The following is a 288,358-nucleotide window of genomic DNA, read 5'->3' on the forward strand; positions in this document are numbered from 1 at the left end:
TTGTGGAACAGACTCCTTCTGCCAGCATGTTTTCAAAATTACTAGAATGGTTTTAGAAACCTGACCAGAGACAACATAACCATTCAAAATCCTGCCAGAGACCTACAAAAGGTTTGAACATCAGTCTATATTTGGTACAGATGAAAGAGTAATTAGAAGACTGTGGAAAATATTAGTATCTAAACTGTAACTTTTTCTCCAAATTTCAGGTGCAGTACTCTCTGTCTCAAAAGAGAAGGAAATGCATTACATACTATTATTGAAGTGTTAAATAGCTTCTGTCTCAGATGTCAATGTTTAAAACATTGGAGTATCATGAAATATGGAAGAGAATAGTGCATGGATTAGGATGAAGTTGGAGTGGCAAGAACAAGGTCATAGAACAAGGTTCTTCACAGACAAATGTGGGAGAAAATATGTAAAAAAAAAAAAAAAAAAAAAAAAAAAAGAAAAAAAAAGAAAAGAAAAGAAAGGGGAAAAAAAGAGAAGATCTCATGATCAGTATCTTCTCTCATCACCCAATGTTCCAGATCATGACTTGGACTGCTTAGCAGGAAGGAGGATAAACACCAAACCACATTTCCAAGCAAAATATGATTCAAGAACTAAATAAAAGTCTCCAGTCAAAGCTCTGGCTTCAGGCTGCCATAGCACTCATCAGGTTTGTCTTTCTCCTATTCCTATTGAATTCCTATTGAAAAAAAGTGCACATATTAAGCAAAAAGGCTAGAAAGCTTTAAAGCTCTACTACAGTTAAGATCTGCACAGTTGCCCGTAACTTTAATTGAAACCAATGGGCAACCCAATGTCTGGAATTTTTAACAGATAGTTTCTGTTCAGGTTTTGATGGAAATGTAGTCTTTGACTTCAAGGAATTTCAATTCAGATTATCTATAAGAAAGAAAATCATAGAAAAAATTGTTCAGAAACAATTGTTTTCAATTTTCACTTAACCAACACCTGTTGCCTGTGTTAAGCAAGAACAGCCAAAAGTAACAAGGGCACCTTTACTCCTAAGAGGTACTAACATTGGCTCTGTCACCTTGCTGGGGTTGTTTAGCCTGGAGAAAAGGAGACTCAGGGGTGGCCTTATCACTCTCTATGACTTCCTGAAAGGTGATTATAGCCAGGTAGGAGTTCTTCTTTTCCAGGCAGCAACTGAGAGAACCAGAGGACACAGTCTCAAGCTGCACAAAGGGAAATAGAGGTTGGATATTAGGAAGAAGTTTTTACAGAAAGAGTAAAAATGTACTAGAATTGTCTGCCTTGGGAGGTGGTGGAGTCACCATCCCTGCATGTGTTTAAGAAAAGGCTGGATGTGGCACTCGGTGCCATGGTCTAGTTGAGGTGTTAGGGCATGGGTTGGACTAGTGATCTTGAAGGTGTTTTCCAGCCTACTGATTCTGTGATTCTCAGCACAAGCATTGCATGATTTGGTTCTTCTTAGGGAAATGCCCAAAGAAAATCAGCAGAATCTTCAGATCTGGGTCACACATCTACTGGAGCAACAGAAAGAGGAACCAGGTGGCATAAGAGCAAGTATTTGAGAAATTCTGGACAAAAAGCTTACAGAATGGTGGATTTCAGAAGCAATAAGGAAATATGATATAATATTCATAAGAACTGACATTTCTGCCCTGCAACTGTTGTATAAAAGGGATATTGTAACCTTCTTAATTTTATTTTGCTGAGCTTTCCTTGTCTTCCAGATAACAAAGTATATAGTTTAGGGTTTTTTTTAATTTTTGTTCCAGCTTTCCTTTAAAAACTTTCTGTCTTAAAACAAAAGGGCTCCAGGAAGGCTCTTACCAGGTATAAATCTATGTACGGTTTAAATTGAATTTCAAACTCTCATTTTATAAGAATGTATCAGGAGCAGTCTGAGAGGATTTACCTGCTGTGCAGTGGAAATATTACTGGGCTGACCCTCTGTGACCCCAGATTAGTGACAAATACCAAATGGCATGTAAGTAGACCTCTGATATCTATGACACAGATGCTCTACTGAATTTTAAGTGAGTCACATATAAATAAAGACTGCACAGATAGATTTAGGAGCTGGAACATGAATTTAATGCAAAGTTAATAATCCCTTCTGGAATTATAACATTTCTTGAGGTAAAGGGGAATGTAATGGTTTTGTTTCTATTCAGTTGCTTGTCTTGGTACTGAGAACTGCACTTGTTTACTCTGGAGAGGTGTTTTGCTGGTTTTGGCTGGGATAGAGTTAATTTTCTTCACAGTAGCTTGTATGAGACTGTGATTTGGATTTATGCTGAAAACAGTGTTGGCAATTCAGGGATGTTTTAGTTACTGCTAAGCACTGCTTGGACAGAGTAAAGGCCTTTTCTGTGCCTCACTCCACTCCACTCCACCAGAGAGCAGCTGGGGGTGCCAAGGAGTGGGGAGGGGACACCCCATTGTCAGGACAGCTGACCCCAGCTGACCAAAGGGACACTTCACACCATCTGCCATCATGCTCAGCATATAGAGATGGGGAATGAAGAAGGAAGAGGGGGGATATTTTGAGTGATGGTGTTTTCTCAAGTCACCGTTATGTGTGATGGAGCTCTGCTTTCCTGGGGTTGGCTGAATATCTGTCTGTTCATGAAATTGTGAATTAAGTTCTTGTTCTGTTTCACTTGTGTGCACAGTTTTGGCTTCACCTATCAAACTATCTTCATCTCAACCAATGAGCTTCCTGACTTTCACATTTCCAATTTTCTCCCCCATCCAAATATGAGGGAAGTGAGTGAGTGGCTACATATGGCTTAGTGACCTGCTGGACTGAAACCACAAAAGGAAGGAAAACAGGTATTCAGTCCACCCAGTGGATTTTTCTGAGGAGAGCTAAGGCCATTACTGGATTTGATGGTTGAGCACATGCCTCAGAGATAGAAGCCCTGATTTATGTGCCAGTTCACAGGACTTTCTGTACTTTGCATTAAGCAGCTACAGAGAGGCAAAGTGGTTTTGCTCTGCAAACATCATCCTTGTGTGCTTCACTGAGAGCCTGCACATTTGCACTTCTCTTTTCTTCCGCTCCCACGGAACTCCTCCAGATCTCCAAGGGCATTAACAGCAGGCAGCCTCCCACATTGCTCTGGACAGGGCTGAAAACAGACTTGGCTTAAAGTCACCTGTATCCTGTGCACTGTGTCCTGTGGTCACTAATCACAAGCTTCTGCAGAGAGGGTGAGCAGCAGATGCTGCACGGCCACAGACAGCCCCTGCCATGTTCCTCAGCATGGGCAGCCTCCTGTCCTGCACAGGAAAGGATTGCAGCCTTCAGTTAGGGGGCAAGATGCAGTGTCCAAGCTCCTGGTGAGGGCAGGATTTTGTGCATAGTTCTGGTGCCAGTAGTTATCTTCAGCTGCTCACTGAGGCTCCCAGTTCTCTCCATGGAGAGCATGCATGACCAGCTGAAGCCCTGGATGTCCTGCTGGTGGCCAGCCACAGTGACAGCAGCTTTGCTGAGCCTGAGTCCTAACAACTCCTGCGTTATTCTGTGGCAGAGTCAAGAAATTAATTTGCCTTCCTAATGATAATTTTTGTCTGTTCTGAACAACTCAGTATTCTCCTTCATTCCTTGCTTTGCCCTGTTTTCTCCTGGATTTATTATCCTGTATTTTTCAAATCCGTTTATGTTTTATATTTTTATTTCTAACTATTTTTCACCTTGCCTGCACTATACTGTCTATCACTGCTGTCTTAGCTATTAAACTTAATGTGATACTTAGGTCTCACTCAACTTCCATGTAAAATTTGACGTGACTTGGCAATAAATACAATTAAGTAGACTGGGGCTTTCTTTGCAAATGATTCAACTCCCTCTTTAGAAAACAATGCACCTGTGCATAAGAATGGAAATAGCAATGTCAAAGGCCAGCCCTTCAGGAAGCAGTAGAGAGCAGTGCATGCAAAACATTTCTAAGTGAGGGTGAGAAACAAAACCCAAGCCATAAACACCTCTTCCCAAAAACTCTGGCCAGTGCTGGTGAAGAGATGGGAAGGCATATCCCTGGAAGCACACTTGTAACTACACCTGACTTCCACATTAGCTGCAACATCATGTGGCTTCCATGAGAGCTGGCATACCTGCATTTAGCTTCAGATAAATCCAAATATTTTGTTTTTCTTCTGCTGTTATTCTATTGCCATTAGCAGGAACAAACAACCACTAAAAAACCAGAAATGGCAATATAGAATAGTAAAAAACAACAAAATAAATTTCCTGGTATCAGAACATTAAAGTTTATTTATACTCACACAAATTTAAATGCTGACAGTTACAAAGAAGGATGGTTTGAGTAGCCAAATGTAAGAACTTTATTTATCTTTCATAGCTGTGCTGGAGAACGAGAGTAAGGGGCATTTTCAATTGGAAATCATTTGCATGAAGTCACTTAGGCAACAGGTTCAATGATACACCATTTTAATTTTGCTGTCATAACAAAGCCTGGCAACAAAAATGTCTATCTGTATTTGTTTATCTACCTGTATATCTATATATATGTAGATATATGTATGTGTATGTGTGTATATATGCACATATATATTACAGAGAAGTTCACACATTTAATAGGTTGTGGAGGGAATTCAGGACGTACTCCAGAGATTTCCATCTTTGTTGTGCCCTTTCTGGCACATGGAGGTGCAGACCAGCTGTACAGAGGTAATGGGGACAGGGCAAGAATTTCAGGAGGAGCCAGAAGAGGGACAGCAACCAGCCCCCCTTGGTTTACACCATTCTTCCCTGAAGCCTATATTGAGTTGTGTGCTCTTGTCCACCATGCTGTGGCCAACCTGCTATCCACACTGTGAAGTTGGTGGGATCAGGCAGCCAAGAGACTGTGGGACTTCTCACTGGTCCCTTGTCCCATTGAATTCCTGGGCATAATCCTGAGCAGCTGCTGGGGCCCATCTAGAGTACTGGGTGCTCCCCTCAGCAACCCTTCCTGACTGTCTACAAATCCTCTGTGCTGTTGCTGCCTTGGAACCCTCACACCTCTTCTCTAGTTTTTTTTCCAACCTGGGAGATGACTGTTTTCCCCTGGATTTTTCCATTTTCTTCTAGCCCTTTGCCTGCACAAGAGAGCTGGACAGCTTTGGTACTGCCAGTCCCTGGCTAACAGAGAATGGCAAAAGTGGCAGCTGTGCAGGCTTACCATTGATACAGAACAGGAAGATTGGGACAGAGCTGTGCCTCTCCCTTGGCATATGACACTAAGAAATGTGTCTCTTGATATCCATCCTCTACTCATGTTGCAGGGCAGAATTCAACACTGAGAGAAGCAGAAAACTGAAGGAAAAGGCAGAAAATAATTTCTAACAATATTTTATTGGCTTGCATTGCAAGCATTTTTGAGACAAAGTACCACTCACTGAGCATGCATTCCAGTCTTGAAAGACATAAATAATAATAATTACTATTTTTAATTTCACTCTCTTGGCATTATCTCAAAGTTACACGTGTGTTACTCTTAGAATGAAAACCATTATAACTGATCATTTTTATCAGTGAGCATCTAAGAAATTGCAACTTCAAGCAGTATTGACATGTTTCAAAAAGTGGAGCCCAGGTTCATAAGTTGCCTACATGATCTCTTTCTCTCTATAGGACTCCTTGCCTTCTTACAACATTTTGATTTAAGAAGGGTTCATATGATGCTCGCTAAAAAAATATTTATTTTTTCTGAGTATTTAATTGCTCAGAAATAAAGACAATAACTTCAGGGGGAATTTATGATGAAGTGCTTACTTCATCAGATTAATTTCCAGCATCATTGGTGCTGTGCTGAAAATGCAATTCAACTCTGAGCATGCAACTTCCATGGTGGTGCCAAGTATGTAGAAGCAGGTCCTTGTCTGGTCTTGGTTTTGTTTCCATTTGTTAGGGCTCACTAGACCAGAAAGTGAGCATAAGGAACGACCAGCTGGCAGTCAAGGCTCTCACTGATGAGCAGAGAAGCAAAGAGGGATCTTCACCAGACCAGGTGTGTACAAAGAGAATCTGCTATAAAAGGGTCGTCACTGCCACTCTTCCCGATTTAAAGAACAGCCCTGCTCTGTGCTTGGAAAAGTTAAATGCCAGTCCTGAATTCCCAGATGTTCAGGCCTCTAAAACCTCAGAAGACGGGACTTGTAGCCCTGAGTGAGATGTCTAAATGGCAGACTCATCCATTCAGCAGATGGATTGCTTTGGATGACAGAGGAACCATGGAGTTCAGGCATTTGCTGTGAATCACACATTTCCAGGGTACTAAGGTCTTATTCTACCCTGACTGCTCATCTCTAGCTGCTCATCTAACTGAGCTTCTGCAAACTAGATGCAAGAATTCTTTAACCTATTCAACATCTCAGCTGGGCACTAGAAGGTGAACAACTTCAGTGTCTTGGGACAGCAAAGACATGAGAGATGTCTCCTCATTCCCAACCCAGAGGGCAGAAATACCACAGAATTGCATGCAAGACAATTGTTTAATACGTTCACAAATCAATTTTATTAATTTAAAACAAAATTAATGAAGAAAAATTCTGTACACAATTGTGGACACAACACACTTTTTGTACAATAAGGCCCAGATAAACTTCGTAATTTTTTTCACCTCGTGAGTGACTAAAAATTGAAAAGAGCCAAAGGAAAAAAAAGACAACCAAACCCCCCCATCACTGTCTACTTTGCTTGAGGAAAAAAAAGGCTAATTATAGTCTCAATTCTAAAAAGTATCCACAGTGTGCTTTATGTATGTGAGTACTGCACGAGTTGCAGCACTCATACTGGGTAAAGCAAAGCACATGTGCAAGTCTTGGTAGGATAAAAATCTGTCTGATGCTACTAAAGCAATCCACAAATATTTTATTCTAGCAGCAATGTGATTTCTCCAATAGTGAAGAGAGTTGATTTGTTGCTACATTGGTGCCCTGTAGCTTTGCAGGTAGCTGTTTTGAGGCTGGTGGTTTTTTAAACAAAAGAAAGAGGAAAAACCAGAAAATTAACCAACAAAGGTGAGGCTTCTTTTTAATAAGATATTTAACTGGGTAATGGGAATTGGTACAATTCAAGCCAAAAAGTCAGACTAACAGTTTATTTAACCAAATAGCTCACAGCCTTCAAGATCAGAATAGTCACAAGTCACAGACAGACACAGTCTAGGTTTGTCCTTTAAGTTAATACAGACAAAGAAAATTTTAACTCCTTGGTGATAACCATTTCAGCATTTCCATTGCCGGCAATGGATATTATATCTTAGGAAAATCTGACTCCTGGTGGAAGAGGATTAAAAAAACTTAAATGTATATGAGCATTCTTGTTTAATTTCTCCAAAATATTATCATTTCTAATTTCTAAAAATATTAGTGATGATAGTTCCCTTCATTTTTGAATGAGACAAAAGCTATTCAGTACCAGGGTTCCAGTTTAAGTTACATTTTAAAATATATTTGTGTTCTTTCTCTATTTCTTTATGGAATGACTCTCCTAATTAATTTTTTAAATTTTCTAAAAAAGGGCTAATATGTTAACTTTAAAAGAGGAAACAAAAAGATAATAAAGCCATCCTCTTCACTTGGGTTTTATCTGTATTTGCTTTGACTGGGGTGGGGGGGGAAAACACAAAATCAATCTTTTCATAATCAGAGTGGGTGAGAAAAGAAAATGGCAGAGAAACAGCTGAGAACAAAACCCAATTCCTATTGACACTTGACATCCATGCTTTTGGTCTTGACAAATTTATCTAAAAAAAATCCATTATCTACATATTTATATCCAACACATTGATAAGGCACTGCACCAGTTTGTGCACATGTGGCCTCATTCTTCACCAACAAGGCATTACTATCTTTCAATAGCATTTACCTTAACAATATGTAAAAGAATCATTCATTATTACAAATTTACACAAAAAATTCTTCCTGTACATGATTGTCTCAGTGATGTACCTATTAGTTTAAATTAGACATATTTTAAACTACTCTGTAATGTGCTAAAATCAAAAGTAGTTGCTGTACCATAAGGCAAAGGCTTATAATAGCCTTTAATCCTATTATACATATCCTCAGTTATATGATGTCAAAATATAGTCTGTTCATAAATAAGTAAAGATGTACAGAGTACCCTGGGTATGAGAAACCAAAACGTAAACCTTCTTTATAAGAAAATTACTCCACTGGTATTTTGTAAAATCTCAGTCTTCATTGTGCAATCAAGTTTGCTGTTGAAGAAATGGTGTGTGTCACATTGAAGAGGCTAAAAACTACAAAGCATTTGCAGGTCCTTTTTCTTTTCTTCACAGGTATGAACCTCTTATTTCCTTTTCTTTTTTTTTGTTTTTTTTTTTTTCATTTTATTTTTCCTTCTCCATTCCTTTTTGGTAGCGAATATGGTAAAGGTGAGTTGTTCAAACACTCGCATGGCTTATTTTCGTTGGACTCCCAGTACTGGAGCCAACAGCTGTTCTGAAGAAAAGGACATGCTCCTCCATTTACTGAAAGGGCAAGGGTTAAGACCAATTGCAGCTGTACGTCAACATGTTGAAATCACAGAGTTCTGTAGTCCAATGCTGACACAAGACACAGGCATCTCATCCACGGGCAGAAGGAGGCTCTGAGGTTTGAAAGTGCTGCTAAGCTGCTACAAGTACTCCAGTTCCAAGGCATGGTGAAGGGCCATAAGGTCAGAGTGGCTCGAGATCCTCCAAAATGGCATAGCATGCTGTGAACAGCACAGACAACATGTAAAAATAACCCCAAGCATTCTGGTATTCAGACCCACCCTTTGTCTTCCACAGGGATAAGAGAACACTTTGGGGAGAGAAAAAGAGCTCTTAAAACCTTGAGTCCTTCATGTTTATGTCTGGTTTCTCTGACCCACCCCCTAAACATAAATCTCAATAACAGCAAATCTATTTACAACAGGAACTACAGCAAACACATCAGGAGATCATAAGGAAGGGAGGGACTTCTGATCTCTTTATATGAAAAACAGATTTCAGAACATTGCAGAAGAAAATATGACTTCTGGAAAAAAAATAAACCAAATAACATACTCATGAAGCATGTGGGTAGTTTGAGGAAGGGAACAGAAAGAAAATAAAGAAAGTGAAAGTGTTGTTTACTATCAAAATGTGTTTGATCCTTGTAAAAAAGTACTCCTGGCAGATGAGTTAAGAACAGAGAAAGGGTGATTCAGAATAACTCATGTGTTGCTCAGATCACTTTGAAAAGATTTCTATCCCAGTGGCTTGTATAACATTGGTCATAGCTAACTCTGATTTTAAAATATCTTTTCCATATGAGACATTAAAATAAATACATATTTTTTTCCTATTAGTTGTAATAAAATCTGTCTGGAACATAAATACTTTTGCAAAGAACCTGAATAAACTAAAACACACATATCCCAGGAAAGAAAAGAGATTACCTCGTTCATGAAGAGTAAAAATCTAATTAAGAACTACCTTTATACTTGAAACTAGGGATGATAATGTCAACAAGAACTTTTGAGTTAATAAACAAAAAAATATAACTATCAGCTTTTGTCAGGAAATTATTCTATAAATTCAATGGGAAAATAATTTCAATTCAACAATATTCTGGAGGCTAACATGATTGTGTTCACCTTTTCATTGGGTCAGTTTGTGTCCTGGCATCTTTAGGAGGCAAATCACAAGCAATTTATTATCATATTACCTTCTAAGTTCCTCAAGCATTTTATCTACAGCTTCTCAAAGAGACTTTCATCATCCTACTTTAGCAGCTCCTGAGTAAATTCCTAATTCCACTGAAATCAGTGGCAGAACTCCATCTCCTCTGTTACTTTTATTCTGCTCTCCTTTTTTCATTCTGGTCATCTCAAATTTTAAGTTAGAGAAAGATTTTGAAAACAATGTTAAACTCACTTTTTCCAGCTGCACATTTATTACACTTTTTATATCTGCCTCAGAAGGGAAACACCTTAACACTCAGCCTATCACATCCTCTTTGATATAACAATCTTCATCTGAATGAAGATGCAATATGGATGCATCAACAAGTGCTCATATTCAGAATATGCCTAGCCTCTAGAACAAAGGAATTTCTTCAGGAAGAAAACAAAATGACCTCCAAGAAAACACCATTGGACAGTGTCTGTTTATGCTTTGCTTTGCTCCAGTATTAGAAAGCCTTGAGAAACAGCTATTGAATCTCAGCTTGAAGATAAATTCATGAGCAGTGGCTGACAATGGAGAGAATAAAACAAACAAAATTCAGAGACAAATTTTGAAAAAAAAAAGAGCTTATGATTTTTTAAGCATTTTTAAGCAAAACACTTTTATAGATAGGTCTTTTCCTTAAGATGGAAATGTTAAACACTGCAACATTTTTTTTTCCCCTACATCTTCAATCTGGACTTCCACTGTCCTGTCTCTATGCTCCACCAGCTGTAGTTAGCTCACTCAGTTACAGCTCCATGTCCCAGTGTCTCCCCTGTTACATTACACAGGCAGCCTACCCTGTTGGCTCTGTCAGACCAGACACTGCTGCTTTCCAACTCACAGATTTCCTAAAGATGAACTTCTTGCATCATGTTCAGGAAATGAACCAGCAAGTGCGATACGAAATAAAAATTACTAGTCATGCCATTCTCTGGACTTTGAAAAAGCTTCTGTGCACCTATCTCTAACTTAGGCTGCAAGATCTTTCTGGCAGAATTTGAAATATCTGATAGGGGTACTACATCAAGGACAAGGAGTCACAGGTTCATGCCTGCAGCAGGTCCATGCTGTGTTTGCCAGATGACTGCACAGGCTGGCGATGCTCAGCAGTGCTGCCTCCTTTTTGTGTGAGGTTGTAGCTTCTCTTCTCTCCCAAACCCTGCCAGGTGGGACAGCTGCTCTCCCTGACAGCCAGCCATATCTCCCTGCTCCTCCTCTCAGTCAGCTTGGCAGCAGGTCTGCTTTAGCCACTGGGTCAGGGAGGTGTAAAGAGCACACCTATGATGTGTGTGGCAAGGCTTTTGGTGGACACTTGCTTTTGCAGTGTCTCTGTCAATGACATGGATGCCCTCCAAGGTCATGCAGCAAACCAAAACAGGGAGAACTATAGGAATAAATTCTTGGCTTCCAGCTCCCACTTCATGCAGTTCCAGCTTTATACTGCTTCCCTAGTAACAACCTCAGCATCACAGAGCATACACACACCAGGCAGATAGAGCAGTTAAAGACTCTGATTGATTTAACAGAAGGTTTAGCTTCTACTAAATCAAATTACAGCACCTCTTGCTAGATGCCCATGTGCAATATTGAGTTTTGGATTACCCTGTTTATGGGTCAGCTGTTGATGGTCAGGTTTTAAACTAAAACTGTAAGCAGTCGTTATTTTGACCATACAGTTCTATCTCAAATTCAGCTAAGTGTTCTCTGCTTTATGTATGTCTGTGAAACGAGCATACCTATATTTACTACACACAGTTACAGCAGTGAAGTCTGGAATGACAATAGAGAGTCTCATGAAAAAAAGAGGTTGTGTTAATCTCAGGATTATAATTATTTTCAGTTCTCCTTCACGTAGGTCTAAAGGCCAGCTGCACACTCCCAAGAAATAAAGCATGCCAGGAATGTGGTGGCTGCATGGGGCTGGAATCTGCACTGATGCCCTAGACGTGGGCTGAAGGTTGCCAATTCAGATTTCTATCAGTCTGACCCTACAGTCTTCAGAGCTGTGAGGAGGGGAAGCAAACCTGATACAGATCTATATATATCTGTATGTTTATGTATATATGTATATATATAGATCCTCACACATATGTATTCATATATATGCAAGTGTTTTCAAGAGGCAATTTTTGCCCATATAAGATAATAAATAATTGTCTGAAATTAAAATATGTAACGTAACAAAATTATGATACAAAACCTTTAATATAACCTATATATTATATATATAATTCCTGTATTAACATGCACTGTTGATTCACAACTATTCAGCCATGTCAAAAGTGGCAACACACCCATGAGATGGAAGAACATTTTCTGTTACCAAATGACTCTCTCATTTGAGAGAGCACAAGATCCTTTGTGCATACATATGTACGAAATATTGCCTTTAAAAAGCCATCCCTGCCAACATTTAGCACATGCATGTCATGCAGAACACTTCTATTCTGAGCCAAGCAAGAAATGCTAATCTTGCATTTGCTGCTGTGGGAGAAGGGATGACAAATGCTAACCACTAATAAATAGGTGGTGAAACTGGATGCATTAGTATCTAATGGAACTCCAAGTCTATGTTTTCAATATCTTCCCAGTAAAAATGAAGCTTTTGTCTTTTAAAAATCATTAATCGTTTGGCAGATGATACTTATTAATAAAAAAACCTATGAACTTTTAAATGGTTTGATTTTGATGACATTTTGAAATTAAATATGGTGGCAGAATTTTGGTTTTGATGTAAAAAAGCATAATAAAATGAAACAACAAATTTAGTAAGCCTAATAATTAGAGTATTATTGAATAACCTGAAATACTAAGCTATTTTATTTCTGAAATGAATGTAATTTTATTTTCAGCATATACCCACTAAACGTACAAAAATTCAGCAGTTTTACTCCACAAAATAATTAATTGCTATTAATACACATGTAAAACAAATTCATTTCTTGATAGCAACACCAAAAACTGCAGACTATCCTCTACCCTTCTTCCCTTAAATGAATATATATTTATACAAAAAAAACCCCAAAAAACTCCTGAGATCTGTGATGGATTTGAATAGAAAACTCATCAGTTTTTGTCATCTTTCATGGTGTTTTTGTTGTATTCCTGCCAGATTTGCTAAGCGGCTGTCTTTACTTCCTACCCCAAACCTGACCAGCACAGTGTGACTGTGAGCTTAAAAGCAGTGGCATATTGGATACCCATTTATATTCTATTTATTGCTCCACAAAGATTTATGATTTTTCCTCCAAGGCAGCATGACCATTTTGGAGACAAAGGAGAAGGCCATTTGCCTAGGCTCTCCCGAATCACCTGATGTAAAATCCAGCTCCTCAGTGCAGGGAACCCTTTGTCTCTTCTCACAAATTAGAAATCCTTTGGAGAATTCTCCTAAGCAGAAAAACTCAGGAGTTGGGGTTTTTCAGTCTTATTAGTATATTCCAAATGTCTTATTAGTATTTCCCAAAAGCAAAGGCAAAAAATGAGCAAGAAGCAAAACAAAACAAAATGAAACGCAACAAAACAAAACAAAACAAAAACAAAAACACTCAAAACAAAAACAACCTCCAAAGCCAAAACACAAAACAAAGCAAAGCAAATGAAAATGCTGAGACAAGGGAGTCTCTGGCAGAAGCTCCCAGAACCTTATCCTGAGAACAGCAGTGTCACCACAGTGGCACTCAGAGGAGGTGGCTCTGACCCACATGGCACCACCACTGGTGCCAGAAGCTCTGGATCTCCCTTTGGACTTTCACACTGGTTTCTCTCTGCCCTCCTCTCTCTCTTTTCCTGGGGAAGCTGATATGAAGGTAGTAACCTCTGTGTGAGCCCTGGTGTTACAGCCAAGCTCACTGGCTGCTGCACTGATCCAGAAAGGTATGGGGATTTCTCGGTCCACAGTGCAAACATCCTGAGAGTTTTAATTGTCTCATCAAATATTTTGCTGGAAGTGACAGCTAAACAAAGATGTCAATATCACAGCTCAACTAATGCTACCAGAAATGCAACAGCATGCAGTTTCCTCAGTGTATTACTTTTACTTACAGCAACCGAAAGAGGCACTTTATGAACCAACTCTTTATCCTAAAAATGTTTCTCAATAAAGCAATGATTTTTAAGTGGCATTAAAAAGTTTCTATTACTGAATTTTTACATTAATGACAATAAAACAAATATTTTAAATGTGTCTTTTATTTTCCTACTGCAGTATTGACTCAAGATTTTCCATGAATGAAGGACATACATGAAAATCTTGTTTTATGATGAAGGAATTTATAAATGATTGGTAAATTATTTTTAATAATAAGCCTTAATTTTCTTACCTCCTAAGCTGGAAGTTCAACTTTTTTTTTATCTACTAAATGAACATAGAATAAAAAGCTCTCTAATTAAAGAGGCTTGAATTTATATGCTGACTTGAAAAGACTCATTACAGTTTATATGTAAACAATGAAGTTCTATCTAAAGAAGGGTGTACTGTTTATGCTCAGTAGTGTAAAGAAATACACATATGCTAATGGCTTCATCACAGGCTAAAGCCCTACAGAAAAGTGCTGTGCAAAGGAGTAATAGAAGACCTGTCCCTTCTCTGGAGAATAAAACCTTACATGTTCTCAGGAAGCAAGGCGAAAAGGAGCCAGCTACCAGGATTTAGGGGACAACCATGACAATGGGGTACATCACAGGACAGTTATGCCACTCTGGATTGATCTGCTTTGGGTAGGTCTGTGGAGGCAAAACTACCTGTTTTGTTTGTGTGCTCTCCAGAGAAGGTTTTTGCTCTTGCAGGATGTGAAGGAAAAAAACTAAAAAGGCAAATCCTGTATTCACAGTGTGAAATGGTGATTTCTTACTTGGTGGAGTAAGAAGCAGGACAAGAATCACAGAAGCATTTTCCTAAATCAAATTGATAGTTTATGCAGAAAGGCAGGGCTGCCGGTCTACTTATTGACTTCCCTGGCATCGACACAGCAGATAATTTAATCCAGAGCATCTAACATGCTTTCAACCTGAAAATTCCTTCCACCAGGAAAGAATACACACAAGTAATTGCACAAAGGAACTTTCTATACTGCTACTCCTCTTAGCAACTGGAAAGGCTTTCTCTTATACTTTTCTGAATCACGTTTCCTGTTGAAAAAAGCATTGGAATAGATAATGTTACCAAAAGGACTACTCCTGCCATTATCATACACAACACTATTTCACCGAGCTACAGAAAAGGAACAAAGAGAAGGAATTTTTTTTTTTTCCCCCTGATCTTAAATACAGCTTTTAAAATGTAATCATTTGCAGCGGGAAAACATTTCTCTGCAAAGATGAAAGGCATTTCTTCAGGAGAAAGGAGCAAAGTGTTCCCGTCAGCCCGCCAAAGGGATACATGAAACTGAGACTCTGCAAAGTGCTGGGCGAGCCGGGAACCCGCAAGGCTTCGGGGGCACAAACCCCACATCTCAGGAAGCAAAACCACTCAAGGGCTGCTAAAATGCCATGTGGACTAATTAGTTTCACTTCTCCAGTTTAGAAAGTTACAGTGGAAAGAGATATAAGTATCACAGTGTTTTGTGGTGAAAAAGCAGCTGTGTAAAAGCAATTTATCTATGAAAGGAAGCAAGAACAAAAATGCCCATTTTCCTGCTCTTATTCCTATTATTCAAATAGCCAAGGGTTATGCCTCATTCCTCCAAGTAAAGAGTGTGTATCTGCAGAGTACCTTGGTAGTTTCTCTAGCAAGGCTAGAAATAATACCTATTATTTGTGGATGGGAAGAGTTGCTTTTTATATAGCTTAATTTCCAAGAGTAAAAAAATAAATTTTTCCCTTTTTCTCAGTGTAAAGCAAAAAATAATAGATAGTCAAATAGTATTCTCTGCTCAGTTATCTGAGATTATGAGTGCATGCCAAGCCACAAGTTGTTGCCTCAAAGAAGAATTGAAATTATGGACACACAAGAAAACGGAAATTCCTGGATACCTACTCCAGTCCTACATCTCTTTTTAAGGTGTGACATATACGTATTTCATACAGTCAAACAGCAAACTGTCTTTGATCACTAAGAATCACCATATTTTGCTTACATTCATAACATCCTATGTGGTATTTTGGGTTGCCAAGGAAAACACAACTATTAGTTCTTGGCACAAAGGCCAGAGCCCATTTCTGGCCCCTTTTTGAAATACATCAAACATACATAGTTTAATGTGTCTTTTGGAGAACTGCAGGGCAAATCATTATCTATAGTCTTACCCAGCTTTCTACTAGATATGTCCACCACAGATTTTGTAAGGCAAAGATCCAACCTAAATGTCAATGCATGCTTCCCATGTTGAAGAAAAGACAATTTTTCAGACTCTTGAAACCATCCCTCACTGAAAGAAAGTCATTACCTTTTTTGCACCTTGTTCTTCTTCGACACCATCCCCTATAACAACGTACACTACTTTTCTTCCAAATCTCTGAATTATTCGCTCAAAACAACTTTCCTTTCCTGAAAGAAAAAGATCAGACTATTCAGGGTAGGTGGTGATGTCATCAAATAAATAACTTTTCAGCCTGGATCTCCCCAGTCCTTGGAATTCTTAAATAGAGCTACAAGATGAGAAGAGTCTGTCCCTTAGGATGGTGTATCAAGGCTGATTGCAGCAGAGACAGCATACTAGAGGTCCACAATGTGACCTTGCTTGCCTCATTCTCTAATACAACACAGGTTTTGTGGGGAATTTCACCACCAGGAGAATTATCTAACATTTGCTTATGACCAGTAGCCTGATTTGAGTAAATTGATTGAAGCTGAGTTGAAATTCTAGCTTTTTCTCAAAAACCTGCAACATGATTAATCACAGCTCCTAAAACAGTAGTACCCTGACTTAGAAGGTCACCTGAAAGATTTAGATTTAAATGCCTGTAATCCAATACATGGGCCATGTCCTTGATCCTGCACTGGGATCCATTCATATGGGTAATTCCTTCCCTGCACACATCTAGAGAAATCATTCCAGTTCTCTGGCCCTGTGCACAAGTACCACAGAATCACAGAAGTGTCAAGGGTTGGAAGGAACCTTAAAAATCATCTACTCCCAATTCACCCTGTCATGTGCAGGGACACTCCCACTATAACAGGTTATCCAAGGCCTTACCCAACCTGGCCTTGAACACTGCCAGGGCTGGGGCATCCACAACCTCCCTGGGCAACTTCTCTCACCACCCTTAAAGCAAAGAATTTCTTCCATACAGATAACCTAAATTTCCTCTCTTTGTACCCATACTGGAAAGTTTCAGGTACTGTACTGAGAAGACAGAAAGAAAGCAAATGATTAAAGCTGCATTTTCTCAGATGTCCCCATTCTGAAAGGCCACTTTAGTCTGGCCATGGGACATGCTAACCTGTGTGTCACAGCAATGGGTGGAAAAATTGTGTTTTTAAAAACAGTTATTTCAGCTAAAGAACAAGAAAAGTACAAGAAAAAGTAGGCTGAAAATTAAATAAGTTTTCTAGCCATTACAAAAGCCAAACTACTTAATGATACAATTTTACAGTAGTGTCAGGTATAAGAAACCTCTAACACTAAGTTGAAACAGGGTTTGAATATTATAAATCATGTCATGCAACAAAAATCTCATGGTTTCCTGTGACAGTTGGTGACAGAACACATTTTTCTAAAAGCACCCTTCTATCCCATGTATGTGAAGTCACAAGTGAAGATTTATTAAAATATGTTTTAATTAAAATGTGTATTTAAAGTATTATATTTCAAAGTTATAATTTACTATTAAGTTTTGACAGAGGGAACTGTAACTTTAATATTCAGGAAACAGTTTTAAATATTTTATAGGAACGCTTTCAAATTTCTCTGTAAACCTCCAAAGCAATTTTTGTTTTGTCTTGTTTAAAAAAAAAATAAAATTCCACAATCATTTCTCGACCATTTGAGTTTGCTGTATTATAGGTACTTAAAAACATTTGAAAAATGTGTTAGTGTAGCCCACAATTATGAGGGAATCTGAGACAGAACAGATATGTCATAATCGAATTAAAAACTACAAACACCATTGCCATCTGGTCTGGGGTACTTCTACATACTCAAATAACATCTTTTATACTGAACCAGAAAACAGAAATAAACATTTGCTTGACTGAAGCTTATTACAGTCAGTATGCAGAAACTTAAATAATTACATTCTGCAGCAAAACACTCTTGCTTCTGGTAAATTATTTACCAAGATTTTCTCCAGAGCCCGTGAAAACAAATGAAGCCAGGGCTTACCTTTACAGAGTTTCTCCTACTGCTACTCCAGGGAGACTCTAGTGTTCTGTACTCAGTGCCTATTGAAAACCCTTCTCAACTGCTACACAGCCCCACAGTTTGGAGAAACAATGAAAAAAAAGCAACTACATTTCTTCCTAACAGAGACTGTACCACTGTTAATAGAGCTATACAAAGCTTTCTGTGCTGGATCACCACACATTCAAAAAGCACTTTTAGGATACTTCAGCAATGTTTCATGAAGATCAGGTGTTACTCATCTCTGTATTTGCTACAGTGAAAGCCATTTAGAATTAAATATAGACTATAATACATTTCCTTTTAGAAATACAGCTTTAAATGTATCACAACACGATGAAAATAGCTCACCTATTTTAGTTGCACTGTAAATATTCTCTATGGGAAATACAACCCCTAGTCCATACAACAAGACTTTTGCCAGAGCTGGAATTAGCTGAGTAGTTGTTACGAGAATGTTCACACAGTTTGTCCTATGGAAGAGAAAATGCAAATATCCTTTTTTAACAAAACAAAACAGAAAAACACAAAACTAAACAAGGAAAGGAAAGAAAGGAATAGAAGGAAAATCTTACCACTCCCATCAGAACCCCTCAATATTACTACTGCACTTAAAAAGCCATCTTTTTTACCACCATACTGAGGAGCAAGGTATGGCATAGTCAGATCAGAATAAGGAATGAGGATAAGATCCTCCAGCTTCAGCATTCTGCTCACACACCAGACAGCCTCTTCCAGATACCCTAGATACCCATTAGATACCCTAGAGCTTCCTTGGTACCCTTAATACTCACCTCGAATGAATGAGGGTGAGTGCCTTCAGTGCAAGTGTTAACCAAGAATCTGTCAAAGCTTCAATTTCTGCTCTTAGTTGCAACCAAGCCTCTCTTTTTGCTGGACCAAGTAGACCTGTGGAGTAGACAAGGACTGGTATGAAGTAGCGCTCTCCCATTTTCCTTTGCTTTTACTAGCTCAGATAATTTTCTGCACACTGCAAACTAAACAGGCTCACTAAACACAACTGTTACAAATAAGAGTAGAAACCTTCTCTTCCCATTTACGACCTCTAATCCGTGTTTGCTGGGTACTCCAGAGTCACTTGCCTCCAACGTTGTTTTTGTAGGTGTTGTATATTTCTTTTACTCGTCTGTAGCGGAAGGCCAGTTTCCGCATCCAGTCCACCCCTCCGCGCACGCCGGTCGCCAGGCACAGATTGGCACTGGTGGCAGCTGCAGGAAAACCGTCTGTGCCAAAGTTGTATGTGCTAGGCAGAGACAAAAAAACCCCACAGATTAATAAAGGGTTACACTGAACTGCCAGCTAATCACTTGGCTTGCAAAGAAGAAAGTCAAAAGAGAGCAGGCTGCTGTGAGCATTCCAGCTGCCCATCACTTGCCCAGGAGGAAATTTGCAAAGCAACTTTTTTATCTCACTGAGTTCTCTTGTACCTTAAATCTTGACCGTTGTCGTCCGAAGACACGTCGTCAATGTGAACCTGGTCGCATTCCTAAGGTGACAGAAAGATTTCATAGTTTTCTTGATTTTGCAAATCTTGAAAACAAAGCTGTAAAAACTCTACGAACAATCTAGTCATCAGGGATATTTTTAATTGTGGAAATCAGTAGATGGCAGTCTTGTTAAAACAACTATTTTACCTATTCCTTGTGCTCATTTCTTAGAATAAATGCACATCGTCATTAGCTACTACTACTGTTAAATGGCTTTCCAAAAACACGTTTTTGTGTTTAGAAAGAAAAGTGGTTAAAAACAATTAGCATATGTGTTCCATAAACGTTCTTGTAGCCTTTCAGGTACCTTAAAACATCATGCTGCTCAAAGCTGATTCAGTCAGTGCATAAGTGTAACTGAAACCAGACATTTTGGTAAATGTAACATATTAGAAAAATTAAACCTGATGCTAACCGCCAATGAAATTATGACCTCTGATTGCTGTTGAGCCACACACCAACACAGCCTGAGGCCAGTGTTTCAGAGGAGTGCAGATGAAAAATCTGTTCCTAGTTTGCCATTCATTTGAGAGTTGTGAGTTTCCTTCTCTCTCTTTGGTCTTAGTGCATGAAAGCAGCATGCAAAGATGAAGAAAATCTGAACAGAAATAAGCAAATCAAACCATTTTTCTTCAGCAGCTTGTCTGCAAACTAATGCAATACATTAAAATTAGCTTTGTCCATCACTAAATTCAAAATTGCAATGCATATTGTTAATCCACAAAAAAACCCCATTAAAACACTACTATTAACATTTTAACTGTTGGCTGGAAAACAAACAAACCTCTGACACTCTAGATCAATATCAATTCAATGCTTGTAACAATAATGGATTTCAATTATTTTAATAATTTCCTCTTCTCTCTCCTAATGTGAAATCCTATAACAAATACAATCTATTTTAAAGGTGAAAATGCTGCAATCCTTTATTTTTGTGTTGCTTTCCTCTGAACAAATTTTTCTCTCTCCATAGATTTGTGAGGAAGGGAGGGAAGATAGAAGTGGAAAGAAACTCAAACCAGCTGTTCCCTAACAGAATTAAAATCATGACCCTCAACCCTTTTTCTAAAACATCTATTTTCCAGCCAACCCTCTCCCAGCAAGCAGCAAGCTCCAAGGAGGAAAAGACTTTGACCCTGTAACCTTCTCCTCCTCTCCTGAGGTCAACAACCTCAGATAAGAAAAAAGCTGAAGAAGCCTATGTGGCCTCACATGGTGGCTGTGGATTCTAGGTTTTTAAAAACATACATTTACGAAAAATTCCTCAGAAACTTGAAATGTTTTGAAGAACAAGGTATGGTCCTTTGCACTTGTACAACATATTCTTACTGTAATCCTTACTCTTCTGTATCTTATGCATAGGCAGCTGTGCTAAAGAGAGAGATAGGAGTGACAACCAGCACAGGAGAGACAATATTACATTTGCTCATATTTAACCAGCACACAGTGAATTTCCTTCTCAGGCAGACAAAATGCATTAGATGTACAGACACAGCTGAAACTGCAAGCGTGAGCATATGTTGCCAGGCTTTAAAAATCAACTTGGCTGAAAAAAGAGCCAGAAGCTTCTTCAGCAAGTTATCAAATTCACATAACTTTTTACTATTTTTCTGTTTAAAACCTAAAGCAAATGCTCATCTAAATGTATACCACATTAACAATTCAAATATGAGCTGAGTGTAAGCTAAAGAAGCAACACCCTCCTGAATTCATTAGTTTCCCACTGTAGTTACTCTTCTACTGCTCAATGGTTTCTCCTTCCCTAGCTTAGAAACTATAAATGACAACTACAACAAGCTGCTGGAGAAGAGGACTCAAAATAGAACTCTGTGAAAAAGAAACTATTTTTTTAGTAACCACAAAACTAAAAGAAGGAGTAGAAGCTCACCTTCTCAAAAGATCAGATGGAAGAAGGAATAACTCAAAAAATTTCCAAATCTAACTCTCTCAGGGAAAAGACAGAGGCAGAAAGAATGAGACCATGACATCTTAGAGATCACAGTTAGAGAACCTGGGGACATGTAACTTATTCACAGTGCAAGATTTTGGGATCATCACAAGTCTTGGATCATGACAGACATTCTCCCCTTCCTTCTAACCACCTGCTTAGTAGGTAGAAAGTGAGAACCACGGTGATGTATCAGAAATAGAAATTGTGGCATGAAAAAAATTAATTATTTTGGAGAGAAAAGCCCAGAAAATAAATCTGAGACAAAAAACTCGTAAGGCAAAGGTACAGAAACAGTGTCGAGAAAGCAAGAAAAATGAAGAAAATGTCCCAAGCACTGCAAATTTCGGACAAAATACTAAATATGAGAGAGACAGTGTCCTCTTTTGTCAAGAATAAAAGAAGAAAAAAGTCAGGAGGGGAACAAAGCACAAGAGATACATGTTATAATTTGGACAGGATTAAAGCCCAATGTGATTGACACAGTGTTACAGCTAAAGGGAGGTCACAAACAGTGCACGACTGTTTTGTTCCTTTTGAGTGGCAGGGCACGGCTTTGAGGCTAAATGTGAGCTTTGAGTGCCAGGTATTTTTTCACGCTGTCTAGCTGACTTGGACTCTGGGCTAATGAGTGATGGCTGCATTTTTTGACCCCTGAGCATGGTAAGGAAAAACACTCATTTAGCAATTGCTCTTTTAGCAGGGAAGTTATTTAGGAGTAATTCTTCAAAGAAGCCAATTACCCGCCCATCATTAATTGATGTGGTCCATCCTTCCATCAGAACCCCTTGTATTTGTTTTCACCTGCTTGGTCTGTGTGGAACATTCTGTTTGTGAGCTACCTGAGACACTGCTCAGCCCTCTGATTAGATATAAGCAAGCACACACACAGTCAACAATTTAAAATAGCAGTTAGCTCAATATGAACCATAATCAGGGATATAGCAAAACACTGCCCAAAACATAAAGTATGCCTTTCCAACCAGAACATTTCCACAAAGGTATACATACACATAGACTCTAAAATCTGCAAGTATTTCTCATAAAAGCTTCTGTGAGAGGAATGGACTTACAGTAAATGGCCATCCAGACAAAAAACAAAAACAAACCAAAAACCAAAAAAGTTTGTTTGCAGGCTCACCAATTCAAACATTCACAAATGTATTTGACATTTTTGTGAAATTTTCATAGGAAATACAGGACTAGAATTCTTCCTCCACTTTCTCTGGCAAAGTAATAATATCTGAAACAAATAGTGAAAGTCCCTGTAGAAACACTGTTATTTATGCAGATGTATTTTATTATGACAGAATCAGTTTAGCAGCCAAGTCCAAAGGAGAAAATTAAAATTGTGGGTTTCTCTTTTAAAACAGGCTGAATTGGCAAGTAAGAAGCAAAATATCCAGTGGCTTACATATAAAGCTTATGCAGCTAGCTGTGCTTTGCTCCTAAACGTGTTGACCTTGCAACTTCAGTGTATCCAGTTTGAAATCTTCAGGAGTGATAACATAACATAACCAGTGATAACATATTTGTACTGAAGATTTGTATTTGAGTCAGACAGGCTGAGATGCAGCTCTGCACTTTCAGATCAATCACTGGAAAGCAAAATGCACTTGGCATTGTTTAGAAATAATGCTTTCAGGAAAAATGGGAGTGTTAGCATGTGTAACCTGGCAAATCTAGCAGTAGCAGCTTAAGAAGTTACTGCCCATGCTGTCCTTTTTTGCTGTTTCACACAGCTGGCTTGCACAGATCCATGTGTTTGAATCCCTCAGACCCTTCTGTGCCACAGCTGGTAGCTTAGCTTGAATCTCCTGCAGCAGCTCAATTAAACCAACAGATGCTGCATGGAGTGACTGAGACTTGTTCCTCCATTCCCTTCCATCAGCTCTGCTTTGGGCCACAAAGCAGCAGCAGATATGTGCTTGCTGGAGCAACTTAAAGCTGCTGCAATCATTTGCTAAGTGAATGTCTCCAGTGAAATGCAGCAAGCCAAAGATAAACAGCAATCAAAAATGAATGACTAGGTGAGTCAAGCCTAAGATTTGTACATGGAAAGCTTATGTCTTCTCCCTCCTCCAGTCCCAAAGCATTTGCTAACTTCTTCCTGCTAAGTTTTCCTCCTTCTCTTTTCTGTTTTTGTATGACAAGCCAAAAACTCCCAGAGATGCTCCAGAGTCATCATTCACAGCTCTTAAAATGCCTGGACCTATGTAGTCATCTCAAATCATTCCTTTAAACTAACTTAGGATCTTTATAAAGATTCATATGCAAAGCATTAACTTATGGCAGAAATGTTCTGCAAATATTTATATTACTGTGCTCCTTCACTACCACCCGTCAAGTTGTGTACTTCTGCCACAATTATGTAAAATATGCTTCAATACTCAATTTACTGTAGGAAAATTAATAACAATAATAATAAAAAAGAGATTAAATCTGTTATAATAGTTCTCTTATCCTTGCCAATACTAATGCCAAGTGGAGTGACGCAACAGCTAGCATGCTGATCCTCTACATTTCTGTGTTACAAAACTAACAAAAATAAATCTAATAATTCTGCTGTCTTTGAATAAACACTGACATAAGGTAACCCTGGAAAAGTCTGCTCATTATAGAGAGGAATAATGTGAATAATATTAACATAACCTCAGAGGGTGCTGAAGTATTACAGTTTCAAATCTGCTGATTATAGCTAAAATACATTTCCACATTTGGCTAATCTTCTTAATTTACCGTGAGAAAACTAACACCGCACTGCCAACTAATTGTTCCAATACCTTAGTCTGCAAAGTCAAATGAGAGACGGAAAAAAAAAAACCCAACCAACAACTACCCTTCAGAAAGAGCTATTTTCATTTTGCCTTTACATCAGCGGGCCCATTGAGACATCCTGGAAGCTGGCCAACTCACAGGAAATGATTGCTGGGATTCTCTGTTCCTCTCATATCTGTCATTACGCAATTATATCCACTGCTCCATTTTCCCTACTGAACAGTAGAGAAATTTGGTCATGTACATGTGAGAACAGATCTAGCAAAACAAGTTAAAGATGCAATCCTTTATAAATGTGATGTATCTGTAAAAAAAAAAAAAAAACAAAAAAAAAAAAATCCCCAAGTGCACACTGCTGTGTTTTTAATGCAGCTTTTTATGACAGCAGTACCTCTGTTTATGTCTTTTCCAGGAATGAGATATATAACCTTTCAGTTGTATGTACCCCTTAAGACTATTATCTACTCCACAAATACTCATCACTCCTATTTCACTCCTTTAGCCATCACAACGCACTTTGGGAATCACAGAGTTGCAGATTGTCAGAACTTTCTTCTTCCAGGCAACAATGACATATTTCAAAGCTGGTTTATGAAACTTTTTACTCATAGCTGTGACCACATGCAAGGACCCCAACACTATTTGCCAGCATTCATGAAGCTTTAGAAGTAAATCTCTGTTTTTCACTCGACTAGAAGTATACAATCCCTAGTATGTAGTTGGAAAATTGAACAGCATATCTATATCCTCGGTGCATGTGTATATCTACATATTAACATATATATTTATAAATATATATATGGTATGAACAGAGCCTAATGCTTCTCTACTGTACTTCTGTGCTTGCTAAATATACAAAACCCTCTGCACTTCCTTTCAAGCCGAGGCAACAAAGGCTGAAGGGCTGAGATTCCTAACCCGTCATCGCGGAGCGCTGTCAAGGTGCAGCACAAATCCATGTGAAAGAGCAGGGACTGCAGTTCGCAGCTTCTCAGCACTGGCACTCCACTGGCAGGACCTGTCATCTCTGTCTAGCCTGCACTTTGTGACCCTAACATTTTCTCTTCTTTCCCACCACAATTATTCGGCGCTGAAGAAAAAAGGTGCAGATTACCTGTGGGTCAGGCACAGGATATTAAGAACAAAGAGAGTTCTTGAAATCCACTTCATTCTGTCTGACAATTTGTGGATGAACAGTCAAGGAATTAAATTGGGCTGTGAAGGCTTTCAAAATGCTCCCATTTTAAACTTAAGATCATAAAGAGAAGCTTATAGTGTAAAAAAAGCCCACAAAAACCCTATCAAACTGCCCCAAATCCTATCTTTTATTGTTAAATAACATCAGAACATCAGAAAAAAAAATTATTATTTATATAAACTACTAGCTGTTATAAATGCTGAAGACTAAGAACTGAAATTATTTACAGACTCTTTTTCACAGCCAATGACTTTAAAGTACTCCTCTGCACTGAACATGTAACCCTTTTGTAGCACAATGGATGCCATTCTTTTCTAATAGGAAAAGTGATCAAAATCCTATTTTGCTTGCTCACATCAACAAATACACTTGGATCAAATATGATACTCCTAAAGTAAATAGTGTATATTCCAAAAGAAATACAGATCTTATTCTGCAACTTGTGTTTATTGAAGTAGCTATGATAAAACCAAATTTTACATTTTCATTTCAACTATTCCTTGTAACTGGAAAAATCCAATTTAAAATAAAACATGGCCTAAAGAAATATCTATATGGCAACTGCAGTGGACAGAGTGCCGTTCTAACAATCAGTTCTTGCTCCAACTCCAAGAAAGTAATTTGTTATTCTATTCTATTATGTTTTTCTATTTCTGTATATTTTGCAGGAAAAGTGAAGGGAAAATGGGGGGACGTCAAAGAAAGAATTTTAACAATAGATAGAAACAGCTAAACAAAACTCAAGTGTACTTGCTTGAAGAGTCTGTGTCATTCCTGGAGAGAATGGTGTTATGTTCAAAATGTCAAATTAACTTCATTTTAAAAGGCTAGCACTTCACATGTAAATAGCTTCTTTATTATATGATTCCTATTATCTGCTAATATATACTTTGGCAAAGACAAAAACAAACTATGATTAATGGGAGACAATGAAAATAAACCATGGAGACATTTTAAGAAGTAAAAAAAGCCATGAATCTCATCAGGATGTAAGGAATTATTCCCAAGCTCATTAATTTGCAAGTATACTGTTAGGAACATACACATTTTGTTGAAACTATACACTAAAGGCTGTTAAAATATATTTAGATTTTAAAGAATCTAAAAATTAAACTTATGAAAAAATGATTTTTCCACAAAAGCCTTAAAATGTCTCATTTATCTGGATATGAAGGGTTCATGTGGAAATTTTCACAAGATGATCTAAACTGTGTGTTTCAGTTCCACATGACCAACTCATTTAAACTTGCAGGGCCTTGGTGCTGTTGATAATATTCTAAATGCATATCATTAAAATGAAAGCTGCAATGCTTTGAGTGAGTCAATATCCCATCTTAGTAATTACCTGCTAATGATACAAAGCCAAATTTAAATTTTCTCTGCTGACCTTGCCAGTATGGACAGCAAAAGCATTTTCTTCTGTGGGCAGCCTGAAGACCTTTCCACAGCACTTTGAATTTTCTCTTTCCTTTTCTTCCCCACTCTCAGTTGCTGGCCCCTGTGCTGCTGCTCAGTGGCAGAAGTAGGGAGTGAGCTGACCCATCACTGCCTTGCCCAGCCAGAGCAGAGGACAGCTATCCTTTGTCAGAGCTGTAAGAGTGCCAGCTAGAGAGATGAGAGTTTTTTTGTGCACCTTACAGCCTGTGGTGGTTTAACCCCAGCTGGCAACTCAGGGAGAAGCAACAGAAAGGTGAATAAAGTGATAAAGTGATGCTCTGAGCTTGTAGGCTCCTGGGTATTTCAGTTCAGCTGTACATCTGCAAAGAACAACTCACAACCAACAATGTGATCCTCTTGAGAAAGGAAATCATATAGGCTCTATTTTTAGTGGCACCTAGCATGAAGGCATTTGTCATTTGCCATGTGAAAGAAATTAAGTGGTTAATAAGTTGCATAAGCCTATAGGAATGGTCTTCTCAAGTGAGCAAAGGAGGTATTTGTTATTCTTTGTAGCTCTAACACTCAGGAACTACAGCAGCACATTCCTCAACAGCCAGGCATCTTGCATTTCAGATGGGTTGAGGCTTTTAGCTGTGTTTTGCACACACCAGCAAAGCCACAGTTTTGCCTGAATGAAGACTTTGTTTTGCATTTTTGTTCGTTTACCTACAGCTATATGTGTGATGCAATTTAGGCCCACATTCATGAAGTGGAACTTCATGAACTTTCTGCAAGTCACCCATGGTAGTAGTTTCACATAGACAAGAAACTATTTCCAGTCATTCCCTCACATACTTATTAGGAAAAACTCTGTGCTGTGATTTGTATTTCCTTTCCTCTCTCTACCCTTCCTTCCTGCAATGCAACTGAGCTGTTCTTGAATTGCTACTGTGGAAAATTAAATGCAAATAGATGGGCTTTGTGTCTCAGCCTGAATGTGCAAGGGAGCTGCTGTGATGCCTGCTGGAAGGGAGTTCACATTGCTGATGGGTTCCTTAGAAAGTGAACTTGTCTTTGCCAACTCTTCATAGAACTCACAGTACTTTAAAAATAAGGTTTATATCTCTAAAACTAAATTCAATGCTGTTAAAAAGCTTTGGAATAAATACATTTGTCTTTTCCAGAACTCTCTGTTGATAAGAACTATCAGAAGTTGAATCACATGCTTCTCATAAAGCATCCCTAGCCACTGTCTGGTCAGGAGGTTCCCATTACAGACATCACAAACACTGGGAGGAGGTGAACTCTTATTTCAACCAAATGAGAAAAGTAATTTTAGATATTCCTCTGCAGAGACCTGATGACTCCACTCTGGGTGACCAAAGATTTGTTCAGCTGCCATCCTTATAGTATTTGGGGGTGGGAGGAAAATAATTAAGTCAGCTCTGTTTGAAGCTTTCTTCTCCCTGAGATCATTCCTTGTATCTCACCAGAAACAAGACTTATTGAACAGTCTTTTCCTGTTTCCAGAAATATTGCTTATTTTTGTGAGTCTGATTTTAATTGAGTCTATTTTGAGTATGTTCTACAGTCCTTTCTATGTTTGTTTTTTGGTTTTTTTTTAAGAAGTGACATCAGGTGTTTCTTCAACATCTAGCTAACCAGCTAGGAAATGAAGAGCCAAAGGTTCACTAAGACTTTCCAGGATCCATCTTCCAATCACAGCCAAATCAGACCAACTCTGCCACAATAACATTTGTGCCTCAGTAGAACTAGACCTAGAGGTCTGAATATGAGCTTCTGTCCATTGTTTATTGCTAAATGAAAGTCATCTGGCAAAAACAATCATAAATGCTTATATTCAACAGTCACTAAGGGCTGATTCCACTTTCAGCTCATCTTTATTATACTCTTTTGAAAACTCTTCTCAAGCAAAAAGTTTTACTTTCATAGATTGTTTAAAAAATATGTCTATTGAAGAAGCATTTCTTAGAATATTAAAGAATGCATATGCTATCCTTCTATTTTGAGAAAACGTGAAGTGTAATTTTCTAAGAAATTTATTTTCTTTGGCATCATCATGGTCAATATTTACTTTTAGGTCGGTAAACCTATCCCTTTATCTCAACAGTGGCTGACCTCCACCCACCAACAACACACTTGCTTTATACTGGATATTTTTTCTTTTTTACAGACATTGACACATCTAGGTTGGTTTTCTTCATTGCTGGCACATCATTGGTGATCCCAGCACAACAAATAAAATTCATGCCATAGTGAAAAAACCTGAGGTTTTGCAATGCTACTAGACAAGTTTGCAAATGAAATGCTTTAAATAGAACTGGGGTAATTGTCCATGAGGAAAACAAAGAACAGAAACACTCAAAGCTGTCATGTTTACTTCTTAAAAGAGCTGCTACCTATTTCATTTAAAAAAACTCCAGCCAAACAATACAAATATTTCATATTCCAACAACTTAACTTAGAAATGGTGGAACAACTAAAACCCACAAAGCTGCAGTATGGTTGTATGAGAATCATTATATTCTGTGTAACTTTAATCCTCATTCTGAATGGAAGATAATACCAGCTCTAGGGGGAGTGCTGCAGACTTAATCAGTGGGTTAATCTTTTTAGCATTCTGAAAAATTATCACAAACCAAATGTAAATGGGATAATTGTTAATACTAAGTTCATCAATATTTTAATTCATTCTCTATCAAAAAATTCTTATAATAGTATCATTTCAAAAACCACAAAGATGTAATAAATATACAAGTGATACAAGAAATAATAACTTTATAAAAATTATAAATATAACAAATAGTTATGAAATTATATTAATACTAATACAGTGATTTTTTTTTCTTTCTCCTGAATTATTTTGATTCATATCTACCAATATTTTATGTTCTGTCATGAACTTTGAGGCAATTTTACTGATTTCTGAAGCATTTTTTCACACCCCTGCAACTGAAAGCCTAGAAGTTCTCCCTTACTTTATACTCAAGAAAAATGAGCTATATAAACAATACCCACAATCACAGGTAACATGTTTTGGAGCAGCAGTACTTAGAGGAGCAATATTCTGATTTACTGTTGTTCTGATTTCTTCTTTTTCAATGGGTTACCACATCATTTTGTAAACATAATTTGTCACCAACACCAGCCAGAGTTCTCTGTAGCTACTTTTTGCCTTTCTTTCAGATCTGTTATTCCTGCTGAGAGAATCTACTAAAGAAGAATTTTTCATACTGACACCAACTGTAGTCTTGCTGTGAATAACCACATTCCCATAAAAATCATTCCATTTATTGCAAAGTTGTTGGCAGACCATAGGAATAATAGTCAACTCAGGAAACCTTTTATCCTGAAATCACACAGCTTAACCCTTTGCATGACCACATGTAGCTCATACATAAAAGCTATATTATCACACTGCTATTTAATTTCTTAGTGAAAGCTTTTCTGGTTTTAGCAAGTTTTTTAAATTATTGTTTCACAGTACTACATTTAAGTGAAATTTAAATAATAATTTTAAAAAGAATGAATTTGAATTAGGCAGTATTCAGGGTTTTTTATCAGTATACATTGTTATATTAAAAAATTAGAGACTTTTTCCCAATGCATGAAATATTACATACCATTTGAGTGTGGTTTTGATCATAAAGTAAACATTTGCATTCGTACAAAACTTTTTTTTTTTTTCCTACCCTCCTATGGTAAGTAAAGATTTATGAATTTACAATATAATTATTAAAAAAAATAGAAATTAAACCTGTATGCTTTATGGTTTTTTGGTGAAAGATACTTCTGCTAGTCTTTATATTTGCTGTGTTAAATACCAAACTAGTGGAGATTAGATTCAGGAAAGAGATGTTAGTTCTGTTAGTTAATCCTCTTGACAGTTTGGGAGTCAGAGGTTGTATTGCTTGCATTCAAATTTCTGTCTCAATTTATTAAACTGATGAAACAGAAAAAAGGGTGGTGAATATTTTCGCTGTCTATTTTGTTCTGCTTATAAATCCTTGTTTGTAGGTAATCACAGCTTGATTTATGATTTTATTCATTTGACCAAGGTAATAATGGGAGTTTTGGACTTGTGGACACACCTTTAATGTAAGTTTTATTGCAAAAAATGAATTTAAATGTTTGTATTTTTAAACTTTTCAAAGTAAAATAAAACTCCTAGAAACCATCTTTCTCATGCTCTGACTGCTGCTACAACTGTCCCTCCCCTGCTGGGGAAGGAGTTATTCCCCTGTGTATCCATTACAATCGCAATGTGAGTTATACAAATAGCAGAAAAAGAGGAGATCTTTTAACTGACTGAAGGGATTTTCTGCAGTTCAGAAAGTATCATTTGCTTAGATAAAGCTGATCTTTCTCCTGACAGCGTTTCAGCTGAGCCAGTCTGGCCCTGCTGCCAGTGAACACACGTGAGCTCTCTCCCATCTCTGACTGCACAGTGCTACAGGTAACCTTCACACAATGCCTGGACTGCCTTGTTCCAACTGGATGAGGATCTTGGAAAACCCCAAAAAATAAAATCAGTGCTCCATTCCTTCAGTACCTCATTGTTTCTTTTGTAAAACCATTTGTTTACATTTTAAAGTCCTCGTTAAAGCCTCATGCTCTAACACACTTTAAGGTAGTTTTTAGTCTTCTATAGGATTACCCAGCCTCTTGAACATATCTAAAGAAAAATTTTATAAATGCATTTAACAAGAGCCAAATTTTACTTTAAAACACAGAAAAATTGTAGTGATACTGCAAAGAGTAAAGGAAATAATGCTCTCCCTCTTTCTTTACAGTTTCATTAGACCATTGAACTGGATGAAATTCAGATAGAGGCCTTATTGTAACCACACTGAAACAGTAGAAATCTCCTGAGACTGTGAAACTCAAACATTTTGGGAACCAACTTCAAGCACTCCTTTCGTGCTTTTAAAAGAAAATGAATGAAAGAAACTTCTTAATTTTTTTCCCTGTGGAAACATTTTAATATAATTGCTACCAATAAACTAAAACAAACAAACAAACAAAACAAGCTAAAAACCCAGCACAGATATGTTTAGAATACATATATATGCATATTTTCTATACATTTAATCTTCAATCATAGCACTCACACATAACCACACCAGCACAAAGGGCTTTCATAATATCAAACAACTTGTAAACAACTTTGTAAATCCATGCCAGAATTAAACCTAGGCTGACAAGATTGATAGAAACCACCTACCATGCATATTGCTAAGATGCTTCAGCTGTGGTTTCAAATATTTGTGCTTATGTGAGGATTGGCTAATGTACTCTGATCCTGCAAAATAGCAGGTAAGGATGACAGTTTCAACTTGCTTTCCTAAAATAATTACATTACATAATTTTCAGAGACTAATCCACTGAAAAATCAACCTGAATAATTCAAATCTGAGATTTAAAAATGAATTAAAAAAAAACAAACCAACAATCAGAAGATATTTTTTCTAAAGGTGACTATTATGTTCTCTTCAGTTTGCTCTCTGGGTTTTTGTATTGGAAAAGACCCATGAAAAAAAAGTAGTTTGCCACAAAGTAGTGGAATCAGCATAAAATAACTGCATTACGTGAACAGAAAGGGCAGGCTGGGAAAGATATTTGAGTGTAAATTAATGTTGATCTTAGCTGGAATAACTTGCACTCTTTAGCACTTGCAGCTGCACCAGGGACTTGACTGGCTATATGAGATTTTACACATCTGTCAGCTTAATCAGAGACCAAAACACCAAATCTACTGTTCAGGAATGTTATTTGAATTTATCAAACTTTTTAGATTACAAACTAATAGTGGAATATTTAGTGTTATGAACAAGTCTTTACATCTATAGTAGTAGATAGGATTTTGTTGAGTGTTATCAAATTCAAAATATTTAAATAAAATGTTTAAAAAAGTTCACATCACTTGCATGAAATCTTAAAAGCCAAAGTGAAGCCTCTCTACACAAGAATAAAAGGAAAACAATACAATAATTAGTATATTAACTGCTTTTACTGTTAGTATCAACTATTTATTAATTTATTTGACATTACTGCTCTTTGTTTCAGAAATTTAACTAATGAAATGAACCTGATCAAATCTGAAATGACAATTCTGGCACTAAGAGTTCTTCAGAATGAACCACATCACTATCTGATTTTGGATCTAACATGATGAACCATCAAGCAGTGTATCTGTGCTAAGGGAATGACTTGCATATCAGCAATTTTGCAACCTCTCAAAAATAAAAAATCATTAAGGGCATATTTATCTGTCAGCAATATAACATAAGACAGTGTTTAGAAATCTGCTAATGGTTGAAAAGTTCTCAATCTGTTACAGTCCTTGCAGTCAGTTTTGCATCTCCTCATTTCCATCCAGTCTAAGGCTTTTTCTATGGTTCCATTACTGGCTGTAAGAGAATTTTCAAAGCCCTGTCTCATGTCCTTCATTACGCAGCAATCTGCCTTTCAGAGGCTGCCCCTGCAGCCCAGCACAGAGGTCTCTGCTGCAATTCAAGCTGAACTGTGGGGTAGATCTGGGATTCCAGTAACAGACCCTGCCTATGCACAGATTTGATACAGGCATTGCAATGGCTTCCAGGTACCTTACCACTGTCCTCCAAAACACTATCTCCTGAACCAGCTTATCCTAAATCTGGTATTTCAGACTCTGTAATGGGCAGGTACAATTGCTACCTGAAAAGCATGCCAGCATTTGGTATTTCATTTCCTGGGAAAGGGACAAGAATGTTAGTTCTGTCATTGGAAGGAACATATTTGAATATCTAATTTGGGAAAGTACATAGACAAAACATGTTTTGTTATTTTGATATAAATTACTTTCAGTGTAACATCTTGGAGATGGCTCTCATACCACTAAAATTAGCTTGCTGCCTACCACAAACCTTTTTGCACTAGCACTGACAAGTGGGATGCCATCCAGAGGGACATTGACAGGCTTGAGGAGTGGGGTAATATGAATTTAATGAAATGCAATTAAATGCAAGGTATTGCAGCTGGACAGGGACAATCACCCATATCAGTACAGGCTGGTGGTGAGCTGAGAGAAACTAGCCCTGTTCAGAAAGACTTGGGGATTCCAGTGGATAAAAACCCCCTGGATGTAACCTGCACCCCAGAAAGCCAACAGTACACAGGGTTACAAGAAAAGAGGCCTGAAGAGCAGGTTGAGGGATGTGATTTCCCCCTTTCCCCTTCTCTGCCCTGGTGAGATCCCACATGGACAGCTGCTTCCAGCTCAGGGGGCCTTGGAACAGGAAAGAGGGGCAGGCTGTGAAGTCAGGCTGAGAGAGCTGGGGTTGTTTAGTGTGGAGAAGAGAGGGCTCTGGGGTGACCTAACTGTGGCTTTTCAAAATAATAAGTGGATTTAGAAGAAAGCTGGGGACAGAGTTTTTACTAAGGTCTGTATCAATAGGACAAGGAATAAGGGGTAACAGTTTTACACTGAAAGAGGAGAGATTTAGATTAGGTACATGGAAGAAATTCTTTACTGGGAGAGTGGTGAGGTACTTGAACAAGTTGCCCAGAGAAGTTGTGGATGTGGATCCCTGGATGATGCTCTGAGCAACCTGGTCTAGTGGAAGATGTCCCTGACCATGGCAGTGGGGTTGGACTGGATTATTGTTAAAGGGTCCTTCTGAACCAAACCATTCTGTAAATCCATGAAATGCTCTATACTAGACTGGGCAATTTGAATGTCCATGTATTTCTTCACAAAGCATGCCTGTCTAGTCTTTAGCTGATTTGCAGTACAGCAAAATTCAGGCATACCAAACAGAAGCCCTAGTACAGGTTGACTACATGGAGCTCTTGATAGCTACTAGCTCACAAGTACAGACACCTGAAACCCTGCCATGATTAAGGATGACTGATGGCCTTCTGCTCTAAATGCTGGGGTATTTTTTAACCTGTGGTTTTAAAAACCAGACCTTACCTGAAATGCATGTATAACTCAAATTGGAACAAGTTCAACTTACAAAAATAATAATAAAAAAACAAGAAAAAACCAAACCAAAAAACCAAACCAAAAGTGCTCCCCCAAAACTCCCCAACAATAGTAAAGAAAATAAATGCAACAGAAAACTGGAAAGCTTTCTTGGATGATTATTGGCATTTTTTGTACTTTTTTTTCCTTTAAGTTGTTTGAATACACATATTTCCTAATTGTGTCAGTAGAGAGAGAAGTTGTGCCAGTATGTTCTTGAGGACTGATGTGTTAAAGAGACCAAACTGGAGCTTTGTTAGAAAGCCAGCTATAACTGTACACAGTAACAACTGCTGTAACCACCAGAATCAACAGCTGCTTTTCTCTCTTGAGTACTTTATGACAGAATCATGATCCCTGTATCTGTAGATGTCATTCTTATCATTACCATGATGAGAAGACTAAGGAACAGTGATCAGGAATTACCTAAAGTACTGGCAACCACAAACCCAGACCTCGTGTTGTATCATCCACATAAATATGTATGTAAAATATGCAACAAGTGATTAGCTCCCAATGCCAGCAAAGGCTCACCCTGATTATGTCCAGGGTTTGGACTACAGCTTTAGACACAAGACTGCCTTGATCTGATTATTATTTTGTGGGGAAGTTGAGAAAGCTTTTCTCTCTGGTAATGGTGTTTCACAATACTGCTTCTGCACTTTCTTGGTCTGACTGCAGCTCCCCCAGCTCCTATCACTGACTGTACATCTCCACACAACACAAGTTTAAATCTAGGCAACGTCATATCTGTCATGGCTGTCCAAAGCTGGATCCATGACATTTCTACAAGGTGCGGAAGAACAGATGATGAATTTCTACACTGCTAATAGTGGCCAACCTGCTCTCCCAGCTTGCTTTGGAGCTTGCTCAAAATCTGCACTTAAGAACTGGCTTGCATCCAAGCACTTCATTTGTTAGATTATTTGAATCTAGGACCAGATGTGCTAAAATGCTTTCAGAAAGAAGAGCATTTTACCCTACAAGTCATGGTTCTTTGAGATGTGCAATAACCTGCATACAGTAAGCCTGTCGAACGCAGTAATGAATTCAATGATGTGTATTATCATAATGCCCAGGATCCCAAATCATGGAGTGCTACTGTGCTAAAAGTTGCCAGTCCGAGTCTGTGGTGCATTAAAGTACCCAGCTCCGAGGGGAAATAGTTTCCCTTTCTCCTTCAGATTAAAGAAACAGAACATATGGCTGTGTTGCTTCAAAGGCATTCCTACAGGGCACTGCGTGGTACACTGGGGACAGAGCTGTGTGCACGGTCACTGAAGGACCTGTGAGGAAAGTCACTTAGTCTCCTGTGGTGTTACTGATACCGACAAAGGAGAAATTTTCAGGCTGATGAAAAGAGGATATATGTCCCTGTCATGAAAAAAGGTCTCCTTGAGGGCCAGAAGTGATTTATAGGGTACATTTGTTTCCAGCAGCAGGGAAGCAGCCAGGTTTCACCTGTAAGAATTGAAGGCAAAGGCCAAAAAGCAACTAATCTACAAGGAGTCTGCTCCATTACCAGGCTTTATGGATGCTGTCCTGGGTATTAGTTGTTGCCTTTCTTATCCATGAGCTCTGACAATGATCTCCCATTTTGGAAATCCCTGTAGTGCCTGGTGTTAGCACAGAGTGTATCACATCTGCTTTAGAGACATGGGAGTCTGCCCTGCAATGTGGACTTTAGTGGTCCTTTAGGGAACAGAAGGGCTCAGCACACTGCTGGGTGTCAGACATCTCCATCACATTTTAAGTAAAAAAGCTGTCCTCCACACAGTCATGAGCTTGAAAAGGAATAGGAGGGAAAGATAGACTTGATAAACACCATAGTCTAATGACTGGGGGCCACAAACAAGAGCAGGAACTTCCACTTAAACAACCCCCAAAAAGCAGTTTTCATTTCGAAAAATTGATAGTTAATTTCTCTCTATCAACTTCTAGATCACAGTAAATTGAAGCTAGCAGTTACAGACCTTTATGAGTCCTGGAAGGATTTATTGCCCTGTGGGTAGAAGGATGAGGTTTAAAAAGCAAACACAGAGCAGGAGAGTGCAAGGACATAAATGCTGTTTATTCTCTACTTTAAAATATGAGAATATGCATCTGTGGAAGACAGTACCTCAAGGCTTCATTAAAGCTGGAATTGTTCCCATATGTGTAAAACACAGGGTTTGTAACATGTTTTTGTATTAATCTAACATTATTTAATGAAGTGAAGAGACAGAGAGATGGGCAGTTCTTGTGCTGCTCCTCAGTGCACTATCCATGCACACTCTTTCAGGGATGGGGCATCCACAACTTGGGCAACCTGTTCCAGTTTCTCACCATCCTTACACTAAAGTCTTTCTACCCAATACCTAATCCAAACCTGCCCTCTTTTAGTTTAAAGCCATCAATCCTGTCACTAGATGACACCTCTCCTGTTCTCCCCTCTATGTACTCAAAGGCCACAATAAGGTTTTCCTGGAACATTCTCTTCTCCAGGTTGAAGAACTCCAACTCTCTCAGCCTTTCCTCATAGAAGAGGTGCTCCAATCCTCTCATCACCTTTGTGGCCTCCTATGGGCTCACTCTATGCCCTTCCTTTGCTGGGGTCCCAGAGCTGGACACAGTACTCCAGGTGAGATCTCAGGAGGGCAGAGTAAAGGGGGACAATCCCCTCCTCAACTTGCTGGTCATGCTTTTTATGCAGCCCAGGACACAACTGGCTTTCTGGGCTGCAAACAAACATTGCCAGGTCATGTTTAGCTTCTTGCTTAGCTTCTTTTCTTCAAGCCTTTCAAGGTCCTTCTGGATGACATCTCTTCCCTCCAAAGTGTTGAACACATCTTCTTTGTTGGGATGTACCATTCCTGAGCTTGGAGGATTGTTCAGTCATTGAATATTAAACACTTTTCTTGGGCCCCTCATCCCTCAAGGGATTTATCCCATGGTCCTGTCAGGTAGATTGTTGAAGAGGCCAAAGTCTTCTGAAGTGCAGGGTTGTAAGCTTCCTGTGCACTCTCCTTGCTGCCCCAAGCATCTTAAAATCCACCATTTCATGGTCACTGCAGCCAATCCTTGAGCTTCAATTTCCCCACCAGTCCTTCCTTCTTGGCGAGAACAAGGTCCAGCACAACACCTCTCCATCACTTGCAGAAGGAAGTCATCATTAATGCATTACAGAATTTCCTGGACTGCTTATAACCTACTGTGTTGTACCTCCAAGAGATATTTGGGTGGCTAAAGCTCAGTATGAGGATCAGCAATTGCTAATGTGAGGCTGTTCCTAACTGTTTACAGACAGCCTCATCCACTCAATCTTCCTGGTTAGGTGGTCAGCAGCAGACTTAATGTCACCTGTTCCCTGCTCTCCCTTTACTCCTGACTCATGAGCTCCAGTCAGCTCCTTATCTATCTCCAGGTAGTGCTCCATGCACTCCATTATTGACATCCACAGAGGGTTACAGGCCCTCCTCACGTCCCCTGCCTGTCCTTCCTAAACATCTTGCACATCTTCATTCCAACATTCCAATCACAAGAGCCATGCCACCAGTCTCTGTGATGGCAATAAGATCATATATCTGCAGGCATGCACATGCCTCTAACTCCTCTTCTCTACTCCCCATGTTGTTTTTTGCATAGCAGGATTCAAGATAGCCCCTGATTAAGCCAGCTTACGGGCTAGAATGGCTGTAATTCCTTTGTGCTGTTCTTCAGGTGCTCTTCTGCTGACCTATGATCCCTCTCCAGGTAGGACTGGTAGGAATGGGATAGATTAAGGTTCCTCTCCTGCAGCAACTTTAGTTTAAAGCCTCAAGCCTTTGACTGAAGATGTTCTTCTCCTTCTCTGACAGATGGAGCCAATCAGCTCCACCTGTCACACCTTTGGCAGGCAGGTCTGCTGTGCTGCCCCTGCCCCAGGAGAAATCTCTGCTTTCTGCAGTGTGAGTTCTGCACTGCAGTCTGCCCTTCAGCAGCCCTGTCTGCGTGGAGGCATTGGCCACAGCCAGGACAGAGGGAGCAGATCCCCCATCAGAGCTGCAGCCTTTGCTCCCAGAGGAGTGCCCAGCACTCTGCCTTGGCAGTCAGGTGGGATGAGTGCCCCTGACCTGTGCAGATGGCTGCAGAACAGTGCTTGGCTGCTGGTAGACTTCACATGTCCACACTTGGCCAGTGGAATGTCCCTCCTCTGAGACCTCCCTGCCAAGCAAAAGCCACACCATAACCTGTCTGCCTGCCACCATGACTCCTGGCCTGGCATGTGCCAGGACAGTAAGCCCAAGAGCTGCCTGCTCCTGGTGTCTGTGCTCCCCTGGGGCTTCCCTGGCTGAGGACCCCCCTGTAATCCATGCTCCCTGCTCTGCTGTACAGCACACCTGCACTTTATGAAATTACAGCTAATGCAAGAAAACACTCTTTATTATGGCACTTAGATCAAATTATACATAAGTAAACATTAATATTTTTCTTTTCAGTGTGTTAAAAATCTTGTCATACCCCTTTAACATGCTGTTTAAGAAGTGTTCCTAAAATCAGAAATTACTGGCTATTACATCACTTTGTAATTAATTATTTCAAATAAATCTGTGCAAAGTGAAGGAAATAAGCAATTTATTTTATTTTTTTCAAAGCAATAAAATAAGAACCAGTATAAGGGTGAAAATCTAACAGTAGCTAACCCAGAAACAGAATACTGACTACAGAGCTAGATACTGAGATCTCCCTCAATTTTTTCAATGAGTTTAAAATATTATTATTATTTACCATTATTATTACTATTACATAAGGAACATACATAAAAATAGATGATTAATTTACCTGGCTGTACCCCCTACTAAATTCAGCTGATATGCATTGGCATTGATTCACTTTATACTAAAAATTGACTGCTGAAGTTTAGAATTTAACCTGACAGCATTTCTAAATCTCTAGGCTGAGCTTTGAAAAGCCAGTTAGGTCACACATAAATCAAACTGTGCTTCAGAAATCACTGCTGCAACTCTGCTCTTTGCATTCAAAATGTTCAATCATTCTCCAGCATTTTATGAGAAGAAAAAGTATTTTCACTTGGATAACAAGAGAGCTATTCTGAGTGTTCTGGAATGTGTTGGATGAAAGAAGATTTTTATTTAAAAACATTAACTTGTGGTATCTGTAAAAATGTGCTTCATAGGCCAAAGTTATGACAGATGATTGCCTGCCTTTAAAAGTGGCCTCTCTATGTGCCAAGAAGGGTTCCCTCTGAGCCTGGGTGAGAGAGAGGGCATCAGCTTTCAGGTTTCCACTTTGAATTAAGCCTAGACGCATCTACTCTGTAGGTTAGAGATGTTCCAAATCTAGCTTTGCTGATCTTCATACTACTCCTGGCCAAGGATACCCAAGCTCTGAAGCTCAGTGGCAATGGTGCCTACAAACCTTTTCAATCCCAATAGCCCAGATACTTGTGCCCATGAGCTGTAAAGCTTAGACTTGAGCTAGATCTTTCAGACTTAGTCCTTCATCAGAGAAAATAGATGCTTTAAGCCTGAGGCATGTCCAAACTGAATTGTCCACAGTTTTTATGAAAGTCTGTCAAGCTGTGAGCAGCCTGAACTTCCAAACCACCAAGCAAGGACTTTTGAGTTTCTGAGTTGGATATGAGGAATCTGCCCTGAGGTCACAGCTTTGGGAAACTGGCAGGCCCTGCTAGCCAAATGGTGATGCTCACAAGAATGACAGAGAGTGGCTCCAAGGACAACATGCTGCTCAAGAACACCACGTCTCTGTGACACGTTCTAAAAACTGTGTCATTGCTGGTGAACTGAAAGCCTCAGTCTGTGATGAGGTCTAGTCCTCACATGCTGCTTCCCACAAAGTAGAGGCTCTCTTACACCCTTTCACTGTGTACTCTGAAGGCTGCACACCTCTTGACTCCTTGGGCAAGGCATGATCCTTCAGGCTGGAGCTCATGCTCCCCAGACATAAGGATTAGAGCTCGTGTACAAGGACATGCACACAGCTGCTTACTCTGGGTCCTCTAGGTACAGAGACAGACCAGGGTAAAGACACAAACTATTACACTTCAGTTTGGACATGCAACATAAACTGGCCTGTTATGGTGGAAATGCAGAGTCAGGCTTTCCAGTGAGCTCCTCTGCCTTCAAGAACCCCCTGGAGCAGCTGCTCCCCATACACAGCTTCAAAGCTCTTGAGTGAATGAACTGTGCTGTATTGTTAAGGCTGCAACATGTCTATTAGCAGAAGATAATCTACCACTCCTGGCATGTCACTGATTAACTTCCATTAAAGTCAGGGAGGCTGACAATCGTGTATGAAGTAGCCACATATCTGGCTCTGAACAGCAAATGAAAACACACTGAACTTTATTAAATATACTGCTAAAATACAGAAAGAGTAGTACTTTTTCATTCTGCTCTGGTTAAAATTAAATGTAACCAGAAATCAGAAACAGAATTGGAAAATAACTAGCATTGTTATATTTTTAGACAGATCTGAAAAAAAAGTCCTACACATGCAACACATTGATGGTGCTCCTTATATCCAGAACAATCATATCTTTAAACACAGCTACCTTAATGAAAGAAAATGCAACTTCAAAATTTAAAGAAACCAGCTATTTTACTGTAAGTATAAAAAAATAAATACTTTAAGGAATGGATGAAAAAAAAAGCATGTTCAATAATTTCATTACATTCTAAGATGCCAAATCATCTGTGAGTGGTTTCTTTTTAGATGAAAAGAAATCAAAATATAGGACAGATGTTGGACAAACCACATTTGAATTCTATCACACACTGGCATTTTTCAAATTATTTTGGCTCATCTATTGAATAAGGTGTATTTTGCTTGATTTTGAAAAGGGAAACATCAGGAAATATTTAAAGGCCAATTGCTGCCAATTAACTTTGATCAGCATAAGTTGCATTTGAATCTTTTAGATTCTTTTGCTGTCTGGAATAACACACTATTCTAAAATCTAGCAAAACAACAACTTGATGATTAATGTGTGTTGGCAGCCCCACCACAAGCTTGCTTAACAGCTGGATTTTAAATAAACAGCTGTCTTCACTATGATGGGAAAGAAATCTGACTGTTTTCATGTTTTTGCGTTATTAAAATGTGATCAGAAATTGCTTTTTTCCCTTTTAAGATGAAACAGCCAGGCATTACAGTGACAGTCTCTTTCAGCAGTCTGGAGAGCTTTGGAACAATCTCCCAAGCGTCGCCAAACCATAGTCTGTGCAGGCTGAAAAAGCCCTTGGCAGGCTAAAAAAGCCCTTGCTGCAGGCAGAGGCAGCCTGGCACAGAACAGCCCGTGCCTGCTGCAGGCAGAGCAGCCCCAGGAGCAGCCCAGGGACAGCCCATACAACATTAATGATGTCCCTCAGGGCTAAGGTAACACTTGCCCACCGTGGGATGTAAGCAAGAAATCTGTACCCAGTCATCAACTGTTTATAGAAGCTGGAGTTTAATATTTAATGGCCTGTGCAGACTATTGAATTCTGTATGTTTATAGGTTCTTTCAGTGTATCCAAACTGTGAGGAGAAAACTCTACCATTTAAACTGTAGCAACCTCTGAAGCCAGTGCAGACATTTAGTGTAGATACCATTATATATCCTGATGACTAAATGATATAGCTGTTTCCTAAGCATTTCTGTATTGAAACTCTGCAAATGATTGTCAAACCATCTAACAACACATAAAACCAGACAAATAATAAAGATTAGATCATCTCTGTGTGTTTTAAAAGAATGAACACTTACTTCTAAATCATTAAAGAATAGATGTGTGTCCGCCAAATTGAAAATCATCTCTTCCATTCGGAGTCCAAGGGACACAGAAGTGGGAGGATCCTTAAAGAAGAAATTAAGCAAGTACACCGTCAATACTGTGCCTAACATCATACCCAAAAACAGACTGGAGGAACAGATTATCATAACATTCTACTTGTATTAAATGCAACATCTGCTTTGTCAGCTTCAGTTCAGTAACTGTCTCACCCTGTACTATAACACTCCCCAGTAACACCTACAAATATGAGTTTAACTCAACTGACTCCCTGATTTTGCTGTGGGACTTCTGTGGTCACCCCCATGCACCCCCAGCACTGGCTCTTTGCTTCTGTGCAGGAAGGGCAAATCCATTTCATCTAAAACTTCTCCAGATTCTACAACTGCTCCCAAGTTTTATGATCAACCAGGGGTATGATAATACTATTGTTACTCAAAATAAACTCTCACTGGTCATAAACGTCAGGATTCAGTCCTGGGGATACCTAGTGACATTAAAGCAAATAACTATTGATGTTTTATTTGTAAATGGTAATTATATTTAAAACCACTCCTTGATTGTCCACAAAACCAAACTTTAATTATGTTTCCAGTCTGGCCCACCCATGCAGAGTGAACAAAACTATTGTTTGTTATTAATACGTAACACACTTTAACTTCTCTACAGAAATTACCAAAACAACTTATTCCTTACTGAGCTAATAAACTCAAAAAGCATGTTCAGCATTGTGGTTACCAAATGCATTACAGATGTTTGTCTTGTTTTGATTTTTTTTGGTGTTTTATATACATATTTTATCTGAAAAATGGAAAAGAGAGCCTAATATATACATTTGATATAGAGTTTCTCATTTATAATGCCAAGTCTATCCAAGTGCACAGAAGCATGAGTTTGAAAGAACATGTTATAATGTTATATTATCCCATAACAGCCTCTATTAATAATGTTAGTTTGTTAGGAATTATATTTTAAATGGAACTGAAGAAGTGACAACCCATATTTTACTTAAAATAAGTTAATATTCTAAACTTGATGACAAGTCACAGTCAAAAAGCAAGAGATGAAGTCCTCAGTTTCTTTCTCCATCTCTCAATCAAATTAATAGGTGATTCAACATGATCTCTGAACTTGCAAACATTTTTCTGTAACTACTGGTTAAAAATGCAAAATGTGTCAGCAGTAAAGATCTGGAAAAGAACGGTGATTTGGCAGCCTGTTTGTCTTCTGGAAATGCCAAAACCCAAGAACTGCTATCCAGAGAAAGAATTTTTGAAATTTCGAAGCAAAGCTACATTGGGCAGACAAAACATCTATTCTTGAACTCACATTCATTAAGAGTAAGTTTCTTAAAATAAAAAAAAATTGCCCTTATAAAGGGAGAAAAAATTGCATCATACTGTTTTGATGAACTTTGCCCTTAAAAACAAGTCTTCTTTTTAAACTGGCAGAGCCAAAAAAAAAAAAATTATTTGGCTTCTTAATTCAAATGGAAAGACTTTAAAATATGAACAAAAGTATTCTGTCTCTCTGCTTGAATACTGCTCTATTTGTATTGCCACTGCTGCTTATCTTTGTGCCCAGTTAGCAGCTCATCATCCTACACAGTTCATCAGGCTTCCTCTTTTTAAACAGAGAGGGATTTCTGCTGTGCCTGAGCAATAACAGAAGACACCTCACAGGAGCCTCTGCTCTAGTTATTAAAGGAATTAGATGTGCTAAAGGTCTAAGGTACAAATGAAGACCACCAGCTACATCTTGATTATCAAATACTAATGCAACAAGGTGGAAATAATTCCCTTCTGACTTCCATCCCTAAATAGCAACATCATTTTCAAAATCAGAATAAATGGGCAACAGAGCATGATATTGATTATGAACACATTTGCCTAACTTTAAATGAATGGGCTGCAAATGCATATTTTCCATTTCAGTGTACACAACCTCTCTTTTCCATTACTGAACATTTTATCATGTTTGTGAGTCTGTAAAAAGAGGTTTTTTGTAAAGTTTTCTCAGCATTTTGCTCCAAAGTATTTTTACATGGCAGAAATAAAACAGAATGGTTTTCTCCAAAGTAATACTAAAATTATGTCATTTATTAGGTTAATTTAATTAGGCAGAAAAAATATAAGAAAGTCATTGGCACCTACTGAAAGTGTCAGATTAAATAACATAAAAGCTAAAAGAAGAAACAAAATGGATTGCTTTCCAAAGAAAGCTTAACTCCTAAAATAAATACAATATTTTTGTATAGGAAGTTCCACTTAGCACCACAACTGTGTTAAACTGTGGCTCTCAGTATCTATATATATAACTGAAGCAAAAATCTTATCTGTATTAGCATTTTAAATATCTGTGTAGTCACAAACGTGCAACTGCTCTAATGAAAAGCACAAGAACCTTGGTTTAAAGCATCATATCAAACTGCCATCAGACATTACTGCAGTGGGGGCTGCAAACTTTAAAAAAAGACAAGGCTAGAACAAGGTTTTACAAAAATAATCCCATACCCAACCTTCTTTTGCAATTTTAAGCCACTAATTGCTAACTAATTACTGTGAGGTGTCACACAATGAGTAGGAAAGCCAACAATCTCTTCTTGTTGCCTGGGATTTGCAGGTTCAGTCAGTGTCTTTTCAGGTATGGTCAAAATCAGGTACAAATCTCTGAGGGAGGTACAGTTTAACTAAAGAAAAGAAATACCAATGTCAACCTGCTTAAGTAGGCCTTTTGTTTCCAATGCTGGCATTGGAGCCAAAACATTGCCTGTATGTAATTTCTAAATTCTACCTACTTGATTTCTTTGTTTTGTGGAGAAACAAGAAGCTGAAAAACAGGAAAGTTCACTTTGGGTACAAGGCTTATTTTCCACTTAAGCCTACAGGTCATAAATGAAGGGTTAAGTGAAACTAGGCTTTGTTTTTCTCTATCTGTGTGTCTACTAAACCACAATAAAATAGCTTAAAATTTAAAGGAAAATTCCTTTAAAAACTCTACATATAACTGCTTTCACAGAGGATGGAAATTATGTATAGACCACAGTATTCTTTGCCATTTCTGAGATATATTTTCACCTGAGATATATTTCCAAGATCCTAAAGGGCTCCAACTTTTTTCCAAATTCCAAAACCTAATCAGTCCTAATGTCAATTAAACTAACTGGCAACTTTATATTTGATCAATACATCTCTCTCTGTTCACAGTTAAAAAATCCAAAACCATATGGAAATGTTTTGTTTATTTGTCTAATTTTCTGGAAGGGCACATTCTTAGAGTTTCATACATTTCCATTAAATTCACTAAATTCAAATAATCCTTAAATAAAAATGTAGTGCTTTGTGGAGGCATTTTTGCCATGACTGCACAAACTGAAAAATAAAGGTGTTTATTTTGTTATAACAAAACTGAAGGAAAAAAGCAGGAGGAAAATAGAGCACAATAGCAGCTGAAGGAAAAAAACAGGTGGTAAAAACAGATGAAATAGTAAGAAAATACAGAAAAGGGTGGCACAAGGAAGAAGTCAGGAGGAATGAGGTAGAGAATTAGGCAAAGAAAATCAATCCCTTCAGCAGCAAGACTACAAATCATTCATAGTCATTCACCATGAAACTTGGTCAGGCATTATGAAAAGAGCTGAATTGCCAAGTTGCCAAATCCTCTATTATTTAATTGGGACATTTTCGTTTGTTTGAAGATCCAGCTTTTGTATTTTAATGATTATATGATCATCCTAGATTAAATTTTTTAAAAGGGCATTTCTAGGCCTCACCATAGTACAGATTTATAAGATTTTAGATTGCTCATAAACAATAATACAGGTGAACAATATTTCCCTTCAACTGCCTTTTTTTCATAATAGTATATGGTCCAGATTTCTGATTTTAAAGGCCAGTAATCACAGGCAAACACTCTTTTAAAAACATGCACCTTCTGCCGCCACAAATAAACCCTAAAATTCTCATGTTTTAGCATGTTTGCTTTGAATGTTTGACAGTGTCTTTCTCTAACATCACTGGAAACTGTCAACTGTTGTCTGAAGCTGTCAATAACCCAACAGAAAGTCTGATTTGAGTGAAATCTCAAGAAAACAAAACCAGAATGGCACAGTTTCATGACATCATCTGAGAGCCAAGGACAGGCATGTTGCTACCCCTCACCAAAAATATTTCATATTTCTCCAAAGACTAAACAGTAATTCCATCATTCCTCTCAACATCAACAGCTGGCTGCCATTCAGCAGTGCAGGAATATTGTGCCAGAGGCCATTCATCCAGAGCCAGCTGGGCAAAAGCTGCATCTTATGTAAACAGTGCCAACAGTGATGGAGCTGCAACCAGGAGTCAGCCCCTCCTTGCAGCACAAGTATTTGTATCTCTTTGCAACTGAATGCCAGCCACTTTCCCCAGCTTCAACCATCCAGCAATAAAGTGTTTATGTGCAGGCCCAAATTAATGAATCCACTTTAGGGAACTAGTAACAAATGGAAAAAAATATGCTCACATTAGTACTTCTATGGCAATGACTAATTAATGATGCTTTTCCAGTGCTACTCTGCTGCCCAAAAGCCAGAGGTGAGATTCTGCTGTTACTGAGCTTATTTCTGAGCACTGGGACTTTTTCTCCTCATTCTGAACTGAATTGTCAGATTTTGGGATACCACACAAAAGCTGGTTTTAGTCTGAAAAATGGAAAATAATTTTTGGTAAATATTTAATACTCTTCTATAATGCTTTTGACCATACATATCCATACAATAATTATTGAAACATTTAAGTTCTAGTTTCTTTTTACTACCTAAATATGAACTAACAACACCTAGGAAACCAAGGCTTCTGAATTAACTTGCTTTTCTGACATGTAATGAAAAAAAAACCTAATTATATTCCTCAAATAAGTTTACAGTTATTACAGTAAACATTTCTGCAAACAAACCTTACCTGAACAAGCAAGAAAGGTTGCAAAGTAGTACTGCTTTAGATTTCTATAGTGCAAAAAGTTATTGAGAGAAATTCAGAACCTGACCCAGGCACAGACAACTGGAGGTAGCTTTGCCCTTCACTCAGCTGAGTTTAGGGTAAAACCTTTTGGTGCTAAATAGAAGCTTTACAAGAAGACAGAGACATTACATGAAGCCAGACAAAACTATGTAGCTGTTCTTCACATGTAGAAATTTTTGAGGTTAACAAAAATCACATTCCAGTTATAACTCATATGAGGTAACATAAAAGGCTATAACAGATTTTAGCACAGGCTGTTAGCTTTCAAATACAATCCTGAAAAAAAGAAGTCTGATCTCATAAGGACATTCCATTTGTAAACTCTCCTTTTTCAACTAAAATCATGTTTCTCTTCTGAGAATTACCAAGGAAATTCACTGTCTGTAGACATATTTACCAGTTCAGTTATGATTTATAGACTATGCATAATAGAAGATTTGACTCATAAGCAGACTTTCAAAAACATCATTGAATATTTATATTAAAAAAAACCAAAAACCTAAGGTAAAAAATTTTAGACTAATCTGGCCATGTCCAAAAGCATTCTTCCTCTTTCTTTCTCAATACAGAGCAATCTGTCATAGCAATCATTCCTGAAAGTTCTTCACTCTCTGAGGGGATGCAGACCTTTGCAGATTTTATCAACAGGTTCAGACAATCTACAAACCAAACCTCAAGTGGTCAAAGTACTACTCCCAACACTATTTAAATATGTACTGAATGCAAGAGTGAATAACTGCAAAGAATGGACATATGAAACAGCTTGATATTTTTTTGCCTCTAATCAACTCATCAACAAAATCAACTAATGTTCTGATATTTCCTGTGTATCAACCATAAATCAGCAAATATTACTGAACATTTCCATCAGTTTCTTGACACTTACCCTTCCATATCTGTTAGCATAGGACCCTGTAAGCAAGGAATGGAAAATGATGATTGTCTCATCCAAATCCCAAATGAATACTCTCTGTAAAAAGAGAATCAAATCAATGTGTTCCTTTGTGAAGCTAATATTTTAAATGGAAAGTTAAAATTTGAATCAGCAAGCACAAAAATGGGAAAATTGTACTGAAATGGTTGCTTATGAAAACCATAGCTTCCCTGCCATTTATTTTCAAAACTAACAAGATTTTTTTTTTGTTGGTTTGTTTTTTTGTTTTTTTTTTTTGGTTCCAGGATAGGGTAATACAATCTGTTAGCTTTTTACTACAATTGCTCCTATATCAATCATTCTATTAGAACAAAATTATATAATTGTCAAATATACACAGAAAATGAAACTGTACAATTTTTGAAGCTTGATGTGAGATAGAAACTGAAATTCAAAAAGAGGAGCATCTGAAAATTAATTTGAGGTTAGAATTCTGTATTTCTGCAAGTCTTACAAAAGAAAAGTCTTCAAAAAATTCATGTAAATGACCTTGAAAATTATCTCTAACATCAAAACAAAGCCAGTTACTGCTGAGCACTTAATTTCCCTTAACTTATGTTAATTTTAATGCATTTTAGGCATCTGAAGAACAAAAGTTATGAACTTGGATGATGTATGTATAAAACTTAGGGCATCAGTAAATAATTCTTTTGCCTAGAGACAAGAGAAATACATGTTTTAAATTTGTCCTCTGACCATACACAAAATGATAACTTAATGAAAAATAAAGTATTTTAATAAAGTATTTTAAATCCTGGTGAGATTGTATTTGCCATGATGACAAATGGGGTAAGCTTCTGGAAAGGAAAAGTAATGCAGTGTGGACACTCAATGCTGTGGTGTGTCACTGGAAAAGTGTTCTCAACACAAAGTATGGGGCACTGGGAGGAATGTGAACATAGCATGAGAAAACAAACCCCACTATTGTGCTACAAATGTCTCCTGTCCAAATGAAAACCTTTCTTTGCTTTGGGAAAAGCTTGCTCCTTTTTTTCTTTCTTTTTTATTCCTTCTTTTGGTTTGTTTTGGTTTGTTTGTTTGTTTGCTTTGTTTAATGAAAAGGAGAAAGAAACACCCAGTATTTTTCCAAGGAATGAGGATCTCTTCCTGAAGAAGGTTCTTCAGAAGAAAAATCCTATTCTTTATGAAAATACTGTTAGGAAAAAGGGAGCTTCGATGCCACTTTATTTTTGATGGGTAAATAACAGCTTTTTGTGCAAAAATAATGATAAAATAAAGTTCTGTAACAGGCCAAAGACATTTAATATGAAGTACCTCCAGATCAGAGTCAGGTGGTGGTGAAGGATTATTGTTTCTTCTGCCACGTCCACGCGATTTCCCATCTGAACTACGGCGCAATCTATCTGAATCTGAATCCTTAATGGGGGTGGATGGACTGTGGATTGTACTGTATTCTGTTGTAGGAAAGAAAGAACACTTTTACCCTTCAGTTCAATGCTCAGAATGTTCAACTTCCTTACACCAAACCCAGTCCTAACTAAAATAATTAAATATGAAACAGTAAGAGGTAATATTGATTCATAAATTAATTAAACCTAGCTCAAGTTATATGTAAAAATGAGTGATAAACTATTTCAGTAAATACCTATAAAAGACTTAGTAGAAAAAAAGGTTATTGCTTCATTCCTTCAATTATCACAAGGTTAAACTCTAAACAAAAAAAATTAAGGTGGCACCAGTTTTTCATAAAACAACATTAATATAACTCTAGTTTTTCAAACTTAAATACCTTAAATGCTTTAAAATACCTGTCATGTTGATGGGCAAGAAAAATCCAACCAGGTGTGAAAATACTCCAGACACACAGAAATTGAAAAATTTTCCAAATTGCCTGGTTGGAGACACTTTTAGATTGCTAAATTTGAGCCAGAAGAATAGAATTATTTCTAAATATAGCATAAACCAGAGTATTTATTTTCCTACAACAATTAAAATTAATAAGCATTAAATATGCATCAACTATGAAGATATTTTTAATATTTTTCAAAGGCCTACTCAACACTGAACATTTCCAATGAGTACCCTCAATATAGGATACAAATCTTTACAAACAGAATTGTATGCTAATTATTATGCTTCAGCAACATTTATTTAAAAGAATATTCACTGTTATTGAACAGGTGAAAAAAGAATGATGATTCATGTAGTTAAGAATAACAGTTTTTCTGAAAATATGCTAGTTTGAAGATATTTTGCTACTCTTATCATCCATAGACTCCACCATAGTGAATGTTTGTTCATTAACAAAGCAGACACCAAGTATCAATTATCCTTCCTATTAATTTAATTAGCAGGACCACATCCTTTAGAAATGCAACAACACATTTTTAAATCTCTTTTGAAAACTTCCTTTCACAGACTGAATTTCACAAATATTTTTATTTTGATTTGATTTTGATTCTTTTGTTTTTCCTAAAAACCACTTTTTTAGTGAAGGCAGCTGAAATTTTTATGTTTCTCAATTTTACTGCTCAGTTAATATTAACTACTCTTTAGAGTTCAGTAAATACAAAATCTTTCATTTTAATCTGCCTAGAGCATGGCATTCCAGCTTGAACAGTCAGGTACACTTCTCACACAAGGGATTCTCTCTCTAGGAAAACATCCTGTTGAGGTCAAAGGTTAGATTAAGGAGGAGACTCTGGACATCTGGGTAACACCACATATGCACAATTACTCAAAATAATAACAGTTGCTTGTGCTGAATGAAAGGAAAAGGTCTTGAAGTTCTCATGCTCAGCCTTCAAATCCACACTTATTGAGAATTAGCATATCTTACATATTTCACAATATATATTTACCTAAACATTTCAGGCTACATCAAACAAAGCTGAACAAGTCAAGACATAACTGAAGGTGAAGCACAGAATCTTCTGAAAACATCTGACCTATACTAAAAGAGTGATTTCACATGTGTCAAATAACAAAAATTATCCAGCCATATCTATCTATACATCCAATAATATATATATATTCCTATGAAAATTCACACTTTAAAGTATTACTTTGAAGCATTTAAACTGTGAATGCTGACTGCTCTTTCATCTACTGTGCTTAAACACAAATAAGGAATCATAACAAGTAGCACAAATTTTCCCAGTTAATTTTTCTGCTATACAATATTTTGATTATTAAAATCATCAATAAAAAGAAAACAGAAATAAAATTATGCGCAGAAGCCTTGAAATAAATTATAACCCCATAAAATAAACAGACCGGAATTTCTTCAACAGGTATACTGACCAATGATGTTCTACATATGTACTCTGAAATTTAGATGTAATGAAGAATTGCATTTCCTATTGACTAATTTAGTCAAGCTGCTTTTGGTTGCTGGCACTGTTTTTAGGAATGCGACTTTAGTCCCCAGTTTGAGAAATTTTTCTCACAGACATGCTATGGCTAAAAGTTTCAAGTATTAAACTTGCAGGAGCAATACTAACAAAAATCTTACCTAAGATGGAAAGAGTATAAACAAACATTCATGACAAATAAATAAACAAGCAAACCTAAACAAGTGAGGACACAGAGCAGAGCATGGTGGGGGCAGGGAAGAAAGTTTGTCTGTAAGAGGCATCCAGCTCTCCATCTTTGCAAACACCTTTCACATATGAATACTTCATTCAAAATTTCAAACACAGGGCTGCAAGTTTGGGTGGAGGCTCATCTCCATTTCCCCTTCACAGGTAATCTGTCTGGATGCACCAGACTCTCATCTGACAGAAAGACTCCCAACCTTGCCTGGACACCACTTGGCCAGAATAAATTTGCATTTTCTACAGTATTTAAATAAATATTAGATTCAGCATTCCTAGATCATCTTCTGAGGAAGGAGTGACATTGAACTGTCCACTTCTCTAAGACCTGGCCAATGTACATGACTGAATAAGCAACATTTCTAATACCTTCAGCTTCTGAGTCTACTCATGAGATCAGTGTGTTACAAACAGTGTGACAGACAGCAGTAACCAGTGGGGATAAAACATGGCATTGTGTGCAAGAAACTGATTCCATGTACCTGAAGGGAAGCCTCTGTGTGGTCAATGGTCACTCTCAGGGCCTCATAAGGAAACCCAGTTAAAGCATACAGTGTCCAGTGAGCCCAGAGCCTCGACAAGCACAAGCCCTAACAAATTCTGGAGAAAGAAAACCACCAGGGGCTGAGAGTACTCTGTGTGCCACTACAGCAGTCTGCAGGGAAAGGTAGAGCCTGGAAGAAGCTGCCAACATTCCCCATCCCACATTTGTGCAGTTCATCATTCCTGCCTAAATGTATACCTCACACCTGCTCCCATTCAGATCACATCTCCATTTTTTGAGTTCTCATCCTGTCTCTCAGCCCCTCTCAGCATGGTGTCATCTACATATTTAATAGGCAAACACATTCTGTTCCGTCACCTAAATGATTAATGAAAATGTGGGCTGGTGCTCGGCCCAAGGCAGACACTGAGGAATGCTGCTGTAGCCATCCTTCTATTTTAACAGAGAGCTCTCACTGTCTTCTCTCTGGACATGATTCCCCAAAGAGCCTTTTATCCTTATGCTGTAATTCCTGCCAAACTGCTTTAGCCTAGCTTGCTTTTAAAATTGTTAAGTGAAGACATTTAACTGCCAGGGCATCAAAAGACTTGCTGAAGTAAATTCACACAGCCACAAACCATGTTATCACTATACCCATTACTCTGTAATCATTGGTAAGAGAAGGTTAATTTGTTCAACTTCAGCTGTCTTCATGGTAACAGACATACTTTAACACCAGCCAAGTGAAATGATGATTTTTCTAAAGCACTGAATTCAATTTTATTCTGTCCTTGAGCATCACAAACACAAGTAAGTGCAGGAGAAAACCCTGCCCTCCACATAATCAGGAGCAGAGAAGGGAGTGAGGATCAGATCCATTGCCTGTCCAACAAAAAAGCAAGATCACCAAAGGGAGCTGGCAGCAGCCTGGTTAAATACAAGGAGTTCAGATAAAAGCTATGAGATTTGTACACATTTTGCAAAAAAAAAAAACCCCAAAACATGCCAGGCTCCCAAAATATGTGTTCAAGAGGGGCCTGAAAACATCCCTGGAAGGGAAGCATTCAGGGGTGCTACAGCTAAACCACATTAGCAAGTTGGATCTGTGGGATCAGGAAGGTGGTGGCAACTACATCAGGCTCTGCTGGTTGTTTCTGAGAGGTTATTTCAGTGCAAATGCATTCTCATACAGTATCCTGGGCATCCCCAGAAGGGCCTGGAGGAATCAGGAGCTGTTCTGGAGGACACATTCCAGGTTAGCTTTGACTCGAAGGACTCCATTGGGGTGCCGTAAGACTGCTCTGCTGAGCCAAAGCTTCACATCAAAAAAGACCCTACTCAAAATTAAAATGCTAATGCAGGCACACCCTAAACACACAAACAATAGCGGGTCTGGAAATCCTCTGAGACAAAAATATCTGGAAAAGTGCTTAGGGCAAATCTTACACAAGCCTAGCCTGTCCCTGATGCTCCCAGGGTGCCTGCTGATGGCCCCTGGGGCAGGCAGGGTACAGCACGGTGGATCCATCAGTCTGGACCCCCACAGCCATTTCTGTGTGCCAATGCCTTCACACAATTGTATTAACAATGCAGCAACAGTTATTCTTTTGCATCCATGCACATACACCACATCATTTTAGATGTCCCTGCTATAGCAACTCTGTACTTTGCTCCAGGCAGACACTAAATGTTATAGCTTATTTCTGCTTCACCCTCTTCTGAACCTTGCATAAGTGTAAAAGACCCACCCTTGACTTCTACAGTCAGTCAGAAAAAAACATTTTAAGCCCAGAGTCTATAAATATCTTGTTTTCCAGGTGTGACTGGTACTCCCCTGCTTCTGACCTGGTAGCAACCCCTGTAGTATATGGTGACATCAAGCCTGACAAAAACATAACTGTGAGGAATGAAACATGTGTACATTCTAGCTTAACTGAAATACATGAACCACACTGTATCACACTTTCCTCTATGCTTCAAGGCACCATAAAACTGCAAATTGACATAAGAGTTCATAAGCTTATACTTCTCTTTATACATCATTCAGGGCACTGTTGATGGTTTTGTAACACAGGACAATTTTCCATCATCTCAAAAATAAAACCATTTTGGTTATTTATGAACAGAGAGTACAGCTGTGGAGACAGCATTTGCAACACCATGTTCTGTAATTAATTTCTGTTTGTTATGAAAATCAGCCCCATAGTAATGGCTGAATTTTCTTGCTGTTGATTTTGATGTACAGTGGTGGTGTTCAGTGACAAATCTGGGGAAAACTGGCTATGCCAGAAAACCCAAAATCAAGTGTGCCTCTAGGTAAATCCAGCTGGTTTGTGTGTGGGTAGAGCTTTTGCTGTGGACAAAGGCATTGCAAATTTTGTAAAACTTTTTCCCTACTACACTGAAAGGTTATGCAAAAAAGAGTAAACATACATTATCAAAGTAATCATATCTCATATCACAATGTAAATTACATGAATGAGGTGAGTAGTTAGGGTAGTTAGTACAGTCAAATTTCTCTGCAAGTAGCTATGTACTAAAATTTTCCATTTAGATTAATGGATTCCCCTTAAATCTTCATTTCATTTCCTGTGTACCAAAATAAAAATAGAAGATCCAAGTAATTTGAATATGTCAGTCTCACACTATTATTTTCTTACTTTTGCATAATTAAATTTTCTTTTGCATAAATAAAACTAAACACAAATTCCAGGAGCACTTATACAAACTTCTTGCATACAACTGGACCAGGATTAAGCAATGCAGCAGAATCGTGTATTTGTGGGTGGTTTTTTTACTTGTCAATTAAAAAAATAGTACTGTATGAGTAGTAAAAGAACTAAGTATTGCAAGAAATGCAATAATGCCTGCTGGCAGGATCACAGAAGTATATCTCTAGTGCTGTTTTGACAAAATGTTAACATCTTCACTTGAAAAATAAATTTAATGTTTGTATGTTGAGAATTAAGAGCATGCTATTATAAACTTGACAGAAGCACTCAACAGTCTGTTAAAAATAGTGGCAAAAATGACTATTTATTTCAAAGCCTGGTTGAGATTTTGATTTAGGATTGCATATTTAAATAATGACAAAATATTATATATAACAGTATTTATAAACAATATATGACCACAACCTAAAATGGTTCAGATTTTTTTTCTCCAGCATTCTTTGTTGCAGACAAAAGGTGAAACAATCCATAATGAGCCAGTAGTACCTGTATTGTTTTTTAGCTATTTCTTCCTTACTCATTAGCTCAGTTTTCAAACTATTTGAAATCATTGTTACTTTAAATCCCACTGAAACCAAAGATAAACATCCCAGGAGAACAACCATTATGAGAAAAGCAAAACCAGTACTGCACTTTGCCATTCATTATTGCAACCAATTTAATTTCTGTTTTTACAGAAATTTCCATTATTTTCCTTCCTTGTATAAATATATCCTCTAGATTTACTCTTCACTTATATTTACAAAAAAGAACAAGCATTAGAATACCAGAAATGTAGTGTGAATATAACTACATTTCTTTCCATATAGGTATTAGTGAAAAGTTGTCTTTATAAATTATTTGCCCTCTTTTCACTTTTCTGTCTCTAATTTATTGTTATGAAACATGGAAAGAAAAAACTGTAAAAGTTGCTTTCCCTTTTGTTAATACTAAATGTGATATATAAACTTAAGGAAAAAGAAGTTTAGTCTTTAAAAGCAAAATAGTGACCCGTGTCTGAGGCTGAGTTTTGTTGGCTAGCACAGCCCTTGTGAGGTTTTAATCTGCACTGTGAAGTATGTGAGTAACATGAAAAAACTCCCAAACCTTCCAGTAATTTATTAAACACACTTATTACAGAAACCAAGGAAAATGAGAGATTGAGTCTCAAGAACAATGCAAGTCTCGCTTGTGAGAAACACTGTGTAATAAATTATAAATACATCATCATATGAAATATAGAAGGATAAATTCAGCCTGCCTGACTGAATGAAAAAAAAAAAAAGGGCACAAATCACGAATTTTTTACTACCAGCTGTGATGATGGAGTTGAAATACTGCAAGAGAAAATTATTACAGCTTTAGAAAAGGTAGTTTTTTTCTATATTAACTCCAAAAATACATGTGATGAATATTACTCTAAGAATTTTTGAGCATCAGGATAGGCATATTGGATGGGGGCATAACTCCATCCCTCCAGGGTAAGTTTCAACTCTGGCAAACAGCTGGAAAATAAGTACAAAAGCATAAAAAGGGCAACATCCACACAGCACTAATTCACCCCCAGTCTCCAGTGATCTTGTGCATCAAGGATTTCTTGTTGTCTGTGTAAATCTAATATTTGAGCTTGTCAAACTTATGCTTGAACTGGCATAAACTTTTGGCATTCACAACACCCTGCAGCAAAGAGCTACACAGCTTACCTACACAAAACACAAATGCTTATGTTCACTCTGAATATATTTCAGTGAATTTGAATATTGGAAGGGAGAATGAACACTTACTCATTTATCTACCTCTATTCACTTTTATAATTTTAAGTATTATTCTCTTAAATACTACAGCTTAGACAAAAAAAAAAAAATCAGTAACTTTCTGATTACATCGCTAAGAAAAATCTAAGAAAAATACAGGCTTTTGTTCACAAGAAAATAACATTAATTTGTAGATTTGATTTAGGGACACAAATACTATAAACCTCTGGGCAATGAATAGTTTTGTCCTGAGTGTTTCAAATACTGAAAGCAAAGCGAAAGAAAAAACACATAGCATGGAAAATATCAGGTTTTTCTGATGGCAAAAACTTTCAAATTTAACTAGTAACCAAGGGGAACCATAAAAGGATTATTTTATATTTGGACAAGGAATTAAACATATTTCAAGTGAAATTATCTGAGATTTCTGAGTCTGCAAAACTCTACTAAAAATGTCACAAGAGCACATAATTACTTTCTCCCTTTCACATTTTTCTTACCAGACTCTTCTGTTTCACTTATTGGCCCAAATTCATAGAAACCACCTATGTCTGTCAAATTATTCTGGTGCCTCTGTGAAGTCTGAAGGCTGCTCTGTGCTTGTCCTGGCATAGTTCATAACCACATGGATTACATGGGTTTTTTTTAAATATAGAAGATGTTTAAGGATAGACAGCTGCAATTCAGCAGCTGGAGCCCATCCTACTAAAGGCAATGGCTCTGCACTGCTCCCCAACATCCCTCATATGAAGCATTCCAGTCGTGGTAAAGAATCAGCAGCCTCACTTGAGCAGATGTAGCCAAAAAGCCTACAGAAATTTGACTAATTGTAATAAAAATTTGTTTAATTTTCTCTTTTGTTGTGTTTTTTACACAACTATTCATTTCCTTCTGCTGAATACGCCTTCCACTTGTCCCCACTCCACCAGCATTCCCTTCCTACATGTTGATCCCTCTTTTCTTTGAGCCCAGCCTTTCTGTGTCTTCCAGGCAGACTGTGTATGAGCTCAACTGAGGGTTAGCAATAAACCTCAACAAGAAAAATGTACAAGCATTTACACTGTCCAAGGAGAAATGGCAAGCAGAGAACTGGATTCATTGATGGGTCCTTCCTTCCCTTCTACCAGTGTTGAAGGCTTGTAAGACAGCAAAATACTCTTGCCTGATTTCTCCTTAGGAAGCCAGCACTGGTATGTCAGCCACTTTAGACTGCTTTCATAACACTGGAGAGGCTTTGACATCAGGGTTAACAATATTGTTAAACTGAACTCTAATTAGAAGTGCTCATCTCTCTCCAGTCAATTCAGAAGGAGCTTAAATGGGCTTGATCCTAACTTAACTGCATAAAGAAAAATACTGCATAAAGAAAAATACTGCATAAAGAAATATAGTGCATAAAGAAAAATAGAGAAATTTGGTCCTATAGTTTCTGCTGATTGCAACCACATTGATGGAGATGACTTCCATCAGCTCCTTCTAATAGAGTGTCCACAGCAGGTACTTCCCTAAATGTGCCTCTATTAGAGGCAGCCAGCTCTTGATAACCCCATAGCTACATTAAGAATTGTTATTTGCAAACTCCTAGAAGGAACATTTTCAGGACTGTTACATCAGTAATGTTAAAGTCTTGGGAAAAGAAAAGGCAGTCCCAGCAAGGCCAGAGGAGGTGTGCACATGTCCAAGCAAGGGCTAAGCAAGCAGTGGTAGGGCATGCTTGGATGTACAGCTTTCAATACATGAAATAAGGATTAGGTGCAGAACTCATCCATGAGAAAGACCACCAAATTCTTTCAAAATTACAAAACTGCCAAAGCAAGAATATGGAAGATGTGAGGGAGAAAGGAATGACTTAAAAAGGAACTGAGAAAAGCTCTGTTCAGGCTTATAGAGCAGAGAAAACTATTTGAATAGGAGGACAGACAGCCTCTAAGCCACACATTTTGAGCTTGAGAAAAATATACCTCCTCTCCTCATATGCACATTCACTATAGCTTTAAGTAAAAGCTTTTTTAGCTTTTTTGTTATAGTAAAGATCAGTGACTTTTGAAAAATACATGCAAAGATTTTCCAAAATATCAAGACACAGATGATCCAATGATTCAAGTTCAGTATCTTGATAACAGCCAAAACCTGATCACCATAGGGCTTTTGGGTAGGAGGAACTTAACTGTTTCCTAATGAAGAGCAAACAAAATCACAAGAAAACAAAACCAAAAAAGTTTTTAAAAGTGAAAAGCAGGATAATTGTGCAGACATCAATATGCATCCATATCTAAATGCCACAGACCCCAACAAGCACTCATGTATTTAGAAGGATTCCTTTCTCAAATGCAGTGCACACACCTGACCTCGTGTATGTAAATGCATGCACCAGCTGTATTTTCTTCCCTACTTGCAGCAAATGTCTCAAAAGAGACAACACTGCATAACATTTTCTCAGGTGCATACTCATGCAGAAAAGCAACAGAGGCCAAGAAAATTATAGTGAAATTTAGCATTGCACATGGAAGATCAGTCCCATCAAGTGCTTCAACAGAACTAAAACCAACCTCATCCCAAAGAAGTCCGAAACAAAACCACCTGATACCACTGCCAAATCATAACTGCTTCTTCCTGCATTACTGAGAAACACATCTGCAACCTTGGACTTTCTCTCTGACAGACTTCATACTTCTGCCATCTACTAATGACTGACATGCTTGATCTGTTAAAAAAATGGATTTTAACTTTTCCTTAATAACGAGAAAAGTGTTTTTCACCCCTCATTTTCAAAACCAGCTAGAGCAGTTTGGCATAAGTGTTCAAAAAATATCTCAACTAGTAAAGAACTGCCAAATTCCACCAAGAAAGGTAAAATGATTGGGAAAAAGAATAAGCCACTGAAAATCTTTTCTTAAAATGGAAACATTTGTGCAATTTCAACTCTCCCTTGCAAGCATTATTATGTCCTCTGAAATAAAGAGCTCAAAAGCTCTCTTTCAAGTAGACAGTTGGGTTATGGTTTGAAGATCTCTTGATTTCAGTTTTATTTAAGAAAAATCTTTATCTTAATGAATACAGAGCTTAAGAGCACCAGGTTCTTGTTCACCGTAAAGACTTATCCATACCCTGGAATTTTTAACACAAACACTTTACAAATAAATACAAACAATTTGTACTCCAGATAAGCTTTAAAACTTTTACTGATCCTCTTTTTACTTTAGTCTATTTTCTGTTAAAATCTGTCCAAGACATGCCACAGACTCAGGATTAAGAAATAATTAAAAAAAAATCAACAACTGCACAAAAAAAAAATCCAATTCAATCCCCTTTCAACTTACAAAAATGTGCCTCATAGGGACCATAAAATCCATGTAATTACCTGCTGCAGGATCTGTAACTGCTTGACTGGTGATGCCAGATGGTGGTTCTTGAAGCTGGTATGTTGCATTTGTGGAGGGTGTCGTAGGGCTGGTGTTGCTGTTTGTCATGTAATGTGAAGGATATGGTGAGCTATTATAATACTGTGCATATTGGCCCTGGCCAAAACTGGGATAAGAGGGATATTCCTGCATGACAAAAAACCAACTGATTAGTCCATCAAAGTTTTGCTACTTTTTAGTATAAATTCCAAAATATAACTACAAACACATGTCAGACTTTGAGCACGTATGCTTCCTGGACTGGATATTGTAGGACCTAAAACTGTGAGGCAGTAAAATAAAATCTAAATTACACATAATTTACTATGTCTTCTCATGCAAGTAGTTTATCATACACATTGCTGAAGATGTGTGAATAAGAACATCAGCTTCAGACAATTAGTTTTAGTACTGGAAGATGACAGATTGAAGAGAAACAGTTATAAACTTTAGTTTAACTTGAAAGGATGACAATTTCTTTCAACAAGCTATTTAAGGGCTACATTTTTTCAGTGGATGAGAATTCTAAGTTTGCCAAAGTTTGCTGAACTCCTATTTACAAATTTACCTGCTGTGAACTATTAAATCCAGTAGAATTTGTGAGTGAATTATTTCCTGCATATATTCCTGACGATGTTGTAAAACTGCTACCTGAAATGAAATGAAAAATTGTGTGAATTACTGAAACAAAGTATTGGAAAATAACTTCTATCACACTATTATATCACAACATTATGGCAGATTTGTAATATCTCCCACGTGTTGACGGATTCAGCTCTATAACATGCTAATACATAGAAAGCGATAATTCATAGTTCTTGCACTCGGTGTTTCATTATTGCAATTTAAAAAAAAAAGAAAAAATTGAAATTTTGACTGGAATTTTGGACCTACCTCATCCCTGATTGAAAATTAAGCTATTGCACCCTTCTGAATAAAACCCATAACACCCAGTACTCCAGCACTGTGGAAATAATGAGGGTTTCTTTACTTTTGTTGTTGTTGTTTTTGCTGTTGAAAAATAAGGGCAAGTTTTGTCCAGAGAGACACCACCTCCCCCCATGAAAGCCTGGTGGCTGTGTTTCTACTCCCACCCTTGAGAACTGTGTCCTCTCCCCTCCCTGAGCCTCAGCCCCCCACAGGAGCAGCAAAAGCTCCAAACAGCTCAGTCCCACTGCAAAGCCATTAGGACTCACTAATCGATCAGAGACAGCCTTGGGCTGCAAACCTTTCCTCTTTTGACAGAGTGTACTGGGCATGACACAAGAGAAAAAAAGTACCTCTCTGAGAAGGGAGACCAGGAATTTAGCCCAGAGACTGAATTACTGCCTTCATCTCCCTCCTCCAGCTTTCACAAGCCACCAAAAATAGACAGATGGGGCTCTGGTTGAATACCCACCCTGAGAAGCTGTTCCACTAAAAGGGCAGTAACCCCCTTCCAGCTGCCTTGCCCTCGCTGGTTGTAACCCAGCAGTGACACAGCCACCAGCTGAGACATATGGATGCACAGGGTGAAGCTACATAAGCCACCACAAAGTCTGTAATGAGGAAACCTATTGAACTCCTCTGGCAGCAGAGCACCAGTCAGGGCAGGTTATTAAAGTGTGCAGGCTGTTTACAGCCTCCCTCACCACCAAAATCTGCCTCAGTGAAAAGATATACAGAGACCTTGGGAGCAAAGCTTGCAGGTGAGCAAAGGAGACAAGGAGGGGTGAAAATCAACAGGGAACCAGGCACACAGATGCACCAATCCTCTGATGTACCTGATACAACTAAATTAACAACCAAATCCAAAAAGAGGTTACTCATTTAGAGAAACAACATTTCTTGCAATTCCAAAGAGGACAGAAAGTAGGCAGGGGTCCATACTTACTACAATCCCTGAAGGACATTTGTGAGCTATTTACTTTTCTTAAACAAAAATACCCCACCAAACCAATAGGTATCATAGCTATAGAAGTCAGAAGGAAAAATATTTAAATGTTTTGACTGCAAAAGTTACTAAAAGCACATACAAGTTAAGCCTCAGAGTAGTAGATTAGTAGTAAAGGATGAAGCTTAAACTTAACATACGAAATGACTGTAAACTGTAAAATTTCTCTTCTATCTTCTACTAGTACAAAATCTCTGATTGTTGATAGATGCTACTAATCCTGTGAACTAAAATCAGATTACTTCAGCAGAAGAGTTGACATCCAAGTTTAGCAGATAGTACAGATAAACAGTACTAATGAGAAAAACATGCTTTAAATTTAATTTAAAATTGGAAAACAGATGTTATTTTTTTTATTGTAACAAATACAAAAGCCAAAATACAGCTGAAAAATATTTTAAATTGCAAAACTTTGAAATTATATTTTATTTCTAATAGTGCTCTGGCTAGAAGAATATAAGTCACTGTGCCTCTTCGTATTTCTGTAGGGTTTTCTGAATGATGCAGTAATACATTCAAACCCAGTTTTAAAGGTGCACAGTTTGAGCCACTCTAAAAATATATAAAAGGCCTCATAAGTAGAAAAAACTCCAGACTTTGTTTGAGGAATGCATTATCCTTCCTCAGAAAGTTTGGAAAATAATTTGCAAGAGCAAATGAGAAAAGTAATTACATGCCAGCCAGCATCTCTCCCTCTCAGACAAAGACACACAGACACACACACACACACACTAACATGCAGATCTCTCTTTCATCTCATGGTCAGCACTGACTTCTAGGGAGGAGGGGTAAGGGTCTCCCAGACCGTAACAAACACGAAGCAGGTTTCTCAGAAACAGCTCTGTGGGCCACCCAGAACTACAGGCCTGAAGTTGTTTTTAAAATACTCATGATTTTGCAAATTGTTTTTTAAATATTCAGCCATAACATGGCATAGAGCCGCTATCCTGCCTTAGCTGAACAAACACAAAAATAAGAAGGGCTACAAAACACGTGAGATTTACCGCCCTGAGTTGGCCGGCTACACAGCTTTAAAATGTGATAAAAGCTGTAAATTGCAGGTCAAAGGTCTATTTTGCAAAGAGCTCTGACCCACATTAAAGCTGGGAACCCCAGCCAGCATGGGGAGGCGGCCGGACCCTGCTGGGACCGGGGCGCGCTCCAGGAGCGGGGTGCCCTGTGCTGAGCAGGCACGGGCAGGATCCTCCCTGTGTGCTGGCCACAGAAGCACATTTGCTCCCCTAGCTCTGTCTCCTTGCCACAGGCTATGTCTATCATCAGGGTACAATGTATGTGGCAGGAGTTTAGTGCAGCTCTCTTGGGAAAGCCTTAGACGGCCAGATGGGCTATTTAAACTCAAGGTTTCTTCCGTTTGCTTACAGTGTTTAAAAATCCTTGGCAAACTCCCCCTTGTTGTCCTAGTAACTGCTTAGCCATCCAGCACAATATTTTTATACTGTATAATAATAACCAAATACCTTAACGTTTACTTTTTTACGGTTGAATTCCCAAACCAATTGGATAGCTATTCTCTATCATCACAGCCCTGGTTACTAAAACAATGCTAAAAGTGCTCATCACAGGCCTAGCACCCTTCCAGTGGTAGGGCACTCAGATTGAGGGTAAAAGCCATGCTTTTTATCACAGTCAAAGAAGACTCAAATAAGACATTTGCAAAAGGAGTTCTTTCCTTGATGTTTCCCCCAACCCTTCTCCACTCCATTTATCCTCACTGTGCAATCCTTATAACTTTGCCAATATAGGAACAACGGCCCATTCCCACAGCTATTAGTCATGTAAGTGGTCTTTCAACATCTATGAAGCAACTTATATGAAAAACAGCTTAAGGAACACACTTGTTAAATAAAGTTAGAGAGGGGGGAGGGGAGCAGGGAGATGGGTGGCAGAACCGCCTGAGTCCTCTTCTTACCCTCTCCCCTATGCCCCCTCTGTCACTGAGATTATAAATTTGTGAAGAACAAAAATCCAATTGCCAGAACAAATTTAGCAAGGAGTCACAGGCAGCAATTCTCCTTATAATTTTCGTAAGTTGGCAGCCTCTCCCCCCGCTATTGTTCGGTGACTAATGACGCTGTAATTTTAGCAGGGTCAGGAAAAGCACTGGGTTTAATTGGCTGCACACGCACCGCGAGGCAGCGTCCCTACATTGCAGGGAGACATTCATCCCAGGGAGAGGAACCAGAATTAACTCCAAAGCTTTCTAGCACGAGGTAAACCCAGCCAGGGAACACGAGCAGGACAACTGCAAGGCCGCTAGGAAATCCCCTTAGCTGCGGGCAAGAATGCCAGCAGGGCCCCGAGCGCCGTCATGTAACGCTGCGGTGTGAAGGAGGCTGTGGGATCCATTATCTCCATTTAGCAGCTCAGCAGCTGCACCAAGAAGATGAAGAGCAGCTATTGCAGGCTATGACAAGGCTGAGGCTGCAGCCTGCCCATACACTGCTAGAGGGAAAAGGGAGAATAAACTCATTCTCCTCTCTGGAGGCTTCTGCACAAACAAGTGAACAGCAGCAGCACTAACCCCGTCTTCTGTCATGAGAATCAATTTTGTCCTTAAATAATAGTTGAAATTATGGATAAATTCTCCTTCCAAAATTAAATCAGGAAAGCGAAACAAATGTTCCTGTTTACTTCCAACAGCTGTTCAATCAAAAGGAAGAATTAAGTCAATTTAGAGTTGTTTCAAATACAAAAGTTTACTTAATGAAAATATTACAAAGACATATATTCTCATGTATAGCATAGACATATATTGCCAAACATTTAACTGCAAGAAAGACCTGCTCAGCAATGTGGTTCTTTTCTACTTAGCAACTAACAACTTCACCAGTCCTTTAATTTGATTATCCTTATTTCCATTTTTATGGTCTCTAGGATTTTTGTTGAAGACTAGTCCTTCCCTCATCCACACACTGTGCTGTTTATGAGCACAACAGAAAGGACATGCACACCACAGGGACCTTCCAGCTCTGACCTGTGGCTTTTCTGCCCAAGCCAGACTGTCAGTGATCCATTCAATTCCAGAGGTGGGCAGCTCTCAGCCCAAACACAGCACAGCTAGAGCAGAACCCAGGCTAAGACCCTCTCCTCCCTAAGCCATGCAGACAATTACATCTTTAGATAAATCCTTTTCTTATTAGAGTTTAACAACTGGGTCATCTTTAACATATTTATTTTTGCAGAATATTTTAAGATCATTGCCTTTCAAAGTATACAGCTGATACGCTTTCCAAGATCTCACTGTTCCATCTCTTGACAACTGTCACCCTTCACTGAGCTTGACAGTTCTGATCTTACACAGATTTTGCATAAAGCAAAAAAAAAAAAAAAGCAGTACCCTTTATGGCAGACTCTATGCAGTCTGTTGACAGAGTCCTAGCTTTGCACTACTAACGCCAGCATTCACATTACTTACAGCATTCACTTAGAATTTTCCAAGAACTCTCTATGTTATCCTATGCTGCTCCCTCTTCCCTCCCTCTATTGAATGAGTTTCCCATGGACATCTGCAAAACTATTTCCCTGTCCTGCCTAAAATCCCTTTTTTATTGACATCCCTCTGCTCAATATCCTACAAAAAGCACCTTTAGAGCTGTTAGATAACCAGTATGGGGTGCCAACTGTTTATTATACATAAACAATGTCAGCTTTATTGTTTCATTAGGCTCTTCTAGCCTGAGTATTTATTTTTAGCCTCCAACTTCTATGAGAACTGTATTTTTATTTGCCTGTGGAAGTTAACACACAGGATCCCAGTATATGACTGTAGCATGAAGGCACTACTGCAATAGAAATTATAGGCAGCACAGACATGATTTTCAATAACACCATTTCCTAGCAACTGTGAATTATCAGTTCCTTAAAAGCTGAAATGTTGATTTAGAAGTTCATTTGAGCCACTGATGGCAAGTACTTTGAGCCCTCTCCCACAGAGAGGCAGGGGTTTTTTTGGGGGGGAGGTGCATGTGGAGGTGTGTTTGTTGTCTGAGGTTTTTTTGTGCAGCTGTCTGCAGAAAGCAAAACCAATAACCTTGTTTGGTTATATTTACTGTGATGAGGAGAAGATCATCACCATTCAGCATGAAGATGAAAATCCACATGCTACTCTGGTCCTGTCCCTCTTGCTTGTCAGAGCACACTGTAAGTCAGCAATATTTCAGATGTCAGATGGTCACTTCTGCCCTATGGAGCTACTCAACACACAGTTCAAAATAAGATTAAAAAAATGCAACAAAAAATTCTCTCATGTGTCTGAGCAAAGGACTGGATCACTATAGTCTTAACACTGGAACAAAAGCAAAATCTTATTCACTTTGTGGAAGCACTTCTGCCTCAAGGCATTTCACAGAGTGTTTACTTGATGCCACAGTTTAAACTCAGCTTGATAATATACAAAGGTGCTAAACTTATTAAAAAATGTGGTCCTTGTCTGTGATTGATTACTTATTTCAACAACTCCAAAATCTGCAACACACCTGATACCTACTGCCAAATTCAGGGGTGAAAAAGCCTGCTGCAAACATCCCAAATTAGCTATTTCTGATAAACAAAGATTTTTTGAAATATCCATTAAGTAGTGAAAACCCAGAACCAGGCACACCCAGTGACTTCTCAATACAGAAGAGGAAAAGGAATTGGAAGAACAAGGTGGAAAGACATTAAGTAAACTAAACAGGCAAGTACAGCTACAAAATATAATTGATAATAATAGCCTGCACATACAAAGACTTACAGCTTTTAAATAGACTTCAAAGAAACAGACTTCAATCATTACTTAGCTACCTCCACAGCTGCAGTAGGTATTTTTATCTTCTCCCTCCTCAAACACGCTCAGGTGTCAAATGATATTTGGCACTTCCTAAATTCATAATCCTGTCACGTTTTACAGGACTAGCTTTGTCTCATTCACTATTTGGTTAACTATTGCTATTCAGAGATACATTTTTTACTGTAATAACACTAGAACACTTCACTATTTAAAATTTAATGAAGCAAGGGATCTTCCAAACTGCTGAGAGCTGGCCTGTTGCTCTCTCAGCAAAGGCAATAATCATTTCATCTCCAACTGCAATAAAATCAGAGTTAAGTGCTCAAGCAAACATTCATTTTTATTCTAGCAATATAACAAAATAAGGAGGAAAAAACCCCACCATAGCATTAGCTATATCTAATTAGTGGCAATATCTTTTTATACAGACCTTGCATCTGGTAGCTATAGGGAGCCTGTCCAGGTTGAGGTGTGCTAAAGCTGGCACCGTAGCTTAGAAATCCTGTCTGTCCAGGTGACTGTGACTGTGCCAATCCACCTTCTGTCTTGATGCCTGCCCACAATGCACCTAAATCAGTTAGTGACAGCAAATCTATTTGTTCATATTCAAACAGGGATGGAAAATACAATCACTTAATTAACAGCCATTTTAACATATACATACTATTGCCTGAGAGAACAAATATTGAGAGCATGCACAATTAATAGGGTAAAGGCAGTCTAAAAGCACACTGAAAACTGAAGTTCACCAGGGAGAGGTTAAATTCAAAACTGTGTTTCCAATAACTGCAAAAGAAATTTATACATGAACAGGAAGTTGCATTATTCCTTTTTTCCTTTCCTGCCAGAGGCGAACTTTTCCATATATTCATGACATTACACAGAGGTAGATTAGCAACTTTATATGAATTTAATGAAGCATAGCATAGCCAAGCTCTCCTGCCATCTACCCATTAACGACATAACTGAGAATTGCATTGTATAGTATTCCTACATGAAAATTACACAGCTCCAAGGATGGCTTTTTAAAGAATTAGAAGTGGATAAAGGGAACTAGCAGTATTAAGTGCAATGATTTTTCAAAGGTAATTAAACACTAATTCAGTTCTTAACAAATAAGCACCTAAGAGACAGGAACTATTCCTGAAGCAATCTCCTGAACTGGGAGAAACATAGCAGAGTCATTAATCTGCACTGACAGAGAAATCCATTACACACCACATTACTCTCTCATTTCTAAATTTAGTTATAAAAGAATCCAAAGTCTGATCAATGAATGACTTGCTGCCCAGTTTCAGTGATTCTTCTCTCAATTTGTAAGGCAATGAGCAAGCAAATATCAGCAAGCAAAATACTGAGGAAATGTACACAATTCAGCCTCTGTCTCTTAGTTTTAATTAGAAGGTTGTCCCAACATGAACTACCATTTAAAAATAATTATAGCCAAAGTAATGGAAAAGTGATACAATATTCTTAGGTTTCACTGTGGCATTCAGTGAGACCTCATTGTTCAGAAACCAACAATATTTGAACTGAATTAACTAAGTGTGAATTAGTAACATTCCTTTGAAAATCACTGTTAATCTAAGTCCATTTCCTGGTTGGATTTTTCTTTAGACAATATTCAACAATGTTCCAAGGTAGGAGAAGGCTCAGAAATTACTGTGTTGGCAAATCTTCAATACCTCCCTATACACAAATGGCAGCATATTTCCTACCATCTACTTAATTATTTTTCAACTGTTGTCATTAATTAACCTTAATTCCTTCTGCCAAACCTTCTAACTGCTGAGCTAAACCTGTTTGCTTGTTTTTCCCTGATGCTTACTTGATTCTTCTATTTCATGTTACAATTAAACAGTTTGAATGATGAATCCTGACACCTCACTTCCAAGGGGAAACTCCTGCTATGGATGGTTTGGTATCAACAATCCCTATTTGTTGTCTGTGCTGTTTAAGGACTTCTGAAATGCTGATTAAATATGGTTTAGAGAAAGCTTACTTAAATCAAGCATTAAATTTGTAGTCTAAATTTGCTTTAACAGACTGATCCAGCTCTCCATCTCAGGCAGAGCAGGAGGAGATGATCAAAAGCATCAGTAGGAGGATGCCACTTGAGTGAAGACAACTTGGCACTGACATGCCCTTTTGCAAACCTCCATGCTATGAAGAGCCTTTCATCTCCTGGGACTTACTCTCACACTTGCTCTCATCCAGAAATCCTTCACTCATCAAACCCTGATGCTCCCTTCTCCCAAGTCTAATGTACTCAAGGAAGTGGGGAGGGACAGTGACACAAGAGGACTGCCAAGCTGGTAAGCAAAGCCTTTGCTAGATGCTGGTGCTGGAGCAGGCAGGAGGAAAGAGCTTCAGGAAATTCTCCAGCCTCCTCAGGGGCTTTGCAGATGAAGCAGAGCCAGGAGCCCCAGGGCAGCAGCTGTCAATGGCATTCCCCTCCACCCCCCTTCCTGCCTGCATGGCTGCATGGCTGTGGAGGTGGGGAGCTGGAAAAATGAAGAGGCTAGAGGTACAGTTGAGACAGCACCTTCCCAAACTCCTCTCTAGAGAGAAAACTTGAGGCAGGCTTATACAGCACCCTGTGAATACTCTTTCTTCCTGCAGACACCGAGTAAAGAAACAAAAAGAAAGAGGCCTCAACTCAGTTTTTCCTTTCACATACACCTAAGTCTTCTCCCTTTATACTGCTGCAAGAATGTTGCCTGGATGAAAGAAAGGCAAGACAGAGGATCTAAACATGGGTCTAAACTGCAGATCAAAGAGTAGAATTTAGGCTCTAAGCAAGGCTTCAGTTCTTGCCTATTGCAAATGAGTGTTCTAATGCTCCCCAGTTTCATTTGGGAGCACAGATTGTATGGCTTACCTTATATATGCAAAAATACATGGTAAGTCCCAAAACTTTTTAATAGTTATTTGCTTTTAAATATTACTCCAATAAAGTACATCAGCAAGGAGCACCTTAGCAACAAGGCACAAGTCTGAAAAGAACAAAACACGTACAAATTCTCTTGGCTCAGGAGCTGAGGATTTCAGTGGCCAAAAGTAGCTCTGCAGTGTAAAACATTGCAAATTTATCTGAAGTCCTAGGCATTGGGGGATGGACTAGGCAAAAACCCAAACCAAAACAAAAGAGCAGGCAAGCATGTTAACCCCCACAGGCAGTTGCCAAGTAAAGCAACTCTCAATTACAGCTCCGACGACAGTGAGACAGCTAAACTCAAGTAGTGAAATCAAGGCCTGGCTGAAGTCAGTGGGAATTTTAGAGTTGACTTCAGTGAGGTCAGGATTTAATCCAGAGGAATCAAACGAAAAACAAAAAAGTCACTGTTTGGGCTGCCCAAGCCTAGCAGTCAGTCAAGTATGAACACAAGGTGTCCACAGGAGAAACAGGTCAACAAAAGCAGGGTGGGGAAAAGGGTTGTCTGTTATCATCCCATCTGGTCCAGATGGAATTAGCAGACAAGCTCTCATCAGCAAAAGGGGCTCTTGTGTGTGTGTGTGTGTCCAAAACTCCCCATCTCATAGTGTAAGTTTAAAATGTGTGCATTCAAACTGAAACTGGAACATCCAGTTTATACTTAGAAATCTATTTTAAAGTAAGGGGGAAAATAATGTATTTCTTTTACCTAGTGTTCACCATAATCTGCCTTAGGATATACTTGAAATCCAGTGGATTTTCAACTTGCACACTTCAAGATGAGAGATTCACCAGTTTTACACTTAAAACTTTTAACAATTTTAAAGTGAACAGCTTGTATGGGGAGTTCTGTCCTTTTGGTATAAAACTTACATTATCTGAACGTATTTTTACAAAATATACTGCTCAAAGCATGTGGATTGTATATTTTTAATATATTCCCCCAGAGGAATATAAGGCCTATTTTCTAATAATGCATCCTCGCTGCTGCACTGCTATGTGGTCTGCCAGCAGACAGTCTGGCAGGAAAATGGTCTCACCCATTGCAGCTTGTTTTTAAATTAAATTTTTTGGGGAATATTTGCTACTTAGTACTATCGCCTTCATCAGGCAGACAGAGCTTTAGTGGCAATTTACCTCAATTTTCACCTCCAGGGAGTTTTTAAAACATTGGAAAGTGAGATTTTTTTTGATGGAGGCATTTTTGAATTAGGTTTTTTTGTTGCCTGCTGCAAAACAGCACGACCTTGCAGATTCATCTGAGTTCTAGTAATTTATTAGCTGAAATTCAGACTTTTACATTCTGATGAAACCTCACCACAGCTGGGGAGCAGAGCCCTCAGCAAGTGCCAGGAGCTGGGCCAGTGCCATGCAATCCCCAAGATCTCTTTTCCCACGTCACTGCTGTATTTTTGATGTCACCAACAAAAAGCTAATGAATCTCTCCTGATCCTAAAATGGGTTCATCTTCTTGAGTACCTTTTCAGCTCTTTAATACATAAAGCCTCACTCACTCCAAGGTGGGAAATTTAACAGCATTCCACAAGAAATGCTCTAGAGCACAGCTGTCCCACTAAGTACTGACCCAAGGGTCACACAGTCTTGACCTAAAAACCCCTTTACCTGAGGAATAGAAGGACCTGGCAGTGATTTCTTACCATAGGAAGGGATTCCATAGGGTTGTCCAGGCTGGGGGTAGGTGGCATAGGCTGTAGCTTGTTGCATTCCCGCTGTAAACTGTGTCTGCCCATACGCAGCCATCGTTTGTGAGGAAGGGGTTGGAAGAATATGTGGGTAGGGTCTGCTATTGATTACAAATGACAGAAAATAGGACAGACACTGCATTAGACAGACATGCCTGGGCTTATTTTTAGTCTTATTATAATCCTGCTGCTTCATTAACATATAAATAGGCTGTGCTAGACAACAGCAACTTTAAGAGGCAAAACAATAAGAAATCAATAATAAAAGAATAAGTGAAATAAGAACTTTACAAATATTTTTCAAATATATTCTTAGCATTAAAAAAAAAAAACCAAACCATTTTTTCCCTAGAAGCTGCTGTGGTTTAAATTATGGCTTAACAGATGGACTCAATTATTATTTTAAATGAGGTTAAAATCTGCCTATTCCAGTTATTATTATTACTACTACTATTATTATTTTAAAAAGATATCATACTTGGAAGGGTAAATCTGTGGTGGGGAGAACTGGTGTGTTTGTCTTGGGCTGAAACCACTGCTTCCAATTGCTGCACCAAGGAGAAAAGAAAGCATACAGAAGTGTAAATACACACACCAAAGATAAATATTATTTTTCCTAATAGAATTTCAGAGTATTAACAAGATTTTAATTAAATTCAAATATCATTGATACCTTAGATAGAAAATAATATTTTATGAGGAACTATAGAGGAATGCTTAACATTAAAATCTTGATTGCAAATCTCAAATACTAAATTGCCCCTTTGTACAATTCCCGAGCCATAGTTTATTCTTTGGTTGCACACAGGCAACATTTTCAATGCAAACAACCTATTTCCTAATGGAAACATTTCCCCTCATAGTTTCAAAGGATTGTTGATATCTCAAGTGCAACATTTTATTAACTTTTTAGAATTTTTAAGACCTACATTTTATGAAGGAGCTTTATGCATGCCTCGATTGAAAACACATGGCCCGCTTCAGAGCACGTGCCTCTTTAAAAAAAAAAAAAAAATTCCTAATACAGACTATGCATTACCTTATTACACTTCTATTTTCTTCCACCTTATCTGCTGTCTCAAATGCTCTGAGCCCTTCAAGTGAGCATGGCATAAGGATGCCCAAGGTGCAGATGCAGTTAGTGGAACACAAGTGGAGGAGGCTGTGCTGTGAGCCACTCCCCGAGCGGCTCCAGCAGCGCTGCTGACATGGAGCCTCCCAAAAACACAGCCCATTTCTGTCAGCATTTCTGGGTGCTGCTCAGAGCCTGGCTGCTCTGCTGTCTACTCTGCTCCAGGCAGCATTTTTGGGAGCCCTTCTGGTTACTGTCAGGGTGTCACTTCTCCTCTAGGTCCCAAGGTGGGCTTGGAAGCCTTTGTAAAGGAAGGGTCAGCGGCGGGTTATGAGACTACTGTAAAATCAGACAGCCCGAGAAACAACAGGCCTTATTGCAAACTCTTGGAAATAAACAAGGCATGCATAATTACCCCTCACCAGCTACCCCCTTCCTGGCCAGCTACAGCAAAAATCCATCATCTTTACACTCTGGGGGTGGGGGGAGCAGGGAGACCATTTCTGTGCCTTCTACACCTGATCATTTTTCTTTTCTGTGGCCTGTGAGGTTGCAGACATGCCAAATGTTACAGTCCAAGCTTTATTCATTTCACCACAGATGTACATAGCTACTATTAGGTACACATCATATTTTCTTCTTTCAGAGAATTAAATACCTTAGAAACCTTTCTTTGATGCTTTCATACCCAACAGCCTGTGCAGAAAATGGAGGCTGTGACAAGATCAGGAAAGGGCTGGCTACCAGGAATCTGACTGGTTGTGAGGTGTCAAAATTTGCTACTATGGAAATGTAATCCCATAGATAATATTAGATCCTTTTCTGATTTGATTTGCACCATAAAACAAATATACTAGAAATACCACAGCTATTCCACAGGTGTGCAAAAGGAGCAAACACCTTAGGTTGTTCTCACAGTGTTTGTATCCTGTATGTCAGAAGCCAAGATGCATTTGGCTCTCTCTGAAAAAAAAAGAAGCCTGACAAAAGAATGTTTTGGTAATAAAACATTACAGTAAGTGAGAACGACCTACCCCTCAATTAGAATAATAATCACAGAGGCATGTATGTCTAGTCACAGGGAAAAAAGTAATTACTCTGTACAAAAGTAATTACTCTTACAAAAAGTAAGAATACTCCCTAGTGAGACTCCCACTGAAGACACCAATGGACATTAATAAGCCTGATACTGTAATGCTCATTACTTGGGGAAAACTTCTGTTGACTTAGATTAAAATGAAGAGAAATAGGCATAAGCTGGAAAGTACAAAAGGCTTTTTAAGAGAGGTGCACAGGTTTAGACCACGTGGGACAACAAAATAATAAATGAAAAAAATGCTGAGATTAAAACTTTTGTTTATTCCTTACCTGATCCTGAGAAATTGTCTAAAGACCCGTCTGTGGTAGTAGTAGTAGCGATCTCACTGCTGTTCATTGGTTCTGTTTTAACTATATAGAAATATAAACAGATAATATTCTATATGCTCCTAATATTCTTGCAGGTGCATGCACACACACTCACTACAAACACAAACTCAATAAAGCAAAAATCTGCCAAAAAATGGTCTAAATCATGGCTATCAATATTTTGCATTTTATGTATTTGTGCATACAAACAGTGCAAAATACTGGCAGCTATGATTTACACATAAATATAAGATGATCAAGAGGGTTATTCCTGTCCCCAAGGAATAAGAGCCACTGTAACAAACCAGAAGTCCCCATGCAACTCTCTGCACCTGTCCTGATTCCTCTTAATCCTGCAGACCCAACAATAAGGATCCACATTTAGATCAGGTCACACAGTATTTACAGGCTTGAAAGACAGCAAATTGAGTAAGACAAAAGAGCAAATAATTTTTAAATTGTTTTTGCTGAGGGCTATTCAAATTTTGTTTCCAATTAAATGATTTTTCAGAGGAAAATTAAGAATTTGTGATGAAGTAAAACACTTTTCTTGTGGTGGATTTCTCCTCTCAAAATTAAAACCAACTTTATACTCAACAACCCTGAGAATAAAAAGAGAACACAGTCCTCACCAAATACTTCAAAGAATGCATTTACATTTTATCCCTCTGCACCCACAATGTAACACAGCTGTCTCAGAGTAAAAAAAAATGAGACCAAGAGATTATTGCCTGGCTCATGGTGATTCATAATTAATAATCAATTAACGACTTTTAATAAAATCTCAAGTAAATAAACAATTCCCCTTTCTGTCAGCCCAGTGCAAAGTCTGTAATGTGGAGATCAGGACAGTATCCTGATCCAAAGAGCAAGGATGGGGCTGAGTTGGCATGGATGCAAAATAGGCACCAACAGCTACTCCCTATATAGTCTGTCTATACATGTGTGTTCAGGAATTACAACCATCACTAGCAGAAACCTTTGGTACCAAGTTTGGAAAGGGTGAGGTAGAGGGATTTTCCTCTTTTCACAAAAGATCTTTCCTTTCATTGCCAATCCATATTCTTATTTCTGTATGTCTATTTCCTTCACCAAGCCCCCTCCATAGGATTTGAAAGAAATCTCTCAAGATTTTACAAATCGTCCATTATTTTCTTTTGACTCTCATGCAGGATTTCTGTCTGCTAAACTTGGTAAGTCAATGCTTAGTTGCACACAGAACTCTGCTGTGTCTGCATTAACAAGCAAAGCAGTCCATCAAGGAAAGTTTCATTTAGTGAAATGGTTGGGGCAGAGGGCCCAGTGCCCAGAGCTTGGGCAGTTTTGGGAGCAGTTATTCAGCTTGAGAACATCAGCTGCACTTCTGCAAAGCAGCTTTGTAGAAACAAGTGAAGCCCAAGAGACTCCCTAAGGAGAATTAACGTGGTAAGAAAAGGTGGCAACAAGGTTCACTCCAAAAGTGCACTCGTGATCTCAACTGTAACTCCAATACAAAGGTATTTCCTAAAAATACAGCATCTAAGTTATTCACCATCCATTAAATGACTAAATACTGAAAGTCTAACACACAGATACGGTGAGATATTTATTGCAAAGTGTCTATCATAAGTAATTTTTCAGCAATTACCAGACTTTTACCGCATGTTCAGCAGTTTGTCAATCTAGATATGAAAAACTGTAGCATCTACATTATCTTCTTCTTTTTCTTAGGTTATCAAAGCTACATTTTACAGTCAGACTCATATTTCTCACATACACTACTTCAGGTTTTCCAAGAAATTGCAAGTCTTCTGAACCTAATTTCCTGGATTTTCCTTGCAATTGCACTTTGGGAATAACAATGAAAGATGCTTTCCTCTATAGATTGTATCTGTGGTGGGAGAAAAGAGAGGAGGATAAGACACATCAACCTAACCGGGAGCAAAGGGTGGCAGTTTTCAATATGTGCTTTCTCCAAACTCTTCCTCTTCTCTACTGGAAATACAATATTCCATATTTTTCATTTTTGGATCACTGCAAATTAGCAGCCTGAGAACTACACTGAAGTACCTCATACGATATAGAGAAGTATAGTGTCAGTTGTTCCAGATAAAAAGCAGCCCTTCTAAAAAGAATTTGGGATTTCTGGTGGATGACAAGTTGGGTGAGAGATGGAAATGTCCATTTGCAGCCCAGAATGCCCAACTGCATCCTGAGCTGCATCAAAAGCAGTGTGGCCAGCAGTGCAAGGGAGGGGATTCTGCCCCCTGCTCTGCTCTTTGAGACACCCCTGGGAGTACTGCTGCATCCAGCACAGGAAGGACATGCACCTGATGGAACAAGTCCAGAGGAGGGACACCAAGATGATTAGAGGGGTGGAGCACCTTCCCTGCAAGGAAAGGCAAAGAGATTTGGGATTGCTGAGCCTAGAAAAGTTTTTGGGGTGACCTAATTGTGACCTTCCAGTACCTGAAGGGTTCCCACAGTTAAGATGGAGAAGGACCTTTCACAAGAAGATGTAGTGACAGGAAAAGGGAGAATGAATCCAAAGGGAAAGATAGTAAGTTTAGATTAGATAAGAGGAAGAAATTCTTTACTCTGAGGGTGGTGAGGCACAGGAACAGGTTGCTCAGAGGAGCTGTGGCTGCCCCATCACTCAGAATGTTCAAGGACAGGTTGGATGAGCATTTGAGCATCTATTTGGATCCTTGTTCAAGACACCATTTCCAGAAAAACATCATTAAAATGTAATTTCTCTCTCTATGACTAATGAGCAATATTTCTGTGCAACATAGTTTTAAATTGAATGCTGTTTACTACACATACTACTTTTGAAGATACAGGAAAACATATGAAATGCAACGCAGTGCTGTCTTCATGGGAAGGAATTCTAGTTGCTGACTGAGGTGCTCACTAATTTTTCATAAAAACTTTATCCCTTCTCTCTCAGCTGTTTTATCTCCTGAATATATTAAAAAATCACAGGATATAAGAAAGGATGTTCCCATTATTCCTGGATCCCTGGTTCTGGATACTCATTACTTAGGTGATAATAAATATGCCCTAGAATGCTGTCTTTAGAAACAGCCACAACCTTAATGAACCTTATGTCACAGAGAGTTGGGAATTTAATAAAGATGAATAGGTACTGAAAAACTCTCCATTCCCCAAGCACTTTAATCAAAATGCCTGAAAATTACTGCATATTTCCTTCTATCAGCCTAAGCACATTGAAATGTTGCTATACAAAGAAATAAATGGAGAAGAATAGCCATGGGTTTAGCTGTTGGAAATATTTTCATGTGATCTTACTGCAAAGGAAGGGCTCTTGTTTGCCCAAGGCAGAACTGACCTGCAATGGAGCATATTTCACCCTGGAGTCACAGGGAAAAGGGAACTGCAAGGGGACTGCCTAAGAATACAAGCCTCACAGTCTCTCAGCAGCACACGAGTCATCCATATCTGTGACAGAGAGACATATGGAGCTGTCCAAGGAAGCCAGGCTTTGGATGGGCACAGCTCTGGCCCTGCCACATGCTGCTTATGGGTGTTCTGGATTTCAGCTCTTCACATTTTCCACGACAATTAACATTTCTGTGACACGTCCTAAGCTTTCACAAGATGACACTGGGAAAAGAGTGGGAATGTTGCCACATCTAGACAGCACACATTGCAAGCTTGCCAGTAACAGCCAAAACCATGCTCAGTTGTAGCAGAAACTGTGGAAAGTGACACAGGAAAGTTCCTATTTCTGCTGCTCCTTTATCAAAACTGACCTTTACAGAGGTGCAGAATCATCAGACTTGAATTCTAGAGACTCTGATTTAGCAATGCACTACTAAGGTTTAGTGCCACCCAAACCACTCATGTAATAGTTTATCAATAAAGAAGTTCAAGAAGCAGACTAATGTCTTCTCAACCTGCTGCAAGAAGTCAGTGTTTATTTAGAACTAGTGATATAGATTTGGTTTATATATCAAGCAGGTTAAGAAACTATGTTAACAAAAAGATTTCTTTTCCCTTATTTTTTGTTTCTAGACATTTGTGAGATTCTAAAAAGACTTAAAAAGAAATTGTGTAAGAAAACACACAGAACAGCAGAAAAAATAGGAATAGCAGATAATAGAACAAATGCTAACCTGGAGAAAAAAGCAAAAAAATTCAGAGATATCATAACTGCTGATCTAATGTTATATAGATTGTTAAGATTTTTCTTCTAAAGGAACTCAGAGACTGAAAGTGCAATGTGCCCTGTTTTGTCAGCTGTATAGCAAAAGGTGGTTAAAAAATTACTTACATGGCAGTTTCTGAGCTCTATTGAGAGAGAGAACTTCAAACCAGAACCCACAAGTTCATGTGGTTCATTGGCCAAGTAACAACTTTCTGAGTTCACAGCTTGTCATGCAGTTCCTGGTTTACATATCAGTAAAGTGTGTTACAAGGAATGAGATGCTATCTATTTTAAATAAGGATTTTGAGATCTAATATTTAGCTACTTCTAACACAGAAATTGTAAGAACGCCTCATAAAGATTTGCACTTTCAAGCAAAAATTGCTTTCATTACATTAAATACATGTAAGGCTTGCTCTACTGAACTCATCATTGTTAACAGCTATGCCATATACATTAAATCAGAACAGAAATATTGCAAATGTGCCTGACATTAAATTGGTTTTAATTTTGCAGCTTTAAGACTGAATTAACACTATGATGTTGCAGTCCTTATATTTTACAAAAAAGTGGGCAAAATGAAATTATATTCCTGGCTGACAGGTCTCAGTGTTCATGGGCTACAAAAGACTCAACAAAGTAAATATGGTGGTCAGTTTGTTTATAGACATATATAAAACCATCTTGCCCTATTTTGGCTGGTTTTATCTTCAAATAATAGCAGTTACTAAACACCATGTAAATCTTGATTAAATACTTTATGTATCAATTGCTATTCACACACTGTTTTGCTTGACACCATCTTCTTTCTGTACTCACTATAGAAGCCCAAAGTTCACCTGGAAGCATAAAGATAATTTTCAGTAACAGGAAGACAAAAATTCTACCATGAGCCTCTAAGCTGATGTTATTTTCCATTATTTTATTCAAACAATCCTCTGTTTGTAGTGAAGAATCTTGCAATTATAAAAAGGTTACAGGTTACTCAATTATACTATTTCCTATCTAGGATGTTACTGTCTCTGTCACAGATTATCAAATCATCAGCTCCTGACCATGAAGCCTGATAAACTTACTTGTTACTGCTTCTCTTCCTGAATCTCATTGTCTGGAAACTACCAGAAGGTAATTTCCAGCCTAAATTTTTGTGTGGTTTTCAAAGAAAGTCCCTGCTCAAAGCAGCACATTCTAGTTCAAGCCCAGACTGTTCCCTGCTCTCCCCTCCTCTGATGTGAGAGGCTTCAAAACTTCTCCAGTATTTGGGCTGTGGCTAACACTTAGATTTACACTCCCATGATGACCCTCATCTTCCTCTTATATTATTCATTTCAGGTGAAAGAGCTTTAACATCCTCATACCTCCATATCTAGCTGTGAAAACCATAAATTTACAAAGAAATGGTGCCACCGGTACAGTGCAAAATCAGAAAGAAAATTCTAAAACATCTGGATAGAGACAAGGGTGAACAGTATTTGTAGCTGCTAAGCAAGATTAAATTTGGATATTTATCTGACAAGTGCAGTCAAAGGTTAAAATTCATTGCAGCTGGGAGCTGAGAGCATCTGAGTCAAACTAAGGTTCTTACCCCTTCACACTCACATGCCTAATTACACCAAATGTTTGTATCTCTCCTCTGAAAATGGAGGAAGCATATATCCAAAACCAATCCTTTCAGGAGTGTCACGGACTATTCTATTTCCTTTTTTTTTTAATCTTCTTTTCAACTGGGAATCTGACCATGCACATGTTTAACAATTTGCAGTGTTCATGAACAGTATTCATATTCTTTAACCAAAGCCTATCAGAATGACCACAAAACATCACAGGCCCAGCCATTAAGGGCAAAGAAAGTTGTTTCCACTACCTCCTGGGAACATGGAAGTCTTCAAGTGAACAACTTGAAGAAGTCACGGAGAAGTCAAGCCTGCTCTGTCATTTAGGTGTACAAGACACAAGACTATCTCATGAAGACAAAAGCACAACGACAAAGCAGGTGGGACTTTTCATAAATGGGAAATAATATGCTCTACATTTGGCCAGTGTCTGAACTCCTGGACTGACAGACTTATAGCCAAATTCACGTGGACAAAGAGGGATAGTGCTAGCCAGCACCACCAGCAGCAAATTCCCTAGCTTGTTTCAGCAAACCTGGAGACACAGGTACTTCACTCACTGACCAGGGGTCAAATGACATGGCTAACCCCAAAGTGTAACCAAGTTTCATGCTTTTTTATCTACTTGGGACAAGCAAAATCCATCAGAAAATTATAAGATGCAAATGCAAATGCTAAATCATCAAGCCACAAATCTGAAGTTGCTAAGGCTCTTCAAATACTATCCTTCTGCATGTGCACAGTGACAGCTGGGACTGGATTTCCTTCTCATCATTATTACTGGCCAGACATATAACATATGACATTCCACTTGACATTTCTGTATGGAATCACACAATTGTACACACATGAGCACAATGGGCTGGTCCCATGGGAAAGACACCACCCCAGAATGATGTGTTGTGGATAGCTTTCAGTAAAGTACTGGACATCCTCACAGGTTCTTGAAACCCCACAGCCTGTGCACAACCTCTGTGCATGTGGAGCTCTGGGACCCTCAGACACACTCAGAGGGTGCTCTCACACTACCACACTTCATCCACAGGCTGAAACAACATGTGCTATGAACATCTACATGAGAAGGTTACAAAAATAAATTATATTAAAATTGTGGTGCTTCTAAGATTTTCCTTTTTTTTTTTTTTTTTTTTTTTTTTTTTTAAGTAATCTGTCATTTAGAGTATTTTGTTTACCTCAAATGCCTGTGGGAACTAGTATTACTATTAACTTATCACTTAAATGAGGTCCTTTCTTTCAGGAAAAACTTACAGAGGAAACTGAAATACAGACTCTGTCAAAAATGGATGCACATACATATAGAAAAGACAGCAAATACATAAATATTTATTAGCCAGTCTCCTCCCCAAGACCTTGCAACAGGAATTGCTCAACTGAGTCAGCAGAGAAGTGGACAAGTCATTTCACTGGCCCAGTGCCTATGAAAGAGGAATAATAGACCATTATGCTACATGTGCTCAGAACAGACTGAAAGACTCTTGGGGAAGCAGGAGAATAAAAGCACAGGTAAGACAAAGAGTCTGGAAGGAAGCCAATGTAATACAGCAAGGAAAAGAAGGTGAAGAGCAGGAAAGAAAGGATAGTCCAAGTCAGCCTTCACAAAAATGGCTGTTTCTGATTTTTATCCTCCAGAAACTACATCAGGTGGAAGATTCTTACTAGCCTCTACAGACCCAAGCTTGCTTTTGGGGCCACAGGACCTCTGCTGCTTTTGCCTCTGGCCAAACAATGGTCCTCATGCACTCTTCTGGGATGAGTAAAGAAGTTAGCATCCACAGTTCTTGATGCTAATACCCTACTGAAAGGCAAATATTGTATCTACCTTTAGTATGCTATTATTTCAGGATGTCTAAATACGGAGGTTTCAATGACAAGTTTCATACCACCAAATTCCTTATTGCAAACACGAGTATAGAAATTTCAGCATCCATAATTAGCAGGAACTCCAGAAATGAGTGACTAAAAGGTAGCAGAATCCAACCAGAATCAGCAAAAGAAGCGTCGTTCTGTGTGATTACCATCACCTATCATAATTTTGAATCCCAAAGCACACAAAAATACAAAAAAAAGTAAAAAATTAGGAATAAATGAAAAATCATTCACTGCCACTGTGAATTGCTTAATTGCAATACTGAAAGACTATTTTGAGTGCTACAAAGTATTGCTAGAATTTCAAGAAATACAATTTATAGGAACATAATTTTCTTAGAGAAATCTACATCACATGCCATAACAACCACAACCAATCTATCCTCTCTATAGATTTTAACATCTTACTCCCCCATTACTTTAGGAAATACTGAAAACAATTTTTTCTCCATTCTGTAACACTGCAACTTGACAGCAAACATACCACACAGTGCTGCCTTTTGAAACCCCGAAGATGGATTTATGTTCACCAGACTTAAAACAACCTTTTTAATGGCCACAAATCAGATAGTCTCGTAGTGGAGAGCTTTGGCTGCCTTTGTGTCAGATCTCATTCTCATGTTGCAGCAGGTACTTAAAGAGTGAGAATCATTTTTTTCCAAAGGATTTTTGATGTCCAACTCCCTTTGAAGCCTCTCTTCCTATGTATCTTTGAAAATCTGATCTTCAATTTGTTATCCATTTTCCCTTCCCACTTGATATGTCAGTGCCTTTCTTCCCTCCTTCCTTCTTGAACACTCAAATAAAAGGGCAGTAGCAGGTCTGTACTGCTTAAATGAATGAAGAGTAGTTGCTCAGAAAATAACAGCCCCTTCTCCCAGTCCTCATCTATTCTTTTCCATTCCAGTTGCATAAAACATCATCATGATGGACCACAGGCTTCTGTTTCTCACTCTATGCCATTCATCAGATTTGATTTACATTCTTAAGATAAAAGTAAAGATCACCGTAGGCAGAAACTGGATGCAGTCGTCTGCCGTGGAAAACAGATTTCCTACTCCTTTCAAGTTTACTGATTACTCACGGCCTTTCCCCTCTAAAGGGTATCTACCAAAGTGGGCACTGTGTTGGAATAGCCACCAGCTGTCTGATAAAACTTAATGAATGGCAATTTTATGAGCTTCTGTTGTTATTGTTCCTTTAACTCCTCCAGTAGCAACCCACCATGGCAATTCACTGACAAAGGAAGATTAGAGATAAGGCAAAACTGTGAGCATTTTGATCCCTACTCCAATAATTTTTTTTAAGATATTTTCTCAGGCAAGTTATACAGGGCCATAATTTTTATGGTGTCCAGCACTTGCTCTTTTCTACAATAGAGGGCATGTTGTGGAAATACATTTAAAGAGAACATGAAAACCTCAAATACTGTAGTATCAATACAATCAGCACCACCTTGGCATACTAGGACTGATTTTTCTGAGTGCCTTTAGCCAGACATTTTAGTCTTCTGCATTTGATCCTGGGAAATTTCTGTCTGGTCAAGGTCTATAATTTCCTTGTTACTTCCCCATCAGTGAAGACCATGCTGCCTGGCCAAGAGAAGAATTCTGCTCTATCAAAGTGAAATTAAGCACACAAAGAGTTATTATATATAAGCTGCATGTAGAGATTAAACTCAGACTCAATCGCACAACTAAATCCCCATTCAGTGCTTTGTAAACTTACAGCTGAGTGTGAAGCTAAAAATATTAGCTAACAAAGTGAGCTATCTTCCAACCACATCCTCTTGCAGAAAAACATCAATAGAAGATAAGTCTGAAAAAGTGCCTTAGAGGAATTAATGAACATTTGTTTGAAATGCAGCCATTTCACTCTGGGACATGTATTTTTTTCTCCTTTTTTCCTCCCCTCCCCTTCTTTAGCAAACATATCCTGTGCTTCAGGGTATGGAAACCTGTCAAAATCACACCCATAGTCAAATCAAATTTAACATATCTTTACAAGATATTTATAACATGCAAATACCTAGAGGCCCTGATTCTCAGTCACGTGAAGGTCTCTTATGCTAGAGGAGAATGCTAGTTAGGGAGAATGTGTGCATGGTAGACTAGAAGCTGGTTTCACATATTATATTTGAAAAGTGAAGATTCAGCAACCCAGATCTCCACTCCATGTGCAACAAACAAGCAAACTACATTGCAGCATCTAGAAAGAGGTGTTCAGCAAGCCCTGACAAACACATCCTTACAATCAGCCACTTGTGTCTCAGCAGGATTCTGATTTAAGAATCCTGGAAAAAATACTTTTACTTCACCCTTCATTTAAAAAATAGGAAATTTCACTTAATTCACTCCACTCTTTCTTAAGTCTCCTTAGCAGCTCAAGGAGCCTAACAAAACATTTTTCTCAAGATAAAACAGATTAGCAGTAAAAATTCCACCTTCAGATTCTTAGGCAACTGCTTCACTCACAAATTTTGTCTCTTGGCACACATCTCATTCAGAAACAAACAATTCTATAAGTTTCTTTGAAAAACTTTTCCTTCTTTGTCACTTAAGAGCAATCAGAGACAGGAGTTTTCAAATTAGAGAGCTCAGAGCAGAACCACCAAGCACAAGGTGTCTCTCGGGACACTTTTGGAACAACATGGAACTCGCATGCTGAGTGCCCACTGCAGCACCCAAACCTGCAGGGCTCGGTGTGCTAGGGCTGAGCAGCCAGTCTGCAGTGCTGAGGAGGGTCATGTCACCTGGGGGAAAAGGGCAAACAAAAGAAAACCATTTGGCTTCATCTCAGGAGGCAAACATGTATTGCAAGTTAGAGCTTTCTGGGTAGAATTCTCTCCAAATTCTGTAAAACTGGAAAGTTCTGGTGGCAGATAAATAAGTTACCATGGTTTAATCAACTTTCTTCAAGATACCTACCTAGAAGTTGAGATATCATTTCCAAAATTGTTTTCTACCTGAGGTCAGTAATAGATAGACACAATATATAATTCGTTTCCTGACAAAGTAATATTAAGCATTTCTCAGAGTGTATGCACACAGCACTCACTACATGTTGAACAAAAAGTCAAGTGAGATGATGAACATCTTTCAGTGTTTCAAGGAACACCTCCTATTTTTGTTCTAGAAAAGAACCTCCAAGTTATACAGAAGGTAGAAAAGCTCATGAAGTTTACCACAAAGGCTTCTGTGAGCTAGTGAAATTTTAATTTGAAAGGGCAGTTTTATCCTGCATTAAAAATGGTATATACCTGGTAATATGATATAAAAATATAATAACATACTTGTGTATTTTTAAGGAAGAAGACTCATTTATGGATATAAAATATTTTCCTGCTTAAGCTACATGAGCATAGTAAGTACTTTACCTATCTTTTAAAAAGTTTTTAGTTTTTTTTTCTTTGTTTCAAATGGCTTAATATTTGATTGAAGCAATACTTTCACATCAATAGCAAAAATTAATTTACACACATGTCTGGCACAAGTCCCTGTTAATCTGATAACCCATAAACTGCCCCCACTACCAAGGACTACAATTACAATGAATAACAGAGCTATTTGGGGAATTGGGTGGGGGGACAAAACAACATTTTTTTTTATTGACATGTGCCTTTCCTGGAAAAATGCAATGCATGTCCATAACCCTAAAGACTCTGACAACACTATTGAAACCCAGTTCTTAGGAAAAAAAGAAGACATGTCTTTGCTACAACACTTGTAGCAGTTTACCTATGCATTTATCCTGAAGAGAAATACTGAATCTGCATGACTCTTTTCTAGAAATGCATTAAGTCTCTGTTAACACAGCCAGTCAAATGTCATGTATGATCTTTCCCACTATTACCACAGAAATGCTAAAGGAAGGAGCATTTTTTGCTGCTTGTTGTATAGACCCTTCTGTGTTTCATTATATATATTATTATATGTATTAGAGATGTATTATATTACTGGCAAAGCTGTTAGGTTGTTCTGTTGTTAGTATTCTACTGAGAACAAACATAACTTATCAACTGCCTGACTGCTTCTTGAGAAATAGGTATCAGTTTACCCCATTGAATTGCTACACCTGTTTAAATTTTGGCCACTCCATCAGAGAAGCAAGCTAGCCTGAGGAACTTTCAACACTCAGTTTTATTAGCCTACCTGACAAAATTCTCATAGCCTTAGGAACTGGCAAAAAGTGAGAACATAAAGAAATACCAAAATAATAAACAGACTGAAAAGTTACATTTGTACTATGGTAGTTGCAAACACCTACTCTTTTTCTCTCATCACTAAACTTCCTTTTCAGTTTTTTAACTTTTTTTAAAATTTAAGCTCTGCACATACTATCTGCTAGGCATTCAAATTCCATGAAAGAAACATAGACCTGTAATGAAAGCTATTGCTGAAACTTGATAATAGTAACTACTGATAAACACTGAACATTGCCTTTATGTACCATATGAATAAACACAGAACACCTAAAATAGTAAAACATTATATTGCTAGCTGACTGTAAGAACATCAAAGCAAAAAAGAAGAAACAAATTATGAAACACTGAAAAAAAAAAAAAAAAAAAGGCTGGCTCACCTTCTGTGCCATTGGGTGTCATGGAATTATTATTTATATGGGAGTTATCAAGTTTTGGACCACTGGGGGATTCACTACTACCACTTAGTCGTCTATGTGGGCTGGCTAGATCCTGCATTTCCATAGACCTGAAAACAAGATGCAACTAGTTTTAGTGACATAAGTCAACAAGAATTACAGAGGAACTGCCTTTATGAGATGCAGCCTGCTACTTATCAACATCCCACAAGCACTTAGTAAAAAATTAATTTCTTCTCCCAACTTGAGCTTTTCCAGTGCTTAACTCATGTTGTAGCCCCACATAACTGGCCAGCTACTGTAATTAGTTTTGCAGCTTGTTACTAAATAAAACTTAGATTCCAAGCACCAAAAATTGATGTAATCTTGTATTTTTAAAATATGCACAAAGATGGAATCACCAATAAAGGAAGACATATATTCTCTTAAAAACAAATTAACACTCTGCTTTTTCAAGATTTACCACTCAGTGGCAATATAATGGGCCTCCAAAACAAATAAAACACTTGAAGCAATTGTGGAAACCTATCATCTACTGACAGGGAATGAGATATTCCTGATGTATGTGTTTACTCTGGCAAACTACTTAATTGTTCCTCTGTTTCTTTAGAAACAAATGCAGCATTAAAACATTATTATGTCTGCTCACTTGTTTGCTTTGTGGATTACATAAAGCGTGCCCAATTGGAAAGGGATATGAGCGACATACAGCGAATCCATACAGGCGTTAGTGTGCCTCAGCACCCTGCTGCATCTCAGCAGCTGTCGCTTAGTCAAAATGAGAAAAGAGCAAATCCCACCTAGAGCAAAAATTAAACCTTTAAGCACCACAAAAGCAGCTGAATATTTAAGATTTGTGCTTTCAATAGCCTTATATTAACAGTCATCGCCACCAGGACATATCCCTTGGTTGGTGTTGGGGCTTATGACTGAAGTACCCTATCCTTCTGTTCCTTTATACCTGAAACTTTTGATATTGTTATTTGACATACTGATTCTAAGTAATTGCTCCCAGTAGAAACTTCATAGGTTACTGCGCCTCCAAGGCATTTGAACCAGCAATTTCTCAATTTAAAAGAAATGCTTAGGCTCTTTTAAAGACTATTAAAATTACATATAAAATTACTCCTGCAGTAATGGTATAAATATCCTAAATGTCATTTCAGGTACGAAGCTTTTGTATTTTAACCGAAATTTTATCACAGGTTCTAAACATAGATCCTTCATTGGGTATTTCTCTACCTAAAACAATCTGCACAAAAAGAAGATGATACTGCAATGAGTTCAAAACATCAGTATCAAATATAAACTCAAACAATTCAGTGAAAAAGTTACGTGCTCAAGGTTTACAGACTTGGTTGCACACACGTAAAAGCTATGCTCCAGCACTTACTCATCTGCTTAAAGTGGGAAACAAGAATAAATATGTTACTTATCACCCGAAGTAAGAAATAATCCCCAACAGCAGAAGGCTTGCAAAAAATTAGCAATTTTCGGTCAAATCCTTACCTGCAGCTTGAGGAAACAGCAACATCTGAACTGGTTTGGGACTTCTGCACCTGTAAACCAGGGAAACAAACAGAAGCTTCTATTACTCCACTTTACTACGAGGCCTTAATTTAAAGAAAGGATATCAGTAGGGATGACAATTCTGTCCTTTAAACCCAAAGGCAGAGGAGGAGGGCGCGGTGCCCCTGAAAGGCATATTGTCTTTAAATTGAAGGCTCAACTGTTGTTTCCCCGGCAGGTCTGCCTCCCTCCTCCCCGCGCCAGGGGACGGCAGCCAAGTGACGGGATAGTGATTCATCAGGGGCCCGTGACAGCTGCACAGGGGCTCGCTCCCTCCTCCCCCGGCCCGGCTCGGCTCGGCTCTGCCCGGCTCCCGCCAGGGTAACCCCGCCGGGCAGCGCCAGCTGCTCTGCCCCGGCCCCGCAGCATCCTCCGCTGCGCCTCCCGCCTTCTCTGCCCTCCTTCGCCGCTGCGACAGCTCCACGGCTTTCTTCTTCCCTTGCTCTCCGCCATCCTGCCTGTGCCACTGCGAACCCACAAGTCAAGATCACCCCAAAGGCAAGCTGGAGAGGCTGATGTTGTTATTTTTTTGGTGGGGAGGAGTGGAGAATAGCAAGGGGCGAGTCTACCTATTGTAAAGACCTTCACTATATAGCCAACAGCCTTACAAAACCGCCTCTAAAAGAAACGAATCTCTGGCCAGGTCAAATTAAAATTAAAACTCCATGCGCTATTGCATAGTGTTGCTCCTAAAATCTCCACTTGCTAATGAGATTTATGATAAAATTACTTAAAAGGACACTTCTGGCTAAATACATGGGAGGAAGCTGTAGCATTTACCTCTGATGTCACTCATGAAGAGAAGGAATCTGGTTCCACTGGGAAGCCCAGCAATAATTTTCTAGTTTAATCAAGTTATTCCTTTTGCAATGCAGGTGAGTAACAGTTTTCATATTCCATCAGAAAAAGCATTACTGCTTTACTAACAAACTCTAGCCAGTAACAATTGTCAGCAGGTGATAAAATTCAGGTGGAAATACACTGCTAGACACTGTTAGCTTAAAAGCACATGAAAGCTTCTCTGAGCAAGGTATATATCCTCTTAATGTTTGCAGTGAGGATCTTGTGCATTTCCACTCAACCTGAACTGACATCTCTTAAATGATCACAGAGCAAAGACAAGGGAGATGAGGATTTTAAGTGCCATAAAAATCATCTGAGCAAATCGTACTTATGTGTCTGTAGGGTGGGTTTTTTGTTATTTTTAATCACGGACAGAATTACTACTAGCAAGAGTAAACAACTGCTAGGGGCAGTCAGGCAAGGAAGAACATTACAAATGATGTCAAGAAGCATGCAATAATGCATGCTGAAAAACATCAATCTTTTTATAACTGGGTACTTAAAGTACTGCATAACACGCTTTTCAATACATTGTTGCATGCCAAATCAAACTAGATCAGTAGATACAGTCAAAAACTGTGCATTTTGGTTTAAGGATTTTTTTCCCCCTTAGTTCTTTACCCCAGAAACTACTGCAGAGTGCCTTAGGATATGCTTCTGCTGTTACGTCAAAACACCTGGAAAAAATTATAGGTGAGAACTAAGTTTGCCTACAGAGCTATCTTCACTCCCTCTTGCACAGGATCTTTTAAAACCCATCTTTTATAATAGAAAAAAATTCCTTTTTCAAATGGATGCTCTAACTAACCGGTATTTTCTAACATGCACCATCTTTACTTTATTTTAATAAAGTAAAAATTATGATTAAAATTAAAAAAAATGTAATCCTCACTATTTTAAATAAGAATTTTTACAAAAATCATAACTTCTGTACATTTGAAAATGTATACATTATATACATATATACATGTTCATGTATGTGCACAGCAAGAAAGACATCATTTACGTTTTTGTGAGACAGGGCAAACAAAAAACCATCAGCTCATTCAAAGTGAATTAAATATATATCTTAAATGTCCTCCAACACCCTATGATTTGTGAAAGTTCATATCCACAATTTTCATTTTCATTAGACATACTTTAGATATATTCCTTTGTGTCTCAAGGATTATTTAAACCATGTGTTGCACGTTACCAAATTTAAAAATGACTCTTTAATCAAAATAACTTTAAAACAACTAATCCTCACTTAGGCTGGTCAGCTGAATCCACAGAGTGGTCCAGGAAAAATAAATCTACTCTCAAGAATGCGAATGCAGACAACAATTAGACACAGATGTGAGTGAAATTAGTTACAGTTTACAAAATGCTACACTTCACATGCTTTCAGTTTTTTATGTGCAGTACAAAATTACAACATAGTAAGGAACCACACTTATGATGACCAGTTAGTTCATAGAATAAAAACATTTCTGGGTGGTGTGTGCTTGAGCTTTCTCTCATATATTTCCATTTTGTCAACAGGTTTCTGGATAATTGAAGTTTGGCAACATAACTCACATATCAAATAAAAAGTGGGGGGAAAAACCCAAATGCTTGGCCTTACCCAGACAGAAACTGGTCACATTAAAAAAATTAAAAAATAAATGGACCTGTCACACCCCCCTTCATACTCAGTGCTCTGCTTAAACTAAAAATGCCTTATGCTAAAAGGCATACACGTTCTTCTTAATACTTCAAAAACATTACTTGACATAATTTCATTTTTGTCAGTAACATTCACATCTTTCTCCTTACTACAGATTGCAGATTGGGCACTATGTAGTACATGGCGAGAAAAAAAGGACAGTGATAGCAAAGCTACTTAAAATTCATCCATTTAAGAATCTTAAATCAGTAACATCAAATTCTGATTAGTTAATGAGGTCTTTTAAGTTTGCCCTTTTTTCTAATTAAATTTATAATTCTTCACAGATGTAGGTTTTGTTGATGTTCAATTTGTCTCTCTCATTTTGTTAAACCTCACATAGTACTCCACCAATCCATTGAATAGCCACATTAAATCTGTTAATACCATGCTCTTCAACCCCAGAAATTATTTCCAGAAGGCAAACTTGCTTTGAGAGATCATCAAACAAGACTTAAGGTACACATTTTATCACATTTTCCCTACCACAGAGCTCAGGATGCAGAGGAAAATTCATGACTTTTGCACTGTTTATTATACTTTGCTAAATTACAAATCAAAAGCATCTGACAGAAGATCATGTATGAAGCCAAAAAGTTAATAATGTTCTGCGAAAAGTAAACTGTAAATGGGAAGAGATTCTAAATTTCAGCAGCACAGAGCAAATAAAATGTAGGTACTTCTCTAAATTACAGGTTTTCCACAGTATTTTTGCTTGCTAGGAGCAATTTTTTTAATGGCTATAATTTAAAACATTTTTCCAGCTGAAAAGAAATTTTTGAAGTGAAAATAAGAATTTAACCCAGAAAACTATATCCAGCACACACGTTTTCTCTTAAAATATAGTTCTACTTTAAAGAAGCAAATTTCAAAGACAATGGCAGTTTTCAAACGAGGGTGTTCCTTCTTAGGGGAAAAAAAAATCTGTCATTTTTAGGAAGGGGTGGAGGGATGGAGAGAAAGAGACCTTTTTCCCAACAGCACTCTTTACCTCCCTGAAAGAACCATGCAGTCAGTATCTACCGACACAATGGCTTCAACAGCCAAAATGTTACAAAACTAAAATGCAAATTGGCTGCAGAAAGGCACCTTGCTGGCAGCCTAGGAAACTTGGTAATACTTTCACTCTTCCAATGATCATATATCGCTGGGCTCCAAGGGAAGAGTTTGGGCTTTTTCACTAGATATTCACATCAAAGACAAATTGTACTTACTAAAGAAAAAGCAGCTAATTGCAGTTATTTAATTTTTAATTACCAGTTTAAATTCTTCTAAAGTGCTATCCTGTGTGCTCATTTCATATACTCATGAATGAAACATTTTGAGATCCCAACACTTTCTTCCCTTTAAGAAAGAAGTACTACAATGTGACAATGCTTCTATTATGACTAGTCATTTAAGAATGTCTTCCTGCTTTTCCAAGATTTTTTTTGGCTTCTGAGAAATATTTCATACTTATTGCAATTCAAACAAAATGATTACTCATTCTTTTTTTCTCCTAAGGTGAAGCATGACTCGAGCTGTCTGTCACTGCACAGAACTGCTGAGGGGATGGCTGCTCATTTCCAGACCCTTGCAGGCCTTGGAAAACTCTGACAGCAGTGAGGTGCTTGGCTAAAAACTGCATGTCATGGGTTTGTGAGCAACGTGAATACACCATGTGCATATGTGTTTACATACATGAAATTCTGTAATGTGTACATATACACATATGTGTGCTTTTACAGATGTGTATCCATATATATACCATTAATTTATCTGACACCTCAAACCAATAGTCTGTGTTCTGGCAGATGCTTCGCCAAACATCTCAGTATGGGTTGGAAAATAAAATAATTTTTATATATGGTATCTAATGTTAAAAATTTCCAATGATACGCTACACCACATTTCCACTTCTTTTTCCAAATTTCCCCCATCCTCATTTTTAAATTTAAACAAACTACATGAAACACATTATTTTTTTTTCTTCCCCCCTAGAAAGCTTTTATCTCTTCCGCTTACCTCAGTTTTCAATGTTTGATTACAGAAGAAAGAAAACACCACACCAAAACCCAACCACCTTCAAAGAAACATTTTTAAGTGCACTAAAACCTTTATTTTTCCAGAATCAATCTTGCACTGTAAAGGGCAGTCCTTCAGTCCTTCCTCTTGGTGTTTGAAACACCGAGAAAATGTTTGGTGGGTCTTGGTTGCTCAAAAGCAAGATGTAAATTTAATGAGACTTCAAAAGGTCCTTAACTTCCTTGTTCTAAGATCACCGTTCTAAATAAACCACCTAAAATGTCAATAAACCTCAAATATTTCAGTTGTGTAGATGTTTATTCTGTCATCTTGAAAAGTTCTCCTGTGGGGATCCGCATGTTTTCCTTGGTGTTTGGAAAATTTAAACACATTAAGCAAAAGGATTTCCTGCTTCAGAAAGCACTGTCAAAATCTCTGTCAGGCATTCTTCCTCCCAATTTTTTCACTATTTTTCTCACGCTCTCATGTCTCTTTCAACAAGGTCTGCCGGTTTCGTACCGTACGCGCCTGTTTCCACCCCCCATTTAACATCTCCCCATCACGTTGCTCCTATCTACCGAACCATTAGCACTCGAGGAAATCAAGCAGGAGAATCCCCAAACCTGGCTGATCACAACAAACAGAACCTCCTCACATCTGTTTTGCGGAAAGCCCGCAAACCCCAGTCTGAACTACGGCCAAAATTAACCGCGGCACCCAGTGATTTATAATTGAGCGCCGCTCTCCTCCGGAGCGGCAGGACGCGCGGGAAGCGCCGCTGCCCCTCCGCGCTGCCCGGCAGCCGGGCTGGGCAGCGGCCCCGCTCCCGGTGCTGTGCTGCCGTCCCGCTCCCGGTGCTGTGCTCCCGTCCCGCTCCCGGTGCTGTGCTCCCGTCCCGCCGCCCCGCGGGGCTGTCAGTGCCCGCTCCCGGTACTCACGGTGCCGGCGCAGCTCCCGGTCAGAGCGCTGTGGTCGCGCCTGCCATGGCGCGGCGGGGCAGGAGCGCCCCGGGGCCGGGCCGCGCCGGGCCGGGCCGGGCAGACAAAGCGCGGCCGAGGGAGCTGCCTGCAGCCCCGCCGTCTGTTTGCTCAGCCTTGTGCGTCTGCCCAGGCAGTGCCTGGGGGCACGCCGCCGCTCCCGCGCCCGCTTTCCTCCTCACTCCCCTTCGCCTTCTTTTTTTTTTGTTTTCTTTTTTTTTTTTTTTCCCCTCTGCTTTTTTTTTTTTTTTTTTTTTTTTTCCTCCCCTTTGGGTTTTGTTTTTGTTTTTGTAATGCAAACCGCAGCTATTCTCTTGTCCCAACCTTATTGGTTTAAAAGCAACAACTGCAATGGGGCTTGCGCGGTTCCGAAGCCAAGCTTCCCGCACAGGAGGGCGAAACGCAGCCGGGGCTGCCGCGCTCGGCCGCGGAAACTGCGCGCCCCTGGCCCCGGCCGCCCCCTCCGCCCCCTCCCTCGCACCTTCCTCAGCCGCACCCCAGAAAAACTCCTGAAAATCCCCCCGGTCCCTCCTCATCTACAAACTTGGATTGCGCGGAGATGCGTCCGCGCTTGTAAAGCTGGGTTTAAACTAAAGCCGTCCTAATAGAATAACTGGAATTACACCAACATTATATCAATGAGAGAAGCTAAACAGGGATACTCATAGAGGCTCTTAAGCATACAACCAGCATGCACGTCCGGACATGCCGTTTTGATTGGATATGTAACAGATTTGTTCTCAAATATCTGAGATTCTTGCAACCTTGTAAAGAAAGGGTCTGCTAAAACTATTTAAGCTAGCCTTCTCCAATTTAAGGGTATTTATTAAACAAAATATCTGGAACTTTTAAAATGGTTTAAACCACTTAAACCATTAAATATCTGTACGCCTAAAACGATTGTAAATATAGTCAAATTCGTATTTTGATCATTACTAATCACTTACTAACGTCTCAAAACGTAAAATTGTATAAAGACTGTTTCCACAGACCATATAAATGTTTCCAAAGAAGGGAGAGATGGTTGCACAGAGTTAAATTTGTGCATTAAGTAACCTTAGCTTTTACCAATCAATAGGTAATTAAGTAATTTAATTAGTAAGCCATTAAACTGAAATGGGTTTATGATGCTTTTCTTTTAAACAGAACTTTTAGTTGCTCGTAACTTAAAAGACAAAAAACCCCTAACTCTTTTAAAACTACATACATTAGGTTCAAAAACATTATAACATACATAGTAACTAAATTTGACCAGCATTCTCCAGAGCATTTTCACTACGCAGACAGTATTTTCACTTTATGTAACACCAATTTTTCTGGTTTTTTTCAGTGTGCATAATCCAAATATGATGAGGAAAACAGCGTAACGATTTGTAGTACCAAAAAAAAGTCCTATTACCATGCCAGGTCTAAAGTACTAAATTTTAAAAAACCAAAACAAAATCAAAAATCAATAAACCCCACAACTTTATACTGTATAAACAGATTGAAACAGAAAACTTTTTTTCTCTTCACAAAAACATGTGGTTATTCACTGCTAATATATCCTTACCTTCAATTAACTAATCTGTGAATGAAAGCAATACTTCTAGAGGAGAAATATCTTCTGGCTACTACATCCCAGTAAGTGAGACATTATTTTGTAGCAAGTACATTGGGAATACTTCAGGAAAGCAGATCGGTTTGCAAAGCTACAAGTCAACCTCGAGCTGAAAACGCACCTAGGATTTCATTTTGTTTAGCGGAGAAAAGGGATCTCGGGACAGTCGCACTCCATATATGGGAACCCAGGTCAAAATAAGCAGCTTTCGATTGGGCCCGTCTGTGTAGCCAGCACAAACACAACCCCATCACTTCTTCAGTCACTAACCACGTCTCACGCCAAGAAAACTATTTCTCGTGTCCTATACTAAACTGTGAAACAAATACAAATTACTTTTATTATGGTTTTGTCAGGTAAAAGTCACTGAAACCCTGAAACACAAGGCTATGCAATCATTCTGAACTATATGCTTTTTTGGAACAGCTGTGATTTTCTGGAAAATGCTTACCACTGAGCATTCTTTACCAGTGCTAATAAGATCATTTTTAAAAAGTCCCTACCCAATCTGATATAAAGATATGTCTTTCTTCACTGACTGTAGGAGCTACAGCTATTAAATTAATAATGTTGGGCACACACTTTAACGAAGCAGAATCTCTTTTTTTTTTTTTTTCTAGAAGAACTAAAAAAAAATATCATATTGTTGTTGCGAGGTACAATCTAACCCTGAAAAATGTAACTCAAAACCCTTTCTCAATAACAGTGATACTTAAATAATGCTATGGAAGCAAAAATATTATTTAAAAAGAAGACTGTGACTCCAATGATGCATGCAAATTTTTGCATAAATCTATTTAATCCCATTGTTGAAAAAAGACCCAAATAGCAAAAATAGATTAATAAATTTTAGCATTTTAAATTCAAAGGTTATTGAAACGAGTTTATTGTTGTTTAGTTTGTAATCCCTACTGGGAGTTATATCTAAGTAATAACTTCAGGAGTGTGCCCAATCTCTGTATTTAATTAAAGTAAGACAGATCCCCACACACATGTACAGAGCTTGGTGATGTGAGGATAAACGTGGGATAAATTACACAGAGGCAAAGATGATCAGAAAAAGGGTGTTGACGATGCATTGCAGGAAAAGAACCAGCTTTGAATTTTTAATCTCTTCTGTAGTATGGCATGTAGGCAGTATGGGAACTGAAGCCATATAAACGATCTAGATGGGGGATATGAGATAAAGTAGGGTCCTCTGTGTTTATACAGCCATTAAATAGTGCCTTAAAGTTCTTTATCTGATGTCTGAAGATTGGACTTCAGATCACTGTGTATCATTACCCCGTGATAGGGTCTAACCTATGAACTTATCCTACAGCTGATACTGTGGACCAGATCCTCATTTGGTTTAAGTGAGTGCAGCTCTTTTTATTTCAATAGGTAATCTAATTATGACAGCTGAGTACTGCACCGATTTGAAACCTGCTTGAAAGAGATTTGTTTACTTATCTTCTGGGGCTTGTTCTTCCCAGTAACTGCATACCAAAATCAGTGCAGGATGAGTTGTTGGCCACTGGCACCCAACATCATTTTCAAACCACAATTGCACTAACACCGGGTTTGGAACAGAGATTTCAGTGGGATTTGCATATGTTTACATCATGCCTAAATTTGCCCTGATTCTGCATTCCCATTAATGCAGCTGGCATCTCAAGAGTCCTAAGAAGTAAAAGACCAGGCCTATTCCATAACATCAAATGCACAACAAGCTACAGGGTATATTATTACAGCCATTACTCATGCAATATGGCTTTAACTTCATATGCAGTGTCACACACTTGTTTTAGCACAAGTAGAATGGGTCCATCTGGAGCACAACATTTACTGGGCGCTTAGGTGCCACGATTACAGATGTTCTGGTAATTAAGAAAAATTAGATGTAAGATGACTATGGAACAGTGGGATGTTCATATGTTTGTCTCCAAGTAGGAAATACTACTGAAATATTTAATATCAGAAATAGGCCTAGGAAGAGCACACTTCACTAAAGCAAAAGATGTATCCCATTGCTCCTGAAAGCCACCGCCTGGCGCTTCCCATAACAACTGCAGTGCAACGTCAGAACCCTCTGAAGCAGCAATATCCCTCCTATGCCTCCATACAAGTTTTATCTTACACATAGCAGCTGTTGCCTAGAGACATCCCTGGCTGGAACAGAAGTTTGCAGCATTTGACAGGAGCCCATATTGTCTCATGCTACTCATGTGAGCAAAAGTAGAAAGACAACAGTAAAAGCGACAGAAATCAACCATTTTAAGTGTTCTGTCCAAAAAACTATCAGTGTGACTAAAAAGAGCAATTTAATTATATTCTTTCAAGATTGGATAAATTCTTTCAATATTGGATAAAATTAATATTGAACTAAGGTCTGTGTGTAATGTGCTATAAGAAAAGGTATGTGCTATTAACCATTGTCCTCAGCCAAAACACGTATCAGCTGCTTCTTTCAATATTGGATAAAATTAATATTGAACTAAGGTCTGTGTGTAATGTGCTATAAGAAAAGGTATGTGCTATTAACCATTGTCCTCAGCCAAAACACGTATCAGCTGCTGGCCCCAGCTTGCTAGTTTTGCTAGTTTACATGCAATTGTAGCTGTTTTCAATCCATCACTTTAGTACAAACTACAGAACCAGTTAGTATAATTTAAAATAGGAAATAGTAATCTTTATTAATCTTAAGTAGATACAGCTTTAGGTTTTTAAAATGAAATCATGACTTATATATGATTCTGAAACAGCTGACAGCTAAGATATAAACAAATGCAGAGACTGTCCACAGAAGAAGCATTCAAAGTATAGTTTGAAAGCCAATACCTTAGTGTATCTCAATTTTTTACTCTCCATAGTGAAAGCATGCTTGTTTCTTCAGTAGATTTCTTGCATCTTAAAAGCATTATGTTAAAAAGAGGAAAAAATTGTGTGTGTGTGTGTGTGTGTGTGTGTGTGTATGTATATATATATATATATATATACATATATATATACAAGCACCAGTAGTGTAAATTATATATACTCAGTACTCTAAATGCAAAATAATAAAGTATTTTGGCAGGGTGAAGAAAAAGTATCTAATACCATCATATCCCTTTGGGTATTTTTTAACATTCTACATTACTTGTCTCTGCTAGAAATCTCATGAAGGGAATGATTGGCACACAAAAATACTGAAAATCTTTGGTCTCCAGATCATCTGAAGTAGATGTTCTACCCAAAAGTGATGGTTTTTCCCTAAAGACTGAGACAGCAGGTCTGTGATATCTTGAGGGCAGAGCCCTGAGATCCACTCCTGGTTTAAAAGTAATGTAGCTTTTCCAACTACAACAGTTTTCATTTTAGCAGTGTTTTAGCTATTAAATTGAACTACAGAAAACTACCTTCCATTTCCCAATAAAGTTCAAGAGTTTTACAGTCGGACTTTTAATACTGTCTACAGTACCTAAGAATCAGTGAAGTGTTACTTTTATTTGTTGTACAAAAACCTCTGCTCAAAAGATACATAAACATGAAACTATTTATAAAAGAAGTCCTGTTGAAGACAACATAGATGGGTCTGAAGAAAGTTATTTGAAGAATTAGCTGTTTACAAGATAGGGGGTGAAATGAAAGGAGTAAATTGCAATCTGTGAACTTCCTTAAGAAAGAGCTAATTTTTCTAATTGACATTCAGGCTTTTACTCCAGCACAGCATGGAGCAAAATTTGCCTAAAATTTGAAAATAATCATCCTTCACTGTGATATGTGAATAATAATTTGCTTATAAAATTGAACAAGCCAAATCAAATGCACCACTGATGATGAGAAGCAGCTTGCTAGCATTCTAGTGGGTGATAAAAGCTATAATCAGTAATTCCTCAGAAGACTGGGCTGCAGGAAGAACACACTACAAATGAGAGATTACCAGTGAGCTGACAAAATAATCAAGTCCTGTTGTTCTGTAAAGACTATAAAACACATCATTTCACACACATGCCATTTTTCCATAGTTCATCCTCCCACGACTGTTTAGGCCTTCCTTGTCTTTCACTCAGTTCTACCAGAATAAAGGTACAACTTAAAAACCATTGCAAACATTTTTTCATAGCAATAACTTACATTTTTGCCAGTGATATAAATACAGTGCACTGTATGACATGAGTCAGCTCAGTAATACTAGACTGTCTTTTCTCCAACTTTTTTCTGCTAACGTGAACAAAAACAGTTTTATCAGCACCTCCTATAAGGTGAAAAGGAAGATGGAAAGTTCCTTCTTGCTTTTCAACTCTGAATTAAAGTTATACTTGGAGTACTTTACTCTGCAAGAAAAAGATGTTTGCTTACTAACCACAGAAACAATAGGTTTATTTGTTGTAAATTCCATTTTGTTATTATTTCCTAAATGCATTCCTTTTTGTCTTTTCCCAGAGCGTTATTCATGTCACTGTTCAACAGTAGATGGAGCAGTGGATCATTACTGTATTTTAGTTATTTGTGTCAATTCTTACATAATTTTTCAGCTACTGACATATAAGGCTTCACCAAAACCCATAAAAATATTACACAGAGGAAATAATTATTGATTAAAACATTTAGAATTAGAAAGAAAATTGAAAGAACAGCAACCCAGGCTCACTTTGACAAATTATTAAGACAAACGTGCATTTATGATTAATGTGACTCATAAACATACACTTAAATTACAAACCTTGTGTTAGCTGAATACAGTAAATATGTACATCCTTAACTTTGAAACATTCAGTCACACAAATTTTTCTTATGACTATTTGGAAGAGTGAAGTATCTTCTAAAAGTGATATGCATAAATATTCCCCATTGTGGGCCTTGTAATGAAAAGGACAAAGTGGAAGTCTAAGTTAAAGTAGTCGTATGGTTTATTTTATACTTGCAACCATGTTTTTCCCAGAAACTGGTTTTAAGTAATTTAACACAATAAATTCTTCTAAATCTATAGTATTTATACCATGAGCATCATTTGTTCAGCAGAAGCTACATTCCCACCTATGTGTAACCATGTAAAAATAAGCATTTAGTTGAGGGTGATCATCCAAACCCTCATCCTCAGGGGAGAGAGAGATATTTCCAGTCCATGCAGGGACCCAATTTTGAGGTGTCCCCTCTCTGCAGACACAGATGATGGACTTAGGCTACCCTCAGGTTTTGATGGCTGGAGCTGCACCAAGAATCCTGACTTTGCTGAACCCAACAGTATAATTTCCCTTAGAATCAATCGGGTCTCAATAGCAATTGTATTCACAAAAGTTTCAAAATAGAGCATTCGGCTCTATTTTGAAACTTTGTATAATTACTGACTCAGACTGCCAATATTTGTTGTTACAAATCAAGGCCAGAGGAAAACTACTCAGATGGCTTCAAAGATCCAGTTCTCATCCCCAAGCCCAGCTCCCTCCCCCGCTTCCTTCCAGCAGCATTAACTTTTTCTCTGCAATCTCACAAAAAGGAAAAAGAGTAACCTCTAAAGCTGTTTTAGACTGAAGGTCAGAATTCAAAGGATTGGTAACTTTATCCACGGAGCCTTGCAATCACATTGCTATTGGAAACACACCCAGAAGCACCAGCACTCGAGATGTTTTTATTAAGCAATGTCAATAGGTACAAAATTTGAAGGTTGGTTTGTTGGGTTTTTTTCCATAGTGTAAGGTTTATCAAGACTCATTTTTGCAAGAGATCAAATTGCTTTCTGCTACTGAATTTTAGTTTAACGTTCTCTCAGGTAAGGAAACTGGGCTCTGTGTTACATGCTAATGAAAACAGCAGCTTTGGTTTGTTTATCTAAATACTTAAAGAGAGGCACCTCTTGCAGCCAAAATGTAAACAAAGCTTAAACTCTTTTTACTGCTTGAATACTTCCAGGCTACTAATATGGATTTTTTTTTTTTTTTAATTAAGGGCATTATTCAGATTGTCTACATATACATTCTGCTTGAGGATCTAGCTTTCTAAAGAAATATTTAATTCTTAAACCAATTATTCATAATTACACCTCCACTTTGAGCCCACAAACACAAGATGACAGATCTCTTTCAAACCTGGGCTAAGGAGGAGAAAAAAAAAATCACAGCAGTCAGAAATTTTGTCCCTGCAAACCTGTCACTAATTTAGAGGGAAATAGGTTACAACAAGGATTTCAAGTGAGTTTCACAAGAATTAAGAACAAGCAAAACTGTGATTCCGGTATCTGAAAAACCAAATCCTATACCTTGCCCCTCTGCTTTGTACCACATTTGCATTCCCAAAAAAGTGAAGCATTCATATCCACCCAAGGGATTCACCTGATGAAGTTCTGAAAATGCATCTTTAGGGAATGCATCTTACCTTCCACAATGCAGGAATCCCCATGCACAACCACCTCCATTAAACAGTGCTGCTAAACTATTCACAGACAAATGAAAATGTATCTTGCACTGGATGTCTGTTTATGAGCTGAGAGACACAGCAAAGGTGCTGCACACTGGGCAGAGGCAGAGTGGTACAGAAGAATGCAATATCATAAGGAGAACAGGACACAACAGCAGACAAATGCATGAAGAACTTGAAACAAAGTTGAATAAGCTGATTTTAACTCTTGTAATTTGATTTTTTAAAAATTGCAACCTTTCTGATATCAGTATCAGGAATGCGTTGATTTCAACTCAGAAATGCTTATTTGTCTTTGGTGAATCTAGGGCCACTGTAATCACAAGCAAGCTATTATTTTGTCACTAGACTGATTTTAATAGCTCTTTTGGAAAGCAAGAAAGCCTAATTTAGACATACCTGGGAAAATTTAGTAGCCTTAGTAGCTTGAAAATGCATTAGTTTGAAATATATTCCACCAATGCACTCTACTGCAGATGACTGGTTATTAAAAAAAAAAATACAATTACACTGCAGGAGACTGAATGCTGCATGTGATGCCATATGGAGCCTGGGACACAAGGGCTTCATTGCCCTGGCTGAGGACACCTCCTGCTCCACCAAGCCCCAGTGGGCTTTGGCCATACACTGAAGCATCCCCAGCCCCTGCAGCCACTGATGAAGTGCTTACCCACCAGGCATCCAGAATAAAGGCTCCCCCTCCTGAATCTTTATCTGTATCTAGAATGGTTTTGAATTCAGAAATAGTCTCAGGAACTGTGTGGTGGTCTCAGGAACAGCTGAAAACAGGAAACCCAAAGGATGGGGAATGGCTGTCTCTCATCTGGCTCTTGTTCCTCTGTGAAATCCAAAAGAGCTGCCACAAAGCAGCAATGATAGCCCTAGAGTACATTTCTCTTCTCCAATCTCATCTCTCATAAAATATTCAGTATTTTCAGATGAGGGTTTTTGGTTTGTTTGTTTTGTTTTGTTTTGGGTTTTTTTGAGGAAACATTTATAATATCTTCACCTCCAAAATACTATAAAATATTGTGCATGCATCTCTAAAGCTTGAATTAAAACAGAATCAGCATCACAGTAACTGGCTTCAGACATATGTGGTATACCAAGCACAGCAGGAGGCTTATACAAATCTTTCTCTACTAGCTGATGAATTACAGGACTTGCCTCTTGTTTTTCTGGTCAGTAACTAAATAACAGTACATTAGTATTATATTAGCATATTAATATTATATCAGTATGCAGCATGCATACTAAAGCAGCAATTGTTAGGTCAAATATTTTTTACATCAATGTAATATGGGGTTGCCTAAATTTTTTTAAATCTTCTGATGAATGTGTAGGATGAAACACATTTGAGCAGGTCCTACATTACAAGGTTACTGTCAACTGTATTGGAGTCTGCTTCAGCCCAGGCCACTGCCCTGCAGTCCAGTCCAAAAGTGGACTGTGGTACCCATCAGTTGTCCTTCTGACCTCAAGAGGGCTTTGTACTGCTGCCTGGAGTCTATCCTCACAGTCCAGGTTGCTGGAAACAGATCTAGATATCTCATCATGTTTGGATGCACTGAAGTTCACCAAGACACCAGTTCCTCACAATTTGAATGGTTAGAATAATTTGAAATGAATGGCAATGAGAAAATAACTGTAAGTTAATATGCAGTAAAAATGTTTCCTATTAATTCAGTAAGAGAAGTGGACTTCAGAGACCCTTCATAAAAGGTTTGAAGACTTCTGTTTACATTTGGTTTAGAAATTCATGACTATGAACAAAAACCCAACGAATCACAGAGATTTAAGAGATTGGAGACACTGATTTGCTAAATCTTTACATTCACCTGAGCTTGCTTTTAACTTTTCAAGACATAAGTTTCTCTAGTTTAATAAAACTGCTTTATACAGCTTAGGGATTTCTAACCTGCCAATTTCCAACTTTAGCACTGTTTAAGCATGTGTAGCTTTTCTCTTGCTAAAAAGATCCATGGATAATACCAATAAATCTTCCCTCAAATGGCTGAGAACTAGTAGTAATGTGAAATATTTGTAATCAGAAAGCAGTGATGTCATCTAACAGCAATAAACATGAAAGTAAATGGGCAGGCATCAGTGGAAATGTGATAACCTAATATGTAATAAAAATAGTGATACCCAGACTTTGCAAGATTTCCACATAGGTGTCATGTGCTCAGGGAGTGATATTTAATATCTCCTTTAGCATATAACAATGTGTTTCTGTCCTTCCATCCCAGAAGAACTAATAAGCCACAGCATCCTTCCCTGCCTAATATCAAACGCCATGCTATCCAAATTAACACCTCTGTAGGGTTACTTCTACTGAAAGAAGTAAATACAGTAAATTTTTGTCACTTTAATTTATCTTTGATTAGTTCCATTTGAAAATCCCAGAGAATGTTCTTCTGAAATGTGCAAATGGATTCACAAAATAGAAATCAGAAAAAGAAAAAAAAAAAAAGAAGTCCTGACTTCCTCCCAGTCTAAAAACCATAAACACTGATTTATCATTAAAAATTTGTTTGGTTTCCTCACCTGCCTGCAATTACAACTCTAACTTCATTACTTGAAAGCTGCTAAATACATTCCAATCATCTTTTCAAAACTGAACCCTGAAAGACTTTAATTCCTTTACCCTCGATTACTTTATCTGATTATTTCTCCATTTACATAATTCCTTTCTAGCTCTGGAAATTACTTTTCAGAAAACATTTGTCAGAGAACATCCAACATGCCAGTGTCTCACCCCTAACCTTGTTACAAACACCTTCCTAGTAGTCTGTTCTCCCTCAGGGGAGACTTCCCTATGGCATGTTAGACACTTCCGTCCCCTTGTCTCTGAGATAAGAGACAGGAATGGATGTATTTATTAGATCATTTCTGTGCTCCCTCTCCCATCTCTCTTGATCTGAACCCCTGAAGTAGGAATCACTGATATTCTGAATTATACTGGCAGTGAGAACCCTCTGGCACCATGAGCTGGGTGATTTTGCACTCCAGCTGTTCATGAGCTGCCAGCAACAGCTGAGGGTGCCCATGGTTCACCTTGCACAATTTTCCAGCTCTCACAATTTACAGTTTCTTTACTCAATTTACAGTTTGTCTTTCTTTACACAAGCCAGTTAAACTCTCCTTCTCTAGGAGAATACCTATACGTATTTGCCAGGGGAATTTATTCTCTTAGATATTCTATAGGATCAAGAAGGTTTTTGTATTTTGTTTGTGATATGTAGGGGATCATTCTCTCTGATACTGATAAATTTGTTATATATTTCTCCTCACCCCTCTAACCATTCCTACACTGCATCTTGCCAGGAATAGTGTGAGACTGTTGGTCCTGCTGGAGATGTGATTGCTTCTTTTTTGAGTTTGGGGTCTTAGGAAGGAATTCTGTTGCTTCACAACATCAGCAGTTCATGATCTGAGTTAAAGCTGTGTTATACAGAGAGAAAGAAAAACATTTATTTTCCCTGATCTTTTGCATCCAGCATTCAGTCTAGGGGGCAGAGAAGCCAAGATGAACTGACAAAGCTCATGACAGACTCATTGGTGATGGAATTATTCAGTGGAAGATTGCTGCTTGGTTTGACAAGACCTCAAAATGTGAAAACCCCTTGGAAGACACACTTTTCATGCCAGGTTTTTTAAGGGTTATATTGATTCAGAATTATTCTCATTTTACAGGCATTGTCATTTTTTTGACCTGCTGCATCTGTCCTGAAAAAGCCAAGGTGTACAGTAATGTACTAACAGCTGAAATTAGTTCTGCAGCTCTGGAGTTTTGAAGGAAATGCAGACACCATATGATATTTGTTTTCAGACACAACCACTTCATCTTTCATTCTTTCTCTGAGCTGAACTGACAATCAGAAACCACGAGCCTTGCTTTGGATTTATGATGTTAAATGAAAGCCCAGTGGATAATAAAATTAACACCATTCATGACTTAACTAATGATAAGCACCATGTGTCTCTTACTAAGCCAGCAGTAACTGGACACAGTGGATAGATGGGTTCTGAAGCAAATGCAGAGGCCTTTCCTTTTACCTCCTACACCTTTCTCATGTCATCCTTCAGTGCAGCTACAGTCGTCAGAACACAAAAAATTAGTTTAACCCAATATTGACATCAAATTAAGACTCTGGATACATTACCAGAAGGATTTTTATACATACATGGGACTAAAGCTTTTAAATATATTTGCTAAATATGCAAGCAAGTTTAGAGAATTCATTAGAAAGTTAATTAAAAAATATTTCCTTTCTAAATAATTGCTGAAACAATTTTCTTTGGTGTTTAGCTACTTCATTCATATATATTTTTTATTTCTGGACAAAAGTGGAATATATGACAATAATTAAAAAAATGCAAAATTATGTGACCATTTTGTATTTACACTAGCTTTTGCTTCATTGCCTGCATAATATTCTGATTGCATAAAAACACCCAGGGAAATTTTCAAAGTGGTGCATAGAGACTACACTATGCAGTTCCTATAAATTTGAATAAGTCACATGGTTATGTTCTCACATTCTAATTTGAAAATTTCCCTCCTGCTTTCGACCATCTAAAATAACTGTCTGATTCTGGGTATGCACTGTCTGCATCTCCCACTCTGCAATCTATAAATACAGAAGGGACAGAGTGTCTTTTCATACAGATACCTCAGGATGCTCCATTAGCATTTTATACTCAGAAGAAAAAGTCTCCAGCCTAATCAGAGTTACTCTATTCCTCGAGCTGCTCCTAATCCTCATCTCTAAGGATACTTCCATTAATATTTTTGCTGAAATGCCTTTAGATGCATAAGAGTATTAGTATCCTGGGAATATCTAAAATAATTAAAAGAACAATTACAAAAAAAAAAAATAGGATCAAAATAACCACTAAAACTAGAGGTAATCAACCTGTAACCTTTCAAGCAGTTTGAGAAACTGTGCTTTGACATTCCTGCCCCAGAAGCTAATGACAACAAGTATAAATGAATGATTTTTGCTTTTGACTATATTTGAACTTTCCCCACAATGTGCCAGGAAGGTCAGCCAGGGTATTTTAGAGCAAGGCTGTGAGCAGAGAGAATTACAGGCTTAGAGTTACTTACAGGGCCTTGCCAGAGATTCCCTCTGTTTTATAGCTCACAGGCTTCAATTTTCACAGTTGCTGCTTCTAACCAGTGTTTTTACATCTCCAGAAAACCAGGAGTGGGGGAAGGGAGGACTTCTCCCCCCACACAGATAACTTCAGGAGATCCAGTGTCCATGGAGGCAGAGGCAATGAACAGGGAGCAGGAGCTCAAAGCAGCCCTTGGAACCAGGCTGAAATCCAGGCAATGGGCTTGGAGCTTCTGTGCTGGGAAACTTGCAGAGAAGATCATGGGGTGGCTTAAGTGAAGAGAATCAAGTGGCAGGCAAGAAGCAGACGTTTGCTGGTGAGATTGGTGTAGGTCTGGAGAGGAAAGGGTCTGGCTTTTGGGATGCAAGCTGCTTTAAAAGTGAGTTCTCTGGGCTTGGAAGCCCTGAGGGTGCAATGTCTTGGAGCTGACACAGACCAAGCAGGTACCCCTTACCAGCACCCCACTCTGGGGAGAGGGACACACACAGGGTTGTGTCATCAGCAGCACCTGTAGGACCAAAAGGCAGTGCCTGCACTGGAGACCAGCATGCCTCCAGCCATCCCATCATCAGTACACAGCAGCCCTATCCTAGAGTTTCACACATGTCCACCAAAGATACATTTGTCTTTAACCTCTCAGCAGCCAAGGACATTTCCACACATTTTCCACAACTCATCTTAGTCCTAAAACTTAAAGGAGTGTGACATATGAGGCTGACTAGCTTTCCATCAGGCTGGATTGAGATTTCCCAAGAAATTGAAAAGTTATTATTAGGAGACATGCAGCTAGACAGACACATACAAAGAATGTGGTTGGAAAAGCCTTTTTGCTTCAGGAAACCAGGTTATAACAAGAAACTGCCTGGTCTCCATTTACAGGTCTGTTTAGCTGTTTTAATGAAGTTTTTGATTTTGCTGACAGGGCAACTTCATTTTACATAGAAAGCCAGTTCCCCAGAGGGTAAGATCTGTCAGTTGTCACACGAATGCTTTTCAGTCCTTACCTACAAAAGCAAAACTTTACCCCAAGAAATTAGGTTCTTCCTATTGAGTTGCTGAAGGAAGGAAAACAACATGACAGAGAAAAAAATCCTTCCCTGGTTTCATTGTGCATTGCTTCATTTTGGGGACCAGCTATGGCTGCAATCAAGAAGTCACTTCTTACTTATACTATTGATTGAAATATTTCTTTTCAATCTCAGACCTGATGCTGTTAACAGCTGGACTGTTCTGTCTCATATGTGGGTCAGATTGACCCACAGGTTTCTCTTCTTCTCCACGTAGCAGCAGATGACTAAGTAAGAATGATGTCAATGAAGAGCATCTTTCTTCACCCATTTTTTCAGTCTGCTTTGATGGATACCAAAAAATAAAATCAAGGGCACCATTGCAATGCAGGGAAGGATGAGACCACCAGAAAAGAACTACATGCCAACAACGATGGACACCATGTATGAGCTCATAACCTGATTTTTCCACCAAGGTCTTGAAAAGGCTTTGTTACACAGCCTGCTGGAATGCCTGAGGCTGTCAGCTTGTTTCAAAGCAAAAGGGAAGACTGTTGGCAATCTCAGAGCCTAAAATGGTGGGACAAAACCTTTACATCAGGGAGAGGTGAAGCAAGAGTCTTTCGTCTTCACTAAATGACCTAATGCCTTGATGATTTCCAGCAAGAGTTATCTGATTTGGGAAAATTATCAATGCTCTGTTGAAAAGGATTTTTTCCAGAAATAAGCAAGTCTCAAATCAGGAATATTTTCACCTAAATTAAACAAAGTCTCTCCTATCAAAAAACATTTTAAAAACTTTAACAAGTTTTTAAAACTTGTCTTTAACAAGTTGTAAATGAAAAGCCTGCCTACAAGGTTTTCATACCAATGATAAATTCATCACTAAAATTCTAATTTTCCTTGTAGATCATGTCTTTGCTCAAGTAAAACTGAAAAACTTGTATTCAAAGTATTGAGATGTATCAAAAACAACCCTGCACCACAATATAAGCTGGCTTTAGGATTCTTGTAATCCTCCAGCATTTGAAGCTCTTAGAAAGCTAACTTATTTTGGTATCACTTGAAAAAAAAGGGTATCATCACATGTAAAAGGAGAGGAGTGAGTATATGGAGAGTTGCAACCATAGTCAATTTGCAAACACTGAAACTTTCATGCAATATAGGTGCATAAATTGTGTACACCTACCAGTACATCTGGCCAGACTGGATAGCTATAATTTAAGCAGGTGGCTGACAGATGTCATATCTCAAGCATGCCTTTTCATGTTCATTTTTATTTTAATCTCATTTTCATGTCTCAAGTATGCATTTAAAATTATTTGCTAACATATTGCAGTGTGTAGTGTACATGATCCTTGAAGGAGATTTCAAAGCAGAGTTCAAAGCTGCCAATTGATTATACAGTGGGAAAAATGAGAATAACCACTGCCAATTTACCAGCCCCCAACACAGACAAAGATGGGCTGTTCCACAGCCAACTGCAGCAACCAGGTTTCAGAACACAAAACACAACAATCTTTGCCAAAATTAAAATGAAGTTTTTGCTGTAACTTGTTGAAAAATATATTTAAAAACTGCTTTTAAGCAGAGAAGATGTACATGTAACTCACCCTTTCACTATTCAAGGATTTGCAGATGGTAATCTCATTGTACTGTTGCAAAGGTTTTCCTCTAGACACTATTTTTAAGTTTCATTCAGAGGTTTGGTTCTGCAGAGGAAGTGTCAGAAACCAAAAATTACTAGCTATGGTACCACCACTTGCTTCACATAAAATCTTAGTACTCCAAGAGAAGAAACAACTTCAGTGTAAGTACATACCAATCTTACACATGACCATATCTATCCAAGTGGGAGATAAGTGGTTATTCTGGAAAATAAGAGCTGAATTCTCAGCTGGCAAAAGCAGCATACCAAAAAGCAAACTCAAGTTCTGAATATCATCTGGAAAGTTGTTCTAATGAATGTAATCTCCCTCATAGGAATAAAGCCATCCTATCAAACCCACTAGGGTACACTGAGATTTAATTAACTGTCCTGACTTTCAGGAAGAAAGTACCAAATAATAACAACAGGTGACATTGATAAAGTCTTAAGTACAAAATATTACTGTTTTGCCAAATACAAGCAGTACTCTTTTGTTTTTATTAACAGATGCATCATGTCTCATTCCTTCAAGATGAGGATTGAAATGTTCTATAGTAATTTGTGTGAACTTTAGGGCACATTTACTTAAATCCTCAAAAATATGCAGTCTATTTGGCCAGTGAATTTCAAAGTTAATGAAGCAAACATCCTCTTACATGCATAAGTGAGGAAAAAAAGGAAATAAATCTTTCTGCTTGACCCCCGTTCAAATCTGAACATGAAACACGAGCACTTTTAAAGCAAGGCAGAACTTTGCAATGTATTAAAAGCATATGCTAAAGCCTACTGCTCCTAAAAAGCCTCTTGCTCCTCACTTTATCACTGCACAGCATATCCCACCTCACAGGTGCCCATGAGCTTTTCACACACACACAATTTCTAAATGTGAAAAAAGAAGAATCAACTAAAAGCAATCTTATGATGACTTTGCAATTTATATAAAAAAAAGCTCTTTGAAATGCTGCCCTGAGCCACACAGAACTCCAGCTGAATAATTAATTACATATTGACAAGGTCTTATAAAAGAAAAGCTCAGAGCTGTATTGACATTTATATCTTCTTCTCTTTCATTAGAAAAATGTCAACAATTATTGGTAGCTTGCAGTGTTTGCCTTCACATCCAAATGCTTATCAAAAAGATATATGACTGATGATGTTTAATGGTTATATGACTTAACAAGTTGCCTAAAATCTAATCTTTATGATTGTCTAATTTATATTACAAGAACATTAGTGTCTTCTATAAACAATTAAATTATTGTGTGTACTTAACAACAAGTCACAGTGTGCTCCAAACATTTATTTAAACTATTCTAATTACGTTTTATGCCTGAATTTTTGCGCAATTAGAAATCATTAACACAAAAATTACAACCGAAATAATGATTTAAAATGACTGTCCGTGAACTTTATTAGGTTGGATGTAAAAATGAGATGCACCAAATAATTGCAAAATATGCAATACTGTCAATGTTCTTTATTTCAAAAGGAGGGAGGATAAATTTTCATATTTCTGTTTTCCTATTGCATTTGCAATTAATTGAACTAATATGGCATGCACATTTCTGCTAGAGCTCTTCTGTTACAGTACTTCAGTTGCACTTAATAAATTGCACCTTCCATGAAAAGAAAAGGTGATGGATTGAAAAATGTTTAGCACAACCATGCATAATTGATAGGTTCCCTAGTGCAAATAAGTGTCTAATAAATAATTAAATTTAATCTCATTATAAGAGTTTTCATAATGGGATAATTTAATTAAATGAAAGCCAAAGGGTTCTTAGGGGTTGAAAGATGCTGCTGATGCTATATTTGGCTAATGGTCTGGGGATAGTGTAGTGAAGAAGGCTAATTCACATGGGTACATGCATTATTTAATGAATCCCTCTGAGATGGAGGAAAGGACAGATCAATGATAACTTGTCATTTTATCATTGCTTACAATGCACATTTAAACAACCTGGGAAATGTTAAAAACAGAGAGAGAATCTTGCAAGCCTTTGCAGTGCATCAGGCCCTCCCTCTGCCAGACACACAGCCAACATTGCCTTTTGCAACATGCAATTTCACTCTCGTCTAGAGCTGTTAATTTTTTGCCTTCTTTCAGACCAAAAATAAAAGCAAAGCCTTACAAGCTTCTGTACAGTTAGGGCAAGCCTGTCCCTAAGTGAAAGTTATAATGGATACAGCATGTATATCTGATACTAAAAAATTGATAGCTGTGTCACGTGGGACCCATTAACAAGCTTTTTGAGTGGGCTGAGTTTTGAGCTTTAAGTCTCCAGAAGCACTTAGCTAGGCTAGGATACTAAAACCATACAAGTCTAAGTAGTTAGCTCATTTGCAGGTGATCAGTTATGAATTAATATGAATACTGAAGGTTATATCTTTACAGATAAGACAAAAGTGTCACCTTGCACACAATAAATGTGAAAGATCCAAAAGCTAAATGGATGAGTTTGCAATCTGAACTTTCACTTTTCAATGACCTGTTCACTCACAAGCATTCTCATTTAGAAACTTTTATCTCTACTGGTAGACCCTGAACACAATGACCACTGTAGCACCGCAGGCTCGCAGTTTGTCTGATGGTACCAGACATTTTTATGAGAGATAACAATCACTCTTTCAGAAAAACAGAGGGATACAGTTGCCCATGATTTTACCTTCTGAAGCATAAGGATAACGTAGCATACATAAAAAAAAAAATTTTATTATTGCTTTACCTTTGTTAGTATTACTGCTTTACCTTTGTTAGTACCCTTCTAAATCTTTCGCAACCTTAGAAGTGATTTTTCTTATATCAGTAACACAGGGCTATTACTTTCAAAAGAAAACATTTTCTAGTATCAATTAAACAATTTTAATTTATGTTAGGTGCTCTGCTATGAGCAGAAGTGGCAATGAGCTACAGAAAATGATGTTCAAATGTCTATAGGAGCTAGGACTAGAGCAGCTCACAAAACGGTTTGCATCATATTTACCAATTATATGAGGTCCCATAGGAGTTCTTCAGCCTTTCCTAATCTTCATCTAAGTTATCTTGTCCTAAATTTGCCATCTCTCCAATCCATCCTATTTTTAGCTGATTAATAAGTACATTAATCAAAGTATTTTTATTATAGATGCTGAAGGTTTTGTGTGATGAATATCAATCTCCTATTTCTATTCGTTTTTTATTCTCCCAGACACTTTTCAATCCACATGGAAGTTTAGCAGCAACATGTTTCTTGATTATTTCTTGTTACAATCTAAACCTTTCTTGAAATATCCAAATACACTGTATTTGTCTGGTTTTTGTTCACCTTCTAAGTGACTCACATGAAGAATGCAGAAACCTCAGTGTGTCTCACATATGTTCTCTGAGGGATTTACACTTCCACACTCACTGGTTACCTCATACCAAAATATGTCCCAGTGCTTTCAGTATTGTTATTCATGTTTTTAGACCACCCCTTTCTGAAGCTGAACAAATACAATGCCATTTGGCTTTCTTACTCCTGCTCTATTTGCTTTAGCACCTCCTTCAGCATTGAAAACACAAACAATTCCTCACTTTGTATAAAAAGTAGGTGTTTAATTTTACACGAAAACAAATGAATCATTCACGAGTCATTACAGAGATATAGTGCCTCTTCCCTTCTTGACTCTTACATTTAGGTTCTTACAGTTTAATAGCCTGACTGATTAATGTTTCGGCTTTTACAAAAGGTATGGTTTTTATTCTAGTGGGGATTTGCAAATGAAAAGTAAAAGAAAAATTATCACAGAATATTTTTTGTTATTTATAAGATACCCTCTTCCATCTACTTTTTTACAAACAAACAAATTAAAATATACATGTCTTGAGAAAACAAAAGTGACTATGTTTTCTGTCTGGGCTGCCCAGAATCCAGTAGCCTGATTTCCATGAGAGTTAGATATTTTTAGTGTCTCTGAAATGAGTTTCAGAGACAATGTACTGAAATTAAGATGTTCTTTTCTATAAATAAACTTCCTCAGGCACAATTATCTACTTAAATATTTGTGTACATTTTATTACAGATTATTCAATTCAAATGGTTGGGAAGTAAGATCTCTGATGATTATAGTCCTTCAAGAACTGATTAAGTTCTCCACTCACTTCCCATCTTCCCTAAGGAGATCTCCAGTAAAAGAGATCTCCAGTAAACCAAGCTAAAACACACAAAGCATTGTAAAATTGAGAATTCCCTTGTTTTATATAAAATCCAGGACAAATACAGTAGTGACTTTTTTTCGTTTTTCAGATTGCATTTTCACAATGTTTTATTGGAGCATAACTTCAATGCTGAAATATTCTGACTGGTATCCAAAGTTTAAGGCATTCAGGGCAGAGGAATTTTGTTTTCCTAGAAGTGGGACCTTCTATTTTTTCTTATTAAGTTACAAAATTCATCCCCCCTGCCTCCAGGAACTAGTTTTTTATCCCCTAACCTCAGCCAACTTCTACACATGATGTTGCAATAGTGATCATGGCATAGATTTGAATACAATCTGTGATTTCTACTCATAGAAATCTGCTCCTGCTTTCCCAGACTGTATGATAAAATTCCAATAAGTTACAAAAGGGAAAAAAGACTCAAATAAGAAACATGAAGATATTTTGATGGGAATCCATCTAAGAAGAAAAATTTCTGTTTTCATGTCTTCTTTTCTTTAAGAAAATTCCTGTCAGCCACCTAAAAGTCCAAACCTTGGCAGTCAGAGTTTTCATGCTATACTTCAGTACTTTCAAAATTTAACATTCACATGTGGCAGAGCAGTGGCTCCATGTACTCTAAAACAGTCAAATCACCACAGTACAGTATGGAAATATTGTAACTGAGCTGCATCAGCAGCTTGTTTTCCAACCTGATTATACACATCAGCATCTCCTGGTGAGGAGTTGGTGCTTGGCACCAGTTAATGCCCTTGTGAAGCTCTGCTTACTGCAGAACCTCAAAGCATAGAAGAAATACCTGTGATATGGCCCTTTTAAAGGCAAACCAAAACTCATTTCTAAAACTGCATCTGTACCTAAGTTATTGTGCATCTGGGACTTTTTTGATCTATCTAATATTTCTTTTGAAATCTACTTCTGTGAACATAATTTTGCTGTAGTATTATCACTTAAAGAAGTGAATCTCTTTTATGATGACATTGGGAAAAACTTTGCAGGACCTATTTAAAATATATAAATTAAACCTGAGAATTACTTTCCAAATAATTATATACTTCATTATTGCCAGAAGTCCCATGAATCAGTATTTCAGCCTAGCTTTTATATAAAAAACCTGAGCAATAGCACATGAATTCACACTTTCACTTATTACAGCTCGAAATACAGGAATGACCCCAGAGGTTTTTTCCTCAGTGTATCAATCCATATCTCATAAGTTTGTTCAGTTTAACATAAATTTAATAGGCCTCAATAACCAAATGGAAAACCACAGTTTTACTGCCATTTCTGGACTCCTTCCTTCTGCTGTGAAGTTCTTCCCCAGCCGATTTCCATGACCTCAGTTCTCCATGAGACATACTAGTTGGCATAATGAACAACAAAACTTCAGTTATGCTGGAGAAAAAAAAATCTACTTAAAATAGAAAGAGACCAAAACACTAATATTTTTCCTGCTTGCAGCATGGGAGGGATTCTCTGGTAGAACTGGTCAAAATCTGTAGAACTTGGACTGCTTACATGTTGCTAAATGAAATCTTCCAAAGGCACTGCAGGGATGCAATCAAACAAAATTCAACAAATCTGGTCAAAGAGCAAACTCTCTATCTACCCATACATTGATCCTGTGCATCAGCAGCTATGGCCAAACCCAAATGATCACAACTTTTGATATTCAGAAGCATCTGGAGATCTGCTCGCTACCCTCCTCATGCTTTTCTGTCCCTCCATCTAGTAAATCTCTCCACAGCCTCAGGTGGCACCAAAGTTCCTACAAGTCTTCCAAGGATGAGAACAAAATGCTAAACTGCTGCTCATTTCCACAAAGACAGAAATCAAAAAGAAAAGCTTTCTATCTCTACAACTAACCAATGTAAACTGAGCCTTTACAGTAGAAATAAATCATATTGTAGGGGAAAAAAATCTAGATTCCAAGCATAAAAATATCAGAGAATCTCAAGGAATTCTTTATGTTTCTGGACAACAGTTTGTGCTGGAAATTATCTGCTGGGTATATTTCATTAAGAATTGATGAAAGCCTCAGCTTCACACAATCCAGCTACAAGTTCACAGCAGCCCTATAAGGATAGAAATATTGGAGCCAAGCATAAATTTGTGAGAGATGAGCAAAGTTCCAAAAATATCTATGAATCTGGTCTTTCCAACACCTTACACAAAGTAATTTCTGGTGTGCTGTAACTGCTGGATGCAAACTCGTTAATACAGCTGGACAGGTCAGTTCTGTATTCTTAAATTACTGGCTGGAAAGTAACAGATTTTCACTTCTTCCTCTAGGCATACAGAGGATCTCTATTTTCAAATAGGAAATACATATATATATATATAAAAGAACTTATACATAAAATGCCTGTGTTTTTTCAATTTTAGCATTTTTCTTTGAAACAAATATAAGACCCACCCTTTAATTCCCTTTGAGCATGTAAGGGAATGTCCCCACCTACTCCCTCAAGTTCAGTCTTAATCCAGACACAGCAGCAAAACATTCTTGAATGCAAAGTAATGAGGACAGCTAATGACAACTTTGAAATACATCCTCAAAAGGCTGAGATTCATTCATTTGCAAAAATAAATGTTCAAAAAAAACCCAGATGAACCACTTTTTATAGTATGAATATTTTTGAGACACCTTGTGTTGAAAATTAACTGTGCTAAAGAAATGCACAGCAAACTTGACAGCAATCAATGAGCAGATGTCCTAAGAGTTTTATGAAATATTAAGTAGTAGTTAAAAGGTATAATCTGGTGAAGATCAGCAAAACAGAAGTTCTCTGAAAATAAACTCGTGTTCCCAGCAGCTTTGCACATATGACTTTCATTTTAAAGTTTAAAATCCCATCAAAAGGGCAGTAAGCAAAAAGGATGCCAAGACAGTATGTCCTCCTGAATAGATTAAGTGGGAACAGTAGAAGAGAGGAGAGATCCACTGACCTTTGGAGGAACCTTGTGTAATATAAACACCAGATTACTCCTATCACGTGAAGACACACTCAAACACATGCATACAACACAGAGCTCTGAGTATCCACAACATAAATATCCCTCCCAACATTTTAGTTCTCCCCAGGCTGAACCTCTGAGCACAACACTCACAACCACGAACTGATGTCAGACCAACACTGGTATAGCATGGAAGGGCACGGTCCTAACAAACAAAGAAGAGGACAGAAAAATCTGGAGGACCCAAACAGTGAGCTGTTTAAAGGCTAAAACATGGTCTTTATTTCGCAAAATAATATTTGGCTTAGCTAGTGGATTAAATCACACAAAATCTACCAAGTTCAGCTGGTAAAGCCTCCCAGTACCTGCAAAAAGGTCACCAAGAAGACAAGAGCCAGGCTCTTAACACTGATGGATGCCTGGTGGGGGGATTCAGGACAGCAGGCACAAGCTAAATTCAAGAGTTTTAGAGTGTATAATATGAAAATCTTTGTCACCCTGAGGTTAAAAACTTAGAGGTTTTTCAAGATTGGACTAGATAATGTCCTGAGCCACTCGATCTGGCTTTATGGATGATCTTGCTACGAGCAGGAAGATGAATGAAGGACCTCCTGGATTGCCTTTCAAACTGATTTTTTCTATAATCCTAACATCCTAAGCTATTAATTGTTAAAACAGAAAAATGGTTAAATAATAAAATATTAATTCCAGAAGAATTAATGCACAAAGCAAGAACATGTAGCTCTAGTATATTGCTCAGCATTAGCCACTGCATGTTAGCCTTTCAGATTTCTACACCACTTATTATAGAACAAGTCTTGATAAAGCCTTGCTTAGCATATATTAAAAGCTCAAAAGAAAATGGTAACAAATCTTAGTCAATAAGCCATAAATTAAATTGTCTCCCAGCAGATCTTGGCATGTTACACTACATTTCCATTCAGTAGGCCTTGATTGGCAGATTGTAATGATTCATATTACATTATTAATTCATGAAATAGTACAATATACATAATCCTAAAACTATGTCCAGACACAGTGGAGAGGGGCAGCTCCAAGAAGCTGACTATTCTTCTCCATTCCTCACCTCCAGCTAAAACAAACAGCAGCCCACCCTGTACTTTACTAACACAGTCCAACAACTAATGAAACATAGAGCAGAAAGTTTCACCATGGCTTCTCTGTGCTTCTAGTTTCACTTTTCCTGATGTGAATATAAAAATATATACAGGAAAAATACCTTTATCATTTCTGGGCTGGGACAGAACCCTCACTACCTACTACTGATTTAGGTGGCCACACACCATGTGAACAACCTGATGACCTGGAAAAATAAGAGGTGAATTTATAAAATGCTATGGGTTTCCAGGATCAGTTCTGGACATCTCTGATTAAATCCTTTCCTTAAAGGCTGAAGATGTAACATTGCCAGGCTCCAGCAGTGTCCTTGAATTTGTGTTTGAGTAGAACTGCAGGCTCACATGGGTAACTGAAGTATCTAATTCCTGACTTAGCAGCTGTAGGTGCTCTACAAGCCAATATGCTTCTAAAGTCCAGGGATTATATTCAATGCTATATATTTCTGAATGTCTAGGTATGTATTAATATAGACACACACATGTACATAAATATTTGTGATTAATTCTCCCAGGAATTTTTAGTTTCCTGTCAGCAGTTGATTTGCCAGACCTAGGCAGTCCCACTAGAACTTGGAGAATAAATAGCTAAAAAAAGGTATTTATGATCTATTAAATCATAATTATGCTGAAAATCTATTTACAGCATCATTTTATTTGCAGTATTCCTACTGGTGCAGTGAAATGGTAAGGAAATAGTCCTTTTTTTGTAGTTATTCAATTGTGATTTTGCAAAAATATTTTCCATTTGCTAAGCAAATTATGTTACAGGGCTTTATTTTAAAAAGCACTGCACTGTTCAAATTATAAAATTCCAGAGCCATGGGTTGTTATTTATATCAGCAATGTTAAATTTGCCATAAAGGTTCAGAAAGGTACAGAGACGTACCTCTGCCATATTATCTATTAAACACACAAAAAATATGAAGGTACAATTTTCTCAATCGGAACAGAAGACTTACTGCTGAAGTTAACAAAGAACATCTGGTTTTCATTTGAGGTGCATTGAAGTGTTCATTAAAGTGTCCTTGTTGGTCATTTTTGGCCTTTTTCTTTTTTTTTTTCCCTTTTTTTCTTGCTTCATGATAGTTTGTGTCCTAATTCTGTGGCAATTACAGTGTGCTACTAAAAATGGTCATTGTCATTGCACCATTTCCCCTCAAAAAATGCAGGAGAAACATGAAAGAACCAAATGCAGATCTCATTTGATTTCAGTGTAAGAGCTGCTTCCAGAGCTCACCTTGTTCATACTTCCTAGGGGTGTTTATTTTCTGCAATTATTCATCTAGGCTTCACTGAACTTGAATACTAATAAATTTTAAGAAGTGAAACAAGAAGCCTTCATGCTGTCTGTAGGGAGGCTCCAGAAAATCCTGCATTGAGAGTTATTAGTATCAGCACCAAAGGTGCTAATTCTTTGTTACTTGTCAGATCAGGTGAAAAACATAGGAAAAAGAAAACAAAACCTTTGTACATTTTCTCTGAACACATGAACATCCTTATACCACTAATCTAAAGTAAAGGGGTTTAATATAAACTGTAAATACTTCCTTTAGATTTGTGTTGTGATCCTCTATATAAAGTTCTTAGACACATTTTAGGGAGATCTTGGCTTTAAAAATTTAACTTTAGTAGTTTATAACTAAATTTTGGGGGAAATATCAGTTATTCAATTACACAAAAGAATGTGCATTATTTATAGTCACGGTTTAAATTCAAGAAAACAGCTTCTGTGCTTTAAGCTAAATTTCTGTCTCAGTGCTTGAGGTCAAGAAAATTCAGCAATATATTGGTACTGCATCCTAAGTAAATTAACATTGGAATGGTTAACAAAACTACAAGGATTCATAACACTGACAGAAAAATAAAAATACAAGACTGTCTCCAAGCACCCATACATCTGGAGATAGACCAAAACATCCCTGCAACAAGCAACAAAAATTCACAGGATGTTAATGTGGCCTTTAAACAAACATAGGATGCATATGCTTACAGTGTTCTCTGAAACGAAAAGTATTTTAATAGTTAACACAGGTTGCACAGAGGTGGTTCTGCCAATAGGCACAATAAAAACATTCTCTGAGTGACAGGGACTATAAAAACACTTAGAAGCCTTGCAGCCTGACAGGGAAAGGGTAGCAAGGCAGTTGCAGAAAAAAAATGGCTTTTCAACTTCCTAGCCTGGCTGGCAGAAGCCTAGAAAGCTTAAGTGTACATGAATAGTAACTACTGGGTGAACAAGTTCCACAAATTTATGGTTTCCTAATATCAAGCTGACTGATATAAAATGTCAAGCAAAAATGTTCAGCCATTTCTAAAATCATAAGGAATAAGGCAATTCCACCCATATACAAAATAATTATCATTTTTTAAGATAGGCAATACATTAGGAACATGAAATTCATTTCAGGGCAGCAATTACTAACTTTACTATGAATCTAACAAAAAATAGTTAATCCTGGAAAACTGCAGCTTGTGGGACAACATATCACATTTTAGCAAGTCAGTCCTATGGACCAATCTGTTCACACTTGGCATGCTTTGAGGAATTTTGAGGGCTGTCTCATAAAATTAGGTCAGGAATGAGATTTATCTTCTTTTTAATGATCTTTTCCTTCCCCTAATTCTCTGTCTTGTGTTTACAAAGGACAGAGAAAGAAGTTGATTCAAATGCAGGGAAAGAAGAGTAGCTGAGAGAGAAAATGAGGTCTGTGGCTGAGAAAAGCATGAAGAACAGGCAGACAGTGAGCAGAGGAGGAAAGAAAGCTAAGGATTAGTGAGGGCAGGTAATGGGGATGCAGGGCTGTAAGGGGCAATGCAGGACCAGGGGCTGGAGAATGAAAGAACAAGAGGTGGGAGCACCCTGGGAATGATCACTAGAACAGAGCACGAAAATGAAGAGTGGTCAGGAGGATCCACACAGGAAAAGACATCACTACTGGCAGAGGACACTGCTGAGAATTGCTTGCTTGCTGGAGTAAGACAACAGGGATGCCCAGGGATCAACCAGTGCCCTCCCAAACAGAAGCTGCCTGCAGGTGGCCTGTGGCCATCTGGATCAAGCATCTCCCTGGCCAGCCTGAAGATACAGCCCAAATCACTGAGGACAGGCAGGAGGCTGCTCTTTGAAAAGCTTTCTTAAAAGCAGATTAACACATCCCAACAGTCAAGGAAGAAAAGCAAACAAATGCATAAGGAAGGAACAGGAAGTAATATGGGCATGCAGCTAAAGTAACAAAGAGCTACTTATACAGATTCTGCATATGATCACTAAAGTCAGGGTAAGAGGTGGAATCACCACCTAGAAAAAATGTCAGCTGCATGAGAATAAGCCAATTTTATCAATAATTTTGCTAAGTGCAGAAGATAATTCATTCTAAGAAAAAAATTTCCTTACATTCATACCACCTCCAGTCTTCTTTTTTGACTTCTGTTTACTTGACTTGACATTACCCTTAATATCCAAAAAATATTATCTAACTCCATTATGGAGAAAACTCCATTCTTCACAACTCTTTGAAAGCCCTTAACTACAACAATATCCCCACATTTCCTGAGAGTACCACTTTGGGTCTCTTTATGCAGCAAAGATTATTGTATAACAATTTAGAATTGTTCACTGCAAATACTTTAACTAAGTCAAGTATCTGAGAAAATGTCATTGTTAAAGGAGCCCCTGAACAAACTGAGTTTCCTATTTCCCTAATAATGAAAGCCTTGGTAGTTGTGGACACTAAGTACATCAGAGAACCAAGACCGGAATTAAAAACCTGTCTCTAAATAAATACCAGCAATCACATTTCCATGCGACTTTTAAAAACAATTAAGATAACTTAAATGTATTTAAATTAGCACTTAGTTCCTACAAATTCTACATGATCCAAAGATTTCATTCCTATCTTATATGTGACCCATGGCACAGTACTGTCTGCCTAAACACTCCCATTTACTACAAACAGAATAATTTGTTTAGCTATATAATCAGCAGAGAGGCAGCACACAATAAAAGAAAGCATTCCAGCTTTAAAATGAATAAAAATTGATTGTGTCCCTATAAAAACTAAATTGGCAGAGTGTTAATTGCATTTCACATAAACATCTGTAGCAGTCGGTGACTTGTTACTGTGCTGTAATGCAATACAGGACACTTAGGAATAAATGCATCCTCTAGATGAGTTCACAGAGATTTTCTAAAAGCGCCTGATGAGATTGTAAAAATCTGATTAGTCAGAACTGCTAATGACACTTAAAACAAAGGGAAATCTTTAAATAAAATTATTTTGCTTTTCTTTTCTCTTGATAAATTATATGCAAATTACCGTTGATTGAAAAATGCCTGCCTTGAAGGGAAATTCATACTAATGATGGAAAGGTCATCAGACAACAAAAGTATTTGCCAAAGAAATCTGCAGGCACTTGAATAATGTGCTGGAATAAGAAAATATAAGCATTCCTCATATTATTTGCTGTTGTTGTAATGCATGAGACACTCTCCAGGGAGGAAAGCAGACTGGCTTACTTCCCTGGAGACCTCAAAGTAAAGAGTCAGTTCTCCAAAGATGCAAACACGTTTAACAGTGGGCCACCTCAACCTCAACCACATTAGTTGATGCAAATGCATATCTGCAAGAACATGGCCTAAGAAAGCCATGATGTGGAACATAATCAAAACCAAAAGTTTATGCCTCAGCTGATGACTAAATAAATAAATAATTAAATAAACAATGCATAGAAATTACCAGAAAAAATAATTGCCCTTCCAATGCTTCTACTAAAAAATTCAGTAAAAACGGAGTGGCAATCTAGTTACAAGATCCTGAAAAAAATACCTAAGTTTTAACCATTTCAAATGCAGACTGAGTGACTTTACTCTATGTGGAATAAAGCTCTACTGTTTTGAACATTTATTTTAGCAACAGTGATAAAATACAAAAATCAAGTGAATTTCTTCTAATGATCTTCAACTAAAATTATATTTAATATGTAAAACAACTACAACATCTGAAGAAGAAGCTGCACAGATATGAGAAAGACAGCACTAGATTAGTTGCAGCTATGAAGAAATTATTTTGGAGCAGATCACAAATGAAATCTAAGCAATATGTGTTACAGAAGTGTTTATCCTGTTGTGACTATTCCCCCCCAGCAGGTGAACCTTGCAAAGAGCAACACAGACAATCAAGTTGAGGAAACATGAGCTATCAGGAGTCCCTCAAAGAACTGAGCTTGGTGGATGTAGGGTTGGTGGATCTAGAAAGAAAATTGAAATTGAGAAGAAGAATGTGATTTATATCATTACTGATTCCTAAAAGACTCCCACCACAGCAGTGAATTACCCTCTGAGAAATGGGAAAGCAGCAAACTCCACCATCATGTCCCAGTGGTACAATGGTAATTAAACTGTTTGATTCTGCTTCAGAGACAGTAAGAGATGAAACAATCTGTTGAATTTCTCATCCATATCAACATTGCTCATTTTACAGTCAGCATATTTAAAATTCTATTGTCGTACGTAATATAGTAAAGAAAAAGTCCATAAAAGGTTTTAAAAGGGTTATTTTATTCCTATTCATATATCAATGATAATTAGTCTCACATGGGCCTCAAATGTGTACATATACATATACATAATGTTCTTTGTAGATAAATGGTAAAGCAAGTATTGATAACAAGATTAGGTATAGTCTTGTATAATTTTTAGCATTACCACTTAAACTACCATATCAGCCAAGAATGGACTTTATCCTCCTTGGATTCCTATAAACAGAGTAGTCCCATTTCTGATGAGTGTCTCTAAAGAAAAATCTTCTATAACTCTAAAAACAGTAAGTTCCAGTTTCAAGCACTGATTTTAGTAGAACAAACCCAGAAAATTTAGCAAAATAAATAATCTTCAATCTCTGAATGGAACACAGAGGAGTTCTAAATTCAATAAACATGTTTTCACTTCACTTCCACATGAACTGTATTTTTTTCAAATGAACAAGGCTTGTGTCTAACCTCACAACATACTGTGTGTTCCTCACTCAGATAGATTATAATAATGTGTTGTAAAGCCACTTGGTTTGAACTGTGGCTGGTGCAGTACCCTTCAATAAATAAAAAATGAATGGACATATGGAACCACTAGAATCCACTCAATTCATCCCTTAATGGAGGGTCCTAAATCACAAACCATAAGTTTAGCCTGTTGGTAGCTGCACTGATTATAATGAGACCATTTACTCCTGAGGTTAATGCTTAAGCTGACTCAGATTCTTAAAGCAATCAGATAAGGCTGGCCAAGATGTGGTGCTAGACAGAAGTGGATGTTCAAAGGATTTCCCTGCAGTGAAGCTAAATAGAAAGGCAAGCAGAAAGGTTTTAGTTGGGCTTCCAAGTAATCCATATTGCCAGAAGAATCCAGTTTGCTAAAGGGGACATCCCTCAGCTGTTCTGGGACTCAGAAGAAAGGCAGGTCAACCCTATGGAGCACAGGGATGCTTCTTTCACTTCTTACTGGGAAATCACACTCCTTCCCTCTTTGATTCTCCTGAGCATGCAATGGACCCCAGGCAGCTTTTTATCCCCAGGGATCTCAGGATGGGGCTCCTACAGTGAAGAAGTCTGTTCCCCTCTGGTTTAAAATTTGGAGCCCTGTTGAATGAAATGAACTTAAGGATTCACAGTTCAGCCAATTCCATATTCTCACAAGCCTAACTGGAAGGGATTCAATTTGATTGCTTCCTCAAAGACATTGGGATATACAGGGCACACTGAATTTGTGCTCTCCTCCTTCACTGACATTGCCCCAGCTGCAGCATACAGTCAGAAAGAGATGGAGCAACCCCTCAAGCCATCTCACACAGTAAAGCTCTTCCCTGAAATCTCAACAAAATATCTCTGATTTAAATTAAATTACTGATTAGAAAGCAAGACAGGAAACACAATGGGTTCATTACAATTAGTATTACTGTTTTCTGTGCATTTCTTCTAAATAAGTAAATTCAGTTAAATTAATTTTTGTAGCAAAAGTTTTATACATTATAGAATTACCAGTTGCATCCATCTTGGTAAGGGAATTCATTTTTCCAGGATATATGGGTGGACAATCTCTTGAACTTGTAAGTTCTAGTGCAAAAACGAAATAGTAATGCTTTTAGCACATGAACATAGGGAATTAGATGTATGTTTATGTTTCTTTCTCTGACAAAATAAAAGCTAATACTTTTATAGCACCTTAAAAAGGGAGATTACTAGAAAGCAGCTCTGACAAGTATCCTTTTTAGAAAAAAGAAAGAGAAGAAAGGAAGAGAGCTCACTCTCCATGCACTAAATGGAATGTTTTGCTCTGATGCATGGCAAACTATTTTTCAAACTAAGTTATTTAAAAAACAATAAAGGTACCCTTTTGCCAGATGAAAAATGTTTCTACATTTTCTGATAACTTTTGTCCTTTAAAATCTATTATACAGACAACCTGTAAAATGCCCTTCCAAGATTGAGTGTTTTAGCAGTCTGGTATGACTACTTACTGAAATACTTTCAGTGCATCATAAAATTAAATTATGTGTTCCAGCTCATTGGCTTCTAATTTAGATAAAACAGTAAGATCTGAACTCATAAGGCTGGTTGGTTTGTAAGGGGGCCCCAGTAAGGGACTGCATATTAGGCTATTAAGACTTTAATTTTAGCTGGGCTGTAGTTATGTCATGTACTTGAAGTGAAAACATGATTAAACATTTTGAGGAAAAAAAAATGATCAATGGGATGCTTAAATGAGCATTTATGGGGAAAGCATTTAGACCTGGCATTTATGCAGACCATAAACAATTTCTAATTACATCCACAGTATCTTCTCTATGAATAGATCATGCTTTCTTCCTTTTATAGATCAGCATTTAGATAAGAGGGAAAGAATTGGTTAGGGGTTAAATGTAATTTCAAATAAGAATCAGATTCAAACTGAAAGATACAGTTAATTGCTTCTCCCTTGTATGTAACTGAATCATCATCTTCTCCTCTGGAAGGAATAAATCTGGACATATCTCTTCCATGGCAGCAATTTTCCATTTTGTACAACCATTCTCTCATCTCTGTTACATTTTAAATAAGTTCAGTGAGTGAAGAGTCTACCACAGAGAGTTCATTTTTACAGAGTGTTAGTTCAGCTGCAACTTCTCTTGAATGATTTAATACATATAGCTATTATGTAACTCAGATTGTCTTCCTATGTTTTAATTTATTCAGTCATTTCCTTTTTAAAACATGTGCTATAAGGTACAGCATACCTCCTGGTTGTGATTTTGAAAGCTTTCAATTTATTAGTACAATTTCAGACACTTAAATATTTAGTTATAAAAATGTAAAGATTTAGAACAGTTGGAAACCACTGTTTCCATATTTTACTCCTGTCTTGCAAGGGCTTTTGTCCCAAGGTGAATGTGGTAATGATGTAGATTTGATTTGGATAAGCCCTAGATAGGATATTTTTTTCCAGAAACACACAGGGAGAAGTTTGTTGGGAGAAAAAGTTATGAGAATGCGAGCAAGCCACCAAGGATTAGAGGAAGGAAACTTGGAGCTACATCTCTTCTGGTGCTTAAGTATGAAGCCGTCCAACTCATTAGTTATCTTATTCAACCTTGACATTCATTTATATGGAAGACAAGGCTACAAATGACTCTAGCAGGCATGCCGAGTCTCTTCCTGAAAGGAATATAGTCTGGAAGAAAATACAGTAGTCATTTTAGAACAACTTGCAAGAGGTATGTAGTCTCTCTTAAGAGGTTATCTTAAGACATTAATTATTTGTTTCCCCTAATAAACATCCTATTACACTGGTTACTATGTTTAGGCTCAGGATTGACAAGGAGGTCTTGCATAGCAAAGATTTAGCTACTGTCTCATGGTGCTGCAGACCAGATGCTCAAAAAACCTGGTCTCACACAGAGTTGTTTTAATATTTGTGTAGCAGCCAGGCAGGCGAGTTTCCTGTATAAAAAGAACATTTGAACTTTAGGCGTCAACACTAGAAGAATTCATGTTCTTTAATTAGGTCACTCATCCCTCTAAATTTCTATGTCTTGACTAGACATAGAAACATTTTCTGTTCCTCAAGACAGTCAGCCTGTCCCCTCTGGTTCATCTGAAAGAGGATGGTTAAAACCGTCCTCCAGGCACATTCATCTAAATCCCCTAGACATTGTTATCTACATAACACATTGAGTGTTTATAAAGGAAGAGCAAATCCTCTCAATAAAATCAATCATGTTGTACACTAATTTTCAGGGATGTACATAATGAAACATGGCACCTTGCAAGTGAGAATATGGCCCACAAAGATCTGGATAAGGTGCAATCAGTTTTAACTATCTAAGACTGACAGTTGCAGATTAATCTTAAAAGTCTGGTGGTCTATTAGCACTGTTTAGTAGTTTAAAATTTTTTAGTTAAAAAAAAAAAAAGGGAAATATGCATTAAAACATATCAGATTTTTTATGGTTCTGCATCACTTTTGTGTTGGCTAAGACCTGGGTTTTTTTCCTTAATTACAAGTAGTCCTGCTATTAGTCACTTTCCAATGAGTACACATCAATATATTTCTTTCTTACTATTAATGCTGGCTAGTACATTTGGAATTCACTTTCAGGGGTTGCTGTGGTACAGAAGTACAGGAGTTCCCACCAAAACATGAAGGACACAGAAGTCACACAGTGGAGATTGCACCTTCCTTCTCCACACTCCTCATCTTACTTCTTCTGGGATCTTAAATAACTTGCAATTGCTTTGCCAAGATGTGTTATCCAAGTTATCAACTTCATAACCAGACTATGCAAAAGATCCAAAATTTCCTTTTAACATATATGTGATTTGAATTTTAAAAAGATCCCATGGAATGCCACTTGGCATCTAATTTCTTTTACTCGGAGGTGTGTTTCCAACACAGGATGATGTTTAGAGGTTTACTTTGACATACCTATTATTTATATTCTATATTTACATGACAGAAAGGTCATTATGGTTATATGTTTAAACTTACTCTGTTTTTTTCATTTTGATTTTTTTTTTCAATTTCACAGCAAACAAAAATACAACTTCACATAGAAAGAAAAACCACCTAGTATTTTATCATCATGCAGGCCATGTGTTTGTCATTCTTTGCTTGGTAACATTTGAATCTGATAAACAGGGCTAGGAGACAGAGACGCCTAAGTGGAAGAGAGATCCTTCCCCATAAGTGGAAAGTCTGCCTCATAACCTCAGTCAGATTTTAGATAATAGGAAATCCACGCAGGAGACAGCTACTGAAAACTGAGCTTCATAAATTTCACCAAAGGTCTACTTTTAATCTGATAGCATTCAAAATAATAGTCTTTGAAATGCACAACAGACTAATAGACTAATCCACTGCAAACTAATTATCAACTGGTAGAAACTGCCATATATATAAAAGGGAAGCATTTGGGTCATGGAACTAACTCAAGTAAGCAATAATGACACTTGCAAAAAAAAAAAAAATCAGAGGCTCCTTCCTCTGAAATCAATGGTAATGCTCTTGCTGATTTCAACAATTTGCATTAGGTTCAAATCACTAAAAATAATTACATATTTCTTCATTCATCTAGGGATACATAGATTAGAACCCTAGATACCACACTGAACTACATGTATGTTGTTTGCATTATGACAAACTAATAATGGGTCGTAGATAGAAAAACAAGGTCTGTTTGTTCATAGGACTAAATACAATAACACTGAAATCTTTCACTTAACACTTAGTTCATACTGAAGATCTTCCCTGTATAACCTGAAAGCTCACAATCAAATATCAAGCAAAATTACACAGCATGACAAACAATCTGCCTAATCTTCACCTTGGCTGGAGTTCACAAATGTCAGCTACCTTAAAAATTAGTCTTGGCACTAGCAGAGTTTCCTTGATAATTTTTTTTTCAATCAGATACCCAGAAAAGTTAAGTGCAAAAGTCTTTTACAAGTCTCCTCCTGCGAGATGTAATGTATTACCTTTGAGGGTTTTTTGTGATTATAACACTTTGCTTTTGCTGAGATGAAAAGATAATGCAGAAGGAATTAAAGCAAGGGATTGGGGATAAATATTTGAAAAATTCAATTCATTTTTTTAACAAAATTTTCTTTAACAGATCATTTTTCTTTCTTGAAAACTTGAGATCCATTCTCTACTGATGATAGTTAGAGTATTACTGAGAAGTTTTTTAAAGATCTTTCCAGTTTACCTAAAATATATACATACATATGTATTTATATAACATAATTGCATACGCATGTACTAAAATATATGTTTTATTTAGATATGTTGTATAGAAAAAGGCAAGTCACTGGAACAAAAAGTTTAAAATCAATCACTTCATCAAGGATACTGCTGAACTGCAGCTTCACCACAGCTGAAAACAACTGCATTAATATTCATCTACATGCCTCATTTTTCCCTTTGTGAATATTTGTATAAATCTTATTAATGAGAAACTTTAAGGGATGCAAAAAAGTTTTGGGCATAATATATTTCAAATAAGTCTTCAGTAACACCCTTTTGTAACTTAAGTAGTCTTTTTAAACTTGCTCAGTTATTAAGGTCTTCAAACTGCTTGATGGAGTTTCAACTATCACTATTCCAGAAACCACTGACTAAGTCTAATTCTTGCCCCTAAAGGATCAAGAAGAGATGAAACTTCAGGCCTTTTACTATTATTACCATTATTATTGTTTATGTTTTAGAAAATAAAGTTATTTTGAAACCTTACATCTAGGTTCAGCAAAAATAAGGCCTTAAGGGAAGTATCTGTGATGGACCCAGTTTAAGCCCTATATAATGCAAGCTACTTTATAAAACTAAGATTTTATAATTTAACACAAATAGCATTTTGTGTTAAGGATATTCCCAGGCTTAAGGCCAACAGGGTAGCAGTTTACTTGACAGAAACCTGACTGCAAGTCAGAAGGGACTATAGAATTTAAACTAGTTTTTGGAAATTGTTCTTGAAGTACCTCCTTAACAATTTCAGCATTAACCATTTTACTTTTAGCATTCGGTAACATAAACTGGATAAGGTGGAAAATACAAACATTCAACTTCATGTCTCAGTCATCAACTCAGTATTGTACTCCTCCATAACTTATCTGGCAATGTGATTAAAGATAAGTCCACTTATCTTTGGCCAGTTAATAAAGAGTTACAGCTTTTTGTCACTGTATTAATAAATTTACTAATTTAGTGATTACTGTTCTTCCCTGCGTATAAGGGAAACAAAATTTATAAAAATTCTCAATATAAAAGGCAGGGAACTGGAAGCATCCCAGGAAGTAGGGGAAAGCATTGTTTTAATGTTGTGGGTATTGAACTTGTTTTGTGCATTACATAATGGGAAATTATTTGGGCCCTGGCATTTAGCTACATTAAATAGTTTTTGCGGTTATCAAATTTTGTAGCCGAGTTTCAGCTTTTAGAAGTTGCCACAAAAGCAGTTTTCTATTATGTACACTGTACAGGTATAAACATTATCAATTAGATAAACTGACAGAAAATTGCTGGTCATTCAAAAGTGAGAACTTCCCTCAGGAATTGATAAAATTCTATCATGCTCTCAGAAGACAAGGGGTGTGTTTATGCCATAAGCATTACACAGGAACAATAGTCATTCAAAATACAATAATTACTTTGCATTCTTCTATAAGGGGTGGGGGGTGGAGGGAAGAGCACACTTAAATCAATTTCCTAACCTAACCAGCCATGGTTTACACCCACAATGTTTTACTGTCTGATTCCTTTTTTGCTTAAACAGGCAGCCACTGTTAATTATAGCCAATTTATAGGCAAATTCCTGCTTATTTAAAGCTATTTCCTTTGAAGTTTAGGGATGAGTGGCCTTGAAAAATTGTTCTCATCTTGGAAGAAAGGAGTATGTTTCAAATCCATTAGCAGGGCAGGGAAGAGGCTGCCATAGGGAGCAGCCTGGTTTGAATGCAGTGCAGGTTTGGCAGACCTAGCAGAGGGTACTGCCTACTGATGGACGAGGTCAGGAGCACAGCACAGCCCCACTCCATCATCTGATCATCCAGAAGAGCAGGTGGGACCTGCTGGCAGGACCCCATGGGACTGGAGGGGCCCAGGAAAGATGGCTCACCCTCAACAACATCCCCATGTCCTTTCCAACATGTAGGACAGGCAGAAGGCCAGCATGGATGAAAAAAGATACTCTTGATTCAGCTTAAACACAAAAATGAAGAACATAGAGGGTAGAGGCAGGCACAGGGTACTCATGAGGAGTGTAGAGGCATGGTATGAGTGTGTAAGGATAAAGGTAGAAAAGCAGCATCACTGAGCATCTCTGAGAGGTCACAATGATAGAGGAGACTCCTTAAGACTGTAAAAAATTAATGCAATATCATCTCAAGAAGAACAAGAAGACTCTGGGAAAATACAGGCCAGTCAATCCAACCTCAGTCTCCAGGAAGATTATTGAACAAATCTTTTCAGAAAACACTTTTAGGCATGGGATGGACAAGATAGAAAGGAATAGCCAGCATGGATTTAACAAGGACGATTTGTGCTTAACTGACTTGATTGCTTGCAAGATGAAACTACTGGCTCTGTGGACAAGAGTCTGCAAGCCTCTTTTATCCTTTCCAACAGATATGTAGAAGATAAGGCAGGTGGAGAATTGGCTAAGCATTTGGGCTTGAAGGTTTGTGATCAGCCATGTAAAGGACATCTGACAGGTAGGTACCAGTGTCATCTTACCAAGTGTTGAAAATGTGACTGTGAAGTTTACCCTACCAGTCTGGTAGGGCAGAGATGCAGCTCATCAGAGAGACATGGATAAGCTGGAGATGTGGGTCTGTGAGAAACTCATGGAATTCAACATAAGGAAATGTCCAGTCCCATGCCAGGACAGAACACCCCCATGCAACAGTGCAGGCTGGGAGCTGACCGGGTGCAGATAGAAAAGGATGTGAGAGCATTTGAACACAAGCTATGGGAAGTGAAGAAAGCCAAAGAATATGGAGCTGTATGAGCAAGAGTGCAAACAGCAAATCACAGAATGTTTCCCTCCTTCTGTTTGGCTGAGACTACATCTGAATTACTGTGTCTAGTTTTGGCATACCCAGTATAAGACACTGGAAAGAGCCTAACATGAGTCTATCAAGATTAGGAGGAGCACTCCATATGAGAATAGGCTGAGAGAACTGGTTTTGATCAGCCTGAGGAAGAGAGGGCTATTAAGAAATCTTACTGCTTTTTTTTTCTTAGCAGGAAGATAAGGAGAAGATGAAGCCTGATTCTTCTTGGAGGTGTGCAATGACAAGGTAAGAGGCAATAAACGTCTGGTTCAACATGGGAAATTACACACGAGAAGAAAAAAATTCACCATGGGAGTAGTGCAGTTTTCAATATGCTAATCATAACATGGACTGAAAAAAACACATAACTCATAAAACCTGAGGCTTAAGCTGTTAATGCAAGTAGTAATCTATGGCTAGATGAAAGCACTGGAAAGATAAAACAAAGGACAAAGTGGAAAATTAAGACAAAGTGGACCGTACTGGAACTCAGAGTGTAAGATACTTCTACTGGCTGTCAATTTGTTCTTTGGACAAACTGAACACAGTTTATTGGGAATATATATGAATTTGTCAATATCAATTTTTCCTTGTGATAAATTTGCAATTCTTTATTGCTCCACACTGGAATCCACTGTGACTGAATGTCACACTCTCAGGGGCACCTGACTGCACTATATTCAGCAAGATTGGCATAGTAATCATTGGTCTCATCCTATAAATGTTTTTTACATGCAGGAAGATGAGTCTTTCCTCATAATGTAATTACTGAACATAAATTATACAGTGGAAGAAATAACTTTCAGTAGCAACATCAAAATATGATAATTGGTTGTGCAACCAGACACATTTCTATTTAACACATCTGATCTAAGGAAGCTATTAATTTTCTAAATGCATGGCCAAACTTTTTTGTAACACCTGACACAGCATTTTGCTAGGGTAATAAAAGAAAGCTTGACAGCTGCAATTTTCTAGAAATATGGATTAAGCCTTTCAATATGCTCTTGGGAAAGTTTTCTCTTCTATAAGCTTCTGTAATTTGTTTTAAAATGGCTGATCATTCAGACCCAGAGTTCTCCTGCATTCACTCCACTCCAGCCTATTTTATTTCACAAATATATTTAAACATTGGGAAAAAAACCCAAAAAACATATAGTCTCCTACATATTCTCTCTGGAACTGGTTTTAAAATTATTTTATTTAAAACTTTATTCCAGGTATTCACAACACCAAAGATTGCAGAAAAAAAATCATGCTGATAGACTTGATTACCACTTCTGCTAAAAAAACCCCAAATGATATTAACTGAAGGGGAACATTGCAGAGAAAGTATCTGGCTTTCTCTTCTGAGAACGAGACGCACTGGTGCCTTGTGCTGTCTGGTGACAGGAACTAAATATATTATCTGCATTCTCCAAGACATTCCACTTTGAACTTAACATGCCAGTAGTCATGGTACTAGTGAATGGACAGCTGCCATGAGGAAGGCATTTAATGTTCGAAACAAAGATTAATAGAGCAGCCACAGTTAAATATAAATTAAATAGGAGGAATACATGTGGCAACTACCTTTATATTTCTAATTTAAAAATAATGATTCTAAAAATTGCATTGTTTAAAAAAAAAATCAAATTACAAGATAATAGATTCTTGCTACTATTAAAATTGCATCACGTAGCTCTCTGTTCATGTAGTACCATTTGTACACAGTAGCAAAAGCAGATGACTAAAAGAAAGACTAGTAACTTTTTCCTATCTTAAAAACAGCTAAAGAACAAATTTAAATTGCTTTATTTTTCCTGGAATTTTCTTCATTTATCTCTCAGTACCATTTTGCATTAAAGTACTCATTATACTAAAAAAACTACTGCATATATTCTATAATTTGGATTGTTGCAAAATATTCCCACACTATATTCTGACCAGATGAGAACAAAGAAATATGGAAGTATTGAATAATGTCACTTAAATAAGTGCTTAGCATTTTAAAATGTCAATGTCTGCTATAGAAAATAATTGCTCTAGAATTTAAATAGCTTCAAAGCATACTTTTTTTCATAAACTGTATAACAACCATGACAAAAAGTGTGTGCACTCACAAAGTAGAAGTCATACAGAATAATATGCCTGAAGATAAATTACTGCATTCACAGAATATAGAAGAAAGTTCTGGATCAAATTCACAGCTTTAGCTCTGCACACCCAATTCCCATTCCCTCCATAGGGACAGATAATACATTGTTCAAATCTAGACTTCAGATCTTTATCACTTCAAATACACATGGGTCAGTCTCTGTGTGTTTTGTATTTGCCCCCTGGAACATAGTTGCTGTGAGCACTTACACAGAGATCTTCATAGGAATATTTTCAGCTTCATCCTTTTGATTACTGAAAGCAACAGCTTAGAGTAGTTCACTTTTCTTGCTCACTTTACTTTCAAAAGGATAAAGTCACTTTACTTTCAAAAGGATAAAGTCAATGCTCAGGACAACAAGACAGTGCTTAGTGCAACCCCTCTACATAACAGAAGCTTACCACAAGCTCAAATTATTTAGACTAATATGATAAGAAAACTTTACTGTCCCATTTTGCAGACAAAGAATAGGCAGAGACAAACCACACAGCATCACAGTCATACAGTATGCAGGACAGCCGTGGAGAGGATTCATTTCCCAAAGTCAGACCAGTGTCTTAAGGACAAAACCCTCCTTACTACCAGAACATTACATGCAATTACACAAGGAGATCTCAGAGCAGAGAAATTTCATTTCCTCCTTACTGAAGTCTCAGATGTTTAAAAAGTGTCAGCAGAGCAATCATGCACCTACTAGTGACAGTCTGGGCTCACATAAATATAATGGATTAAACACATCAAATGTTACAGCTGATCCAGTCCTCTAATTTTGACAGATTCAGAACTGATAAAAACAACAAAGTTTTAAAATTCTTTTGTGAAGAGTAAAATGAAAGGCTGTGGTCGATTAAGAGTCTGTTTCAGAAGCCCAGCTCCTGGACTCCACATGGTCAGCCTGTTTATGATCCCAATGACGCTTGTTTAGCGCCCCTCCAAGAGCCTCTACAGCTCTGCTAACACCACCATCACACACTTCATCACAACCATGTTTATTTTCCTTGGCAAACCTACACAGGTCCTGCGTAACACTTCCTATCACTTAATTTACTCAAATGTTACTTTTATACCTACAAATTACTCACAGAAAACAAATGTTAAAGCACAAAACACATTGTGTTTGTCAGCACCACTTGTTTCTGACAATCCTCTTTGACTTATAAATGTAACTCTCTCAATTTCTCAGCAGGGTGCAAGGCTTACAGGCAGAATAATAATGCCCTCTAAACTAGTATCTCACAAGGATTTGGTATTAAAGATACTTAAGCATGAAACATTTGCCAAGCGACCCTGTAAAAAGAAAACATACTAAGACAAGAACTCCATGACAGTAAATGCCATGTGCAATAAAAAATGTGGCAAGAGTTTGCAATCCTCTCTAAGTAACAGCAGTAACAACAACATAAAATCTCCCACTGAGTTCGTTTGACACAAACTATCCACAACTGCTCAGCAAAACCAAGAAGGACGGGACTGCTATTTCTAGCAGCTGTCTCTAATGCTGAAAGCCCTGTGAACACTTCGCAGTGAATAATGTTTTCCTACTTAGCTCCTGACAATGAGAAACTAGAGTGGCACAAAACATCAGTGGTTGAATAAGATGAGGGCAGGGGGAAAAAAAGTCCCCAAAAGAGCACTGGCTTTTCAGCAAAGACAGCTGAGATCTGCAGTTTATTATTAGCACAAGCTGACAGTCAATGGGAGCAAAGCCAAAGGTGTACCAGTGCTCAAGGAAAGGAGTCAGGATGACCTAAACAGCATCAGTGTAAATCTGGCATTAGTGTGAAGTAAGCAAATAGTCAAAATGCTCATCAGCAGAAGTACATAATTGATAACTCTCAAAGTCATGCTGGAAAAACATTCAGCATTCATTTTAATTTTCATGGCAGGTTATAAAAGACTGGAGAGCTCAGAGGCAGAAATAATTCTTCAGTATGTGCTGCTATGATACTTGGTCAACTGAAATAAAGGACTGTTCTGAGCCAGTAAAACACGAGAACAAAGATAAGAAGTCAAAGACTGGGAAAGGCAGGTAAGTGGAGGAGTACTTTCAGCTAGAGGTAAAAGGAAGGAACAAATGACTTATCCTTCTTTTTTCCCCAAATTTACTTGCCTCACTTCCCATTCAGAGCTATCTTCCACAGCATTTTATTACCCACCCCTGGGTAAGAGATTATACTACTCAGTGCAGTTCTCTCCTTCCTCCTTGTCTTTGCTCACCACAACCTCCTCCTGCACAATACACTGAATATCACAACATGCAGGTAACAGCTCTTACACACAAGAGATGCTCTAAAAGGCCCTGGGATTCAAAGGTGCTGAAATGACCCTTCTCACTACACGATGACAAGCAGTCAATACATCCTGGCATTTCAAGTACAGAGGAGTCATCACATCCCACCCTCATAATGACCCTCACACAGACTGTCTAAATCTTTAATAAAAAAAAGCAATTAATGCTTTCAGAATTTTAAGGTATTACAACTGTTTTCTTTCTACTAACACTTCTTGTTCTCTTCCCATTTATATGCCAAAAAATTTTATGTGAAGGTCAACAAGGGGATAAAATCTTTGTCATGCCATTATAATCCAATGGTCATTGGATTAACTCTTCCCTGGAAGTAGCCTGGGAAGAGACAGGAAAGGGATTTGGATCTGCTATATTGCAGATGCCCAATTTTTTCTAATTGACCAAAAAAATCCCAAACAAACAAGAGTGGAAGGAGGTACAATTAAAATACAAACAGCTTCTGTCACCTGCACACTTTCAGTTGTAATATGTTGACCGAGTTGGGCTCATGATTTTATCATCTGTTCTCAGAGCTACCAAATTATGCTAGTACAAGATAGCATAAGGCTTGGGTTTTAGCACCTTTGCCAGTTGAGGATTCCCTCGTGCTAGAGGAATCATGCATGTTAATCAGGACACACTTTTCTTGAACAGAAGGCAACAGAGATGGGAAAGAGGAGGAATAAAGTGCACTCCCACTGACCTGCTCAGGATTTAGCCACAGTGCATAGGCAGACTGCCTTTTCAGACTCAAGCTCTAAAGTTTGTCCAGCAACATTGCAGCAGCCACTGGCTCCAAGTGCCCACTGAAGCCCACATAGTGTTAAACTACCTGAGGCCTGAGTTGCAATAGATCTGACTGGTACTGATCTTTAACAACAGCATCAACAGCAACAAAGACCTGCATAAGAGTTAATCTTCAAATAGTGCATCTGTTCAACCAAAAGACAAGAAAAAATAGTTACTGAATTACTTACTAAGAGTATTGAATAAATTAATTTTTCATTTAATAAATATAATATTAAAAAATAAATTAAGTAATTCAACTCTCAGAATTTGCTTTTAGGACAGATGGAATTAAAACTCTAAAATTTACTCTTCCATTGTACGTTGCTCTAAAGTAAACATGCAATTTCTATAAGCAACAGCTTGCTTTTCTCTTTCCTCTCTCTGCACCACCTGCCAGAATGGGTCCTTGATCTTCCCTAGATATAAAGGACATATTACATATTTTTTAAAACTCACAAAGCTACTAACTGACCTTAAAATAATATTATGTAAATAATTGAATGTTTCTCAACAGTATCTTTTCTTGGTGAGTGAGATGCAGGTTCCAAAAAGAAAGCAAAATACACTCCCATATGCAAGTTTCTCTGGAAGGTTATGTTCCCACTCTCCCTATCTGTCTAACTCTTTTGAGTCAGATCATAAATCAGAACTATACAGAAACTTTACTAGCAAGGGAAGGAAAAAGTTTTGGAGACAGAGCTTTTAACAAAAAGATTGGATGACAACAGAAAGAGGGGGTGGGTGGCTGAAGCAGGTGTTTCCTACAACCTTATCTTACAAGCCAAAGAATGCAAAAGACAGCTTAAACCACATTTCTGCCTGATTAGAGCTAGAATTCAAACTGCTCCTCCAGAAAGCACCATTCCTCTTGTTTGTCTGGAAGAAGTTGCTCACCTGTAGCCAAGTGGGTGGAACATGGGCAGACATCCCAAAGAACCATCACCAGAGAACAGAGTGAAGGTGGGGTGGAATCACATCTTCCTGATTTGCAGCTGATGTCAGTGCCCCAGCTTCTGAGGGTTTTTTGGCAAAAAATATTTAAACTAATTCAACAAAATTCATACAAAGTTTCAGCTTCAAAGACTTTTTTTTTAACTGATAAGCTTCAGTGAGAAAGATTCTGAAGAGACATGACACAAGCTGAGTGCCACACACTACAGTTAAATGCCTGAAACTGGAAATGGGCTCATGTTCTGTAGATTCAAATGCAAACCCAGGAAAACATAGGGAAAAAATACCCCAACCCCGAAGAACCATTTGTTATTGTCTCAGATTAATATAAACATTTCACGAAAAAGCCAACATTTAATTGTGGTAACAAAGGAAAGTTCAGTCAAGACAAGACCATTGCAGAAATAGCTAAATTAATTATTTGCATGATGCTCTCTATTCAAGAAGAGAAGATCTCAACAACTCTGAAACAAAGTATCAGCAGAAGCTTTGGGAAAGATCAACAAAATGAAGAGATACAAACCAGCCAGATTCAAGAGTTCACCCAAGAGCTCTAAAACAATGGAAGCATGATCAAATCAGCTGCTATAATAAACAAGAGAATTGGTAGGCACACGGGAATATGATGTAATGGAAAGGAGAAAGCATGGTTTTGTAAAGAGAAGTTATAACTTTAAGATTACTAGCATTTCTGTAAGGAGTTAATGATTATTTGGATAAGGATGATTTGGTTAATGTAGTATATTTAGATTTCTGAAAAGCTACTACAAGCCAAAAGCTTTCAAACAATTTGTCATAAGGTAAAATAAAAGGTCTGCCATTAATTACTATTTAAAGGATGGAACTGAGTAAGTGGGCAATTTTCACAATGTGGAATTCCAAAATGACCTGGTCTATTAACCATAAATACCCTGGAAAACAGCAAGGTTATAAATTTGCTAAATGACTCAGGTCAGCTCAAAGTAAATCTACCTACAGAAAACAGCTTTCATGGTGACTATACATGACAAGAGCTGGTGAAACTCTGTGCTGATAAATGCAAAGTAAAAGACAACTCAAACTGAGAATGGACAAGGATAAGTGCTAAATTATCCATTATTCCCAAGGAAGAGATTTTGCACTTGTTGCCAATAATCCTCTGAAAATAATGTCTTGGTGGCCAATGGCAGTCAAAAGGGTGGATAAAGTGCTCAAAATTATTAGGAAGGAAACACAGAATAAAACACAAAACATCATAAAGCCAAAGTGTTCACATCTTAAATCTCTCACACAAAGCTCAGCAGCAGCCTCAGGAAAAAACAAGGCTCTTCAGCTTGGAAAAGACACCTTTGTGTCATGAAAACAAGAGAATTCTACCAAATCAGCAAAGAGACTGCAGGAAGTGAACAGAGATTGACAAGTCATTTCTCATGTCAGGAAAACTTAACAACCCCATGTTTTTGCTGCAGTTATTATGCAGCAAGCATAAAACAACAAACCACTTTCTTCGAAAAGGCATAATTAACTTGTGGAACTTACCACTACAGACAATCAAAGCATACACATACCCAAAAGCAAGTTCATGAAGGACAGCATTAAACACAGCATTCTGGATACATCTTCCATCCTCTCAAAAGAAAGATTTGCTGTCTTTCTCCTACTTTCATAAACTGTCTGCCACCACTCCTTGTTAGACACAGAATACCAGGCTAAGTTATGTTGTCTATCCCAATCTGGTGGCACACACTTACCTTTTACTTTTCTCTGCTAGTCCCAGTCTGAGGTTCTTCAAGCTGTCATATGAGGCTCTTGTTTTTCTGTCCAGCCCTGAAAATGTTGGCTTCTGAGCAGTTTTTAAGTCTCTCTAGTCAGACCAAAATACTGCCAAACTAATTACACTCATCAGAGGTAATTATTTTATTAAAAAATTGCAGATGGAGAGGAAATTGCAAAGATGGAGATTTCAAGCTACCAAGAAATGCAAGATACTCTTTGCTCCTGATGATCAAAAGCGGATGCAATAGTGGCAAATAAGACAGTCTTTGAGCATCAATAAACAAGACAAGCTAAGAACAGAAAGAGCTGATGTCCAGTGCTGCAAGGATTTGGCAGTGTGCTTGTTCTTCTGTTTATAGAAAGCATAATGGCAGCATACAGCCCTTACAGGGATTGAGCAGAGGATTTATGCAGTGTCTGCACTATGGAAACCTGCTTGATGTGCCACTTAGCTTTTACAAAGCCTTGCAAAAAAACCAAGAAAAACGTAACAGAGATCTTGCACCTTCTCCCTCTTCAAAGCAATGTTGCAAAGGACAAAGATCTGAGGTGCTCATCAGCCTACCAGTATATAAACCTTGCTTGTTCCCCAAAAAACTAATGCTTCAAACAAGAGTAGAAAAATAGAAGTGGAACAGGGCAGCCCTAAATTTAGATTCTTTCTTCATGTACATTCAACTGAAGGTGAAAGCCAGGCATATAAGCATTTAACTAGTTGATTCTGAATACTGAGATACTTTTAGATCTTTTAAATTATTTACAGGCCTAAAAGGGTGGTCAAACATGAAAAATATGTCCAATTATGAAGAATAAAAATAAAATAAAAAATAGATCATGCTTACTTGCTAAAAATATCTACAGTACTAAACACACATTCAGCAAGACCAAATTCCTTATGTACAAGCACCAAAGCAGTGCTTACCTTAAAAGCTCTCACTCTTTGAATCCCCATTCATTTTCCCCAAATGCAACTCTTAGTCTATACTTTAAAATTACTCTGCAGCATAAGGAAAGTATGAAAGTGTGTCTGAAATTACTTAGTCTTAGTCTACTTTCTTCTTTTAAGATAGAATGAGAAAAAAGATAAAAACATTCTTTTTACCATCAAGCAATTTTATTCATTGACCCATGACCATTAACAGCATTTACAGCTCTGTAAATTATAATGAGGATAATGAAATCCTGTGTTTTGGGGTAGGAGCTGACCTCCATAGGAGCTGAAAAGGAATTTTCTCCCATCTGCTGCACTGCACAGTTGTAGAGGTGCATTGTCAGTACAAGGGAAAGTCCACCCTATGTGGATGTTGGTAGCAGAATATAAAGCTTTGAATGACAAAAATGCCAAAAAGACAAATTCTGTGTGATTGATGAGAAATCCCTATGAAACTTTCTACTCACTGCCAGACTCTGCTGTTGTGCTGTGCACGACCATGAGACCACTGAGTCTACGACTTTCAGGACAGTCTAGACAGTACAGCTACAGCAAGGCAGACAGAAATAGAGAAGAATCTCTTCCCTGAATTTTAATTTCTCCTGTTGTAAACAGCTCCTTGACTGACTAATCTTACCCCCAGCAAATATAATTTGATTTTACTGTAGCCATATATGTAAACATAATATGAGAAAATCATGGCATTAACATTATTAAGTACTAACAAAATTATATTCCTCAAGTAAAAGCTGGAACATAACTTAATTTAATCTAATACATTCCATGCACAGACACACACAGACACACATATATAAACTCACACCAAAATAACATTAATTTAAACATCATGTTACTGAAATCCACTAATCTGAGGTCAGTATATATAGGATTGAAAACTGCACTTACACAGAATTTCTTTGTCATTTTATTGTATTTTCTATTACCATAAGACAACAGTAAAAATTCATATTTCAGAGAAATCTAAAATTGGAAGGAACCTATATATCAATATTTCATGTAAAATAATAGATTAAAACTAGGAGTTTGTCCTGTATTTAGGAGCAATACCAGTGGCAGCCACAGCCCAAACCAGTACCATAAATATTTAAGTGTCAACTTGAACCTCCCATCTGCTGACATTGCTCTCCATACAGATATCAGGACACACGTGAGCTGCACAGCAATGCTCCATGCTAAGAACCACCAAAGATGTCAGAAGGAAAAGAGTGAGCTGGTGACCAAAATCCTCATTAAAATACTGTTTTAAGGAGACAGAGTTCTATTAAGCACAGGTGGAGCAGCTTCACTACTGGCTTAGTGTTCCTTCTTACAGCCAACATTCCTTCTGCTGGGAAGCTCCAGCTTACCTGCAAGTCAATGTCATGGCAATGAAGCTGAGTGCTGGAGCTGGTCTGTGTCATTAGTGTTGCTAAATACAGGATTTGACCTGTCACATAAATATACATGGTAAACTTGAGACCAAATTTACAAGAGCATGTCTCTTAAAAAGCTGCTGAAATCCATGTGATTGCTCCACACTGTCTTTAAGGTGCACATTCAAGTAGCTGGACGTGAAATACCTGATCTGTAAAGTTTTCATTTTATTTCTAGTCACATTCTCTCCTTCTCCCTAGAAAAATTAATAGAAAATTGAGAGTTGATGTATGCATCAAAATACTTCCCCTTTGTATCTGCAAGAGTGCTTTAGATTAGAAAACCCACTTAAAAATAGTAATAATTTCCACATTAACTCAAATGGCACCCAGACAGGGGGTGGAAGAAAACAGGTATGGCACAGAAGTCTTGGCATCTGAGTGACTATCCCAGCTTTTGAAGAAGCAACAGAAACACATCCATCTAATCAGAAATTATTGTTTCAAGAAAAACCATATGTATGTACTTAAAAGCAGCATTTTAGGTAGTCCACTTAGTATTGCATAAATATACTTCATGTTAAAGTATTTTTTATAGAAGTCAAATTCAAAAAACAGTTTAGGTATGTGCATGTATAAGAAAAGCAGCCTGTGTATGTGTGGGTGTGTAAATACCATATACCCAGATGCAAACCTTCAATGCATTAAGTAAACTTCAGCTCTATACCTTAGTACTCAATTCTGAGTCTGGTTACCTTCCGGATTGCTAAGTCTTTCTAAATTAGAACAAGCAATTTCTCTTTGTTTTACCTAATATTTGAAAATGGCAAAAAAGTCCCATGGGTCACTGAAAATTATCCCTTCATTCCTGCCGCCTGTTTCAAGTCAGTCAAAACATTCCAGACTTCAAAAGGGGGCTTTGCCTGCTTAGGCCATTTTGGTGTCCTTCTATGGTTGGCCTATGAGGGATTGGTTATTTGGATAAATTAGTTTGTGGAGCCTGCTGGCCTTCTAGAAGACCTCAGTGTCTGACTGCAAATTAGTTCTACCGAACATGTAGAAATCCCTGGGCAGACGAGAAGAAATAAATGGTGATAAAATCTAATACTACAATGTTTGTAATGCGATTTTATTCTGCTCTGTAGCTTGTAAGCAAAGCTAATGTTGAATTAAAAATTTTCAAATATAAAAATGTCCATGAAAGCACAGAATCAGATCAGTATCCGAGTCACAGCAGAGAAGGCTGGATGCCAACTTTAAAGTTAAGCTTCCTGCAGGAATCTTTTACAAGAACAAACAAAAAACCTCCTGGTTTTCCACAGAATCAAGTAGGTATTTACATTACGGATGCACCCCTGCTTAAGCCAGGAAGTCACACAGTTGAATTCGGCTGGAGCTTGGGCTGTGAATAAACTGCTATGCAGTCTTTCAATGCATAGTTGTACAACTGCCTAAGGAGAGTTTATCCTTAAGGAAGAGAAGTCAGAGAGCCAAAACTAACAAACATGGCTCCTCGAGCGGAACAATGGTCCAGAAAACCTAGTAAAAAAGAAAATAAACTTCACTGGCAGTTTGCTTTTTACTGTTAAGGGCTAAGCTACAACTTCATCAAGACTTTCAAGAAGAGACTCCACACTGAACAGTTGCACACAGTGGCTGGAAAAAGTCAGATGGATTGTGTATTTCTCATATACCCACTTTTACAAATGCCTCATGCTGTAACAAAAGAAACTTTCCACCTCTCAGAGGAAACAAGAATTTGTAACCAAGATAAGTGGTGGTATCTGTTGATGGACCCCAACAAAACCCCTGCAAGGTCTTTGTGACCTTGAGGAATATGCCCAACTCTACAAGCTGTGGGTAGCAGTACTTCTGTCAATGCTACAAGCACCATTGCCTATGGCACTGTAGGATTTCTGCCACCAAGTAGGAAAGGTATATTTTAAGTGACAAGAATTTCTCCTTGGTGTTACTGCAAACCCAGATGAATGAAGAGCTTGCACTGAATAATATTTTCAAACTTTCCACAAACAGCTTACAATTTTCAAGAGTATTTTCACTAAAATGTTTTGAAAGAAAAAATTATATCAATAGCTACTGATTGAGCAGTTGCTATAGACGGCCTAGCAGCAGCTCACTTCAATTTGGGGAACTTAAATACATCAGCTAGTTCCGGCTGTTCATTCTTTTTGACACTTACTGAGCGTAATAAGTGGGTTTTGTGGCTTATGTTTCCAATATTCTACCAATTGCAGATAGAGAGGGGAAGGGGAGTGGGAAGGGTGCAGGCGATTACATTTTATAGGCTCAGTTACAGATTGCAATTGCATGGTGCTTGCTGGTTACTGCCTTACAGAGCTTTCCAAAAAGGAAACGTGTCACGCATTTCTTCAGAACAGGAGGGGAACATAGAGGGGAGAACAGTGCTGTGCCAGTCTTTGAGAAAAACTAGGCAGCACATGCATGACATTCACAGTGACAGTGCTGTAGTTTTCAGCCAGAGGTAAAACACTTATATTTTCACCCTTCCTCCTCGTAGACTTTGCTCCCTAATGTGACAAACAGGTAATGTGAGTAAGCATGACAGACATGTCATTGATGATGCTGCTCAAATCTGCAGGTCACCAGCCATGCCCTCAGGCACAGCCACGCCATCACCGTGGCAGTGGCCTCTGAAACCGCTCGAGAGTTGTGCTGCCGGATCCTGGCTCGCCTTGAAACAAAATGAACTTTCTAGCCCTTCTGGTAGTGAAGATAACCTTGAAAATGTGAAGAGAGTGTAATCTGATGCCTCAGTAAGACTGCAAGGAGCTTGAAACAAAGACAGAGAGATGTGAACTGCCCCAGCCATCTCTCTCTGGGCCCCATGGACTCAGCATTTCTGTGGTCGTGGAGTCTGGCATTTTTCCAAGATTCCACAGAATCTCGCATGTTTGCTGCAAAATTCATTATTTTGCTGCAGCCAGGTGCTGGATGTTTTTTGGTGTGGGTTTTTATTTTCTCCCTCCCCCTTTCTTGCTGAAACCAGCTACTTGCTCTGTGTCTTTCCACTAGCAGAGGTAGGAGGTGAATTTTCGGTGCAAAGTGCCACTCTCCAGTACGTGGCACGGGGTTAGCAGGAGAGAAGTATCCAGTGAGCAGCAGGGAGGAGGAAGAAGTTGGAAATATGCAGCCAGGTTGCCCAGAGTGCTGACTGAAAGCTGAGGTTTGGGGGCTGTGGGGGGAATCAGAGAAGATTAACTGCTGGAATGAACCAAGAGCACCTCCTTTTTTGGCTCATTGGGTACACGCTACTTGGATCTACCTTGACTGCTGAGGGCCTCAGAGTCTTCACTCTGTTTTCCAGATGGGCAAACTCCATCATCAAAAACTGAAAATACTTCTTGGTGTGCAATTCTGCAGTGTGAATTTTCAATTACCAGTCTGGATAGGGTAGGAATGAAAATTATTTCATGCTATATAATAAATTAATATCACTACCAGAGAGAGAGAGTTATGGAAGAAAAGCCCTCCAAAATATCCCCAGAAGGTACAGTAATTGCTGAAAACAAGCCAATATTTACTTGCAAAAATTTTCTTGTGCTGAGTTTTGCAAATAAATAAACACCACGCATTAAAAAATAAAAATCACTGGCAAATCAAATGAAATAAAATACCTGCTGACCTCTACACTGCCCTTTTTTGATGTTTTTTTTTAGAAGTCATCATCAGGGTACCTCTAAACACCTGGGTTATCATGCTGAATCTTATCAGTGTTTGTCATGTTTTTAGGGCTTCCAGAAGGTTTCTAGGGCAATAGATTCATGCCAATGCCAAGTTTGAGACTGGTAGACAGCCTACCACAAATATAAGGTATGATAATTTTGCATAAATTTTTTAAAATCAATTTGGTATAAGATGTACCATTACTCAGTCTCAGTCTCCGTACAATCAGAATTTCTCTAACACCTAAAATGGCATTTTCATCTCGAAAATAATTAAAACAAGCAGTTGGTTTTTTTTATTTCTCAAGTATATTTGAGCAGTGGGACTTGTTGCAAATGACTGACAGGCAGAAAAGCCCCCTCAGGATGGTGAAGAAAATACAAATTAAAAAAACCCAATCATTTGTTTTAGCTTGATGAAACATGAGTGAACAATCTTTGATAAGTGCATATATCACTAGCAAACAAGCTTCAAAGTTTTTTTTGGACTTGGAAAGAAAGCAACAGAACTTCAGTGATATTTTCAGACATGGTAACACACTGATATCCTCTGTCCAGCCAGCCTCAGGTTTTCATTGTGCTTCTTTCTCAAGCACCTAGTAAACGAAATGCAGGGGCAGACATAATGTTCAAGTTTGCAAGCCCAAGTTTGAAATTAATTTCCTACAGAACACAAACCAAGAATGCAACAGAACAATTAGAATTATTTCTTGATTAGGAAATGGCTAAATTACTCTCTCAACTGTGTGAGTGTAAGAGAAGTACAGAAGTGAGTTTACTGGGCTTATTATGGTATTCTCTGTACACATCAATCCTGACATGTATTCCCTTGTGCAACATCATCCCCCTCCTCAAAAGAGAAATCTTGGCCAAAGTGGCAAAATATCTCCTCATCTACTCTCTTACACTGTTGTCTGATAACTTCCTTTTCATTTTCTTTTACCTTCTCCTGGCACTATCTCTGTTGTCCATCGAGCTCTGTCTTCCTAAAAATATTATCCAGCTTCATTTCTCATTTATGCTCCCTTATGCACCTGAAATTCCTTTCACCATGTAGTTTACATTGGCCAGTTGCAAAATTAAATTACTTTTCAACTAGTACGTGTCTTCTTCTTTTCTTACAGACTTGCACCAGGTTTTCAAAGTCACTACGTGTGTTTGGGATGTTAAATCCCAAACAGGTTTTGCTTTCTGGTTTCTAATTACAGAGTGCTAATCTATCCCTCACCCTTTCTTTCTATGCACATACACAGAGCAAAACAAACAAAAACAATGTTCATGCCATCATCTTTATTCTCACTGAGACTATTTTGCCTCCTGACCACTGCTTTTAGGAAATCTTCCTGTTGGTCAAATGACTGTTGCAAACGCAGCAGACTGTCCAGTTATTCATAACTTCAAGTGAGATCTAATTGAAGGTTCTGATTCCAGGGTCTAATACCCCAATTTTAAACCTCTCCAATGACACTGCAATCAGAAGAGTCACACCCTGCCCTGTGTCACGTACTTTGGGTGCTTCAGTGCTCATTTACAGAAGCCTGAGTGCTAGTCAGTGCAGGGGGTCTATTCAGCAGTTACTGGTTTAGATTTTGATAACCCTGATAGCATCAATGACTACCACCCACTCGGGTAATGTGAAGGGAAACTCTGAGCAGATGAAGTGTTTTACAGGCTCTCTGGACTAAGTGGTGAAAACAAGGAATGGAATGAATAACCCCAACAGGAGTGCTGGTGGTGCCAAACCATGAACAAATATTTCCCTTAATACTCCTGTTATGCTAAGCGACAGTTAACATTTGTCATTACATACAGCTCCAGCAGGCAATTACCCAGCCCAAACCCTCCACAGCACACCAAGCCCAGGCTATGCCGGGCACACAGAGGGGAAGTTTTGCAGTGGAAGCCACAGACAACCCTGACAGCATCAGGGAAAGGCTTTTCATGCATGGAGGAAAGCCTGACTCCAAACAGAACGAGGAGCTTGGGTGGTGCTGAAAGCTCTGGCACTGCAACTGCAAACAGGACCATCCCTGTTTAGTGCCTGTTGGTAACCATGGCCACCCTTTCCCTAAGAGTTAACTGGTCCTGTCCACACATGGCAGTAGCAGTGATGGATAAATACCTAAATGTACACATAGAGACAAGACTGGAACAAATGAACATTGGAAAATAATCAAAGCCTTATTGCTTCAGACAGTAAAAATTACACTACACATGAAGGGTAACAAAAACACAACAGGCTTATTATTAAAGGGCTTTTTCTGCATTTTTTTCTGATGTGTTTACTTTCTACATTTGAAAGTACTCTACTATCTCTCACTCTTCCCTTTGTATTCTATGTTTCTATATTCAGCTTCCTTGATGCTTTCATTTCATGTAGCAACAGAGTAGAAAAAACACAGGAAATAAATCTAATTGAATTTACTAAATAGTAGTTTTTTGGACTTATTTTACAACTGGCAAAAATAAGGTAATCTCAATACACACAGTTTCTGTTAAACAATTCAGAATAAAAACATATATGTAGCATTTTGAATTTCACTGAGTGCCAAGAATGATGTCACAAATTAAACTAACAAAACCAAAACACACAACTAATCATTTGACCATGCATGAAACATTCTTAATTGTATCTTATTATTGTGACCCTACAAGCAGGCATTTACAACAAATAACAATGCTACTACATTTTTTTGCCACTGTTCTTAAGACTTCACAGCTAGGAGTTGCACTCGCTTCACGTAGAAGCAGTATTTGCATATATTCACACAGGCAAAGGGAAATAACTTCAAATAATGGGATGAAAACTCTCTAACAGATAAAAATGTTAACAACGTAAACACAGCAGGCCAAATATTTCTCAGAGAAAGCAACAAATGAATGTAATATGAATCACTGAAGAAAACTATTTTTAAAGCTACACTTAATTTTCTGTAGCTTTAGCACAAGCCTCCATCTCTCAATTAATTTCATCATTCCCTGCTTCTTCCAATCACTAAAAGTGCATGGAGCTCTCTAAGATTTTCATTCACTCAGTTGCCACAAAAATAATTGCCACTTTAAAAGCCGCAACTTTTTTTCTCAGGACTGACAAGTTGTTTACTTACAGACTTCCCATTTATTCCCTCGGGGTCTTCCATTGAAGATTTCTCCTTCCAAATTATATACAGGCTATTAGTTACAGGGAGGTTCAGACAGTCCTAGTACACACACACCTGTGGAAAAGACAGTACCACATCGTCGGATTAATTTGTTGGCATGAAAATAGGAGCTGATCTTCATTGCTGCAGCTTTCCAGCAACTTACAAGTATTCACAAGTTGGGAGCAGTTGTCTTTGAAGACTTGAATCAGTCTTGAAAATAAATACATAGCTGAGCTGTTTATTGGGAATCCATGCAAGCCAAAAGCAGGCAGCGAGAGCCCCGCTGCGCTCACTGTCTGCAGGAGAATAAAAGGCAGCCAGGAACTCTTCTACCGCCACTATTTCTGTGCCAACAACACATCTCTTCTTCTTTTTCTTTTTTTTTTTTTTTTCCCCTTTAGGAAGCTCAGCCTTCCCCTGATATCTATCAATGTCAATAGTACTTTAATGCTAAAAGGAAATAATAACAAAGCAATATGATTGTAGACTGAGCCAGGATAAAAAAGAAAATCCACAAAGTTTTCAAATGTTGCCCTCAAGCTAAGGATATTTTTATACTAAATCTCTTCAAGTTTACATTAGGTCACAGTTCTAGGCCCCATAAATTATAAATATGGGATGCTTTGTATTCTCTTACCTTCCAAAAGGGTGTTCTTTGATGTTTAAAGTAATAGTGAAGCACTGAGATGAAAATACAAAGGCTTACCCTCCCAAACAGATATCAACCCAAAATATGGTTTCCTTCCTTCTTTAGAATAAAATGCTCTATACTACTTAAAATTCAGAATTATTAATTGGCATAATTTCAACAAATCCAGCTAAAATTCTCATTAGAAAAACTAGTGCTTTTTAAAAAAATACATGGGGAAAATGTTGTCAATAAAAAATAAAACCTGAAAATCTGATTTTTTAAAAATGTTTGAATATATATACACACACACGTTATATATACAGAAATGTGAATAGCACTTTGCTCTTCTGTGACAGTTGAAGACATTGTCTGAGATATTCAGTTTGTCCTAAAACCACTCTGCATATGAAAGACCTATAATTTATGATCAGGACTCAAAATCTTATTGTTTATCTTTCTACTTGGATAAGACTCTAGCAAGAAAGTAAAAAAATCCATTCAAACCCAGTTTTTTTGGACACTACTCATTGCACACATTTGGCTACTTCCATAAAATCTAAGCATTAAGAAAGTGTTAACAGGTCCACTCCACACCCTAAGGAAGATGCTAATATGAACCATGCTTCCACAATGCATCCACTCCCTTCTTTCTGGTTTACAATTGAGAGATCAAATCCAGTCCTGCTCCTGCTGAGAACAATGGCCAATATGCAAGATTTCTGTGAAATCAGGGTTTGGTGCTTATATTCGTTCTGACACCAGATTATAGGTTAGAAAATTATTTATGGCTTTAAAAAGTGACAATTAAAATTAGGGAGGGGAAGGACAAGAATTTTTTCTAACTTAAAAAAAAAAAAAAGCGAGAGAGAGAGAAGAAAACAGCCCTGTAACAATGCCCCACTCCTAAGCAATGACTGACATCGGTTTCAAAAACTCTTTTATTGCAAAATTCAATAAATGGAAAAACCGCACAAACTGAAAGTCTGCCACTTCAGCGAGGGAATAAAATGGAGCCTTTTCTAATGGAAAAATATTCAAAAGTCAATTGATGTAATGCCGGGATGGATGACCTGATGGATTTTCAGATCAGCAGTGCTCTCTTTACTAATGGAAAGAAAACTTTACCAAGACTGGTAATTTTCTATTGAAGCCCAGAAGGAAAAAGCATATATGTTTCACTGTATATTATAGTTCAGCTGTAATTAGGCGACCTAACTTGCAGGAGCTGCTGTGGCAAGTATTTTCTCTCTTTGGGAAAGATTCCTTTAACACACCAGTGTTAAAGAGCCTACTCTTGTAATTTCTGCTCTGACATATCCTGCACTTCATGTCACTGCAAAAGAGGTTTACAAAAAGCTCCTATGTATACACCCACCAGCACTGCTAGGGACAAAGACTTGTCTTGCTCAGAAATCACCAGAGACCTCTGGCAGCAGAATCAAGACACAGTAACACGAGGGCTTAGATGTTAATACAGAACAGCTGATCCACAATATAATTAAGCAATTTTAATTTTGAAAAATTCAACTTTTAAACAAGAGCAACTTAGTTAGCCTGATTCTAATTGTCATCTTAGGTTATTTTTAACTTTAAGTAAAGCTTTACGAAACTAATTAAATTCCCTTGAGTTGTTAATGTATCAAAAATATACCCAAATAACACACAGTATCTATTACAGAGAAGCTGTTATATGCAAAATGTGCCATAGAATATGAGTAGGACAAAAACTCAATTTTTTGAAAAAGACAAGACCCAAATTGAAGGGAAGTCATGAAAGGACATATCCCCTTTTATTTTTCTCTACTTCTTTGGAAGTCATTTGCTCGGTAAAATATTATTAGTATTAAATACACAACAGTATTAAGAGTCCCACCAGCTAAAGGAGTACTATTGTACCAGGCATGACAACCAAACATCATTGGTCCTTTTTCCAAACAGCTATTATGATGCAAAAGGGAATTAAAAATAAACCCACAGAGAAGCACAGAAAGTGGTTTATGGGGGATTTTTATTCCCTCCTTTCTGAAACGTTAGCCAACGCTGTGCAATTTTCCCCACACACAGATCCCAACATGTGCCTTTGGTGCCAGGCACAGGGCAGCTGCCAGCCCCTCCCAGCCACGCTGCAGAGGTGGCAGGAGCTTTTTAAGCTCCTTGTCATGGAAGTGATTCCCCCCTGTCCCCATGCAAGCCCCCACCTGAAAGCCCAGCAAAAGCCAGTGGCTGATCACCCAGGATGCAGATGTTAAACACAGCCACTGAGAAATAATCTCTTGGGGCTGGAAGGTACCAGTGGGGGCTGGCCACTTGCACAGAGTACCAAACACAAGGGTGACCAAAAGGTGACTGGCCATGGCTGTCCTACATTTAAGGACAAGGAGCCTGATTCCTTATGCTTGCTGAGCTCCTCTTCGTAAAAGCTGTGCATTTCCCATGCAAATCCTCCAGTGCCTCTAATCCACAATTTGGAGCTGTCCCAGGGCTGCTGTAACACACCTTCAGCAGCACTGAGCCCCTGAGGAAACTCACAGCGATCAGAAAGAGCACTAACACAAAAATGCCTTGGGATACCTTAGCCCTTCCATCACCAAGGACAAGGAATTAAACTTTTTATCCCGTTCCTGTGCCACCAGCAAAATCAATCCTGTCCAAAATCAATCAATCCACCTCCCAGCTGATCATGGCATTGCAAACTCTCCAAGACAAGGTCATTTTAAGTGCCATCAGTGGTTTCTGCTCCACTCTTATTTTCTTATATTTTCTCAGGAACCAATGGGATTTTTTTCTAGTAACACTTTGAAAAAATTGTACCTCCTCAAGCTATATGTACTCGTTGGAAGAAAAAAAAACCCCAAAAAGCCACACGTGCTTTGCGTTTTGGTAGAGAAAATAAAAAAGAGGTTATGAGACTGGGTGAAATGGCCTTTTCTTACTCTGTAGATGATAGCATGTGGTATTTTATAGTTAATGTGAGGGAACTCGATGGTTTTGATTTTAAGTGCTATATTTGGTAAATTTCCTTTTTAGCACTTTCTAAAGACTCACTACATTCGCTCCATTCCCAGGTAGGTCTCTTGTCTCCCACCCCCGCTTCTTTTTAAGGTGTTAAATTTGGCAGATAACCTGGGTAGCATTTAGAAAACAATTATTTCCAAATGCTGGGGAAGAAACTTGCCAAGTGTAACAGCTGAAAACTGAAAAGAAAGAGAAAAAAAAAAAAAAAGAGGAAGGAAATAAAACGGAAGAGGGAAAGGTATTTTTAAAAAACGAAATTTAGTAGGGACCTTTCAGCAGCTTTATAAACAATTAACTCCAGGGCTGCGACTGAAGACCACCTCTGATTCAGCCTGGAACGCCTGCAGATGCAATACAGCATCCTGCCCTCCAGTGAGCCTCAGGGGCTCCAGTTAAACAGAGAGGTGCCCAGATGTGTGGGACCTACCATGCACATCTGCTGGAAGGCAACCAACTGTAGTGCTGACACTGACCAGACACAGACTCTGGGGGTGTGCAAACCCCCAGACCACTCTGTGGGCATGCAGCACGTAGGTAACACACTGAACAACACCACAGGGGCAAGTCACCATTTCTGCACCCCAATACACATCCATGTCCATCTCAACAGAAATGGATGGAGTGTCAGGACTTGTGGATGAAGTAAGCCTATGGGAGAGGGGGCTGAAAGTTTTCAGTTTTATTGGTAAACTTTCCTCTATATACAATAGAACAACCACTCTGGTGTCCTGGACAGGCATGTTTAAAACCCATGGCACTCACACTCATTGTCAAGTCTAGGTCTAGCACCACTGTGTATGTTCTTTATAAGTAAATAATAAAAATTAATTTTTTTTTTTTTTTTTTTTTTTTTTTTTTTTTTTTTTTTTTTTTTGCTACCTAGGTAATCACTTTCAACTTAATTTTAAAGATTAAAACGGTGGTATTTCCCTAACATTTTTAACTTTACTGAGAAGTTGCATTTCTGGTAAGGAAATATGAGGTCTCATCTGCCTACACAGGAGTCTCACTGGGTGTTGGACCAGAATAACCAAGGAGACTCAAGAGCAAAAGGAAGCAAGCAAGAAAGTAGGAATGAAGCACTATGAAAACAAAAAAATACATTACAGGCAAATTATATTATTGACAGTTTAGGAAATACATCTGTGATACTTTCTGAAACCTGATTACATTTATAAAATTGTTATCACATTGTAAGCCTAAGTATGCCTTGAAGGAACTACTCAACAATAGAGTTTGTGCCCAATTTCTCTCATTTACCATTAAATCTAACATGAAAAAGCTGTTGAGAACACAAGAGCCACAATACTGGTTAAGACCAACAACCCTCCTGGTGTTGTCTCCAGCAACAGCCATAACTGGGCACAGAAGAGCAAGAACAGAACAAGCATTTGCCATTTTCACAGCATTTCCCAGTTTCCTGCTATTTCAGTTCATAGGGTTTCCTGAGACAGATGGAGTTCATCAGTGTAGCAATCCTCAGTACAACTCTCTCAAGTCTTGTCTATTCTCCTCCTGAAGCATATGTAATTTATTTTTTTAGCTCCTAGCAGTTCTGAACACCCATTTTGGGGGGCATTACTGAGAACTGAACAAATTTTCTTGGAATTATTTTAGTTGCCAAGACCCCATTTCTGAAAGGTGAGGGTCAACCCAGTGCCAACCACTTTCCATGTACAGCTATAACTATTTTAACTGAGATTTAGCAGTTCACATCTATATCTGCAGAATTGCAGTTGTCATTTTATTGTCTACTGACTTGTCTCACAAGGTACTTGAGCAGTTCTTCACCACTCTCCTTGCTATTCATCTCAAGTGGAAGCAGAAAATTATTTAGAAAACTAGAAAAATTATTCTGCCTGATTAGCACACTTATTGAGACCTTTGAAGAAAGTGGAGTGAGGATAACAGGAAAGTCCTACCTGAAGAAATAGACAAAGGCAAAAGATGTTGACATGTTTGTATGAGAATCTTCTGGTTGCTAATTTCAGAAAGCTCAGAAGAGGTTTCTAGTCTCCCAGCTTGGGATGGGATGGTCAAAGACAAAGGAAACTCTCCTGAGGTGGAGAAAGAAGCCTGACAACGCAGTGTTCAAAAGTTAGAAGTGCAATGATATAAGAATGAAGAACTGGGGAAAAAAAGAAGTAAATAATCTGCCAGTGCTTTTTCAAGATCTAAATCTGAAATATAACTGTTTCAAAAACTTGAAAAATTCTTGATGAAGTTTTTTAGGTGCTTCCCACACCCAATGGTCAGGAATGGTTTGAACAGGAATTAGAATCTGGTAAGTACTTCAGTTATGAAACCAGGTGGCTGCCATGGGCAGATTTCTAAGTTCAATCTCCCTCACACAAATACCCAATACGGTGCCTCAGTCAGGAAGCACCACAAAAGGCTAAAAGTAATTTTTACATATAAAAATTTAAAGCAATAATGTTATTCTAAAAGCAGAGCTCTCCAAACATAGCAAAAGATCATATTTTTCATTGAATACTACATGCACACAGAAGTCAAACTGTAGAACAATGCTAAAATTATACTGGTTACTTGCTTGCCAGAATTTCTTTTTAAAATTACTTACAAAATTAATACTACATTTAAACTACCCAGTGGGATCAAATTTATTTGTATTTGAAAAGTAGGTTGAAAATGTTCAGTAGAAAAACACACTAACAGTTTAGGACAAGAAATAAAGAATATTCTTAAGGTGAAAACACAAAAATTCTGCTTTTAAAAATTAATAGAATTACATTTTACAAGGTGAACTTTGCCTCAAATAAGGATTAAATAGCTTTCCTCTTAGCATCCCATAGGATCTTTATCATCAAAAAGTTAGAATTTCCCTGGTTTTATTTACGTATCATTAACAAAAAACAAAACCAGAATGCAACAGCCAATTCCTTTGTCATCATGTCTTTGAGCAATAGATCCTGGTTTTTTGCTTTCTATGTGTCAAACACACTACAAGAGGTGGGGGGATGAAAAGATTAACACTATTAGGTTAAATGTCATGGTTAATAAAGAATATGAAATATTTACAGGAAAAATGTTGAGCTACGAATATGACATGCAACTGGAACACTTACCTAGCTCAGGAAAGAAGTGAAAGATACTTTACAAACAAAGGTTTCTTTCAACCCGTGTGGTTCTGTACAATGTTTCTAATGAGTAGTAATTATATATGTGCTTTAAGAAGCCTTTCTACACCTATTATAAATTTAGATTAAAGGCAGGGCATTACTTATTATTTTACATGTGCTTTTAAAGTAGTTTGTAAAATACATGCAGTCTATAAAAGTTTGTGGTCTAACAACAAGCAACTGTACTGCTTCTGCATAATTCAGTGCAAAAAGTTTGCTAGTTACAATTAATACAGGTCACATGTAGAGGTTTTAAGTTTACACAGAGCAATTAATTTTCTTCTAGGTGAAATGTCTTTGTTTTATCATTTTTTAAAGTTTTATTTATTTTTTAAAATAAATCAGATAAATTTGAGTCTGAAATTATAACATTAAGACTTAGGCTTCCCCCAAGCTGGTAAAAGCATTCAAGTAAGAAATGGTACCAGCAATATTTTCAGTAGTTGAAGCCACAGCATCACAGAGAGCAGAAAAGTCCACCCAAATAGGATGGGTTACAGAAGCATGGCTGCCAGGGAGCCATCCTGGCTATGGAAAGCTAACATTCCACCAGGAACTCAGAGGCCAAAGTCTTGGCATCTCCTGGTGAGGGGGACCCGAGCGCTGGGTCGGAGCCAGCTGAGGTCCCAGGCTCTGTGAGAAGCACCCAGCTGCCTCTGGAATCACCCTGCCCTTGGGAGCAGTGTGGCTGCCCTTGTGTGGCACAGAGCCATGGCACTCATGTGAGTGCCACCTGCAGATCTCACAGTGGATCAACCAACTCAGTGTGCACAGCAGTGACCTTCCTCACACCACCATCAGTGAGGCTAAGGATGCTGCTCTCTTCTTCCCAACAAGAGAACTTTCCTGTCTCTTGAGGTCAACCAAAATTTTCACTGGTAAATCACAACAACCACACACAGCAAGAAGCATTTTATTTTCAATCTTTACAACAGATTAATGTCTACAAATACTTCTGCTTCTCTTCATGCAGTAGTGGTACCTGCTTGAAATCAGGATGAGTTTCACTAGTAGGTGCAAGCTGTTTATTTTCTTCATTTGGACTCATTTCTGAGAGTGGGATCTCTTTCAACCTGTGTAAGGTCCAAATGCAAGAGCATGAATGGCCCTAGTACTGAGATAACCTGTAGGCTGTACCACTGAACTGTCAAATCTATCAGTGTGAGATCCAATGGGATATTTAAATGCACCACATCAGCCTAAGCATCTACAGCCTTACCCTTACTTGTTTGTCTGTTCCTTTATACTGCAAGAGCCTTGTGAATTACAGTAAAGACCCAGCTGCACCTTTAGCCATCTTGGAAGCCTGGCCCGTGGTGACCAGAAATACCCACAATTCACTAATAAAATACTAATTTTACAGCAGAAGCAATACTGTCATTACCTAACAGTGATGCCAACTTTCTTTCACATTTCTGTTCTACATCCTCAAGCTCTTCTCAGGAATAATCCCAGGGAAGGCACTGCCCAGCTCCCTGTGGAGCCATCCCTGCTGTCTGTGGGTCAAGTATAGAGGCACTGATGGGGACCTCTCCCTCTTTTCTAGCCAGCAGTCACTCCTTATGAAATTAAACCCCAACAATAAATTGTTGCCAAATGTGGGCAATTAGCATTTGAATATTACAGGAGGAGGAGAAGAAAATTATTGTAGGACTATTTATAGGACTCCCAGTTCCTCAGAAAACAATGCCAAAACACTTTTTTTTTTTTTAAATGCTGTTCTATTCAACTTTGTCATATTTCTTGCTTGACAGATGACATCCTTCTCCTCTGATTTCTTCCAGACTATGTTTTCATGAAAATGAATTCCGTAACTCATCAATTTTAACATAATAAAAACTGAAAACTTAAGGATTTGGAACCTTGATAAATAGGTTTTTGCTTACACAACTACACAAAGATGCATTATGTGTTTTTTGTCAGCAAAAAATGCAACTGGTCAAACAACAATATTTAGTTTCAATTCTCCATGCCTCCAAATTGTATCTACCAATGAGAATGAACTTTATATACATTTATGAAAAAACCAAAACACTCAAGAGCAAAACACAGTAGAAATTAATTCATTAAATCAGTCTGTCCTCTAGCAACAGCCACACTTGTTTGTTTATCCTAATAGTCATCCAATCTTTTTCATCATCACAGCACAAGATGAATCCTTAATTTTTGATAACTATTACCGACTATAGCAATATATTAAGTGGGAAGAACAGAATAGACAATGGATATTATCTATAGAACATGATTTTTACAACTATTATAAAAATAGTTTTACTTATCAAATAATGTTATAGCTACGCTTTTATAAATAATACTTTATAATAAAAGAAGCGAAGAATGAACTACATTATTATTTTGAACATAATATTTCACTTTCTTTTAAGAAAAACACAATGTAAAACATAAAAAAAGAAAATTTTATTCACACAGCACCATGCAGTCCCCTTCAATATTCAGATGATAAAGTGCTCAAGCTATTGAGCTGAATAATTAAAATTCAAAAATTTCAGGAATTAGGCTAATTGCCAAAAGTAGCAGTAGGTGTGACTTGTTATGGAAACAGCATGGGAAGGACAGAGAAACAACTTTGAGTTGGAAAAGCTTTTAAAAGCATACGAAGTACCCAGCTGTGGCCTCCTTGATTTTAAGGACTTTACACACAATTTCCGTTCTTATAAATAAAAAGAGCTTTCTCCTAGCTCACTTCATTATAAGGGGAGCTGCAAAAGTGCAGACCCACCTCCCAGGGTGGGAGTTCACCTCGTGATTTTTGCAGGCAGCCCAGCAGAGTGGGGCCCTGGGCAGACTGGGGCACTGGCTGCCTGCACTGCCCACGCCCTCAGCCCCTGCCCGGGCTGGGATTATGGACAGCACTGCCCCAGCTCCCCCAAGAACTGCCCCTCTGGCTCTCACTGCCAGGCAGAGACAGCTCACTGCCACACCATCACAACCAGGCAAAATTTTCTCTGTCCAATCACTCCAGCTTTTTCATGGTAGTTTGACCCATATCACAGAATTCAATGGTAAATCCATATTTTACTTCCTAGGTCCAGGCAGTAGGATTAGCACTATCACACAGAGGGAGAAGATATTCTGTGTCACAGAGGAAAAGAAAAAAAAAAAGAAAAAAATATGGGCAAGTGTCCAGACATTTGAGAAATCATTATCTTATGATGTTTGGTATATCAGATTAAACAGACAAAGATAAAAAGAGTAAAAATGAGAGAAAGGAAAAAAACTCCGAGCCTCTTAACTAATTTAAACTCTTAATTTTGTGTCATTCTCCCTCTCTCTAAACCTAGAAGGCTATTTTGAGCAATAACATTTTTGGATTCTATAGTTAAGAAACTGAATGATAGAAACAAAGAAAACAATGTAAAATTCTCAAAATGCACAGGATGCAAGACGGCCCCAGCTTCTAGGAGAAACTGACTGGGAGAAACTGTTCAAACGACCTTGGAAGACTTTACAATTCTCCTGCCAGAGTCCTTCCCTCACCTTGCCCATAGCACAAGTTTTGCAGCACAAGGAGGACAGAGCCACAAACAAAAAAAGAGTCACTTGCTTCTTCCTTTCCTTCCTACCCTGTTTGTGATTCAGTTCATATGGGAAGGCAGAGCTAATGAAGAAAATCAGGAATGAAACATCAAACTTGGAATGAATAACACCAGTTACTGGTGCTATTAGTAACCATTGGTTATGGTCACATAAGGAACCAGTGATTTCCTTTCTACTTAGATTAATATTTTTATTGATGTTATTATCATTTCTAAAATGTTGAGGACTGGTGAACCACTCAAAAAGACTAATCCATAGATTTTAAAAGGTTGTTGAAGAACATGCATACTTGAGTTTAACACCACACTTCAACCTACAGCAAAACAAGTTGTGTACAAGCTACAACAAAGGTTTGGGAGGAATGCATCCAGACCAGCCTTCAGAAGATGTGCCAGCTCCCTCCGTGAGCTGCAGTCCTCAATTAGGGACATTTCCATACATATTGCTCTTCTGTCTTTTATTTTCTGCTGCAGCTGGACTACCTGCTCCGTGACTACTCCACGATCCCCCAACCACCCTCATTACGGTTCGTGCTTACACAGCCTTTGGCAGAAAACGAACAGAAATTGTTTCATAGGGACTTTCCACACACCACTCCTCCGAAAGAACTTCTGACAGCACTGAATGACCATTTTCTCTTCTTATAACCATATTCTTATTTTAAAGCATTATGGAAAGTGTGAGTCTTCAAACATAGGAACTGCCTGGGGCTGCGCTCATATTGCATTTAGCTGGAGCATATGTAACAATAATAATGTTTTGCTACTAGAAGTCAACAGGAACTACTCTTTGCATTTTAAATTCTATATTCCTAAGAGTCTAAAAGGGGGGAAAAAAGTGGGGGGAGCGAGGGGGAAAGCCTACTGCTATATTTTCTTAATTGATGAAAACTCTGACCTTTGACTTTGTGACAGAAAAACTGCCAATTTCAGTTTTAAAAAACAGAGAATCTCCTTCAAAAAAAAAGTAAACTCTATCTCCGGGATGAACAACAGAAAACAAAATAATTTCATAAGTAGCCATATCCATCGATCCCTTTGAAGAGAAATCAGAGGCGCAGAAGGCGAGCCGAGGCAGATACACCTGTGGGTGCGCGCCCTGCCCAGGCCGGGATGCCCCTCCGTGCGGGCCGCGGGAGCAGCGAGCCCCCGGCTGCGAGGAGAGGCCGTGCCCGGCACGGGGCGCGGCGGGGCCGCCGTCGGTGCCCCGGCATCGCTCGCTTTTGCTTCTCCCCGTCCGTCGGAGGAGGAGCTGCGCGCTCCCCGCTGCCCTGACACTTGCCGAGCCCCGCGGAGCGAGGCGAAGGCGGACACCACGCTCGCACCGCGGCGATGTCCGCGCACTGCTGCTACCCTGTGACACAAAGCACGCGTCCAGCGCTGCCCACACGCCGCGGCGCCCGGCCGGCACCGGGCGAGCCGCGCTCCGCCGCCCCTTCCCTCCCCTCCCACACCGGGGCTCCTGCCGCCTCGCCCCTCCCTCCCTCACTCCCTCACGCCGCCGCTGCGCGCCCGCGCAACCCCCGGCCCCACGTGTCCGGCACCCTCGGCTCGGCTCGGCTCGGCTCGGCTCGGCTCGGCACGGCACGGCACGGCACGGCACGGCACGGCACGGCTCGGCGCGCACTTACTCCGCGGGGCCTCCGGGGCGGCGGTGCGGGCCCGGCGGCTCCCCAGGAGCGGCGCCCGGCGGTAAGTTTCGAGGAGCGCGGAGCCGCGCTCGGCGGGGAGGGGTTTCGGGGAGGCGGCGGCGAGGAAACTTCCCTGGAGCGGCTCGACCGCCTCCTCCCGCCGCCTCCTCCCGCCGCCGCCGCCGCCGCCGCCTCGCCCGGCGGCCGCAGCGCGCCTGCCCGGCCGGCCGTCACACACGGGAGCGCCGCTGGCCGCCCCCTTCCCGCCCCACCAGCACACGCTTTTAAATTGTTATCTTTTTAAAATTTTCTTTTATTTCTGAGAATCCAGGTGTTATTAGCGAGGGGAGGATGGGCCCTGAGGAATGCCGGCTCCCTGCAGCGCTGCCGGGAGGTGAGGGACGGCTGCAGGCTGCGCCCCGAGCCAGGCTGGCGGCTCCGGCGCTGTCCCGGCAGCGATGGAAAGGTACCGCAGCATCCCCCGGGCCCAGGGGCTTGTCCGACATCGCTCCTCACCTTCGGGGGTAAAGCCATCGCTGAAGGCACAGAATGAGTCAAGGCGTCGAGCTCTGCAGGGGGATGCTGCGCTGGGAGAAGCTGTGCTAGGCATATGGCACCTGACCCCTCGGACTTCAGATCATCCCCAAAATCCGAGCTTGTGCACATCCACCCCTCCTCATTACCCGTGAAAAGAGAAAGCATGGATCAGATTCCGTATGTGTCATGCTTCAGGTACAAAGTTACTGCAGAACAGTGGTAGAGCATCCTCTTCCTTCCTCATCCTGGGGACATGAGCTTAGACCCTGCATAGGCATGTAGCATGGGCATCCGAGCATAGACTAAAGATAGATGAAAGCCCTGCTCGGTCTGGCAGCCTGGTCCAGACACTGAAGCAAGCATAGCTGGTGGGGGTTTTTTTTACCTATTGTTATAAATACAAACACTGTAGTCCAGGCCTTTTCCTCTTGCCTCTCTTCTTCCTTAAACCAGAAGAAAAATTAAAAAAAAAGTTGCCATTGCTGCAAGTTCTTCCATTCCACTTCTTTGTCTTCAATACATACTCTTCCACTATTTCCTTTTGCCAGCCTTCTTAGTGTGCTTTTATGTCAGTTTCAGAAAGTAAACAACGTATCTCTGCTTTTAAGGAAATGGAAATTATGTTCCCACAAGCATTTATGTAGATAAACACGCAATGCCATTTAAATCACTAGAATATCTAATGTTTGTCCTGAAGGGTCCAAATCACATGGAATCCATTTTAGCTTTTTAACAATTTTAAGAGTTTTTTCCTCCACGTGTTTCTTCTCCAGCCCTGTAAATTAATGGGTGAGAACTAATTAAAATGTCACACATGGGGCCATGTATAAAATACTCACAGAGATGGAGTCCACATTCTTCTGAAGCTAGATGAATCCATTAGGCTGTATTTTGACTTGACAAATATGGGATGTTTATATGTATATAGTTTTTTAAATTTTTCATTGTACTTGTATTACTTGAGCATTGTATTTCTAGTTTGATATAATTTTAAGATACAAAACAGAGTTTAATTCTCACTAAATCCAGTAACCAAAACTCACCTTGACCCACAATGATGAGATAATGGATTTTTATACGGCAGGGAAGCAGATTAAATTGCTGTAGCATACCTGAGGTAAAAATGTGATCTACAGGCTGTAAAAATGTTGGTTCACAGATTATGAGAAAGACTCAAAAAAGGTAAAGTCATAGGTCCACTTGCTCCATTGTAGTGGAATATGTAATGGAGAAGAGCTCATGTGATTCTGTAAAAATCTGGGAGCAAAATGGGAAGCCTCATCTCTGCAACACACTTTGTCCTGGACTAATGGAATAGACATGTGCAGCCTATATTCTACTTTGTACAGAGCAGTTTCTTCAGAAATTCATGATCTTTGTTTGACTGTTCACTCTGGCATGAAGCCTTTTTTCCAAGATGTGGGGTTAAGTGCATGTCCAAATTCTGTCCCTTTTCACCTAGAAATTGTACTGGTAAAAAAAAAATAAAAAAATTCATATTTCCTATGTATTTAGTAATTCGGAGCAAGTAGGAGAGTATTCAAAAGCTATACACATTCAAAAATATTTAACAAGGTCTCTGCCAGAGTACATCTAGTTTCTCAGAGGTGCTCTTATTTTTGTGTTGGATATCTCAGAATAAAATGTCAATGTCCACTGCAGCATGAGCAGAATTGTTGCACAGGCATGTGGGAATGCTGGCAATACAGTTCCAAGGAGGACCATGCTCTCATGAGGGCCCTCAACTTGTATAGAAGGGTGGACCTTCTTCCTTCAGGAAGCCCTGGACCTTGTGGTGGTAAGTGATGTGGATTGTCTTAGATTTGGCTTAGCAGTGTTTCTGTCAGCTTTCCTTTTCTGCAGGGTTTTGAGCTGTTAATGTTATGAGAAGAATCAAGTGAAGCCTATATAACAGGCACTAAGTAGAAAAATCAGCATAATTACCCTTCACAATAGGAAATTGGTAAGCATGGTTTATAGATCAAAATGTTTAGAATAGCAGTGAGATTGCCATCCTGCTTCCTAGAGTCTAATGAGTTGTCAAGCATCTGCTGTTGCTACTGGATTAAAAACCAGTTGTGAAAACTCCCTCCCACTCCAAGAGCTGTCAGGTCACCTGCTGCCATTTATCCCCTTATCTCTAGTAGAAACCTCTGAAATGTTAAGTGGTTTATTCGACCTATAGTGTCAGCTAAAACTAGTGTGGGTCTTCCTTATATAGCTAATGAATTTCAGTAGGAATAGTAAGAAAGCATATTAGGTCTGACAACTCATAGCCCTTAAATTCAAAAGACTGGTGCCTTTGAGAACCGACAGTAATGCCAAGGTAAACAGTTTCCTTTCTGTTATTCTTTCACTCCTCAAAGCAAGCACCTCTCCAAATCTGAGAGCTCCTGGCAGGTATGATGAATGGCAAATCCTAATGAAGCCCATGGTTTGGCCATAAGTGTTAGGACTTAGCACTCTGTACAAATTCTCATCTGAAATAGGAGTATCAGGAGCCAATTTCTGGAACATAATTTATTCCAGACACTAGCTGGAATAAACAGCATTCTGTAGCCTCCTCAGATATTTTGCCAGTAGGGAGCTGTCTTTACACTTCTTTCAACTAAGCAAGCGATCCAAGTACAAAATTAGTCATTCAAGAATACAATGTGGTTTAAGAGACTGGAGGATTTGAGTTCATTACCAGGGACATTTTTGTGTCCTATCTGTATGACATTTTCTTTCTGAATCAGGTCTGCTGTGTTTTGCTGCTACCTTGCCCTGATTTGTTAAAAAAACTCCAGGGCTCAGGATTGACTTTCTAGAAGCAGCTCAAGCTTACATTTGGTTTCTAAAATATGTTTTACATAAGTTTCATACTAGAAAAGAAGTATAAAACGGGACTTCCTTAGTTTGTAAATGTTCTTTGTCTCCCTCCAAGTCTTTTCAGTTTGATTCCTTCAGTCACAGACAGTGTTTTAACAAAAGCACTGCCATGAGTATAAGACTGAGTTATCCATGCAAAGAAGGGCATATAAAACTCAGCTTTTCAGTTCCAGGGTCAGATGCCATTCTTAGCATCCTTAATTACATGTAGATGTAATTAAAAGCAAAATTTTTATTACTACGAAAAAAGGTTCATCGTATTCAAATGGTGCATAATGGCTTCTAATAGAACCTGGAAACATTTCTGTTTCTGAGACAGATGCTGTTGGGATCCAGTGCAAACTGGCACCATGGATGCTGTGTTGGTGAGCCACGTGTGATCTCCACCTACTCCTTCAGAAGATCCCACGAGAAGACAAATAACAAATAGCCCATTCAGATATTAATCTGTCTCATCTTCTAACTCTTGATTATACTTCAGCTCCCCAAAAGAAACCATTTTCATAAGTGATGCTTATGTTTTCAATACCTCCAATGTTTGTTATCTTCCATATGATTGGATGATTTAAATAGAATTTTAAATATTTTTCCCTCTAAAATGCTGCTTATCCCTCACCCCATCCCCCCAATAATACATTATTTTGTCGTTATCTTTTTGATAGGTGGTTGTCTAGAATTAATGAAGATGGAGGTAGATGGGAAAAGCAGCCATTTAGCATTGTGTGGAGGAGCAGATAAGATCGTCTTCCAGTTTCATAATCTGGTAATTGTGTCGCTGCAGATAGAAACTTCCCAGTCTCCAGGTCAGTGGGAAAAGTCCCTCTGACTTCCAATGACTTTTGAGCGTTGTTTTTTCAGTATCTGAAAATTAATCTGGATGCTAAGACCTAACACTCTAGACACTTATGTTTTAGTGAAATTACCCACAGAGCTACTTATAAATACAGGGATTTACAGAACTTTACTCCAAGAAATAAGTGGCTAAAACTGGATTATAGAATAAATTATCAATGAAATCCTGTGTTTTAAACTGTCTGGTAATTTTACTTGTGCATTAGCTTGTGAAGATCTTAAAACTGAGTATGCATAGTGGAAAAACACCCTTAACCTTGTTCTCTCCACAACTCTGGATGAGCAGTAAAGGCCTGAAATCAGAAGCCTGTGTACCTAACATAGGTATTAACAGGAGGCTGAACCATTCAGTGACAAGCCACTTGTTTAATGTCATATTCTGCAAACATGGACTTGAGCATTTTTTAACATAAGACCGTTTGTAAAAGTAGTTAAGTTCAGTCACTATTGCAAATTCTGAAGTGCAGTTTATCAGCTACAGAAGTTTAATAAAAGGGGTCTTGGGAAACCTGTTCGTATTTCACATTCTTTGTTTTTCTTTAGAACATTATGACTCGATTTAACTCCCAGTAGTCCAAGAGGCTGGTCTGTGTAATTTAATAATTTTTGCTGACAATGTTAAGTCTTGCTTATCTGTCATTACCTGTATCCTTACTCGGTTCAATAAAGAAAATTTCTTAGTATATTTGAGGGAAATAGTGTTTGTAACAGGAGGTTCAAATGTCTTCAAAGAAAATATTAACTAACAAGGCAAATATTTATTCTAATAATGACAAAATAAAATAATTGTACTCTTTTAATGAATAAAATTATATGAAGGCATTGCAACACATTTCTGACAGGTTAATAGGAGAAAGTATCATCCTTAGATATCTGTGGAGAAATGTTTTAATTTAAGATTACCATCTCCGAGTTTGCTTAAGTCTCTTCTGAACACTGATTTGGAAATACTCTAGAAAGAGAATTTTTTGTCAAAAAAACGAAACGGCGGATTTTAAGGAAATATTTTTTTCACGATGAAATTGGTCAGTGCAAACGTGCTAGTAGCAAACAGGGAGCAGGGGGCAGCGGTGCCTCCCGGCCGCAGCTGCCCCAGCCGAGCCGCGCTCGCCGCCCGCCCCGCTCCGCCTCCGCGGGCCCGGGAGGCGCGGAGCCGGGCGAGGGATGCTGAGCCCAGTGCTTTGGACTCCCTGGCTGTTTGGTGCGACTTCCCAGGTCTGAGATCCCACAAGGGACGTGGAGCCCTTGGATGATGCTCCGAAGGACGCGGCAGGGACCTACCCGGCGGCTCGCCTGCAGCGAGGGCTCGGGGAAGCCGGATGGTGGGCTGGGACTGGGGTGCAACCATGCGTGAAACCATCCCCTTCCACCCACCACGGGCCGACCCCTGCTCCGCTGGGGTGACCTCCTGTGGCACCCAAGGGATGCTCCTCCAACTCTGTTCGGTCACTCCACTGGTTTCTTACGGCCGAGAGGAAACTAGGAGATCGTATGGAGGAGAAAAAGCCGCAAAACCTATTCGGCTGAAGCCTGAGTCACTGCTCCCGCTTAATAAACGTTCTAAACAGAGTAGGGAATGTCCCACTGATCCCTTTGGCTGTTTGCAGCGCTTGAGCGCAGCCATTGCCAATAGTCGCGTAAGACCTCTGAAGTTATGGATATTGTCTTCGCAGGCATTAGTCAGTGCTTTAATATATCTCATTCTGGCTCGGTCGCTGAAAGATGTAAGCAAGCCAAAATTTCAACGCTCTTCTGGGGCATCGAAAACGTTAGGTCCCTCCTCCGAGAAAGACTTCGGTGTGAGGCCAAGCGCGAGGAGACGAATGAGTGCATATGTTCAAAATCACATTTTCGACAGAAATTCAGTTCTACCGGCTCGTGTTTAAATGAGAAGTGGGAGCGAGGCGGGATGGGTGGGGGGGCTCAGTATACAGGAAACATCCCTGGAAAACCTGGAATGTAACAGGCAGGATCAAAAGTTAATGGCCTATTTGATGTGAAAAGTGAGCTGGGGATGCCGGAGAGCGGGAGCAAAAAGAGCCGGCCAGACGCACTCAGCGCGCCCGGGCAGCCGGGCCCCAGCCCCACGCAGATAGCTCAGCCAAAAATACAGCGCAGGTAGGAGCGCTTCTCCGTCGGGTTAGCCTTTAATCCGGAGAGTTTAACCTCCCGACAGGGGCGGTGGGAGGCTGAGCCGGCCCTGGATCCGCGGGAGATGCGCCCCGCCGGGAGCCGCGCCTGGCATCGGCTGCCCTCGCAAACCCGCAAATCTCTCCCCCGCCTGCCGCGCAAAGCTGCGCAGCGGATGAGAGCTCCCACCCCTCTCTGCCCGCAGCATCATCGGGGTGACGCCGCGGGTCCCCGCGGGGCGCTGCCGGGAGAGCGCGGTGAGGGAAGGGACGGGCGCGGAGCGCAGCGCCCCGAGGCGCGCAAGGGCCGCGCTGTGACCCCGCTCGCAGAGACTCAGCCCTCGCACCGCCGCTGCTGGGCAAAGCGCAGGGTTCTATCTGCGCCTGGCGCAGGACAGGGAAGAGTTCAGGAGGAGAAGGTGCGCTCCTCTGGATTGGCAGGCCACGGTCGAATCTCCCAAAATTACAGACCGCCCTGACACATAGCATCGAGCCATCTCGATAAAGCTAAGAAAATAATACTAGCCCTTAGCTAGAATATTTTATCTATGCCAAGTTATTTAACAATATTTTTCTAAAAATAACTCTCTCTCTTATATGGCTCAGTTTCTTCGGCTTTAGCATACGCTTTGAATTAAAACTGTTGACAAGATTGCAACGAAAATACTGATTGATGCAAACATGCCCTGAAACAAATCCACACCTGATTCTGGTTCTCTGACTACGCTGATTAAAGCCAATTCCCGCCTACAGCAAGCTTGACCGGGGTCTCCACCTTCCAGAAAAACTCTTCGCTGGGACATAACGGTGACAGAAAACGAAGGCACAGGGACAAGTACCGAAAAACTGGGTTTGAAGCGCTTGGAGCTCTTCAAGTTGGTTTGAAGTGATAGCGAGACAAACACAACGAATGCGATCTGTTTCTTCCTCCTTGGTCTTATTGCAACGCCCAGATACAGTCAAATGTTGAGAGAAGACTGAATTCAGGCCAGTGCCAGCACTAGAATAAAAAGGCTAAGGGAAGCCAAAAATGCCTGTGGTCTCCGTGAACTACATTAAATCACGGGGTGGTTATATTTAGATGGATAATGAAGCGCGTAAAACGCTAGATAAAAATCAGTTGCTTTGGACTGTCTAGGATTTCGTGTGTTTTTATTAATTTTCATAGGAGATTTTAAGATTTAGCTGATCTCTCCATTTGAAACCCGGGACGGAGCGCTCCCCGCCCGCGGCAGCCGCCCTGCTCCGCGCCCTACCTGGGGCCGGCCCAGCCCTGCCCCGGCCCGACCGCTCTGCACGGGCGGCTGGCGCTGCGAGCGGAGCCGAGGGGAGCCTGAGCTGCGGGGTGATGAGTGGGGAAGGCGGGGGGGGTATGACACCGGGGGGATGTGCCCGTCACAACTTCTGCTCCGGCCCTGCTGACCCAGCTGCAGGTCAGCTCTGCGGGAACACCAGGGAGGCTTGGCCTCCGACTATTCGGGCAAGGAAGGGGGAGGATGCTGCTGCCTCCGCACAGCAGCTCTGCTCCTGGCTGAGCAGGACAAGAACAGCCCGGGTCCCAGGCACAGAGCAGCTGGCCTTACAGCCTTCTCATCTCCTGGCTGACCATAGCCGCCACAATCCCCCCGTGCTCCCGCTCCTCTGCTCCCCTCCCTGGGGCGCCGGCACCAGAGGTAGCACGGGCCGCTGGGGCCGGGTAAGCAGGAAAGTCCTGCAGGGCTCCCAGGCGATTCTCCCCGAGCCGAGGGGAGGAGCGGCCGCTGCTCTCCCGCCCACCGCTCTGTGCTGGGCGGCGGGCACCTCCCGCACCTCCGAGGGGATAGTGGGATCCCGCAGCATGCGGGAAGGTTTCCCGCTGGGATCTGTGTTCTACCTTTTCAACAGCTACACTTTGCCAGTTTAAAAAAACCCAACAACTTTATTTGCAGTGAAATAAGTATCGCTGGGAATATGTGACTACAGAGTTAGGAAGGGGCTGGAACGCGGGCGGGATCTGCAGAGCGTCACGGTCCCACAGCGGCGCTATCCCACATCATAAGCAGAACTTAACCACCCGCAGCGACGCATCGCTGACACCCGGCTGCACCCCCACCCCTGCCCCGGGAGACCTCAGAGCTTCCCCCTCGGCTCTCCAGCGCCTCAGGGGCACGGACAGCCACGGGGCCCTGTGGACACCCACGGGCCCCGGCGGGTCTGCGAGGAGGGTCCGCGGGCAGAGCAGGTGCGGCTCGCAGGGGCCGCCTCTGCGGATTCACCATGCGGCCGCGGCTATTCTCCTTTTAACCCCTAGTTTTGGCTGCTGTTTGTTTGCTATTTGTTTGTTTTCTTTTTCTTGTGTAACTGATTTCCAGGTAGTTGCACCTCACGTGTCGCCATTCGCTCAGACTTAAGCTATGTGCCACCTGGAGCCTGAGATCCCCTGTGCGACTTTCTGCACCCATTCTTCCTTATACTCCTTTGTAATTTTTTTCCTCTTCCCCGTGGAAGTATAGACACATAGATGTGCCAGGTTATTTTCAGATAGCCAATGGCCAGGACTTCAAACCGGTCAGCGAAGCGGCATCACTGTCCCGTGGTTAGCTGGGCTTGCGTCACGGCGCGTCACCGGCTCGGTTTGCGGCGCTCTCCGGGCCGTACCTGCCCGGCGGAGCCTGGGACCGGAGCCGCCGTGCACTCCTGGCTCCGGAGAAAGGCAGGGGCTTCTCCCCTCCAAGCTCTCACCAGCCGGAGACTTATTCTGACAAGCAGAGAAATGACAGTATGACTTAGATACTCATTGTCACTCCACTGGCTGGTGGTGGAGATACCTGCCAGATTAACAAATACAGGTTTGGATCCAGACTTACCTTCCTAAATAACACGGCACAAGCAGTCCACATGGCTCCTTGGCTGCCATTCACTTTTACTTTATAGCAACTGAAAACTGTATGAATTTTACCAGCAGCGCCGTACCTTTCTGTGCATAAGCTGGTTTCTATTGGACACTCCTGCGTACACACGAGGGATAGAAAAGACGCTTTCTCTGCCGGGGTGTAAGAACGGTAAGGTCTAAGTTCAAGGATGGGAGTTTTATTTTCCAGGCACTCGGAAGTGTGCAAACCCGCCCTTTTCCGTCCCGTCTGACCCCCCTCCCCCAAATCAACAGCAACAATAAACTCCGGATGCCAATAAACCTAAAAAAAAAAAAAAAAAAAAAAAAAGAAGCAATACAGTAATACAGTTTAAGACCCTCCTCGAACACATAAGCACATAGAACACAGAACCATCCGTGTCTCCTAGCCCCCGCAAAATATTTGTCTTTGTGCAGGAGTGAAAAGAGACAACAGTGTCGACGATGTGCTCATCTGGTTCACTGCTTCACTGCTGTGGCTGGGGTAACAAATACTTCTCTCAAAGGTGCCAAACAACACTTTTTAATAGCCTAGCTATGCGGTGTCACTTATTTAAACTACTAATTTTAAATGCTGTGGTTCATCCCTGAGTTGGTATTACAGCGCATCTCTCCCTTCCGATTCTCCTCTGACACCCACGGGTGACTGGAAGGTGTGAGTGCGTGTGCATTGCACCCTGGAGTATAGCAGCGTGGAAAATACATTGTTTCCTGAAATAATAAACGATCAGCTTGTTCAAATAATCCGGTTTTTACTGTGTTTTGTGTGTGGAGGAGTGCTTACCTCAAGTCTCCTCAGGTTTCCCAGGCATGAGAAGTCTGTAAACATTGCAAATCATCTAGGAGAGGGGTTGAATTCTACGCATCTAGAAACAGACACATACTGACTTTTTTAAACGAAAAAAAAAAAAAATAGATTTGCAGGATACGTTGTAAAGAAAAAAAAATACAGTGAAGGGGAAAAATAAAGGAAGACGAACCAAAATGGTACTGGAAAAAACCTTGGCTCTGGTAAGCAAGGAAACACTGTCTTCTCCCAGCGTCACTTGATGAGACCATAAAGAGACACATATGGTGCATTTTCTCAGGTTTTCAATATCCCACACGCATATAGTAATAGCAAGTTTCAACAGCTATTGCCAGGGCTCGGGTTGGTTTCCCTCAAGTGAAGAAATGCATCTTTAAGTGGGAAATCCGCCATTGGCTAACCACAGTCAGAGATGTCTGCTGGGATAAACAGCATTGTTAATTCCTTCAAGCTCCATCTGTGGAAATGATAAAGTGCAGCCATTATGGAAGACTGCAAAGTTAAATTAATTAGGTTCCTCCATTATGCTGCAGTTTTCTGAAGATGATTGCTATTTTCCTCTTAAATGCCATTATTCCTAGACCTATCTAGCAGCTGATGCAATTAAAGTGAACGTAATGTAAATTTAACAACACAAATGACACTTTCCTCTACGTATGCTTGAATGGGGTGGCCAGGGGCTGTATCTCAAGCTTGGACATCCCCCGTAAACATCTGATGTAACCTTAAAAAAAAATTCAAATAAACCAGTGTGTATTTGGATACTTTTCTTCGGCGAATTCTTGGATCAATACTTTTGTTTCATGTTTTCATGTTCTCAGTAATGTTAAGGGATCCAGTTACAAACTCTTGCCAGTAAGAAAGAAAATATGCCCCGCTGTGCACGCTCCTAAACACTTCTAAGAAAAAGTGTTTTCTTTTCATTTGGAATGACAATTTTGTTTGTCTGCTCTGCCCCGGCGAGCGAGACTATAGATTATTAGTAGACACATTTAATTCCGGACCATAACGGAGGCGGCTGCGCCCGGGCAGTGCCGGGCGGGGGGCGAGGGCACCCTGGAGGGCTCCTGACCGGGGCTGGAACCACCGGGGCTGGGGCGCTGCCTGCGCCGGGAGTCCCGCCCCTTCGCCCTGCCGTGGTCCTATTATTTTATTTTATTTTATTTTATTTTATTTTATTTTATTTTATTTTATTTTATTTTATTTTATTTTATTTTATTTTATTTTATTTTATTTTATTTTATTTTATTTTTTAATTTTAAAAAAATTTTATTTATTACACTTATTTCTTTAAGGAAGAAGAGTGATTTCTCTAAGCCTTTGCAGTGCTTCATGGGTCATTATGGCTTAATGCAATTAACGTAACCTTTTGTAACCCAATATCGAGTACTTCCAGGACAAATCTTTAAACAGATCACTAATCGTAAAACAAGTTATGGTGTCTGGAGTGAAAAGCAAGCTGTTTTCTGGTCCCTCTGATACTTCCAGCTTTTCGTCCTTCCCCCTTTTCCCTCCCTCTAGCTCTCGCATCTCGAGTTTATGAAGTTTGTTAAATACACGTTTAATTTTTTTGTATGTTTTTTTTTTTCCCTTTAGGTCTCTGTTTTAAGGCACTAAAATCTGGCGCTGGTACGGTTTCGGTGGGGAAGGCCGTCGGGACCCCGCTGCAGGCGGAGGGAGCTGGCCGGGATGAGCGAGCATCCCCGGGCGGGACCGAGCCCGGCCGGGTCCCCGCGCCGCTCCGGGCCCGGGAGTGCCGGGGCTGGGGCCAGGGCGGCCCCGGGGGCGGAGAGCCATCCATCAGCAGCGGCCAATCCGCCCGAGTGCCCTCCCCCCGGGCTGGCTGCCTTTGCTTTGGTTCGATTCGGGAGGGAAGCGAGCAGCCCTAACACGTGTGGCTGCATCGTTCACACGCTCCTGCATCCCCCGCCAGCCTTGTAAAGCTTTCTGCAGCACGCACAAGTGGAACAGGTTTGGCTGCGAAGTTTATGTTTGATTTAAAGGCGAGAGGCGCTTCCTGACCTCCCCTTCCGTTCCCGCCGTGCCCTTGGGAGTAAATCCGGCCAGGAGATTTAAATTTGGTTCGAGTGTCACACGGGTCATTTATAGGTGGTTCAAGGTAGAGCCACTGCTTTACCTTAAGTTTAGGCTTATTGGCTTATTGTTGCATGTCTATGAATATATTTCTGTATGTGACTGCAACAGCAGTTGCAACAGCAACAGAGGCCAGTCTCAGTGGTGTGGTACCCACTACAAAAAACAGAACAAGAAACTTGGGAGTAAATTATACCGGAATTCTGGTTCAGGGGAATTACACCCCAATGCTCAGAATATTAGATTCTGTTTGGATAGATTATTTCATCTACCACACACCATTGCTGTACTTCAATTTTCCCAATCATGTGTGCAAAATTGGTCTTGTCCTGATTTCATTTTTACATCCAAGTTTTTGTTTGTATTTCTTGTTACCCCTGAGGAAAGAGAGTTCCTCTAATAATGCAGGAAATATTTTGCATTCTCACAGTGTGCTTGTGCATTCTGCTGCGTTTTATGAAGGAGTCTCTATAATGTGTCATTTTTACTCTTTTGCATTGTACTTTAGTATGTCAGAAACAAGAATTAGGTCAACATACTCATCATAACAATGTATTTTCCAAAAAAAGGATATAATAAAGATAATATTTGAAAGGTCCCAGTTATAAGTTTCAGAGAAAAAGAAAATCACTGTAGCTTATCTGTCTTTGGAGAGACTGACAGGTTTTCAAAGAAATCTTGCAGAATGCACAATGCATTCACCTTGTCTAGTTTAATAGAGGCAGAAAATGATTAGAGTGTGTTTTAATACTTGCTGTACATGTGATGTAGGAAGCCAAGCCTCAGAACAGTTTAAATGTTGATATACCCAGCTTGAAAAAGCTTGTCAAATAAATCAAACTGTTCTGGGGGCAAACCTATGTTGTTTTAAAACCACAGAGTGGGGCAGTGGGTGTGGTTACTCCCATGGTTGAATGGTGTATGTATAGATTTAAAATACATTTTGCCACACTGGTTTTCAGAGGATTGTTTTGGCCTCGTATTCCAATACCATGAGCCAAAACTCTGGTCAATGTTTTGACAACAGAGCCAGGAAAAACAAAAAAGGCTTACCCTCTGAAAAAGAAATGAAGATGTAGTGAAGGAAAACAGTAGTCTCTCTGCCACTGCCTTACTCAATCCATATGTGGACTTAAACACAGGAAATACCCACCATTCACCGCAATCAAGCCAGGGGCTTGTGCATCAGAAAGTGCCTTGTGGAACTAATTGTAGTTTATTAAGATTGTCATTGACATAGAAAAGCATTTTGAAATTTGAAGTCAGAACATTTAAAGATTACAGAAAAGAAAAGATAATCTGCTGCATGAGTGTTAATTTTTAAAGAAATGTATTTACCACAACACTAAAATCTTACAATGTGTATTTACTATGGCATTTTATATAAATTAATTATCATTTTGTGATGTTTGTGATATTAAACTCTTTATGCTTACTTTTCACCTACAGTACTTCTGGTGCAGGGTATGTTTCAGGATAATGTCAGTGTAGAACAAAATGTTAACTTCACCAATTTCAAAGGATAATAAAGAAAAAGCATGGTACCTTTCATATAGGCAAAGTTTACCAGAAAACAAAGATACAAATAATAGGTTCTAGAAATATTTTTGTCATTTTACAAACTTAAATGAAAACTTGTCCTTGCCAACAAGTATTTGGCAAAGTGTTTATTTTAGGACTTTTATGCCAGATATATTTCCTTGTGAGGTTTTTGGTGATGCTTTTCCTGACCGCATATATTTTTTTAATTATTATTTTGCTGTACAATTGCATTTAGATTTTTAGCGTGGTGAGTCTATATTAGACCTGACAAAACAATACTGCGATTGCCAATTAAATTCAGCTTCTGGGTAATTTTCATTGAATCTATGTGCCTGTGAGCACCTGTGGTCTTGGCTTCCTAGTGCTTTATGCTGAACCAGGAGAGCATTTGTGCTTCCAATGGTGCAGGCTTTTCCATACACTGCTGTGCTGTGGGCCAAGTCACTTGGCCTTCCAGATAGACTGGGGAGTGTTTGAGGGTGAGATGTGTTTTCCACAGTTTTCAATCCATTTGAAATTCAATTCTCCACACCAGCACAGAGGTACCATGGCAGGACTAGGGAGGCATTTTCAGTGCTTCAAATGGTGTCTCTACCTGAAATAATTTTGGATTTATTGCTTGTCTCTGATCCTTGCATGCTCTTTTTTTTTTTTGCCATTTCTTGAAAGCTAGGCTGATTCACAATCTAGACTGAGGGGTGGAATGCTTGAGGGTCACCATTTCATTCTGTTTGTAGTGCTAAAATACATTGAGAGTACCCCAAATATTCCTCCAGAGTTGATCCACAGGTGACCACCTCCTAACCCCAGCTACCAGTTATTTTTCTACGTTATGCAACAACCTTATCCTGATACATTGCACCTTTTGCAGATTTGAGTTCAGATTTTATGAGCCATTCCTTGCATTTTATATGGTATGTTGGGGGGAAAAGTGGGGAGAAAATCTGTGTGTAAATACATAAAATGGGATGAATTTACAAGCAGGAATCAAGTCTGATTGTAATGTAAACTCTACTGATTATATTGTTGGTAGATGTCTACACCAAAATGCATTTGGAGTACAATAATCCATATGATATATTCAGAAAGTAACTGAATATGTAAGAAATCAAGAACAGACAAAACCATTATTTCCCTATAAAGTTGTTCATTCTCTATGCATATGATTCTTAACTTTTTTTGATGTGAAAAGTTCATGCATACAAAAAGCTGATCTGAAGAAAACTCTCAGCTTCATCCATGCATCCAGCAGCATTCCTGTGGGAACAAAAAAGAGAATAAAAGTTTGGCATCTTGAGATCTGGACTATGGACAGATGCACTGTCATTAATTTTTAAAAGGGAGAGCAAGGGACTGTGGGCACTAAGATCATATTCTGAGAGTTTGTATTACTGACTTTGGAATGACAGCAAATAGAAAACACCCCTGAAGGTCAATGTAATTAGATTTCTAAGTCATCCATATTTTCCTGATGAAATGAACATTAGACTGATGTGTATTGGAGGCAGCAAAAGTTAAAAGTTTTGGTTTCTTCGCTTACTTTGCAGCAGTTTCCTTGGCCATTTGCCCATTACAGGTCTCTGTAAAGCCAATGTTTATACTGATCCATTTTCTTTGTTTTTTTTTTTTCACCATAGACATCTAAATGTATGAAATGGTGGCATTCTGTAAGGACATAAGAATAGCCTAACAATAGAGATATACTACATCAGAAGAAGAAAGAAAAGAACTATAGGAGGTGGTATGGTAAGAGGAAAGGCAGAGATAAAAATGTATGGAGGTAAATCTCTTTAGAGTGACACTTGTGAAAACTATAAATTACAAATAGTGACTGATGTTTATTTAAGGCATCAGAATGCCAAAAGCAGGCAGGGCTCTCCTGAGCCTGCACAAAAACAATGGATTTGGGATTAGAATATAGGACTTGAATTTCATTCCAAGCCCAACTACTGTCAGTTATGTCCATGCATGAGTCTTTGAGCCTTGTTACTTTAAATAAAGGCTTTTAGCTCCCCAAAATTGTAACTAGCTTCACTGATGGGTAGTGTGAACACAATGGCACAGATGATTAAAAGGAGTCCCTTTAGTTTGTAAGGACATAGTACCAGTAAGAGTTGTGAAACCTAGATTATAAATTTGATAAGACTCTGAAAACAGCAGGATTTTTCTTAAGGACCATTGCAGAATTCTTGAAACAACCATGTAATTGAGTATTAAGTCCAAATCATTTAGGCAGTCTTGGGTAACATACTGTTTCAGATAAGTGATGGATCCTCAGATGTGGTTCTACCAATGTGCTCCTCACAGAGCTGTGGGCTCATATCCATAATAATCCACACACTGGACAGTGGTCTTCTCCCCCCACTGTCCAAATGGCTTCCTAGTGTGTGTGTGTTGTCCATCCTTTCAGGAGTTGAAGAATACAGACCTCAAAGTACATGTACTCTGAATTGAAGAAAATGCAAATGTCATTGTATATGAAAATGTATCACTAGATCAAAACGAAAATAATCCATTTCTATCTGTTACTGTGTGGTTTTGGTGGGGGGAAAAGGTATTGCTTTACATATTTCATTTTCTAATATTTCAGAATAAATGGCCTGGAAAAATTTAAACCTTGTTATTTTTAAACCTGTCACTCTCTCTCCCCCAGTACCCCTGCATCTCCCCAGAAAAATTCAGTCCAATTTCAACCACATTTGAGAAAGGAGTAGAAATCTCAAACATCATTCAGTTCCAGTAACTGCCATGAAAACTTGTGGTTGGATAGCAGATAAAAAGCATATTTGTTCTTCCAGGTAACTTGACCCCTGCTGGGCAAAGTGGGCTTTGCTTCTGTCTGGCAATGCCTGGGTGCTCGTGGCCACACATCAGCCAGCTCACCCAGGGCTCTGGGACAGCTTCAGGCTGTTCTCTCTCTTGCCAAAAGGGATTATCAAGTGGGGACATGAGAGATGGATGGGGTTAATACAGTAGGAACGTGCAGAGGATGTAAGACACAAACATACAGGGGCTCAGGCACTGTTAACTGCTCACAGAACAGCTTGTTTTTTAAATATACCTAAGGTAGTTATTACATTCTTTCCTAGACATTAAGTCTCTTGTTTATAAGGTATAATCCTTGGATAATTTATCACTTTCAATAAATACTAGCATTCAGTCTTCATGCTATAGCTTTTTCAATGAAGCATTTTAATTGAAACAGGATTTATGGTATTTTTGCACCAATTTGCACAATGTTAGCTTTTTTTTATAGGACAGCATGATACACTTTATACCATAAAATACTTAAGTCAGCTTTACTTAAGTTACTAAAGTTAGGTTCCTATTATTTTGTATATGTAATTTAAGTATTTTCAAATTTAAAAGCAATTGATATATCACCGTTTTTAATCAAGTGAAGAGTGTTTACGAAGTGACACACTAAAAAAAAAATTAAAAAGGAAAAGAGAAGTTTGGGTAGACATAAGCAAGGTTAGGCTTTCAGTTACTTTTTGCCTATAGCTTTTGATTTCAGTATAAGAAATCTGGAGTTGGCTTGGGAGAGTTGGTGGCTCTCTGACCCCCTGGGGGTGAAGTCCCCTAGACAGGCCAGAGGGAAGTCAAGAGAAGTTTGTGCTGGGAGTCCTGACCTGCTGCCTGGAGCAGCCTTTCTTGTTCTGCTGGCTGGGTGGGAGTTGGAGAGACCTGGCCCCCAGCTTACACACCACCCTTAAATGTCTTCAGATGTGTGGTGTGAGAGCCTAAGTGGGAAAGGAGCTTGTTCTGACCCTGCTTCAGCACGAGATAAACACCCACAGCAATATAATAAAAGGTTTCTTTCCCCCTCAAGATGGACCTAAAGCAACAAAATTTCTCTATGAGAGAAGGAAATTAAGATCCTCAGCTGCCTTAACAGCCATGCAACTTGCCATCCCATCTCCTCCCAGACTGGGCCAGAGGGCTGAGGTGGCATGGCCACATGCAGAGAGGACTGAGAGTTCCCTCTGACATTTTCTATCTCCTCTTCATTCCCTGTCTCAGGGACTGCCCTTTCATATTCCTTTTTCCACACCAGCTTTCCTGGTGTGTTCTCATGTTCCTCAAGGGGACTTCTCTTGCTCTTTCTCCATCCTTGATCTTCTGTGGTCACTCAGCTCCTTTGGACAGCTGAGCTGCTCCCAACTCTGATTTCCTAATGTTTCTGGAGCCATTCTGCTTACTTTCCTCTGCTCTTTTTACTTACTGTCTCTCCTCTCATTGTGTCTCAACATTTTCTTCTTTCATTGCTTCCTTTCTCCTTTTCTAACTCACTTCTTGGAAACTTAATTCATTTTCATGGCTTTTTTTTACCATTTCCAGGAGGGTGGCTACCAAGTCTAAATTTCTTTTCTTGACAACATCCTTCATTTTTGTCTCTGTAATTCTCATATTTCACCCCTCAAGTCTATCCAACGTGCAATTGCCAACATTTTTTGGCTAGCTTACATTGCAATTTTCTCACTATTTAAGTGAAAGAAAAAATAGGGCAAACTTTGGGTCTTGTTTCTCAAGAACACAAAGGAGACACTTCTGTCCTTGGTGGTGTACCTGGTAATAAAGATAAAGCTTACTTTATTCTGAAGTCAGACTAGACTGCATATATTTATGTGTAGCTGCTATGGTGACATCTACAACAAATCATTATCATTCACATGGAATAATCTGTCAAATATGCAGGGATTTAAATATTTTACCACTAAAATTTGACTGCACTTTTCTTAGTTGAATGCTGAAAATTCCATGTAGCTCTTAAAACAACACTTTTCCCTCCAATATATATTTTCCAAAGCTGTGTTATTGTAAATTACTATAAATGATCATCCTTTGTGCGGTAGAAAAGGATGGCAAAGGGAATGCTCATTCCTCCTGACCAGCCTTTGTTTGAACTGGCAGAGGACAACTGAGATCCTTGTGCCTTGTGTGGTGTGCAGGAGGGTAGAGAAGAGATGGAGGGATCTTTCTCCACTGGTGGTTTGGATTTAAATGAAGAGCCTTGCAAGATGACACTTGGAAGGTGGCTCATCTCCAGAGAAGAGCTGAGCATATTTCCATCAAGTTTTGCAGACTGTGATGAGCCACAGGCAGGGTGCAGAGGCCAGGGACAGGAAAGTAGACACATGGAGAGGACAAGCAGCACGAGTTAAACAGTTGTCATTTTGCTGCTGTTGATGGGAACAGTCTACTGGCTCCAAAATTAAACAGCTGCATTTGCTTCTGTGGTATGTTGGACACCAAAGGACATAATAGAAGCTGTCCCTCTAACATGAGTTTCTGTGTGAAGATCATACTAATTTTATAGGTCTGATGACCTTTAGCTACAGTGTCAAGTCCTGGATGTGCGCAGCCAAATGACAGAGTGAAGAGGTGTTACACATCATGTGTTCTTGTGATACAGGGAAGATGAGCAAAGCAAAAGAACATAAATATATCCATAAATAAACATTAATAGAAAAACTAGAGTGCACACTTTATTGGTATTATGGTACAGCCAGAAGTATATTACTTTTTATTTGGTATTTATTTTTTGGATGAGCACCAGAAACAATAATTCTTTTGTCTGAATTGAAAGCTCTTATTTGCAGCTGCCAAAATCCAAGACTTTTTTTTTTTTTTTTTTTTTTTTTTTTTTAGATCTCACAGACCTGGAAACAATAAACGTTTTGTTTCCTCAGATCCAGTGATGGAGAGCTGACATGCCAAAGTCATTCTTCTGTTTAATAAAGATTTTTGCAACATTTGTCTTCCCATTAGGGATGCCAGTAGAAATAAATTAATATTGTGCTGTATACCTCAACCACTTGTTTCAAAGATGAATTTAAGCCATATTTAATATCCTCTAGAAAACCTTGAAAATATGATGGCCTAAATTCTGGCCATGTGTATAATGTTTGTACCTAATCTAACATTGTGGAAATCAGTTTTGTAGTTTCATACAGCCAAGGGTGTACCTTTCCTGTATATTCTCTATAATGCAGGACCAAGGACAACTGGAACAGGATGGACAGAGGGCTGTGGGTGTGTGATATGTATACATTGCCACTGCATATAGCCAGAGTGCCTGAACACAATGACTTCATCCATCCTGGCATGCCTGAAGCGTGACCTCAGCTCACTTTGGCTTCAGTTTGTGTTGAAGATTCTTAGCAGGTGCTGGCAGCTTCGTGGATGTGACACAACATATATAGCTCTCTCCTCATCCAAGAGGCAGGATCAGTTTCATGCTGACCCTGCAAATTACATTTGCACTATGTGGAGTTTGTCCTCTTGTTGTTGTAGCTTGGATGATCTAAGTTTACAACCGAGTCAAGGCTTGCAAGCAGAGCTGGTATCTTTTACCAGACAAAGTGGGGCAGCAAAGCAAAAAAGCAGTCCATGAGCTTCAGCAGCAAAGGTCTGTCTTGTCCCTCTGTGATGGCAAACAGAAATACTGAAGGGTCTGTGTTACTCTCCAGAGATGGGCCATCACCTGCCACCTTATCATTATACATGTAATTTTTTTCCATGCATCCTTAGGACACTTTCTTGTAATGGACATTCCCAACAACCCAGGGCAGTGATTTGAAACAGTTTTTTTTATTTGTGCAGTTTGTTCCAATGTGACAGGTTTGAAGCAGCAAACAACCCTGTGTGGAGGTGTCAGGACTTCATCCATGCATCTGCTAAGACATTTTGCTTCAGCCAAACCTTGATTCTCAGCAAACCACCCCATTCAGTACACAGTGCTTCTGTTTGTGCCAAGAGATCTTAATCTGCTCTGAAATCCGCTGCTGTGTTTTCATCCACATAGATCTCCTTCCATATGGCAAAATCAGGCTGGTCACACAAGTTATGCATACAGTAGCAGATAGTACAGGCTGCTATGAGCAGATAGATCACTGGAGCAAATCTGTTGATCCCAAGGACCAGGGTGTCAGAGAGGGTTCACTTTGGTCTAGCTTGTGACTGGGTCTGGGACCTGTTAGCTACCTGTGAGCTATTGGAGTGAATTAGGTACAGTCCTGGAGCACATCTGGCTCAGTTTCATCCAAAACAAGTTTGTGGAATGTGCTCTTAGACTGTGCTATGAACCAAAGCACAGTGAATGGGAACAACCTGGAGGTTTGTCCAAAAATTCCCTTCTGCTCTGACCTATAGCACTGCTGCAGATTCCTCAGAAGTGCACTGTAGCATGGTTATTCAGCTTGGCATTGTATTTCCTTTTCTCAAGGAACGACATGTTCCTGCAGGTGACTTGGGATGTAGGCAGACACATTTTCTTCCAGAATTAAAATAACAAGACAGAAGTTACATGTAGAAGTTATCTCCTAATTGAGTACACTCTAAACCAACAGGCAAATATTATCCCTAGGTCTGGGTCTCAAAGCCATAGACTATCTATGATTGTGCATGCAGAAACTTGATTAACCCAGATGGTGCTTTCTGGGAGAACTCCTAGTTAGACAAAATATTTTTATTAAATATTGTTTTACTAAATATTTATTGATTAAAAGTTGTATTTTTATCAACACAAAAGGAAATAGTCTATTTTTAGTGTCTGGTAATGCAACCATAAACTTTCAATAACAAACAAATAGGTGTGGTACACTTACCAAAACAAAAAACCCAAACAACCCAAACCAATCAACAAGCAAACCAATTGAAAAAAAATCCCACTAACCCCATCCCCTGGAAAACGTCCTAAGGAACCTTTTAGAAGCCTCCACTGAAAAGTTCAAGATGAGGGAGGGGTATGAAAAATAAGGCTGACCATACTTACCCTAATGAGAGATGCTTTCATTTTTTAGTGGAAGTATGTGCATTAGTAGCTAAAATGTTTCATCATCTCAACTTTACTAGAATGTTTAAATCACCAACCTAAAAAAAAAAAAAAAATACAGAAAGTAGTGGAAGCAATTGTTTTAATAAATGTGAAGACAGAACTAAGTGCCAAGAAACACATTAAAAGTTATCTTTTGTCTGCACTGCCATAGTTCAGTGTGGCTGTCACTCTGGGTTGGCTGAGGGCTTTCCTCTGAAAGCATCCCATTGATTGTGGACAGAAGATGCTGTTATATTCCAGCATGTGACTTTATTTAGACACCTTCATGAAAACAGTGCAGAACTTAACAATGGGAAATGACATTAGAATTTTTGTTTTGTTTTGTTTTGTTTTGTTTTTTAATGGACAATGTATTGACACCACAAACCCAGAGAAGAAATTTTGCAAGGATTGTGATGATTTTGCACTTTCTTCAAACAGATTCTGAAGGCCTTCCCTGCACTCCTCAGTTTTAGCTGTGCACTGACTAGGCTGAATTGCAGGACTTGGCTTTAAGCACAGCTTCAGCCATAGGAAAGTTTGGAGCAGACAGAAAAAAAAGCACAATGTGTGCCTGAACACATTGTAAAACAGGTAATGTAAACTATGAACATGGAAGAAGAAAACAGAAAGCAGACTCCTAATATCTTCATAAACCATAAAATATGTCCTATAAGTAAAATAAAATCCTCTCTATGCCAAATGTTACTCCATTGTAATGTCTCATTGCACTGTATCCATTTGTAGAGCCACTAACTCCCATTTGTAGCTGTCCACTGGTCTAGACAGACAAATCTTTGGACATCTATTCTTGTGGTGGATTTATCAGATTACCAGACCCATTTTCCCCATCTTTGCAATTTCTGTTCCTTCCTCACTCTTGAGCTGGCTGCAGCAGATTGCTGAGGTAGGTCCATATAACTAATCCTGTGGCATCAGGGTGAGAAGGTCACTTACTTGCCTTCTCTCTTTTAGTCCTCTTTGAAATGAAAATAACTCACTCAGACTCCCGTGCTCCAGCTCCTTAAATAAAATGTGCATTCTTTGTGCAGCATGTGCATTGTGTATCCAGCAAACTTAATACTGCATGCTATGAAAGACTTTGTGGACATAAGATTTCTAAAAAAGGCTTTAATAAAGCAGTTTTCTAACATGGCAGTTTTTGTTTATTTTCAGAGTTCAAGAACACAGTGCTTTGGTAGTTCTGCAGTTCCGGATGTGTAAGGTATTTAAAAATCAGTTCCAGAAACCAAAGCAGTTCTATCCAAGGTACATCAAGGGCTAGATTCCAGCCACACATTCAGTATAAATAATGTAAAACCATCAGTCACATTTTATAGTAAGCAAAGCAAAATTGAAGAAGTAAAGACAAGCTAATAAAATAATTAATATTAGTGGAAAATAACTGGTATAAAGTAACAAATACGTTTCTGTAGACATACCACTTAACTCTAAAAAAATATATACATACATATATGATGGCTACAAATGAGCTTGTGATTTTCTTCCAAAAGTATCTGAGCAGGAAGTAAAACATTTTCCCAGTGGATGAAATAACATTCATTTTTGCCAATCTAAGCAAGGCAGATTTAAATTTTATGTGTGTCCAACTGCTTGTTCCCCCTCAACTAATAACCTGCCTGCTGGAAGCATTTCAAATGAAAAGGAGTTCACAGTTCCTAAGCCCAGCTCTGAATATATCTGCCATGCATGTAAACAAGTAAACCATTATGTTTCTTGTTGAGATAAAGAATACCATGATAAGTGGGGACTTTTACCAAACAAAGGGCTTCCTATTGCGAGTGTGGATAATCTTCCAGAAAACCCTGTGTTTTGGCAAATCACACCAGATTAATCTATTAGGCATCTCCTTTCATCATCAAATTTCCGCTGCCTATCACAGTGGCTGCCTTATCAAGCACCCTTTACTCAATAGCAGGCCCATTCCTAGGATTTCAGGTGCTGGCCTTCCGAGCTCAGAAAACAGGTGTCCCCACTGTTTTCAGGCAGGAAAGGTCCCTGCACAGAAGCCTGGGAAAGGGCAGGGGTATCAGCCTCTGTTCTACCTGAAGGAACAGGTAACAGGAAACTGTTGATTCAATAGGCTGACTTAATTGGCAAGCATTAGTCAGCACTGAGTGTTTTTTGTGAATTAAAAATCCTCATAAGAATCCTTCCTGACAAAAGTTTTGGAAAGGGGGAAGATATGTGCCCAGAAATGCCCTCCCAGGAGCAGTCAGTTCTTGTAACTCTATTTTAAGTGCTGCATTCTCTTGGTGTAGTACAGAAAATATGAGCTGGGAGCAGAGGGCAGTGTTAAGCTTTACCTGGTTATGTGTAGTGCCTGAGCTGTTTGGCAAATTACCTATATTCAGGAGGAAATGGATTTCAAATCTCAAATGAAGACTAATATTCCAAACCAGTTAGTATGATGGATGAGGCTTCTGGTTTTTGAACTCATTTTCAGCACCTTCCCTGGCCAGAGTTTTTCCCCCCTTCAAGTTAATAAAACTGGGCATATGCATTCTGACCAGACTATTCATCTGTGAAACAGGGCCATCCACTTGGTCACTCAGCAACAAAGAAACATGGAGCACATTCAGAGTCAGGGGTAAGGTTGACAGAGGAATGTGTTTTACAGAAGCCAGTAAATCCTTGCTCATCTTATTTAACTTTCAGTTCTTATCTCTTCTTGTCCAGACAGCATCAAGCAGCTCCTGTCCTGGCGGGTGTCTCAGTATTTGACTGCCTCCTCAGGCAGAAAGACCATTCTGTGCTCCAAACTCTGCTCCTGAAAAATTGGCTTGTGCAGACTTTGCTGTAATGAAATCAAGGCAGGCAGGAAGGCTGGCGTGGTGACAGCAGGAAGAACCCATCTGCTCTCAGCTCCTTGCTTCGACAGCAGGGCTGCTCAGAGCAGAGGATGAGCTCCCAGCTCGGCTTGGTGGGTAGGAAGCAGTTGATAAGGGCATGCCTGCCCTTCCGGGACCCCACAGCACAGGCTTTGTTTCATCTGCAATGATTAAATGGTCTACGGAGCAATTACAAACCAAAGGAAGGAATAGCCAGCTCTCTCCAGGTTTCCTCAATCAGCACGATTGAATTACTCCGAGGAAGGCAGCAGTAGCAACAGCAGGCTCAATGACGTTTCCTGAAAAATGTTGTCCAGTTTAGGATTGAGCTTTCATTTAACTACTTGCTGTTTCATTTTATTAAGTGCAAATTGTGGCTTAATAGATTTACAGTTGCCATAAACTTTGGCATCATGAAAGCTGTCGGACTGGCCAGTTGCACAGTGTATTTCTCAGATGATGCTAGAAAGGGTGAACAGGACAAGCCAGGCACCAAGAAAGTCTGCAGAGTGTTTTAAGGGGCTGTGCACAGTGTTCTGAGAGGCAGACAGAGATGAATCACAAGCAGTTGCTTCCCTTTTATTCTTCTCTTTTCTAGGAATTAGAGTGGAGATGGAGGATTTCAGAAGTTTATCTGCAAATGAAAAGTAGCTCATTTTGTCTTTTCAGACATAAACTCTGTAAATTAACTGCTAGACAGTGGTTACCTCAGTCCAAAACAGGTTGCTTTTTCTGTGTGCCCATTACACTACAGCTCTGTTCTGCTCTCATTACACTATGTTCAGTTCTAGATACATACCAGCAAAAATGTAGACATACTGGAGTGAGTTCAGAGAGAAACATCAAAGTTGATTAAAGGGCAGAGGGTACAGACTCCGGTGAGAATATTAGAAAAACCAAATTCAAATGGTTTGGTTAAGCCTTGATGGGACAATGGGCATGAGAGACACCTACAGTTATTTTCCCTAGGACAAAGATGACAGGCTGTGCAATTTTAGTGTCTGCTTAGATGACTGATTTACCATGGATAAGAGGGAAAGCTGCTTACCTCCCTCAAACTAAGTGAAAAAGGTAAAGAGAGGAGGAGAATATGAATTTTCATTCTGTGTAGGGGAGATTTTTGTCACTTCTAAATAAAGTCTCCAATGGGAGGCTATTCATTTTGCAAGTAAGCAACTTTTCCCACCAAAGATTTTTGGCAAATATCTGAGCTCCTCTGTGTGCTGCTAAAAAGTTGGTTCATTTACTCCACACAGTATACATAGGGATCTCTGTTACCTCCCCATCCAGACATGTACAAAAGAGCTTAGAGGGCTTCAGGGAAGTTTGATACTAGAATAAAACAAGACTGCTACAGCTCTGCTCAGTTGCATGCCCTGAACAAAGAACTCTCCCGTGCAGTGGTATCAGTGTAAGGGAGAAAAGATCTGGTGTCCTGTGCAGGACATTTTCCCTCTGCATAGCCACACAGGGGTATTTCACATCCTTGGCTTACACTGGGAAATACCTCCATATGCAAAAATGCACCACAGATAGCTGATAGAAAGGAAAGCTGCAAGTCAAGGAGGGAAGCCTATTTTTGCTGTTACTGCATTCTAAAACGGGTTTGCCTTATGAGTCAAATATTTTGTGAAGCACTGAAATGTATGTGTGAACTTTGCTGAGTGATAACCACTGTGCCAGAAGGCAATATATCTAATAACTGAGTTAATAGTTTCTTGATGTAATGATCTTGTGTGGAACAAGGCAATTTATTACAAAACAAATTTAACAAACAAATAATTTTCTGGTGACAATACTGGGAGAGTTAAATTGTAGTAATTGTACTTACAGAGTAAGTATTCATACCATTTTATGATGGCTTGCACACAGTCATGAACCTGCCAACAGGAATTAAGGAGAATTTTGCCCTTCTGCTCTGCCAGCACAGCTCAGGACCCCACAGCTTACAAGGCCAGTGTACCTTTATAACCCATTCCCACTTCTTACCTGTCAACAACCCTGCTACATCCCATAATGTGGTGTGTAGATCATGTCAGAAGGACTGGAACAAAATTATAATGTTTTGGGATACATTCAGGGATGCAGAAATCATTACCAACCCAGATCATCTCACAAAACAAAAAAAGGATGTTTATTTTTTAGACCTTCTTGTGGTGAAGCTGTTAAATCATGCTTCGAGTGAACTAAACAATGCTTCTAAGGCAGTTTGTTGTTGACTTTGCAATACTGTCAGCCTGTGAAATGCAACCTATTCCTTCTGAACAAATATTCAGTGTGTGCTTCACTTACCTTTGTGTGAAAACACATCTTAAGAGACACAGCAAACAATACTTTCTTTTCTGCCCACAGTTACTTCACATGTAAATTCAATTAATTTATTTCTGTAAACTGGATCTTACTGTATAAATAGAAGATAAGGGTTTTAAAGCTTTTGGTCCACCCTGCTAATTACAGTATGAAACACTTCATGTATTTGTTGCCAAGGGCCATTTTAAAATCACATAAATATCTCAGAAAATTGCCTAAATCTTCTTCACTCCATTAGCAAATGTCATATTTACAGATTGCCAGAGGACTTAATGGTCACCATGCTCACAGACAGCTGCCAGCACACTGTGGCCAGCGAGGCCATTTGTAATTCTCATTAACAGTTCTACCATTTTTGGTTGTATGAAAAGTGATAACACACCGATCTAACAGTCATTAAGAACTTTTTCTTACTCCTTTAGGATTAATTTGCACTGACCCAGAATTCTCTATTTGCTTAACACAAGCAGTGGGCCACTTTGATGTTATCTGCTTCTATAAACAATAGCGTACAGTTCTCTCCTGGGCTAAAACAGCTCTTGCTCTACTGAGAATTAGCTGTATTAATCATTCTGAAGTCCAAGAGTGCATGATCATAAATTGTGTGCAGGGACCTCACTTAGCAACTCCCAAGACTCTCATTTATCAACATTTTTTTCCCTTCCTGGATATTTAGTGTGTAGGGAGTAATTTATTTCTGAGCCGGTGCCCTGTGATGTCTTTCATGTTGAAGTGAAGTTGGAAAACTTTCCGCAACAAATATAATTTTTCTTACTTCCTCAGTGTAAAAACAAAAATTATGGACCACAGCTACAGAATGATTCCCTCAAGTGGTCAGAACAGAAAGCACAGGCCAAGCGTGCAGTCACAGAGCTTGAAATTCAGTGAACCAGACACCAGTAACTAAAAATGAGCCAAATTGCACACCAAAAATGTTTTTTCCCAGATATAAAATTGAAGATTTAAAAGTGTGGGGCATCTTTGAAGCTGATACATGCCTAACTTTTCTTACCTTTCTCAAACTAAGTTGCCAGAACATTATTAAGTTATAATTAAAGCAAGATGAGATCTTCAGAGAACATTAATTTAGTTTACATTTTCCCAGAAAAGGTCTGGCTACTAGTGAGTGGTGTTTTTGTCTTTGCCATTTATTGGTCTTTTTCCCACCATCAAAACACAATACAAATCTGCAAAAAATTTAAGGATGAAAAATGCTGTTTCACATCAGGTCAGAGTTGATGTGATAAAATGTATTTCATATTTTTAATGCAGCTAGTAAGAGACTTTTATTTAAACTATCCCCCAGCTTTCAAAATTCTCTTGTAAAAGGGTACAAAGAGCACAAATAATTAAGAATAGAGCAAAATTCACATTTTGAGTGAAAGAATGAGAATCTTGGGTGTTATAAGGCAGTCTTTTACCCACATGGCTCAATTTCTTCAGCTTGTGGGATTTTTTCATTACCTAAACCAAAAGTGGAGACAGAAGCCCAAATTCTGCTTTCCTGGAAACGTGCATATGTAAAGTATCTTCATTGACTTACTGGGGAAAGTCCAGAGTTGAGTAATTTTTGATGAGAAAAGAATTTTGGCCCAACTCAAACAGAATCAGACTCATAAGCACAGAAACCTTTCTAACATTTTTCCTGGTTTCATCTAACTTAGATTTCAAAGCTCTCACTGTTTTATTGTAAACATGTGGTTTCAAAAGTACTGCACTGATCCAAACTTATCAGCATGTGAGTTTATTTTATATTAAGTAGTTCAAAAAATATATGAACATAAAATGCCAACAGCAACAACAAAAATATAAATAAATCACCACATTCAGCAGAAGTGCTTTAATTCAGAATGCAATAGAGACAAAGTTTAAAAAAATCATGCCAGAGTGTAAACAGAAGGAATCAGTTATTTATTTTTTTTTCCTGCAGACAGTTTTGCTGCTGCAGCCAAAAGATTCTCAAAGATTGTCAAAAAATTAAAAAGACAGTGGAAAAATGTTTATTTACCCTCAGGAAATTTTGACTTCTGCAACTTGGCATTTTTCTCGGCTTTTGAGAACATTTGTTTTAGTGAAGGCCAAGAAGTGCTGTTATATTAACAGATTGTTCCTCTTATCCCATAAATAAGTGTTCAAGAGCTATGATCTACCCTCACCTAGAGCTGTGCAGTCTCACTGATATTCATAAAATCACAAACAGCAGTCAAAACTGCTCATATTTCAGAAGCTGCCCTAATTCTTCCTGGATTTCTAATTACAGAAGAGTTTGCTACCAAAGTCAGAGGGCAAAATTCATCCAGAGTCTGGCTGTGAAGCACTGTGACAGGTTATTTAATGTAATAAAACTATCAGTGACTACCTGTGGAAAGATTTTTCTTTAGGATTATGGACACATGTAGCCTGTGTACAGCAGCTAATGCCTTGTGAGGTGCTGTAGGTGTGCCTGAACCAGTCCTATCTCAGTGTTATAAAACTCATAGGATCATAGAATATGCTAAATTGAAAGAGACCCTTCAGGATCACTGAGCCCAGCTCCTACACAGGGCACTGCAAGGGTCACACCATGTGCCCAAGAGCATTTTCCAAACTTTTCTTGGGTTCTGTCAGGCCAGTTCTGGGACCATTTCCCTGGGGAGCCTGTTCCAGTGGCCTTGCTCTTGCAAACTGGGACAATATTAACCAACTTCCAGTCAGCTGGAACCCCTCCAGGATCCCAAGACAGCTTAAATATCATTAAGAGAGGCTTTACAATGACATCAGCTAGTTCTTAGAGGATTATTGGATAAACCCCATCAGGCCCCATAGATTTGTAGGGATCCAGCTGAAGTAGCAGGTCTCACACAGTTTGAGGGTTGGCTGGGAGTTGATCATTCTACAGTCATGGTCCTCCAGTTCAGGGCACTGAGAGCACCTCTGCCTGTCATTCTTACTGAACACAGACAAAAAATAATGCATTAAACACCTCCACCATGTTTCTCTCTGTCCCCGCTTGTGGGAAGACTGTCCCCATCTTGTCATGGGCAATTGCTGTTTCTAAACTGTCTTTTGCCATTAGTATATTTGAAAAAATTTCAAATTTTTCACATTTCTGGCCAGCTTCAACTCCAGTTGATCTTTGGCCACATGCATTTTCTCCCTGCAGTGGTGAGCAGCATCTCTGTATTCTTCCCATGTCACCCAATCCTGCTTCCACTGGGCACACATCTTCCTTTTTCACCTTATTTCCAAGAGAAGATTACTGTTCAACCAAGCCAGCCTTCTGCCTCACCTGCTTGTCCACTCAGTTTGGGAATTGCCTGCTCCTGTGTCCTTAGGAGCATATTTAAACTTTTTTTTTAAACTATTTCAAAAGTGACCAGCACTAAGGGACCCTGGCATCTGCAAAAACATTTTCACAAGGGACTTTACTTACTAAATCCCTGAGCAACCTGAAGTCTGCTCTCCTCATGTCCAGAGCTGAATTTTGATGGCACTTTGGGCATTGTTGTTCACTAGTCTGGCTGATATTTTTGCAGGAGTAAAGACATTTTAACCCTGCCTGAGGAAACACTGCACCTCCCTCCACAGTACTGCAGACGTGCTTATAATGCAGTTAATCTCTAGAACATCAGCCCATCTTTAAACTGATGTGGGTAGGTGCTTGACACAATCCTCAAAGGTTATTTTTGCATCACCCAGATGCTGAGAACTGTACTCCTGGCTGAAACAAAAGCAAATGGGAGCTTTCAAGTGCCCTCACTTCAATGGATGGTCAGCAGGCTTTTGACTGCTTGTTCTGTGCTCCTTTATATACTGCTGCTGCAGCAAGATTTGATCTGGGCCTGTGCCTAGAGCATTGTCTACTGGATCCTGTGTCTGTAGCCTGAGACCATGAAACTATCTGCCTAATTTAAAATCCATTTTAAAAGTTACAGCACTCCCACTGCCCTTGTCGCTCATGCTTCCATTGGTGTCTCTGAGGAATTGCATAATTTAAATAAAGCTATTATTTTATTGGGGTCTTGCTATTGTTATTATTACCTCTCCTGAGACTTAATTTCTGGTATTTTGTGCCTTCTATTAGCTGTCACAGTAGATTCATTTGTAGTTATAGAACATTCATCTTTTGTTCTAAAAGCCTGTTTCCAAAATTTGTAGTACTGAAATGTGTTTACTTATGAAAGTCCAAAGTCCTCATTAGCATCTCATCTACATGTAAAGGTATAAACATAAAATTGTGTTTGCTGGTGACATTACAAATAACAAACAAAAGTTTTAAAGTTCATTTTAGTCCTTTCTTTTTATGGCTGTATTTGGTGACTCATCTGCGTCAATATTTTCATTATACTCTGAGAGAGGCCATGTAGACCCAAGGCTCCATTTTTGAGGACTCTCCTACTACCTAGACCTCACCATGAGTGCAACTGTGGAAGCAGGTAATAGATGAGTTGCCTATAGATGCCTACAGAAGTCTTTTTTTGTGTTCATTATCTCACTGCAAAAATATTTTTCCATGTCCATTCAAGACACCAGAAGGCTAATTCACTTTTGGAATTTTTTAAAAGAAATATCAGCTTTCTGTTTAGAATCTAAAATACAGGTAGTTGAAATTATACTGTGACATCACAGATCCCAAATTCTCTGCAGAGATTTAAGAATGGGGTCAGCTGGTACCTGCCCTTTGCAGATGTAGTCTTTCCACTCGTTGTTCCCTCGCGTTCTGGATCCCTGCTGGAGGCACAGGCATCCCCCTAAGTAAGATTTCCTTCAAAAGCTTAAGAAGGGGCAGAGAGGAGAACAGCTGCATTCAATTACCAAAAGCATGTGTCTGCTAGTCAGGAAGAAAGGGTGACTGCTGCTGCTCAGACAGAACAGCTCCCTGTGCTCTGGAAGCAAACTCTGGCAGATCAAAAATATACAGTATTTTATTTTGGTGAGAATATGAGTTTGGAAAAGCAAGGCAGCAACTTGCCTTAAAGAAGAGTGGCCTCTGAAGAATTTACACGTTGTGGTGGTCCCTTTAAAACAAACAAGAATCTTTAAAAAATCAATTTCTCCTCATCAAGTTTTTCTGCTATAGTTTGGGGGTTGAGGATATGGAGTAAGCAGCCTTTGATCAGGATTTCTCTTGAACCTGTAAGAATGAATGGATAAAACTTGAGGGTCTAAGTGAATAATTTGCTCCCCAAAAATTCTCTCCCAGTTGTTCTCTTCTGGTACTTTGCTCCCTGGAACTTTGGTTTCTTTCAAAGTGGAATATGAAAGTGATAAATGAGTACTTGAGGAAGTGATCACTTGATGGGAGGATGCAGCCCGATTTTAGTAACAATGTCAAGATTGCAACTGCATTTATGATGCAATTTTATGTAGAACAGCAGGAAATGAGAAATCTGCTCCCTGTCAGCAAGTACTCTACCCAAAGTGAAAAGTCAGGTGAAATCATTTGGACAGATACTCTATTCCTCAAATGTTGGCTCTGCTTTTGACATGGTGTATCAGGTTCTGCAAGGGGTGGAAAAGAGAGGATGAATCTGGGAGGGAGGGCTTTAGGAACAGACCAAAAATGCAATACTCATTCAAAAACTCTCCAAAAATAGGCATTTTTAAAATCTTTTTTATTTTTTATTTTATTTGTTCATTTTTGTATTTTTTTTCCCCAGAAATTTCTGTTGACTTTTAGAATACTGAATAGTGGATGACCACCTTACTACACTGAATTAAACAGCTCTGAAATGAATTGGAAAAAAATATACAGATTATGGACCTTTGTACTGGAAAGCAGCCAACATTGTTCCTGGGATTTAGGTGATTTCAGATATAAGAGTATTTAATATTTAACTTGTGAATTGTCTCCAGTTAATTTACTGTGGGATTTAAATATATATATATATATATATATATATATATATATATATATATATATATATAAAACAAAAGAAAAGAAATCCAGATTACCAAGTTCAAGGATTTTAAAAGTAAGTGGAGGAAGGTTATTCTATGCTTAATCCTACAATTTCCTTACTGCTAATGAGTTATAGGAGGATATGTAGTTGTTGTAGCTTCTGAACAGTGAAAGGCAAATAGGAATACAGGTTCTGTTGCCCTAAAACAAACTCTGGTAATTCTACCCTCAGAATGCTCCTTGTGAAGTACCTTCTGACCAGGAGTTCAGTAAACTCTTCCTTTTCAGAAGATGTGAGGGTCTTTAAACTATTCAATATGGAAAGAGTCACAATAATTTCAGCTGAATCTGCAGTCACTTCAGCTTTGGAAGACTTGCATCATTATTTATAGATAATATGCATGTTACCATTACAGCATTAGGCAGCACAAACAGGGGTTTATGGAACTGGTCAAGGCTCTGGCACTAATGAGAAGCCACATCCTTGAGTTTTGCAGCCCTTTCTGATAGGCTGAAAGGGGCTCTTTGGAGACAGAGGTAGATGGTGATGCAAAAGAGAATTAGGGACAGAAGCTGGGAGCACAATGGCCAGCAGCAGCAAGGACAGCTGGGGCTGTGCAGCTGCACAGGCATATGGATTGTTGGACACAGAGTAGGAGACTGCTTGGGTAGAGCTCTGCAAAAGAGTCAGTGTTGCCCATATCTGAAATCTGAAGAAATGGCTTATGACCAAAGGAGTTAAGCAGATCCTTATAGTGAAGCAAACATCTTGCTGTTCCCTTTCAGTAGGGGAGGAAAAGATTCAAATTTCTCCTTTGGTGAAAAAGAGACAGACATGACAGAAGGTGGAAGGTGTTAACTCTTTGACCCTGAATGTGATGCACATGACAGAAGATGAATACACATCTTGTTACTTTTGTGTCTTCTGCCTGAATTCAGGTTTCCTTGAGTGCCAGGCTTGGCTTCCCTGTCAGTTCCCATGGCACTGGTACTTGTTGGTCACACTCTTGTGTCACATGAAAAAGTTGCAGCCATACTGTTGTATGCATACTGCAGTCATTTAAGCAAGGACTAAGTCTATCTCTAGAAACTTTATATCTCCAATTTTTTTTTTTTTTTTAAGATAAGCAATTGAATACAAAAATTCATTCAATGCAGCTTTTTTTTTTTTTTTTTTTTTCTTAATCAGCTGCTTGGAACATGCCCCTTCTGCTTCACATCTGTTTCAAGACATGCAGTTAGCTTCTGTTTCCTTGTTATTCCATCTGCAGTTTCACAGCTGCATGTGTCCTACACACTACTGTTTTGTTCAGTGGCAGCATTTAGATTAAGTCTTTATTTCTTTCTGTAGTCACCATTCTGATAGATGTACATGTCTCTTCAAGCCCACCTAGGGATAAGGATTGAAATTGTATCTACCTCAGTATAATTTGCTAACATAAAGGACAGGCAAACGATATTTTTCGTTTGATTTAGTTACTAATTGAAAACAAAATTTTATGTATTTTTCATTTCTAAGTTAATTCTGATCCCTGGGAGGTGATGGTGATATTCAGCTTTTGTACATCAGTGTTCTGAGCACTACTGAAAAAGGTTTGAGTTTTTCGGTATCTGGCATTGTTTTCAGGGACTGTGTGTCTGAAGAATGGAGTTTTTCTCCACATACAGATGTTTTGACTATTTAAACAGACACAGAAATATCTCAGCACTGTCATTATGTCATATCACAGCACATGCCCAAGGTATTCAGTAGGCTAACAGAGCTTATAAGAAACAACACCAGCTATGAGAGTCTGTCTGTGAGATACATTCCCTCCCTTAAACAAAATAAAGGAAAATGAAGAGATTTTATTATTATCAAACCCCAGGACGTTGTTACCAATTGAAGTGCAAATTTAACCTTAAGCCCCTCTTTGATACTCTTCCTTGATGAGAGTACATGATGGCCATAAATCCAATTTGGCAATGCTTCTGAAAGGTCACCTGTGGATATTGTTTTTCATGGTGTTAAATACACTGTAATGGTCTCATTATTGCTCCAGAAGGACAAGTGCAAGTCCCATTGGTCTTCTTGCTGTCTCATAAATAATTAACAGGCTGTTTTAACTGGGTCTAACCTTTGTACAGAGTGGCTGAACTTCACTGCATAGCAGTGGCAGAAGAGATGCAGGAAAATATCATCCATCATTGATGGTGCTAAAACATTCAGGTGCTCTAGGAGTAAAAATAAAAGACTAATAATCAAGTGGTAATCAAGCATTTTGGAGACAACTAGAACAACTGTCTTCCTGTACAGATATAAATAGCTTTAGCCTCCTCCATCATCCAGTTTCTTTTCTTTTTCCACATTTTACCACATGACCTGTCAGCCAAGTTTCCAACATGAGAAATTTAACTATAGAGAAGGTGAGAAAAACTTCAAAATGTTTATTTTTCCTGTCTGCAGTAGGTAAAATACAAAAGAAGAAGGATTAAAGAAGGGCCAGATTATTCCTATCAGTTCAAAACTTTCAAGTGGGGATGACTAAAACAAAATCCTACATTTCAATATTGTAATTATTTCTTGTTTAGATAAATAGTCCTCTCCAACTTTCCATTTTGAACATCAGCAGGGTCTAAACTAGTACTGGATTCAATATGTAAAGTACAATGCTGAAATCTGCCATACCTCACCAGGAAAGTCCCCAGGTTTCTTGCTAGCAACAGCCAGTGTTAGCAATCAGGAGCCAGGTCTGATCTCACAGAAGATGCTTCATCATGACAAAGTTGGAGGTAGAGCAGAAAATGTTCCTACTACTGGATACAGAAAGGATTGTCTGGAAAAGAAATGCTAAATTCCAGCAATGAAATTGCAAAAGAAGATTTCAAAAGAAGGGGGCTCAGAGAAGGAGAATCAGAGAGAGAAAGAGAGACAGAAAACACAAATCTCTCAAATACTTCAGTTTTACAGAAAGGCAGACATAGGTTGTCAGTTAGAAAATGATCTGTATGTTTTCTTTTTTTCCCCTTTGTTCTTCAGTTTGGGAAATGAAAATATCTTCCATACAAATCATGGTAAGTTCATTTAGAAAAAGACATAGTTTAATAATTCTGCTTTTGAAGTTCACTTCTGTGTAATTTTACTTTCTTCTTGACCCTTACATTCATGGGCTGAAGAATGGATGACAGTTGGAAGAAAAGGAAAGCTCTGAACACCCAAACAGGAGGAGATGTGGGAAGGATTGCTCTTGAACATTCATCCTCTTCCAAGATCCTTGCTAGCAACCCCACAAAGCAAAGAGCCTGACGCAGGGAGAAGAAGGAATGTTTTAGAGCAGAAGTAACAGGAAGCTTCAATGGCATATTTCAGAAAATTGGCAGGAGTACCAGCTCCTATCCCAAGCTGGTGGCAATGTGTCTGGGGAACACCTTGATGTGACAGTCACGGGAGTCTGAAGTCAAGCAGCTTTTCATGTGGAGGCCAGGGGAGGTTTTGAGCTGCTTTGCCCTACTGATCCCTGAACTTCATGGGTGTTAGAGGACTTGCTCTCCTGCCCTTCTTGCCAAGAAAACAAATCTTTCATTTTTAAGAAGACACTTATCTTAAAGTCCCCAGCTTAAAGACATTTTAATAAAATCCCAGGAGAGGGATGCTTCCTATGTATTTTTCTGGAAACTCTTCCCAGTACCTTGGGAGCGCCTTGCAGTCTAATAGTCCACATTTTTACCATATCTTCTCTTTCTATTTTGAGCTATTTTTTTACACTTTTCAACCAATTTAAGGAATAAACAGTAAAATCAGAAAGACAGCATGAAGGCAACAGCAATTTTATGAAGTAGCTGTAATGGGTAGTTTCTAGTTGCATACCACAGAAAATCAGTGGTACTGCTCAAGATGTCTGTGGGGTGAAGGGGCACTATTTGGAGAGATTTATTAGATTCTTAACCTCAAGTTAAAAAGGGAAGATAAATAGAGGAAAATCTCCTCCCAATAGACCTCAATTACTTACAAATACTTAGAAGATGCATTGAAAAGCTAACATTTTTTATCACAACTTTCATTATTATTTATGTAACTCTTTCCTAAAAGCTGAACTGATGAATTACATTCAAGCTGAAGTGAGGAATTCCCTGTCCTTGAGGAAAAAAAAAAAACTAACCTAAAAGTCCAAGAGCATTTCTGCATTCTCCCTCTGAGCCTCCTGCATGTACATACAGACTCATTGCTGTAGAGATGTCCACACTCAAAATCTCTTGTGCACTTAAAGAATAGATCCAAATCTTCATAAAAACAAAGTCCTTTAACCAACTTCAGGAGGTCAAGACACGTATATAAGAAATTTGTTGGAAGATAAATTAGTTCTTGCTGACATTTTTGTGCCCTGAAAAAAAAATTGAATTTTTTGTTAATTCCATGTTGAAGAAGGAGTACACAAACTGCTAAAGGTGGTGATTTGACCTGCAGCAGCCCAATGGCAAACATCAGCACTTACTGATCATGCCTTAGTGTTAATTCATGTGGTTTCTGTGCTATCTGAGGGCACAACTATGGGCTGTTTGCAATATCCCAAACTTCTCCCACTGTCTCTAAAGTTTACTTAAATTCTAGAAACTCAGATGTGGATTTTCATTCATTTTAGCCTAGAAAACATTGTGCTTTTACTGACTGTTACTATTGTCTACTGGATGCAGTTATGGGATGGAAAGCAAGCAAACCCTGAAGATGCAGGTGTGTGATGTGTTGAAATCTGATACTGCCTGCTGCCTGTAAGTAAAATAAACAGAATTGACTTATACTAACTTAACTGTTGATTGTCACCTCAAAGTAATTTTTTCCTTTTATCTCTTAAATATATATCTATATTGCTGACATTTTAAAACCCTAGATCTTAATTAATTTTCAGGGGGAGTTTTTCCTGAATACACAGGACAGATTCTGATGTTTGACATTTGGTGGAGTTTAATGAGAGAGGAGTGTTGTCCTGTTTTCATCATGGGCTTTAAGGGATTTTACAAAACTTCCCCGCTACAATAATTGTTTAAAACAAGATCTGGATCTGTCTTCTTTCTGCCAGATCACAATCATCACAGAAATTATAAAACAAACAAAGAGTCAGAGGCTACCTGCTCCTCTGTGCAGTGAGTGAAAGCTGCCAAGGCTGGACCAAAGCCAGCCTTAGGGTCGGGTTTACATTATCACCAGCAAAGAAGGAAAATCAGGTCCTGAAACAAAAGGTACTGTAGTTAATAAGAGATTGAAAAAATCTGATTAGCACATCTGCAATTAATCAAAGCTGTCACAAATAATTCAGTGAAATGTAACTCTTTGGTGAAATCTCTTTTGACTCAGTTTACAACAGTCTGAACAATTGTGCTGCCCTTCAGGAAAACAAATAAACAATTTCCCTGGCAAACAAGAAAGGTATTATTGCTTTAGCTCTATCTGGGATGACAGTTTTCTGTGTACATATCACTACAAGGCCCATTGGATATGTTTCCACAGCACTTAGAGAGTAAATTTATATATTTCTTTAGGGCTTGCACTCTTAACAGGGTGAACTGAGAGGCTGCAGGACTGGATGAATTAAAGATATTTGGTTTGGTTAAGCACCTGGATGAGAGGCTGCAAGAAGAAGTTTGGAGGCTGTTGGAAATGTTGTACATAATACAATACACTTTTTCCAAGGTCCTATGTTTGATCAAAGCTCCCATGTGGTTTTGAGAGAAGCTGTGTCCATAAGGAAATCCCTTTTTCATTTCATTTTTGTTTTGTTTTATTTCATTTGAACCAAAACCCAAAGCTTTGAAAGCTTATTTTAAACCTTAAAGATCCCTTACAGCCTTTCATGAAAAGCTATAACATCAATAATGATGCTCTGGCTTCCTGAATTTCCCTTCCAGTTTTCTTGGATTCATTACTTTTCCCTCTCCATGAGATGAAAGCTGGCTCTGCAGTACAGAATGGATGCCCCTGGGGTTTTGATGGGGAGAAAGCCACCCACCCTTGCTTGGACTCAGAGGGGCCATGATCCCCATGCCTCATTGAGCAGCTATTGAAGGAAGTGGATACTGGTGGACCCAGAGGAATGACAGCAGCATTCTGATCCTCTTCTGTTTACCTACAGCACAGCTTGAGCAGCAGGAGGTCTCCTCCAGCTCCTGCTGCAAAAGTGGAGTCTAATGCAACCAAAATGACTGCCTGCAGCCCAGCTTAATTTCCTTTATCTTCCATTGCTCTTAGCACTGCCTACCTTTGGTATCTGCCTGTCTACTTCCACACCAGCTCCACAGCATGACTGTGTCTCCACATGGAAAGCTCTTCAGGAAGGGTCTCCACTGCAGACACACAAAGAATGGAGATTGCACGAGAAGAAAGCACCCTCTAGGTGATGGAGGGGCCATGTTGGCTCACATGTAAAGGAGTGCAGTACCAGAAAATTCCAAACAAACATGCAGTCCTGCTGTGTCTTCCTTTTAATACTGATCCCATGACAGACACGGTGTTTTCTACCCATTCACACTGATGTGTGCCAACACCCAGACTAGAACTCCAAACTTGCAAATACAGCTCCTTTAAATAGACACACTGCTCTGTCTTGGCTCTGTATATGCCTTTTTTTCTACTTTTTTTCTCCCTATTTTATCACATCATAATTTAATATTTAGTCCTGCAAGCTGTGAAACCCAAAAAGTATAAGGAGAACAATCTGTAGAATAGCTCCCAAAATGTTCAAGTTCTGGTGGGAATGGACTATGCTGGGTGCATCTAGGGAACATGTTGACCACTAATGTCATTGTGCAGAGATGGAAGGGACAATAATAAATACAGCAGTAAGGATGAAGTGGATGCATTTTATAGCATTAATTTCACAGAATACAATGTAATACACTTAGAAGGACTTTTAAGTATCCTAATAATGGTTTTATCTTGTCTTAGCCAAAGTGTAAAGCAAAAATAGAACTCTAGGTATTTCATTAACTTGATATGAATGGAGCACAATAAAATTGGATATAGTGTTGTTGCACTTCCTTACAACCACAACTTTGGATGGTGTACAAGTCTTGGAAATAGCACTGCTGTGTGGATAATAAAATAATGTGAACAATGAATATCTGATTCAAATGTTGTATAATTATTATTAGAGATGTGAATATTCCCAAGAAGGTAGCTTTTATTGTTGTCCATTGATACATTCTGTAACTCTTTTTTTTTAATGTATACTGCTGGCAAAATGTCTAGGGTGGAAAATCATAGGTAATTCACCTCAACTAAAATGTGTAGGCCAGGAGTTTTGCATTAACATATCTGCTAGGCTGCACTGAATTTATAACCCCTTAAAGCAGTACAAAGGGTTTTAGTATTGGATATAAATTATGTATAAAACACTCAGCATGAACTGTTGTCCCTGTATTAAGGTAGATATACTAGGCATAAAAAATAAATGACAAAAATCTACATTAATGTTAAGAGGTCAACTTTAAACTGACTAAATCAAGGAAATGCAGAATTACTGCTGAATCCTTCTGTCACTCATTTTACCCCCTACTCAGTTCACACTGAGTCATCCCTCTTTCCAGGCTGGAGTAAAACCTCTGCTGACAAAAAAAAAAAAGAGCAATCAGGAGTCACTGTCTTGAGTACATGTGGTGCAGGTGATGACTGGGAACCACTGCTACTAATCTCTTCCTTTTCAAGAAAGAAACCCCCCATTCATGTAAGAGATACAACTTCTTCCTTCATTCCTACCCAGGAACATCCTCCTCCTAGGTGCTCCTCCCTTCCACCTTACCCTGCTAGAGCATGTTACAATCACTCAACATTTAGCCCAACACACCCCTCTTTAAGAAAAGTTATATTCTGTTAAAATGGAACCCAAATATGGTTTGGCCTTCAGGACATGGATAATCTGTATTTCAAATAATTCTGAGATGCTTGTCCTCCAAAGAGTCTCACATTATTTTCCTAGGAGTTAAATAATGACAGCATCATTAGGGGTAAGACTTGAAGGGTGAAAGTGAAGCAAAGTTTATAAGAGCTAATTACAGACTGTACCCCTCAATAAAATACTTGGATCATCACATCTACACCACCACCACTCACAATCAACCTTCCTATTTTGGAAAAGAGATAAAAACATTGGAATGAAAGACTGACATTATTTACCCTAATGCAGTATCTTACATCTTTCTTAACCTGAGGAGATAAACCCATACAAACACACATGTTCAGTGAATGTATTTTAAAAGATTTAAGGGTAAACTTGACTTCAGATAAAGCAATGGGAATATGGGTTGCATCCATAAATTTCACGTTCAGGAGGAACTATTGTGTTAACCCAGCCTATTTGGAAGAGCTCTTCAGATCACAGGCTTTCATTCTTTCTTGTTAAAGAATTGATTTCCTTGTGTCACACTTATTAATTGTGATTAGATCAGCAGCAAAATTAGTGAACATTATCAAACTCAGTAACTTGTGAATGAAGAGGAAAGATGTTCAGCTGAAAGGCTTCAAGTGACAAAGGCCATAAGGAATTATTTTGCTTCAGGGAACAATTACACACTTAAAAAGTAATTTCAGTCCCACCTGTCGCCATTAGATTGCATTATGTTCTAGTATTAGAGACCTAAAAGGTCCCTATTGCCACGTGCAAGTAATTACAGATTGTGATCTAGTTGTTTTTGTGAGCCTAATAATCCATAACAACCTAACTGCCAGTCACACATGGAAAGTTTCAGTCATCTCCTTCTGTACCTAAGTCAATAATTGTCAAGCCAAGACCTTGACTTCTTGCTGACACAGGTTAGACTCACCCAGATTTTCTAAAATATTTCCACATTTGTCAAAAATAAATTGTAAGGGCAAAGAAACTGGAGGCCCTTCTTTCAGCAACTAAGGTGGAAAAAAGCCTCTTGCTTGTACGATCAGTTGCTGCAGCAGTTTCTGTGAAATCTTGGAACATTGTCTTAGATGTGATTGTCTGAAGATGCTGTGTCTAGCTGCTGTTTTGGGAAGACTCTTTCAAATTACTTAAATCCAAATGTTTCTTTCTGCTATATTTCTACAAGGACAAATATATGTCTGGCACATATACTCCTTTTCAGAAAGATTAATAATGTCACATAATTGTTGACAAATGTGTTTTAGAGCAAAAATTATCAAGCTCAATTTTCAACACATTTATGGCACTTAAAAAAACAAAACAAAAAGCCCAAAAAACCAAGAAGTGTGCCTCTGATGTTCTTCCACAGATATTTTGGGTTTGAGGATGATTCTTCTGTTATAGGATACAGAGCATTCTCATCTCCAGACCTTCCTACATGGCTAATGGAAAGGGTTGAGCACAGATGGTCCAGCACATTTCCTACCGTCACTACAGGTCAGGTCCCTCTCACAGCACCGTGTGTTACTGAGGGAAACATTTTCTGCTCTTGGAATAGTCAGGTCACAAGGAATGCTGAACCAAAGACTATTTATAATCTCATGCAACCAGTGCAATTTCACCTGATTTATTGGTGAAACTCCAGGACAGCAAAATCTGGCCTATTATACAGGACATACTATTATACCATATATTATCTGAAGACAAATTATTGAAGATAAAGAGCTGAAACTGGAAAGGCACAGGACTTGGTGACAGTCCTGTACTTGACAGCTTATGACGTCAGATAGTTTCCCTGTTTGGTGGTTGGTTTGTTTTTTTGGGGGGGGTTTTGTTTTTTATTCATTTATTTATTTATTTATTTATTTAGCTTGTTTTGTTTTGTTGGGGTTTTTTTTTTTTTTTTGTTTTTTTTTTTTCCTGTGACAAAAGAAAGGTAGTTTTCAGACTGTTTTTCATTATTTAAATTTCTACCAGAAAGTTTAGCATTTGTGCTTTTCTGGGATACCTGAAAGGAAGAGCAGCTGGAACTGAAGAGGCTCATGAAAAAGAATTTGTTGATAAGCCAGTGATTTGAACTTGTATAGTCTAGTGAATTGTGAAAGGGTGTTAGTTGGATGTACTCTTTAACATTTAGGATGAGAAATTAGGCTGTGATTTTTCTTTGGAGCAACAGGAAAGGCACAACATTATGTCAAAAGTGAAAAATAGCTAATTAACCCTTATTCCAAACCTAAAAGTCATGAATGGATTAAAAAAAAAAAGTAATGAACCCTAAAGAGTTTTTTTATGGCAATGATGAAAAAGCATTAAGATTGGAGTGGAATGATGTGTACAGTGAATTTGCTTACAGGAAGTAATACAAATAGCCAGTGTGGAAACATTCACAAAATAATTATTATACAAGCAACCTTTAAGTTCTGACTGAGCACAAAATTTTGGCCATGTTTTGGACTTTTCTTATTTGAAGTGTAACAATGGTTTAAGTACCAAAATGTAAAATCTGTTCTACAAATGTCTATTTAGTTACAGTCTTTCATGAGGGCATTATGGCTTTCAGGTGCAATAAACTACCCCTCTTTGTAACAACACCCCTTTATAAACACAAAGCAAATCATTATGTGGAAAGGGGAGAAGTTAAAAGCCCTAAATCTTCCATTCCCAAGGATACTGTTACCTTCAGATAGAATGTATTTTTTAATGTATATATTTACTGCTTAAATGTAGTATATTTCCACTGGGTTTAACTGACAAGATTTTAGGGAGTTCTTCATTACTGATTTATATACATACATATAGACACATATATGTTCAACTACCCATACACTTTTTTGCTCCTGTTTCCTAACATAAAATTATTGCCTTCCCTGGAACAATGAAAATGCAACTGCTTTCTAGACCAGTGACTATTTGTTCTTTGAAGAGGGTCTTAATAGGATGCATGAAACATCTGGAAGAATTAAATCAAAGGGTGATGGAATTCCCACTGGAGAACACATGTCAAACAAGAAAAAGAGTCTTGTGGAACAAATGAGATTTTTGCCCTGAGAATTAGCAAGTACAACAGCTAAGCTTAGCATTGGATTGAGATGAAAACTCCTAAGAGGCCTATTGATACCCTTTTAAAATATCCACTGTGCCTAAAAAAGAGAATAATTTGTGTCATGCAGTCTAGAAGCAAAATATTTGTTTTCCCTATTCGCAACCACTATTCAGAGAAATTCCTGAGACCCACAATAATCTACAGGTAGGGAAGATGGTCTGGGTGACAGACTGCATCTAATAAACACCATTAGGAGAATATCCAACTATAGCTCTAAAGCTGCAGTGGGGAAGGGAAACCCAAAAAGAGAATTTTCATCTGCAGCTCAAGTTGTTCATTTTGGCACTTGTGCAACTCCTGTTGCCACACCAAGGCTGAATTTCATTCTGTGTCTTTCAAAGAAAACATTTTATTAAGGAGAAAATTAAAAACAGCCTTAGAAACTGATAGTCATACGTGTCTGTCTGCCTTGCACAGTCATATTCTTGTCCCATTCACAGCTGCCAAACAAAAAAAATTCAAATTGTGTCTCTACATAATATAAATTTCTCCAAAACTGTTCAGTAATGTGGGGAGTTTAAGCAATTTAGAGAGGAGTTTAAAGAAAACTTACCTAAAGGATGGGGTGCCATCCAAAGGGAACTGAACAAGCTAGAGAAGTGGAAATTGCACAGGGTTTAATAAGCTCAACTGCAAAATGCTGCACCTGGGTCAAGGCAGCCCCTGGCTTCCATAGAGGCTGGGGGTGAACAGATCAAGAGCAGCCCTTGGGGGTGCTGGAGGGTGGGGGCTGGACATGAGCCAGCAGTGTGCACTTGTAGCTCAGAAAGAAACAGGGTTCTGGCACACATCAGAAGCAGCCTGGCCAGCAGGTCAGGCAGGGGATTCTGCCCCTCTGATCTGCCTGGTGAGACCCACCTGGAGTGCTGGGTCCAGCTCTGGGTCCCAGCACAGCAGGGACATGGACCTGCTGTAGCAAGGCCACAGGAGGGACACAAGATGCTCAGAGGGATGAAGCACCTCTCATACCAGGAGAAGCTGAGGGAATTGGGATTGTACAGCCTGGAGAAAAAACAGCCTTGAGGTTGCCTAAATGGGGCCTTTCACTACCTGAAAGGGAGCCTGCAAGAAAGATGGAGAGGGAGTTTTTGCAAGGCCATAGTGAGAAGAAAAGGGGAGGATGGCTTCAAAGTTGAAGACAATATGTTTAAATTAGATATAAACTGTCCATGCTCCAACCCTGGAAGTGTTCAAGTCTAGGGGGAGTGAAGCTCTGAGCAAATTGTTCTAGTGAAAGATGCCCCTGCCCACGGCAAGGAGTTGGAACTAGATGATCTCTAAGGTCCCTGACAACCCAAAACATTCCATGATTCTATGAGAATGAATTTATTTTTAATGGGGAAATAAAATCCTCCTTCATTCATATTCTAATGGATATCCATCCAATCTTTTTCCATTTCTCTCTTTACATTCCCATAAGTTAAAAGATTTAGGAAAGATAAATGGTAAAGAATGAGCAAGACTATTACTGGACTATATTCTTGGAAGAAACAAAGGAAATTTTCAAAACTTTATTTCTCATTGGTCCAAGATTTTCCCCTTGTTTTTCTGAAGTTTCCTTCACCTTCACTTAGTGGAGAATACTCTACTCATGGAAGAGAGAACAAGGTGAGCTGACTGCAAGAAGCCCAAGATCTTGGACTGGAGATGCATTTAGTGGTTGGATTACTTGGTGTTGTTCTACCAAAATATTTTAACTCTTTAGAATTCATTTAAAAACATAACTCCTGAAATACATTACCTTTTATTTTTTTTTTTTTTAATTTTCATTTTTATTTTTATTTTTAACTACAATGAGTCTTTGTCTTTCCACTACAGCAGGACTGATTTGAGAGGAAATTGGTCTGTTGCTGAAGGTGGTGGGAAAGCAGATGTTCTAAATACAGAATGTGTTTGTAGTACTGCAAAATGCAAAGTGGAGCACTTCCTTTACCCTTTTGTATCTCATGCAGTGGTTCCCTTGCCTCTCCAGAGAGGCCATATAACTTATAATTATAAAAGGTTTGATCCTTTTCCATCTCCTGGTCATGTGTGGAGGAGATCACCAACTGCTGTATTCATGGTGAAACTCACTCTGTTGGGCCTTTATTCAAACCACTGAATCACTTATATTGGAGAAAAAAAGATGCACAGTAGGAAATATTCTAAGGATAAAACTGACTTCTGGAATCTCTGTGGAAAATAAGCTTCCTATTAAGATAAAACAAAGATAAGTTATTTTCACTGCAGTTAAATATTGAAACAATATGAACAGTACTCTGAACTGTATAACCTTAAAAGTGAATAGTGCAATTTACAGACTTCATCCCACCACATAAATTTCACTGACTATGGATTGGTTAGTACACTGGAGCCTTATGCCTTTTAGCACACCAGTTTCCTAGACTATCATTCCTACAATTGTTCTTTTTTTTCTTTGGAAAAGTTTTTCTACAGCTATTCTTCATGCAAATTTAAGAATTAGTCCTACTTTGTAGATCTGCAGCAGCGTGTTAATGTATTTGCAGAAGTTTCCAGTCATGCTGGTTCTCTGCCTTCTTGTTTGCAAGTTCAAATTGTGCCAGAAAGTTAGGTTGCTTTTCTGTGATCACAAAATTAATTGGATTTGCCAGAAGTAGTCTGATTTATGTCTCCAGTTTAAGTCACAAATGTGATCAGTGCTAAAAGTGGTGGTTGATAGGTTAGAGTGATGAAATTTTTCACTAATGCTTCACCTTGAGAGAATATTCATATATTCAAATAATCTAATTTCCTTCTAACTGCTTTATATTTTTTTAAGCATCTCTTTTCTTAAGATGAATTGATGATTTGTTCTGCTGAAAATCAATGCTGGGAGAATGCTTTTTTCTTCAAATATATTACAGTTATTGTTGGAAACATAAAATAACTGGGCTCCTATTATGTCTGAAAATGCTTTTTACTGGCAATTTTGAAAATAGCTTTGAACATAATGGTCAAATTCTGCTTTTTTCTCTAATACACAAAGGATTCTATAAATTCTTATAAGTCAAACCCCATACAGTTCATAATAATGAATATTTGCCTTTAGTGTCAGCAGATGTTGTGTTTAAAATGTACAGACAAGGAAGGCAGCAGCAACTCACAGGGAGATTTTTTAGAGAATCAGTGCCTTAATTACCAGGTAGTAACACAAGGCATGCTTTAAAACAAAGCAACAGTGCAGCAAGTAAGACTAATTCTTCAATTTAATAAAATGAAACATTACATTTTCTTCTTTGTAAACACCAGTAAGATTCATGTCAGCTGCCAACAAATGAAAGATCTTAATGTATTCTAGTGAAGTTTCTTTCAACAGAATTTCTGCTTCATAAGTTCTCTAAACAAGAAAGCATCTGAGCTGCTCCAGCACAGAGCTCTTAAAGGCTATCAAATGGCATTTAAAACACACACACTCTCTACATACCAAACTCTACCCCTCCTTTCCCCTCTGTGTTAATGGTACAAAGCATCTCCCCATAATTAAACTAAACCCTGAAATCTGGACCATTGTGGTTGCTAAAGATCCCATGCACTTTTCAGGAGAGGAGGGGCATTAGCCACAGTTTCCTCCACAAATTCCCAGCCAGGTAATTGCCTGCCTAGAAATCCAGCTTCCAGCTTCCACTGAGTAAGCTATTTTCACTCACCCTCTTGCTGAAACTGCTGGAGGGCGTTGCAGGCATGAGCTGACAGCTGTGCTCTGTCTTAATGCTCTCCTGCTTTGCTGAATATGAAAACACTGCTACCACAACACAATAAAATGAACAAAGGGACAGGAATATATTTGCCATAAAGTTTAGGAATACCACTAAGCTAATAAAAGCATTAGTAAACCAGGCCATTAATCTCTACAAAAGATACTGCTGTGTAACAGGTTATCCATCATACCAGATAATGCAGATTTGAGGTGAAAAGTTGATGATCCCCAGTTCACACATTCAAGTGAGCACATTTTATCTGTTTTAACTGGAGCAAGAAAAGGAACAGCCTGGACTTATTTCAAACATCAACTCTGCAAGTAAGAGAGAGCCTTAGAAAGAAAACTGCCATTCACCCAGTTTTATTTTCAGCCATGCTTACCAAACACTCTTCTGGTTTCTATCTTCTCTTAACTTGATGGGAGCCTACAGGAGACTAAGATGTTCAGACAGAAATTCAATGATGGAGCTCAGAGTAAAATGACACAGCTCCCCACATACACTCCAGAGATATTTAATAGGTTCTGTCATAATCCATATGTTCTCTTCAAAAAATAGGAATAAAAACCAGCTGCCTTACAATAAATTCTAACTGCAGTATGAGTTAATTTTAAACTGATGTAACATTCAGTCAGTTTTCATTTAAAATGACAGCGGATATCTTTGCCAGACTAAGTGTGGATTTGTAAAAACAGATGAGGAACAGTAAAATGTTTTTCCTTCAAGACAAATATTTCTTTTTAACATGGAGTTTTTAGATAATAGGGGATTGTTCAAGTGAAGAAAGACTTTACATTCATCACCATGATGATATATTACTGAAGAACAGTATTTTGGACTCTGTTAGGAACCCCTCAGGGATGTGGCAGAGATTGCAAATGCAGCCTGATGCCAGTTTGCTGGCTCAGGCCCTGAACCAGCTTGCTAGCTCTGGTGGCATCAGGATGGTGAGCACAACCAGGCACTGGTGTGGTGCCTGCTGACTCCAGCCCCTAGGTGTGAAACAAAGGAGGGAAGCAGCAGGCTAGATTAGGCTTTCTTTTTTTTTTATTTCTAGTATTCTAGTCTGAAAGAATTGCTTCTGTGAGGTTCCAAGTGATTTAAAAAATTTCAAACATCACCCCAATGAACAGAAAAAACCCCCAAAAATATAGCATGAAGTAACCAAGATCCACATTTCAAAATAAAATACCCACTAATACTCTTCATTCCTACCATTCTAACTGCTCTCAGCTCCCTAAAAATCCACTAATGACTGAGGAATAAAGTAGGCTTATAGGGTGTCAAAAAGATCAAGCTTTGACTATGCCAGCCCAAGAATGTAATCTTTGCAGGAAAGAAATATGGTGTGTCTTGGCACACACACTTGATCATAGTATGGCATGTCAGAGTGACTGGGACAGATGTGTGATATCTTGCAGTTTTCTAAATGATGTTTCATCTTAGGTCTCAAAAGAGATCAGTCAGGTAACTGTTCTGTGTCCTCTTTGCTTGAGACAAAGGGTTTTTCCTATCTTCCCTTTCTGAGGTGCTGTCCCAGTTCCTAGAGTGACAACACCTCAATTCTTCATCCTGATCTTATTCCTGATAAAAAAACTAAAACCTTTCAACCAAATCAAAACCTACAGACTCTCTGTACCAAACAAGGCAACCTGAACAGCCCCATACAAAAGGTCCAAATTAGATCTGACCAGTCAAGAGAGAAGTTTGGGTGTCATAATTTGCTAGATGAATCGGCCAGCTTAGTGTCCAGGATTGATTTTAAAGCCACATATATTAATAACAAACAAAAACCACAATTATGCCAAAGCTTGATGTTTCCATCTTTTGAATACCCTCTGCATTCTGGCACCCCATTACCCTAAACAAGGGTGGTTAGGAACATACACCAACTTTCATGAATGGAGAGGAAAAATAGGGTAGGAGCTTCTTCTGGGAAAAGGAACATCTCTGAATTCCCAAAAAATATGATAGGAGAGTCTGATAGAGGTCTGTAAGATTAACAAATAGTATTGAGAAACAAATAGAGGATGACTATTTTCTATAATAACAAATCACTCAATGCAATTATTAACCACTGCACTTCAAGAAACTCAAAAGAAGAATATTTTGAACTAAACCACAGTTAAATTATGAAACTTGTGGGGAGAGAATGTTGAGAAGGCCAAAGCCCTGACCTGGCTCACAAAGGGACTAGACAAGTTCCTAGAGGATAGGTCCAGATACTATTGTTCATGTTTAAATGCAGACTCAGAAAACTCCGAGAATGTTATTTCCAGTAAATTATGAAAATGCACCAAGGGATAGATTGCTTCCTGAAACTTGTATTACACTCTCTGCCCTATTGTGACCAATGCCATTAAAGAGTCTGTGCTGGGCTTAAGTGAACTTTCACCAAAAAAAGCAGAGAAAGTCTTCTGTTTCTGAAAGAGACTTGGGGAGTAAGAATGAATTGTTGAAATAAGTCATGAACATAAAATGCAAAACCAACTGCAGTTTTTAAAAAGCATTTTTGATGAACAAGCAAAAATGGACATGCTGTCACAGAGAAAAATGCTATCCCAAAACCAGCATACAATTATTTTTTCCCTTGTGACGGGTAAACTTAACCTTGAGTGGGTGGCCTATCTTAATTTTAAAATAATTGTTTTCCCTCTGTAAGCTTCTGATTATGCAAATATCATACACATATTGTGGTTTAGGTCATACTTGGTGAAATTTGCAAGTGTGCAAGGGTCCTGTAATAGGGGAGAACACTACAGTGTCCTGTGGCAGAGAGAGCTAAGGGGACTGAACATGGTGGGCATTTAGGAGGGTCACAGCAGGGGGAGTGGGATAGAGCTCAGGTCTCCCAGTTCCCTGCATTGTCTACCATAGGTATTGTGTTTTATTGTTTACTGAATCCTAACTGTGCAAACTGAGATTGTTACTTCCACTTATTCCAGTTAATTATTTCAGGGGAGGGTGGAAACCCACACTGCATGGGAAGTTTGGATTCCTTTTGCCCTTGAAATCTATGAATCTGTGAAACGTATAAAGAAACTCTTCCTAACATTATTAGGAGTCTTAACCAGTGTAGGGAACTCTGGATGCACAGTTCTGTGTGGGTCAGAGCTGCTGAGCTCTGAGCACTGCTGTTTCCAGGACATGATGGCTGTCTCCTGGGAAGAAGTTTAGTAAGGAACTCTGATTCTCATGCCACTGTTCTTGTGTCTTAGCCACTGAGTAGCAATGCTCACCTATCACCTTCCTGGAAAGTAGCAGCACCCACTCTTCCCATTTAAGCAGAGCATCAGCTGATTTCTGAATGTGTTGACAGAGACCTTGGTTTTCTGAGCTTTCTGTGGTGGCCTATGTCCATGCTGATGTGAACATGTGACTTGATAAAAGATGCTTTCAATTTTGATTAAGAAAAGCCACATGAAGAAATGTCAGATGGTATGTGAAGCCTGGTCCATGCCTGTTATGAGAATGGACTCCTGCCCTTGAAAATTCAAATGAAAATGTTTATAAGGAAGTTGGTAAGGTAGAATAAATCCCTCTAATTGAGTAACCTAATCTTTCAAACAATCTTTCTCAATGCAATGCTATTTACTTTGGATTCAGAGTAAAAAGGGAGTTAAAGGACCAATGGGGCTTTAGGTTTCCCAGTAAAGTGGTGGCATTGTAGGAAAGGGGCAGAGTATGAGATGGTATTTATGGAATATAAATATCTATTAATAAAGCATGAAAAGACAGCTATGCAGCCCTGATCACTCCCTCACTGTGGGAATTCCTGTGGAAGCACAATTCACACAACTTTTCACTCCTCTGTCTAAAGCAAGATGGGATTAAACATGGCTATAAAACTCTTCACATGTTAAGGGTAGGAAGGCAGAGAAGAGGCAGCAATTAGCAGCTGCCCCTACAAAAGGAAGACCTGAAGGGCCCCAGAAGTTTGTGAGCTGAGAACTGGACTATTGAGCTGTACATGCTAAAATTCCTTGCTTCTAAATTCCTGCACTGTGAGATATTCTTTGGGTGTTCAGGGCCTGGGAATTCCTGCAGGCAGCTTCAGAACATAACCTTGCTTTTCCACATTCTCTCCTGCAGCCCTCTGCCCCAGTGTACCTTTCATCCTCACTTCTCACCACTCACACAGGGCATGTCTAAAGATACAGAGAGGAAGAACACAGATTGCCTGCACTTCTTCTTCCTGTAACACTTCGGCTACTCTCCTTGTACTCTGCCACATCAGATCACCTCTGTGTAGTTCTCCATTTTGATATTCCACTTTGTATTTCTTAATAAAATTACTGCCTGCAATCCCCTGAAGCCATAGAAGAGAGGGCAGTCATAGCGAATGGTCAGCTAAGACAGGAGAGTACACAGCTTAAATTTTTATTTTTAAGATCCCAGAAGATATTATTTGGGAATGTTTTGTGTTAAGGAGAAGTTAAACAAGAGCTTCTTCATTTACTTATGATAAGACCAGGACTACATTTAGCTTCCCTTTCTAGTGCTGTGAGCTTGAGCCATGCATTTAAACCTGTGGAGCTATTCCAAATTTACACCATTGTAAGGGTGAGTATCTTGACTGTACATGTTTATTAGTAATTGTTAGCCACAGTTTAATTTTAAATGTATTACTACCACCAAGCCTTTTGTTTGACCACCCACAGTTCACTGAAGAATGGCAGTAGTGGCATATTCCCTATCCCAAAATCTGACAGATGCTTAGGTAGATAAGTACTGCATATACACTTCAGTCTGTGTTCCAGTACTACTTCGATATTAAAAACATTAATATCAAATCAGGTCTAAACAATGTGAACCCTACTTTACAATAAATATCTGCCTGAAGTTAAAAGGATTAACTGACAACCTAGTATTTGTTTAAATTGCCTGCCAACTGTGTTTTTTCTGCTTTGAAAAATCCAGCATGTGCATAATGTCTTCTGTTAAGTCTGGATGACTCTCTTAAAATGGAAAATGCACCCTACTGACCTCATTTGAAAAAGCAGTTTGGACTAATATAAATTTACTGCAAGGCCATTTAAATTTCCTATCTGTTCTTTCTGCTCTGTGTTTACTGAATGTGACAAGTTTAAGTAGATCTAAAGTGGATAATATTTTCATCACATTGTTGCTTCAATTGTAACTATTCAAATTTCTGCTTAGTTTCCAAAATGAGAAGAAAAGCAGTGTAAAATACAACTGACTGACTCAACGTTCTGTCAGGCAGCAGTCTTCTGCCTAAACAATAAGAAATTATTCATTCATAATATATATATTCAGTATTTCTATTCACACAATAAGTTGTCCTGTGGCTTTGAGAGATCCAAATTGACTGTGAATACTCTTGTCCACAGCAACAGATGCAGCTGTGAGGAGGAGGCTGGATCTGTCTGCTCAGTCTGTGTGGACACCAGTCACAGTTGTTTTCCTGAGTTTGGTGCATGACAAGTCATCTAGGCAGTAGCAAAGCTTTGAGCAAAGACAAATTCATTTTTGGGAAGCAGCTCTTTCTCCTTGGAATTGGAAAAAGTGGTAAGTTTGGAGGGGTTGTGGGTAGAAGGCAGGATGATACCTTATATGCTTACCCGCTTGTGGCTGTTACTCCATCTTTAGTGAAAAAAAACCAAACAAACAGCTTGGAATTTGTTGATTTCTTCCTCAGATGAATATTGGAGAATCACTGCTCCATTCTCACATGCAGTCAGTGAGGACCTGTGGGTCATTTGGGAGGTCATGGCTTTGAAGAGTTCTGGGGAACTTCAGCACCACCTTCACTTGCAACATCCACCATGGTGTAAGATCTTCAAGGGTTTTATAGGCTGAGCTCTTCAATGAGAAGAAAACAGTGGAAGAGTGGGCAGAGAAGGAGAACACTGCTAGCTCTCAGAAAGTTCACACTGAATTTGAACTATTTCCATTACTTTTTTTTTTCCCCAGTAGATAATACAAACACTACAGTACCATCAGAAATATCACATTTCAAAAACATTGGGGGAGATAAAAAACCCTCGGATTTTTCTTTTACATTAAAAGAAAAATCTCCAGTAATGGGAAAAGAACATTAGAGTATCTACACCATAAGGAGAGATGCAAAGTGAATTTTAAATTCCTGCATCAATTATAATCTGGTATTTCAGTGTTGAAGTTTTCATGATTTTGTACAAAATTTGCTATGGAAATGTCTGTACCAGCAATGGAAAACTGAATCCAGATTGGATGCCAATATCCAAAACAAGTATGCCTTTATATGTAGCAAATTTATTCTTCAGTGTACATTTTTCTGCTGAGTTTTCCTGAAATAGACAAGGCAACATATATGGTGTTAATTTTATCTTTATGGAAAATAAGTTTTTGCTTCCATTTCAATCACTTACATTTTTGTTTAAAGTGAAAAATGCCTGATTTAGTTGAGTCATTAATAAATATATCAAACATGTAGGATCAAAAATATGAATGAGACTGTTCATAATCTATCAAATCACCTGACAATAAAGCTATCCTATCAGCACATCTGACTTTCTAAAATCCAACTGATTGATTGGTTTTGTTTGTAACCAAAACAGTAAGAGACTCGTGGTGACTCGATGAATTTCACAACTGGAAAAGCCTTATTGAAAAATCCTTTAGTGTTATAGATAAATTAGACAGCTGCAACTCTTTGCTGCTATTGCAGCTGCTATTTTGAGTAATTATTTGTGCTAGCAAAGCAGTTAGGAGCAATGACTATGGCTGCATTATGTGAGGAATCCTCATCTTTCTCTGTGTCCTAAAGAGCTCACAGTCCAACTGCAAGACAACAGTAAATGAGGTTTGGGTACATGGCTCACTTCTGGGAGCCATCCCAGAAAATAAAAGCTCTGAGAAAAGACTCCAAGTTACCTTTATGGGGAAAACGAGGCAAAATTCTGCTTTTCTGGAAAAGAAAAGCAAAAGAAAATTTCTTTTTTTCTGGAAGAAAACATAGAATTCACTTATGTTCTGACTGATGGGATTACAATTGCATACTGCTGAAGGATTCAATTTAGTGGTGAAACAGATATATAAGTAGGCATGTTTGATGTCTTTGAAAGTGAAGGGAGTATTCTTTTTTCATATATTTTAAATAGAAGTGAGTGACCCCATTGAAGAGTTTATGCACTCAAAGGGATTAATTAAACAGATTATCACAACGAGCCATCCCCTAAAGTTGTGATGGTAGTCTGGGTTATCTGTCAAGGCTAGAGAGAAGAAAATTATAACAACCAAAGAGAGAGCTTGAATGATTGTTTGGTTATCTGGCTACTTTTGAAGCCCTGTTAGAACTTCCATACAAATAAAGCATTAAGGCCAGATATGATTTTGATTGTCCAATAGAAACTGCAACTTAAGGAGCAGCTGATTGTTTCCACAGAAATCACAGAATATTGAAACATTTCCTTCAACTTCATTTAACCTGACTGGCAGACAAAATGAAGCATATGGCTCCTTTTAAAGTCCTAGAAAAAACCTAGCTTGCTAGGTACATGCAGGTGATGTAAATTTACAAAAATGAATTTCGATGCCTGGGAGCAGAGGTTTAAAAGTTTTCCAGCCTAAACAAGAACATTGAGTTAAGAGCAGCTCTAAGGTGAGAAGTGGACAAGAGCAAGACAGGTGCTCTACTCAGTTAGAAGTGCTTTTCTTTGATGGCTACTAACTGGGTACTCTTGGTATGTTATTTTGGCTTAGTAAGAAATAAGATATTTCCAATCTGATATTGAAAATATTGTGCTAGCCTTGGAACTTTTCCATGTAATTGGCCTAGTGATAGGTATGTATAGGCTAGCAGATGTCAGAATGACTGCAGTTTAGATGAAAAGTATAGGATATATTGCTTTTGGCATGGAGTAGGATGGTGAGTTTATGTATTAGGCTTCCTAAGGGAAAAAAGAACCTTATGCCCCTGCAAGACTCTTCTAATAGACAGAAATGGGATAGAAAAACATCAGCCTACATAAAATAGGAAAATATCAATGCTATTATTATATCTAGTGCAGAATAAACACAGAGGTGGAGAAGAAAGAAGGTCTGAGTGTTCAATTAAATATGGTGAAAAGACACCTGGAACTACAGAGGCAGATACAGTTTGTTTTGGTCACTGGGAAATCTGAAGGACATCTGTGAGACCAATATGAGAACTGAATGTTAGAAATGGGTAATTTCACTGAAGAAACGAGTCACTTATTGCTGAAAAATAGTTACTGGAAACAGATGCATGGGAAATTGGGAGGAGACACAGCTAAGACAGGTTACCCCAACCAACCAACCAGACAGTCCAGATGGTATTCTCAGTAGAAAAAGTAGGGGGAAGAAGGAGAAAGGAGGTAGTTTTAGAGTAATGGGGTTTGTCTTCCCAAGTAACATCTGCACACGAGGGAACCTCCCTTTCCTGGAGATGGCTGAACACCTGCGTGCCCCATGGGAAGCAGTGAATTATTTCTTTGTTTTTCTTTCCTTTGTATACATGACTTTTGCTTCTCTATTAAACTATCTCAATCCATGAGTTTCCAAGCTTTTACTCCTCTGATTCTGTCCCTGATCCTGCTGGTGGGGGAGTGAGTGAGCAGCTGCTTGAGGGGCATGGCTGCTGGCTGGGGTTAAACCACGACAATATGCCATTGGACCTATTATCATAGTAAGATGCAACCTCTTAAATGACCAGATCTGACTGAGGTTGAACAAACACATTGAACAGAAGCAGCTGTTGTGTTAAGGGAAAGATCCCTCTCCAGACAGATTTCCTGTTCTGCTGTTCCTCAAGGCACAGTGTGCTCTGACTCTACATAGGGCTCACAAGTCATGTGGTTCCTTAACAGTAAGCAAAGGAAGAAAGTGAAGCCCTGCAGTCCAAGAAATAGCCAAAATTATTGCTTTCAGTAATTTCTATAGCACGTTAAAGCCAGGTTCAAATGTGCTTGTAAGTTTTGATGAAAATAATCCTTCCATTTTTTAAATTTGACTCTTCCATCTTTACCATAACCATCATGTCGAATAAAGAACTTAGAAACTACAATAACTTTTGGCCAATGACTAGTTAAAATTTGATTAAAACAACACAACATAAAGGACATTTGTTTGTGTCATGTGCAGATTATTCACCACCCACTGTCACACTGCAAATGTGAATTTGGGAGAAATAGGCCAGTTTCTCAGCTGCAGAAAACTGGTACATTGGGATACTTGTGTTGGGGTACAGCCCTACTGTGATCTGGAAGTGTGCACTCTTGAACTCAGCCAGAGTCAGGTTTCAAGTTAATGATGTAGAAAAATGTATTTGTATTTAACTCATACTTGGAAAGTTCATATATGAGTGAATCAGGTACTACCATACCTTGATAAGTGGCATTTATGCACCCAAGTCAAACATACACTCAGGCTTTGCCCTCCCTGTCTTAATTCACTTCTGAAGTCCTTAACCTGCTCTGGTGTCACCCAGGAGGGTGTGAACAGAAATAAACCCTAACTCAGTGATACAGTTCTACAGTGGCATGAGCAAGGTTACTCTTCCTCAGACATACACATTGACATCCACATCCCTGTGGATTAAACATTTTTTTCTAGGAATGAACAAAGACATTTTTTTCCTGCTTCAGTCCAGTTTTGCTGATCAAAAACCAACCCTGAGTGTACATTGCACAGAGGCATAGAAACTTTACAGGGGCTGACATTATACTTCACCTTATTACGAATTATATTTCTGTAAGAACCAGAACAGGAAGAAATCTCTTCAATATAAATACATTATATTATGATTGCTCTACTCTTAAAAGATTATCCAAAGAAAAATAATGTCCCAAGTTGTGGTACTGGATTAAGTATTTTGTATTAATTTTCTACTCCAAGGAATGAGCAAACATTAAAATAAGGAAACTGGAAACTAGAATATTTAAATCACTAAATAAAAAGAACAAAAACACATTTCTTGAATAGACCTATTGTTCTTTAAAATGAGAGGAAAAAGGTAACTACCATAACTATTCATTGCTCTTCATAAAAGTATAATATTTTTTCATTATAAAGAAAGTCACTGAAAGGATTTAACTTTAAGTATTTTAATGTCTAAAACTAGACCATTTTCCTACCCCTTGAAATAAAAAAAGCTTAAGAATTATATAGGAGCTTAATTTGTTATATGAAAAGACTTAACCTCTTTATCTCTAGAGAATTCTCAGGCTATTGATGTTCTATTTAATATACTCCAAACAACGTGTATGAGCAGGCAAGTTAACTTTTACTTACACACTATTTGAGGACAGAAGTTAAGCATGTGGTGGCTATACCCTAAAGCAGAGCTCTCCTAAGTGTCAAAGATGATTTTGTCATGGCTTCAGATGTGTGTTTAGTGTTTGCCTTCCTGTTTCAGTGTTGGATTGTAGGCATCGTTTGCATGGATGAACAAAGGCAGGGAGGAACAAGGACACTCATCTTTGTGTGGCCTGTAGAATTGCACTTACTTAGTTTAAGGAAGGAAGTGAGGTCTGTGACCTTGCCTTGCTCCACACTGCGGAGGGTACACCATCCTAAAGGCAAACATTAATTGGAAGCCTGTTTTAGTTAGGAAAGGAAAGACACAAAAATTGGGTTTATGTGAAGGAAGCAGAAGGAGAAGCAAAGGGGAAAGCCAGGGGGGAGGTAGGGGGTTAGTGGGAAGTGCTGAGTGTAATGTCTGTGTGTCTCAGAACTGAAGGAGTGTGCTGAGAGCAGACTTTGAACATGTGCAAGGACACCACAACAGCAGTGAATTTTTGAAGGGCTCACAGTGTAAAATTCTTGGCTGCAGAACTGCACTTGATGGATTCAAAGAGACAAGGAGAGAGAAAATGGGCTTACATTCACTGCAGTCCAGGACACACAGCCCTTAACATCCAATGCATTTTTAGCTAATATACCTTTGAAATGGGTGTGATAGATGTTTTCCATTGCCCTTTTCTGCCTATTGACCAGCATCCCTGTCCTGGTAATGGGTACTCCCCAGGTGCTCCTTCTCACTGGGTGCAGCTGCTGTTGCATAATTCCCTCTTATGTACCCTTTTGCCATTGCTGGAAATAGTAATTAAACCACCTCCCACCCCGAGTCTAAGTCTAAATTTTTTTTTTTTTATTTTTTTTTTTTTTTTTTTAACTCCTTGGTTTTTTGTTTTGCTGCTGCTAGCTCTTCATTTACTGGAGAAAGGGTTTTCAGATCCACATGTCCTTCAAGAAATATTATTTCTTAATTGGAATATTATCTGAAGAAGTAAGCTGGTTTATTGTCCCTACCTAATATAATCTTCCCTAACTACACTTGCACATCTGTTACATATATATATATATATATATATGCACTAAGGGTTCCCCCTTGCCCCAAGTGACTGAATTTAGAGATATTCTGCAGGTGACAAGTTTACATGCTACAGAGGCACAATGAGGTGTGAACAGTTCAATTGCCAGCAGGGAAGAAAAATTATTATAACCTGCATCCTTTAGAAAGCTTTATATTTGAAAATCATATAAACTAACCCCAGGCCTTCCAGGTAATTAATTGCTGGTAAGGAGCCAATAGAGGAAGTGGATGACTTTTGGTACTCATATACTTTATTTCACTTCCCACACATGTCTACATCATAACCAAAAGCATCTGAACATAAAAGATTCTGCAGCATCTTCAGAAACATCAGTGAGCCTCAGTAAAATAGCTGAACCTTGACTCAGCCCCTTAGGAACTGTTATAAAACCATTTTTGTGAAGTAAAGTAGAAGGATGGGTGGGAAAAAGAAAAACAGATTTTGTCACTCCCGAAATATGCTCAGATTCAACCTTCACTAACCCCATTGTGTAAAACATACCGAAAATTATTAAGAGAAAGCTTGCAAGTGTAAATATACTTATTCTCAATGAAATCAACACCATCAAACTGATTTGTAACTATTCCCTTAATACTGCTATAAACTTTACTGCAGTGAAAACACTGGCTATACAGATTGCTTTCCTCTTCCTCAGGATGTGTTTCACCTTTGTGGCATTGCCACAATAAATCTCATGGTCCAACAACCCCTTGTCTGCAAGTGATTTCAAGCACTATCATAAAAATGAAACAGACAGACTTAATTTGAGTTCCAGACTTAAGGAAACTCAACTAAAATATTAGCATAATTTCACTGAAGACGGAGGAAATTGTTAAAATATGTGTATTAGAGAGTGTCTGCAATTCAATACATCTCTTAGCTGGCTCTTGGGTGCCACCCAGTGATTGATTTAACAGCAGGTTTGTAATGGTGTCTGTGGTGCACCACAAGCCATGCTAAGAAGCAGCACTGATCACAGGAGATCAGAAACAAGAATGTTAGGAAGTATAAGAGATTCACGACTTGTAAAATCTGAACCTGTGAATAAAAAGTTCTGTCTGATACATTTAGTGCTTGGAGAATTTCTACGTTGAACAATACTCCCATTTGTTTCACACAGGGACTGACTGATTCAGCAACCATTGTGCACGTTTCTTCCTGAAAGAAATTAGGGAAACTTGTAGCCCTTTGATTTTTTGTGCTTTAATTTTTTGGAAAATATGTAGCTATTGTTTTCACATAATAGTGGTTCTCTGTTTTCCACCAAAATATAAAAGTCATTTTCATTCAGAAAGAGTGCATGCTTTTCTGATGATCATTCTTTAAATAATGTAAAACCATTGGAAAAAAAGTCCTAGTTAACTACTAAAAGAGATGTGATGGAAATCTGCTTAAACAGCTGGTCCTGAAATTGAAAAATCCTTTTCAGTGATACCACATGAGAATAAGCTATTGTCCCAAGGAAATGTGATGGTGCAGTGACTGCTGCCCTGGATCACAAGTCTTTACAGGCAATTGTTGACAAAAATTTAGAAATATTGATGTGAAAAAAGTTTTTCCTACAGAGAGCTATTTAATCCCATAGAAAAAGCACAATAATTTCTACTGTTAAAGTCAAAAAGATGAGTATTTTTTGAAGTGGAAGAATTGAAACAATCCCTCTCAAAGCATGGATGATTCATCAATACAAATGTTTTGATTGAGAGTAAGATGTATTTCACAAAGTAAGACTGCAACTGAAACTAGGATGGTTCTGGTGCAAAAATAATTAGGTTAAAGAAGTAGAGTTAATTACCAAAATGGGTCTCTCTTGTCTTGAAAGTTATTGCTCCTTAGAGTTGGAGAAAAGATTACACAGGGACAGGGACAGAGTATAAGAGTTTTACCTTGTGTCTCAGAACAATGTCTGGCTGCTTTGCTACATACCTGCATCTCTGCAACTCTCTTTGCTAAACTGATTTGCAGAAGCTTAAAATTTTACATACACTCTCCAACTTTAATCTAAAAATGTCTTCTTTTTCTCTTATGTTCATGCTAGGTGGGGTAGGTAGAAGTTTACAAATTAATAAGTTAATTAAATATATATGAATGCCAGGAAATGAGAGATTATGGCCCTAATTTCACATACCATAAAACAGCATGTTCTTTGTGGTTTCTTAGAAGGCTTAACAGAGTTTATTGGTTAAGGAGACAACTTTATCTAGAGATTTAGCATTAGATAACATTTTTTGTACAGTATTTTTCATTACAGAAGTCAGCTTGATGGAATGAAAATGTGTTTTGAGTAGACTGGTAAGAGACCAGCAGGTCCAATGTTAGCACCTTCTCCTTCCAAGCAAAGAGGGAGGTTTTGAGTTGAATACCTTTGGGCTCCAAAGAGAGAACAGGATTCTGTCAGCCTAATCTCATTATACATGTAGCCATTACAGTCAAAATGAGTTTCCTCTGCCTTAGTTTAGGTTGGAGTCAAAGCCAGTTCTCGGAGGAAAAGGGTCATTACACTAAGGTAGTAAGTTACTAAGCTGAGCTTCCTATTATCCTGGGGTATACACATTTATGTTTTCTTTAACCATAAGGAGTTGAGATGAATAATTTGGGTATTGTTTACTAACTGGAGTTGGACATTATGTTCTGATGAATTAAAAAAAAAAAGAATAGACAATAAAATGAAATACATAAAACATTAATTGTACAAGGAGTGGTTTGGGACCAAGATTTTGTTCAAAATACTCCCACACTTTGAGAAGATGCAGCATTAAGCCAGCAATTTGTGGCTCAAGCTCATCTTAAATGAAGTGAAATGAATAAATATGTCATAGAAATCAATATTCTTTTGGCCACAATCCTACAAACATATGTGAATAATTTTGTGCATGTGAGTTCAATTAGATTATTCATATGCACAGTGTTAACTCAGATATGCAAGTGTTTGCATTATTGGAAACCCAGTTTATGGATGTTCACAAAGAGCCAAAATCTGCAAGGAAAAGCTCAGATGCCACAAATGTTCACACAAGTGAGTATTTGCACAGAAGAATACAGTCCTTTTGTACTCACAGGCATGAAGTTTCTCAGAGGCTTCTACACACCACTTTGCAAATGAACAAAGGCCAAGGCCAATGTTGCAATTTTTACATGCTTAAGTCAGTCATTTGATTGAGCATAATTAAATATTAATTGATTTGATGGCCAACAGAGAAGTCTTTTATTAAATCTCAGATGGATTTGGTATATAATTCCTAAATTTTAGCCAATTCACATGAATTTCAAATGTCTTTTTTTTCCCCCTCTTTGCGTCAGCCTGTGAGAAATTTTGAGCCACCCCAACTTAGATTCAGTAAACAAAACTGGTGGTTAATGAATTTTTAATTTAAATGAACACAATATTTCCTAGCAGTGGCTGACTACTGCAGCCACTCTTTCCATACCTTTTTGCAAATGTACAGAAAATTACGACATCATGATGAAAACATTTTTTGTATTGAAAAATTATTCATACAGAAGTAACTGTGGGATGGTGCAAGCTGAGCTGTGCAAAAGCTGGGGCCCTGGCCCAGAAGATCTGGCTACAGGTACAAAAATAATTTCCAACCCAATGTAAGGAAAATAACCTTTCTTGTCTTTTCCTTTCTTTCTCTGAAAAAGGTAGGCATAGAAGTCTTTTCTATCATGTGAGGGTAAGGAGCAGAGGCTGAAATAAATTATTTCTCTTCAAGTGGGCAAACAGTGCAAGAAACAGTCAAAATCCCTTAATTAATGAGGAAATAACTAAAATATAACAACTAAAATTACAAGCCACAAAAAAATGTAGCCAAGGGTGCAAACGAGTGTTTTACTGGATTTTGAGTCAAAACCCAAGGATATAGTGAGCATGACTGTATATTAATTGGGTGACACTCTGTGTGTGACAAAGAGAAGAAAGACTTATAAGGCCAGGAAAGTGAGCTGGAACAAGTCCTGTAAGAGGCTGACAAAGGCAATGTTTGAAAAATTTGTTTTTTATTTAGGTTCTGGCTCAAAGAGGTACAGAGTTCTCTGAAAAAACATCTTTGCTTTGCTCTTTGGCCATTGTCTGCAAGGATAAGGGACTTTACATACTATTTGGAGCAAAAATAATTTGATTCTATTATAGAATCATAGAATTATATCCTATCCTTCTTCTCTAGTGAAAGAAAAAATGCAAGAAATTAAATCTGGCACACAAGATGGAAATGATGTCCCAGATTTAAGAGGATGTAAGAGCTCATACACTATGAGGCTGAGCTGCAAGAGTGTTTACCTGTGTGATTGCCTCAAGCAAAGTTGGTAGCTGTGTTCCTACACTACTCATCTGTCCACTCTGCCACTGTTGAGAGTTTTCAGTCCCTTTGTCCTGGCAGCACTAAGTTAAAGCTGTAAAAAACTGAATGCAGGTCTACAGCAAGCTTCCTCCTGTACAGGGTAGTCTCCTGTACTTGGCTGCAGTGTCTCACCTCAGCCACATGTAACTTAAATAGGTGTGATAAAGATACTGTAAATTCCTCAGCAAAATATGCTTTAGATCAATGTGTTATTGAATCATTGTTTATCCTTGAGAAACACTATGTTAGCAAAAAAACTTTCCCCCTATCTCTCCAACATCTGCTAACTAAAAATGCTGAAGTCTTTTTTTCCTTCCTCACTTTTTCAAACTAATATTGATTTTACTTCAGCTAAAAATAGTTCACTGGGAAAATGTCATTTAGAGGTGCCAGCTGACTAAAGAAGAAAAAGGATAACATCTTGTAAAACAGAGTAGAACTGAAAATTAAATTTTGATATTAGTCTGCTACTCTCAGTGGATTATGTTAAATTTTACATGCAAAGAAGTATGTATGATAAAATGTTGCTATGATTCCTCTTAATTCTACAGCAGAGGAAAATTTTCTTGGAAAGACTGTTTTTAAAACTGAAAAAACATAGCAGATTTATTTTAGTTTTGTCTACCAAGATACATACACTTCATGGTAACTTTGCAGTGAAGCATGCTAAAAAGGAACCAAATTCAATAGAGTCTGACTCACTCTGACAGTTTTTGGGCTAGCCTGAGATATATTTAAAACAATGCTCACTTTACTAGAACACCAAACTGCATCCGCTCCTACCACATGAGATTAAAATTCTTATGCCATTCAATATTGTCAGTGCTGTCTATTGAAACCTTCTTCCAGAAAAAATCTCCTTCCTTTTAAAAATAAGGTTTTCTCACTCCAGCTTCTTCAGCCTGCCTTGCCTTGGATAGTCCCTTTCCTGGAAGCAGGACAATGAACCTTGCCCAAACCAAGACATTTTCTCTACTTGGAACACAGCTGTGAATGCAATGAAGTTCATTGTTCAGGCCATTTCAGTAAAGTGGTTCCCAGAAATGTGTTGTGTACCTTGACTGGTTGATGTTGTGCTTGCTTTGCCTTTTCAGCTTTCTCTCAGGAAGAGAAGTTTAGGCACAGAGTGTTTTTTGGGGATAGTTTTATTTGCTTCATCCTACATAAGACTGTGTGTCTCTGACATTAATTATGGTAAGATTGAAAGAACCTGTATTGGAGATAAGTAGAATAGGACAGGGCCATATTTTTCAGTCTTGAAAGGAATTTTGTTCTGTCTGCAGATGAGTTTTACTCCTATGTAGAAACCTACTTAATTTTGAGATATAGTCTTATTGGAAATCAACTTGTGGAAAGCAGTGCTTGAGAAATGAGGAAACAAGCTTACTAAAAATCTTATGGATATGTGCTGAGCATTTGAAGTAATAAGTATCTTTGTTTTCCTAGATAGTCCGTGGGAACTTAATGTCTGTGTGGATCACATCAAAGATATGCTAAATTTACTAATGGCTGTGGCTATGGGTCCTCTAGCTTTCTGGAAATGGTCCAAAGCTGAGTACTTAGGAGTGGCACCAGTGTAGAAAGTTACTTCACATGATACTGGTCCCTCTCTTAAGGCTTCTGGCAATTTACTGGTTGGGGATTTCCTAAGATGAAAGTTGAATCTAGATTGTTGTACTTAGAAACTGTTGACAGACTTCTTTTTTGCACATTTTTTTCAATCTAGTTATTAAAATATTCTTATTTTTGATATTTACTATGTCCTGCAGTAATTGAACACAAAAAAAAAGTATTTCTGAGATTTCTTCTTTTAAAACTTCTGACTGGTCATTTTTCATGATGGGCTCAATTTTTGGCATCAGAAAAGCACTCTGGAGAGTAGAAAACAAGCCTGATCTGCTTCTACCAGCTACATCGTTTGAATACTATACTTGAGTTCCACCTTTAATTTTAACTAGTGCATTATTCCCATAGCCCTGGCATGCATGAATTAACAGACAGGGGATGTATAAGCAAATGCAAATGAAGGGAAAGTTTGTGTTGCTCAGCCCTCAGTTTAAAGAGGAGCAACAGAGATCCTTTGCGATCACAGAAGAATTTAATGATCCATCCTAGAACTTGAAAGATCATAATCTATAATTTAAATACCTTGTAGAAATTAGTTTTATCACCTGAAATGCAGAGCATCCTCCTAAAGACATCAGAAAGAAATTTTCACCTCTCCCCAGTCTTCTTGTTTGAAAAGTGGATGGGGAAAAAGACAATTCCTCCCCAACTTTCAAGGCTGTCCCACCTCCAAAGGCAAGCAACACTTTTGAGACAGTTCAGGCTGATATATCCTGAATATTTTGGTTTGGCTTGAGCCACTCTATGTGGAACTTTAAAAAAAAAAAAAAAAACCAAAAAAAAAAACAAAACAGAAGAAATATTATTGCTGAAATAGATTTTTCTTTGTTTATGACATTTTGTTAGTAGGCATCACTGTGTCAAGTCTGTCTTTTTGATGTCACCAACTCGGTATGAATTGTGTCTTTCTTTGGAAAAAATCTATTGCTTCTTTTCCAAACACTGATTTGTTGACCAGGTATAAGGAATATAAGTGTATAAGTAATGTCTTCAGTTACTATTTGGGAAATTCTTGTACTGTAGATGTGTTGGAACAAAACCTTTCATTGATGGGTATTCTCTGTAATATGGCACTGGTAAATGCCTCACCAGTAACTGAGACCAGACCACCCACCAGGTCTGAATGACTGATAAATACTAGAGAAGTCTTATTTCTCTCTGCAGATCTTAAAATCTGTCCAGTTGTCTGTCCTCTATGCTTTTTATTGCCACACAACATTCAAAGCTGGAAATGTTTTCCATTAACTCTAACCCCAGACACTGCCCGAGTGTTATTGACAAATGGTTTTAACTGCAGTGGCAGTGCTGAGGGTGAGTATTACCTACTACTACACTTATATTTGTTCTGTTGTTTCTGAATCTATTTGAAGGCAATAAAGAATTAATTTTAGGAAAGTCACATAAATAGAATGCAGCAGCAGTGTGACTCTTCACTATACTATCAATATATCAGTACCTGTACTGGAGGATTAAGTCACATTATGGAAAAATCAGTACTGGCTCCAATAATGTTACCTGCTAAAATCAACACTGGACCTTTTTTTAAATTTGTGTTAAACTCTGGTAGCCAGATAAAGTAATTTCTTTCACTTACCTCCTACTCCAACCAGAATACCTTCTACTTCACCCTGATGTAGGGTGTAGCATACCAAATCAATGTCACCAGCTATATGAGAGTATAGTATAGCAGAATGCAAAAAAAAAAAAAAGCTGTGTTTAAAGTTGAAAAGGTAAGATACATATGAAGAGTGAAGTTGATATTCATAATGCCATTTCAACAGTGTTGAAATGGATGGGAAGAGTTGAATGTTTATCCAATCAAATATCCAGAATGCCTACCCCTTTGGATGTTTCAGTAATGAATCCTGCAGGCTGGAATTCTTAAATCCATTTGTTAGGTTTTTTCCTTCAGGAAGCTCTAAAGCCTATTTTATAATACAGTATCACATGACTGGAAGATTGCCTCAAAAAGGAAAGCTCAGCACTTTGAAGTACAACTTCATTTACATATGTTTAAAGTTTAAATGTTTGCTCATAACACGTGTTCAAGAGTGTGTGCCTTTGTATGACCAACCATACTGAAAGTCTGGAGCTTTTCAGTCCACATTTAGAAACAGAAGCAAAGCACTGTTAGAGGTTATGTCTTTCTGTATTCCCTCACACACTTGGGTACATATGAAAAGAATATAGAACTAACACGAATCTGCATATTACAGAATAGATACAAAAACTGTATAAATTGATGTGCAAAGATTTATTGAAACAGCATTAAGATAAATGAATGAAAACAGAAAAATGTTTATCTGCTGAGTGATATTGAAAACTTGCACCTTTGAATGTTTTGCCTGCAAAGACTGACAATGATAAATCACTTTCCAACAGCTGTGGACAGCTGTTTAACTCTGGGGTCCAGAGAGCTTAATTGGGGAAGTGTGTTATAAAATTAAAGTGCCAATGGCTCATTAAGTTATGTGATGACTTTGTGTGGCAGGCCAATAATACTGCATTCCAGGCTTTGGGAAAGGACATGCCTAACTCTCTGTTAATTAAGGGCTAGTTGAAGAATGCAGGTTTGCCAAACTGCAATGTTTTCGTAGGAGACCATCTGCAAAAGAAGACTCAGAGGAAGAAGCTATTTGCAAGTACAAGTTTATTGCAGCTAGAGAAGATTTCTACCTCTTTATATCCTGATGTCTGGACATGTTTACCTTGTTTATAACTACTGGGATACCTCAGATGCAGAGAAAGGACTATTAGACTTGTTTTAATAAAAAAAACTGTTTCTCTGAAATGATTAAGTTATTACCAACACAGACACAATTACAAAAAATTTCCAACCAAGCATGAATACTCACCTTCAGCATAGAGAAAAAGACAGGTTTTCCAGGGTGACCAGAGCATTAAAAAACAAAGACATGAGAGAAGTGAAGTGGGGTGGAGGAGGTGAAGTCTGTTAAAGCCAAAAGGATTATTTGCAGGAATGTGTTGTCATCTTTTAAATAGTTTGTTTATGTTGATTTGTTTATATAGCAGGAATTATATTTGTCTATTTAAATCTCTAGTGAGCTACAAAGCAAGGGTGAGTGACCCTTGCCAGCAATGGCACAGATTGTAGAATGGGGACTGTCAACTCAGAATTAATTTGCAATCTCATTGCAAGCATGCTGGCTATTGCCTGTGCTAAGTGTAACCAGTTTCACACTCCCTCCTTTCTGCAGGGCTTTGAGGGCCACCAGACCTGGGCCAGAAGATTTTCCCTGACACTGTTAGACTGCTAAAGCCACAACTCCACATAGCAATTTGGTTTAGAGACAGGCTAGGACATGTTGGCTGTCAGACTTGACCTGATTATCTTCCTAAATAAATAAAAGTACAAAAGAGCTGAAGGAAGAACCAAAATGTGAACAATACAAGAGAGATGATCACACCAAATTATTAAGAAATTTTTCAAATGGCAACGTGGAAATTTGAGACACATTCTCATAATTTCTTTCATTTCCCCCCAATACTCCCTTCACATTTTAATTAAAGTTTTATGTCAAACTGTAGAACATAAAGCTCATTCATACCTGGGTCTCGTTGTTAAACTGCTGACTTGAATTGCTTGGGATTTTCCATTCATCATTTCTGCACAGTCTTTAATAACATTTTCCATGCATTGAGATGGAGAAACTTAGTATCTATTTATCTGTTCGCATCAATCTAAACATCATTTGCTAATAAGGTCAACTATCAACAACATCTTGCCTAGAGTTAATAGAGGCTTGATATTAAAGACTCACACTTACCCAATCATAAATCTGAAATAATCCACATTCAGCATCATTATCCAGGATTTATATCAACAGAAAAAAGTTTGTCCTGAACATGCAGCAACAAACAGAACACTTAAAAACCTTTAAATAAAGATATTTAAATGAAGGCTTGGAACATGGATGTCTTTTTGTAAAATTGCAACATGATGGAAAAGAATTTTTGCTTATGCCAAGAGAATTTTCTCTGCAAATAGATTATTGACTGTCTTGATAGTAGGCTGTACATCAATTTTATTGTCAAGTGCAAGACTGACTTTACTAATGAATTTGAAGCACCACGCTCCTGGTTAAAAAGTCAGCAGCTGCTTCCACTGAAAAAAAGAAAATTTGCAGTAGCTAGGTCCTTTTTCATTTTATTTTATTGTAATCTTTCCTGTGGAACTAGTTCTGCAGAGTCTACTTCTTCATGACTCTAAAGATCAGCTGATGTGTCTCTTCACACTTTGTTGTTCTGTGAGCTATTTATTGCTGCTTGTAAAGTGTGAATGAGTATACTGCAAATATTTGCACAGAAGGTAAAATAGTCCTTATGTGGCCTTTAATGAAAATCATTCCACATTCAGTCTGTACCCTAGAAATATATTTCACAGAATGAACCTCAATACTAATGTAGCTGCATTATATGTGTATAAAGTGGGCTGGTTTTTTTCTCACTGAGGGGAATATTGTTTACTCCAGTTTTTTAGTTCTAAGGTTTCTATATTGTGACAATCATCCTTGTGGGTGCTAAAAGCTTGTTGAGCTCCCTCCCTTGGGAACTCATTGATGCATCTCACTAATCAACACAGAACAATGCTGTTGAACAAAACAAGTGGAAGCATCTCTACCTCTAGTGAACATTTGGCAGAATTATGGTCTCCCATGCATTATTTAAAACACTTGATGCTGAAGTATGTGGCCATTCTCCTTCACAATATTCTGTTCAGTATTTTAAAGACAGAGGATGAAGCTGTGGTCATATCTCTGCCGCTGTTTAAACTTTGGACAGGTACCAAGGCTGATTTGCCAATATCTATTTGTATTTGAAAGTCTCACAGGAGACACTTCTGGTATCTCAATGAATAATTAAAGTCCTGCCATTTTTTAAAATAGCCACTGTCAACTCTCATGAATATGAGATTTGAGGAGGCAAAATTTCAGTGCTAAAGGTGCCCTTTTACATCCTTTATTTGTTAACTAACACTTTTCCAGCAAAGGCCAAGTACAGCCTGGCTCTGTTTCAGTGCAAATAACATCAGTCAGCTCAAATCTCTCTCAGCAATGAATTAATCTAATCTTTTTGACTCTGTGCTGACACAGATGAAGAGCTGTCACAGGGAGATGTAATCATCTCAGGTGAAGGATTATGATAAACTGATGAGATGAGGTAACTGTTAAATGCTACTGCTCCTTTGCAAGTGAGTGACTGACTACAGGCTAAGTTTCTCTGTGGTTCACCCCACTATTTTCCATCCACATAGTCTTTAAGGAGAGAACACACATCCTGTCTGTGGGCTAGGCATTTCTGTGCAGGCATGTAGGTTTTGCTTGTAAAAGAGCCTGACCTTGGCCAAAGTTTGTAACAGGTACAGAAAGCAGAGCTGATATATAGGCATGTGCTACAGATAAATTTTGGTTGAATTCTGAAAATAGGGATGCAGCAGCCTCTTAAAACTTAAGTCGACAGAAATAACAAGGCCTTCTTGGACTTTTCTTAGTGTAAAAAGATTATGAACTGTTCTCTGTTAGTTTTGGATTTATTAAAGAATGTGTGTTGCATTCCACATAATTCATGGTTTCAGCATTCTGCATTTTCCATCTCACTCTAAATTATTAAGAGGACCTCAATGTTCATTTTCAGAGATATTAAAAAGAAATACACTTTGCAGCTATTGTTATGCATTCTTAAAAGGAACTTCAGAATTCTCTGTGATTACAAAAAAGGAATTTGCAGGTGCTTGGGCAGCCTGGATATACCAAAAATATAACAAAATATATCATCAAATCAATATGCCTGGTGTTCTGGATTAAAAAGTATATATTTTAAAGAAAAATGACATGAAGATTAAAATGGAAGTTCAGAAAACAACCAACAAAAATAATATTAAAAATACAAAGATACAATGCATTTTCCAGCTTTGCAAAGTGAATAATAAATTGGAAAGGGGAGCAGGGAAAAATGAAAGAGTTACTTAAAGGTCAAGTTCAACTTTGGAGCTGTAACCACATTCACCTTTGGTTGTGCTTGCTCTTGAACTGGGGAGCTTCAAAAGCGCAGACTGGTGACTGACATTGTGCAGACAGGGAGGCATTAAGGCTTCTTAAGCTGATTTTGATGATATTCAGCTATTTGACAACATTCTGCTCTTAACATACTTGGCAATCAGAACAAAAACAAAGAGGTTTTGCTTTGCAGCATGGCTTCCTGAGCAATTGTCAAAGTTTTTAGCCAAATAGAATATCCTTTGCAGTAATCCTTTTCACTTTTACTTCACTCCTTTCAGCATGGATTTGGAAGACTGCACAAAGGAATTTTCTTGGTTTTTCTGAGAGACTAATGCTACCATGTGCCCCTACACAGAGAGGAAAAGCCAATAGGGACAGATTAAAAGTGTTGGTCATTTGATTGAGCTCAGTGATTGTTGGCCATTGATAGAACCCCATGTAGGCAAAGCCCTCACTGTACTGACATCTCTGTGCAGTGGGACATATGTGCCCCACATGATGCTCACACTAGAATGTTTTTCTGTGTTGACAGCAATGGGGTAGTTGCTTTGCTGTATTGATCCACTGTTCCAATCACAGAATCATGTTTTTCCTAGTGGTTCTGTCATTTTCTACTGACACTGCTCATTTTGTAATATAACAAGTAAACTATCAAGTAGATGCGGTCTAAATTGTTCATGTATTTAAAAGGAAAAAAAAATGAATTAACAAAAAGATCTATGTGTTGAAAATCTAGTTTGATAGGTACCTTAAACTAATAGATTTATAGAGGATGCTGGCTTTCAAATGTTGTTAGTTGTAGCAACGTATTCTTTTTAACATATAAATTATGATATTTATTTAGGAATTTTCTATTAAACCAGTTTTTGAGCACTATAGAACTTTGAAAGACCCTTCTGTAAACTAAAACTACATCTTTTTTTCCATGCTTTTACTACTGCTTTCCAAACACAATGTCAATCATTCTTCTCTCAGCGGTCACTAACCAGGTTATTTGTGTGTTTCCACACTGCTGCATCACAAAACATCATGCCCACTTGCCTCAAAAAGATAATATCTAACACATATGGAGACTGCCTTTGATCTCCACGGTCTATCTAGAGGTCACAGACCTGTCTTCTTCTCTCCCTCACTTCAAATAACCCCTTTCATTTACTGTGAAACTAAACATTGGAAAGACAAAGGCAGGAAAATAAAGGCCTTGATTTAGTAGTGCTTATATGTTTGGCTATTTCAAGGTAGATTTTAGTGTCCTAGGTCTCAATATTAATTGCCCTGAATTTCTGAATTATGGCATACTGTATTTGTTTTCATACATGCAGCCTTCAAAATTCAAGCTACTATTTAAATCAATATGTGCTCTGTTCATAATTTAATAACCATTAAGAGTCCACTAATCAATTTGCAATAGTCAGAACTGAATCTGTGGGAGTTGCATGGGAAAGTCTGGTGATTTTACGTGGGTTTGGAAATATATTTTTATTTCTTAACATGATGTTGTTAATGTAGATAGATTCTATTGAGTGATTTTTAAATTATAGCAAGGATAAATTGGGATGGAAAGGTGAGGAAAAAAGTGAAGGCATTAGAAATCTCAAGGGTCACCATATGTGGAACTACAGGTGAGCAATTATGTGGTAAATGGTTTCATTGCATTTACCAAAGGAAAACATTTCTTTTTCACTTGCAAAAGCCAGACATATTTCAGTATGACCACTTTTGTTTTGATTCAGAAAAGTATGTAGGTACCTAAAAAAGAATTTGAGCAACATGTATGTAGCTACATGTTCCTCAAAATCACATGTTAAAAACTCTAGTCTTGAAATATTTCTACCTTAAAACCTCCTGCTGTGCAGTTTTGCTCAAGTTCTCCACGTTCTCACTGCAAGTGAGAACTCTCCAAGTTCCCACAAACTTCCTCAGGTATCACTACTCAAATTACTTACTGACACTTAGTAGACACATAAACAGGAGCTTATCTTCTTAAATCCCTTTAAGAATTCAAGCCAGTAAAAGTTTTCTAGGTATATTTAATGAATGAGAATTTTGCATGCAGTGTTGTAGCAATTATTGATTTTTTAAAATATTGCTTAGCTGGGAAGGAAGAAATTGTCTTTTTTTTTTAAGACCAGAGCAGTCACCCAGATTCTATTGTCTTTAATGACAGAAGAATCCAAGACTCTACAGAAGAAACCCTAGCTGTGAGGCCACTGTATGTATTATAGGAAATTTGGCATATATGCTGTTCCTTTTCCATTAAAATTTATAGATGCAAAGCTATCTGCCTTCTTAGAGCCAAAAGGATCTCTATGATCTCACCAATTAGTGGTTAGGTCACTCAGAGTGTGCATAATAGCAAAGTTTTGGTTCTGGGTCCACATCCTCTTACAACTATTTGGGGATTAATTCTGCATTTTATGTTAAATTTCCTTACAAATGTTTAGAAGATAACCACTCCTTTTAGGTGGAATATGCAGTCTTTCTCTTAGGAGTTTGTTTTGGCCTAATCAAAGAATTATTTCCTATGCAGTAGACATAGGAAACAGAAGATGTGAGGTTCAAAACAGTCTCTGGATTCAGGGAACATTTCAGGGAGATATGTGAGAGCTGAAGAGGGTCAGTCTGAAGCTCTGGACCACAGCTCATATGATGGCCTCAGTGGCTGGAATATTAATTATCAGGTGTGCCCATTAATCTTTTCTCACCTGCTCATTTTTCAAAATAACTATTATATTGTTCTGTTTGATTATAAAAATAAGTGAAGAAAAAATTTTGTACCAGGATCACAAGTAGAACACAAATTATATTGTAAAATAGTGAGATTTAAAATGCTGCTCAGTGTTTTCCAAGATTTATTGCCTGAAGGGAAATAGTTCTCATGCCTGTCCACAGGTGTCTGTGTCTCCTGAAAATCAAGTACCTTGCTCAGAGAGCTGAACACATCTGGGACCAAGTGCCCTGGAGCAAGCATTCAGCATTCTAGGTGACAGCCTGCATCTGCTCAGAAGGGACTGAAAGAATGATGCTCATATGCAATGCTGTTGGAAAAGAGCTGTGTTGGAGTGTACCCTCTGCAAGAAACTGCTTTGCACCATGCAAATCAAAGCAGCAGTGTGTAAAGATAGAGTTCTAGGAGAGAGAAAATGAAGTTACTTGGCGTTCATGTACGCATTTTTATACACATATACACACACATCCCCCCATCCTTTACTAGAATTTTCAACTATAGGACATTTACCTTCTGAGCTTATTGCTTTATATACAGATGGATACAACTTTAATCCTCTTGGTCAACCAACAAACTAGAGTTACTTCAGCTTGTGTCTCAACAACCTGATGAGAAACTTTGTGAGATCCAACTATAAATCTAGAACTGAAAGTATAACAATCTCGTTTCTGTGGCTATAATTAATTTCAGATGCATTTCTTTTTCATGATAGAGGCAATTGTTCTTTCTTTAATTTACATCAGATATCTCTTGATAACTATCAGTCAATACATTTCTGAGCCCATCACTTCACTATATTAAGTCAGGAAAGAGGTGTCAGCAGCTCATCCTAATGATCTTTCTCTACACTGATGAATTTTGCTGATGAAAGCAGAGTCTTCAGCAACAATAATACTTTAAGTGGTATAGATTGTTCTCTGTGATATTTAAACACATTAAGGGAATGGTTGAAGAAATAGTTGATGAGTTTCAATGTGAGCAAATGTTAAATTATGCATTCAGGAGCTAAAAATAGTACCATTCCCTGTATATTGCTGAGTAAAGAGTGGAATGCAGAGATAAAGAAGGGAAATAAGTGAGTGGGCTGGAATAGTAGGTGCATGAGAATGGAGTATGTTCTTCAGCTGCAGTACAGTTAATATGATAGAAAAAGAAGCTCTGCTTGGAGAATCTTCCTCTGAAGTTTTTGCATCCAGATTTGGCCTAATGAAGTGTGAGAAAGCATCTGAAGAAGGACTGGAAACTGAGCAGAGGTTAGTGAGGCAATGACTGATTTTTTTAGAGTTTAAGCCTAATATGCAGATTATATCCAAAGAAAAAGTAACAAAAATAATTAAAGTCATGGGAACTGGAGAGACCTCAATATGAGGAAAGATTAAATATGCTACGACTATTTTGTTTGGAAAGTAAAAGGAAGTAGGACATCAGAATTAAAAATAACAATAGCTAGAAAGCAATATAGTCTTTTCAAAATTTAAAGAATGAAAAATAATTAAAGGGGAGCCAGATAAAGAATAGTAAGTTTAATATACTATTTATGCAAGTAACAAAATCAACTTTGATTTTAGAGTCTTATTTTCGGAAGTTTCTTAGTAAGATCAGAAAGAAAAATAGACACACATGCTTTTGGAGCCACAAGGACAAAACTAGAAAGAACAAGAAAAGACAGTATTTTTTTCCTTGCAAGATAAGTGAAATTAAAAGATGGTTTTCAGCCTGAGATGGTATATTGAAAGACAAGAGAACTTCAGCAAGCAGGGCCAGCATCCACATACAATTAACTTTCACAAGACCTAGGAAATGCATCTTTTCATGCTCTGGGCCATTCAACATGAATTAAAATTATCTTTTACTTTTATTCAGGTAATACAGATAATGTTTTAGCACAAAAAGTTTTCAGCCATTTCTGAAAGAATGACCATATGTAGGAGAAATCAAAATATTTTCTGTAAGCCCTTTTTTTCTGATGTCTTTCTGAAAGGCCAATAATGAAAATAATATTTCAAAACTACTGAAAAAGAAGTTGATTTTCCATGCTAGAAGTGCAAACCTAAACCTTAAAATTATGTAAAATATATTCAATATCAAATACACAAAGTGCTGCAGGACCAGCTGTGTGTGGTTTGAGGTTGCCTGTAGGGAGTTATTTCCAGAGCTTCAATTCATGTGGGAAGGTCACCTCCTCTGGAAAATCTGTTGTAGTGTTAAGCAGAGACCCTATGTCTTCCTCTGCCCACTGCTGGAAGAAGAAAATCAGCTCTCTTGTTTCCTTTACTGATTTATCAGTGTCCCATAACTTACTTTTCACACATTTAGGCTCTTTTGGACTTGCACGTACCTATTTGTGTGCCAGAGGAGCAGAATCTTTGTCTCTTAGAGACGACAGCTGAAGGACTTACTCTTGCTTTGCCTGCTAGGTGCCACATTGTGAAAACCTTTATTGCAGTTTCATTTACTGAGGGACAATTAATTGAACTAATAAATTAACTTTGCAGAAGAAACACAAACAGCAACTTATGTGAACACATGATACGGCAATTCTCTCATTGCTTTGTGGCTGAGACAGAAAATAGCAGAATTTCTTTGAGGAGGGATTAAATTTTAATCGGTAGCAGGGCACATTGTCCCATAACAAGACAATTATTAACATGTGCCAACTACTTAGAGCATAGGTGCCCTGCTCATAAAGAAAATGAGTACCAAAAGTCAAAATGGAGTCTATCTCTTCCTTTTCCTCCTATGACTTTTTACATCAACAGCTATGCCAAATTATTACTGGATTTATTTCAATTCCTCTGTCTCTAGATTTGTTTTTTAGTGCTGTAATAGAAAAGTCTAGTCATTTTAGGATTCTTTCCCATTGGAGTCAGTCTTATGGAGTCACTGTGTCTCTGTGTGAATGTGTATTTAGATCTATATATCTGTCTCTCTCTTTCCTTTGCAGAGTAGCTTCTGCACCTGCTGCCTGATTTCAGCCAGACCTGGCAAAAGAACAATAATCTTTCAATAATTAAGTTCCAAATATTATATGCAGGTAGGGGGCAAAGCCTGATCTGTGGCCCAAGTGAGAAGCTGATTGGATCGAAGCTCATCAGTCACAGGAGCATACGTGTCTGACAGAGATCTCATAGACATATCTATCAGATTTCTTAAACAACAAGTAAATCAAAGTTTAGAAGAAAATAGGTCATCTCAAGAGAACCATTTGTTTTAACAGCAGGTTTTGGCTGTCCAAGTTTAGACTCAATTTTCCTATTAGGGCTAAATGAAGAAGCACAAATGTCTTTCTTCAAAGCCACATGTGCATATTGATAATGCTTTCCTGCTGCTCTTCATTTCCACTGCTTTGTGTGTTCTAAAACTAGGCACATAAATAAACCAATAGTACACAAAATCTGCTTCCAGCTCAGCCAAAGGACCCTGCTAAGGAGTGATGGCAACATACATACGCGGTGCAGATTAAAATGGCAATTCTTTTGATAAATTTAAAAGGCCCTGCAGGTCTAAGTAATAGCACAGTAAAGGTGATGAACTAAAAAAAAAAAAAAACAACAAATGAAAAAACCAGCCAATGGATAAATAAATTAAACATTACTGTCAGGACTTTATCAGGATTGATACATTCCAGCTCAGCCATGAAAATCTATAGGAAATTCACTTTTGAACCTGGAATCTCCCAGCTTTTACTGAAATACAGGGTTGACCCTGGCTGGATGCCAGGATCTCTATCATGCCCTTCCTCAGCTGGACAGGGAAGACAAAATATTAAAAAAAGGTTGTCAGTCAAGATAAGGAAAGGGAGACATCACTCACTCGTCACAGGCAAAAATGAATCGATTTGGGAAAATTTGTTTATTAACAATCAAAACAGAACACGATAACGAGAAATAAAAAAGAATTTTAAAAATGTCTTCCTCCATTCTTCCCATGCTTAAATTCACAGAATGGGGGTTGTGGTCAGTGTATCACATATCATCTCTTCTGCTCCTTCCTCCTCAAGAGAGGACCCCTCACACTCTTCCCCTGACTCAGCATTTCCCTTTCATGGGAGACAGACCTCCACCATCTTTTCCCACCTGAGTCCTCCCCATGTGCTGTTGTTCTTCACAAACTACTAGAGGGTGGGTGCCTTTTTCCCATGGGGTGCAGTACATCAGGAACAGACTGCTTCATCAACGAGTCTCCTGCAAGGGCACAAACCTTGCCAGCAAATCTCCTGCAGCCTGGGCTCCTCTCTCCATGGAGTCACAGGTCCTACCAGAAGCCTGCTCCAGTGTCAGCTTCCCGTGGAGAGCAAGAGCAGCAAGCCTAAGCCATGGGATGGGCTGCCAGTGCAGAGCTGATATCCCTGTGTAGTGTGAATCCCTCATCATCACTGCACCCTTGGGTACACACTCTGTGTCCAGGGTGGGCTCAGGGGAACAGGGCAGAGATGGAGGCAGTCACAGCACATAACACTTGTGAGAAACTGATGGAGAAACTCTAAAAAACAAACCTACACCATTTCAGCTAAGATATAATAGAGACCAGTTTGTGTGCTTATTTTTATGTCAACACTGTTCATCCATGTTCTCTCCCCTTCATAATTATTTAGATCCTGCAAAGGATTACAAATCAGAGATGCTAAACATCTCCTAGGCAGATGAGGTCTCTATTTCTCATGGATGAATTCTTAAAATCAGCTCCTACATATGGAGATAAATATTTACATGGGCAAAGATTGCCCAGAGTGGCTGCACAGGTAAAGAAAAGCAGAAACACATTCCACACTGCTATACATAATCCCCAGTTTCATAAATGACTTAAATGGTCCTTAACAGCTTCTTCTTTCCTATTTTAATGAGAAGAGAGAAGGCCAGCCTATCTCCCCTTTTATCTTCCTCCTATTGTTCCTCTTTCTAACAGAAACATTAAAATAATCTAGTTGTTAGCTAAGAAATTATTGCCGGTATGAGCTTATTATTAAATAAATGAAACCCTTTTGTTTTACTTAGTTCTTGATGTTCTGCTATCCTCGACAGAGCATTTTCATTAAAATGAGTGTAAAGAACAAGACTGCAGTGGAATAGTTATTTTTGCTATTAAAAAAAAAAATCACCACTGCAAGTACTGATAGAATTGCAAACGAATTGTCTTTATTTTGTAACTCAGTGAGTAGAAAACTGGTTCTGAAGTAGGTGAACACATTTCACAGAACTACTCACCATAAACAGCTTCCCCCTCCCTGCCCCAAGAAAAAAGTAACCATTGATAAATAATTTTCCCATAGCTACCAAACTGATTTGTATAAGTTAAATTGTTCAAGGCTAATCAGTCTAATCTGAGGGAGAGGAAGTTTACCCTCCATTTCCCAACAGATTCTCTTTAATTTTGCAGTCACATTGACAGGTGGCCTCATCACTCAGGCATTACAGACCACCTTGAAGATATCAGCACCGTTGGCCTTTGAAGTCAGAATAATCAACAAGCCATTTGATACTCTATCAGATGAAATGGCCCTGTCAGGAAAGACTGGCTCTCAGGTGTACTGATTGTCTATCGAAAGGAGATAACTTGATACAGTTTACTGTGGTACAGATTCGTGGACCTTGTGGGATGTTATAACAGATGTCTCTTTAGATGCACTTCTTCACAATGTCTCTTAAAAAAATATTCCCAAGCGACTTTTAGCAGAAATTATAATACTCTAATTTCCTGCCTACAATATTCCCACAATACTGTGTAGATAGGCAAATGCATTAGTTATGGTTAGGGTCCCAGATGCACAGATTCATGTGACATATTCATATATAAATCCTGTCAAAACCTTAATTCAAATATTGTGTAGTAGACATTATTATGATGGTTTATTTTGCAACAGTTAACATTCTGGATACTGCCAAAATCTGGCACATTACTATTTTCAGAAAAGGACAATTTATTATTTTCTTTAGGATTATCCAGGATAATAGGAGTTCTTCCCTCAGGTTACTTTGATATATTTTCTGTAATTCTAATAACATGACCTTCATTCAACAAACATTGTATCTTTGACAAGCTGAGTGATTTAACAGCTATCATTTTTAAAATTATGACCTTAAATTCCATTTTTGCATGTCCATATAAATATTTACCTTCAGAAATAAATATTGGCTTGAAAGATTTGAGTGCTTTGCAAATCTGGAGGATAGCAAGACTGAAAAGCACGAAGTATAACGTTTGGGTTTCTTTGTCCATTCTAACTAAATTTCAGCTATTGATGTATACAAATTAAATTCTTTCTTGATAAAATGATATTTTGTGATGATTCCAAAATAATGGGAATAGATTTTTGTTAACAGTTAAAGATCATTTGTTTGTGTGTACAGAAAATTGAAGACAAGAAAAATAAATAAAAATTGCCAAAAAGCATGTTAAATGTTCTGTTTAACAGAAGTTTTGACTAATCCATGACATTTACTTGGGAAGAAGGGAATAAAAATATTTCCTTCAACATTCAGCAGTAGAAGTAGTTTATATCAGGGGTTGAGAAAGTTATGCTATGGCTGTTTTATTTATATGACAGGCAGGAAACTCATTTCCATTAAAGACCCTGGCTTGTTCTAATAGTAATTATTCATCAGGAACAATCACAGAATGTTCAGTCAGTAGCAAATGGTCTATTTGATATCATTAGAGCAGCTCAAGGACTTGAAGGCGCCCTTTCTGGGTGTGCAGGTGTGTTAGGTCTGCAGTCTGCATGCAGGAGCACACTGGGCTCCCTGGCAGTGGACATCTGCTCTGATTTATTAGACCTTTAGAAACAATATTGCTCCTGTTATTGACACATAATCCCTTAAAGTTGTTTGACAGCTAAAGCCTGAAGCAACATCACCAGACAAATCAAGTATCACCTTTGGTGCTGAGAAGGAATACCAAAAGAAAAGTAAAGAAGGAAAACTTGTAGGAAAAAACCTATGGACTTTAAATATAGATCACTTTTCTCAAGGGGAGATTAATAACCATTTTCATGGAGCTGCATTAATGATTTTTAAGCAGCTTACTACTGTTAGCAATTTTTCTTCATAATCTCATCTCTTGTAACAGCCAGTTTCATGGTAAATGATGTATTGGAGATTTTCTGTGCAGGGTGAAAATAAATCAAGGAAACATACAGAGACAAACCTTCTGCAAAGATGGAATACCTGGAGCAATTCTGTGGATTGACTGCAATTGAGGCTTGTCACAGAGGCCTTAAGAAATGTAGTTGCAGTGAGGATTTATCAGAGGTGAATTTGGTACACTATGAGCAATGCAACATCTGGCAGGCAAGACATGAGCCCCTGTTCTTATATCTTGCTGTCCAAATGACGTGTGTGACAGGGAGTAGAGATAAAAATGAGGAATGTGTTCTGAATTTATTTTAGACAAATACTAGCTGATGGTTCAAATAAAGACTTTTTGGCAAAATGCAGAAAAATATGTGTGTAAAAGCTATAATGAAGAATGCTGTCTTTCAGTCCTAGAGGAGTCTGGGACCCACGAGTCGTTGAGGAAATATGGGCAAAGGTGACAAGAACACCATTTGCTGTCTATACAAAGTGTCTTGAATTCATTTTCCCTATGGCTGGGAACAAGTTGTGGGGCTGTAGGCCAAGAAAAGGAGGTGGACAAGTCTCACGAGCGCAAGCTCTGCCTCCCAGCACCTAGATGCAATCCAGGTTCTGGAGATGATCAGAGACAACTATTTTTTAAAATATAGATGCTGAACTAGGGATGGATCATGAACCTGCTACTCATGGTTAAGGTAGAACTGGATGGAGATGTGATAGCCGTAGCATTAACAAGGAGGTGACAGAATTTAAGATCTGGATAGAACTAAACATGCCAATCAGCTGAAAACAGCCTTGGACTTTACATTTTGGATTGCTCAGGGAACTGGCAGAGTCAATCCTGTAGAAGACAAAGGAGCCATGGAGAGCTGGCCAGCCTTCAAGGACATCATCCTCAAAGGACAAGAATAGCCCACTCAGACCTGAGTAGCCATGAACCTGTACATGCATGCCAAGTTAAAGGCTGGGTGAGCAACCTGAGTTAAACTGCTAAAAAGAAGTGCTCAAGTGATGAAGGCAGGAACAGGCAAGCAAGAAGGCATACAGAAAGCAAATATATAACTAACAAGGTTAAAATTTGGCTGAAGTTATGGTTATGTGGAAATGAAATGTGGAACATGAACAAGAAAAGTTTCTACAGATATATTGGTAGTAAAATCAAGATTCAACAAAATTTTTCACTTTTTACTGAAACAGGAGATCTTGTGATGAAGGACATGGGAAAAACTTAGATAGCAACACCTTCCTTGCTTTGGTCTTTATTGCTCACAAACCTTCCTGATCTCTTACAGTCTAGTATACAGGAGACAGATTTTATCCAAAGCAGAGGAAGATAAAGCTAGGGCTACTTAAAATTGGACATATAAGTACATCAAGGCATATTAGAAGGTGTTTAAGGATGTCAAAGAAACTGACTTAAGTAATTGAAAGACATTTGATAAGCTTGTAGCAATTGCAGTATGCTTCTGCATACTGGAAAAAGCCAAATGCTTAGTCAATATTAAAAAACACCCCAGACAAACCCAAGCTGTGAGGAGGATGTCTTTATTCTAAATTCAGCATCTGAAAGTATACATCTTTTCTGGAAGCCATTTTTAGGCTTGAAATACAGGGTGACTGGGGACAGCCAGCAAGGATTTATCAGAGAAAACTATGTCTGACCAACTTCACTAATTTTTCTTATTAAATGTTTGGCTTTTTGAATAAGGAGAAAGCAGTACTGCATGCCAGCAAAATCTTCAATACTGTCTCCAACAGCATCCTTGTAAGCTAAACTGAGAAGGATTGTATGGGATAATTATAGTGTGGCTGAAAACTGGCCATATACTTGGGCAAAGAGAGGCATGGTAAATTGCTGCAAGACCAGTTGGAGTCTGATTGTGAATATCATCCTTCAGGGACTGATATGGTACTGCTTACATTCATTTCTGTTTACCTTCATCGTGCTCTCTGATATCTTCATCAATGACCAGAACAACCATACAGAGGAACCTCAACAGGAGGTTCAACAAAGGCAAATATCAAATCCTTTGACTGGCAAAAATAACCTCATACACTACTACAGGCTGAGCCCAACTTGATCAAAACAGATTTGCAGAAGTTGGGGCATTTTGGAGGGTGTCACCTTGAACACAAGTCAGCAATAATACAGGCTGCCTTTGCACTACATTAGAAATAGCATAACCTACAGGATTGTTGCTATCTGACACTGGTGGCTCACAACTGAAGTGTTATGACCAGACTTTGGTCCTTCTACAAGAGAGAGGCCTGAAAACTGAAGAGTCCAGAATAGGTCTCCTACGAAAGTGAGTGTCACAGTGGGACTTGGGTTCGCTAATTTTAATATATTTAAATTCTTTTAGAGATAGGATTTAGGAGCAGAGACAAGGCAGACTTAAAACTTAAAAGGGTATAAGAAGAAATTTATTAATAACGCAAAAAGAATTCAGAGTAAGATTTCTAGATTATTCCCTCCTCCCCCTCCCTTCATTCCACATTTCTTAACAACAACATATAGAAACACTTCAGTCAGTTATTTACTTAAATAATTATTTCCATTCACTCTAGAGAGAAAAGTTCCTTTTTTGGTTTAGGCTTAGGGAGTGTGTCACCTTCACAATCTACATCTGCCCGGCAAATATTGCAGATTATGATTCTCCTCTCATTTCCACAGTCCTTCCAGAGCTGTGCTATGGGTTATGTTACACACTGGGGGTACTTATTTTAATGGCAAGCTGCTGAAAAACAAAATTTTCTTCATCTCCTTTTCTATTAAATGTCTCTGTACATATTTCCAGCCCCAAAACAGAGAGCCCCATTTCCCCAAAGCAAAAAGGTCTTTTCAAGCACTTAACCTCCCCAAGTATATTTTACAGCTTAAAGGAATTTCAGTGTAGTCACAGTCCCTTTATAGCCCACAAAAAAGGTTTTCAGTTACTTAACAGTGGCAACTCTTCAATCTCTTCCCATGTGGAAACTTAGCTTTCATTTCACTGACTTCAGTAGAAATTCCGCTTCATTCCTCTCATTCCGGGGAGCTCAGGAGATCCAGAGTCTCATTCAGGTGTGCTGCACGGTCAGCTGAGGGCCTCTCCTCTTAGAACAGGAAGGGGGGAAGGGAGAGCCTTGGGCCATGCCGTGTGGAGAGGGGAGCCAAGCCGAGCAGAACTGAGCCGAGCTGAGCCAAGCCAAGATGAGCTGAGCCAAGCCGAGCAGAGCCGGGGGCCACATGGAGCCGGGGGCCAACCAGGGCCAGAGCCAAGGCCAGAGCCACCTCACTTCCAGGGAGGTCGGAAGCTGAAAGAGACCCATTTAGCTTTTTCCAATGTGATTTGTACAAGCGAAATAACTTTTTAATTGGTTTCTTGGGCTGTCAGCTACTAAATCAGCTCTCTGGTTGGTCCCCGCAGTGCACAGGGAAAGCCCCCAGAGAGAGGACAGCTCTCCTGTTCCTGGGCCTGGTGCTGCTTCCCTCAGGCGGCTCTTCCCCTCACCCCTCCATGTGAAACCAGCACAGTGAGGATGTTAGAGGAATAGTGCATATTACAAAAAGCTGAGGAAGAAAGAAATAATGTTTAGCCTGGAGAAGAGAATGTTTCCATGTGAGAGAGTTTTAGTTTTCATCCAAAGAGGACCCAGAAAGAAAATAGAGTCAGGCTATTTTCATAGGCACACTTCAGCAGAATAAGGAGCTATTGCCGCAATTGGCAGGAAGGAAAATTCTCCCTAGATGTAAGGAAACAAAAAGTTTTTAATGCAAGTGATAAAGCAGTAGAATGGGTCATGCAATCTCTATTCTTGGATGTGTTTGAAAGACCCTGAGCAAACTGATCTGATTTTAAAGGTAGCCCTGCTCTGAGTGGGAGGATGGACTAGATGGTTCTCAGAGATCCCCTCTGGCCCAAATGGTTGCATGCCTAACTTCACCCATGTCAGCAGATAAATTTACAACTTTACTGTAGACAAAGAAAGCATGGCTGAGGATTTCACAAAATTGTACGGTTAATTAAACATTATATACAAAATTCACCTCTGTCAGCCCAGGGAGTGAAAGTAGCTTACACTACATGCAGTGCTTTTCCAGGAAGACATCATCAGTACTTAAAGGGGGCTTATAAAAAAAAAAGAGGAGAGATTTTTGATATGGGCAAGTAGTGACAGGACAAGGGAGAATGGTTTAAAACTGAAAGAAGAGGGATTTAGAATAGACTTAACTATGAAATTATGTACTCAGAGGATAGTGAGGCACTAGAACGGATTTCCCAGAGAAATTGTGGGTGCTTGGAGTCTTCAAGGCTAGACTGGATGGGGCTTTGAGCAATCTAATCTAGTTGGTGGCATCCCTTCCTATGGGCGGGGGATTGGAGTGGGATGGTATTTAAGGTCATTTCCAATACAAACCATTCTATGATTCAACATATTTGCATTAATTCACTTCCTGAGATGTTGTCAAGCCAACTGGTTGCTGCACATCCACTTAGTCAAGTATGAAAATACATACTAAAAAATCTGGCAGAAGCCACCCTCCAGTGGCATATCTATAACATCTATGCAGCTGAACCATAATCATTCTTGAGAAAGTTGTATTCCTATTCCACCTGGGCTTTCCAAATACCAGCACATGTGCTCATCATCACACATTTTGACCTCTGCTGGGTTTCAGTGAACAAATTTGTAACATTACATACAATATCTAAATTTTATATTTTCTGGGGTTTTTTTAGAATTTGGAATTGTACTGCTTCAGTACAATTGTGAATTTCTGCATGAGTTCAGAATATGTAATTGACTGTAAATTTCAGTCAAATGCCATCTGTCATCTCTAATAACTTATCAAGCACAACAGGCAAAGAGAGAACTTTGAAAAACTGAAAACACTGTCAAATTGAATTTATTTCCAGATGTGGAGAGGGAGGTTTTCACTTTTTCCTCTAACAGGACTAATGCTGCTCTAATGCCTTTCAGCATGATTTTTAAGGCATTCATTTGTTATGTAACATCCATCAATTATAAAATATATTTATGAGGTCTTGCTAGCAGTTGTTAACAGCAGTATTTTGGGATCACATTTACAAGGCCTAATGAAATGGGAGAGCAAGAGTAATTGGATTGAAATTGGTAAATGAAAACTCATTCCAGGGGAAAAAAGGTGTAAAATTGATGAGGTCTGACGTGTCATCAAATGGTGAGGATTAAATTAAGTTTTGGTGAAGACATATATAGTGCTTATTATAAGTGTTTAATTGCTAGAATAACAAATGCCTCACAGAAATGCAGTTAAGTATTAACCTCTTTCTCCTGCTAAATGGAGTCAAGCAGATAAATCTTTTCCTATTCTACAACTGACTATTTGTCCAATATTTGAAGTGAGGGTTTTTTTGTGTATTTGCATATAAAATGGAAACTAACGTTATTATTTAAAAAAACCAAAAAAAACAAAAAAAAGTTTATTTGGAGACTTTAAGTCAGGTGCTTGGCAATACTTTATCAGTATTCCTAGGGGAAAAACCCAAATATATTACAGCTCATTCTTGGAGAAAAACTTAGACATTAGAAAAAATAGAATTATGAAAAGATTGAGGTTTCTTTTCTTAAAAAAAACCCCCACATTTGCTAATAATAAAAATTGTTAACCAATGATCTGAATTTGAAGGTCTCCAGCTAAAGCCAACTATCTCTGGCCAGAAAGAAAAAATATTTCAATTACATGTATTGCGTAAAAAGTTTAGGGTGTCTTTAAAAGTGTCTATTGTGTGGATCCAACAACAATACTTTTTTGAGTAATAAACTATTAGGGTCAGCAGGCTTTCTTCCTACTCAAATCTAAAACCCCCAAGAATCTATTGCACTAGAAATTAAAGTTTGCCATCATTTGTCTGAATCTATAAAATCAAATAACTTTAAATTGCTGAATTCTGAATTGTTGAGTTTGTGGTGTCACACTAGCCTAGGATGCTTTGCTTTCTGGGCTGCTAGAGCTTGTTTTCTCAAACAGCCACTCTCACCTGTCATAGAGATTGCTCATCTGAGTTCCTTTTCTGCAGTACAGACAAGTAAAGAAAATAAGAATAAACTACTCTTTAAGGCTTATTAAGTAAAGATGTAAGAAATAATCTGCAAATGCATGATCAGCCACCTCAGTAATTTTTTTGTCTCTGGACCTGAAATTATTATTATAAAATCATGACAAAATAAAGCCCAAACAGTTGAAGTAAGTCCAGTTTCCATTATGAGAGCAGCTTTGAATAGTGCAGAAGACTAATAGCTATAAGTGGTGCAAAGAGAAAATTCTGATTAATCTAGAAAATTAAGTGTAATATTACTCCATCTTTTCCCACAAAAAGGCAAGAGCCAAACATTTTGTGAGGACAATATATTCCAACCAGGGAAGAGCATAATAATAGTAACAACAGGAAAAACACCACAAATAAATTGACCATTGCTGCCTGGAGAAAGTCTTTAGGAAAGACATCTTGCCTGTTAGGAAATATTACTTTAGAATAGCAAGGAACTTGGGTGAACCCAGGAAAAAAATGAAGATTTTTCCTGCTGTTTGCAATGCACTGTAGAACTGTATCTTCAACAACATCTTGACAATTACCTCAGGTTTAACGATAAGTCATCATGCAGTGTTGCCCAAAGGTGAAAGGACTGAGGACCTCTGTGGATACTTGTGCCTTCTAGTCCATAGTAGGTCTGCCATGTATATATTCTATAGAATCTTATTAATAGTCCTAGAAAGGACTGCTGTGATCATGTCACTCACAAGAAGTCACTAGTCTGAACTGCCCAGCAAAAATCAGAATATTTTTGTTTGTTGCTCGCACATTGGAGCTAATTATTTTTCCCTACAACATAACAGAACTCAATGGCTTGGTGGTTAAAATGGAGTGCTTATATTAAAAAGACAGACAGTCTTGATTTAAAAATGCCAGGTGACAAATTTACAACATCCCTTGGAAATCTGATTGTCAATTAAAAAGTCGTATTTTGTTTCAAAATTAAGTTCATCTTGAATCAGATTGAGTCCTGTTGTAGATTTGCCTCCTATAATGAATTATCTACAATACTAAAAATGTTCTCCATTGTGTAGGAGTTTTCATATCAGCCATGCTGATGTTGCTGTGAAAGGTGGGGAAAAAAAAAAAAGAAGGAAGGAGAGGAACACATTTTTAGATGGGACCCATTTTCTCAATAGAGAAACACCAACTACTTCATTCCTGAAATACCAGTCTGTGTTCACATGCTAACAACATAACATTTGATCACTCTGGTCATGAAAGTCACCTCAAAACATGCTCAGAACTATGACAGCACATTTCTAGGGATAACAAATCACTTATTTTGCACAGCCCAAACTCTGAAAATCTAACCCAGATGCTGCTACTGTGATGAGACCAAAGAGCTGTGATGGGGCAGCAGCTGTTTCTAGGAACTGGGGCAGGCCTCCTCTGGCACCAGCAGCCACCAGTGCTCATCAACACCTCCAGCTGCTGCAAGCAGCCAGACTGAATTTTCACCCTTGTTTGTTGTAACTCTACCATTACTTTCACCACAGGCCCTATTTTATTTTTGTGAAAAATAATTTTGGTTTTACTGCTGAGCAGGCTTGGAGACTTCATATATGACATTTTACTGTAGAAATTCAACTATCAGCACTAAGGATGAAAGAAAACAAAATTCTGTTCCTAATTTGCTAGCTGATACACTAAGTACATTAATTATATTACTACTATGTTAGAAATACTGCAAGGTGGTTTATACTACTCAGAAGCTAGGTAGGGGATTACATAAATACCTAAGAATATTTACACTGATATGTCCACTTCAAGCTCCCTAGTTTTTTTTGAATGGTTGTTTCACATCTAAGTCTGTCAGCAAGGTAGTGAAAACACAGACAATTCCCACTTGTCTATTTGTTTAGATCATATTTTAACAATTTTTCTGTTTATTCCCCTTCTGCTTTCAGATTAACACCGCTGTTTCACTCAGTCAAATAATTACTAACCAATCATAACAAAGAGCTAATAGTGAGGGACAAAATACCAGCCAATTTACAAGTAGTTGCATTCCAAATTGAATGAAAGGAAGCACCTTGAGCACTATCCCATGCTGCAAGTTGACATGTCATTCTGCAGCCTCTAGCCTGACCTTTCCTTAACATCAGCTGAAAGACAAAGAGACTATGCTGTTAGAGCAGCTGCTCTACCTCTAGGCAGGTAACACTATCATCCTCATGAATGATATCTATGTCACTTTTGCAGCATGTCAGGAAGTCCTTAAAAATCCACAGATCAAAACAGCACAACATTTTCATATTGACCTTGAGGTGATGATCAAATATGATGACTTGCAAACTGCAGATCAGGAGGCCAGCGGTGCAACAATGGATGTGTTAGAAATTTTTACTATGTCAAAGATATGTTTATGTCCTAAGTGGTATATGCATCCTATTTTCAACAAGGAAAGCAGAAAAGCACTGCCAACCTTTGGTTGTGATTCTGTTTCTATAAAAGTATTCATTTGGGTTATTTTAAATATGATTGCTTCTTCATGGAATTTTTCACAACTCTCCAGTTATGATCTGTTTAACACAAATAGGTAAATATTTCTACCTAATTTCTGTAAAATAACATCAGCAGTTATACTTAGCAATGAACAGATAGATACGTTCTACACTGCTGAAACATTCTATTGCTATCTTCAAGTAGCACTGGAGATGGATAATTGAATAATATCCCTTGTTTTATTTATTTATATTTTTTCAGTCCCTAACCTGAGGTAGCTCTTTACTTTTCCCATCTTGATTTATTTTATTAATGACTAGATGCAATTACTAGAAATGGAAACTAGAAATGTTGCAATGAATAGGTCAGCCCTAGCACATCTGCAACATGTGAATTTCCGGGATGCAAAAATTACATGCCCAAGGAAAAAAGTGCTGGAATGATTAGGAATTGCACAATTTAACAGGCTTCAGCAAACTACACCACTCCCTCATTTGAAGCAGCAATGTAACCGAACAGAAGGGTTAGTGGTGTACAGCTGTTTCACCGCCTTTTGAAACTTGTAACTGCTCACTCTAAACTGTGCTTGGCAAATCGGCATTTTAGGAATGAGAACCACAAAACCCAGTACTCAGAACAGTAAGCTCCTTAAGCAGATGATCATTGGGAAGAAAGGCTGCATTGTACATGTTGGTTTCTTGAAGACTCAGGCTTTTTCTGGTTATCTGGAAGATTTGGTTTCATAATCCTCAGTCGTGTTCTGGAGCTGGAGTCCCAAAGTCTCACAGAACCAGAGGACAGTTTAGGATGGAAGGGATCTCACCTAGTCTAACCTGCTGCTCATGGTAAGGTTGGTGCTTGAGGCATCCTGGTCATTACACTCGGCCTGAAATCTCTGAAATTTCACCTCCCATCACTGGGGTAAAATTTCATAAGCTGGGGAAATCTGTGTTCTTTCAATCTTTTTTGTGTCAGTTCAAGTTACTATTTTTAACTGTTTTTCCATTCATCAAGCAATGTGTAGAGGCTTAAAACTTCTCAGAAGTGAAAGGGAAAATTCAGGATTGTTCCAACATGTAGAACATGGATGGCATAGAAAATGGGTTTGTAGTAGTTGTTTGAGGGGCTCCAGAGGGGAATGGAGAAGGAACTGTGTCTTTTAGGTGTTGTTAAGAGTATAGAAATACAAAACTAGTTTTCAGAAGGGCTTCATGTATCTCAACATTTTTCTAATACATCTGGACATGATTTACAGTTTTATCCTCTTCCTACATTCATATCTAGTCTGTGCCACTGAAGAAGTCTATAGTACCTTAAAGATGTATTCAGATGTCATCCATGGATAGGCAGGAAAGTATTGAGTGTGCAGAAAGAAGCTTAATGAAAATCTAATTGATTAACATGGTCAAAGATTTAACGACCTAAGAATATCCAGATGATTCAAGCAGCTATGGAAATTCACTGGTGAAGGCATAGACATGTATCATCTAGCTCAAGAATTACACAGAATTGAATGACTATTCCTGATGTTGCACCTTTAAGCACAGGACCAAGTCCTGCCAACTGGTTATCATAAGTGACCTGACCTTTAGCAAGTTTGGTGAGGGTTTTTGTTACATTTGTAATCAGTTTCATATATTCCATGCTCTTCACTTTCCATCTCCTCTTCACTTTCCATCTCCTTTTTTTTTCTCCCAGTATGCTGCTACAGTGTTCTTATACCTTTCTGAGAAATATCAGCTAGAAAGCAAATGTAAGCAGTGAATACCACAATGATGGTTTCCATAGAAATAATAAACACATGGAAATAGAAGGAATCCAAAATAGAAGACCTGTTCATAGACCAAGTGGATAATCTACATCATTCAGGATCTGAATACTGGAATTACAGTAGTGTCTGCAAAATATGCTTTATTTAGTTCTTTTTGAGGAGGGTTTATACTGTGAAGCTCCATTGTAGAACCCCAAATTTGAATGAGGTCTTGAACTACATTATTTGAAGAAGAGTAAATTCTCGTGTTGGCTCCAGAGCACTGGCATCCTATAGGGACTTAAAATACAGAATATCAGTTGACACTTTTCAAAGCAAAACCATACATTTTCCTCTGATGACAAAAGAAATCTGCAGGTAAATTAATTATAAATAGTTTTATAAAGCTAAGGGCCAGTATATTAAAGACTCAGATTTTAAAAGATAAGAGCAGTTAATAAGAGTTAATTAGTTGTTGAAACCTGCAATTGAATATAAAGATTCCAAGAGGCAATTACTTGCATGAACTTACCTTTTTATAAACCAAGCAAAGAAAAATGCAAGATGGGAAATTAACACCTATGATAACATTCAGTTAGGAAAAAGTTTTGTAACACACTGACCCTTCTAAAAAAGTCAGCTCTACCTACAGGACAATGTGACTTTCGAACTTACTAACTCAAGTTTTTTTTCTCTTCTTCAGAAGGAGAGATCTTAAAATATGAAAATTCTACACTGCTGCCTTCATGATTGGAAAAAGAATGAAAACCACCCCCTCACACAGTAGCCTTTTTGTAAAGATTGGATGAAAGCCGTGCCCTGGCAGTTCGGGATGGGAAAAAAAAATTAATTGTGTACTGAGACATGAGACAGTAATAACTCACACAGGCTTCATTGCTGCATGCCAGACAAAATAAAAATGAAGCCAAGTAAGGGAGAGCTGCTGATGAAACTAGTACCATCCATTTTCCCCCTCCAATTTGAAAGACCAGAAAGAGGCAAATAAAAACCTTAGATATAAGATTATTCCTTCCATTTTCCCTATGGCAGATGCAGCTAATATGAAAAAAGAAATGAAATTAATGTTTCTAAGAGATGTTATTTTGGTTGGATGAACACCCAGACCTGGGCTGAGTAATCAAAGAGAGGCTTTTTGTTTAGGAAAAAAAAAGATAGCCAAAGTGTGATTTTCATGTACTCTGCAAAGAGCTACAATCCTCTCAGAGCCAGGTGACACTGAAGAAGAAAAAGAAAACTGTGGCAAAAATAGATAATATTAATTAGCAAGCTTTTGCCATTCAAGAAGCTCTTTCCAAGACAGACACATGCAATTATGCACACACACATAGTATCCTCTTGTTGATACTTCAGATTTTCTGCTTCTTTAATATAAAATAGATGTTTCAGATCTGTTAATAGTACATGAAAAATAGTAAGAAAAACATGCTTGTAAAATCCAGCTCATGCTCATGTATTTTAAAAATTGTATTATGAATAAATGCATGATCTCTGTGTCTTTAGCATTGTAGTTGATGAGACTCTGAAAGGGAAATCTGCTGGGAATTTGTAGTAAAATAAAACTGAATAGGCTAAGTGCATTGCTCTTGATGGCAAAAATGCAGCATAAATTTATAAAATTGTTTCATTTTGAATGAATATCTCATAGTTTAAACTTCCGCTAAAAATTATTTCCATTCTGTTCAAATAATGTCCCATTTCTACATCCATATCTGTAAATCTCCATAACCTTTTCTAAGATGAAGTCACGGCTTTAAATTTACTGAACAGAGGTGCATTTTGTACCCAAATTTCCTTCTTTTTGCAATAATATATTCATGTAGACATACTTCAAGTGAACATGGATACATATATACAGACAGAGAAATCCATTTAGTGCTATTCAAGAACAGATTTAAATATGTTGTACTTTTATGACTTGTGTAACCTTCAAAGAGACAGAATTCTTTCATCTATGGTCAAGAACCATGAAAAGGCATAAAAGATTCCTAAAATGACTAGTACCAGTCGTGTACATGCTGTACTGAATTTAAAAAGCAAAACATTAGAAACTTGTTTTGAAAAATAAACCTATAAGACATGCAGTATATTTCTAAAGGGATGTCAGCACAGACATATTTATTTTTGAAATGTTCCTAATACTTTCCTCAGTACATAGCTTACTAGTGTAATCAAACTACTATTTACAAGGATCCTTCCTGAAATAGTTCTTGAAGTATATTTTGAAGGTAAATGTAGTAAAGTTTGTGCTGTGGTCTCATTTAAGAATTATAAACTGGGTTTCATATGCCCCAGATCATTGTGCAGATCTAACATATTTAAGGTCTCTTCAGTGATGAATTTTTAGTGACTTAAGTTCTTTCCAACTTGCTGAAAAGCATGCAGTGAACTGATGGAAAATAACACAGGGTTCTAGGAAGCACTTTACTACTTCTTAAGTGGTTGCAGGGAGTTGGATAATTTGAAAGTAATCAGGTGAGTAGGAAAAAAAGTTTTTAGATAGAAATTTTTGTGGTAGAGAAGAAAATATTGGAATGTTGCTTTTAAACGTCTTAAGGGGAAAATGAGCATCCAATGTAATTCTGACCAAAAAATTCTGATACTTAATAGTTAAATGAAATTTCTTGTTAAATATAGTTAAATAAAATTACTTGTAATGGCTTAGTAGAATCAAAGGAGATACAAAAAGAATACATTTCTAACCAGGCTGGCTCTCCAATTTCCATTCAGTACCTGAACCCATATGTTTTTCTGTAACTTAGAGATATTATCTATCTAGGCATAAGCTCAGAGCTCTCTCAGTAGTTTTGTGAATGGACTGAGGCTGCACAGTTCTGTGGAGAGTTGGCATTTGGCTTTCCATAAATATCTCTTGCTTGTGCATGGTTTCACGTGGGGATTCTTTGATCATGCCAGATCAGAATATACCCTGATGGATACAGCATCTAAATCAGTACTTGACAAAATGGCCTGCATTTCCTCAAGCAAATGCAAATATTACTTCTGGCAACTGGTGTAGCCCCTACTGAATATGCCTTCAGGTGTGCTCTACAGAAACCCTCAGAATATTTATTTAAATATTGCTATTTCTCTGTCAACTAACTTTTTCATTTGTATGTTTTAGCAAAGCCTGTAAAATCTTACCACAGCCATCTGAAGCCTTTGAATGAATGTTTAAATGTCCTTTTAGCAGTATTCACTCAGCTCCCATTTCAGTACACCTGAAAACCTGACAGGATATACAAAAATGAGGTTCCATGTTGTTTATTACTTTCGCTTTTAAATATTCCAGTTAAACAAATTCTTACACCAGAACCTCACCTTTTAGATACCCTGCCAGGGTTTGATATTTCCAGTTTTTATAAGGTGAAAAGATTTTCTTAAATCTTTCTGCAGCTGCAGCATTTCTAAGCAAGCAAAAGAGCAAAGAAAGGTGCAAATACAGAAACTTTATGAGCCCCAGAGTTCCTGGCTGTGTAATTAAATGGAAATACTTCTGAGTTTCAGGGACACCTGTTGCACTCTTCTCTGATGTTGCTGTTTCCACTAGTTTTCATAATAGAAAGAGAAGGTCAGGGGTCTCTGTGTCAAGGGGCACAAGATTTCTTAATGCCAGGACTAGATTTTATTTACCTTGCAGCAGTGTGGATATTGAGACACGCAGCAGGAAAACCCTGAGCCCTGCCATGGCTGAGGACAACCAGGCTCTCCCATGGCATGGGGTGAAGGAGCGTGGGAGGGAGAAGCCCTGCATGTGCCCAGGTGTGTGAAGGGGGAATAAGTCCCACTCTGTGAGTTGCACCAGGCAAGGCTGAATGAGAGGACAGTGAAAGAAGTGAAAAAAGATCAGTGAGTACTGAAGGCACATAGCTGTGTTAGTGTTGTTTGCATCCTTGTTTTTCTCTTTTGCTTTTTTTTGCTTTTTTTTTTTTTCCTTGACAATTCGTTTTGTAAGCAATGATGCCAAAGAAAATATTCATGAGGGGAAAAGACAAAATAGGTGTAAAGGCAGTGCTAATTGATGCTCCAATTAACACCATCACTCCTCCAAGTAGCCTGGTGGGATCCTCAACAACCAACCCAACAGAGTTTAACATCTGAGAGCAACTTTTCAAATAGCATATGCTGGGATCTCACTGACACTGAGAGACAATTTGTAAGTGGGCATCCTGATTTTTTTCAGGAAACTTCTTGCTATTTCTTCCTTAGAAAGAGCAAATTTATTTGTTTTACAGAGTGAAATGAATTCAGTCCAGTGGCATATACGTACATGTTCAGGGTAGGCAAAACACTAGGAATTTTTCACAATACTGCCCAGATTTCAAATGGCTTTATTGGAGCACTCATAACAATGCAGAGATAAAGGACTTTGTACTTCTTTTCTACATGCTGTTTTAGGCCATTCTAGCTGTGCCAGTACAACTACCAGAATATTTTAATTCAGAAAATACCATTTAAGCTTCCCATGCCAAAGCATTTTTGCTCAGACTTTTCCAGGAAATTTAGCTTAATACAGGCACATGGAATTTAAGACAAAACAAAGATTTGGCAAGCAGAAGACAACTGTGTCTTTTAAAATAAATTTTTACCTAATTCTAAATAAAGAAAATGTTGTTAATGAAAAAGAGCATCACAATCCCTTAAAAAAAATACAAAATATTTGGAAAGATGGAAAAATTTCTGTAGTAACACTATTTTAAAGATGTCAAAATAAATAAGTGTAACTTCAAACATACCAAGATCTATGCTATACCCTAGATCATGAGGTATTATTTCTATTATGAACGATATTTGATATCTAGTGAAAGGACTGAAATTCCATTTCATGTGTAAATAGAGAAGAAACATAAGGAAGGAACTTTCATTATCCAGGCCTCCAGAGCAATATGAAGAACAGTTTGGAATGATCCAATTAATCTACAGAGGTACCACCTATCTAGCCAAAACACTGCTAGGGCACTGCTGTATAAGGAACACTCATGGGCTTAGTAATGTTTGCAGATGAGTGATAAGAGGAAGAGATAATGCAGCTGCTTGATATTTTGTAAAACACATTTCAGATGGATCTGTGTTGGGACAGGACATGCACAGGTCTGTGAATATCACAGCAGATGGTGCTACCACAGCTTTGTTACTGCAATCAGCTGTGTTGAAATGAGGATTGCCATGGAAATTCAGAGCCATACAAGAAACACTCCTCACACTGTGTTCTCTTGTCTTTTATAGGAACACTCAGCTGGTAGGATTAATTCAATGTGTTTATAATTAGTTACATGTGCAGAAACTCAGAAGCAGGTATTTCTGTCAGAATATGTCTATCAAAACTAAAACGAGTCATTAAAGAATGATAATTTTTCCAGTTTTCTGGTCACTTTTCAGGATTCTGGAATTCTGTGGGAAAGCAAAAGTCCAAGATTTCTATGAGATGGAACATCTTGTGCAACTTTTTCCTTTGATTTTTAAACATTCTGTTCAGTTCCACTCTAAAAGAAAATAAAAAACCAACATGAAATAGAACGTTTCTATTTTCTATAATTCTGCATTTCTCTTAACCTCAAGGAACAATCTGAATGTTTTTTCTTGATGATGTACTGCATGGAATCAGAATCAAAGAAAATTTGAAATCCTTTGAAAAATTATTTATTTTTGTACACATGCATTCAAAGTATGTGTCTATGTTAAATAAATGCACCTAAATGATACAAATTTTGATTAAAAAATTCAAATTTTCATTCTCTATCTTTGATGATTATGAAAAGAAAGGTGATTTTTTTATCTCCTAGCCAGGAAGTTGCAGGTTTACCTTTAAGACTGTGTGTTTGGTATTCAGCTGTGAATCAATTCACCATTGGTTCTTTAGGGGGAACAAAAGATCTTTTGTGCCCATTCAGACCTCTACAGTAGCCATTGAGAACTGCACATAACTCACTGAGTGGCAAAACTCTTTGCCAGCCTGATAGATGAGAACTCTGCAAGGAGGGAATGGAAAAAACAAGAGCACCCATGTCAGGCACAGGATTTGTGTGAGAGGCACAGAGATATTAGCAATACTTCAGCCACTAACACAGAACAACAACCTCGTGCCTCACAAATTGATGTGTCTTTCATTCTCCCCTGTTAGTTCACTCACACAAAATCTAAATAGTTGGACCAAACATTTCCAACAGGTGAGTACTCAAATTCTGTCCACCTGCTTGAGACCTCACTCCATGTGGATTGGAGCCAACATGCTGCAAAGGCACCCCAGACCAGCCTTCATGTGGTCAGTGTGTGCTGCAGACCTTGGTTTGGCCAAGAACAAAACTCCCTACCCTTAAAATAGAAAATAAAAAATGTGAGTCCACTTGCTTTGTCACAGTTGTGATATAAATTGAAATTGCTACAAGCCAAGCAAATTCTGAGCTGCAATTTCAGCACCTCACTTATCTCAAGCAAAATGTAAAACTGGCAGCTAAAAAACAAACATCTGCCAATTTAAATAGACTGTAGAAATAATGTTCTGAAACACAAACACTTTCTGACAGTTTAGGGAGTCTGGGCAGAGTTGGTAGTGACAAATACAACTGGGCTGCCCAACATCTACCATTATAAGATACTGTTTTAAGTAATTTATAAAACTTTGCCAACCTTTAACTATTTGGGCTGAACTTTCCCAGAGAAAGTGTCTGTCTTGAGCTGAATTATTTTGGAAAATTTCATTAAAATGGTTCAATCATTTCCAAATAATTAGAGAAAAGGGCAATATTACTTTCCTGCTACAACATAAATAAATTGTACAATAGCATTGCTGATAAGTTCTAAGACATTAGCGCTTTGGAAAAGGAACTTCAGAAAACCCTTGGCATCTAGGTCATGCTTTTTGCTGATTCTGAAAATACCCAGAGCCATTTTGCCATGGCAAAACCTTAAAAATTTTAATTTGTGTTCTGTAGTTGTTTGCTCAAAACTAGAAGCCAAACTCCTGTGAGATCTCATTTTCACAGAGCACAGTCCCACCCTCATCCCCTCCTCCAGCACAGCTGTGGTTGACTACATGGAGAGGCAATTTCACCTATAACTAGAGCTCTGGTTAATTCAGGGCATTGAGATCAAAGCCAGCCCAATGTTTTACAGTCAGTCTCAAGGTGGGCAGCCACAAGGTTTCTGTCCCACTGAGAGGTCTGCAACAACCTCACTGGTGTCAAATGAAAAAACATACAGGGCAGCTTCGAAGCATTTGGATCAGATCCACTCTCAGTAGATCTTTAACTACACAGACATTTGCAGGTGAAGCCTGGCAATGAAGCCAATCACTTCTACACTGTGTTAGCCAAACAGCTGCTGAGTACTTTACTAACAGTACCATGGAACAGTGGTGGATTAGCCCAGTGATGTGCCTGAGCTTAACCCTGCATTTCTGTAGGTCATACTGGCATGGACACAGAGAGGTGTTAATGTTAAAGCAGCCACATGGCTCCCAGGTCAGAGGCTGCTTATATGTGTCCAGCTTGAGGCATGAATAGAGGAATTCAAGAATACAGTCATATGTATGTACTTATGTTCACACTATCTCTCCACACCTTTTGGGTGAGTGTGGAAGTGAATTGAAGACATGTTGGTAAGGATATTTGGTGACCTAGAAGTCTAAAGAATCTTCAGCCAAACAGAAGTAGTTCAGATCAATTGTACCACATTCTGAAGGGGACATTTTAAGTTGTTTGCGAGGCACATTGAAGAAAATAATCTTTCCTTATTTGAAGGTTAATCTTGATTAAATATTTTGCTCTATCCTAAATAATCTGGGATTGTTTTACTTGTGATATTCTTTTATTGAAGAATCAGTGCAATTCTGAGTTTCTTGAGTGGACAAAAATTCTTGAATTCAGTCATAATTTATTATGTGTGGATCAGATCTGCCTAGATTAGGTTCTGTGATTTTCTATACTAGTAACAAATTACACATTTCTTGGGGCTTCCTGCAAGTTTAAAAATTAATGACTTTGAAATTGCTCTCCAGTTTGGTTTGTTTTATTTCTTTTTTTTTTTTTTTTTAATATAGGTGAGACCACTGAAATATCATCTTGCACAGTATGAGGGAAAGATTTTAGTTTTGTGGCACCTTCTCTCTGAAGATCATAAAGAACCTCTCTAAGATAATCAAGTTCTCTTTCTGAATAGCCTATAAGGCAGAAGAATGTGGTCTCTATTACCTCCTTAAAGGGTAATCATAATAAATCATAATATTCCTGAACTCCTTTGAAGACACATGCAAAGGAAACTAGGTCTTACCTCTTGGCTACCACTGCTGTCACCACACTACCATTCACCTGAAAAATCTAAATCCACTGATTTACAAGACAGGAAAAATGTGGATTTATTAGGCACATCATAGCTGTGCTGTAAAGGTAGCTATCTAGTAAAAGTGTGAGATTACCTTGATACAGCATGGCACAACACTACAGGTAGTAATTTATGCCAAATGGTATTAGATGGAAGAGGTCAAAGGTAAAATTTTGTTTCTGGAGTCTGTTTTGCTATTTAATTAATACCTACTAGACAAGACAGGTAGCACCTGCAAATGCATGACTGTTCTGGTCTGGGACAAATCCAGAAATAAATAATAAATGGGTTCTGGGGACTGACAGTAGTCACATGTGGGTGTGCTTGAAGATGCTGTTTAGAGGCATCACTTGCTTAAGCATTCACTGACATAAATAAATCATGCTGCAGGGGGTTGATGAGCCTCATTTACACAAGTTCATCTAATTTTTTTTTTTTTTTTTTTTTTTTTTTTTTTTTTTTTTTTTTTTTTTTTACTGATTGCTGTTTTAGAGCTGCTGTTCTTAGGGAGAAGAACCAGAAGAGGGGAAAAAGGTAGAAAAAGTGAAGCTATGTGACTTGCAATGGAATGGAAGCTGGGCATAAGGGGACAAGGACACCTCTGGGGGTTTATTTTTCTCTAGTAAACTGAGGATCCAGAGTTGTGTATAAGGAAAGGAAAATATTTGTAGACCATTCCAAAGAAAACCAATATAGGAGAGAAGACCCTCAGCTTGTTCCTTGGGTGGATCCTCTGCCAAATCCCACATTGATGTAAGCAGACTGAGAAAATGTGGATAGATTCTGCTGCTTAAAGAAGAGAAGAACTTTAGAGGACTTGGCTGTAATATAGTCTCTGTACTGAAAATAACTGAGGAGAATGGGGTACATGCAGGATTTACATGAGCTGCTGGGATCAACAGCTACTGGGAAGCCTTTGCCAATGTCTTAAAAAGGAAACCTGATCATGGTGCAGAGGCACCACTTACTCTGTACTGCTTTGTGTTGAGCAGCTGGAGCACAAGCCAAGTCTTTGAAAACAGAACTACAACCTTTGTAAAAGTTCAATGTCAGCATTATAGAGAATAGACCAAAGAATTTGTTTTGAGGGGTTTGTGCAAATCAAGACCCTATCATCTGAAAAGCAGCGTATCCCTGAAGGAGAAGACACCAAATGATTGGGTTTTTAGCCTAACATTCCCCTCCAGTACTCTCTCTTTTGAGAGGTTGCATACATCACTATTTCCTGCAAGGGGATCACAAGGTTTAGCACCTGCTTAGTCTACCCAGACATGACCACCAACACAGCCCACTGCTGCTGCTTCTGCTCCAAGTTACCTATCAAATACTCAGGACATTCTTTCAAACCATGAAATGGCTTTTCCTCTATATAGGAGAATTATAGGAAATATATATATATAGGAAATTAATATTAAAAACAATATTTTTCCCTAACCATGTTAAGACAGACACATGGAATTTCATATTAGGAACCTAAAAAAAAGACTCTGTAAGGAGAAGTGTTTGCCTTAAGTGCAGTATGTGTAGGATAACAGGATTGCTCATTCTGCTCTCATCATTCCTATCAATATTTTGAGATCTTCTCCACTTGTCAACAGACATCAAAATGTCCTTTAATAATGTCTAATTTTGAAAAAAGTTGAGGTGTGTGCTTATTTGAAGCTTTAGACTTTATCCAGTCATCAAAGTGCTGAAGCATGTTTGTAGTTCAATAGCTCCATGATAAGCATAGGCTTCAGTGTGTTTGTGGAACAAATGCCTTATAACTTGTGTGGTACAAATTTGAAAAATGTATATGATGTGCAAGTAGTACCAATATGTCAAAGAAAACTGCCATGAATGCACAGATTAAACACCAGAAACTGAGATTTTATAGATCTTGATTAAAAAGAAAAGGAGTGAAGTACTTTCTTAAAGTTAGGCAGAATAAAGTCAAGAAAGGGCTATAAAATATCAGGCTCCTAATAGCTGACCCTATTATTTTCCGTAACGATGTTAGCAACAAAAAACCCCAAAAGACAGAGATAAAATATACCCTGGCACATTTCTTCTGAGCAACAGCAAATGTGTTCCATCCCACAGAACCCAAATTCACTGGGGAATAACTGAGAAATTGAAAAAATCAGCAGTAATCAGAAATAGACTGCAGACTTGTGTTAAACAGTTTCATAAGTGATGGAATGGGTGATTTATTTATCCAAAATTTACTATTTCATACATTTATGAAAGAATGTTATATTACAGAAAGAAAACAAAACCAACTATCTTAAGACAGCTGTTGTGCATATAGAAATCAAGCTCACATTAAAAAAAAATAAAAAATATGTAGACTTAAATAAGGAACTTAAGTACTATGTACTTTTATGCCTCATATGTAGCCCTTCTAATGCTGCATGCTAATTATTATATCAGAGTTTATGAGAATATTAATTAGTATTAGTGAGAAAAAAGAGAGAAGGAAAAACAGAATATTTGAATATAGAAGGCAAAAAGAAAAGTGGCAAATTTTTTCTAAATAATATGCTAGGGGAATGATCACCAGGTGAAAAGTTTCCAATGAACATGCAATATTTTAGAATTTCCTACCTTTAATACATATGATTTCTGAATCCAAGTGTAATTAGGCTGTTATTTTCCCTTTCTTCTAGAAATTAAATAAGACAAAGAAAAAAAAAAGACTAGCAAGGTTTGCAGAGCTTGTAAATTGCATAAGAATCCAAGTAGAATTATTCAAAACCTCAAGACAAATTTTTCTGACTGAAAGCTGTTAATGAAATTATTAGAATACTAAACAATCCACCATCTTCTTGTTTGTCCATATTCACTATATCCCCACATTCTCTTACCAGTTCCACTAAACTCTATCAAATCAATTACTTTTGCTTGCAAAAAAAAAAAAAAAAAAAAAAAAAAAAAAAAATCCAACACATAATTGTTTAATTTTGTGTTTAATTTTTGTTTTCTGATCAAATTTGTAATTTTAGTACAGTGGAGTCTAAACTTGAAAGTGAAGTCGCAACAGAAAAAAAAGTAATCCAGACATGGGAAAAATCAAAATTATAGCTGCTTGTAACAAAGGAGATGACTTATTACAGTCTCTCTCACTGTTTCTTGTGCAGCAACAGCTAAAAGGATCAGTGACAGAATATAGAAAGACTGGGAATGATTTTTTTACAGATCTTTTTAATTTTAGCCACTGGGTAAGGATTTTCCAGAATGAATGCAGCCATTGTCAACCTGCCCATATATTTCTGGGTTGGGTTTTCTAAATTTGATTTTTGGGAGATGTTAGTAAAGGCTGGGGACAGAAGCAGTGCTCAGAATGAAAACCCATAACTTTCAGGAGAACAATCTGCTCATATATAAGGCACAAATATATAAGGACACAGTGGGTCCTTTCCATAAGAGTAAAGGTACCATAAAAGAAACAAAACAAAGAAATTGTTCTTCAGCTCTGAGAATGCCACCCACTAAGTCAAGCAAACAGCTCTCCCCAGCATAGATCTGCCCCCCTGACAATCTGGCCCTGTGTTAAAAGGATAACCTCAGTAAAAAATTCTAAACTCTATCCTCCACGGTGCATGAACATACACAAACCAGCTATTTACAGATGTTGGAGGAAGTCAGTAACAATGTCCTGAAAAGTTACGTTATAAGTCTCGCCAGGTGGAATTTCTAAAGAGCTGCTCTGACAAATTCTTGAGAGCAGTCAGAGCTAGTCTGCACCACCCAAGTGGCATCTGTGGTCACAAATCTGCCACCTATTGCTGGTCAGGAGCTCTCTGCTGCTAGAAAAGCACTTTTTCCTGCCATATCCATGACCCTGCCAGGTTACTGTTCCCCTTCTAACATGCAGTCTGACTGGAGCAGTGCTTCCACAGAGACACCTTGCTTAGTCACAAGTAGCTGTTTGTAATATCAACTAATCTTAGGTCTGGGTCTGACCTTCATAAAGCCCTGACTGTCTGATCTGCTTCCCTCACTCAAAGCTGTAAAGCAGTTCATGCAGAAGACACCATTACCCACTGTCTTCACTATCTCTCTGTTGGAGGTAGATGTAAAGGATAACTCCTGGTCACATCAGTGTTACCTAGAAACAGACCTTCCAGAGGGCTCAAATGAGGAGGGAAAAAACCTCACTCCTCTATCAAATAAACTTTCAAGGCATTTGACTGGATGGCAAGGGGATTCGTTTATAATAAAAAAAAAAAATTGGCACAAATTTTTGAAACTTCTGTGCTTCAAGGTCTGCATTAATTTGATTCAAGCTTAGTAGAATTTTTGAGGGATTTTTGTAAGTACATTAGAAATCAGCCCAAACAATTTTGGGGAGAGGGTATAAACTAGAAAAGTTAGATTAACACAAGGTTGAAATTTAGCTTTGAAAACTGGCCAGTACTGACTTATATGGCATTTTACAAATGCAACTACATGAGCCTGGACAGCTTTGGGATAATTTTGCTGTGTGAAATACCTATGCTCTACCAGTATATTTGCAAATAATAGGAATCAAGTCTTAATTTTACAGGGACTCACACATTTCTGTCCAATTTATAAATCTATTGAAGTGCTTGCATCTTCAATATGTATTGTATACTAAAAAGTAGAGAACATTGAGAACATGTATTGTTTTGTTCTCTTTTCCTCTCTAAACTCCGGAAGGTTTTCTACATTGGGCTTCATTGTGACATTCAATGGTAAAAATTAGGTAGAAGCAAGGCAGCCAAGCTCTGGCAATATTGACTATTGATCCAGCTGTACAGAGTCAGATTACTTGGAAAACAACCCTTCAATTTTTCACTCCAGTGATGCTGCAGGGCAGTTGCTTTTAGGATCATTACCCTTGTCTGTAAAATAAAGGAATGTGAGAATGTGTTTGAGTAAATTCTGAACCCATTTGAACTTTGTGGGTTTGAAATTTAGTCCTAGAGAAAAATCACTGCCTTCCATGCACACATCACCTCCACAGCTAAGCAGGGCATTCATACCAAGACTGTGGTTTAGCTGATCCATAAATCATGCATAAATCACGACAATGCTGTAATGAGTGTACTGAGGAATATCCACCTTGCCAACACCTTATCTCATGAGAGTTGCTTTAAGAGAGGAAAAGCCAGAAGGCATGTGTGTTTCCTCATTACACTAACTGGCAAATAAGTTAATGGCACTGATGCACTAGCAAGGGATGTCAGAACCCTCTCTCTTTATCAAGGCAGCTCTGCAGTGAAGTGTATTGGCATTTACCCAGGGCTGGATAGAGAAGCTTTAAAGTTAGCAGCAAAAATTGAACAGAAAACAGCCATAGACCTACTTGCCCAAACTCATGAGTTCTCCTTTCATTTTTGTGCCTCACAGTATTCTAAACAAGGAAGAGAAGTCTCATGTACGAGTAAAAGGTTAGAGGTAAGAGCAGCTTTAATCTGTGAAAATTGCAAGGCTCAAGTAGCCAGAGTTGCAACACTAATGCAGCATGCATTAATGACAAGAATTGAGCAGAAAAGTTGTGGGGCATTTTGATTGATCAAAGACAGTTGAGGAAGATTTTCTCCAAACATTTTTACTTCCTTTTTTTTTCCCCTGTCTAACTGCTGTTAACAGCCTTGGCAATGAATCTGTCTCCTTTCCTCTTTCTCTTTAAAGGGTATAATGAGATGTGGAATTTTTTATGAGGATTATTGCCACCTCCAAGAACTCAGTCTTCCATACTTGAGCAAAACAGATCACCCAAGTCTGGTTTTTGCTGGACATTTGATTTTAGGATTTTTTTTTGTTTAATATGGAGAGGATATCAATGCAGAAAGGACACTCCTGCAACAGATGCCTTTGAAATGGAAAAATAAGTACTATGAGATACATTGAAATAGAAAAGAAATTGATAGAATGGAGGTCTCAGTGGAGTGTATTGTACAAAGAACCAACAGACAATAACATAGATGTCTCTTTTATACACAAGTTTAGGAAGGTTACTTGTGTAAAATGTAAATAAAATTTGAACAAGATCTCAGTCTCAATAGACAGCAGGGCATGGTTGAGATTGAGCTGGCTTAACTTCTGAAAACTTCAGGAACAGAGAAAGCCCCTCTCAGACAGCAAAACAGTCCTTAAAATGAAAGAAGGAAAATACTTAAATTATCTTTCCAGTCTCAGGTATACTGAGCACATGGAATGTCCTCAGAGGAAGGAAAGAGTGGGCTCTCAAGATACAAACTCTGGCTCAAGAAACTGTTGTTTTAGACCCGTGACTGCTGGAAGGTGAAAGGTATGCCAGACAACGATCCCTCTGTGTTCACCCTTTCTGTTATAGTCCTTCCCTGAACATTTGCTATAACTGCTCTCAGAGACAGATTACCAGACAATGCAGACCTTCAGTCTGACCCTGTGCTGCACCTCCCAGCTTTTAAGACCTAAAAGCAGTGCATGAAATAAACTCAAGCAGCAAGGATTTAAACACAAGTGGACACAGTGTCTAGATATTTGGATCTATTAAGAAGTGTGTGATCAAAAGCCAAATCCCTGCTGAGGAACCAAAATTGATGAGATCAGTCCAGACACAGGGCTCTGATTCAGCTCAGCTTTCACACTACAAGTTGTAAAGTAATTTATCACTGAAGAAACCCACATATTTGTATCACATTAGCAGAAATTTCCCATGAATAAAACAAAGGATTTTATTTTGTAACTTTTCTTCAACCTTAAGAAGTCTTAGAGTAGCCTCCGGTCCCCCATAAAATGAAGAACAAAGATTAACTTGCAATTTATGCTGTAATTTTTACAGTCAAGCATAACAAATAAGCTAACAGATTTTCCAGATGTCCAGAGCTCTGGAGGCACTATTACCAGGACTAGGCTGCCCTCTCTTGTACAGAGGGAAATCTGCACTTGGATGTAGTGTTTGAGAGTTAAAAACACCTGAGAGGCTGCTGTGTTCTGTACAGGAGCAGGGGAGGTATAAAATGTCCATTTTCCAATCACTACTAATCAAATGAGACTATAGTGTTGTTATGTAAAGCTGATCCTGTTGGTATCTAATATACAAATTCTGTTTTCAGACAACATTTCATTTTAGGCATTTCATCTCTGCAGCTTTACAAGACAACACTGCAGACTGCACTGTTCATCTGCAGACTACCTACCTTAAGTAGAGACACTTAGAATGCACCCCATCAACTATGATTCCTGTTAGAAACCTGCTGGATTCTAAGCCCTTCTGTGCTGTGCAAAGTAACAGAAAGTCACTCTGTAAATTGATTAAATTTCTCCTTACTTCTGCAACACTTTGTTTTTACTGTTTGTACAATAGTAATTTGGAGGAAAAAAAAACTCCACAACAAATATGTCTATTGGATCATTAACCTTTTAAATTCTTCCAGAAAAAAAAAAAAAAGTAAAAATCACTTTTTTTTTTTCTTTCTTAAGTCAGACAAGATGTTAATTTCTGTAGTGATTTCCTAGACTTTTCCCTCTGTTCTTTAAATGTTGTCATATAGGTGAAATTTTTCACACCCAGTAGAAGACACTAGACAAATAGGGTATACTAAGAATTTGCTTTCACTAGTGATAATTAATCTGTCAACTCACTTTATGTTGGAAAGGATAAATTCTTTGGGATCACATCTAATAGCTTTTCCTCTGTGTAAGTATATGATGTATATGATGTATATGACCACTATATTTTCTTCTTGGTTAACTCATCTTAAACACTCTCCTGGCTACTGACCCAAGGTGCTCCTATTATCTTTAATTTCATCCTAAAAGCTGGTAGATTGACTGAAGGGGATTTCAAGTATTGTCAAAAGTTAAAATGGCAGCTCCTTAGGTAGGAAGCAGGTAGAACAAGCCAGTAAATCTCCTGTTCCAGAGATAGGCTTTGTGCTTTGTGCTGTGCTCTGAGATGAGAAATATGATCTATAAAAAGAAATGCAATAGCACAAAACCCTCTGAATAATTCAGACAGAATAGGACATCCTGTTTTGGTTGGGTTTTGTTGCCATGATGCCCAGCACAGCAGACTGAGGCACAGGGGCAGGAGGTACAATACATGAGGCACAGAGATGTAGAGTAGCAGAGCTACAGCACAGGCAGTGAACTGAACCTTGACTTCACACCCCCAAAGGCCTGGCCAGCGTGGCTGTGGAAACTTGGTGGGAATAAGCCTTTATCAGACTACCTCCACCTTGAACCATGGGAGCCAGAAAGGAATCACAGTTCCCTCCTTGGTCTTCTCAGGCAGAGAATGTATCTAAATCTAGAGCTGCTTTGGGAAAATATGAATAAACCTAGCAAAAACTGCAGTGACTTGAGCCTTCTCACTGGGAAACAGTTCCCACACACACAGCCCTTCATTCTCCCCAACAGCAGTGTCAAATAATGTTCTGTATAGCTAAGCTTTACTTTAACCACACTGCTTGTAATTAGCAGTCTCTATTAATACTAGCATCTGAGACCTGCAGAGTTTGAGTAAAAAGTGCCAGACTCAGTGTTTAGAGCAGTTCTATACAGCAGGAAATTTCTTGTTTTTCTTGAACAGTTGCCCTGTCTGTACTTGCCAAAACTGCATGGTGAATAGTCATTACCCATTTAATAGAGATGTGGGCTAAAATTTCTGCTACACCTGGTTTTACACATAGGTTTGTGGTTAGAGGGGAAAAACCAGAGAGAAGTCTCCATTGCTTACATGTCGTATGTATTTAAGTGAAAGACAAGAAGTTTGAATAAGTCACTCTGGTCTACCACCTTAAGTAGGCTTTTCAATTCTTTGCAGTGCTATGGATTAGTGATAGATGGGAACAATCCCTCATATCCTACCATCATCAATTTTTATGGCAATTCAAAGTGAGTCTTAAATTTTGCCTTTCACATATATATTTAATTTTGATTATCAGTATGGATTTTGTTCTGATAGTTTCACTCTGCAACACAAGCCATTAAAACAGAGCAGTTTTGTCTCAGCCTTTCTTCGTGTGTATAGTTTAAAAATGGATTTCATGCCTTCTTAGTCTCTGCATTTATGGTAATTCTGAAGTGTTGGGTTTATTTAAGATGAAAATGATTTGATTCTAATTAACTAGGGAACAATCAATCCATCCATACCTGTTTACCCCTATGCTCACTCAAGGACCACAGGCACTAGTCTTATGAAACAGGCACTAACTCTGTACAAGACAATTTGGTATCTCATTATGCTGTTTGTTCTCTCATACTTTCAAGTCTTTGAGTTTTCTAATAGCTCTGTTTAGGAACTAGGCAAGTTAAATGAGCTCAGTGCACAAGACTCATAGCAAAATGTCCCTAGAAAAGAATGGAGAGACTGGAAATTTCCTGAAGAGTGAGACAGTCGTCTCCAACTTCATTTGACAAAACTCAGCCCTTCATCAAGAGATCTGTCTACATGGTATAGATAAAGCCTATTGTAAAATGATATTTCCCTGTAGTATATTTTGGTCTTGGTTCTCTTTAGCTTACCTCTGGATATTTGGAGTCCATTTTTTTATTTTAAAATCTATTGTCCTTCATATACCAAAAATCCAGGGACAGTTTTATTTCTCGCTAAGCTTCAACAATATCCATGTTCTTCAGTTGCCCATAGATATTGACAATTTTTTTGTTTCCAACAGCCAAGAAGGTGATGAAAGGCACATTTGCAAGAGCAGTACAGATATGCAGACGCCTCATTAATTACTACCACTTATATACATGCCACTTTATAGTAGCAGTATAGAAATATTTATTTTCTCTTTCAAGGAGTGTCCATCAGAAAGTGGCAGACACAGAAATCCATTTCAAGTGGGTATTGTTGACTTTTAGAGCAATTATAGCAAAGACAGAAAGTATGAAAATTATTTGAGTCTCACCGTATTAACCTGAAAATCATTAGCTTTCTTCCACAAAAGAGTTTTGCACTACAAAGTTATTCACATTTACAGAACATCAAAACCAAAAAACAAAAAAAAGCAAAAAAAAAAAACAAAAAAAAGCAAAAAAACCCCCCAAAAAAACCCAAAAAACAAAAGCAAAAAACAAAAACATAAACAAAAACCAACCAAAAACCAAACTAAGAAAAGGCGAAGGAAAAAGGAAATGGAAACAAGAGGAAGGGAAGAAGAGAGGGAGGGAGGTGAGGAAGGAAGGAAGGAAGGAAGGAAGGAAGGAAGGAAGGAAGGAAGGAAGGAAGGAAGGAAGGAAGGAAGGAAGGAAGGAAGGAAGGAAGGAAGGAAGGAAGGAAGGAAGGAAGGAAGGAAGGAAGGAAGGAAGGAAGGAAGGAAGGAAGGAAGGAAGGAAGGAAGGAAGGAAGGAAGGAAGGAAGGAAGGAAGGAAGGAAGGAAGGAAGGAAGGAAGGAAGGAAGGAAGGAAGGAAGGAAGGAAGGAAGGAAGGAAGGAAGGAAGGAAGGAAGGAAGGAAGGAAGGAAGGAAGGAAGGAAGGAAGGAAGGAAGGAAGGAAGGAAGGAAGGAAGGAAGGAAGGAAGGAAGGAAGGAAGGAAGGAAGGAAGGAAGGAAGGAAGGAAGGAAGGAAGGAAGGAAGGAAGGAAGGAAGGAAGGAAGGAAGGAAGGAAGGAAGGAAGGAAGGAAGGAAGGAAGGAAGGAAGGAAGGAAGGAAGGAAGGAAGGAAGGAAGGAAGGAAGGAAGGAAGGAAGGAAGGAAGGAAGGAAGGAAGGAAGGAAGGAAGGAAGGAAGGAAGGAAGGAAGGAAGGAAGGAAGGAAGGAAGGAAGGAAGGAAGGAAGGAAGGAAGGAAGGAAGGAAGGAAGGAAGGAAGGAAGGAAGGAAGGAAGGAAGGAAGGAAGGAAGGAAGGAAGGAAGGAAGGAAGGAAGGAAGGAAGGAAGGAAGGAAGGAAGGAAGGAAGGAAGGAAGGAAGGAAGGAAGGAAGGAAGGAAGGAAGGAAGGAAGGAAGGAAGGAAGGAAGGAAGGAAGGAAGGAAGGAAGGAAGGAAGGAAGGAAGGAAGGAAGGAAGGAAGGAAGGAAGGAAGGAAGGAAGGGAAGGAAGGAAGGAAGGAAGGAAGGAAGGAAGGAAGGAAGGAAGGAAGGAAGGAAGGAAGGAAGGAAGGAAGGAAGGAAGGAAGAGGAAGGAAGGAAGGAAGGAAGGAAGGAAGGAAGGAAGGAAGGAAGGAAGGAAGGAAGGAAGGAAGGAAGGAAGGAAGGAAGGAAGGAAGGAAGGAAGGAAGGAAGGAAGGAAGGAAGGAAGGAAAGGGAAGGAAGGAAGGAAGGAAGGAAGGAAGGAAGGAAGGAAGGAAGGAAGGAAGGAAGGAAGGAAGGAAGGAAGGAAGGAAGGAAGGAAGGAAGGAAGGAAGGAAGGAAGGAAGGAAGGAAGGAAGGGAAGGAAGGAAGGAAGGAAGGAAGGAAGGAAGGAAGGAAGGAAGGAAGGAAGGAAGGAAGGAAGGAAGGAAGGAAGGAAGGAAGGAAGGAAGGAAGGAAGGAAGGAAGGAAGGAAGGAAGGAAGGAAGGAAGGAAGGAAGGAAGGAAGGAAGGAAGAGGAAGGAAGGAAGGAAGGAAGGAAGGAAGGAAGGAGAGGAAGGAAGGAAGGAAGGAGGAAGGAAGGAAGGAAGGAAGGAAGGAAGGACGGAAGGAAGGAAGGAAGGAAGGAAGGAAGGAAGGAAGGAAGGAGGAAGGAAGGAAGGAAGGAAGGAAGGAAGGAAGGGAAGGAAGGAAGGAAGGAAGGAAGGGAAGGAAGGAAGGAAGGAAGGAAGGAAGGAAGGAAGGAAGGAAGGAAGGAAGGAAGGAAGGAAGGAAGGAAGGAAGGAAGGAAGGAAGGAAGGAAGGAGGAAGGAAGGAAGGAAGGAAGGAAGGAAGGAAGGAAGGAAGGAAGGAAGGAAGGAAGGAAGGAAGAAGGAAGGAAGGAAGGAAGGAAGGAAGGAAGGAAGGAAGGAAGGAAGGAAGGAAGGAAGGAAGGAAGGAAGGAAGGAAGGAAGGAAGGAAGGAAGGAAGGAAGGAAGGAAGGAAGGAAGGAAGGAAGGAAGGAAGGAAGGAAGGAAGGAAGGAAGGAAGGAAGGAAGGAAGGAAGGAAGGAAGGAAGGAAGGAAGGAAGGAAGGAAGGAAGGAAGGAAGGAAGGAAGGAAGGAAGGAAGGAAGGAAGGAAGGAAGGAAGGAAGGAAGGAAGGAAGGAAGGAAGGAAGGAAGGAAGGAAGGAAGGAAGGAAGGAAGGAAGGAAGGAAGGAAGGAAGGAAGGAAGGAAGGAAGGAAGGAAGGAAGGAAGGAAGGAAGGAAGGAAGGAAGGAAGGAAGGAAGGAAGGAAGGAAGGAAGGAAGGAAGGAAGGAAGGAAGGAGGAAGGAAGGAAGGAAGGAAGGAAGGAAGGAAGGAAGGAAGGAAGGAAGGAAGGAAGGAAGGAAGGAAGGAAGGAAGGAAGGAAGGAAGGAAGGAAGGGAAGGAAGGAAGGAAGGAAGGAAGGAAGGAAGGAAGAAGGAAGGAAGGAAGGAAGGAAGGAAGGAAGGAAGGAAGGAAGGAAGGAAGGAAGGAAGGAAGGAAGGAAGGAAGGAAGGAAGGAAGGAAGGAAGGAAGGAAGGAAGGAAGGAAGGAAGGAAGGAAGGAAGGAAGGAAGGAAGGAAGGAAAATTTATATTCTGTGCTCACTACTTGGAAGGGAATCTTATCCTATTTTTCTACATCTATGCAGTCAAAAATTGGCAATAACACTTCTTTTTTTTATTTCTAAAATAATAATAAAAACCCCCAAATTGTAATATCTCTTCCCCACTCAAACAGGCATTAACTATCTCCCTAAGCCAGATCTAAATCAAAGATTTGATGACCACGAGGGCAACTGGTCACTGCTGCAGCTTCTCCTGAATTGTATGATTGTATGACTGGGATTTATACCTACTGAAGAGAGCAGGAGGGAGAGGTGGAAGATAGATCAGCATCAAATTTGTGTTTGTTATTCCTGGCAGACCGCAGGGGGCTCTGGGGATCAGTGCCTAAGGGTAAGTGGGCTGAGGATTAGTAAAATAGCTGGGAAAGTAGAAGAGGGCTTAGGTACTTCTTCCGTGCACCCTGGGAGAAGTAAAAATAAAAACATAATTTCAACCTCTGCTTCCCTCCTTTCAACCAATTTTTCCCTGCTACAAAGTTGCTGGAGATCACATAGAGGTAGGTGAAGAAGAGCCTTGTCAGAAAAAAAATTTAAAAATCAAGGCTTATGCAGAAAAGATAAACCCAAAATGAGGGATGACTTGGCAAAATGCACATATTTTTAAATAGCTACTGCAGCAAGTAGTGGTAGATTCTTGCTAAAGTGAGATGAGGACCAATTCTTCCCTGGAATATAAGCTTGAGTCAGACTAATCTCTTGAAAAAGGAAAAGGACCTTACAATTAATGCAGTCGGATGAGAGATGCTAATGTGTTTTTGGCAATGCAAACTGCTTAAAGGTGAACAAAACTGAAGCAAAACTCAGACCCAGACTAACTACAGACTAAGTAGATGGTATTTACCTATAAACTTGGAGAGAAATTGATCTGCCCTTTGAGATTTTCCTCTTCCCTGAGTTTAAACTAATTTTAAAAGGAAATATGTTTACAGATGTAAAGAAAATTGTCAGCAGTTTCTTAAAATAGCTGAGGTAAGAAATAAAACTGCAAGCAGACATATAATGAAATGTGAGAATGTATAGAAAAAGCAATTGTTTAAGCTTAGAAACAGTTTAAACTGATACAAAGGGCACAGATATTTGGTGGCAACAACTTTTTTCTCCTGCTAAAACAGCAAATATTTTCCATCTTAACTTCACCACGAGCTACAAGAATCTGGCACATTCTGCTCTCTGAAGGTGCTATAAGAATTAAAAATCACTGAAATTTCTAGAAAAGACAGTATAGATAAAACTGTATTCTCCTCCTACATGGTGGACTTTGATGCACATTAGCAGGTGTTCTGAGAATCCCAAATTGTCATACCAATAATTCATCAAATGAACTGAAGGCTCAGGTATCAGAATAGTACTACAGGCACAACAGAAAAAAAAACCTTAGCCTTTAAATTTCTGTAACTCATAGTCTTTTGTTCCTGAAGTTGCTTCATAAGAGGGTGGAAGTTGTAGGAAAATAAATCTAGTTGTCTGACTATGGATTAAGAACTGGAATGTGCAAAGAAAGGAATTTTTTTATGCCTTTGAACATTTGAAAAGCCAAATTCTCCCAGATACCAGTCTCTGGATAGCTAAACACTATCTACCTTAATCTCTCTTTTTTTTTTTTTTTTTTTTTTTTTTTACTTCTGTGCAATATATATGTAAAATGTTCCTTTATATATGTCAAATAAAGAGATAAAATGTTTGGAAATATGCCTTATTTGGACGACAATAGAAAATATTTCTTCATATATTATCACATTTTACTGAATCTATGCACCAGATAAAAAGGATGAAAACTGTACTGGTTCAAAATTCCAATTGAGTAGAGTGTATTGAAACAGAACTTTGTACAATGGGATTCAGTGTGCTTTGTTGATATATGCAGACACTAATAATTTCTAACCCCAGCATTTTGAGTATCTATTTTGAAAATGTGTTGCTTTGAATAGGAGATTTTATTAAAATCTATTTTGGGAGTTTTTATTTGGTTTTGTTTGGTTTTGCTTTATTCCTCCTGCATGATGGGTAGTATCAGCCTGTATTTTAAAACTCTAAACTAAGTGCTCTTGAATAAGAGTCAAAAAATAAGCAAGTTGTGGTGTACAGTGGTGTAAAACTGTTGCTGGAATTAATTCAGGCAGAAAAATATTACATCAAACCATCAAGTGTGAACTGAGTGAGCTACATGATTTAGTCTACCTGAACAAAGTTGATTTTTTTACTTCAGGTTTTATAAAATGACAAAATATAAACACTGAAATGTTCAGAACTAGCCCCTTGCAAAGAGCATATTACAATCCCTTTCTTTGCTTGAATTTTTCCAAACTTCATGAGATAAGATTAAATGATTTCTTGGGCAAATTACTTCAATCTCCAGTTACTTTTCACATGCTGGTTTTACCATTTTTTCCCACACAGCCTAAATGCATCCTCTTGAAAGATAATTTTTTTTCCTGTCATCACAAATTCAATCTCCTCAGAAAAATGCCTTCCCATTAAGTGCCTTTTGACATAAATAGTGAACTGCTGGGCATAAAGGATTGCTTTAGGTTCAAATGAATGTGAAAAAAAATACATTGCGATGCTTAAAAAGGTCAGACAAGTGCATAATAACTTTAGTATAGTTTGATTTGAGCATGGTTGTCTACATGTGCTCATGCAGACCCATAGGCCTGGCACATCAGCTGCTTGGAGCTGCTGGTAGGCAATTCCTCTGAGTGCCACCCTTTGACTCTAAGGAGAAGCTTGTTAATTCATCCTTTCCTCCCATTGCCCCAGGGAGCCAGAGGGAAGCTGCATCTCACACCTCCTGTGTGATTCTGGGATGTCAAATCACAGACTCCAGGCACACATTAATCTCTACCATCTGATTGAGGTCCCTCATGCTACCACATTTTGGAGCTGTTGAGCTTGGCAGTATCACTGCTTCAGACCTGCAAGGCCATTTATTTAAATGTAGGCGTCCAAAACACATGCTTGTATTAAGAAGGAAACTGTGATAAGTCATTAAAAGTAGGTCTGAAGGGCTTCAGTTTTTCTGCAAATGATTTTAGTTGCAATATAAATTTTACACCTAAACTTAGAAGGTGTGCACATTCTCTATAGTTTTAAAAGTGAATTTGTTGCTTGGTGTCACTTTACTGGAAGTGGGTAAATCATACAGTAAATTTAGAATTTGCTGTTTTGAAGGACTACTGTTTCCACAGAAGCATAAAAATTTCAGTGACAAGTTTTGGGTTTTTAAAAAATTCTTACTGACTTGACGGGAAGATAATCTGAAGCACAAAGGGTTTCTGAAATATTCAGTAATAATAATTTCTTGTCATTGTGTCATCACTTTGGTTTTGCACTGGTACAGCCTTATATTCTGAAATCTACTGGGTCCAAGACACTTTCAGCAGTCACAGTTTTAGGATGATCTACTCTTGAAGAACTCAGCTGAGATCCCAGTTTGTATTTTGAATGTCATATTTGAAGATTTCCTTGGCCTTTTCTTGCTTCCTTGGATTAAAACTGAAAATAATTGCAAGATTCAAATGAGCATTTAATCATACAGTGGGATTTATTACAGTGGCAGAATGATTGCTTCAAGCAAACTTATATACCAACATATGTAAACAATCACTGCTGTGTTTAGCTGATGTCCCAAATTATAAAAATTTACTCTGGGATAAAATGTGATTTTACCCTGAGGTCCATTGTACATGGTAACAGAACAGAGACAGAGAGACTGGAACTGGGAGGAGTCGTGTGTCAGAGGTGTGGGACTCTGCGGTGATACATTGATTTGGAAGCAGTATACTCTGTCCCTTCCCAAGGCAAAGGTTGTTCTCCTTGTTCTATCTCCAAAAGACCACCTAATAAAAATGGAAAGAAAATAATTCCACATTTTCTCAGACATCTGTTATCACCAGACCAAGGTGAACACGATCTAAGGAGACACATGAGAGAAAAAGGTTTTGCACATTCTGATTCACCTCCCAGACAAGGCAACCCAGCTTTTCACCTTTCATAGACTACACACAGTAGGCTGCCTAAAGGGTCCTACTACCATATTTTTACAGTCTGTTGCAGACTGTCAAGATCTTTAGTCCAAATCTATGGTCTATAGATAAAATCTGAAACTCTGTCTGGACAAATTTCCCATGTTTAGAAGACCATTTTCAGCAAGGAAAAAAATTTATCCTCTGTGGCAAGATGAAAGGAGCTTGCTAATAAAGCTGTTGTACTTCATTCTTGGGGAACCAATGTCAGAAAATCATAATGAGAAGCAAAGCAAATCAGAAAGGCAGTCACCACATCTCATCTGTATTTTATCTGTGCTCTCAGTATGCAAGGCACATTAGGGCACAATTCAAATGTTAAGGGTTTATAGAATGTCTTTTGTCCAGAACATAGCTCTCCTCCATCATGGATAGGGTAGAGAGATACCTTAAGAGGGTAGAGATTGACTTCAAGCAATGCAACATCAGGCTGAGTGATGAATTGGCTCTCCTTAAAGATGCTTAGTTGTTAAAATTTTAAAGAAATACAGGTTAAGGTGGTAGAAGTTCTCTGCTTCAGGAACTGAACAAATTTTTTTCTGATATACTAAAATGACTTTTTTTTCCACACGAGTAGTTTTTTTCATGCTGTATCACTGTTCCTAGCATAAACTAGAAGGGCAGAAAGAGATAAAATCTGAATGTGCTAAATTCTTAGAATGAGTCTTATCCCACTGATATCAACATTTTCATCTAAGTCAGTATTTCATTACTATATTTTCCAGTCACTATGGATTTTAGCTTATCAGCTGAGAGCCAAAGGGAAAAGGTGAAGGTACAATGAGACAACTCAAATTTCTGGAATGGTTGCTTAATAAGAACACAGGGACACAGTAAATCTAGGTATCATCACAGTGCCATCTCTGCTATTCCTACTGGGTGGTAGTAGATCCTAACTGCAGTCAGTAGTTCTCTGTTGAATCAGTCTATCAAGAGAGGAGGAACAAAACCCTTCTGCATTTTTTTCTTTATCTGACACAGATCTCATCCTCTTTGTTCAGGCTGCATCCCTTGTTCTGTACTTGGAGTGATAAGACTGAAGCCACTACCTAATATAAGCAGATGTGAGGTAGGTTAAGTTATAATAAGAAGATGTTTTATTTCTTTAATTTCTGTGCAAGGATGAGGAGCTGTCAGACCAGATAAGAAGCAATGAGACAAGTTTTATTTCTTTCATTCCTGTGTTTAAGGCAATAAAGGGGAGAAATATGAAGTGCCTTGAACATTCCAGCCATTGCTGGAAAATTGCCAGCTTCAGGTCTTTGGGAATGTATGAGATTTGCTCCTATTGCCTGGCACACAGCTGAAAACAGCTATGGTGCACAGTGCAAGACTGAGTTGGTCTCCTGTCCTCTTGCCTCAGGCACATTCCCTGCCATGTCATCACTGTTGTCCTGGCCCCAGCCTTTCAGAGCCAACTTTGAGAAATTATTCCTTACTGGATGCTTTGAATGTCTGGAATCAGGTCAGCTTCACTTTTCCTCCCTCAGTACTTCAGGTATCAACCCAGTATTTGGCAATGAATGCATAACACTGTGTTTATTTAATTTAAAAGTTCAGAAGGTTATGCAAAGAGGTTGATTCAAGTCAGCCTCTTGTACTGGAGCCACAGAAAATCTTTTTCTCTCTTATCTGAAGCAAAAAAATGAGGGAGAGATGAATTAAAAGGACAACTCAATCTATGAAAACATCTGTACAGATTGTCACATGAAGACCGGGTTTCTATAATCAGGTACTTGTTACTTTCTAACTATATAAAGAATCATAGTAACAAAATATTGCCATTTCTTCTACTTATTTTTATTTACTCCTAGAAGTTCTGAATCGTTTTTGAAGTCCGAGACATACATGATCACCATCAGGCAAGTACGGCACAGAGAAATGAAAAGTTCAATATTATTCCATAGCCCAGAAAAGGAGAACACTCCCTATCTCTCATTCTGACCACAAGATGTAGCTGTCCCTTTCCATACTGACCCTTTCATTCAGGATTACAGTGTGTCATTACTTACCAAATAAAACTGACAATGTAAATAGGCAATGCCTCAGGGGAGCCTGTGTGGGAAAAATATACCATGAGTGTAGAGTGTCCCCAGTGTCCTTCACCACAAAATGTCCCAGCTCTGATGGGGGAGACACAAAATCTGCTGGGGCAAGGACTGTTCTGTGGCTATAAACTGGCCAGGAGTGAGCCAGGCTGAGCTGGGCAGGCCTGTAGGTGCAGGCTGGACCCTGCATCCTCTCCTTCCCACCTTTTTCCAATGCCTTGATTTTGTTCTGGGTAAGGCACCATTGGTGCTACACTATATGGAGCCATGCATACACCACCTTTCTGTGTTTCTTGTTGACCACGTTGGCAGGGAATGGAGTGCCAGGGACATTCAGGGAGCTCAGGGGCCCACTGGAGCTGTGGGCAGCCAGTGCACACACAGACCCCACAGGAGGTTCCTTAGGCCTCACTGTCTGAGGGCTTATTGAAGGAGCCACGGCTGGTACCAAGAGCCCAAACACCATTCCTACTGCCATTCCTAATGCTGATCCTCACATCATTCCTTCCTAATGCTCTGGGCAATCACCAACCATATGAAGCTCAAGAAGGGAAAGTTCTGGATTCTGCACCTGGGGTGGAGCAATCCTGGATGTATGGACAGACTGGGGAACAAGAGACTGGACAGACTGGGGAACAAGAGACTGGACAGCAATGGTGTGGAAAGGGACCTGGAGGTCCTGGTCCATGGCAAGTTAGAATCTGGGCCAGCCTGGAGGCAGCCAGGAGGGCCAGCCCTGTCCTGGGGACATCAGGCACAGCATGGCCAGCTGGGGATCGTCCTGCTCTGCACTGAGACAGCTGTACCTACAGTGCTGGGGGCAGTTCTGCATTCCTCATTATAAAAAAAGACATTAAACTATCACAGAGTGTCCAAAGGAGGACAATGAGGATGGTGAAGGGCCTCGAGGGGAAGCTGTATGTGGAGAGGCTGAGGTCACTTGGTCTGTCCAGCCTGGAGGAGACTGAGGGGACACACTGCAGTTACAGCTCCCTCGTGAGGGTTAGAGGGGGGCAGGCACTGATCTCTGTGTGGTGACAGTGGCAGGGAGGGACAGTGACCCGAGGGAGCGGCCTGAGGCTGCCCGGGGAGGTTCAGGTCGGTGTCAGGAAAATGTTCTTCATGCAGAGAGCCACCGGGTGGCGCCCGTGCCCCGCCTGAGGGGCCGATCCCGGCCGGGCGCCCGCAGCAGGAGCGAGGGGGCGGCAGCGGCCAAAAAGCCGCTGGGTTACCTCCCCTTCGTCCTTTCTGTAGGTGTATTTAAATATTTTTGAAGTGGTGGATATGTTCATCTCACCCCGAGATTTTTCCAAACCCTTTCGGCTGTATCTGCAGGCTCTTTACGAACCAGTTTTTCTCTCTGTTTCACCTGATGTTTTTTCCTCTTGCTCATGTCTCCCGGCCAGCTGCCAGTTCTCCAGGAGTCACCTCGGAAGAGAGCCAGGCACATGTCTCGATGACAGAGAGGAAACACTTGTGCCAGCCAGAGATGCTGGAGGCCACCCGGAGCTGTCTCCCCAGCCTCATTCAGAGGCACACTTTTGTGGGATTACCAGAGTTTGGGAAAATGTGTCTTTCTGTGTCTGTAGGTATCCAAAGTGGCTGCTGTCAAAAAAATTCTCTAAATAATATTTTGTCTATTCTGTCTTAAATGCTGAAGAAAAAAAGAGCTTTTATAGGTTTTACAACAATAACAATGTGAAGGCATATCTGAGAATTGAAAAAAATAAAAGGGTTTATTTAATATTTAGTACTTGAGGCACACATTGAAAACCTGGAAAAGAAAACAGGGATTGTTTTATTGCTTTTTGCAATGACATTTTAGTATTAAACTACACTAAGAAAAAATAAAATGATCTGCTGTCTTTCAATCCACTGCTAGACTTGCCACTGTCTCGCACACTGGGGCTTATATTACAAGGCAGCTAGACATAAAACTTAAATCAACTAACTATATTGCTCAGGGAAATGGTGGAGTCACCATCTATGGAAGTCTTCCAAAAACATACAGATGTGGCACTAGAGGATACAGTTTAGTAATGAACATGGTGGTGATCCATTAGTTAGTCATCACACTCAATGTTCTTAGAGAAATTTTACAATCCTAAGGATTCTATTCAGCTTCAGCAGTAGGATCTACAGTGTAATGTCTGGATTTTCATTCATTTTGCTCTGATGTTTGGTAACAGATGTAAGACTTCTTGGTGATAGAAACATAAGAATGAAGGGATGCATGGTGTTCTCTGCCCAGAAGAATCTAAAATAGAGGAAAATCTAAACCAAATATGAAACACAGGAGGTTCTGTGAACTGGTCTTCACTTAAGATAGAGGTTGTATCTAAGCATGAAGGGCTGCTCTGTGAAGACTGTCCTTTGGCTGTGAGATCACCTGTCCTGGGCTAGTTTGTGTGCATGCTGCTCATGACAGTGCACACTCAATCTCCAGAATCTATGACTTCAGCTGTATATTGTGAGTGATCCCTATCCACTGCTGACTCACAAACTATGTCTTGGCAGTGCTTGGGAGAATGGCACATGTTGCAAATCCACAGACCAATCAGGGACATCTCCAACAGCATAGACATTGAAGCTGCAATACTCAGGAGTGCTTCTGGACACCATTTCTTTTTTACCCTGTGACATCTCCACGGGCAGGTTTAGTGTAGGCTTCAGTACAAATCATATTATGCAAACGTGGGTAGTGTTTTCAGGAATGCTGTGTGATTCCATGTATGACACGTAATTACACCTCAGCTAGAATAAGACACCTCAGGGATGCCTTTCAAGAGAGTTTTCAGTTCATTCTTCATAACATCACTCTCACACTGTTAAACATTAAACTTGTAATCCAAATATCTGTACAGACAGATGAATTTCATACATTTATCTCCATGTACCTTCAGCTGACGCTTCACTTCTAGTGGATGAAGACAAATTTACTCTTGAGGAATTGTTCCTTATAATGGTCTGCTTGTACATTTTGGATGGCTAGATTCTGTCTCTCATTACTTCTGTGAACAGAACTTCACCAATTTGTCAGTTTAGTTCTAATCCAGGGGTCCTACAGAAAAGAGTTAAATTTTATCTTTTTTCCCTCTTTTTCTCACGTCAAAATTCCATTTACTCAATCCTTCCCCAAACACCACAAGTTTTGCTCTTTTTTCCCATGAAAAGCGCAAGAATTTGAAACCACCCAAATGAATGTGATGTGTGTTTTTCCTGTGTTGAATATTAATTGTGATTCTCCAGTTTGAGCACCCCAAAGGTCTTTCTGCATATACAAAGTGATCTTTTACAACCTCCACAGTTATACAGAGATATCCTAATAGGTCCTACATGTCTCAAGCATATCCATGCTCAGCATGAAAATGTCACACACAGGAATATAAGGCATTTTCAGGACTTCAAACTGTCTTCCTAATAAATAGCAATGTATCTTTTTTGGGGGTCCCCTTTAAAGAGGACAAAATTTGAAGAATAGAGTAATTGCTTATGCTGTTCCAATCCCAATTTTTATGAATAGTCATGCCTACATTTACTTCTTATCTTTTCCTGATGATGAGATTTAAGCTGCTAATGATGTAGCTTCTGCCATCACAGCAACTTGGAATTAAAATTAAAAAGTGATCCATTAATTTTTGGATTACCACCCATTGATTTTGTTCTTGTTGTTTCTGTGAAAATTCCTATAAGATAAAACAGTTTTCCATGCCCTTCATATGTACTGTGCTCAATACATAAACCCTTACAAAGTGATGCAAGCCTTTGCTATTATCATGATTTTTTGTCCCAATTGCTGAGCAGCCTGTTTGCTTGCATTTGGATTATGTTTTTATAATTATTCTGACTCACAGCTCTGCCTGCTTTTTTTGTCATAGGGAGTCCTTCTTGTCACAGCCTGAATTATTTTTAACCTTGGAAATGTGAATTCTTTTTAACAATTTCACCACAATAAAAAGACAGAGTGATTTCCTTTGCTTGTTAAATTCCAGTCACCTCATGGTTAATTACAGTTCTTCTGAGTGTCACCACGTATTTCTAGTCCCAGACCCTTCCAGACTGTCAGGACCCCAACATTACAGGAGCAATTCCTCAGCTCTACATCAGCCACAACTTCTCAGTTTTGCTTGACTTGCTGAATAGATGACTATTTTAATCTTTTCAACTATCTTAACTTTTGTAAACATTTTAACTCTAGTAAGATTCTCACATGCTGCATTCTAACTAAGGCATTTTTAATTTTTTTTTTTTTTTTTTCGTATTTTGCATTTACACATTTTTTATTTTTTGTGTAATTTGCATTTACACATTTTTCAGAGCCAGGAAAATACTGAGACCCAGTCTTTCTTACTAATTGAATCCTAACCACCCTGCACTGTGATAGCACAAGTTTCTTCATAATGTTGCAACTCACCCCAAAGTCCTCTTGTCAGAGAATAATAAAATTATGGATGTAGGTCTTTAGACAAGATAGCTCAGCATCTGTCCCCTGTGCACTGAAGAAAATATCTGTGAACACATCTTTCAGCTGGAGTGTGATAAACTCTGTCCAGAGGTGGAACCTAATTCTTAGGTATAACTGGAACAAGTCTTGGTGACAACCTGCCCAGCCATACCTAGTACAAATTTACTACTACATAGAATTAATTATTTGTGGAGAAGTGGCTACTGCTCAGTAGAATGGACAGCTTTCCATGTTATTTCATCCAAATAATGTATGTACTATTTGCTTTAAAGGTTTCTATAGGCTTGTGATGTTGGGTGGCTCTAAATCCCCCTTCTTCCTTCTTTTTAGCTTTGGCTCATATAAAAGTTAAATCTGCCTATATCCCTCCTGACATTGAATGTTTAACTAGCATGTTTGATATTTAACTGAATCGTGCAGTTGGTCCTCTTAGGGGTCTTTTAGAGTCAATAAAGAAAGACAGAGCTACTTTCAGATACTTATTGAGATCTTAAAATAATTAACTTCCTCTTTCATCTGGGAGATCCCTATGGCAACTGTTCTGTATATAGTCACCTTCACTTAGCCAAAAAAAAAAAAAAATTACTCAGAATCCTTAGCATATCTGAGAGTTCTTTAAATAGTACATGTATAAAGATACTAAGAGGGAAAATTATGGCTTAGGTACTTTTTGTGTGCAAACTATGTTTCTTTTGGTCAGAAGTATTAAAATTTTCAATATGAGAGACATACTCCCCTTGTGTAAACAAGCACATACATTGGAAAAGAAAAGTTAATGATGGTTAACAATCTGCTCCATCACATTCTCACACAGAATAGAGAAAAAAAAAAAGTATCACACAACATTTGTAACAATCTAAAGTGATAAAAATATTGCTGGGAGGCAATTGCTCCTTTTTATATATGGTCTGTTTGCCCCAGAAGTCAGTGCCAGTAATCTGCAGACAGATTTCCCATGAAGCAGGTTTTGGCTGAATATCAGTTGCAAATAATTTGGCATTTTATTTGTAAAACAGCTTCAGCAAATTCTGCATAACTTTATGGGATCAAGAAGGGTTCATCTTTTACCTTGTGCAGGGAACATTAATATAACCCAAAATCATCAAGAATAAACTTGCCAAGTCTAATAAAAATGTATATATTTCTTACCTTCTGTGCTCATGAACTCTAGCTATGTGAGGTAGTTTTTCATTTTAAGTCTCCCTTCCACACACCTTTGTAACTGTCCGGACAAACCAAACAGTCAGACTTTACAAATGAAATTAATTTACTATATCAGGTTGTCAAAACCTTTATTAATGAGGATGACCTTTTTTATCTTTCAGTGGAATTCGTCAATGCTTAAAAATAGCATTTTAAAATGTTTTGTTCACCTCATTCATGTAAAGAAGTGATCTGATTTTCATCTGAGTTTAAAAAAATGTTTCAAAACTGCATGTGTATATTTTTGGTGCATGTTTGTAGGTGAGGAATGCCAGAATATATGACCTACCTTGCATTTCCCTGGAAAGACAGCAGCTCTCATCTAAGGACAAACCCACAGGGAACTTGTTCAATTACCTGACCTTTTTCCTAATCATATAATGCATCTCACTGGGAGAGAAGATTAATTTACTTTTTAAAAACAATATTTATGAACTCAAGGATAAAAATTAATGATTTGAAATATCAGATCCTTAGTGGAGAAATCTAAACATCCCTAATTGCTGCATTAAGAGAAATAAGTATACACTAATACATATATTTCTGTATAGAGGTATGTAAAAGAAAAAAACTGGGTCTTGTTCAGTATGTAAAAGCTGTCATTTTCACTCCAGATTTTGATCTGAAATTGCCACTGTTTACATCTCTTCTAAAACCATCTGTTGGGACACCAACACCATATGGATGTGTCTGTTACTGTAACAAATGCAGTAAGTGCATTCATTAGTTTACAAAGAAAGCATTTCTATTTATTATGAAGCCACAAAGAAAAATGTACTTGAGAGCATGAGCATGGTGCATGGGTGGAAGCAATCCTATGTTTTTCTTCATGTCATACTCCTCACCCCCCATTTTGATCTACTTCATTTACTTAACATAACCACTTCATATTTGGGAATATGCACTGAGTATTTTTTCCATCACTCTGCACAGACCTTTCTATACTGTCACAGACCTTTCTATGCTATTTAAATATCTCCAGCTTTCCTTGTTTTTCTGATCTTCTAGAGTCATTAACCAATTACAGCTCAAGGCCAAAACCAGCTAAGTATCACAACTGAGATTATCTCAAGTAGTACCTTAGTTAAACTGCTGAATAATCATTTTTTAGGGTTCAGATAAACATTGGTTGAGTTTTCTCATACCTTATGCCTTCCTAAAGGTCCCTTGCTTTTGCTTTATTGTTTATGTTCTTTTCTTTCCATAAAACTTCCCCAGAGGAAGTGAGGAGGAGTCCCACCTCACTACATAAACTGTAAATTAGGATACTCTCTTCCTTCACAGACATTCTCTGGAAAAAAAATGGAAGTTAAATTATATTATGGTGTCTGTACAGCTTGCCCCCAAATCACTAAAAGCAGCACATTCAGCAAGTCCTGGATTGTGATTTCATTTTATTTTGCAGTGTCTCTAGATTATTTTATATTTCACAAGAAGAAAACCTATTTTCTGCAGTGTACCTACTTGCAGGACTCTACCAATAGTCAGACTTGACCTTCTATGCAGCATTTCAAAATAGAAATCCATGACATAGGATGACCTGACAACATAGGGTGACCTGACAACAAATCAGGTTAAACTGTTTCTTGTTAAACAAATGTTTCTTCCTCCACACTGCTTATATTAGGAAGAGGTGACTTTTTCTTCTCCAAAGCAATTTAATTTTCTCCCTTACTGTAAGTAAACTGCTGATAAAATATTTAGAGAAAAAAAATTAAATCTTATCCCAGGATTTTTAATCTTAAAACAGGAAAATTTTGTTCTCAACTAGGAAAACTCATCTGATTTTCCCACTGCAAAAATACAGACAAAAGCAAAACACATTACAGGTGGAAATCCTAAGGAACAGCAAAAGGAGCTGTTACACTAAATGACATTGATTTCTTAATCTGCATTTATTTGTTTTTCTGCTTCACAGAAGAGAACATTACAGGGCATTCTGTAAGTTGTTAAAACTTGGCCATCCCTGCTGATTGATATAGTACTGCACCTCGAATGAGTTGTTTGGGGTGAAAGTGTTCTTATCTGAGACTGTTGCTGGGGATGTATCTGCCCTCAAGTGATGGGCAAGATAACTGTGTTTACAAAACTGGGTTTCAAGAACATGCATTACAAAGACACTTTCATATGAATACAGCCACACACTATCACAGCACCAGTAAGTCATTGTAACCAAGAATTTTAATGTCATTTATAAAAAAATAGAGTTATTTACATTTGCAACTTATTTGATGGCATCTTCTTTTATTACAATGTTTGAATCTGTAAGGAAATGACACACTAACTCATTTGAGAGTAAACTTCTCAAAGATAAGCATAACAGTACAGGAAAAATATTTAAAACACTGTGAATTCTTGTTATTTTGCAGCATCATACAAACACATTCTTTACAACACATGCACCCTGGTCTTACAGTAAGCAGAATTCCCTCCCAGATTAAGGCACAGAAACTCCACCACATTTCTAGGGACAGTCCCACATTCTTACATGTGGCATTTCAATACCTAACCAAAAGAATTACTTTAATTCCAATGGGTTGTAGCAGAATGTGTCAACTTACACATTTTTAAGAAAACACCGATCAAAGAAAAAAAAAAAAAAAAAAAAGTATTACTAATTGCATAGTTGCAGTAAACCAGACCCATGAATACAAAAGCCATCAAAATATATTATAAATCTATCTGACTTTCAAAGCTACTTTAAAATACTGTTTTTGCTTTACAATACAAATAACACTTTGGGGTTAGTTTGTAGAATTGTATTTTGGTCCATGCTGTTAATTCTATATCATTATATTCCTCTTCCATTAGTTTAAAAGCCTCAGAACAGCAGGTCCTCAGGCAGTGGTAAGAATGATGAAGCCAAGTCTTAGACTTCAGCTGCTGCAGTCAGTTCATAAAACCTCTAATTTCAACCACCTCCATTCTTTACTGCTTTAAATAATCTGCCCTCAGAACCCTAAGGGGAAAGAATGATGGGGGATGCAGATTTAACACTGTTAGAGATGGGGGTTTGCCCCATCTTCTAGTCCTGAGCTGATGAAGCACAGGTCTTCAAAATATCCAACCCATTTAAAAAAAAAGGATCAATAACAAGAAATCCTCAATTTAGTCTGACTATGCAGTAGTTCCACATAATCTGCTGGCAGTAGAAACTTCTTTGGTGTCAGAGTCAGGTCGTCCTGAAACCACAAATGGCCAAGTCTGTAAGCAAACAAACAAAAAAAAAAAAAAAAAAAAAAAAGGTATTTCATATTAAAAGAAAGTTTATCCTCGTATGAAACTGGAGCTTTATTACCGATAGAAGTCTAACTCTGATTCAGTTGCAAACACGTCATCATGTTTTAGTCCCTGTGGGAAGCACAGAGAGAGCTGAGTTCCTCTAACAAATATTTTCATTACGTTTTTCATTATAATTAAATGCTCCACAGAAGGTCTGCAATGGTCAGCAACAGTGTTCACATCCAAACTGCAACGTTTCTCTTGTTTTGAAACTCTGAGTAATTTAATAAATAAAAGGCATATTAACTATTCCAAACCAACCACTCTGCTGTATATAACGAGACCTTTTACCCCTGTGACAAGTATCGGGCTTTTAATTTTGCACCAATGAGCTCATGACGCTCTGCTTGTGCTGCCGGCCAGCTCGCTGACCGAGTTACTCCTATTTCGGACATTAAGCTTGCCTAATGCCCAAGGAATGTAATCTTTAGGGTCCCTATTCCGACTCCCCAGGACTGACACGCCCGCCATCACCCAAGGCCAAGCGCTGCCCCAGGTGCGCTGGCCTCTGGGGATTTGCGGAGCAGCCGCGGCCGCCCCGTCGCTCCTTCCAGAGCGGGCACGGCCTGAGCGCCCGGGGCACCGAGCGCTGCCCGGGGATTCCCCGCGGAGCCCCCGCCGCATCCCGCCCGCCCCCCGCGCCGTACCAGGTTGACGGGATGGACGTAGCCGTTCTCGTAGCGGTCCTCCTGCAGCAGCTGCCGGAGGTGGGCGATGTAGCTGGACGCCAGGCGCAGCGTGTCCAGCTTGGAGAGCTTGGTGTCGGGCGGCACCCAGGGCAGGCTCGTCTTCAGCCGGGAGAACGCCTTGCTCAGCACCCGCATCCGCGCCCGCTCCCGCGCGTTGGCCGCGTTGCGCTGGGACTGCTTCCCCTCGGGCGGCGGCCCCCGCGGCCCCGACGCCGCCTTCTTGCCCCCGGGGCCGCCGCCCCGCGCCCGTTTCCTCTTGCAGCCGCTGCCCGCCGGCCCCGCCGCGCAGCTGCCCTCGCCGTCCTCTTCCTCCTCTTCTTCCTCCTCCTCCTCCTCCTCCGCCGCCGAGGAGTTGTCCGCC

General features: G+C 38.6%; 3 protein-coding genes across 5 annotated transcripts in view; 1 reads left to right on the plus strand and 2 right to left on the minus strand.

Annotated features, from left to right (window-relative positions):
* Nucleotides 1-5,433: 5,433 nt before the first annotated feature.
* Nucleotides 5,434-160,964, minus strand: EYA1 (EYA transcriptional coactivator and phosphatase 1). Of its 3 annotated transcripts, XM_079299509.1 has the most exons (20): nucleotides 160,748-160,964; nucleotides 148,738-148,845; nucleotides 88,026-88,075; nucleotides 86,499-86,626; nucleotides 84,607-84,669; nucleotides 74,229-74,309; nucleotides 72,267-72,336; nucleotides 71,744-71,889; nucleotides 67,581-67,718; nucleotides 60,997-61,079; nucleotides 60,389-60,575; nucleotides 49,797-49,936; nucleotides 48,474-48,557; nucleotides 42,563-42,652; nucleotides 19,426-19,484; nucleotides 19,081-19,241; nucleotides 18,772-18,886; nucleotides 18,329-18,450; nucleotides 16,082-16,182; nucleotides 5,434-8,713 (listed from the first exon to the last, which is right to left on the minus strand). In XM_079299509.1, the coding sequence occupies exons 2-20, from the start codon at nucleotides 148,768-148,770 to the stop codon at nucleotides 8,633-8,635; spliced, it is 1,932 nt and encodes a 643-aa protein (XP_079155635.1). In that variant the 5' UTR covers nucleotides 148,771-148,845; nucleotides 160,748-160,964; the 3' UTR covers nucleotides 5,434-8,632. The 3 variants fall into 3 exon arrangements, with proteins under 3 accessions (XP_079155635.1, XP_079155636.1, XP_079155637.1); XM_079299510.1 differs by lacking the exons at nucleotides 148,738-148,845; nucleotides 160,748-160,964 and adding an exon at nucleotides 95,149-95,266; XM_079299511.1 differs by lacking the exons at nucleotides 72,267-72,336; nucleotides 84,607-84,669; nucleotides 86,499-86,626; ... (1 more) ...; nucleotides 148,738-148,845; nucleotides 160,748-160,964 and having other exon boundaries at nucleotides 5,435-8,713; nucleotides 74,229-74,311.
* Nucleotides 150,466-165,690, plus strand: LOC306799037 (uncharacterized protein; the record flags this gene model as incomplete). Its single annotated transcript, XM_079299553.1, has 8 exons — nucleotides 150,466-150,537; nucleotides 152,432-152,469; nucleotides 159,591-159,643; nucleotides 160,161-160,808; nucleotides 161,079-161,213; nucleotides 162,969-163,082; nucleotides 164,818-164,958; nucleotides 165,551-165,690. The coding sequence occupies 8 exons, from the start codon at nucleotides 150,466-150,468 to the stop codon at nucleotides 165,568-165,570; spliced, it is 1,221 nt and encodes a 406-aa protein (XP_079155679.1). The 3' UTR covers nucleotides 165,571-165,690.
* A 120,499-nt stretch (nucleotides 165,691-286,189) lies between these two features.
* MSC (musculin) overlaps nucleotides 286,190-288,358 on the minus strand; it is a 2,390-nt gene continuing 221 nt past the window's right edge. The window contains exons 1-2 of the mRNA XM_079302869.1: nucleotides 287,956-288,358; nucleotides 286,190-287,230 (exon numbers count right to left, since the gene is read on the minus strand). The exon at nucleotides 287,956-288,358 is cut by the window's right edge and continues 221 nt beyond it. Of these exons, the coding sequence (XP_079158995.1) occupies nucleotides 287,144-287,230; nucleotides 287,956-288,358 (490 nt within the window). The 3' untranslated portion in view covers nucleotides 286,190-287,143. The remainder of the gene's footprint in view (nucleotides 287,231-287,955) is intronic.

The sequence above is a fragment of the Erithacus rubecula genome (genome assembly GCF_903797595.1).
Source record: "Erithacus rubecula genome assembly, chromosome: 3".
Classification (NCBI taxonomy): Eukaryota; Metazoa; Chordata; class Aves; order Passeriformes; family Muscicapidae; genus Erithacus; species Erithacus rubecula.

Coding starts and splice junctions, on each gene's coding strand:
- EYA1 (XM_079299509.1), bottom strand. CDS start 148,770: ATGGAAGACCCCGAGGGAATAAATGGGAAGTCT. Junction 60,576..60,996: donor GATTTAATAGTTCACAGCAG/GTAAATTTGTAA, acceptor TTTGTCATGCAG/GAATATCCCTCTTATCCCAG. Junction 8,714..16,081: donor AAGAACAAGGTGCAAAAAAG/GTAATGACTTTC, acceptor TGCTGTTCACAG/CATGCTATGCCATTTTGGAG.